The sequence below is a fragment of the Podarcis filfolensis genome (genome assembly GCF_964270895.1).
Source record: "Podarcis filfolensis genome assembly, chromosome: 10".
In the NCBI taxonomy this organism is placed as follows: domain Eukaryota; kingdom Metazoa; phylum Chordata; class Lepidosauria; order Squamata; family Lacertidae; genus Podarcis; species Podarcis filfolensis.
The window spans coordinates 42,836,624-43,124,981 of NC_139612.1; the positions used below are offsets into that span (position 1 = coordinate 42,836,624).

At 44.4% G+C, this 288,358-nt stretch overlaps 5 protein-coding genes across 10 annotated transcripts; 2 read left to right on the plus strand and 3 right to left on the minus strand.

Moving 5' to 3' along the window:
- Window positions 1-2,130: 2,130 nt before the first annotated feature.
- On the minus strand, window positions 2,131-10,616 carry HEBP1 (heme binding protein 1). 2 transcript variants are annotated; one of them, XM_083573868.1, is made up of 4 exons: window positions 10,164-10,616; window positions 6,051-6,192; window positions 5,704-5,884; window positions 2,131-3,825 (listed from the first exon to the last, which is right to left on the minus strand). In XM_083573868.1, the coding sequence occupies exons 1-4, from the start codon at window positions 10,191-10,193 to the stop codon at window positions 3,654-3,656; spliced, it is 525 nt and encodes a 174-aa protein (XP_083429994.1). In that variant the 5' UTR covers window positions 10,194-10,616; the 3' UTR covers window positions 2,131-3,653. The 2 variants fall into 2 exon arrangements, with proteins under 2 accessions (XP_083429994.1, XP_083429995.1); XM_083573869.1 differs by having other exon boundaries at window positions 6,051-6,183; window positions 10,164-10,296.
- Window positions 10,617-15,610: 4,994 nt separating this feature from the next.
- Window positions 15,611-27,425, minus strand: LOC310743519 (uncharacterized protein). The gene is made up of 5 exons (XM_083573873.1): window positions 27,387-27,425; window positions 20,858-20,899; window positions 19,332-19,468; window positions 18,089-18,218; window positions 15,611-15,925 (listed from the first exon to the last, which is right to left on the minus strand). Exons 3-5 carry the CDS (start codon window positions 19,456-19,458, stop codon window positions 15,700-15,702), a joined length of 483 nt encoding a protein of 160 aa, XP_083429999.1. The 5' UTR covers window positions 19,459-19,468; window positions 20,858-20,899; window positions 27,387-27,425; the 3' UTR covers window positions 15,611-15,699.
- A 14,672-nt stretch (window positions 27,426-42,097) lies between these two features.
- Window positions 42,098-71,635, plus strand: FAM234B (family with sequence similarity 234 member B). The gene is made up of 13 exons (XM_083573786.1): window positions 42,098-42,251; window positions 49,961-50,353; window positions 51,796-51,894; window positions 56,015-56,203; window positions 58,213-58,343; window positions 59,948-60,095; window positions 61,780-61,921; window positions 62,722-62,865; window positions 64,498-64,582; window positions 65,389-65,544; window positions 67,350-67,452; window positions 68,523-68,746; window positions 69,263-71,635. The coding sequence occupies exons 1-13, from the start codon at window positions 42,215-42,217 to the stop codon at window positions 69,266-69,268; spliced, it is 1,857 nt and encodes a 618-aa protein (XP_083429912.1). The 5' UTR covers window positions 42,098-42,214; the 3' UTR covers window positions 69,269-71,635.
- Window positions 71,636-72,419: 784 nt separating this feature from the next.
- Window positions 72,420-186,561, minus strand: GSG1 (germ cell associated 1). 4 transcript variants are annotated; one of them, XM_083573835.1, is made up of 9 exons: window positions 109,199-110,162; window positions 108,373-108,543; window positions 102,216-103,157; window positions 92,294-92,393; window positions 84,003-84,327; window positions 79,152-79,199; window positions 76,435-76,587; window positions 75,730-75,841; window positions 72,420-73,860 (listed from the first exon to the last, which is right to left on the minus strand). In XM_083573835.1, the coding sequence occupies exons 5-9, from the start codon at window positions 84,325-84,327 to the stop codon at window positions 73,524-73,526; spliced, it is 975 nt and encodes a 324-aa protein (XP_083429961.1). In that variant the 5' UTR covers window positions 92,294-92,393; window positions 102,216-103,157; window positions 108,373-108,543; window positions 109,199-110,162; the 3' UTR covers window positions 72,420-73,523. The 4 variants fall into 4 exon arrangements, with proteins under 4 accessions (XP_083429961.1, XP_083429960.1, XP_083429963.1 ...); XM_083573834.1 differs by lacking the exons at window positions 102,216-103,157; window positions 108,373-108,543; window positions 109,199-110,162 and adding exons at window positions 127,020-127,113; window positions 186,228-186,561; XM_083573837.1 differs by lacking the exons at window positions 102,216-103,157; window positions 108,373-108,543; window positions 109,199-110,162 and adding an exon at window positions 186,228-186,561.
- EMP1 (epithelial membrane protein 1) lies at window positions 127,055-157,486 on the plus strand. 2 transcript variants are annotated; one of them, XM_083573872.1, is made up of 5 exons: window positions 127,055-127,442; window positions 146,087-146,205; window positions 153,991-154,099; window positions 154,220-154,360; window positions 155,531-157,486. In XM_083573872.1, exons 2-5 carry the CDS (start codon window positions 146,128-146,130, stop codon window positions 155,689-155,691), a joined length of 489 nt encoding a protein of 162 aa, XP_083429998.1. In that variant the 5' UTR covers window positions 127,055-127,442; window positions 146,087-146,127; the 3' UTR covers window positions 155,692-157,486. The 2 variants fall into 2 exon arrangements, with proteins under 2 accessions (XP_083429998.1, XP_083429997.1); XM_083573871.1 differs by having other exon boundaries at window positions 127,112-127,442; window positions 146,084-146,205.
- Window positions 186,562-288,358: the final 101,797 nt, after the last annotated feature.

The window sequence follows — 288,358 nt, forward strand, 5'->3', positions numbered from 1 at the left end:
CTATATTTTGGGGGGAAATATGAATGAATTCCTATGCCCCACAAATAACCCAGAGATGCATTTTAAATAAAAGCACACATTCTACTCATGTAAAAACACCAGGCAGGCCCCACAAATAACCCAGACGTGCATTTTAAATAGAAGGACACATTCTGCTCATGTAAAAACATGCTGATTCCCGGACCGTCCACGGGCCGGATTTAGAAGGTGATTGGGCTGCATCCAGCCCCCAGGCCTTAGGTTGCCTACCCCTGATTTACATGGATGGTGACCACAGTTTTTGGTGTTTCTCGCTTCTGCCTAGAGTATTAGAAGCACGCACTGCATCATATAAGCTCAGTGTTTTAGGATAGTCCTTTGCCAGATGCACATATCCATTCAGAACAGGTGTTCACACAATGGAGGAACTCGCTCCTCTGCTATGGAAAATGAATGATAGGTGCTAATTAACTAGGTGTAATAGCTCTACGGAGCTCCATTGTTGAAAAAATACTTTACAATTAAACTGTAATCTTCCATCTTCAAACAAAGGAGGACAAATTATTCAGAAGCGAGCCAGGCACTGGAAATATCAGGAGCCAGAGAATTCCTGCCAATCTACATATTGTAACAAGGTAGTGAACATAATTTGCATTGAAATAACATGAGCATGGTGGGTGCCAACCTGCTGCAGGAGGACATGTTGCTCATGTTTTGTGACATGTGAGGAAAGATCAGTGCACGCTAATGACCTTGGAGAAAAGTAACACAGAGATGCTAAGGCTGCCATGTTACTTAGGGATACTCATGCTTTTCTGTGCTTATAATATGAGGCAGTGCAGAGTGCTGGCCCTTGCAGCAACCACTCCCAGCTCCCATCAGGTTGTTCAGAGTTCAATCAATCAATTTCCTTTATTCGACCGATAGTCAGAGTTGTTCAGAGTTCTGACTGGCTGGACCATGTATCAGTAACAAAGCCATTATTGGCCTCACAGATCAGCTTTTTCAAAAATAATAATAATAATCTACAAGCACATATGAAGGGGTAGTGCTCTCTCTCTCTCTCTCTCTCTCTCTCTCTCTCTCTCTCTCTGTGTGTGTGTGTGTGTGTGTGTGTGTAAGATAAAATTCTAGACTGGATTTTCAGCCAGTGAAGCAAATACAACAACTTATAGTGAAGCAATGATGGGGAGAAGCAGAATTCAAACCATAGGAGAAAAATCTGCTCCTGGAGGGGGATATGTTTGCATACAGCCTTAATTATGTGCTGAATGAAAAGTGCTTCCTTTTCACCTGATCCTGATCCTAAAAGCAATGCCTTCAGGTATGAGAATGCTCCCCCAAACAGTATCCTACAGACTAAGATGGCAACAGCTTTGAGATTTCCCTCCTTATTTATTTAATTAAAGTCTTTTTTACTCTACTCGTCTTCAGGCCATATATCTTCAGGTGAAATACTAAGTGTGTCACATTAGAAGTTAAGTTGCGAGTTGGATTCACTTCAAGGCATGCAGGCAGTGGGGAAGAAAGAACCAATTCTTGAAGATAGCTGTGCCACAACGAGATAGAGAAGTTTGTAGGGCTGGTCCCAGATGATTTTCCCAAGACAGTGCCTCCTGTGGCACATATAGAAGTCAGCCTGACTGACAGCTGAACCTTACTTCAACTCTGGCAACAGGGCAGCATTCTGTTGGGTAGCAAGCTAGCTTAGGAAACCTGAGGCACACACAGAGCTCTACCTTCCAACAGAGGGGGAATAGTCTGGGGGATCTGAAGATGAACATCTGCTCTTCTATCCCTCCAATTTCTTCTACCTAATGTTTTGGCTGGCCCTGGAAGCCGAAGTGCAGTGAGGTTTCTGCTTTCTGCTGTGTCTCCTAATATCTGGAAAGGAACCTTTTGCATTTCCTCTGGGACTGAAGTGCACGGCTTTCCTCTCCACCAGAACTCCATGCATCACACTGCTGCTGCGCCCCGTCTGACATTCCACTGCAGAAACCTTGTCACCCGCAAACAGAGATGTCAAAGGAATGCATATGTGCACCACCTCAGGTTTCAAGTTGTCGCTTTGGCACTAATTTTGGACACCTAAACTATTAGTTTGTTCCACAAAATTATACTTCTGATGGATGCAGTTACACCCTCAAAACATGTGTTTTATATTTGTTTTTATTATTATTTTAAAAATGTGCTTAATAACAGCCCTTCATATCCATATTTAGGTAGAAAATTGCACAGTTCTTCAGAAGCTGAAAGGCTTTGGCAAAAGGGTGGGTGATCCATTAAGACATCTCAGCAAGCATTCCAGGAAACAAAGAGTTATAAGGTACAAAGTGATCCAGGGCTTAAATGCAGTAGTCAGATCATAGCTTGGACTGAGGTCCTTCATCCTTCAGTCTGAGGTGAGCCTCTCGCTTCAAAAGGGGGGAATAAAAAGTAATGCAGAGCAAAGGTCTCCATTAGAGCACTATATGGGGATACCATACCCTCCAACATTGCTCAGATGAAAATAAGATCATTTATCACTCCCACCCCAACTGACCCTCCTTGAGCCCCCATTTTTCCTCTCCCTGCTCCTGCAGAGCATTTTCTATCAGAAGAATGGTGAGTGCCACCACCACTAGACCAATGGAAGACGTCACACATGCATTCCATCATCCTGAGAAAACTCGTCAATTCCAATTTTAGTTTATTTTATTCTTTGGCAGATTTACGAAAAGAAAGATGACTTCTCCAGGTACCTTCTAACCATATGAATCCATGATTGTAAAAGGAGACTGAAGTTAAGAAAAGCTTAGGCATTTCCAAATAAATAGGCTGTTGGCATTTAGACACAACCTAAAGATGTACTTGCCCCAAATGCCTTTCCAATGCCACATGAGCCTTACCTAATGACACAATGGCAGCTGGTGATAGTTGCTGTTGCCAGTGATGCAGCTTCTACTAATTCTAATGCAAACATGGCTCCAAGGACAAGAACATCCATTTCAGGGGTTTGTGTACTGCACTGTCAGTGTACCTTACTTGAAAGCAGCCTCTAGGGTTGACTTGGACTAAGGATAGAAATTAACTCCCAAGTCAGATGAGTGTAACAGGCTGACAGTGCTGCAGGAAATACCAATCTGTTAACAGGTGCCAGTTTTACTGGCTTGTAAGTACAGCTGTCTTATTATCCCTCTGGACAACTTTGGGAGAGATCTAGCTGACATTGTTGAGGTCACAACCAAAGGACAGTAGGAACATGCAAACTCAGACTAAGGACCTTTCCCCCTATTACTGATACAGTTTTTATTTAGATTCTGAACTAAGGGGGGATAGTAGAATGGGAACAGCCTATCAACAATGAGGTAAACTTGTTTTGGTGTCAGAAAAAACCCTCCGCTGATTTACGGTATTTATTTTTGGGTTCACTCAATGCTTTTTGAGTGCATTTCTCTTTATTAATGGTATTTTACTTCTGCTATTCTGTTTTGGATGGGAAACAGCCCAAGAAATGCAACTCATGGCTTATGAAAGAAAGCAGCAAAGCTGGAACAACCTTTGATAAAAAGCAATATGCTCAAAACATGCTGGGTAAATTTCAAAACACACATCAGCTTTCTATAGCACCTGTGGATATTTTCCTCCTTCTTCCACCTTCCCCAATTGGGGTATCTTTCTTGTTTTTGGACTGCTCACTTCTTCCGCAGTGAAACCTCATGGCGATTCCCGAAGGATTTGTTTTGGGGATCATAGCTGCTGAAAATATATAGCTCTTTGTGGTCAGCTTTCTCAGTTCCTACTGCAGATCTCAGCTGAGCTGCATAATTCTTATAGTTCTCTCCTTTGGCATTGCCATGAAATGTCCTAGGAACAAAGAAAAAACAAGAGAACAATAAAAACAAATGGAAAAATTAGAGGGTGGTGTGTAGACCAGTCCCTGAGTGTAATTGCAGAAGAGGAAAAAGAATAATCCAAGCAGAGTTTTTAAATTAGATTTGTTAGATTTGCAAGTGCCCTTCTGTAGTGTGCCCCAGAAGCAGATCTCAAGGCAAAGCAGGTGGCAGATTTCAAGTGCCATTAGAGGTGGCCAAGCAGGAAATAAGACAGATCTGGCCCATGGGATACAACGCACTGGGATGTTCTCATGCACAAGCCCTACTGAAAGGAAGGAGAGTTGCATAAGAGCATCATTGTGCTCCTGTTCATTTCTAAGTTGCGTCCTCAGCAGAAAGTTGAGCAGAATGGTACTGGGTTCCCTTCAACACAGATAACACCTTAAATATGTTCACAATGGCTCAATCAGAAGAGCATCTAAAATGGTTACTGTGTGTGAAGAAACGAAACAAAAAAGACTGTACAACCACATCCGTTAACACACTCCCCCCCTTTTTTTTTACATTTTTGTTTTCATGGGACTTTGGTAAAAGAGGATCAAATTCTATTTGCCCAGGTGTCAGTCATGGTTAGAATCAATATGTGTCTTTAGTGGCAATTTCCAGAGATGTCAGTCAAGGGAACCTCATCTACCATAATAGCATAAAGAGTGGTTGTGGTTAAGGCAACTGCCACAAAGGGAAATTTGCTCCCAAAGCCCAACATGACATTTTGTGCCAGACATTTAGAATGAACAACAGAAGCCTCCTCTTCATATTCCCCTCGCTGCGCCTGGAGAATTAGAGTGGATTCCCAGTCCCCTTGCGTTGACAAAGAGAGGCTTACTTTTTGAAATGTGGTCCTTGACAGCCGACTTCATCGCAGGAATTGCAATAAAGTTTTGCTTTCCCTTGACACCAGAGTGACACCCAAAGGCCATTTGGGCTGAATGATCTGCTGTATCGCCCCCCCCCCCTCGGGAAGTGAGTGTGCATAAACATGCTCGCCAACTGAAAGTGGCAGGCCAAATTCATTCAAGATCTCTCAGCTTGGTTCAAAGGAACTGACACATCAGAAATGACAGGCTATCAATTCTCGATATATCTGTTTGGGCTACTAATGGATTTAGCACTCTAGACATTGATGGACAGCTGCTGTATAACATCTTACTGGCTCAGAGCCGTAGCTCAACTAAAAGAGTTTCTAGGCCTCAGCCTTGGGTATTTGAAAGTCAGGGTTCTCGCAGAATGGGGGACACCTCCCCCAGGGATGTATGAGCAGCTTTAAAGGAAGACAGAAGCTAACATTCAACCACAAAGCCTAGTGTTTGGGTACATATTTTGACTGGGACAACTGCCAAACTACAGACCCATCCTGCTCTCATTCTCCCTAGTGTTGCTAACAGAAATAGCATTCTGAGCATGATGATTCAGAGTCACTCTAACAGGGCATTCCTAAATATCTAGTACTAATGTGTACTGCCACTGTATTCCGGAAGATCGTTTGAGTTCTGAAACTTTCGAGTTCCAAGATGCGGCTTCGGGTTGGTTGCAAGAGCTTCTTGCACTCAAGCAGAAGCTGTGTTGGACGTTCGAGTTCTGAAGAATGTTTGAAAACTGGAACACTTCCTTCCAGGTTTTCGGCATTTGGGAACTGAAATGTTCGGCAACGGAGCCGTTCAAGTTCCGAGGTTTGACTGTAACTGCTAGGCATTGGGTGTGTGGGTGCGTGGTCAATATCACAACATGTTGAGAGGGGACGTGTAAACTCTCATGGCCAATGGTTAGTGATGATGGGAGTTGTGGCACAACAAGACCTGGAGGGAACCAGGTTGGCTTTAGAGTTACACAACCGGCTTAAGAAACCTACATGAAGAAAACAGCTGTTTCCCCTCTCTGTTCAATCTGGATGCTCTTATCAGCGGGTGAAGGAGGACTGGCCTGGAACTGGCTTGGAATCTGTAGCGAGACTTTCACCTTCAGCTGCGGTGACCCATCATCCGCAAGCAATGCAGTGATACACACTGGATCTACCACACTCATCTTAGCCCCTGAAAAAGAAATGCAGATCAAAGACTCCACTTTTCTGAGACACTCACAAAATGACAAATATGAACAAATACATGTTCATGTTGTCTTTCCCCCCAAGGATTAGATAATGAACAATTAAGCAGCTGAATTAAGGTGGATGTGAAGAAGGTATCTAAAGCTTTTCACCTTGGTTGTTGCTTCCTTCAAAGTATTTATATAGTTTTGCCACAGCTTCAAGACAGGCAGCATCAAATGTTTCTCCATTGTGCTCGATAGTAGCAAACTTTCCTGCTTCGTATTCTTTTTCCTCATAGTTCGGCTTCTTTTCCTCATGGGAACACAAAAGTTAGATAATAAATTCCTTGACAGACGCAACCCATGCATGCCTTCACGAGGCAAAGTTGATTCCTGTAGCACCCCTTAAACAGCCCTGCTATTCAAAGACCAGCTATCCCTTCAAGGAATAGAACAGATGCTGAAAGTATGGCTGTAGCATTCAAAATGTAGACTTCATTTAACTAGAACAACATTGCGCACTTTGTACTTTAGCCTGTATTTAGTATCATTTAGTGAGGAGAAAGCACATATCTGAAGCTCATTCATTGGGATGTGTGTGTGGAATGCTCATCCAATTGGCAGATGACACCAAACTGAGAGGGGTAGTTAGTGCCACAGAGGACTGTATGTATCAGGATTCAACATGACACTACCCTAACAGATTGGTGAACTGGGCCCAAACTAACAAAATGAATTTCAATAGGGACCTAGGCAGGAAGAACCAGATGCACAAATACAAGATGGGGGGACACCTGCTTGCCGTGAGTACATGTGAAAAAAAATCTTAGTAGACCACAAGCTCAACAGTGTGATTCGACAGCAAAAAAGCAATGCTATTCTAGGCTGTATCAACAAAAGTATAGTGTCCAGTTCAAGGGAAATGATAGTACCACTCTATTCTGCCTTGGTTAGACCACACTTGGAATACTGTGTCCAGTTCTGGGCACCACAATTTAAGATGGATGTTGACAAGCTGAAACATGTGCAGAGGATGGCAACCAAGATGATCAAGGGTCTGGAAACTAAGCCTTGAAGGACTTGAAGGAGTTGGGTATGTTTAGTCTAGAAAAGAGGAGACTGAGCAGAGATATGATAGCCATCTTCAAATAAGTATACAGTATGTGGAAATTTAACTGGTGAGCCAATTGCAGCATTGGAGAGGCAGAGAAAAGGGAGATGAAATTTTCATTGGGACCATGAAGTGGTATTGGGGAAAAAGTACTTCTGTACACAAGTTCTCTTTTGGCGCCCAGAACTTCCCTACTCCAATAAAAAAGTAGGGGGGGGGAGGATCCAATTGCCAAAGCAAAAGAAATGCATGGGAGAAGGGAACTTAAAATCCCCCTCAAGACTGAGCCAAGACATTTTACTGTCTGAGGCATCTTTTCCCTGTTCCAGTTATTCAAGTTGACTGGACTGGCAGTGAAGGCAGCAGGCCAGATTAGGGGCCCCAGAAGAGGATGTGTGCCAAAAAAAGGAAGCAGGAGGAACAACCAGGAGCTACTGGCCCCTAGAATCTGCCGCCTGATCATGCTGCCCAATGGTAGGGCTGGCCGTGTCTCCTTTCCATGCTTGACCTGCCCACAGCCCCTCTCCCCAAGGTACTCTTCTCTTAGGCAGGTTCAGTTTGGTATTCTGACTACATCTGAGGGGAAACTGCATGGGCAGAGGAGTTATGCAGAGATCAGCTGCACACAGACCTTGGTTCGAGGAAGGTTCTGCAGTGCAAATCCACACACCCCTTTTGTTTTTACAAATACACCTCCCATTTCCACATGACTGGGGCAGTGCCATGTTTACACACACAGAACAACTTCAAACCTGTCTAGCGTGGCTTTATGCCTCACTCTGATCTACCACACAGGGCACTGCAAAGCTAAACCAGCAGCCTAAATTCTTTGCAGGAAGGATGGGATGCAAACGGTAACAAATAAGTGGCAGATAAGAACATGCAAATTAACGCAGAACAGAGTGCTGGGAGAAAACACTGCCAGCTGTGAAACAGCAGGTGACTGGCATTCTTTCCTTCGGGGAAGGAAGAGTTATGACCTTGGGTAGCCATAACGCAGCTTGATCTAATACCACATGCCACAGAGCACCGGCACTGGGATGTTCACACTCTTCAGTCTGCAATTAGTTTCATACAGGGAAGACAAAATGCACATTATAAAACAAACCATTTCATTTCTACTGAATGGCTGTGGCCACAAGGCCACCCCAGGGAGCTATAAGGGATTTAAGATATGCATTTTGCCATAAGTACGCCGTGTAAAATGCTACACACAAATAGCAAGATTTCTCCACAGATAATTGTGAATAATTCCCTCCCCCCCCCCACCTAAGTGTCACACAACTCCACTCCCTTAACAGCATTTCCTAGGGTAGAGAAGTGATATACTGTGAGGTGTATTTCCACCTTGGTTTTTTTTTTAGTGAGGGTTTTGTGTTTTACCCATCTGCATGACACACAAAATTTGACAGGTGCTGTCTGTCCAGCCCTACATTTCTGTGCTGAAAAAACAAGCACTGTTTATATTTCCATTAAAAAAGGGGGCCTGACAGCAGCCATGATATCAAAGGTCCTTGCTACTGGCTGCATAGGGGCAGGGAGCTCCTGGGATGAGCGAATCAGCAAAAAGATGCAAAAGTGTCAGGGATGTCTCAGTGAAAAAACGCACACAAAGACTGTAGACTCTCTCTGGAAGATGGGCATGTTGGTATCTTTTGGAAGGGGGGATTTATCCCTTCCCAGAAGAGAAGGCCTCAAGATGGGTTGCTAATTCAAATCTCTGTGGCATGTGATTCAAGAGGGGTACCTCCTGTAAGGGCTGCTGGCATAATAAGAACAGAGGAGCAGGCTGGCCCATCTAGTCCAGCATCGTCTTCTCACAGTGTCAACCAGATGCCTGCAAGCAGGATCTGAGTGCAACAGCAACTCCCTCCTCCTATGTTTTCCAGCAACTGGTATTCAGAAGCTTTACTGCCTCAAACAGTGGAGGCAGAACTCTCTGATCCTTTTTTCTTTTCTTTTCTTGATGCCACCGGCGCTGTGGGTTAAACCACAGAGCCTAGGATTTGCCGATCAGAAGGTTGGCGGTTCGAATCCCCGCAACGGGGTGAGCTCCCGTTGCTCGGTCCCTGCTCCTGCCAACCTAGCAGTTCGAGAGCATGTCAAAGTGCAAGTAGATAAATAGGTACCGCTCCGGCGGGAAGGTAAACAGCATTTCTGTGCGCTGCTCTGGTTCGCCAGAAGCAGCTTAGTCATGCTGGCCACATGACCCGGAAGCTGTACGCAGGCTCCCTCAGCCAGTAAAGCGAGATAAGTGCCGCAACCCCAGAGTCGGCCATGACTGGACCTAATGGTCAGGGGTCCCTTTACCTTTTAAGTTGGTTGACACTGCTACATGTTGGGGGAACAAAAATCCACAGAAACTTTGTCTCTGTGTGATGAAGTCATTTCTTCCATCTGTTGGTAGAGCATGAGACTCTTAATCTCAGGGTTGTGAGTTCGAGCCCCACGTTGGGCAAAAGATTCCTTCATGATTGCAGGGGGTTGGACTAGATTACCCTTGTGGTCCCTTCCTACAATTCTATGATTCCATGAACTTCAGCTTCATTGGGTAGTCCCGAGTTCTAGTATTATGAGATGTCTCCCTATCCACTTCTTAATTATAGAACTGTAGAATTGGAAGGGTCGTCCATTCCACCTGCCTGCAATTGAAGGAATCTCAGCTAATCCGAGGGCCTTCCTGGTGTTTTTGTATGTATGGTGTTTTTGTTCGTGGTGTTTTTGTTTTGTATGTCGACCCCCGCCTGTCATCCTGGAATGGTCTCCCATCCAGATCCTGACCAAACCCAGTCCTGCTTAGCTTTCCAACAATGTGGCTGCGTTAGTTGCCAAGTTCACAGACCGGGACATGTTTCCACAGGCCCTTGTGTGGCGCACGCCTCGGATCGCAAGGCGCTTCGTGAGGCATTCCTAGAAGCAAATAAATGAATGCACCAAAAGTTCATTGGCAAGCGAAGCGAAGCCACCACGTGAGAGTGACGTGGGTCAAAAGAAGCCGTCTAGCTGCTAGCAGCAGCCAGTGGCAGACCTTCTACAAAGCCAAGCTGCGCTCGACCAGCCTCAGATCCAGGCGGGAGGCGGGTAGCAGCTCCACTTCGTCGCCCCTCTCCGGAGGGCGAGGCGAGCGACCCCCAACCCCGCCTCCTCTCCGAGACCGGGCTTCTCCCTCCTACCTGCCTCGTCCTGGTGGGATTTCCAAACATGCTGTGCTTTTGGACGGGTCAACGCCGCGCAGCAGGCTGTCCGCTCGATCGGGGCTCTAGTATTTATGCAGTGAGAGCGGCAGCCCTTTTCCTACCCGGTTGCTCAAGAACGGAAAGCGGGCGGGAGAGGCGCGGCAGCGGGGTGCGCATCTTTTGCCCAAGGGCGAAGCGCAGCTGCCCTTGGAGAGAGAGGGTGGGATGTGGAGTGGGGGTTGCCCAGGGCGGGGGAGAAACGAAGGCCGCCAAGCTTTCTTTGTCCATTGCTGTGCTCCTGTGCCATTACTATTAGCAGCAGCTTGGCAGGCAGAAATAAAGCGGGTAAAGCTTCTCCTGGCGCAACAGTAGGGGTGACAGGGTAGGACGAGGACGCCCCGGAGATCAAAGTTCAAATCCCCGCTCAGACATGTAGCCCAACCTCGGGCTGGCCATAGTCCCTGAGCCAACCTGGCAGGGTTGTTGTGAAGATCAAAGCAGGAGGGCAAAGAGTATGTAAATGTAATAACTATAATTAATATTATTATTTATTACAATTAATAAAAAAAACCTGAAACGGTGGTGGAAAGGAGCTCCGATTTCGGAGCAGGATCCAATTCAAAAGCTGACAGGTAGGGGGTGACCTGATGGCTATGATCTCCCTCCCCTGTCAGAGACAGTATGCTGGGAGTCGCAGGAGGGGAGAGTGCTGTTGCCTGCTAGGTCTTGCTTGTGGGCTTCCCACAGGTATCTGGTTGGCCACTGTAAGAAGAGGATGCTGGACTAGATGGGCCTGATCCAGCAGACTCTTCTTATGTTCTCAGAGTGGCTTCAGAGGTTACAAAGAAATTACACAGAAAGCCTGAGCAAGAATTAGCATGGAACCAAGTTTAGTGTGCAACCATGTTAGCATGAGGTGGTGGTAACAGCATGCCTGAATGCATATCACTGCCTGTGTGTACGTGGTTAGAAGGTGGTACAGGGCCCCTGAGCCCAGATCTTTTGTACTAGGCATGCCCCAAATTTCCTGCCCCTTTCCCTTTTAAAAACTTTTTTTGTTGTTTTTTTTTTAAAAAACCTTTAATATGAGACCCCAGCCACGTGCCATCTTTCTTTGCCCAGAGACAACTGTACATATTCATATTCATATATGCAAAGATCATACAAATTTGTGCCATGGGCCTCTGCTGCAAGTACACTGCTGGCGACTGTGTCACACATTGTGGCAAATGCATGGTGAGAACCAGTGGCCAGTTCTGGCTCCTTCATTCATGAATGTTTCTTGGGGCAGGTGTGGGATGTAAGATGAGCAGTCAAGCACAACACTTCCCATTTGCTCAGAGTGGACACAGGGGGATGTTACTCCAACCAGGAGGACTTCCTGCCACACCTGGTCTGGAGCATCCTCCCCCTGTGTGTGACCAGGTAGATGTGAGACCCCATAAAAGGGCTGGTCACGCAGCCATCTTCCTCTTGATGCCATGCTCTCTTGACTCTTGACACCATTTTTTCTCTTGATGTTGTTTTGCTGTCTGCTGGCTCTCAGCCAGCAGCACATGAACTCCATCCCCATATGGGATGAACTCAAACTCTCTTCTGTAACTTCCAGCTAAAGCCTGCCTTCAGGGAACCTACTGTGAACTGAATGTGAGTAAACTTCTTATTACTTTTAAGAGAAGACTGTTGTGTCTTTATTCTTTTTAAGAGGGATTAAAGGGCAATTTACTAGGAACAAACCCAATCTGGACAAGTCAGATTGGATTGCTTAAGTGAAGAGATTCAAACGAATCTACCAACTAGCTTCCTGCAATATACTGGGGAATGTACTCTGCTACTGACTCACTAGCGTGAGTGAGAAAGGATAATACAGTGGTACCTTGGGTTAAGAACTTAATTTGTTCTGGGGGTCTGTTCTTAACCTGAAACTGTTCTTAACCTGAGGTACCACTTTAGCCCACCGCCGCGCTGCCAGAGCATGATTTCTGTTCTCATCCTGAAGCAAAGTTCTAACCTGAGGTACTATTTCTGGGTTAGCCAAGTCTGTAACCTGAAGTGTCTGTAACCTGAAGTGTCTGTAACCTGAAGCATCTGTAACCTGAGGATATAATCAATATATCCTCTCCTACTATCCACAACATTCCCACAAATATATGCAAATACCATGCAAATTTGTGCCATGGGCCTCTGCTGCAAGCACACTGCTGGGGACTGTGTCACACATTGTGGCAAATTCATGGTGGTGACCAGTGGCCAGTTCTGACTCCTTCATGCATGAATGTTTCATATGTCAGGCAGGTATTTGTTGAGTATATACAAGCACACATGCCCTTTCAGTGTACATTAAAAACATTTTTGCATGCATATCTTAAGGGCATGATGTATGAATCCACGTCCAATAATCACATGTACAGTATAGTGGTCTGGGGTCATGAGGGGTTGAAGGATCCCTGTCTCCTAGAGCTGCCCAAGCAGCATGAAAGGTGAGGTTTTTAACCACTGAGATGAGGAGCCAATTGGGAGTGAAAGGAGATGAGTCAGCCGCTGAGGACTGGCTCCTAGGGTCACTCTGGAGAAGGCACTTGGGAAGAACACCAAGCTAAGCATTTGGGAACACTGAAAACTCAAGGTTATGCCATTTCAAGAGAAAGGTGTGAAAGTTCCATTACCTGCAATGGAACTTCAAGAACAGCACAATTTAAGTCACCCCAAAAGAAGATATCAGAGCATTCTAATTCATTTGCCTGTGTATGTGCACAGAAATAATAGTTTTGGCAACACAGCAGAGATCTGCATTGATCCATTGCAATGCATCTCTAATTGCTATTGTATAATTATAAGATTATTGTGTAATTTTAGGAGATTGTATAATCTTGGAATATTGAACATACTGTATAGCTATTTAGTTCTACTAAAATCTAGTTGTCCCTTTTCACTTCCACGCCCCTATAATCTCGGCTGCTGGACATGTTTACTAAAAATCTGAAAAGATTTAATTGTGAAATTTCCCCACCAATAAACACGAACACAGGAAGTTGGCCCATAATACCAAGTCATACTGTTGCTCCATCTGAGTTCAGTGTTGTTGACACCCACATTTACTGGCAATGGATCTGTAGATAACCCCAAAACAGAGGTCTTTCATAGCCCTTCAAGGAGATGCCAGAGATCGAACCTGGAACCTTTTGCGTGTGATCCATTTGTTCTGTCACTGAGCTGCAGCCTTTCCCGCCACCCCATAGAAAGGAATTATGGTATTATAACAAGCAAGGTATCACTTGAAATATGGGGCAACTACAACGAATACACCATTGAGTTTAGCAAAGGTTGCACAAAGTCCTTGGAACAAAATTCTGATTCAAAGACATCCAGTCTCCCTCTCCTGGTTTTCTCATTTCCTCTCCCAGTTTCCTCCCACATCGGTCAGCCAGCATTCAAGCATGCTGAGCATGCTCAGTTCACATTGGGTTGTTTCAGGGTGGAGGTGCGACACCGGTGCCGAATCTCAGCTACATCTAATACAACAGGAGTGGGGAGCTATTGCAGCCAAACGGCCTTATGGGCAATTTCTGGGGACCTGTGATTGGTTGGGCCTGAAGTGAGTGGGGCAAAATAAGTCACCTACATTCCAGCCACTCAGAAGGCAGAGGTTTCTGCACACTCTTAATTTCTCCCTCCTCTTTTCAGGCAAGCAACGGGCATCGTGACACTTTAAGGACCCATTCCAGCCAAGCGGAAGCACTTGAGGAGGACACAAAGCAAAACCGATGAGGGGTGGGGCCTGGGGAACACCTTGAAGACCAGACAGAGAGGTCTGGAGGCCATATTTGGTCCCTGGGCTTGAGGTTCCCCACTCTTGTAATACATTATTTTGTTTCTCCTGTGGGCAACCAGATGCCAATGGGAAGTCTACAAGCATGACATGGCTCCAGAAACACCCACCCACCAATTCATTCTTCCAAGCAGAAGTTATTCTGAGGGATACTGCTTCTGATTCTGGGGGTAGTGCAGAGCCATAATGACTAGTAGCCATTGGTGACTTTAGTCTCCCACGCCCCAGGGCATACAGTGGTACCTCAGGTTAAGTACTTAATTCGTTCTGGAGGTCCGTTCTTAACCTGAAACTGTTCTTAACCTGAAGCACCACTTTAGCTAATGGGGCCTCCCGCCACTGCCGCGTGATTTCTGTTCTCATCCTGAAGCAAAGTTCTTAACCCGAGGTACAATATCTGGGTTAGCGGAGTCTGTAACCTGAAGTGTATGTAACCTGAAGCGTATGTAACCCGAGGTACCACTGTATATCCATGGGAAGTGGTTTAGTTTGTGCTACACATATGAAATGAGTGAATTCACAATCTTTTCACAGGCACATTGGCTACAATTTATTGGGTTTCAAGGTCTTTAGAGAGAGAACATCTTTTTTATATTAATGCATACATCGGATTGGCTCCAAGAAGATGGAGTGGCAAAAGCTGAAGTTTCTAAGGGTGAAGTCATGGAGGAAGTTGAAGGCCTGATGAGTTTCACTGAGAGTTGAGTGGGAGCTGTCAGTGGGTTGAAAGATGATGACAATTATATACATAGGCTGGAGAAGGCAACTGTGTATCTAGGTTGCAAAATCATTAATAGGATTTTTAAAAGGAGTTCAGGGAGAGGATGGTGATTTCCTTTTGTATGTCTGCCTTTCTTTCAGCACCTACTAAAGAAAGAACCATACTGTGAATTTCACAAGTCTTTTGAGAGAATATAAAACATAAAAGTTTAGTCCAAAAAAGAAGCAAAAAGCATGCAAGAGATGCTAGGAGAGGAAACTGTTAAACTTTTTTTTTGTTTGGATTGTACTATGCATACAAGACAACTCTCTGTATCATTATGTTTGTACTTTTCATTTCATACTGGATCATTTCAAATGGAAGCTTCATAATCCTTAACCAGAAATGCTCAGACTGTCTGAAAACTACCTCTCCCAAACACCCTCTTCAAATCTAATTCTGAAGTAAGAAAGCTCAAATTGTGTGCTCAGAAATAAGCCTTTTCTTTCAGGCAAGGAACTGAAGGACATTATTTATACATAGGAGTTTTAGGGATTTGTAGGCTGTAGGAAGCCACAGCCACAGCCAAAGGGGAAAGGGAGTGGGCAACATTTTGACCTCCAGATGTTGCTAAATTGCCACTCTCACCATCCCTGGTCATTGGTCATGTTTGCTGGGGCTGATGGGACTTGTAATTTCCATGCCTGCTTTAGACAAAGATCCTTCTGCAGATACTAGGCTGATCTGCAACTGCATGCATGCTACTACCTACCAAACACTTATTGGGCGTCACATGTACTGCTCAACTTTGAGTGTACACAGATTGTAGACATCTTGCACGTAACGTGCAAACACCCTTTATGACTGCCATTCATGGGGAAGAGAGAGAAACCTTCAGTAATAATATTGTACACATTTTCTTTTAGTCAAAACTTTCTTTTATTGAGCTTTCTGATGAGGACCTCTGGAATAGAGATTGAGCAAAATTTCATCTTGGAGAAGAGCTAATTCCACTGAAGATGCCTTCTCATGTACCTCCTCCTCCTTTGCTGAAGCGGTACCCTCCTCAGATGGATGCTGCCAAGCCTCTGGCTCCGTTGGGCCTTGTAGCGGATGGGGAAGAGGGTCCTGCTCATGATACCGAGACGCTCGTTCAGCTCTGCCAGCCTCTTCTTCATGGAAAGTACTTGCTTCAGGAGATTGTCAATTGCTTCAGAGACAGGCCGGAGGCTGCCGGTCAAAGAAGATCAATATTAAGAATGTATACAGATCAGGATTATTATGGCAGTTCACTGCCAGTTTTGCTCAGTACGACTCAACACAATTCAGTCAGCACAGTTCAGAAGCCTGTATGTGTGGCACAACTGTTGTGATGATAAATAATCAGCGTGGTCGGAGGCTGCCACTGATAGGAGGTGATCAAAGCCTTTTGCAGTGTTAGTGCTAACAATGATTCCTCCCCAGGGACCCATCAAATCTCATGCCTACTGGACCTAGCCCAGCCTTACTCATTTTTGCAATAGGACCCATTGAAATTAAGGGCACACCACACATTAAGTGCCTTCAGCTGCAATATGTACTTAAAACATGAGATGAGTATGCAGAAATATTTTAAGTCCTGTCGGACTTTTTTTTAAGGCTGTAAGGCTGCAATCTGATATGCCCTTACCCAGGAGCAGATCCCATTGAGATCAGTGGGACTTCTGAGTAGACATATTGTGACTTGACCATAAGACGGGGGCTTGAGGCTTGCTCTGCCAGGTCGCAATGCTTAGGATGAGGCACACTAACAGTTGTGTTAAGGCATCATCAAGCAAACTGTTAAAACGCTGCAGAAAATAGTATATACCAGCACAAATAATTAGATCTAGCAGCTTCGTCTGACCAAGTTTGAGAAATCCACTTCAAGGCTTGGATAGATGGTGGTGATTCTTCAATTAAATACCCTAAAAGTAGTAATTATTTATATAGCGTTGTTTGCAAGGTGGTTATATGAAAACTAACACTCATCCTGTTTATACATTTTCCTGTTGGTCATTCATTCACACACACCCCTCTTTTGAATACATTTCCCCCATCACTTTCCAAACTGCAAAAAATCCAGTTCTTCTTTAAAGTTGATGTGTTGCACTTGGGTGGCAGCCTGGAGGCAACCTGAGTGGAGATTTGACTCAAGGACATTTTGGAACACAGCGCTCTTAGGCTGCAATCATTCATTACCTCAGAGTAATTCCAATGGGACTTATATCTGAGTCCTGCTGTTAACCACTAGCCTCTTAAAGGGCAGGCCTAGGGATGTCTACTCTGCATCAGCAGTAAGTCTGAGTTCGGAGGACTTTCCTCCTTGCTATGGGTATAAGCCACCTATGAACACAGATGCAAACAGAAACTGCTGCTAAAAACATTTATGATCTAACAGAAACATTATTCAGTGTAATCATTGGAAAAAATATTAGCACCAACATTTATTATATATTTATGTTGGCATTTCTTCCCATATAAACAGCCCATTAGGGACATTTGAACAGTTAACTACCACTCACGCTAAGTTTTACACTCACTTTTAAGAGCATGTTGTCCACATGGGAGTCTTTCACGCTCACAGCTGGTGCCATAACTGATTCAAAATATAAGCAAGCAGATCCGAAACATTCTGGTATCCCCATTAAAACCCACTTTTTATTGTTTCTGCCAAATATAAGTAGGGTTAATTTTACTAACTGCTTTGTTGAAAATGGGATGGGATGGGTTTTTAAGGACATTTTGCTCCCCACTCTCCCCACCAAGCTCTGCTTCAACTTTCGCCATCCTATCTGGATGATAAATAAAAGAGAATATTTTTGCCTAAAGGGGAATAGGACCGCCCCCCGCCTTGAATTGCATATCAGTTATTAAACTGAAATGCTTGAAAACTAGCCAGTTTGGACCAATGTATGAAATGTATGAAACATCATACTCATGCTTATTCAGGTATAAATCACAGTGAGTTGGGACTGAGGCTCATGACACCCATACTGTTGTTTAATGCAGATAGCTTTCTGTACCTCCATGAATTTCTATTCCAAGTCACTGCCTTCCCTCACTTTCACCTCCCTCAATCCAGAATTTACCATGCCCTCTCCTTTTCAGAGTATCCCTGGTATAAGAAAAAGTGGGCTCATCACTTTGAGAGTTGGTCTGTATTTATGCTATGGGGTAAAAGAAGTTAGGACAACCCAGGCATATTTCTTCCCTTTCTAGTGACTCTCCATCACTAACAGAGTTTTAAGGCTAAAATCCTAGTTGCTCATCCAATCTTCCCCTTTGGGGTATAAAGAGTTTCAACACTGGGGAATTCTCTGTTCCAGAGAAAGCAGAGTGGAGAAAAGGCGAGTGTTGCTCTTGTATTCTTACCTGGAAAGTTCAGGCAGGAGTGCATCAGGGTGACTCAGCAAAGAGTGCTTCATTTGCCAAAAGATGCTGTTCCCCCACTTCTCCAGTGTGCGCGTAAAACTCTTTATGCCTTGGATATTCACTTTATCTGCTGCAATATCAGAATTCACGTGAGAATGAGGGGAAAGAAAATATTCAGGGAGGGAGAAGCAAGTCATTAATCAGTTATTTTATCTTCCAGTACACCTAAATCTTCATGGATTAAATATCACTATAAATATACACATGTTTGCGTGTAATCCAGAGGTATGTGTCTGTGGGATTGCAGCCAGGTGCACAAAATCTGGCACATTCAGTTCCCGAAGATTGCTTTTTGCTTTTTTCAACACCTGTTTTCTAGTCCTATGAAAATGGAGAAATTCTCAAATTCTCTCCCGAGAGAGGCTCACCCTTCCCATCACTGACAGCTCCCCTGGTGTTCAAAAACCTTCCTAAATGTTGCTCTCACTGCTGCTTATATTATTCTATTAATATTTTGTCTGCTCCTCGCTAATGTTTTAACCCCCACCATTCACGGATTTGTATTTCTATTTTTCTTTAGCTACATCTCTGAACCTAGGTGTGTTTACTTAGAAGTAAATCTCATTGAGGACTGTAGCCCAATGACTTTACTTGTGCAATCACATCCCACAAATAATCATTGCAACTGATACACTATCTGGGGTAGTAAGCGCATTCATCCAAAGATAAAATTCTGTGGTGGAAGCATGTGACTGTACTTCTTCTGCAGGACAGGTGTTGAGATCCCCCCACCCTTCCTTTAGGCAAAACCATAGTACTAAGACTCATTCACAGTCACCAAGTGGCACTTCAGCTCCCAATACCTGCATGTACACAAATACTGTAGCATTGTATATTTGGCTTCCTGTAGTGTGAAGGGTTGCCATACATCCATAATAACCAAGATTTGGTTGTCAGAAACATATCTCAGGGCTGAAATGTCTGGGAAAAAGCTCAACAACTTTTGTGTGTGGATTTTCACTTTTTGAAATATGGCAACCCTACTGGTGAGGAACTCAAGACTGGGCAGGAAACTAGAATTCACACAAGCCTTTATCAGAAACGTTCTTCTTCATATTAAGACGGTGTTATCAGTGCACATGGGCGCCTTGCAGAGTTAGAAAACTAAAAGTGGACAGGCCCCTGCCTTCAAGGAGCTTACAAATAACTCCTGCCTCTGCCTTGGCTTGCTAGCACCTCTTACCTCCTTCTCTGTAATTCCACTCCTGAATGTGATTCTGAAATGCCTTCTGACAGCTGCTGCTGGGCAGGAGGTGGAAGAAAAGGAGAAGTGTCAGGGTGCCAACAATGGGCACAACCAGAGCTTTCATCTTTGTGTTCCTGTTGTAAGAAAAGGATAAAACCTGCTTTGATTTCCTGTTCTTTCAGAATCAGTTTGAATGTGCCAAAATAACACATGGTACAGCCCTCACTAGGCTATATCACTATATACAGCACCAGGTGAGGAAGGCATGTGTTGAACAGCCCTCCGAAGGAACATAGGAACTTGCCTTATACCAAGCCAGCCCATTGGTCCATCTAGCCCAGTACTTTCTATTGTGACTGGCTGCAGCACTCCAGGATTTCAGACAGTGGTCTCTCCCCACCTCACTTGAAGATGCTGGGGATTGACTGTGGGACCTTCTGCATGCAAGGCAGATGCTCTAGCTCTGAGCTATGGTCCTTCCATGTACACTCCCCATCTCTAGAAAAGTAGCCTTATCCTTGACAAGCTAGTTTTCTATGTGCAGAAAAGCAGGGGAGCATTCAAGCCTTCAGTCCTTCCTATACAGCCTGAAGTGCTGCTGTCCAGGCAGGACTGTGGCATGTGCTGTTTCTGCATATTTAAAACAGCCCTCACATAGGGTTGACAGTGAAAGGAAAGAAGCCTTTGAATGATGTGCATCACTCACAGGCCCCAAAAGATTGTAATGGAGTCTAGGCAATCTATTGAGCATTCATCCTGATTTGCTTGCATAAAGTTTACATAGAGGTTAGATCCTATCTGGTTGAGCATTTTTGCCAGGAGATTATATGACTATATGTATCTAACTTACACTCGTCCTGATTTGCTTGTGGGCTACTTATTTTTTGTCCTGTTAATCATGGTTCATTCCACACTTTTCAGTGCATTTCCTTATCAGTTTCTAAAGTGGGAGAAGTCTAATTCTTTTTTTAAAGTGGATTTGTTGTACTAGAGCCACAGAGTGCTTTAATCTGCTTCAGTTGCACAAACCTAAGCGCTCATCCACACTTTCGTTTGTCCCATGATGATGATGATGATGATGATGATGATGATGATGATAATAATAATAATAATAATAATAATAATTGTTATTTATACCCCACCCATGTGGTTTGGCTTCCCCAGACACTCTGGGTGGCTCCCAATAGAATTAAAAGCACAATAGAACACCAAACATTAAAACTTCCCTAAACCTGGCTGCCCTCAGATGTCTTCTAAAAGTCAGATAGTTGTTCTTCTCTTTGACATCTCGTGGGAGGGCGTTCCACAGGTGCCATCACTGAGAAGGCCCTCTGCCTGGTTCCCTGTAACCTCGCTTCAGACTCCCCACTGTCCCTGGGAAAACCTGCTGGCTACTGCTGAATCGGAACAAGGGGCTGTAGCTCAATGGCAGACCACATGCTTGTATGTAGAAAGGCCCCTTACATTGCTGGCATCTCCGGTTAAAAGGGGTCTCTAATAATAGGGCCAGGGAAGACTCCTACCTTGTGACCCTGGAGTGCTGCTCCCTGTTAGAGCAGTTAGTCCTGGGCTAGCAAGACAAGCATGAAGTTAGTTTCCTATGTTAGCACCTTCTGTATGTCAGAGTCTACTTTGCCAAGCAGATCTCCCTTGCTGGACTAGGGCAGCAAAGTATGCAGCCCAGTGAGAAAAAGGTTTTAATTGGCAGTACAGTGGTACCTCGGGTTACAGACACTAATTACAGATGCTTCAGGTTACAGACTCCACTAACCCAGAAATAGTACCTTGGGTTAAGAACTTTGCTTCAGGCTGAGAACAGAAATCGCGTGGCGGCGGCACGGCGGCAGCAGGAGGCCCCATTAGCTAAAGTGGTACCTCAGGTTAAGAACAGTTTCAGGTTAAGAACGGACCTCCAGAAAAAATTAAGTTCTTAACCCGAGGTACCACTGTATTACCGCCTAACAACAAACATGTGCTAACATGCTAAATCTGTTAGGATTAGCATGATGAGTTTAACAGGAGTTTAACGGGCACTTCTCTCCAACTTCATTGCAATATAAATTTCAGAATGACACATCTGCTTGCAGGTGTTGCAAGGAGGGAGGGCCCCCAGAGGGCCAAAGAAACAGTGCACTTGTTGTTGTGTAAATAGTAATGCAAGGGAATCCTGAGCTGCCTGGGGACTGTGTGGGATGGGGAGGGGAAGTTTAACTGCATCTCTCCCTGCCAAGGTCGGACGGAAACGACCTCACCAAAAGGGATCCTTGCCATTTTGGGGGAAGCCTCCACTAGCATGCAAATAGTAGCTTTAAGTCATGGGTGAGCTAAATTAGCCGTCCCCACTTCTCCCAGTCTGGAGGGGGGCCCACCCTGTGGAACACCCTCCCATCAGATGTCAAGGAAATAAACAACTATCTGACTTTCTGTAGGCAGTCCTGTTTAGGGAAGTTTTTAATGTTTGATGTTTTATCACATTATTATTATTATTATTATTATTATTATTATTATTATTATTATTATTATTTTGGGAGCCGCCCAGAGTGGCTGGGGAAACCCAGCCAGATGGTGGGATGTAAATAAATAATAATAAATAAATAATAAATAAATAAATAAATAAATAATATTAGCAGGCTTCCCTTTCAAAAAGCATGCATTCCTCCAATTAACATGGCATTTACTTGGGCCTTAATTTTATCACCCCAAGGAAGTTCGCCTGGTGCCTTCACTATACACCTTTAGGTGCCAGGCAAAAACATTCCTTTTTAACCAGGCCTTTGCCTGACTTGATCGACATCCTATACCCTTTTTAAAATGCTGGCTCTTTGCAGTTTGTTTGTTTTTTTAAAATTGGATTGTTGTTTTTGTTTTGATTTTATGTATTTGATATTTTATGTGAACCGCCCTGAGACCTTCTGGTATAGGGTGGTATAGAAATTAATTAAATAAGTAATAATTAGAGAAGGGCCATCTGCCTTGTATGTATAAAACCCAAGGTTTCATCCATGACACCCCACCAAATAGGGCTGGGAATGTCTCCTGCTCAGTGGCGGTCACTGGGATAGAGTGCTCCCCTGCCCTCCTGCCCCCCATTTTGCTGCTGCTTGGTGGGAGGGAGAGAGGGAGAGGCACTGGTGAGGCTGGTGCTGGCCTTGCCACTCCCAATGCTGGTGACAGGAGGCCAGGTGAGCTGCCCCACTGCCTTGCCAACTGCTGTATGAAATCCTGGAGAGCTGCTGCCAGTCCGTGTAGACAGTCCTGAGCAAGGTGTACTCAGTATACTCTGACTCAGTATAAGACTGCTTCCTGTGTTCCTTGCCTAGACTTGATGGAAATGCCAGAAAATTAGATCCTATCGGATCAAGGTTATTAGATGAATTGGCATAAGGCCGACAAGGCCGTTGACTCTGTTGCGCCTTAAAAATGTTCTTACGACAGAGAAAGTAGGAAGTGGCTGGCAAGCGCCTTATCGTTGAAAGACTTGGAGAAATAAGGCTTCCCCTTTAATTCAAGCTTGGCTAAATACATACTTGTTTACAACAGAAATGAATAGACTGAATTCTTTTTAAAGACAAATGTACGAAAGGGAGAATGCTTGACATGTCTTCTGAGAAGATACAGCTACAATTCATTTTATCCTGGAACAATTTAAATCCTAACTGTCAAGTGGAAAGCCATGTTTTATTGATATGATGAGGGTTTTTGGATTAATCTGTCAGTTCATCACAGCGAAACTGTTTATTTGTTAACTGGAACCTTATATATTGGATTAATCCATCTACAAGTGTCTATTGGCTGAAGAAAAAAACAACCACCATATCCCCCCCCCCCCGTATTATCTGTTTTTCTGCTACAACATTCTGCGTATAAACAACCTTTACATGGAAAATAAAGGAGCCTGAAGTTCAGTTGCTTGGCCTGACTCTTTCCAACAAAAAATGATCCAATAAAAACAGTGCCTCTTAGCATTTCATTCTACTTCCAGTGTTCAGACTCTTGAGTGTCATTGTGTATGTCACCAAAACAGCACCAGCAGCATACAAGGAGATTGCAGCTGTAGGTCTGGGGGGCAACCAAGGTTTGCAGACATACAAATCAATAGGGGAAAAAACAAAGGGAGACCTTAGAACAGCCCAGTGGGGATTAAGTGTTCCATGTTCGTTGAATGCTTATAGAGAGGGAGGGGGTCAGAAAATCAGGGAAAGGGAGAATAGAATTATTATTATTATTATTATTATTATTATTATTATTATTATTATTTATACCCCACCCATCTGGCTGTGTTATGTACTGAAGTTCTCACCCTGGGCCAGCAGGGGGATACTGTAGATAGTTATGCAAATAAGGGATCGAAAGTGACATTCAGTGATTGGATAGTTTTAGAAAATTGTTACAGTTACGTTGTACTGGAGCTCTGTATAAGCAGGCTGACTGAACCCTTCAGTTCAGTTCAGTTCTGGCCTGTGAATAAACAAGAGCTGTTTGAAGAATCGCTGTGTCGTCTGATATGTTCACCCACAACTTAACAGGCTGGGTCCCCCCAGCCTCTCTGGGCGGCTTCCAACAAAACACTAAAATACAATAACCTATTAAACATTAAAAGCTTGAAGAATGAAGTGGCTGGAATCCTGTGGCTCTATGCTGCAAGATTTTGTTGCAGGTCTGATGGGTTTATTTTATGGCCACATTCACAACATGTGTCTAAGGCATTACGATACAATTTTTGCGCTCCTAACAGTTTTGTGCCTGGGGCAATTTCCCCTGTGGCCCCCCTGATGTTAGGCCACTGGCTGTACACAAACTAGACACCGTCAGGTCTGATTCACACAAAAGGGAATGAAAGGAGTTGAGGTAATACAAGCAGAGGCTGGGCCTATGGGAAAACAGTCCTATGACTGATTCACTGTGTGCCCCATTTTGCTTTACAAATGGATGTTTGACCACAGCCTTCCTCGAGTTGGTCAGGAGTTGTGCTAATTTGCTTTTCATTAAACTGGGGAGGATTTTGTTATTGCCTCGAGAGGGCTAAGTCAGTATTGCTGGCCATCATCCATAAGGTTTATATCATGATTAATCAGAATTGCATAGTTTCTCGTTTGAGAAATGACTGACAAAGTAATAAAAAAAATTGGCAGAGACACAGAATTCATGTATTTCAGCTGCTTGGTCTTATGGTAAACCCCTGAGAAAATTCAATTACCCTTCCATTGAAGTATGACCTTCATCTCCTTACAGCCTGGGAACAGCTCCAACCCAGCCACTTGGTACCCTTAGGGATTAGTCGGAGTTGGTTCAAATCTGAGTTCATTTCCATATTTAATGAAATATAGTTTCCTTCTTGTTTTATGTGTGTTAATCATTGTTAGGTTAACACTGCTAAGATTAAAATGATGCACACGAAAAAGACTCCTATCCTATGGCTGTTCAAAAAGAAGTCTAGCTGAATTCAGTTTTTCAATCTTAGTTTTGCAGTCCCCCCTCCCTTTCAAATGTTTTAAGTTTTACAATTTCAAATAAACAGGTTTTACATTACCAAATGGACAACACCACCTCTGCCACCCCAGTGTGGCATGCTTTTCCATCCATGCAATTCTACCCCATATGTATATACTTACCCAGACAAAAGTCCCACTGAGCTCAAGTACATGTGCATAGAATTGCACCTTCAGTCTACACCAGAGATGGGAATCCCGTGACCATGCAGACATTGTGGGACACCAACTCCCATCATCCCCAGCCAGTGTGGCTCAGGACCAATGGGAAAAGTAGTCTTTTCACCACCAACTGAAGATGTATCTGTTCCACCTGGCCTGCACAGGTTAATGAGATGCCTCCTCCATCACTTTATGATTATGTTCTGTGCTGCAGCCGGCTATATTTATGATCATTACAGTAACAGTGGTTTTTGTTGTTGATGTTTTTATTCTGTGTTTTACTGTAGACTGCTTACCAGTCTGAGAATTCTTGTTGAAGGGCAGTTCACAATTATCACCATCATAATTACCCCCTCCTTCTCCTAAACCTACTGTCCCAAATACCTGGTTTTCAGGTAGGCTTGAGCCCCGTGACCTGCTATTCTACAAATTAAGGCACGCAAACTGCACACGTTTCAAAGTGGGGTGTTGGTGTGGGGGTTTTGGACCCATTCCACCCACCCAAAACCACAATTATTCCATACATACAGTTCAGTTCTAGAACTTCAGGCCAAAAGCAGGAAGGATACATATGTGCCCCTCTTTCAGGTAAGTTGCTTTAAGGCCAAGATGATATACATATATTGTCAACGTTAACCCGAGGATTGACACTGAAATTGGTGGCGGCAATATCACAGCATTTTAAACAACAATGTAAAGGTGGATAGGGCTGTATTATTAGACTGTTAAAATAAAATATGCATTTATGCAAGAATATCTTCTCTAGATCCTTGGAACCTGCTTACCACTCTTTCTTTCTTTCTTTGTTTCTCTCTCTCTCTCTCTCTCTCTCTCTCTCTCTCTCTCTCTCTCACACACACACACACACACACACACACACTTTTACTCTCTATGATTTGCTGCAGATTTTTTTTCCTGAAGTACCAGCCGTACCATATTTCACTGGTAATAATATTCTCACTGACTTTCTCTATAAATTCTTATTAATAATTAATCGCTCCCCCTTTCCCCCCTCCAAATAAACAGTCTTTCCTTTTAAAATGAATTCCGTAATGAAAATGTCTGATCAGCCATTCCCAGCAGAGAAGGACCAAAGTATGTAATATCAAAAGGCTGAAACGGCAGCACAAATCTCTGCGGTCAAATAGACCAAAGAGGAGGATGCACCCGCTTTTCAGCAGCCTTGGTCCTATGAGACGAGGTGACTTTGATCTTGCTTCGTTTAGGATATGAAAGGCAGCAATAAATCCCCTCACATCTGGGGATCCAAAACCTGACCTTCTTGATCACAGGTTCTATAAAACATAAACTGTAAAATTTCAAACACAAATCCCAGATGTTGCGTTTTCTGGGTCTCCTGAGACCCGTTCCTCTCCTCCATTTCCCATATTAGCATCCTTTGAATTCCTATTGATTTTGATGTGTAACATTCTTTCCCGCTGGCGAGACAACAGTATTGTTTATAAAACAATGCCATTTCCCTGTGCCTACTGTTTATAATTTAAGACTGGGGACAATTGTTTTGGTTGTGCTTATGTTTTCAGACAGCTGAAGGTAGTGTGACAGACCCCTTATCGCTTGTGGTGGCTGAACTCTTTTGTTATTTGTCCTTCAGACAAGCAGAGCTTGTGTCCATTTCTATCAACCCAGAGCAGGGCAGTGGCTTCCAACAGTCAGAGCATGGACTGATCCAGTGGCCTGGACCAGTTGGGGAGCTGTCCAGCAGAAGCCGGAGTTGGGTTAGGCAAGATTATATGTGGGACTTCTTAGTTGTAACAGCAGCTAAGAGGCAGAGATGAAGAAGTTTCATTTTAAGGCTTGCCTCTTCCTCCCAAGTAAATACACATTGAAATACTTTATTGTACAACTTGTATACAGTGAGATTACACAAGCACCCCACACTCAGCTCTCTTAGTCTTAATTCCCCTCGTTTACTGACGCACACCCACCAAACCCGAAAGTCAGTTGCCCTGTTGTTATCTTTTCATTCAGCCCAATGATAGAAGCTGTTCTTTACCCTGTTGGTGCGACTAATCATGCTTCTATATCTTCTGCCCGAGAGCAGGTGATCAAGAAAGTGCCGGCCAGGGTGTGAATCATCCCTGAGGATTTTCCTCACTCTCCTGAGGAAATTAATGCTTGCCTCTTCCTCTGAAGTAAAGCTGAGGGGCAGCAAACCTTGGGCTGTTGAGTAGACATTCTCATCTCAGGTCTGGGCTTTTGGCATGGGTCTGTCACCACCTCTGCTCCTACTGTGATGCTGCACCAGATATTGGGGAAGGGCCCCATCAGGGTGTATTGGACCCCTCAGTGTCACAGCTTTTGAGGGCCAGGGTGTCACCAAGGGTGGTAGCCTCAGGCTGTCCCTCAAGGGGCATTAGAGACATAGGCTCTAACCTACCTTATACCAAGCCGGAGCGTCTGCCCATCTATCTTGGTATCGTCGGCGGTTAAACCTGGACTTTCTGCAAGCAAAGCATGTGCTCTGCCACTGAGCCACACCTTCTCTCCATGACTCCAGTCTATGCCCTGACCTGTGGGAGGGTGTGTGTGTTTCCTGACACCATGAAAGGTGAACAAATTTCCCCATGTGACTGGCATCCCTTCAAAAGCCAGGTCGCCTTGACATTATTAGGTCACAGGTTTCCCTATGCCTCAGACAGGGAGGCAGACACATGTTCCATGCAAATGCATGCTCTTTTGGCTTTCTGTTGAGCTTACAGTTCTCTTCCCCCTTTCTACCCCATGCTCTGGGCTCTAGAAAGGGCTCTGGCCCCAACCCAAGCTCCCTCAGAATCTGTGCCTCTAGAATCTGTGCCTCTAGATCCAGCCAGCAGGACAGTCCAGTGTTTTGTTCTCTGCGTCTACACTTTACAATCCCTTACCCCTCCCAGCTCTCCTCTCACCACCCCTGCCCATTTTGATCCTCTTTCCCCATCCTGGGTGTCTCTTTCGATGGAGCTTGCCAACCAAGCGTCTTCGGGAGCAGTCGTTTGTTTCTTTCTTTAGCAGGAACATTTAACAGCCTACTCTCAGTCCAAAGAATCCCACCATAGTTTCAAAACAATCACAACTGTATCAGTGAAAAAATGTTTGGGTTTGTTGGTTTGTTTTTAATTAAACCCAGCAGAGCAGCAGAATCAGTCTAAAAACAGAACTGAAGGTTAATTTCAAGATGTCACAGCTGAGGGAAGTGCCTCAGTCATAAGCATGCAAGTGGGTGTGTGGTCTCATGCTGTGACTCCATAGCAATGTTCTCAACTATGCATATAGGCTGCATACACACAGTATCTTTAAAGCACATGCTTCCCCTCAAAGAGTTCTGGGCATTGCAGTTTAGCCCTCATGCAGTTACAGTTCCCAGCAACCCTTAATAAAGTACAGTGCCCAGAATTCTTTGAGGGGAAATCACGTGTTTTGAATGTGCTTTAAAGGTATAGTGTGTACACAGCCATAGACTCTGGAGTATGTAGCGTTTGTACATATATAGGGACTGTGCAAATAAGGGGTTAGTGTGGGGGTTGCCAACTCAGATACCATGGCATCTCCAAAGGTGACCAAAGAAAAAAAAAATAAAAATTCACAAAAGCACTGACTTCATTTCCCTTGATTCTCAACCAATCTTGCCTCATCTACAAGCATCTATTTTATTAATGCAGTGCCTATTGGAAAACAAATGATTTTGCTGCCACTATATTAGAATTTCTCACTGACATAAGTGATAATTACTTCTTCTTCTCCTTCAAGCCATTCCATGGAAACTAGTTAATCCAGTTGGCTCAGGAGAAGGGCTGACTGCCGAAGCAAGAACACGTGAGAACATATCCTGTGGGGGAACTTCTTGAGCCAAATCTTGCTGGAAGGATTCTCATTAGCTCTGCCAAAGTTTGAATCAAGCCCTGCGCTTGTGCTGAAACAGAACAAAACAAAATACGGCTGCAGTGCTAGTCAGCATTCATTCCATGTCTGCTTAAATGAAATGGTGTTCAAATATGGGCCAAGCTAGACACAATGGCAGTAGATCTGTGAGATGAAATATGGATCTGGTGCCATCGCATTGAAAGGTGAGGTCGGCATTGAGTGATGAGGAGTGAATCAGCCCTCCTCCTGCCCAAAGCTGACCTCCATACAGTATGCCTCCATGTTGTGTTGAGTTCCTATGCCAAAAGCGCTAATTCTGAGAGCAAAGCACTTGTGGCGCAGCAGGAAGGTAGGGGGCAGAGGGGGGATGAGTCTGAACTTCACACAGGCTCCTTTGGATCAACAAATCTACCCTCCACCCCTAGGACAGCCACCAGCTTGGAGGGCTTTGAAAGAGGATTGGACAAATTCATGGAGGGTGAGACTAGACGGTGACTAGTCATGATGGCTATGTTCTGGCTCCATGGTTGAAGGCAGTAATGCTTCTGAATATCAGTTGCTGGAAAACACAGGTGGAGAAGGTGCTCTTGTTTCCCAGAGGTATCTGGTTGACCACAATGAGAACAGGATGCTGGACTAGATCGCCCATTGGCCTGATCCAGCAGCCTCCTCTTATGTTTTTATGTTCTTTCTTCCTACTTGATTGGGGAAGTTTTATGTTGAGACATTGTCCTATCTACCAACAGAAAGAATTTGATTCTTTCCTTGACCCAAAAGCCTTGTGTGGTCCTTTCAATGCTTTGAAATCTCCACCTCTGGCACCATCAGGCTCCATCAATGATCCAGCAGATACTTCTATGCACCAAACCTGCCAAGTTCCGCCTAGTCTTGCTTTGGTCCACCAAATTCAAACACGGCTCAACAAATGACATGCCAGATTCTACCAGGCTCCATCCATGACCCAAAGAAGTGAAGTCTCATTGGTTGTCTGAAATATGATGGATAGAAACACACAAGTGGGCTTTCCTGAACACAGGACATAACTGTTATTATTTATTATTATTTGATTTATGTGATTTATATCCCTCCCTTTATCCAAATTTTGGAATGCCCTCCATAGAGAGGCCTGCCTGTCAGTTTTACCACTTGGGTTTTGTCAGACAATTTAAAGGAAGATTTGAGGATGGAATAATGCCCCTTACGTCTGCTGAGCTGTTGGCATTTTTTCTTGCTCTCTGTATTATTTCTACTTAATTGTTTTTCCTTTTTATTGATGTTTTTAATGTTGTCAGCTACTGAGGACCATTTGAAGGAAAAGTGGGACAGAAAAGTTTTCAACAAGCAAATGCTATTTGAAAAATACAAACAAACAGGTGTGACCACCAACATGAATCTCTCCATCTCTTTTAGTCATGAATCCCACCATCCCTAAGAATGTATGGGGAATTTGTCATTCCTATCCTATATCCTCATTTCTCATCCCCTCTCCTCACATGACATTCCTCTTCCATGTGATAAAAAAACAACATCTGCTGCAACTAGACGTGTGTGATGCTCTCAGGTCACCAGGATTCTACACTCTGCAGCCAAATAATGCGCAAATATGTCAGTTCCCAGTTTCAGATTCCTCCCCAATTTTCTCTTCCCTATTTGCTTTCAACATTTCTCCCCAAGGTATTCTATTTCCAATATATTTTATTCCTACATATGACAGAGATAAGCAGAGACATCGCAAAGAGAGATTTTATGTGCATCTGTCTTAAATCCTTACGGCAAAGGGGAAATGTTCACCCCCTCAGTTTTCATCACCACAGAACTCTTACTCTCCCCCCCCAATACAGCTGCAGATATTCAAGGTTATTCTGTCCCATTGCCAAATATGGCCTTCATTTCCGAGAGGCTGCTATCTCCTGCAGCCTGATGAGAACATGGTGTACTTAACACAGGAATGTGAGGAAGTGAGGTCTGCTTTTGCTTGCTTTGACTGCATCTATTGAGTAAAACAATACTGGGCCAGGAATAGTGGGAGTGTTGCTAAGGAAGGTTAAAGACCTTTAACTAGTTTTCAGTTGCTCAGATATTTGTAAACTGCTCTCATACAATTTTGAGCAAAACAGGAGAGCTTGACACACATTTCCAGGTTTTTCCACTGATTTAAAAATTGTGTTTGAATTAGGAGAGATGTGATTCAGATTTCAGTGATTATACGGTAAGTAGCATATTCAGTTGCTTCTGCTGTTAAAACACTGGCTGCTTCTGTACTTTTTTTTCTTTAAAAAAGCAATGCCCTGGTTAAACACTTCCATCCAGACTAACTGAAGAAAGTTGAAAGTGGCAAGAAATTTTTTCCTCTGGAAAATCCTTAGCCCTTTATTACCATATTCCAGAACAATATTACATTATTGTGCTGTATTACGGTATCCTAATACAGACTACTGGTTTAAATTATTGGTACACTGATAGTAAATACAAAAATAAATGTATCTGTGATAGATATATTACTGAGTAACAATGGCTTACCATGCCATTAGCTTACCAAACCTTATGCTGTTATGCTGTTATAAACAGTTAAAATGCATCATCTTCAGGACTGACATGCTCATGCAGAAAGTCTCAGGATCAGGCAAGAAGTCTCATTGAACTCAGGTAATTTGGTCCATATGTGAATTACATGCTATTAGTAGAGTCCTTAGAATGAAGGGGAAAATGCATTTGTGTCACACAACTTGCTAAATAATATTGCACATAATAATTCAGATCTGATAGCAAATTAAGAATTTGCTGAATTGATAGATTTAATAAAGACATATGTTTCTACTCAAAATATGAAGTGAAATTTGTGCATGAAAAATTGTAGCTATTGAGATTTTAAACAAAACTGGAGATACCTTTTGTGCCTCGGTCTTTAAAACTCTTTTGCCCAATTTTGCCCATAGAATTTGATGCAATAAAATTATATGCTTCATTGCTTATTCTCTGATTACTATGCTAAGCATATCAGGCTTTCATTTTCAATGATCAAGAGAGATAAATATGCCTTTCAGGCTTCCTGCTACATTAACTGTCTCTTAGTTGGCTTTCATTTGCAGAGTTTTATTGGGTTGTTTTTAAAAAAAAAAAAGATTTTGAAAATGAGTTACATTGCATTAGAGAAAATGCAATGGTTATAAAATAAGAAGATATAAGATCTAGATAGATTCACCTCTAGGTACAATTTGCCCATTATTCACTATAGATAGATGATAGATAGATAGATAGATAGATAGATAGATAGATAGATAGATGGGGGTCTACACTAGAAGTGGCAAGTTGTCTTGGAACAAATAAAATAAGAAGAAAATGAAGAAAATAGGATGACCTTGGGTCTGTGCAGTTGTGCATCAACAGATACATTATAACTACATAGCCTAGATAGGTAATCTGTACCTTTCAGAGGCTTATATTGTCACACACAGAATATCCACACAGAAACAATTACAGTTATTTACTTTCTTCCTGCAAGAAACTCATCTTGCACTGCTTACAACTCTCAGCTTTTATGAACATTCAGTTAAGTAAGACTGAGCTTTTTTCAGATAGAGTCTCCTTTCTTCTGCCTGGATTTCTCTTCTGGTCTATTTGCCACATTCAAATTTCGAGCATCAGCTATGTCATCAGCTATGGAAGACATAAATTATTCCTTGACTAAGGAAAGGATGAGTCTACATGCAAACTTTACCTGGACTCCACAGGGCAATCCTCCTGAGACGAGGCTCCCAACAAGGCTCTGTTGCTTCTCCTCCTCTTTCATTGCCACCCCTCTGGACCTCAGCTCACAATGAGTGACGTGTCCCACTTCTTCTCCCTAGTCCACATGTTTTCCCCAACTTTGTTTGGAGCTTCTTCCAGCTGCTCCTTTCTCACCCTCCCCTCCCATCCACCCATTCAAGCTGAACATCTCCCCAACACATGGGAGCCGTATGGGACCATAAACTTCTGCCAGTGGCACTACAGTGCCTTTTCAAAGTTTATTCTCCTGTTCAGCAGCAGCTTCTGGTTCATGGCTCCCTGCTACCTTCGTAGCCCCACAATTCTTTGGCAGGCAGTATCATTAGATGGCCTCTCTTGCTTTCCATAGTTTCCACTACTAAGTAGCTTCCCTTTGTGGAAGACAGAAATTTGTAGCCAGCAAGTCGTGAATTTGTTCCCCTAAGTTGTTTCCGTTGATTGCCAATTAATTCTCTGATTACTTCATCCTTGAGACATTATGCCAAAACTATTTCTGTCAAAGTAAACAAGGAGAGTGGACTTGGGTTTTTGTGTGTGTGTGTGTGTGTTTTTGACACGCATTCCTCTACTCTTAAGTTTCTGGGCTGCTAAGCTAAACACAAGCAGACCTAATCAATGTAGTTGTATAAGAGACTTCCCAAGAAACATGAGGTATTGCAATGTAGTGACTGAACTAGTGGAGTCCTGGATTCAAAAGTGAGCCAGTACATTAAGATGAGCTGTGCAAATATGTACTAGCTGTGGTTTATAAAACAAGCCATGAATATTGTCTTGCATCATGGGTTGCAAAACACACTTGAAACAGTTCAGTGATCTTACTTTCTTGCCCAATATCCCTCTGAATTTGGGGTTTGTTGTTTTAACCATTTTGATCTTTGTTTATGTCTTTTAAAAAATCTATAAGCCACTAGAAGTATTGCTGTCAATATATTATAAATTGTAGTAATAATCAACACCCTCATCACATTTAGTCTCTCAGTATAAAAGTTAGTTCCCAGATTCTGTCACACTCTAGTGTGACCAAGACCACAATGTGGGAGATCTTCTGAGATTTGAACTGACCTCTCAACTCAGACAACTCAGCAGAGGGTAATACAGCCCCCACCTCACTGTTGCTTCCAAGTGCAGCCTGCCACTTTCTCCTACATAAATGAATGATTGCCAATTGATTTTTACATGGAAAATAACTTTTGTAAGGAATGCATATAGGGACATAGTGAGAGCAAAACTACTCCTATACTCAAGATGGTAAGTGGCTGGGCCTCCACTGATTCTGCAGGATAGTAAAATGCAGAATACTTAAAAGTCTTTGCACTCCAAGGGGACAACTTATGTAGTCCTCCGTCCACAAATACCACCTGATATAATAATAGACATTTTGCGAGAATGCAATATAATACAATGCTGTTTTCATGCCTTACCTATGTAACTAGATCATGGTGATGTATATCTGTCATAGTGAGTTTAGTTTCAGAAGTGACTACATTTCAGTGGGTGGTGATTTCCTCAGGCAGTGTAAAACAATCTGATTAAAAAACAAATCCGCTGCAGGTAACCGGCATACATAAAGTATGCTATAGACACACAGGACCCATGAAAATCATCCGAGCACCATTGGATTTATTGGTGATATGGTTATTTGTGCCAGATGGGGCTGTCACCCATCCTTTGCAAATCTGTACCATGTTTTTAGGCTGCTTTGTGTAAAGGCATGTCTCTGTAAATGTCAGTTATTATTAATAGCCTTCAGTTGATGCCGTATGGTCTGAGAGAAGCCTTCTCCAGCCTGCTGAAATTTTTAACAACAGCTTCCATTAGTCTCAGCCAGTATGGCTGTGCTTGCTGGGGCTGATGGAAATGGTAGCCCTAAACATTTAATGGACACCAGGTTGGCATAGGTTGAAGTAAAGAATGCTTGGTCTGATGATCTCCCCAAAGCTGGGTGCCCAGCTAGGAAGAAGCTCTTTATTATGAAGATTATTGGGTTTTCCAAATCTACAGAGCACCAGGACACATGGTTTTGACCTTGTAGAAGTACTGGTAGTTGGTAGTTCACCACACCTCAACCAGTGTGTGGTATCAGCAGAGTATGGGGATCCCCAGCAGAGTCTTCGGAGATTTCTTGCTTTGCCTGCAGAAGGTTCCAAATTCTGTAGCTGCATCTCCAGGTTTATTTATTTTTATTTTTTTAAGGATTATGTGGCAGGTGATGTGAAAGACTTCTGCCTGGGTGGCCACTGCCATGTAGACAATACGAAGCTAGACGGAAAAACAATCTTTCTACTGAGAAGCATTGTAATAATAGAATGATGGCATCTCTTGACTTGGGTTATAAGATTAGTCGAGATGGCTATATGTAACCATTCTGCAGGTTTAGAGGTAGCAGCCCTCCCAGTACCTGTTGATGGGGAGCAACAATGAGAGAGAGAGAGCTATTGCCTTCATAACCTCCTTTTCAGCTTCCCAGAAGTATCTGGTTGGCTCCTGTGGGATACAGAATGCTGATCTAGATCAATCTTTGTTCTGACCTAGCAGGACTCTTCTAACGTTTTGGGTTCCCCGGAGCCTTAGAAGCATAGAATTGTAGAGTTGGAAGAGACCCCTAGGGTCATCTAGGCCAACCCCCTGCAGTGCAGGAATCTCCACTAAAGCCATCCAACCTCCACTTAAAAACCTTCAATGAAGAAGAGGCCACCACCTCCTGAGGGAGCCCGTTCCACTATCAGACAGTTCTTACCATCAGAAAGTTCTTCCTGATGTTTAGTTGGAACTTCCCTTCTTGTTACTTGAAGCCATTGGTTTGAGTCCTACAGTCCAGAGCAAGAGGGGGGGAAAGCTTGCTCCATTAACTAATGAATTTCTATTGCATTCTAGTAATTGTAAAGCAGCAGACTAGTATGGCATGGCATGTAATTTTGGGTCTTATGCTTTGGATGAATAATGATATATATGATACTTTACCACAGCATAGCATAGCACACCATGTTCTGAGAACAGATTAGCATACCATATTGATTTTCGTGCTAGAAAAGAGGAATTTCACATAGTAGGTTTTGATGATATCTAGTTCTGATACTCTTTATAATATAATGTATTGTGATGTGGACTAGCATCAAAAAGTAAAGCATAGGATCAAATCACATAACAGCATTTTCCAAAAAGCTATTATTATTGAGATGTATTTCTCCTGTCCCTGGATATGTTAGCAATTTAGGTTGCTAAGGCAAAGACCTGGGGGAAAAGCAAATAAATAATTTTAAAAGAAGCCCAAACAATAATCCGAATCAAATGGATTTCTCACAGCTGTTTTCATTTCAAAAGGGCAAACACAGTGAAGTTTTCTTCATCATCATTCTGTGGAAAGAAGAGCAAATAAATTCCTGGAAGCATCTTAAACTTCGGAAAACAGGATGAAGGCACTTGATGCAGCAGCAATGATGAAAAGTTTAGCCTTGATCAGCAATTTGTATGCTTTTAAGATTCATCCATGAGAGGCATTTACAGGTATCAGAAGGTGTGAATTTTTAAGATACATCAGCCAAGCAGTACTAGCTAAAACGTGCCAAAATAATAATCTAGCAGTATTAAAGATAGAGCTACATTACTCTGCATGGAGTATTTATCTCAATGAACTAATGTGCTTACACTTAAGAGAGTCTGCTATATTAACACCATCATTTTCATGTTAGCTAATATATTTTGGCTGATGTGCTAAAATTGCACAGCTCACCACAAATTAAACAACATGAGGATGAGTCCTCAGAACATAATCCCCAAATCATTAGCTAGCTGGCAAAGCTCCCATTAATGATTAGCGTTGCAGAATTTTTAACTCTTGTGCTGTGTCTTCCCCAGATTGGCTCCAGAGAGGGCATAAACATAATTCATGCCCAATATCCTTGATTTAATGCAGACTACCACAGCGGGTGGCGCTGTGGGTAAAACCTTAGCGCCTAGGGCTTGCCGATCGCATGGTCGGCAGTTCGAATCCCCGCGGCGGGGTGAGCTCCCGTCTTTCGGTCCCAGCTCCTGCCCACCTAGCAGTTTGAAAGCACCCCTAAGTGCAAGTAGATAAATAGGTACCGCTTTATAGCGGGAAGGTAAACGGCGTTTCCGTGTGCTGCGCTGGTGCCGGCTCGCCAGAGCAGCTTCGTCACACTGGCCACGTGACCCGGAAGTGTCTCCGGACAGTGCTGGCCCCCGGCCTCTTAAGTGAAATGGGCGCACAACCCTAGAGTCAGACACGACTGGCCCGTACGGGCAGGGGTACCTTTACCTTTACTTTACCATTTTTTTGGACATGGATTTGTGTTTATATTGTATAGTAGAACCACCTACTCTGATTCAGGTTCTTGTGATAGGGAGAGCTTAAACAAATGCTTCCTTAGGATACAGGATAGTAGTCACGCAGGTGATCTGTTTCATAAAATGGTGCTGGCATTTACATTGTCTTGTGACACCTTGTATTATCTTGTAACCTGAATGAGGGCCTACTCCAGGGGTAGGGAAACTTTTTGAGCCTGAGGGCTCTTCTGGGGGCTCATGGTAGGGATGGGCAGGGCCAGCCCACCTGTGAGGCAACTGCCTCAGGCAGCAGATCTGTCCCCCAAGGAATGCATCACCCAGTGCTACTGCAATGGCTGCTATGCTCTCCTTAGAGGTTAGATCTGCAGTCTCCTTGGCTGCCACCACCCCAGTCACATTCTGCCTCTACAGAAGCTGCTTGGCACATAGAAAGCACTGTTGGTCTCCTCCCACACCTAGGAAAGAAATGGCAGGACTGCCCTCTGGGGTCTCTTGGGCTCTGCATCAGAGTGGACCCCTTCCCCCACTGTTACAGCCTTTGATTCTCACCTCAGCTGCTGGGTAAGGTTGATTTAACACTCTCCTCTCCCCCCCCCCCCCCGTTCCCAATGTAAATCACCACTCATCTTTGGTTCACCTCAGGTGCCAAAATGTCTTGGGCCAGCCCTGGCCAGAGGCAAAAGTGGACAGAGCAATGCATGTAAACTTCACCTTTGTATAATAGGCTAGGATCCCTCTCTGTAACAAGGGCATGGTAGATAACACTGGCCTATCTTGCAGGACTAATGTAAGGACTGCATGGATAATGCAGGTGAAATAGCTTTGTTCGTCTTTATTTCAAAAAAAGTATACCCTACCCACATCTGGTTCATGAGCTAATTACACAAAAAAATAAAAATAGAAACATACAATGTATAAAATTAAAAGCATACAATAGAACCATAAAACTATAGAGTTGCAGGGGACCCCAAGGGACATCCAGCCCCCTGCAGTGCAGGAATCACAGTACAGTGGTACCTTGGGTTAAGAACTAAATTCGTTCCGGAGGTGCGTTCTTAACCTGAAACGGTTCTTAACATGAAGCACCACTTTAGCTAATGGGGCCTCCCACTGCTGCCGCGCCGCCGGAGCACAATTTCTGTTCTCATCCTGAAGCAAAGTTCTTAACCTGAGGTACTATTTCTGGGTTAGCAGAGTCTGTAACCTGAGCGTCTGTAACCTGAAACGTCTGTAACCCGAGGTACCACTGTATCTTCCACACTGGGTGGTCGGGGAAGTAACATATTCCTGTACCTCAGAAGCCAACAGTTATGTTATTGCCACTCAATAACAGAGATGGGAGACCAGAACCGGCCGGAGGGCAACATCCAGAAGTAGCTGAGTGCAATAGGCCACTTTGAGAGATGGGTGAGGCCTCCCACACCTGACTTCATATGCCACTGGGCAATTTCAGCATCAAGCCCAACCTCCAAAACAGGAACCAGGAGTGCACTTGCAATCATCACTTTGACAACACCCAGCTCCTTTTCCATCCCTAAACTGTTCCCTTCATGCCAGCTGAGCATCCCCAACTGCCTCTGAAGGATAAGAGCTTAAGAAGAGGCCTTGTTGTTGTTGTTGTTTAGTCGTTTAGTCGTGTCTGACTCTTCATGACTCCATGGACCAGAGCATGCCAGGCACTTCTGTCTTCCACTGCCTCCCGCAGTTTGGTCAAACTCATGTTTGCAGCTTCGAGAACACTGTCCAACCATCTCGTCCTCTGTCGTCCCCTTCTCCTTGTGCCCTCCATCTTTCCCAACATCAGGGTCTTTTCCAGGGAGTCTTCTCTTCTCATGAGGTGGCCAAAGTATCGGAGCCTCAGCTTCACGATCTGTCTTTCCAGTGAGCAAGAGGCCTTCTGGAGCAGGCCAAAGGCCCATCTAGTCCAACACCCCACTTTCACAGTGGCCAGCCAGAGGCCTCCTTGGGAAACCAGCAAGCAGGATCACAAGAGCCCTCTCCCCTCCTGTGGTTTCCAGCGACTAGTACTCAGAAGCTTTGCTGGAGGCAGAGCACAGCCATGGTGACTATTAGTTTTTCTCGGATGCTTAATCACAGTCTTAAACTCATCCCTTAAAGCAGCCCAGGTCTAAAACAGACACAAGATTGGTTTCAATGGCTTGTTAAGGCAGCAGGGTAGGAAAAGTAAAGATAACTGTCAACATTAGAGAATTTACACTCGAAGTGCACAGGCTGCCTGAAATAAAACCACTTTGAATGCTGTTTAAATATGCTACACAAATGTATTAAATAAAAATACCTATATTCAAAGGTCACAGTGTCCTCATCTAGTTTTACATTGGCCAATCATGTTGGCTACATACTTAACCAAGGGAAGTAAGAATATAGCCACATTTTAATGATACGTTAAGGCTTTCAATTCACCAGGCGTTCTTTGAGTGACTATCACAATTATTCCTTTGTAGTTTACAGCCTCTGACAGACTGAAAATATCTCAGGATTTCCTGGTGAGTATATGTCTTTCATAAGCATAATAGCTCCATATATTTGTCTGCTCCAAATGGTAACTATTCTGTGGACATAAGTATTATAGAATATATAAACAACGTAAGCCAAATGACAATTTAAGAAAGCACTGAACCACAATCATATACACATTATCTTTCAGACGGAAATTAAGGGAAATCTTCTAAAATCAGTGAGACATTATGTTCTCTGAGCTCTTCCATATCCAGATGCTCTCTGAGCAGTTCCACATTTGAGTCATAAAATGACACAAGAATGGCAGAGAGTAAGGATGGTATAGGTATTATGTAATAGGTGCTCTTGAAACTCATGCAGCCTAATTCTATGCAGTACTTGTAATGAGAATAGGCATGCTGACTAGAGGAAAACATACATTTTTCCCGCAAGCAAAAAACAAAACAAAAAACACCAGCCAAAATGCTGAGAGAGCTTTATGTCTGGTGCACTTTCTGCGGGAAAACAAAGTTGGATCCCATGCTAACACTTGAATGACAATGATACAATTATTGTGTAATAAAACTACTGTGAAATAGCCTTTCTCAGCCTGTCCACATCCCTTATCTCCTTTTTATTTATTCATTCATTTGGGACTGATTAATGAGGAGGATGTGCAGCATTTACTGTTTCTAGCACCTGATTATCCTGTCACTTCACTGAGACAAATTATCAGCTCAGGCTTCAATTCTGTGCATATGCATCAGGGATTAAATCCCACAGAGTTCAATGGGGCTGACTTCTGAGCTGACATGTACAGAATGCAATAATTGAAGCCAATGAAAGCCATTTCAGATTTTAGTCAGTGTATAGCGTATAGTGTATGGTGTATAGTGGTTATAGTGTAGGACTAGGACCTGGGAGACCAGGGTTCAAATCTCCACTCAGCCATGAATCTTACCATGGGACAGTCAATTCTTCTCTCTCTAACTCACCTCACAGGGCTGTTGTGAGGATAAATTGAGAGAGGGAGAACCCTGTATGCCAGCTTAAGTACCTGAAGAAAGGCAGGATATAAGTGCAGTAAATAAATCACTTTTGACTTTGTGCTGGAAAAAAAAGGGATTTAAAGAAGCTTGTCAAGAATCAAAGAGGGTTTTTTTTCAGAATCTCCACTTATTACAAATCACTCACTACTTTAAATATGCAGTATGTGCAGCAGTGTAATCCTATGCATGTTACTTGGAAATACATTTCACTGTATTCAGTGGGTCTGACAGGAAAATGTGCATAGCATTGCAATTTTTAAAAAAATTCTTTTTGGTCCATGAGTGATATAAATCAGTCTTATTTTCCTTTCACAGCTGGTTAAAGGAGTCTGAACAAGAACCTGCCAATGCCATCAGACTATTCACAGTAAGGTCTGAAGAACACAAGTTTTGTACAATGCAGCAGTCAGTTGCTAAGTTGCATTATCTCTGTGTTTTATGTTGGCATCAGCAAAGCGGCTCCCTTTGAAAAGCTACCTTCTGATCCAAGCCAAAGGGCTGTGGCCCTACACATGTTTACACAGGCAGTTTCACATCAGGGCAGACTGAACTCTGTAGTTTGCAGCAATACGTCGCTGGAGCCAAGTCAGTCTTTGGCCGCAAATCAAAACTGCGTCCAGTGTTGAGGTATTAACGTTTACACATCTGGAGCAACAAATACTGGTGGTACTATTTACACATCCAAAATGTTGATATGGGTGCCAAGAAGAGGTGGGCGGCTGTTCAGTGAAGGGAAAAAGACGGAATAAGCTGAAGCCAGAAGTATGGATGGGAGAAATATCAGTTCCTGTAAAAGAGCATCCTGACTGCAAACCCCACTTGTCTTCCTTCCATTTATGACCTCAGTGAGCTTCTCAGTGGAAAATGTTCGTTCTCCAAAGGAACATACTGAATTGATCCACCTAGCTCCGCACTGCTGACTGCACTGGCTCTCAGGCAGTGGTCTTTCCTAGTTGTAGCTGGAGATTCTGAGGTTTGAACCAGAAGCTCTACCGCTGAGCATATACATCATACACTGAAAGCACATTATTTCCATCAAAGAATCCTGGGAACTGTAGTTGGTTAAGGGTGCTGGGAACTATAGCTCTGGAGGATAAACCACAGTTCCCAGGCGAAAGTCGTGCACTTCGAAAGTATGGTGTGCATACAGAGGCGCTTTCTGCTGACTGCCCTGCAGGGATATGGGAGAGGAATGACCAGAGCACGGTGTACTAGACTCCCTCTCTGCCCTCTCCTCCTCCCAGCTGGCTTTCCACCCTTTGATCAGGTTCTCAGAGGGCTTTTAGAATTTGGGGCGCGGCTCTGTCTCCAACCGGGGACTAATCCATTTCCCAAATGCTACTATTTTCAACGCTTGGCGGCAGCTCTTTCCTCCTCGCACCCCTGGATCCCTTGCAACGCCGCGAAAGGTTGCACCCCAGTGTCCCCTAAGATGCATTGCAGCTCGCACTTCTTGGATTATGGCATTCTGGGTCGCACTTCTTGGATCATATGGTCCAGCCCTTTGGGGTAGCAAAATACGTCGTTCTGACTCTGTGAAGCCAGGAGTCCCTGCTCTCTCTCTCTCTCTCGCACACACACACACACACACACACCTGAAATGGCAAGCCAAGAAACTATGGCCACGACATCCCACCCACACCCCCAGCCGCCTAGCGCTGCCTCGCGTTCTGCGCCAAAGCGCGCGCAGCAGCCCCAACCTCCGCACCTAAATTCGGGCTCGCTGCAGAACTACACTTCCCAGGAGGCAAAAGAGCCGAGCGCATGCGCGCTTCCCGTCTCCAGCATGGCTACGGTGCTGTCACGGGCGCTGAAGCTGCCAGGTAGGGGGTCTGGGCTCGCCGCGCGGGGAAGCGGCAGGGGGCGAGGCTGGCAGCCCCCGGCGCACGAACCTGCCGAGGCGCCCCCAGCTCCGCGCTTCGTCATGGGGAGAGAGCATCCGGGTCCCACCTAGGAAAGGCACCCTCGTCTCCCCCCCTCCCTCGCCGCCCTTTTGCATCCGGGTCTCAGCAGGTGCTCCTCATCTCTGGCCCTAAAGGCGCGCGGAGGGGGGCGGGAGGGGGGAGAAAGCCGCGCGGATTGGGAGGTCGGGGATGCGGAGCGAAAGGTGGGGAGTCGCGGGAGGGGGTCGTGATGATGAAGCGCGCCTCCAGCTGCTCCTGGGGGAGGAAAGGGCGAAGGGAGGGGGTCGACTTTGGGTGGAAGAAGAAGAGGGATTACGGGTCCCAGGATGGGTGGGGGAAGATGGGGAAACTGTGTGAGTCAAATTGATGATGTTTTGCTGCCAAGGAAGAGAAATGGGAATGAGACCGAAATATCAGCCTCCACTTTTTTTATTTTTTTATTTTTTTTAAGTTGACATTTCACCATGAATTACATCTGATTGAGAGTTATAGACGACCTACGTCTGGAGGAGGAAAAGATAACAAGGACTCGAACCCAGTACTGGTTTGAGCAGTGCTGAATGGGTTGCAGCTGACCTAAGTATGAGGCTTTGGCATCCTTTTCTTAAACTTCAGGATGTTTGCCTGTAATTAAACTGCTATTTTAAGCTCTTCGTAGCTGAACCAGGCAGCTCATTGTGCCACGTACAAAGGTTAATTAATAATACTTTTTTTGCATCTTGGTGTATGTTGCCCAGTGGGTTTCCCCCCCCCCCCTGCTCCTGTCAGACCGATTAACCTGTTTGTCGTCTTATGCATTTTAATTGGTGCAATGTACTGACCATGAGTTGAATCTAAGCTAAGTTCATTATATCGACAGAGCAAGTCAGTCATAACTAAAAGAGATGTCCCTTTGATTGCAGGAAAAAATCAGTGCAATTAATTTAGTCTGGATTCAACCAAATTGCTTTAAGTTAATTGAGCTGTGAATGCAATTCCAAGTAAACAAAAACTATTTTCATAGTGTTTCACAAATGCTTTGCATCCATTATTTAAACCATCCAAATATACCGGTTTTCACAAACAACTTACAGGCACCCCAGATTCACATATACATATTTAAGCTTAGGTGTATATTTCCCCCCTGTGACTCTTGCCAGTGGGGTCTTGCATATTGTTGGTGCATTTTAAAATTTTAAACAATAGTGGTGGTGCCATATTTATTTTTTAAAATGTGAAATAACAGAAACCAGTTATCTGCTATATTGCAGACCCATTAGTGAATTTCAAATACACAGGTATTTCAAAAGCATAAATTGCAAACTAAAGTATTGGATTTTTTTGGATGTAACTAGATTGTTGTCTGATCCAGGAAAATCTTAAGCATTTGATTCCCCACCCCATGACAATCCTATGCAGCTTTGACATTTTATACTGGTTTAAAATTTGAAAATACTTTTTCCAGCTCTGAGACTTGTGGTCTGTAAGACAAGAAGGGAAGCTGAGCTAGAAGAGAAGACAGTACATGTGACAAAAGTAAGAAATGTAGAAGAGAGCCCTGGGCTTATGCTGGGCTTTGGCTAATAACTCTTCTGGCTCACTTTCCTTATGTTTGCTTGGACATAATCCAACTTCCTGGCAAAGTAGTACTCTAGAGAGGAGATGTGGCACTTTTCCATTGGTTAGTAGAGGCCATAACATTATCCACATGGCCCCATCTCAGTTGCTTACCCATCTACCAGAAAGCCTTGCTAAGGTGCTCCTTTTTAATCTGATTTAAAGGACAAAGTGTTCTCCTTTGTAGCTAACGCTGTCCTTGCCTAGTAGTTAGCTATCCTCTTACTAGCACACTCCTACAGTGGGTGTGTCCTCCCTGTTTTTGCCCAATTGTCCAATTTACTCCTGAGTCCCGCCCCGAACTCAAACAGCTGCTCCAGAAGGATACCATGGTCAGTGGTATCAAAAGCCACTGAGAGTTCGAGAATTAACAAGGACACATTTGCCCATCTCTCTCCCGACAGAAGTCATCATACAGGGTGACCAAAGCAGTTTCTGTGCCATTCTCCCTCTGACCACTCATCGTTGTCCCACCACCACCAGTCCTCAGGCTCTGAGCCTTCTACCCTAGCTGGTTTCCCAGCTGGTTTCTCCCACCATGTGTCTGTATCCAACCAGTTCATGTCCCTTATGTTATAAATGCCTTATAGCAACAGGTATAGGCGATAGTACATGTCTACTGAGTTCAGTGGGAATTGCTCCCAAGTAAGTGAGTATAGCTTGATTGTAGCTTGATTCATTTCATTTCATTTCATTTCATTTCATTTCATTTCTATCCTGTAGGCTTAGGGAGGCTTACAGTGCTTTAACATTTCTTTCCACTTGCCCTCTCTCACCTTCTTACAACCTACCTCCATCCACCTTTCCCATTAAAACAATGAATGCAAATCTTTAATTAAATGTGCCCCTCCCTCCCTTTTCACATATATTGAAATGGAAAAAGAAATCCACACGCCCCTCTCCTTCTGCATGCAGCCTAAATTCACTCTCTTTTAATTAAAAGAAAAACAAAAAACCCTGCAGCTGTACTAGATATACAGGAGAAGGGGGTTTAATTCCTATTCCTGCGCTTTTTGAAGGGAGAAAAAAAAAAGCTTCACAAATAAGTAAGGCAGTTGTATCTCCTTGACAGAGTATAATCTCCTTTCTTGCACACGCCTTTTTCTCATCTTATCAAGGCAAGGCAGTGCAGCTACTTGAATGAACTGAAAAGCGTTATCGGCTAACGCAGGGTCTGCACATGCAGCAGAATAAGATTATAGAAAGAGTTGTAGCCCAGCGCTTCATAGAATCGTAGAATTGTAGAGTCGGAAGGGAACCCAAGGGCAGCGGTGGATGAAGCCCCTGGGGCGGCGTGCCCAGGGGCGAGCCACCCATAGGGGCGGGGTGCATTGCGGCGCCTGCAAAGTCTGCCTGCCTCCTCCCACTCAGCTGCCCTACAGCTTGGGGGCGGGGGAGGCAGCGGGCGGACCATTTGGGCAGCACGGAGCCTGCGCATGCCCAAGCCACCACATCTTTCCCAAAAGAGGCACATGGCTTGGGCACGCTGCAGGCCCCGCGGTGAGTGCCACCCGGCATTTTGTCACCCCCCCTCAGTGGTGACACCCAGGGCAGCCTGCACCCACCGCACCCCCCTTCCTCCGCCCCTGCCCAAGGATTATCTGGTCCAACTCCCTGCGATGCAGGAATCCTGTCCGCAGCAGTCCCTAGTTGGGCTCGAACCACCAACCTTCTGGATAACAGCCAAGCGCACTAACTCACTGTGCTGCCAGCCCTACCATGAGATGCCAGGCATTGAACCTGGGACTTTCTGCATGCAAGGCAGAGCCTCTCTCAGTGAACTACAAAATAGGCTGTCCACTTAAGGCATCACCAGAAAAGAGAGCACAGATTTGTGTATGCTAATTTAGACATAATTGCTATAATTTAAAAATAAAATGCAATGCATGTGACCTGTGTGCCTGCTCAGTCTGCTATCTAAGTGTTAACCCTGCTGTCCTTTCTTGTGATTCTTTTATATTTAAACTGGACTTGCCTTTACTTGCCAGACTGCCCTTTGTAAAACCCTGCTTCAAACTGCATGAATGAATAATGATCATGTTGGCGTCCATCTATCTCTGGAGACAATGGGAAAGTGTGCCTTTGCAGGTGAAGTCAAACTGTTGGAAGGTTGCACTACAATGCCTGCTGTTGCTATAGAGGCTGATATGGGAGAGACATGTTTTGATGCAGCTGGGGCAGATGTGCCGATGCAGATGTCCCATGGCGTTTCTTCTCTATGCGTTCCTCCCAGCAGTCAATAATTCTCTGGTCACTGCTGTGGATACACAACCTGACTGTGTCTCTCAGAGCACTGTGGTCGTGTGCAGGGGATTCCCACATGGCAGGGTTAGTGTTGCCAGCAGCCGTGTCATGCTCATTATGTGAAAAACTCCATGTGTTCAGAAAAGTAACGCAGCAGGGAGTTGGCTGTGTTAGAACCTTGGCCTTCTGTGCTTGCCTGAAGGGAAATCTCCTGAACAGTTTTGAAGGGATGAATGGTTAGTAGGTAAGGGATGCACACATTGGATAATTATTTTCAAATCTATTTTTAAAAAAGTTTTATTTTCATTTTTTACTAGGGGAGCAATCCTAATTCCACCCGCACCTCCTGCCTGGGAAGGGTGACTACTGTATCCTCAATCTTTCTGGCATAGGTGGAAGGAAGGGACGGGGAGATAATGGTGTAGTGATCAAGACTGGATCAGCCCCAATGCAGTCTTGAGATGGCAGTGGTGCCAGTTCAAGATCCAACAGATTCTGGGATGGCTCAGTTCTGCCCCGTAAAGCCCAATTTCAGGGGGATTTGCTGGCTGTTGCCAGCAAGGAGGCTGCCTCTTCTGTGGGCAGAAGAGGGAGCTCTGTGCCAGCAGAATCACCCAGCAAGGCTGGGGTGTGTGGAACATATCTTCCCCATCTACCTCCACCCTCCAGTTTGGCCAAAAGGATGGATTGCTCTGTAACCTGTAAAGTAATATGAGGTATTCACTGGTAGTCAGTGGAGTGCTCTGGCTCTGGACTGCTGATATGAACCAAATCTTTGGTTTTTGGAGAGCATCATAAATCCAGACTCCATACTTTGCTTGGAACAGGACTGCTATGCCTTCTGCCAGAGAAGCGGCTGGTGACATTAACAGGATGCAGTTAGAATGACAGTTTTCAGTCTGTAAATAGTTATTAGTGTTATGGATTAGAGTATCTCTTCACTCTTAGTGAACATGCAAATAAGAAAAGATATGAGTGAATGCTCAGTCAGCACTAGTATGTAGAATAATTTTCAAATACAAGTTGAGATGGATGCTTGCCAAGTCTTGTTGGAGTTTGGACATGAAATGGGTGGGTTCTGTCTTGTGCTTTGGTTCAGGAAGCAAAGGATGTCTTTGGGGTGGTCCTAGGAGTTGTTTCTGGCATCCACACACATGCTGTTTGGCTCTTCTGGAGCAACAGGTTTCTCGTATTAAATCTATGCTTGGTAGCACATGCCTTGAATATGCAGGAAGTAGGATGCTGCTCGAGTTCTTTGAGCCCTGGTAGAATGTGCATCAAATGGCTAACTGAAAATCTCTGCATAATCAGGGAGTAAACTTGAGGTTGAGTAAAAGATAACATTCAAAAATTTGAACCGTCAGGCTGTCTTCCTCACCTGTGTTTCATTCCAAGCAAATTGGTTATGTTGAAATCACCATAGTCAGTATATTGGTTGGGGAGAGGTGCAGGAAGTTTACACTAGAATTAGTGACTAAGGTTGATGCCTTCAGAGCTGCCCAGTATAAGTGGTAAAATGGTGTGCAGATAAAACAACTTGAGGGTCCTCAAATGTACAACTAAACAGAAAATGAAGGTACTGATTTGTGAGAATAGGAAATTGCAATCTTCTGTCTCTTTCTTTTACACACACACACTAACACACACTCCTAAATGAGTCCCAACTAAGCCAAATAGCTAGCCTAAATGAAAAGGAGGAGGTAGTTAAATACATTGAAAGATAGGGGTTTTCTTTGCCACCATGGTTGCTTTGCAAGTAGGCAAGGTATGGTTTTGTTCTTGAGCAAAAACATTGTTGGGGAGGACGGAACTTTGGCATGCATAGCTTTAAGCATATAATAGCAACAGCACAGGGCTTCGGAAAGCAGAACGTGAAGGCATTAGAAGTACAGTGGTACCTCGCAAGACGAATGCCTCGTAAGACGAAAAACTCGCAAGACGAAAGAGTTTTACGTTTTTTGAGTTGCTTCGCAAGACGAATTTCCCTATGGGCTTGCTTCGCAAGACGAAAACGTCTTGCGAGTTTGTTTCCTTTTTCTTAAAACCGGGTGCATTGCTTGAAGAGGTACAGTTCCGTGCTTCGCAAGACGAAAAATTCGCAAGACGAAAAAACTCGCAGAACGAATTAATTTCGTCTTGCGAGGTACCACTGTAACTAGGCAAATTATGTTGTATCTTTTTCTTTTTTCCAGAACTGTTGAGCTCTGCCCATTCCCTCCCTTGCATTTAATCTTCAGAAATGTAGGGGGGATTCTTCCCACTGTCTTCCCTTTTTCTTTCCATTCCCCTGATAAATTGCCTCTCTGGAAAACAGATCCTTTTTAGGGGATCCAGTGATGCCAGAGTTCATTTAACCTCCCCCTTCCCTGAGGCTATGATTATTTCCCCAAGTTTCTGACCTGCCGGTTTGGAAACTGCAACTGGTGCGGACAGATGGCTGATGGGGAGCTGCAGGTATGGTCATATAATACCCATTCTAGCACATAACTATGCTGACTGCATAAACATTTTGGAGCCCAATTCAGAGAACTGGTCCTAACCTATAAAGCCCTGCACTGCTTAGGACCTTTGCACAGTACTGCTCTTGACCCGAATGCCTCTCAGCATGAACCTTGTTGTTGTTGTTTAGTCGTTTAGTCGTGTCCGACTCTTTGTGACCCCCTGGACCAGAGCATGCCAGGCACTTCTGTCTTCCACTGCCTCCCGCAGTTTGGTCAGACTCACGTTTGTAGCTTCGAGAACACTATCCAACCATCTCGTCCTCTGTTGTCCCCTTCTCCTTGTGCCCTCCATCTTTCCCAACATCAGGGTCTTTTCCAGGGAGTCTTCTCTTCACATGAGGTGGCCAAAGTATTGGAGCCTCAGCTTCACTATCTGTCCTTCCAGTGAGCACTCAGGGCTGATTTTCTTAAGAATGGATGGGTTTGATCTTCTTGCAGTCCATGGGACTCTCAAGAGTCTCCTCCAGCACCATAATTCAAAAGCATCAATTCTTTGGCGATCAGCCTTCTTTATGGTCCAGCTCTCACTTCCATACATCACTAAAGGGAGAACCATGGCTTTTACTATACGGACCTTTGTTGGCAAAGTGATGTCTCTACTTTTTAAGATGCTGTCTAGGTTTGTCATTGAGCATGAACCTACCCAGACCCAAAGATTGTTGTTGTCTGATGCCCTTCTCCAATTGCCTCTCCCCGATAAGTCCAGAGAGTGGTGATAAAGGAGAGGTATTTTTTTTAAATTTTGGCCCCCACCTCTGGAATGGACTTCCCAGTGATTACCACCCTGCACCACTATTTTTTTTGGGGGGGGGGCACCAGGTTTTAAAAAAACCCTTCTCCCAGGCATTTGATGGTATGAGATATGCTGGTTCTGTCCCTTGATTGCAGATTTGTACTGTTGATGGTCCTTTGTACTGTTACAATGTTCTGTTTGTTGGCTTTAAAAACGTGTACATTTTTATACAATTGTGTGATTTGCCCAGAAACCATGAAGTTTTAGGTGACAAACAAATAAAGTAAAATAAATTCTCTCCCCATGACTGAGAGCCAGTGCGATTATAGAGGTTAGAGTGTTGAACTACTAGGACCTGGCAAACTAGGGCTCAAATTCCTACACAGCCATGATTCTCTAAAGGTGACCTTGGGCCATTCACTATCCTAAACCAAGCTACCTTCTTGGTGTTTTTGTGAAGGGGAAAATGGGAAAGGGAAAGAACCAGGTGTGCTACCTGGAGCTCCTGGGAGAAAAGGTGAGCAATGAATACGTATAGCAATCTCTCTCCTCAGGCAAGAAGAGCCCAGACCTTGGGGAGTACGACCCTCTCACTCAAGCCGACAGCGATGAGAGCGAAGATGACTTGGTGCTCAACATACAGAAGAATGGTGGCGTCAAGAATGGGAAGAGCCCCCTGGGGGAAGTGCAGGATGTGGACTCGGATGCGGAGGTCGGGATGACGAAGCAGCACCTGTCGGAGGGTCTGGCAGAAGAGTACCCCAGCGAGGCCGCCAGTGGTCTGGAGCAGAAGACCGCCAACTCCATGATGCCTTATGTGCGCACAGCTGTCTTCTTGCTCACCGTGGTCGTCTCCATGATCCTCGTGCTGGTGTGTGCTTTCCTCATTCCTTGCCCTCCGAGGGACTTGCACAATACCTGGATTCGCAACTTGGGCCAGGAGGCGGGTAAGTTGCTTCTGGAACACGTCCCTGGTTTGTGGAATGCGTGTCCTAGTGGGATCTGATGGGGAATGAGAACTGCAAGCGAATTGCAGCCCACTGTCCATATGTAGAAAGCTCATGCCTAATGAAGGAAATAGCAATCAAAGATGGAACAAGGATAAAATTCTGAAAATTCAAGATTCAAACATTAATTAGAAATGCATAATGCCAATTTACTTAAACATATTTAATTTAGATGCTAGACACAATTTGTAAAGTTTTGGGCTGGGTTTCAAAGGCTCTATTTAGTTGAACATCATCATGCGTTAATGGTTAGGTAACAGAACAACAACAACACGTGCTTATCTTTTAAAAGTGGTTGAACCTCGCAGGAAAGAATTGATTAAATTTGATGATTTGAAAAGAGGAATCTCATCTGATGAGTTAAATTGCTGATTTAAGATTCTTTAAGTCAATCTATCCTCCTAGGAGATTAAACAATTATCCAGCTTTATTTTCACCACAAAAAAGTAAAATAAATCCATTTCACTTGTCCCACTGCCTATCCCTACAGCTGGTGATACTACTTTCAAATGTTATTGTTTGTTTTTGGAACGTAGAGTGTTTTTTTTCTCTTTGAATCACCTTGTTTCCCCTTTAGAATCATTTCAGCACTGTCAAAAGTAATTCTGTACATACTACCTTTTTGTTCTGAAATAAGCAGTTGTATAGAGCTGTGAGGTTCTAGAATGAAGGACAAGTATTTAAAGTAAAAGATATCTTGCAGCCATATCAGGGATGGAAACAAACTTTGAAGCATCCTTGCTCCTGTGTCTGGTCTCTGTTTGGCCCCTTTCAGAATCTTGAACCCCCAAACCAGCTCTGACATACTGTTTTCCTCTAGTGTCCTTTCCTTTTCATGTAGAAATATATATTTGGGGCTGGGGGTGGAAATCTAAATACTACATTTCAAAAATCCTTGCTGAATTTACCGTACTCTGGATGCCTGCCTTGCATCTCTAAATTTGTGGGAACATTTGACTGACTGAAGATATTCTTCGTCATTGAGGGCAGCAAGGACACCTTGTTTTCAAACTGGGGACCAAAGAGTATTAGAGCTCTATCTGGAATGCAGCTGTGGCAGGGGCCAACTCAAGTCACTTATTCAGGAAGTATTTCTGAATGGACATACCCTTCGAAATCAATCACAATAATTGCAAGTTGTTAATGATGGAGGTTTCTTTAGGTCGGGATGGAGAACTTGTGACCTTCTAGTTATTGTTGGACTCCAACAACCATCAGCCCTTGTCAGCATTGGGAATCGTCAGGGCTGATGGGAGCTGTAGTCCAGCAACATGTGGGCAGGATCACAGCTTCCTCATCCCTGTTCTTGGTCATACTAGACCAACTTTGTCTAGATGGGAAGCAATTTCTAGAAGAGTAACTTGTTTCACATTATCCTTTAGGTGGAGTGCTGTTTCCTCCAGAACTTTTTGACGTAAATGGTGATGGTCTTCCTGACATCCTGCTCTCCTTCACAGCTCTGAAAAATGCCAGTGTGTTGGGTAAGCATTGCAGATGCCCACAGATAACCCCAAATTCAATCGCACAAGGTTTCTCTGTGTTTAACATTTATATCAGGAGCCAGCAAACTTTTTCAGTAGGGGGCTGGTCCACTGTCCCTCAGACCTTGCGGGGGGTCCGACTATATTTTTTTTTTTGGGGGGGGGAAATGAACGAATTCCTGTGCCCCACAAATAACCCAGAGATGCATTTTAAATAAAAGCACACATTCTACTCATGTAAAAACACCACGCAGGCCCCACAAATAACCCAGAGATGCATTTGAAATAAAAGGACACATTCTACTCATGTAAAACACGCTGATTCCTGGACTGTCCGCGGGCCAGATTTGGAAGGTGATTGGGCCAGATCTGGCCCCCGGGCCTCAGTTTGCCTACCCATGATTTATACTATCATGCCGTACAATTCAGTTTTTCTCTTGACTCATGCTGCTTAGAAATTGAGATATCCCTCTGTGAGTTTAATAGATATGATTGCTCCATATGTGATACACTTCTTTTGATTTTTTAAAAATCTTCTTTTAATGCCTTTCCACACAATCAGTTGCTTTAAAAAGAGAAAGAAATCCACATACATTTTCCACTCATTTATGGAACTCGGCCTGAAAGGGCATTGTCAAGCAGAGATTTTGTTTGAGATTTATCACCTTTTTACAAGCTGTCCAAATGTTCTGTGCTTTACCAGAGAAATACACAAGCATATAAGATAAGGCTCCATCCCTGATCCATTCTTAGTATGAACTGAACAGTTTATGTGAGGGTTGTGCTTGAGCACATGAGTAATCCTATCCTTCATGCCCCACTTGAACACCCAGACTCATCACCTTTAGGGCAGCCTTCCCCAACTTGGCACCTTCCAGATGTTTTGGACTACAACTCCCATCAATCCCAGGCAGCACGGCCATTTTGAACAACTCCCATCGGTCCTGGTACTGCCTAGTTGAGCACTAGCAGTTGAGCAGATAATGTTATCGGTTCCATGCTGTGGAACACTTTTCCAGCAGAGATTCAGCAGGCACCCTTGCTTTTGACTTTCAGTGTCTCTTAAAGACTGTTTTGCCTATGCAGTTCTTCAAAGTGCCCATTGAGTAGCCTGCCATTTAAATGGTTGCTTGGTCCTGCTTTTAAATATTTTTAGTGTTGCTGTACACCACCCAGATGTTTTGCAGGAGGGCGGCATATAAATCCTTTCATAAGTGAATACATATTTATGTCTTGTGCTCTTGTGCTTGTGCCCTGCTTGCAGGTTTCCCACAGGCATCCTGTTGGCCACTGTGAGAACAGGATCCTGGACTAGCTGGATCCAGACCTGATCCAGCAGACGCTTCTTACGTTCCAAAACAAATATAAATTAAACTGATCAACCGGATGGAAGCTGTGGAGTTGCCTTCCCCAACTTAGTGCCATCTCACATGTTTGGGACTAAAATTCTCATCAGCCCCAGCCAGCACACTGGGAGTAACAGCTGATGGGAGTTGTAGTCTACAGGGCACCAGGTTGAAGAAGACTGCCCTAGACACTGTGAGTCTTTAGGAAACACGGCCATTAAGTGGATTGGCAGGGCTGTAACCAGGACCTCAGTATACAGCAGAGAGTGTGCAAGGTAGATAGTTATGCCTCCTTTTAAGATCTGGATGGCTAATGTCTTGCCCTCCATTGATGCTGGACTACAACTCCCATTATCCCTGATCATTGGCTCCTCTGGCTGGGGATGGTGGGACCTGGAGTTCATCATCCTCCAGAGAGTCACAGGTCAGCCACCACCTCTGTAGAACTTCACATACTCTGTTCAGAAGAAGAAGAAAACCCAACCCCTGCCAGAGACTTTAAGCTGTATTTTATTTATGCAATTATTCAATATAATGAATATTTAAACATTCATAAACTGTACTTATTCATCTAAGGAAAACCGAGACAAGCAGCAGAGGGGAAAGAGCTGGAACAAATTTCATTTCGATTGATGTGGGGAAGAGGGTTTGAGGCGGGCCCTTTCCCTTGGGCCCCTGCTGCCTGCCTGAGGATGAATAAGCTTGTTTTCTTAATTATCCTATAATTGACACAGTAGTTACAAGCTGCGAAGAGAACGGCACCCAAACTTGCAACTAGTTGCACACGAGAAAACCTGGAAGTGCTCAGTCAGTGCTGGCCAACACACATTTCCTTGGAGCCTCTCTTGTACTGCAGCCCTTTGTTCCTGGGTGGTGCAATCCTGCACATGTTTGCTGAGCAGAAAGTCCCACAGAGAACTCAGGATGGGCCCTTATGCATCGCCTCCCCAAAAGAAGAAATTCATGATAAAATAATGGCGACTAAGATTTGCACGGCATTTCCACAGACTAATGTTATTTGCCTAGATGCCAGTTTGAAAGGAATTGCTGTGATTTCAATAGAAATGCAATACATCACATCAGAGTGAGCAATCATAGATTCATAGAATTGTAGAGTTGGAAGGGACCCTGAGGATTCTCTAGACTTACCCCCTGCAATAGCAGGAATATGCAGCTGTTCCATACAGGGATCGAACCTGCAAGCTTGGCATTATCAGCACCATGCTCTAACCAACTGAGCTATCCAGGAAGACTCTGACCAGGTCATCTGTATGCTTGCTCAATCTGTGGTCCAGTGGCTAACTGTTGACAGGCAAGTTGATTGATTGAGTTTACTTATATGACACTTTTCTACCATGATCTGTACCCACAGCAGCTCTGAGCAAACATTCATAACATCAAAATACAAAGGATTGAAGATAGAAATGCAGTGGTAACTCTAGTTAAGAACTTAATTCGTTCTGGAGGTCCAGAAACTGTTCTTAACCTGAAGCACCACTTTAGCTAATGGGGCCTCCCCCCACTGCTGCGCCACCGGAGCACGATTTTTGTTCTCATCCTGAAGCAAAGTTCTTAACCCGAGGTACTATTTCTGGGTTAGCGGAGTCTTTAACCTGAAGCGTCTGTAACCTGAAGCATCTGTAACCCGAGGTACCACTGTAAACAAAATGCAGAGCGTGTCAGTATATTCAGAAATGGCAAAAAAACAACAATTAAACAAAAGGAGAATGAATTCAATATTACACAACCAAATCAACGTTTAAAAACATAAATACAAAGCAAAGGAGAGTTAACCAACAATAAAGTTTCTGATACTGGCCTTGCTGCAGTTCGGCAAATTACACTTCAGAGGGGAGTGGTAGATGACATACAATTTCTAGGCCTCTATTCCTCTGTATTCTGAGGGGGGGATTAGTTACATTTATTAGAGATTCTCGTACTCTCTGTCTCTTTTCATTCAACAGTAAAATAAAGAACAGTCAAATGAAATACAATGAAGTGAGGCATAACACAAACATAAATGGATATAATGCACCCCTAGCAACTTGAGCTTGCTTAGTTACATGTAGCCACTTGCTAAAATGCAAAATGGATTTAGCTTCCTTAACAGATTCTTAAAACCAATAGGATTAAAAAATGGAACCATTGCTTCAGAAATAAAACCTGCAATTTAAAAACATTAGGGAGCCATAAACCATCTGATATGTGGACACGCCCACCATAATTAAAATGAAAGTCTGTCACAGACATATAATGTAAAATGTCACTCATGTCACTCTGCAAATCACTATGTATGTTGGTGGTTCTATGAAATAAATATTAATGATTAAGATAGCCAATAATTGATGTTAGCTCCTCTTTCATCTTATTTGTCTTTATCTTTAAACTGAACTTCGACCTTTCAGAGAGAGGACACATGGCCACCTTGCATGATCTAGTAATTGTGTTTAATATTGCAGCCTTAGGCTGCCGAAGTTTGCACACGTTTGAGAGTTAGTAGCTCAGTTCAACTTACTTCTGAGCAGACAGGTATAGGATTGCATTGTTAGTCTCATAGGGATGCTCAGATGAACTGATCAATAATGTGATGGGGATTTGAGATTATTCAATAGCTGTATCTGAAACTGCTGATTGTTCAATAGCTTTATCAGAAACTGAGATTATTCAGTAGCTTTATCAGAAAGGTGGGAGCCAAGGTAAACAGCAGGTCCCCTCCACATCACAAAGAGATCTGACTGCCGTTTTTGTATCCCTTCTCTCTCCCCCCCCCCCAGGTGTCTCCAAGCCATGGGTGACTGTGATGGCCCTATCAGGAATGAACGGAAGCACTTTGTGGTCCAGACACGTTAAAGAGGAGATTCGGAGTGTGCAGTGCAAGGGTGTAACCTCTGTGTCCCCGTCAGAGCCTGTCTGTCTCATTACTGGGACTTCTAAATTCCTCAGCCTTCTGAGAGCCTCTTCAGGTGAGTCCAACAAGTGTGAGTGCATAATTAATGGAGAAATAGCTTGGTCACCAGAGCTAACAAAGCCATAAGGCTGGACTACAGTTGTTGGGCAACAAGTCCTTCAGTTCTTAACATTCATTTAGGCTGTAATGGGATCAAGTCCCATTGAATTTAATGGGACTTACTTCTGAGTAGTCACACCTAAGTTTGCACTTCTAGTGTAACATGGCACGTGACTGATGTTTTTTAAATACTAAGAGTCATAATGAGGAATAATTGGCAGCTGCTGAACTTTGCCACACTGCAACCCCTTAAACCAGGGATGAGGGACCTGTGCCAGATGTGCCAGATGTTGTTGGACCACAACTCCCAGCGTTCCTCAGCACCAGCCACGCTGGCTGGGGCTAACGGGGTTGAGGTCCAACAACACTGGCAGGTCACTGGTTTTCCATCCCTGATTAAACTATGAACATGCTTAGGGTTGCAATATATTTAATAGGTGAATTGGCCAGATCAACTTGTAAAGTGAGTGGAATTCAGGTTAGTAGTGCAGTTGATTAAAAGTATAAAGAGAAGCATTTACAGAGTAAAAGCTAGGGTGGCCAGATGTGAAAAAGGAGAGAGCTCTTGCACCTTTGAGGGTTATGTAGAAGAGGGAATTTTAGAAGCTATTAAAAACAAAGATGCCCTGTCTTCATTTGCATCTGGCCATGCAATGGCAAGCATCGTCTTAAAGGCAGTTTCCCCTTCTTTCCCATCAACCTTGGAATCAACGACTTCTCTAAGATGATGCCTACTTGCTTTATCTGCAAGCAAAGAAAGTATACGCATGTGTCACATAACTATTGTTTTTATGCAAATTCATTCTGTAAATTAACTGACTAAAACCCATACAGTTAATTGCTTAAAATGGCTTTAATGAGGTTGCAGCCCTCAGAAAATACATTATCAGAACGTTGCAGGATCCTTGTTCTGTAAAACAAAGCAAACGTGGCAGGCAAGATCACATCGTGCTTGACTGAACTCAGAGGCAGGATATCTGTGATGGGTCTCTCCCAGAAACCCATGCCAGTGAAATACTCCTGATGGGAGCTGCTTCCATCTCAAACTGGTGTCTCTCGCCTTGCCTTGCCATTAAGTAACCTTGCCCGGTCTGGACCAAGAGACAGAAACTTCAACATGTTCTCTTTTCACTGGTATAAGGAACACTGGCAGCTGCCCTTATACCAGGGCAGCCTGTGTCTCCATCTAGTCCCTCTCCTGTCTATGCCACCCTTCCCCTGCCTGGTACCTTCCAGATGTTTTGGGCGGCAACTCCCACCACCCCACTAACCCATGATGGTTATGTTTAAATCACCATGGTAGGAGGCAGTGATGCTTGCGAATATCAGTTGCTGGAATCTGCAGGAGCAGAGGGTGCTCTTGTGCTGTGCTCCTCCTTGCCCATTTCCCGCAGAAAACTGGTTGGCCACTGTAAGAACAGAATGCTGGACTAAATGGGCCACTGGCCTGATCCTGCAGGTTCTTCTTATGTTCTTATCCTGGACTCTTGGCCATGGTGGCTAGGACTCCTGGGGGGAGTTGTTGTTACATCCTGTATTTGATACTTTTCTCGCAAAGGTAACACAAAGCAGCTTGCATTAAAACCCAATAAAAACAACAATAAAAACCTAAAAGCAACAATTCAAATAAAATACAAAAAAAAAAGTTAAACAAAAGGCAGGACTACAAGTCCAACCCCAGCAAATGAGGACACAATATCCTTTAAAATAAGGCAAGAACAACATATAATTGTTTGCTTTTCTGGTATGTTGCAGACACGTATTAATTAAAAAATTAAGCCGTTTACAGCACTTTGCTTCTATTTGGTGTCTAGCTGCAGCCTGAACCTGATAAGCAGCTTTGGGCTGCAGTTCTTGACATCCAGTGACATTTGTGACATGGCGGTGACTTTGGAAGGAACTCTTCCAGCTTCTCCTTACTTCTGGCTACTGCTAACACTGAAATCTTCATTTGTCTGCCTGCAGGAGAACCCATCTGGACCCTTGACTCATCCCACCTGCCCAGTGGGACCTTGGCTGCTCCAGCTGTAACTGTACCAGATGTGGATGGAGACAGGGTCAGTGATCTAGTTGTTCTGGCCATCGGAGAAACACAGGTATGAGACATAATCCCATATATGCGGTGGTAAGGTAGGGAACCTGATCTGGCTCTCCAAGCAATATTTTCTGCACAACCCTGCCAGGATCTGTTGCACTGATGAGGATGCCAGTTGCCCCCTCCCTGGTCATCAGGTCATTCACTTGATTTGGGACAGCGGGCACTGTCTGTCTGCAAAGGAGTACGGTTGTGAGTGTGTGTGGATGAGAGTGTCGGGTGGCCACAATTACTTTGGGTATGTGCTCCTGGCACTTGAGCCAAAAATGCTTAGCCACCCCAGAATTAATAATCTTCCATAAATGTGCTTCTTTCCCTGGAGCAAGAAAGCAGACTAAATGAAATGCATTGTTAAGAAGTGGGAGCTGCAATCAAATGTTGCAAACAGCTGTGCTCTCCTCCGGGATACTCCATTCCATTCCTCCTTCCACCTAGTTTTCTGTCCCCTACATTCCATGGCCTCTGAGCACATTTAGTCCTCATTAGCCTGTTTCTGTGTCCTGCCCCCACTACACTTAGATGGGTTTTTCTGTATTTTTTTAAACTTCTGCAAATCATGGGGCTCCCCCAAGCCTCTGTTGTGTGTGCTGTATATCAGAAATATGGGGAATGATACCTATCATAGAATTGTAGAGTTGTAAGGAACCATGAAGGTCAACTAGCCCAACCAGGAGTTGTTTGCCCAGCGTGGGACTCGATCTCAGGGACCTGAGATTAAGAGTCTCATGCTCTACCAACTGAGCTATGACAAAGAGTTATAATTGTTGGTTTGCTTGAGCGTTGATTGCATTTGCATTCCGCCTTTCTGCCAAGGCACCCAATGCAGTTTGCAGTGTTAAAATACTAAAATAAATACCGTATTGTTTGCTCTATAAGATGCACCAGACCACAAGATGCACCTAGTTTTTGGAGGAGGAAAACAAGAAAAGAAATATTCTGAATCTCAGAAGCCAGAACAGCAAGAGTGAAAGCAGCAATCCCTCGTGCTGTTCTGGCTTCTGTGATAGCTGCTCAGCCTGCATTCGCTCCATAAGACGCACACACATTTCCCCTTGTGAGTCTTATAGAGCAAAAAATACGGTAAGTGATATAAATGTAAAGTTGGCCCTCTGGATGGGGTGGAGGAAGGGACAGTCCAACTGGAGCAGGCCCCAATGTTGTCTTGCCTGCCTGCCTGACATGCTTTCTTCCCTCTCAGAGAACAGATGGTGTCCCCCCCCCTGTGTGTGTGTGTGTGTGTGTTAGGAGAAGGGGCAGTCTGACTCTCCTGTATACACACTTCTCATACCCATACAAGGCCTCTGCACCCGTTGCCTGAGATGTGCTCATCCTACTTTGCCCCTTATCCTATGCCTCCCCACCGCCCGCCAGCAGTTCGGCTAATGAAAACCTCTTCAGATCTTGACAGCTTTAACAAGAATTTGATGCAGGCCCCTGGCTTCACTTATGAATGGAAAACGTTGTTGAATGCAGCACCACATGACTGGTGCAGCTTTATGCACAGGGAATGGATGATGAGGGATTGCATTGTGAGGGCAAAAAAAGCTCTGTATGCATGCAAATCTACCCTGACCATCCTATGTCCGCTTTCTGTCTCCCATGTAGCCCGACTTGTGCTTCATCCTGGTATCTGGTAAAACCGGAATCCCTGTGGGAGGGCCTGTAAAGTACAGCATCAATGGAAATGGAAAACTGATTGGCCCTCAGGCCCACATCACCAGCCATGGAGCAATCTACATCCTGTTTGGCTTTGGTAAGGTGCCCTATCTTTGTAGTTGATAAATGCCCTGGAATTGGAAGAACTGCAATTTAAGGCCCTCTGGAAACCAGTAATCAAACACATGTGGAAGGCATTGAGCGCATGAAATGATGCTCCATAACATTTGTTGCATTTTACATCTGTCTCATGGCCTGTTTTTTGTGTGCAGTGCACACACATTTTCTGAGAGCTCAAAAGACAATATTTTATACCTGGGAAAACATTCTTCTTCAAATTGCCCATTCTGTGCTATTGTGCATAGAGTATGGTTGCACTGTGAGCACGTTCATACTAATTGGATGTTTTTGTGTGTGATGTAATTAGTGACATTCATCTCTGCAGCACTTTATGGCCTTGTTTAGTTTAGACTCTATTATTTATTTATTTTTCTGTTTCTTTGAAGGCTATACAAATTAACTACAGCAAGTCAGCAGTATTATTTAGTTTATATTCTCTTAAATGTTGGACAGTAGTAAGGCAGCTCCTTCTCTCCTTAACAACAATGTGCTCCCTTTCTGTCAACCTCTTGTTTTGTTTCCTTTTTCATTTTGATGCCTCTCTGCTATTGGACTGCAAGCATAGAAAGTTTTTGTTTTGTTTATTTTTAAAGAGGGAGGGGAATGCAACACAGCCATCCCTTCGTAAAAAGTCACATCCCATCCCCCGGAACATGTGAATACTATATTGTAATGGGAGTGTGGGAATAATCTGAGCGATCTCTCAAGGATCCCCAACTCTACCACTGCCACCATGCTGTTTAAAAAGAGGCAGCTTGAATGGGGCAAGCCAGTTGCATGAGTGTTGCTGGGCAGGTTTGCTTTGTGTAGGGAAGATTGGTCTGAATGGCTGTCCATTGTATAGCTAAGGAGAGGAGCAGATAAGGGACATGCCAGCTCTGTCTGTGTGAACTGAGACTGCAGTTCGGAGGGACGGACTGAGAGAGGCATAGAGAGTGAGAGAGATTCAAGCGGGCAGAGTTACTTTCTTCAGGAATCATGTGGCGCTAGTGGACCCCCTAGAAATCTAGTGAGGCAGTAATATCTGTTGGAGTGGCTTAAGCTGTGGATATTTTCTTACACATTGTGTGTGAATTAGCTATCATTCACACTTTTGCTCACTTCCCTGGAACCTTGTCACGAGCGGTGGTTAACCAAGTATTTTAAATACTCAACCTATATTTGCAAACAAGTGCAGCCATTCCAAAGTGCCACTAAGCCCCCAGTGATCTCATTCCAAAGGAAATAGACCTGGAGCACCTGCTCCACCCCTGGAGCTCTCACCATTTGGAGAACTGGGGACATGTATCAATATTACTACAATGGGCATTGTGCAGAAACCAGAATGTGGTTGGATGATGCTTTGACTGTGGGTGTAGAAAAGGTGCATGCATTCTGCTGAGCTGATGTTCAGGTTTTTCCCTTCTCTTTGTGCCTTGAAGACCTGATGTACAGGAGCTCTTTCTGCCAGGGAGACAACACTGAATCCACTGAAAAAAGGTCAGCAGGATTCTCATCTGGTGGCTGGAATATGGCTCAGGCACACTTTGATGAAACATGTGGAAAGGCCCTCATAGGAGTGTCCCTGCAGCAACCCTTGTACCTTCGCCGTTTCTGAATTCGCTTCCTACCTTTGTTGAGATGCATCAGAATTTTAGTCTTTGCTCCTTCCTGTCACCTAGGTAATGTCCAGGCAGTCGCCTTGCGTGATATCTTTGCTCAAGCAAGAAACCGAGATAGCTTCCCACCAGTTCTGCAGCGTGAGGAGCCAGAGTGGGAGAAGCGCCGGTCCATCAATTTGTCAGAACTTATTGACATCTACAGGTGAGCTATGATCTCCTTTCCACCGTGTAGAACATAGGCTTCCTGAATCTCATCTCGATAGCCTGTGAATTACTTTGCATATGGAGATGACAGGCTCTTCAGTTAGGTATACCCAGCTGCCAGGAGTGTTTTTCACAGATATAATAATGCCTTGCCATAAGACAAAGGGGTTGAAGTTGATAACCTTTGGTATCTCTACACCTTTTTTTAGAGAACTGTAATTGTTCAAAGTTAAGGAATATTTGGCTGTCTCTGTAGTTCAGCACAGAATGTCTTGACAGCAGAATTCTGTATGCTGTTCCTTTGGTGTGTTGGTGACACACACACACACAAATATGCACATAAAAATGGATTCCTGGATGCCAAGATCCAAACTTGGGGCAAGTACTCTTTGGTGAGAGAATCCCAGCAGAGTCACAAAATATTCAGCAAAGTATGTAAATATAGGCTGTTAGACTTTCTTTAAGATATGCCCTTCTAAGTGAGTTCCAGAATTTCCCTCTTTCCCTAGCATAGGAAAAGACTACACATTTGGTAAGTTAAAAATGGTTTACTTACAAACTCTCCAAAGGTCAGGCTCGTGTGCTTTTCTGTATGATTATCTTATTCTTTTAACACTGTTTCTTTGTTACGTTGCTTGAAATCTGATGAATTACAAAGGTGTGCTTTGTAAGCTGCCTTGAGTTCATTTGGTGAAAATAGGCAGGGTGGAAGTTTATAAAACAAAATGACTAAATAAATGATAGAATGCAGTAATATGGATGCCCAGTCACTTCACATTTGCTCTCTGCCTCCCCCAGTGGAGGTGTTGAGTTCCTGCAGGCAGTAAAGTCTCCAGATGGTAACTGCAGTGACCTCCTTGTGACTACGGAGCATGGTTTGACCTTGCTGCGGGGACAAGACTTGGAGCCACGCTGGGATCTGAAGCAGCAGCACATTGACAGGTTACTGAGATTTGCTTTTGTTTTTGCTTGGAAGGGCTCTATCCGCAGCTTCTGCATTCTCGTATATACTCCGCCCATACTCCAAAAGTCTGATGGAGGAGGACATCCTATTTGCCACCCTGTCTCTTTCTCCAGATTGGTGATCCACAGCAGTGGAACACCCTTCCCCTGGCTATTTGCAAATGTCCACAACAGAGCATCTCAGAGCAGCTTAAAACACGTTAAGTTGGACAAGTGTTTGATCCCAATGTTTTTACGTTTGCATTTATGGTTGCAACCTGCTTTGAATGGACACTCTGAATTCCATATAAGTAATAAAAAGTAAAGAATGACACAGACACTGTGAAGACAATCCATTCTGGCTCTCTGCTTACTTAAACTACCTAGCCAATCTTCTTGATAGCAGAACCAAGATTAGGGGAGTTCCTCCTTTGGGAAGCCCAGTTGACTGCAGTGAGAGGTAGGTGGGGAATTTTCCCAAATCGGGATTGTTACATGAGTAGTGCAAGACTCCTCTGCCTGATTCAGGCTATTCTCCCACTGCAACTCTGTTGGACACAGCCCAGAATTTTCTGGAGGTCCTTCCTCAGAAGTCTGTTTGGGTGTTGCAGGAGAAGGAGGGGGACGAAGCTGCTTTTATCTCACACAATGTTGACTGCAACCCAGTTGGATCACTGTGGGCCATGAAGTCTAGACAGGACAGCAAGAGTCACAGTGCTAGCAGCATTTGAAGAGGTTTTCGTTTTAGCTTTCGCACAGCTTGGGACATTTCAGTGCACACAAAAGGTTCCGTTGTGCCTGGTCTTTGGGTGAGTGTTCACATGTTCACTACTTGATGATGTGCTCATGTGAAACTGCTGCCACAGACCAGACGCCACAGGTGATAGCTCTCATGCCACCTCAAGCACGATTGTTTTCAACGGAGGCTGCTCTCATGTTTATGAATTAGCCAAATAAGCAGTTTGCTGCAGCCAGTGTAGTGCAGATATGAAGAGCACCAGACTACAATCTAGGAGTCCCAGGTTCAGATCCCCACTCAACCATGAAACTCATTGGGTGACGTACTGCACAGCCTAACCTACCTCATAGCATTGTTGTGAGGATAAGATGGTGAGGAATGGTAAAATAAACATACAATTAATATTACAATCAGTGGTAAGCTTCTGCGGAGCTCACGTGACAAGGAGAAATTTATATTGGTTTTCACGGACCTATTGGCACATTTTTAAAGGTCTGGAGGATGTCAGGATAGTTAATGAAATGTGTGCATGCAAAGGATGAGGGTAATAAAACTGCATGCTTTCAGGGTGATGAACCAATTACATCAGCTCAGAGTTTTCTCTCATTGTGTATGGTTGGTGAGTAATTGGTTTTGGAGGCCTGCGCTCCATTGTCTGCCTTTTTCCTTCTCTTCTTCCTCTGCTGCATCAACAAATGGTCTTTTGCCCATGCCAGAATAGCACACTTGATGGATGAGCAACCTGATCTCTTTTGGCAAAGCCTGGGTGTGCAGGAATGCAGATGAGTTCTGGTGAAAGGAAGTGTTGCCTCTGAGGGTGTGGATGGGCTCATTTTGGATGCTTTATTTGGCGCGCTCTCATTTTGACAGTTGCTCTCTCCATTTTTTTGCAGCCAGCCTTCCCCAGGCTACTTCAGTGATGATCAAACCTTGGACTTCCTGCTTCAGGCTCAGATGGCAAACAACATCACGAAACAGGTACGTTCACTAGCACTCTAGAGAACAGCACAGTTCTGTGCATCTTTACATAGAAGAAATCCCAACTCTGTCTAGTGGCGATTACCACCTGGTACATTCATATAGGATAGCAACCTAAGGACGACACGTCACAGTTTTGCTGTTAGTAACAGTATCAGGAGGTAATAGCTGCAAGTAGTTTACAAGTAATGGGCAGGGGGAATTCACTGTTATGGAAGGTGAGGGCCAAACTAGACTATGCATCTTTGCATTTAATGGGTACGTTTTTCTAAGTGCAAATAGCAGCCCCTGAAGGTCAGGGATTTAAAATCACTGCACTTGAAGCTGCTCCCAATGCAAATAGCAACCTCACAGAAGGGATTTTTACCTGAAACACAGTAGATGTCACATCTGATCCCAATAGTCATCAACCCCTGCCCCCACAAGTCCACACCACTGGTTGCTATTTGCATTAAACAAAAACAAATCTATGCACATTCAACACAAATACACATTTAAAATTACATCCATTCTGAGCCTGAGTTCATAGATTGAAGTGGACCATTTTGGATTGCAGGTTAGAGGGACCACCTTTTTTGAATGCAGAAAGATTATATATTAAAATCCCTGCTGGATGCTCCTCATAAGCACAATGTGAGAGGGGTGGAAAGCTCTGTGATTTAGGCCTCCAGCAACAGCTAATCTGCTAATAGTGCCTCTGAATATGGAGGCTCAATTTTTAATCCTTGGGATTCCATATCTTATTTTTCTTTTCTCCTTTCCCTGTCTCTTCCCATCTGTTGGACTCTTGGGTTCTTCCTTTTCAGTTGCTAGTGGTGGATGGTAAATCAGGAGAAAAGATCTGGAGCTCTGAGCTACCATGTCACATGAAGAAAACAGACGCCCTCTCGGTGATGACTTTGGACAAAAAATCTGTCTTTCTCTTCTGGGCTAATGAGAAGCAGTCTCTCTTAAAAAGCTTGGTAAGTGAGAGCCCAGCTCCCCGGATTAGAGGAGGCATTGTGTAGGGGTTTTGTTTCCGACAAGTAAAGGGGGATGTGGCTTTAGTCCATTGGCCCTGGAAGCCAGGTATGTTTGTGGACAGGCTATGGTTACACAGCCAATGAGGAAAGGCATTCTGCAGGTGCTCATTGACATTTTCCCTTTCCTTTTCGACTTCACATATTTCCAGGACTCAGCCCTCGTCTGAAAATAGGTTTTTGGGTGGCGCTTGACACAGGTTCAGCCTTGTGCAGTACGTGTGTGTGTTTTGATCCTCTTCAATTATCCTGGTGCTCAGATCTGTCATCGGGGAGAGGGCTGCTATTGAACTTACATGCCTGGTTGATTTTTCAAATTCCTGCTACCTCTGTAAGATCCACAAAATTAGAACATTGTCGAACAGGACCTGTTTGTCAGGTCCCACACAGTCTTACTGGGGAAAGCTTTGGTACAGTGTGCTTATGCAAGAGAAGCACACATCACGAAGCAAATGAAACAGTGCTTCTGGGAGTGTTTACAAAGGCTTAGGTGAGACCTCCTTGTTAGCCAGAACAAGCTACATTGTGCCTAGAATCTGCTACCTCCCTAGCTGTACAAACGCTTGGTCCATGCTTTCTGCAAAATCTGCATTTGTGCTTGCTTTTCATCCAGCAGCATCCATGTGGCTCTCCGATTGGATTTCTGCATTGTAGCCAAGCCTCCTGGTGTCATGTAAAAGCATTGCTTCTTTGGGTGTAAAGGTCATAGAGAGACTCCACTCTCCTTTAAGATGGCTCTGCACTGCATTTTGAGAGTATGCAAGAGTCTATGCACAGCAGAAAGATGAGATCTTAGCCTGTGGAGAGAATCACTTACATTCTCTGATCTCCGGGATGTCTCTTCTTAACACTGGCTGAGTTTTACCTCCCAGTGGTAGCACCAGATAGCTGCAATGAGCATGGAAGACAGGGCTAAACAAGAGACTCTCTATGACAGATACGTCCAACAGGTAGAGCGTGATCTACTGGTAGATCACTGGACGTCTGTGGTAGATCACTGGTTGATCACTGTCTCCCCCCCAAAGAAGCTCAACAAGTTTGGTTCCCCTTTTTTTGCCCTGCACCTTCCAAAAATGGGGTTTTTCTTATCTCTAAAAAGAGCTCAACAACTTGGACCTGAACCCCCCAAAAGGGGGTAGATCACTGCCAGTCTTTAATTCTGTGAGTAGATTGCAGTCTCTTGGGAGTTGGCCACCCCTGCTCTATGAAATAAAGCAGAAACCTTTCCTGGCACCAGTTTTCATTTAGTTCCCACCTTGAAAATCCGCTGAGTTCTACTGGGTGAGATCAGTATTGCCATCCGTGTTAACTTCCATGAACCAGTGCTAACCAGCAGGTAAACTGGCACTCCTGAAAACATAGATAGGTATAAGCCTACACCAGACATGGTCTCAGACAAATTACTGCCTCCCAGCTTCAGCTCTCTAACTTTTAAGAGCGTATCTAAATCACAAACAGCTAATTCTTATGGTTTCCCCCAAAGAAACCTGGAAATTGTAGCGAGTGAAAACTAACACTATACTTCTCACAGGCACTGTAAAGCTAAGGGAGAAGATGAACATTGTTTGGTGCAACTTCCTAAGTGGTAGTGAACATGCCGTGGGCTGGTTTTAACTGAAAGTTAAGAGGCGTATGATTGCAATGATGACAAATGCCGTGGTTGAGAGGCCCCCACGATAGAAAGCAAACAAACCCAAGAAATTTACAGAGGAAATGGATGATTCATGACTTTGTCGTTGTTGTTGTAGGAGCCCAGCCCAAGAGTTCACCATCTTTATCTCCTTCATCCCAGTTTCCCTACAGTCCTCTTGGACCTGAGCAACACAACAGGCACAGTGACTGCTTCGTCCAGTAAGTATGCACAGGTGTAGGGAAAAATAAACACACACACACACACACAGGTTCAAGTAGATCAGGCATACCCAACCTGTGGCCTTCCAAATGTTTTGGCCTACAACTCCCATGATCCCTAGCTAACAGGACCAGGGGTCAGGGATGATGGGAATTGTAGTCCTAAACACCTGGAGGGCCAAAGGTTGGGGATGCCTGAAGTAGAGGCTTAATGCCTTCCCAATTTATGGTGGGTAATGGTGGTTCTGCTGTCTTCCTTTCTAGCTTGCTCATGGGGCTTGTTAAAAATTGTTCCATGTATGCCTACAACTTGGCTGATAGCCTAATAATAATAATAATAATAATAATAATAATAATAATTTATTATTTCTACCTCACCCATCTGGGTGGCTCCAGCCACTCTGAGAAAAGTGGGTTGCATAATTTCCCCCTGTCATCTAAAGCAGGGTGAGGAACCTCAGGTACTAGGGCTGAATGCAGCCCTCCAGACCTCTCGGTCTGACCCTTGCAACTCTCCCTAGAGCCACGCCCCTTTCCCAAGCCACACCTTCTCTCTCTTGGCCACACCCCTCACCAGCCCTGTGCCACACTCTCAGGGAGTGCTTTTGCCTAGGTGGAATATGTCCTCTTGCTTGCCTAGGTGGAGGATGGTGGGGCACGTGTGTATAAACCTCTGGTTTTTGTGTGGCAGAAAACAGCCTCATGTATAAAGATAAAAGTCCTATCCATTGCTCCCCTTTTGCCCCTGGTCCACCTGCCACTGACATGCGGCTGGTTTTCTAATTTTTATATTGCACTTGTAACTTGCCACTTGTAACCGTGTTCGCTAGAGCCAGAAATGCTGGTTGCGGCTGCAACCTTCATATCAGGTTCTGCAGAGACATTTGTATTCATTGCAGAGCTCCACACCGCAGAGCACTGTGATTGGATTTTTTTCTATAAGTAGAAGCCAAGCCCTGCACAGTTAGAAATAGCCAGTGGAAGTTAGCCTGGTCATCTGATCTGAATGCAGTTAATTGCTTAATTTGTGAGCACACCCCAGTGTTTCCTTTTCCCTTTGCATCTGCCAGTTGGAATCAATGATCTTCAAAAAGACGCATTTTATATCACCGTGACCACAAGCCCCACCTCTGAGCACCAGCCAGGGTTTCTGTCGGTCAGTAAACTCCGCCTGAGGTGGGCCCTGATGACGCAGAGCCGAGAGGTACCCCTGAAGGAGAGTGACCCCAAAATCAACCGCGGGGAATTGAGACGCTTTCTCTCCAGGATCAAATTTACTGATTTTGCTCACAAGGTGAGATGATTTGAAGAGGTCTTTGGGAAAGATGTGCACGTGAGAGGGAGGGGAATCGAAAGGGCTGCCCTTTTGCAAAGAAAGCGAATAGCAATGTCTGATGGGCCTACTGCTTCTTTCCGAAATGAAATGATTCCTACAACTGATTCTTTTTTCCCTGGTTGCACAAATCACAGCTAGATTCAAGGCTACATATGAGGCTAATGCTAGTGACTGATACCAAACCCTGATGTAGGGAGATGCTGGGCACACTTTTCCCTTGCAAGGGGGCCCCCCATGCAGATTCTGAGTCAGTAAGTCTTTGTGGGCTCCCTCCAGCCTGACTCAGCTTTTTGCAAAGCGAGAGGAGGTCCTGTCCTCCTTCCCTCCCGCTGACACACTGTTGCTGTTCTCATTGATTTGACTGTGCTTCACTTAAAGCAAGAGCACCCTGCCCTTCTGGCCTAAGGCCCTGCAGAAACCTGCAGGCAGCCTCGCTGTGCCTGACTGACACCCATTTTCTCCCTCTCCCCCCAGTTCTAGCCATTTGCTTCCTCGGGCTTTCTGAGCAACGTGACAAAACCGTGGGCCTCGATCTCAGCAGGCCAAGATGGTTAGCCAGACTTCGTGATGCAATCAGTGCGTTAAGGAAGGAGCCTGAAAGACTAGCTGCTACTCACCCTTGTGAATGGCCACCTAGTGCTGGGAGGCTGGACTGGCGGAGACCCTCTGGCATCCTGACTTGATGGAATGCTGCTTGACCTGTTCGTTGCTGCTCCCTGCCTACATCTTTCCTTCCGGGTAGATTGAACATACAAATTTATGCAGAGACACTAGAGTGTGTGTTTGTATATATATATGTGTGTGTGTGTGTATTTATATATTGTATTTTTAATTTATGAAGTGTTTCAGGAAGCTCCTACTTTATCTTAAACGCATAGCAACGTACTCTGCATAGTGTGGCCTTGGCTCCTAACTTTCATCCTTTGAGTTCTTTCGGTTCTTTCTTCTCTTTTGTTTTAGGACTGGGCAAAGATGACTCATGGCTCTCAAAGATGGAGTTCAGCTCCCATCAGCTCCAGCCAGAGTGGTCAGGGATGTTGGGAGCTGTAGTCCAACAAGATCTGAAGGGTGTTGGGTTATGGTCATTGCTGTGTCCCGTTCAGTTTTTCCTTTCTCCACCCCACATCTCCCGAACCTGAGAGGCATTGTGCCCTTTAGTGCTGAACGATTGCATACACTCCTACCTTCGGTCAGAGCCAGGCTGGGTTTGGTGCTGTTTAACTAAAAGTCTGTGTCCCATTCTCAAATCTCCCCTTTTCTGAACCGTGCTAGGATCACCTGTTCGAGGGTCTACCATAGTTTCGTATAATCAAAGGATAACAAAGCTTCCATTGCAGTGCTCGTGTAAATTGTCTGTAGCGGCAAACAAGCAATGCCTGAAACATTCCATGGGCTTGCAATGCCCCATACTTACTGCAACCCTACTAAGTGTTGTCTCTTTTCAAGAAGGGTTCCAACATCTGCACAAAGATGTACGATTAGCATTGAGCTCTGCCTCTGGCAAAAACAGGCTAGCAGGTGTTGTGACCAAGTCACTAGGAATACCCAGTTATGATGTTTATGTTTAGAAGCTATTGTTGGCTAGAGTATACATAGAGCATCCTATGGGAGCATCTCTTACCTAGCAGAGGGATGTATGTAATATACATTCCCCACCCTATGGAACAGGAGTTTGTTTAGATAGGCTTATCTTTACTTTGTCTACTGGATTGTGTCCAAAACTAAATTTTCTCCTGAATATGTTTAGTCTGCCCAGTGCTCTGATTGTAGGAGAACCTCAGGCTGTGTTGTTATAGGCAGCTCTGTGATTCATCGTTGTATGTGGGAAAACCAACTATGTTCCTGGAGCAATGCACAAAAGCTCTGAAACAGCTTCTTCATTAACACTCCCTTTCCTGTGTTAAAGTTGTCTAAGATATTCCTCTTTTCTAGCTGGGAATAAAAGCCTGTTCAGCTGTTCAGATTTCCTCTCCTTTTGCCTGTTGGCAAAAATGGTTTGTTTTACATGGCACAAGACTCCTTCACTCTTTCAGCCATGTTTCATAATTCAGTTATTTTCTTTAGCCGTGAAATTAATTAGACCAGGAGCAGTCTGCAATCTGATGTACTCGACTGTTGCTCTGCTGGCTGCTTTTGCACTGGGAGATGCAGCTGCAAATAGGAGGTAGCAAGTGAGAGTGAGCAATCTTTCGCATCCTTGTTGTAAAGTTTCCCTTCCCTCCACTATATTTTCCCAATGATTAAACCGCTGATGCTGGATCAGGACTAGCGCTGTGGTAACAGTGAGGGAGAAGCCACTCTTGTTGGCTCCACACAAATTACAACCTGTACATAGCCATATTGCATCTCTTGTAAATGTTTCTTCATTAGCTTTCATCATGATACCAATCCCAGAGGCAGGGCCTCATTCCACCTTTCCCCTTTTAATCCCTGAGCTTTTGAAGAGTTTGTATAAGTAGAATAGGAGCCTGAGTCTATACTTTTCTAAATACAAGCACAACGCATAGCACTTGTCTTCTCCCTGCCGTCTCCTAGGCGTGGCCCTTGCTTAGAAATAAAGGTATTTGCTCAAGGCATAGAAATTGGTTCTAGAGTTTCCTCAGTAGGTAGAACTCCCATGCTCCTCAGCCCTAGCTGGCAAATGTTGCAACATCTACTTGAAATGGCACATGCCCTCCATTGCGTCCTTTAATGCATCCACTTGGTTTGTATTGCTTGGTGACACTGGGCCCTCCATAATGTGAATTTTCCCCCCTCCACGTCTTGTGTGCACTTTAAATAATGATCTTGTCTGTATATTATTTGAACTGTGAACCATGATGGGATAAATAAAGATCATGTACAGCACATTTCTGGTGTGTGACTTGCTGTTCCTAGCTTCTTTGAGCGAATTGAAGGGGATTCTGGGAAGAGAGTGAATTTGATAGCTTCTGGCAAGAGTCCTGCTATGAACAGATGTACAAAATTTTCCTGGTGAATCCACCATGGTGAGCATGCACACTGCACTGTGACACCTACACAGACTTCTGCCCAGCCTTTGAGCAGAATGGTGCATGCTGCTGATTGGCTAGTCTTTGTGACCCCTTCAGGGACTGGCCCTGCTTCTCATGGTACCCTTTCACACAAGTAAGGCATCAAGAGGGTGAGAGAGAGGGAACCATCTTTGGAGGGAGATTGGGTGACTAAACATGAATGGAGGCACACAGGTGTGGGAACATCTTCCCATTCTTGTCCCTCTGGAATGTCGTCTTTTTGCTCTTTTTAAGTTTTGCCTTTTTAACCTGCTTTTTATTTTGTTATCTGACGCTGGTGTTTTACATCTATGCCATTTTATTCATTGCATTTAGAAGTTGTGTCCATAGTTTTTTTAAGCTGTTTTCCATGGCCTTGTAATCTTCTGGTGAATCTTCTGGTTTAAATATTAAGAAATATTTAAAATAAATACATTTGGAAACTCTCTTGATTTTAAAAATGGGGTTTATCGGGATGTTTTGGGTTGAAACCAACCAAGAGAATTATTAAGCTTTCTTTGCATCCCCCCACTCCCTCCTACCTGGATGCAAATCTTACAAAAGTTATGATGGTTAGAAATTGGAAACAAGCAAAGAATCATTCATTGTGGAGGACCTGCTCATTCAGAAGTTCCAGGGTTTTTATTAAACAGGAATTTGATTTATTATGATCCAAATGCTGGCCAGCGCTGCCATGTTTCAACAGATCAAATTAGTCAGAGTGGACCTCGCTGAATCTAAGGCAGGGATGCCAATGCCCTCTACATACACCTGCATTTGGCATCAAGGTCTACCATCCTGCAATATTTCCCTCCAGAAAAGTGATCTACAATCCCAAATAAGGAAGGAAATTCGATTGTGCTGTTTAATTAGCATACCAAGTCCTGTGCACATTGCAGTTTCCTTTGCATCAGGGTTAGATGCCGTCACTCTCTTCTGCGGTTCAACATCTCAAGGTAACACTTCCTGCTGTGTAGCCGTGTTGAGCTTCAGTGCCCTGCACCTCCTCAGGACCAAGCTGGATGTGATGGTACTCCTGTTGTACTCCTCTTGCGTGCCTGCTGTGTTCTATTTTTAAAGTGGCAAGGATACTTTGGGGACAAGGGTGGTCTAGATGGTAATCGTAGCATGGTGGGGTGGCTTTTGCTGCTGCCACCGTCACACTCTAAATTCACATGCCTGCTATTTGCAGTGGGAGGAAGGCTTCCATTGGGACCAACAAGAGCTCTCCTCCCCGTTGCAAATAGCAAGCATTAAGCCCCCCTGATTTGGAGTAAGATTGTGACCAGAGCAAAGGCTTCCCTTACATTGTGGATCCCATTTGATCCCTCTCCGTGGCTATTCGTGTATTTTAAAACCCAGTCCCAATGTAAAGGCCTGAGTAACATCCCATTTCCTATCTGGCTCATAGTGGCAGAGCACAGACAGACGGGCCCAGTCTCAGTCCCTGGCACCCCCAGGTACCTTTGGGAAATAACCTTATTTGAAACCCTGGAGAGCTGCTGCCAGCCAGTGTGTGCAGACAGCGCTGAGCAGGATGGAAAGAGGCAGGTTCCTATGGTCAGATGCATCCATGTCAGTGGCTGCCTAACTCCCACCCACATTGAATTCCCCAGCAGAGCAAATGAAAAGAAGTGAGAACCTCGAGGGGAGGAGGCTAAAGCTTGGTTTAGAGCTCTCTCTCTCTTTTGACTGTCCCACCGAGCCCTCTCTCTCTCCCCATCCTAACAGGTATCCTCCCCACCAGATTTCCCCAGGACCTCGTTCATCTCTAGGTCGGGCTCCCTCTGCAGCACCTTCTGCTGCAGCTCCGAGTAGAAGTCGACTCCTTCAGAGACGGAGTGGAGCGGTTTTTCTCGGTGAGGGTAGAAGCCGCCCAGTGGCTCTCGCTGCTGGTACTGAGGCGGGAAGAAGCACTGGTGGTGCTGGGACTGGTCTACCATGAGGCTCCCATCGCAGGCTTTCTGGTGGTTGCGCTTGAACTCCAGCACGGTTTTGGTGTATGTGTTCAGGGTGGTGACGGCAGAGGCCATGCAGCAAGTAAAGGAGGCCCAGGCCATACTGGAAAAGAGAAACAGACAGAGAGGGGGGCGAGAGGGGAGAAGAAGGGTCTTATTTGTGTCCTTTCTTCTGATAGTTAACAATGGTGGATGGATAAAGTTACAGGATGTGCACTGATGGAAGCGAAGCAGTGTGACCAGCCCAACAGGCTTGCAGGTGTAAGCGGGCTCACGTGTGACTTCCCCAACAGCATCATGAGCACAAATTACCATGAATGTGCAATAAAAGGACATGGAGGGGTTTATATTAAGTCAAACCAATAGTCCATCTGCCTCTGGGTTGTGGACTGGTGGTGCTCCATCAGGACTCTGGGCAGACATCATACCCAGCTTTCTACCCAAGATCATTTAGCTCATGACCTACAGCTCTGCAGATGCTATTGCATGACACCTTCTATAATTCTTGGGCATGCTGACTGTGGCTGCTGGGAGCTGGAATCCAAGAACATGTGAAGGCACAAATTCCCCATCCCTGGCTTAAGCTGAAGTTGGTGGGGATCAAACCATGAGCTGTCTGCATGTGCTCTACTGTGGAACTATGGTCCCTCTTCTCAAACTTGATCTGCCCTTCAATACAGCAATCAAAGGACCACTTCGCTTGATGACAGCATATATATTTTACAGAGTACTGCATACTGTGCTTGCCTCACAGCTAGGACCAATTTTAATTCATGTGAATTACCCCTTAGTTGCGGGACGCGGGTGGCGCTGTGGTCTAAACCACTGAGCCTAGGGCTTACTGATCAGAAGGTCGGCGGTTTGAATCCCTGCGACAGGGTGAGCTCCCGTTGCTCGGTCCCTGCTCCTGCCAACCTAGCAGTTCAAAAGCACATCATAGTGCAAGTAGATAAACAGGTACCGTTCCGGAGGGAAGGTAAACGGTGTTTCTGTGCGCTGCTCTGGTTCACCAGAAGCGGCTTAATTCCTGCTGGCCACATGAACTGTACTCAGGCTCCCTAGGCCAGTAAAGCAAGATGAGTGCCGCAACCCCAGAGTCATCCGCAACTGGACCTAATGGTCAGGGGTTCCTTTACTTTTACCTTTACCCCTTAGTTACCCATGTTCAAGAAATTAATTCACAGCATTTACAAAAACCCCAGCCCACCAAATCATTCTGGGGTGATTTAAATACCTCTGGAGAACCATCTCTTGCTTGCAAGGCCCAGTTCTGGGCTGTCCGCCTTTGTGATGCTTCTCTGTTTACTGACATTGTACTGACAACTTGTCCCTCGCCCCCTAGTTTGTTATTAAGGATGAAGATCACAGGGCTTTGCGTCAGATTTTGTCTGCGGTTTTGGGCTAATAGCCAGGATTGGCAGTTTGCTCAACACTCAGGACTCTTGTGGAGTCAGCTGCACAATTTACATGTGATTTTGACAAACCTGGCAAATGGCTGAGAGTTGGTGAAAATTAGGGGTGTGCAATACTCCACTGGAATAACTCTGTTTCCTTGGCTGCATGCAAAAGTCCTGGTTTATTTTTTGTTGCACTTGTGTTACACTATTGCCCCTCCAGGCAGCAACATGTGGTAGCATTGGGGAGGCATCTCAGAAGAAACTAAAGGAGAATAAATTCACCCACCGCTAATGCATTATTGGGTCAAGAACATGTTGCAGAAGACACCTGCAATAAAACAGCAGTGGAGGGGCCCGTAAAAGTAGCTGTCTATGTTATTGGGTTGTTACTCTTATTTTGATTATGTATTTTGTGGTTTTATATTTTGATTTTATTCTGTGAACTGCCCTGAGACCTGTGAGTATAGGGCAGTGTATAAATTCAATCAATCAATCAATCAATCAAGTGTTAAGTGTTTTGATTTGTTTTTAAGAAAAGTGGCAAACATATTTTAGTAAATGAATATTGCACATACTAGAAGGCCCAACCATAGTCCCATGAGTGCGGTCTCCAGTCCTCTGGCCCCAGGTTAACAGTTGCCTGGAAAACCTGGCTGTACATCATGTGAGCCACCATCCCCAGTAGGCCTATAGAGAAAGGAAAGAAGGTCATCCACCCAAAGCCACAATTCAGATGGTACAAGAAATATTTGCTTGATGTTCTTAGGAAATGCTTCTCTGATGGGATTAACATAGTTCTAGCCTCTAATGCCCCTCTGTTCTCAGTTTCTACCCTCTTATTTCCTTTTTCTGTTGCATTTTTCTCCATCCTTTCATTTGTGGAGAAGGTTGTAGCTCAGAAATAGAGCATCTCCTTTACATCTGGGAATGTGCACCATCATAAACTCTGAAGAGCCGCTTCCTGCCAGTGTAGACCACGGATAGGTAACCTGTGGCCATCCAGATATTTGTTGGACTCAGACTTCCATCAGCCACCAACCAGTGTGGCTAATGGTCAGGGAAGTTGAGAGTTCTGGCCCAACAACATCTAGAGGGCCACAGGTTCCCTATCCATGGTGTATTTCATATTGAGCTAGATGGATAAATAATCTGACTTGAAATAAAGCAGCTTCTCACATCTCATTTCCCTTCACGCTCCCAGCTGCCTTTGCCCTGCTTATGTGTGCTCTTAATGAATCCCCCCCGTTCCTCATCCATGCCAAAGTGGGAGAGGCACTCACCTGACAAGACAGAGGAGACAGCAGCAAAGGCATTGAGCTTCAGCCCACAAACTGGGTTCCCTGTGTACAACATCTCCACCAGCAGGAGGATGAAACTAATGAGCAGCAAGCTTATGTAAATCATCTCTGATCCAAGCGACAACCAGAGGATACCTATTGTGTGCAACCAGAAAAGACAAATCAGTCAGGGATACAGGCTGGAAGAGCTGAAGTCTGCTCTCTTCCTCTTACGCTGGAAGGCAGCCAAACCAGTAAGGTAAACATGGCGGATAGACTGCATTTATAAGTTGGTAGGTTGCAAGACGTGCAGGTAGGATGGTCACCTAATGCATCACCAAAACAGATAATATGCATTGCCCCATAAATAAGACACAGATTTGTATTCAATTTGTGTTTGCTACTCTATTTGTATAGATGCGCATTGAGAAACAGTGACCACAATTTGAAGAGAAATAACATACACCTCACTGTGGAAGGAAGACTGTGACCAAGTGATTTGTGCACCCGCTCAGCCTCCTGCCCATGTGTTAACTGGTGGTGGACAACTCTTCTTATAATTCTTTACCTTTAAGCCAGGTAGCCCTTCAAATAACAGGGCTTCTTCAAACAAAGGACCATCCTTTGGGGTGCCTCAGGGTTCTGTCCTCTCCCCCATGCTTTTTAACATCTACATGCAGCCGCTGGGGGAGATCATCAGGGGGTTTGGGCTGAGTGTTCATCAGTATGCGGATGATACCCAGCTCTACCTCTTTTTCAAATCAGAACCAGTGAAGGTGGTAAAGGTCCTGTGTGTCTGGAGGTGGTTGGAGGATGGATGGCGGCAAACAGATTGAGGTTGAATCCTGACAAGACAGAAGTACTGTTTTTGGGGGACAGGAGGCAGGCAGGTGTGGAGGACTCCCTGGTCCTGAATGGGGAATTCAGGTGCACAGCCTGGGACCAGGTGCACAGCCTGGGAGTCTTTTTGGACTCACAGCTGTCCATGGAGGTGCAGGTCAATTCTGTGTCCAGGGCAGCTGTTTATCAGCTCCATCTGGTACGCAGGCTGAGACCCTATCTGCCCGCAGACTGTCTCGCCAGAGTGGTGCATGCTCTAGTTATCTCCTGCTTGGACTACTGCCATGCACTCTATGTGGGGCTAAGTTTGAAGGTGACCCGGAAACTACAACTAATCCAGAATGTGGCAGCTAGACTGGTGACCGGGAGCAGCCACCGAGACCACGTAACACTGGTCTTGAAAGACCTACATTGGCTCCCAGTAAGTTTCCAATCACAATTCAAAGTGTTGGTGCTGACCTTTAAAGCCCTAAATGGCCTTGGTCCAATATACCTGAAGGAGCGTCTCTACCCCCATCGTTCTGCCCGGACACTGAGGTCCAGTGCTGAGGGCCTTCTGGCGGTTCCCTTACTGTGAGAAGCCAAGTTACAGGGAACCAGGCAGAGGGCCTTCTCGGTAGTGGCACTCACCCTATGGAACACCCTCCCACCAGATCTCAAAGAGAAAATCAACTACCAGACATTTAGAAGACATCTGAAGGCAGCCCTGTTTAGGAAAGATTTTAATGTTTGATAGACTATTGTATTTTAATATTCTGTTGGAAGCCACCCAGAGTGGCTGGGGAAACCCAGCCAAATGGGCGGGGTATAAATAATAAATCATCATCATCATCATCATCATCATCTACACCCAGGGACCCAGTAGGAAACCCAGGGATCCTGTGCACAGGCCTGCTCTATTTATTTAGCAGCCAGACATTCACAACACTCTAATGAAAGGCCAATGGATCAAAAATAACAGCCCTGGAATGGAAATCCACACTAGCCATTAGATGGCACCCAGACCAACAACACAGGTAATTGGAAAGAGCAGGATCTGGAAACCTAGTCAGGAGGAGCGAAAGCCAAATTATAAGATGAAATAAGGAGTACAGAGGCTTGAAAAGGGAGAACACCAGACCTCAGGACCTTCAACATGGAGGAGTTAGAGTAGTGCACCATTTCTATCAGCTAATTGCCATACCTTTTAAGCTACATGAAGCTTGTTTGAGCCTTTGGGTAGGCATGGAATGGCTATATGGTTATATGGATCCTAATAGCACTGAAAATAAGTTTAAATAAAGATCACAGAGGCCTGCTGATCAGAGAATGACCAACATCCACCTGCTTAATAAAGAACTCTGGGATTTTTGACAGGTTTCAACTTATAGTGGGTTGCATCCAGAAAAAAAAAACCTGTCTGAATTTAGTTCTCAATAAATTCAATGGAATGTTAGTCATGATTAACTGTGTTGTGGATTTGAGTGGGATTTAAATTCAATTAACTTTTGACCCATGCCTAATAATAAATAAATAAATAAATAATAATAATAATAATAATAATAATAATAATGATAATAATTTTAGACTGCTCAATGCTAGACGCTGAGCATCTACTCAGGCTTTCTCAGATGTTCAAACATGTTGCTTAACCATGTTTCATTGCTATTTTAGTTACCAAGCCCAAATAAATCCATGTGGAGAAATGAGAAACGGGAAAAAGAAGCAAGAAGTCTCAGCATCAAAAGTCATAAAACAGAAGCATGTCATGAGACAGAAGTGCTTTGCCAAAAAAGTAACAAATGGCAAATATCCAGATACAGCTGTTCTTGATAATGGGATCATGCCCATTCTAAAGGTTGCACTGGTCCAAACCAGTCTGGGGTGGGACTTATTCCTACCTCTCTCTGCTGGAGGTGAAAGCTCAATGAAACTGCGACATTTCTCATCTGAAAGAAAACAGAATGTTAAAATTATCCCAGGAGCTGCAGGAAGGAAAGTCAGCTCTTAAATCAAGATTATAGTGTTAACATTGTTCCATGTTTTTGATTGCTTCTGGGCTATGTTCTTCTATGTTCTAAGAGTAAACAGATGGCTGCCATTGGCTGTCTCTCCAATTCTCAGCCCTATGCTGTGAGCCCTATGCAGATAAAATCGCTCAGATTCGGGAAGAAGTAGACTCCACCGTGGGAGCAGGGCCGGGGCGGGAGAGTGCTAGAGTTCTGTCTAGTCAAGTTGAGTGGGATCAATTCCAATCTGTTACCTCCGAGGATGTGGACAGGCTGCTTGGACGAGTGAAACCAACCACCTGTCTCCTGGATCCTTGCCCATCCTGGCTTATAAAAGCTAGCCGGGAAGGACTGGGCGATGGGCTTCGTGGGGTGGTGAATGCTTCCCTCCGTGAGGGAGCCTTCCCAGACCCGCTGAAAGAGGCGGTTATTAAACCGCTTCTTAAAAAACCATCTTTAGATGCGGCCACGATGGCCAACTATCGCCCAGTCTCAAATGTTCCATTCTTGGGCAAGGTGATTGAGCGAGCGGTTGCCGAACAACTCCAGGCACGCCTGGAAGAAGCAGACCATTTGGATCCATTCCAGTCGGGATTCAGGCCTCATCATGGGACTGAAACTGCCTTGGTCGCACTGGTTGATGATCTCCGGCGGGCTAGGGACAAAGGTGAGAGCTGTTTCCTAGTTCTGCTGGATCTCTCAGCGGCGTTTGATACCATCGACCATAACATCCTTCTGGACCGTCTTCAGGGGCTGGGAGCTGGAGGCACTGTCATACAGTGGTTCCGCTCCTTCCTCCTGGGCCGTGTTCAGAAAGTGGGGGGGGGGGTGAGTGTTCAGACCCCTGGGCTCTCACTTGTGGGGTGCCTCAGGGTTCTGTCCTCTCCCCCATGCTTTTCAACATTTACATGCAGCCGCTGGGAGAGATCATCAGGAGGTTTGGGCTGGGTGTTCATCAGTATGCGGATGATACCCAGCTCTACCTCTCTTTTAAATCAGAACCAGTGAGGGCGGTGAAGGTCCTGTGTGAGTGTCTGGAAGCGGTTGGAGGATGGATGGCGGCTAACAGATTGAGGTTGAATCCTGACAAGACAGAAGTACTGTTTTTGGGGGACAGGAGGCGGGCAGGTGTGGAGGATTCCCTGGTCCTGAATGGGGTAACTGTGCCCCTGAAGGACCAGGTGCGCAGCCTGGGAGTCATTTTGGACTCACAGCTGTCCATGGAGGCACAGGTCAAATCTGTGTCCAGGGCAGCTGTTTACCAGCTCCATCTGGTACGTAGGCTGAGACCTTATCTGCCTGCGGACTGTCTCGCCAGAGTGGTGCATGCTCTGGTTATCTCCCGCTTGGACTACTGCAATGCACTCTACGTGGGGCTACCTTTGAAGGTGACTCGGAAACTACAACTAATCCAGAATGCGGCAGCTAGACTGGTGACTGGGGGCGGCCGCTGAGACCATATAACACCGGTCTTGAAAGACCTACATTGGCTCCCAGTACGTTTCCGAGCACAATTCAAAGTGTTGGTGCTGACCTTTAAAGCCCTAAACGGCCTCGGTCCAGTATACCTGAAGGAGCGTCTCCACCCCCATCATTCTGCCCGGACGCTGAGGTCCAGCGCCAAGGGCCTTCTGGCGGTTCCCTCATTGCGAGAAGCAAAGCTACAGGGAACCAGGCAGAGGGCCTTCTCGGTAGTGGCGCCCGCCCTGTGGAACGCCCTTCCAGCAGATGTCAAAGCGATAAACAACTACCTGACATTCAGAAGACATCTTAAGGCAGCCCTGTTCAGGGAAGTTTTTAACGTGTGATATTTTATTGTATTTTTGGTTTTTATGGAAGCCGCCCAGAGTGGCTGGGGAGGCCCAGCCAGATGGGCGGGGTATAAATAATAAATTATTATTATTATTATTATTATTATTATTATTATTATGAGGTAGGCAGGAGAGGGGAATAATATCCATTTGAAATGCAAGAACCATCTCCAGTTTAGAATACTGATCAGAATGTACACAGGATTGGATGTGGCTGTGGCTAAGGTTTTGTTTATTTTTGCTTGAGGGCCACATTCACCCTTGGCCAATCCTTGGAGGATTCATGACTGATTGTCCATCCCCCACATACTCACAAATGTGTGTGTGCGCGCACACACACACACACACACACACACACACACACAGAGCGAGAGAGTGCGTTATACTTCCCTAGCTGATTCTTTGCAGTCAATTGACTTTTCATTCAAAATCTCTCTCTCTCCACTCAAATGTCCACCCACCCCTATGTGTTCACATTAACTTTTGTTATTTTTGCTGCTGGCTCAATTTGTGCAAGTCTTGGGCCTGTTTTGGGGGCCAGAGCAACCTCGAGAATTGGGCTTAGATCCATGGTAGTTCACTGGATGTCATCTGAGATATGTGCAGTACAGTCCAATCTTATGCATGTTTGTTTAGGAGTAAGTCTAAGATCTATAGACTCATTTCATTAAGCATGCACAGGATTGCAGTCTTCTTCTCAAGGTGAATCTTCTGAAGATAAGGCATTACTGTAAGAACAGAATTCAGGATATGATAGCCCAAAGCCCGATTCTGTGGAACAGTTCTTAAAGACCCTCCAAGTGTCCCTATTTTCCAGGGACAGTCCTGGATTTACAGAAGCCATCCTGGGTTCTGATTTGATCCTGGAATTTCCCAATTTTCCTTAGGACATCCCTAATTTCATTGGAGAAATGTTTGAGGGTATGGAGTTATGGAGATAAGTAACTATATAACCTTCAGAAGGCAGCTGAAGTTTTTTAAATGTTTAAAGTTTGATTATGTTTTTATATACGTTGGAAGCCACCCAGAATGGCTGGGGTAACCCAGTCAGATGGGCAGGGTATAAATTTATTTATTTATTTATTTATTTATTTATTTATTTTTATTATTATTATTATTAAATAGGATGTCCCTGTTTTCACTGGAGAAATGTTGGAGGGTATGTTCTTATGTTCACAACATACATCACCTGTTCAATAGATTTGGAAATACACAGAAACAAACTAACACCAAAAGCAAATCTGGGCATCGGTCAGTTAGTTCTTTTAAATGTGAGTAAATTTAAGAATTCTCATTTCTACTAAAGCAAATTCCAGGAAGTAAAAAATTAAGGGATTAAGATGGATTTAAAAATGGCCAAGTGGTAGCCTTGCATATGTAGTGTCAACAATTGCCAAGTCTATCTGTGGTTTTATATCAGGCTATAAACAAGTGTCCAACCTGTGTGTCCTTTGCTGCAAAGTCCTTCTTAACTGTATTGGTTCTCAGGCTTCTGGTTCTGCAGATTATATTCCCCAGATATAGGTTTGCCTTTTGAAAGTTATTTTGTCCTCTCCAGCTGAACACTATCTTGTAGGTTTTCTTCCCCACCCCCACTGCCTGCAAAAATAATCTCTCCAGGTCCCTTTGTATCATTTTACCCAGCTTTTTGGTGTTGAGAATGCCTCCCCATTCTGTGACAGCTGCACATTTCATTGAGACTCTGTGTCCTACTTCATGGGCAATTGAATAAAATTGACCCTGCTTACTCATACCTTGTTCCTGAATGCATTATGGGAGTGTAAAATGTTTATTTCAGTAGAGCTTGCTTCCTGAAGAGCATGATTATTTGACATCAGGATTTTATGGGGCTGGTTCTCCTCCCAGGATGTCACAAAAAACCTCACAATGAGGGAGGAAAGCAAAGTGCTCTAGAGGTAGCTGTTTGGGTCCCATGTTAGCTGGATGACAAAAATGGGAATTGAACTAAAACCATATTAAATTGGCCCTCTTCTTACTACAGTGGTACCTCGGGTTACATACGCTTCAGGTTACATATGCTTCAGGTTACAGACTCCGCTAACCCAGAAATATTACCTCGGGTTAAGAACTTTGCTTCAGGATGAGAGCAGAAATCATGCTCCGGTGGCGTGGCAGCAGCATGAGGCCCCATTAGCTAAAGTGGTGCTTCAGGTTAAGAACAGTTTCAGGTTAAGAACGGACCTCCAGAACGAATTAAGTACTTAACCTGAGGTACCACTGTATAAGAAAAGGATTGATGAACTGATCAGGAACCATTCAGATCCCACAGTCAGCACAATGCAACAGATTCCCCCATCTTCATAGTTAATTTTGAGAAGAAATATTTTTTTTCTGGTATAATGCTATAGTTCCTAAATTGAGTTTGGTGCAAGTTCCCATGCAGACATACCTTTATTGCTGCAGTGGCTACCCTGTGGTCCTCTAGATGTTGTTGAACTGCATTTCCCAACATCCCTGACCATTGGCCACACTGGCTGGGGCTGATGGGAGTTGAAGTCCAACAACATCTGGAAGGTCAGAGGTCAGCCCACCCTTGCTGCACTGAAAAGCTGGCAGCCATACTCATTTCCTTGCATCACTCGGAGACTGAGGTGGTGTGCAACAATATTATGAAAGGAAGAAGTCCTCATTCCCAGCTTCACCCTTTGACTGACTGCCTCAATGGGAAAGCAAAGGCAGAAATTCCTTCTCTGGGACAAATTGCCATTTGGCTCCTCCGTTTCCAGAACAATTTCTCCCAGAGCCATCCCACCTGGTCGTTATGTAACTTCATTATGCAACAGTATGAAAGAGTCAGTACCTTTTGTGTTATGTCTCTTGTGTTATGATAAAATGTCAATCTCCTTAAGTGCTTCGGCAGAAAGGCAGTACATGGAAGTGAATGAATGAAGAGGCAGACTAGAGAGATTACCTGAGCCTTCGATGTTCTCCTCGCAGGAAAGCCACATGCCTGTATGGAAGTACCGGAAGGCAAAGCGATCGTCCCCGGTCTCCCAGCTATAGTGCACCACATCTTGGGAGGGTGCAGAGGAATTGCTGGCCCCTCCGTCAGGAGGCATGGGGACACCGATGCACTTGGTGTTCTTAGTCTTCCCGCACAAAGGCTTGGGGACTTTCTGTGTCCCCACACACCAATAACTGCCCAGCAGGGCTGTGGTGGAAAGGCTGAGAGCCAGCAGGTTCAGGACCACTGCCAGAACAGCCCGACGCCAAGGGAGGATCTTCAAAAGCTTCATCTGCAAGAGACAAGCAAGATAGTTCCCTCAATTCCAGGGATTTATGAATCGTAAGGAAATAAAGCAATATCAGGGAGAAACGTTTCAGCTCTGATGCTTCAGGCACTGCAAACTGCATTCAGCAATATAAAGTGTTGGTGCTGACCTTTAAAGTCCTAAACAGCCTCGGTCCTGTATACCTGAAGGAGTGTCTCCACCACCATCGTTCAGCCCGGACACTGAGATCCAGCACCGAGGGCCTTCTGGCAGTTCCCTCATTGCGAGAAGTGAGGTTACAGGGAACCAGACAGAGGGCCTTCTCAGTAGCGGCGCCTGCCCTGTGGAACGCCCACCCTTCAGATGTGAAGGAAATAAGCAGCTATCTTATCTTTAAAAGACATCTGAAGACAGCCCTGTTTAGGGAAATTTTTAATATTTAATGCTGTATTGTTTTTAACACTAGATTGGGAGCCGCCCAGAGTGTTTAATGGACAGTACAATATAATGGAGAGCATTCGTGGAAGAAAACCTGTCACATGCACCAGCAATGGGGAATCTATAGTCTACCAGAAATTGATGGGCTACACCTCATGTTATCTCTGAGCATTGGCTATGTTGGCCACGGCTGATGGGAGTCCAGCAACATTTACAGGACTACATGCTCCCATTGCTGACATACATGGGTGGAAAGCTGAGGGCCCAGAAATACGCTGCCTTTAAGTGCAACCGACAAACCAACAAATGTAAACAATAAACAAGCCTCTCTCTTTTTAGCTACATATTGTCATGGAGCAGCCTGGGCCCCATGATTTTAAATCTCTTAAATAGGGCTATGTTTAAAACTTGTCATTGAGGTTTTCATACCTTTTTTGTAAACCTGAGGAAGCGTTTCAGCCCTGCTCTTGAGTTTGTTTGATATCACTTAAAATCATTTAAGGTTTATGATTTCTTTATTTCCTTCTGAGGAAACTGATTAGTTCAGTGAAACAAGCTTTGTAGCCGGCATCTCGTAAAGTCTTTGTTTAATTCTAGGTTAACTTTTCCTTAAATTTTTTTGATTTTTGTTATTTAATTCAATTCTATAGTCGATTACTTCTCGTTTCAGGGATTTTCACAGCAATTCTTTTGTTTTGTGTAATTTCTTGGTTCCATGACTGTCTTTTTTTCACTGGGCCCCATGATTTGGCATACACAGAAGGCATGGAAGAGGGTGCCAGCAAGGGCAGGGGACGGGGGGACACTTCAGGGGAGGGGGAGCATCACCCAGGTGAGGCTTGCTCGGGGGGAAGTGACTGCAAGGGTGAAGAGTGCCCTATGCCGAGTTGCCAGGATGAGGTGGATATGGGAGACCTGGAAGGGGGCAGCAGCAGCAGCAGGGACTGGGGAGTGAGCAGGGACCAGAGGGGCCTGATCCAAGCAAGAAGAGAGTCCAAACGTCCCCCCTCCCTCCACTGCCGCTGTCAACTTGAGCTCATAGGCGGGCAAGGAGGGAAAAACAATGCTGTTTGCCTAGACGAGGAAGCGAATGGCTGTGTTCATGTAGTCAGCAGCCTGGAGATAAGGTGGAGAGATTCCTGAGGAAACGATCACAGCATGCCTGGCCAGGCTAAAACGGGGCTGTCGCTGTTTCTGCCCCTGTAGCTGATTCAGATTGGAACCTGCCCTAATTGTAGTGCGCTATTTAAGGAAAGGAGAGACAAGCCTCAAGGGTCAACACAACAGTCTAAAGGGTAGGCACGAAGAGGAGGAGTATTGTGAAGACTAAGGGACGTTGGAGAGCAGAGGATGGAGTGACCCATTGGGTGAAGGGCTGGGGCCAGGTGCACAGTGAGAGGAAGCAAATGCCCTGAGGAACAAAGCACCACTTAGAGCAGCCAGATTGAGGCCAGGTGCGCTGTGTGTGTGTGTGTGTGTGTGTGTGTGTGTGTGTAAGTAACTATCTTGGACTTGGCACTGGACCACCCCATCTCAAGCCTGTACCAACAGCGACACATATACAGTGGTACCTCAGGTTACAGACACTTCAGGTTATAGATGCTTCAGGTTACAGACTCTGCTAACCCAGAAATAGTACCTCGGGTTAAGAACTTTGCCTCATGATGAGAACAGAAATCGTGCGGCGGTGGCGGGAGGCCCCATTAGCTAAATTGGTACCTCAGGTTAAGAACAGTTTCAGGTTAAGAACGGACCTCCAGAACGAATTAAGTTCTTAACCCGAGTTACCACTGTACAGTTCACACCTTCTTGCCCTATCTAAATGGATAATAAATTTCCTTGTTCTGTATTGATAACAGGGATGGTCTCTTCATGCAATTAACATTCCATTCTTTCAATTGCACCATCAGGTTTTGAACAGACAGGCAAAGCTCATGCACCTGGAGCAGGCTCCCCACTGCATTACCTTTGCTGAACGCAATTTGAAAGGTCTGAACCAAGCAGGACCGTTTCAGATCACACCACAACAGGCAGAGCCCCCTCTGCCCAAGGTACATAATCACTCTACAGATTTTCAGTATTCCTTAACTTTTCAGCCCTTCACCCTAAAGTCTCGTTGCCACCTTTATGCATCAGTTTATGATTTTTTAAAAGAAGAAACCCTCATGAAAAATTGTCAGCATATTAGTGTGCATATCTAATAAATACATTTTGTCAGCACTTTTCTCTGATTCAATGCAGTTTTACATGTTGCTTTCATCAAGGGATACATTTGTATCCAATCTTTCCCTTAATACATACGTGTGTGTGTGTGTGTGTGTGTGTGTGTGTGTGTGTATAATGTGTATAATATATATATATATATATATATATATATATATATATATATATATATATATATATTGCTGGAAAACTGCATTGCAACATTCACGTGTGGATTTCAAAAGGAAGCCGCATTTTGGTTTCTTGATTGTTTCAGGAATTGCAAAGTAGGTGGGATCACACAGTGAACTGACTTCTGCAAACTCCATTGAGTAAACTTATTTTAGAACCCAAGGCATCTGAAAAACCTCTGAGCATTATCTACCCTTCCTGCTCCCTGATCTTTTCTGAAGCAGCCACGTGTTTTTGCATTCCCACCCAACATTGGTCATGCATTTTTGTACAGGAATTCTGCACACACACGCACACACACACACACAAAGAGAGAGAGAGAGAGAGAGAGAGAGAGAGAGAGAGAGAGAGAGACTTTAGAGCCAGCAGAGTCCAACTGGGAACCAGAAGCCAATCAAAATCTATGTGGAGGTAGGAAGGAAACCCCTCTGATTTGAGGGTTGCTACTTATACATTACAGAACAAGAGAACAAAAGAGACCCCTGTTTGCATTAAAATCTGCCTGTGCTAATTTATAAGTATATATGCAGAATTTAGAAATAATTGCTTTAATTTCAATAGTAAACACATCTCACCATTGTGGGAAAGACTGTCACCGGGTGGGATCTGTATGCCTAGTCAGTCTTCATTCATGTGCTAGATGCTGATGGGCCACTTCAGGGCTCCTGCTCCTCTCTCTCCTGCCGGTTTCTTGTCTTTTAAACCACATTTAGACTGGACAGACCTTCAAATACAGGGTGCCTTCAAATAAAGGCCTGGCCCCTGAGAGAACCCTTCAAATAGAGGGTGCCCTGGATAAAGTAGGACACATGGCCACTCTAGATTACTTCCGCCACTTGCAGAATGCTTTCCCTCCACTGCAACAGCTTTATAACATACCAAAGCATCATCAACATTATATTTCTTACCCATCCTTCACTCTAAGTTTCTAGAGTGGGTTGCAATAATTATAGCACCTTGCAATGTATGACAGAGACAATTACCTTTCTGAAGGCTTTTCCAGTTGCTGCAGTTTAATGTGCCAGCTGCACTGAATGTCAGGCTCTGGGATTGCCTTGAATTCCGCACATCTTCCAGCTAGGTTTGCAGATGTCAAACTCATCCTGACCCCCTTACACCTCTTCCTCCTCCCTTTACCCACCCACCCTCCAAAAAAATCTCAGACACCCCCTCCCTTCAGACTCCTCAGTGATTATTAAATGCTGTCCATCCAGTCAGCAGCTGTTTTGCGGGAAATGGGCATTTTATAATCCACAATGCAATCACAGCACAGCTGTTCCGGGAGATTACGGAGAGTAAGATTGGTATTGCAGGCTGGGATTAAGCATAAGAGGTGACCTCCATTCACTGCAGGAGGAAATCTTTCAGGGAAAACAGAGCTGGAGTCATTCATGACCAATGGCAATTAAACTGGCAACAGTTCAGAATGAGTTGGTGGGCCTCAGCTCAGGTGTAAAAGGCCCATGGCACAATATCTGGGGCAGCCACTGATGCTTCTCCATGACTTCAGCCTTACCAAGAGAGGCAAGGGGTGCGAGTGGTCAGTAAAGATAAACTGATTTTGCATATTGTTATTGTTTCATTCGTGATGCAAATTTATCTACGTCTCTCCAGTCATATGCCTGAATATGCAAATGCTGAAAATGTGTGTGGAGGGGTAGCCCCCCATCTGTTGTATGGAGAAAGTCTGCAGGGGGCTTCTGCAAGTAGAGCTCTCCCCGTGGTCAGGGTGAAACAGGGTCCACGATCACACGGAGGTGTCTACTTACATTTCAGCAAAAGTGAGTTGAAACCCCATGCAGACCTTCTCTAGGACTAAGGGAGGTGCACTGTGTGCAAGGACATTGGAAGTGAGGTTTGCACACCTGTCCCCATCCACACTTCTACCATTCATGTGTTCAGGTGCTCTGATCAGACGCCACTAGGGTGTTCAGGTGCAAGAGAAGACAGGACTCCTGCCCAGAGCTGTGCTGAAGAGCTTGCAGAAGCCACCCCTGCTGAAATCCCTTTTTCTTCTACACAATTTTAAAAAGTGCAGGAGCCCTCTCTTCTTTTGCAGCTGGCCACCTTAGATCCGTGTCATGTGAATGTGGGGTGGGGGGTGGGGAGAATGAACACATTCCGAGGACTGGGAATTTGGCACTGTCGCTACTTTAAACTTTCTGATAGCATTTCATTTTAATTCAAAATTTCCAACATGAGGCTTGGAGCGAGAGCACGGGGACCAGAGAGCAGACAGCTGCACAAATTGCCAGGTGTGCAATTTAGTTTTTGTTGGATTACACAGGATTAGGAAGTCCTTGAGGCAGGCATCATCCCTTACATAACTATCTAACTGGAGTAGCGAGTGTTTTTAAAATTGGTGTACTCAGGGCCGAAATATTGGGAAATATTGGAGCAAGAAGGAGACAAATTGAAATTGCAGAGTTTTGAGAAATTAAAAGATAAAATGCGAGACTGGCTTCATTATTATCAAATAAGAGAGGCCTATAATTTGGATAAAAAAATTGGCTTCCAGGTGGAAAAATCAAAATTGGAAACAGAACTGTTAGATCCCAAAACTAAGATACTTTCAAGAATGTATAACTTGCTGTTAAAATGGAATACGCAGGATGAAACGGTTAAAGCTGCTATGATCAAATGGGCACAAGATATTGGTCACAACATTATGTTTGCTGACTGGGAACAGTTGTGGACCACCGGTATGAAATTTACGGCATGTAATGCCTTAAGAGAGAATATTATGAAAATGATGTACAGGTGGTACATGACACCAGTCAAGCTTGCAAAAATATATCATTTGCCCGATAATAAATGTTGGAAATGTAAAGAAAATGAAGGTACATTCTTTCACCTTTGGTGGACGTGCCCAAGGATTAAGGCTTTCTGGGAGATGATCTATAATGAAATGAAAAAGGTATTTAAATATACCTTCCTGAAGAAACCAGAGTGGCAGATGAAGGTGATGGAGTATATGGAATTGGCGGAAATGACTGGCAGAATCCGAGACCTGGGAGAAGAGTTGGTGGAAGAAGACTGGAAGAAATTTAAAGACTATCTTCAGAAACACTGTAAAATTAATGAATGTTAAAATGATGTTGGACTGAAAATAAGTGGCATTAGCAACAAAGTTAATAAGAATATGCAAAAATGAATTGATAAATGGATGAAAATATAGAGTTATAATATGTTAAGATATAGAGTTAAGATAAACGAAAGAGGGTAAGGATTTGCTGATTTGATTATTTAAATGGGAATACAAAAAGGGAAGGTGTGAGGAGGCCAAGGAAACAAGCTAATGAGTTTAAAGTAACTAAAAACGGATTTGTTTTTTAATTCTTTTTTATCTATTTGTTTTTTGTATTTTGTATTTTTATTTTTATTTTTTCTCTTTTATGTATTTCTCTATGTCTTCTTTTTTGTATCTTTTTCTTTCTTTGTGACTTTTTTCTATTTTGTAAACTTATGTTTTTGTAAAATCTCAATAAATACCTTTAAAATAAAATAAATTGGTGTACTCAGTGGAGGACTGATTAATTTAGTGTCCCCCTGGGGAATCAGAGCGGCTTATTGGTTTCTGGCACTGCAGCTGCACCACTAGAGTAAGACTGAGGGATTCACAGAGTCTGAAATTTTACCCTAACCCTGAACTAGTTCTCTTGAGGCTATTTTAACTCTAGATAATATAGACGTGGGGGTTGAGTATTCTATTTGCTTTGATGGTTTTCCTGTCTCTTACCCATGTATGCACAGATCCTCCTTGTCCACACTTATCTAACACTTGCCAGCACCCTCAGCAGAATGACCTGAATGTGTAGGCTGTTGCATAAACAAACTCTCAAATGCACAAAGCCTCTACATTTCCAGTGGACCCTGGACCTAGTGGTATGGGAGAACACAGGAAAATGCCTGTTGGATCAGACCAAAAGCCCATCTAGGATAGCGTTCAGTCCTCACAGTGGCCAACCAGATGGGGAACTGCACTACATTTTTCTGCACTTTGATTTGAACTCTGCCAAGACTTATAAAACTCATATCTAGGAAAAGGAATACAAAGTAAACAGTGGCACTTATTTATCCCAACAGCAGGTGGCACTCCTTCCTTATAATTCTTTCTGAGGGGTGGAATCCCATTTGCTTCAGTTTTTGAAAATCTCCTACCACTGGAAGGGTAAAAGACTCTTTCCTCCTTTTAATTCTTGATTTTTAAAAGGAACAAACAAAAACATTTGGATTTCTTTTTTCTCTGAATGCATTTTACCTCCTTCTCCTCCCTCTGTGACTATGGAATATTTGTGATACCACCCTAGAATTTTTATATAATCAAACCAATTATCTTGAAAATACCTGCTGCATCATCTCCCTGCTTTTGCCGTGTCCATCCACCTAGAATTGGGCTTTCACAATATACTTGTTTTGAGAGACAAAGCCCAAATCCCTTATTCTTTATTGTGCCCATATCTTGCTGCTCCCAGTTCTCTTCCTAGTTTCATCTTCTGCCACTTTCCACTATCTAAGGTGATCCCTTGACATATTAGCATGATGATTTCAAATATGAAAACAAGGCGCCATTCATCCCTTCTCCATAGATAAGCATATCTACAAGGGATATATCTTATTTTGGAGGGTGGGAGGGAGGACAGGCAGGCAACTGCTGTACTAACATTTGGTATCCAAGCATATATATTTAAGGTCATGGTTAAGTTAGGCTCAGCATCCCTTATGCATGATGATCCAAACACTTGATTCCTACAAATGCTGGTAGGATCTTTCTGTACTCACTATCAATTGAGGCAGATAAATATTTGCCCTGGGGGTAGTCAACTATATGAGGGAAAGTAATGCTGAAATAAAGTTCAGCATTTCAGTACTGTCTCTTTGCACTGTTCGCATTACCGTGATGCTACATATGCCTATTCAGGTCAAGTCTCAATGGGTGATACTTAATGACACCGAGTCAATGTTAGTCACAAGAACACAAGGAGAGCCATGCAGGATCAGGCCAAGAGCCCATCTGTTCCAGGATCCCATTCTCACAATGGCCAAACAGATGCCCCATGGCAAGCCCACAAGCAGGACCCAAGTGGTCTCCCCGGGTAGAGATGAGATGTGCTGAATCGGCAGCCCTGCCCTCCCAGTTCAAAGGGCAACACCCCACCTGTGACTCTCAAAGATGGCACAGCTCTTCATAGCTCCTCACGGGGGGCACAGGAGGTTTCTTCCAGTGGTGCTTCAATGATGAGTCCTTGGTAGCAGCCCTGGAAAGAGATGGGGGACTTCATCACAGACAGGAACACCAAGACAGGACAAGGCACAGAGAAATGCAGAGAGAGAGAATCAGCCATACTCAGGCAGCTGTTCTCACAGCTTATCCGATGAGGCGCTGGTTACCTTCAACCCTACAGCTTCTCTTTTTTGCCCACTCGAGTTAAAAAAATCCCAGGAGATAGTCCTTTTCACTCCTTGGCTTCTGCAAAGGAAGTATCCTTCCCAGGGCAATAGCATCAAGACTGCTAGACCTCTCAAAGCTGGAGACAGACTCAAATGACAGTGTTTTTTTGTTTTGTCTTTTTGCTTGAGCCCTAAGTAATTCCACTCAGATTGCAACCTTTATTTAGCTCTTTAACCCTTCCTTAGCAGCAGTATACGTGGGATGCGCATTTTTAGCTGGTAACTACATTTGATGGGGAGACGTGATTGGCTTTCACAAATCCCCTACTATGAAAGGCATCAAACCCCTCCGGAGATTTTAAAAATAGGAAATGACTTAATACTGGGTATTAGAAAGCTCCGGAATCAGAGCTTATTATCCAAAGAGGGGTGTTTGTCACAATTCCTCCTCCCCAAGCCTTGCGGCGTGGCCGCCATTCATTGCAATGGCAACAGATGCGCAAAAGATGCTCAGCCTTGTGTTCTGCCACAAAGATCCAGTCTTGTGAGTCCCCTAGCAGCTGTGTCTTGTCTACTCTTAGTAAAGTAGACTCCAGAGTTCATTCAAATGAATGAGAAAGAACAACAGCGAGTGTGAGAGAGATAGTTTTCTAAAAGAAAAGAAAAAGCCGGGGGGGGGGGGAGAGAATATCATGGAGTTGCTCTGTGTGTGTGTGTGTGTGTGTGTGTGTGTGTGTGTGTGAATCCTATACATTGGGGGGGAGGCATTCCAATGCTCAAAAAATGCCAGTTACATAAATATGAAGATCAGATGGAGCCACAATAGGAATTTTTGGTCCTGCATCATGTGAAATTGTAAGCTTAGAAGTGAAATGTGAGCACCCATTACCCATTTCTCTCTGTCTGTCTTAACAAAGCCTCAAATTTCTGAGGGTCCTGTCTCATTTCCGTCATGGGTTGATTATTTCCAAATTTGTTCATTCATTCTGAATTATGTCACAGAAGTGGCGGGATTTCCACTTTTGCACAAGGTGCTGTGTCCTAATCTAGAAGCGCTCCTCAAAGAAAGTCTTGCCAGCCTCAGTTATGTCACTTGAATGGATGTTTAGCCCAGGGATAAGGAACTTAGTCTTGTCTTGGTAATCCTTACAACACCGTAAAGCAAGTTAGTTTTACTGATCAATACTAATCAATAAGGTAAAAGGTAAAGGATCTCTGGATGGTTAAGTCCAGTCAAAGGCGACTATGGGGTGCGGCACTCATTTCGCTTTAGGCCGAGGGAGCCGGCGTTTGTCCACAGACAGCTTTCCGGGTCGTGTGGCCAGCATGACTAAACTGCTTCTGGCGCAAAGGGGCACCGTGACAGACTAATCAATATGAGCATCCTCACACAGCAGGTGGTGAGTGGACTGAGGCTGAGGGGAGATTTGAACCAGGGATTTCTCAAGCTCATGCTATTAAGCCTTAATTGCCAATTATGCAGTCTCTTTCTGGAGAACACTGGGAACATTGGAAAGATGTTCTCTGTCCAGCCCAAAGGGGACTTTGATTTCTTCAGTGGAAAGGGGGGGGGGATTACCTAAGTTTACAATAAGTACCTAGAGACATTCTTCTCTCACTGGATAGTTCACTTTGGCTGTATACAAGCCACTACTATGTTAACAGGGGGGAATATACATATCTGGAAAATGCTTTTTTTTTTAGTAAGAGAGATGGGGAGCAAGCAGAGAGGTATGGTCACTCAATAAAGCATTAAAAAAAGTTTGGTGTTGATTGTCTGTATTGTCTACACTGATTTGCAGTGGGTCTTTGGGGTTTCAGTTGGGGTAGGGTCTCTCCCACCTCTTCCTGGAGATGCCAGGGATAAAATCTGGAACCTTCTTCATGTGAATCAGATGTTCTGCCACTAACCTATGACCCGTTTCCCCGAAGAAAAACACAATGTGTCAGGAATTAAGGACTTGGGAGATGGCAGTGGTTACTTAGCTATGAGGGATAGACACTCTGCAACAGCTCAAGGGCAACCCTAATATATAAACTGGGCAAAATGTTAAGCTAGATACATATCTATCACAGAAGAAGAAGTTTCTAGAACAGATATACATACAGTGGGGTACCTATACGGGGAATTGTGTGAAATAATTGTTGCAGAGTTGTAAAAACAAGTCAAGCAATTGTGTTGGGGGTCATTGGTATTCAAACAGTTGTTTTCCTATGTGTGGAAAACAGCCCATAATTTAATCACATTGTGCCAGTGGGTGTGGTAGTGGTTGCTATAGCAACAGTTTGTACTGTGTAATTCCTCTTCCTCTGGCTTTGGGCAATGAGGAGTGTCTGGCTGGGGCTGGATATTACTCGTGAGGTCTGTTTCCCACAAACAAAACCGTTTTCCCGCACAGAGATCATTTCTAGGAAGGGAACAATGCACTTATTTCACCAGCATTACATGTGAGTTGCGGATGATGAAGTCCTCATCCATGGCACTTTCACTCAGCCAGCCTCCAGTCCCTGGCAGAGGTGCTGTGGGGAGATCAAAGGAGGGAAAACTCCAGAGCCTTGTGCCAGGACAAAAGGTCCCAAGGACCCCTGGAAAATATGATTTTCCTAAGGATGCCCTTGGGAAATGGCATCTCCCAAGGGTACCTACCTGGGGTTTTGGCCCCATGCCGGAGTGGGGAGGGAGTTAGCTCTCCCTGCAGCTGTAGTTCTGCAGCTGCTGGTCTGGCCAGTCAGTGGGGTTTAAAGAGAGCAGGTTAGGGACCAGGGGCCATGTGAGTGAAAGGGAGAGGATCTGGGGCGTTACAGGGGGATGAACCAAGCTTTGGCCTACAAATCAGACACCCTGCTTCCCAGTTCGGTGGGAAGTAGCTCGGCTTATTTCTCCAGCAAAGCTGATGTGAGCTACAGAGGCTTCCTCATCGCTATCCACATAGTCAAGGCTCCTCTTTTGCAGAAAGCCGACGCCTGTACTCTTGAGCATGCGCAAGCTGCTGTAAAAATGTAAAGGGACCCCTGACCATTAGGTCCAGTCGTGGCCGACTCTGGGGTTGCAGCGCTCATCTCGCTTTATTGGCTGAGGGAGCCAGCATACAGCTTCCAGGTCATGTGGCCAGCATGACTAAGCCGCTTCTGGTGAACCAGAGCAGCACACGGAAATGCCGTTTACCTTCCTGCCGGAGCAGTACCTATTTATCTACTTGCACTTTGATGTACTTTCGAGCTGCTAGGTTGGCAGGAGCAGGGACCGAGCAACGGGAGCTCACCCCGTCGCGGGGATTCAAACCGCTGACCTTCTGCTCGGCAAGTCCTAGGCTCTGTGGTTTAACCCACAGCGCCACCTGTGTCCCTCTGCAAGCTGCTGTAGGTGGCATAAAAAATATGCTTATTTCCCATTGAAATCATGTGCATGAATCACAGGCTATGAATCACACTTGGGTTTACATGCTTTTGCTCTGTACAAGCAAGGATTCCAGCAGCCAAGCCAACTCTTTGTACCAAGCCCTCTTCCTGAACCTTTGACAGCAATATGAGTGGCAGATATGAGCTGGTCAAAGTACTGTGTCCCTAGCTTCACCTATGGCATTCAACTTCTCATTAAAGGCACAAGAGCAGGGCAGGGCATTTTCTTCTATTATCAGTTGGCAAACTTACCCAAAACACCCTCTGATTCTCCCCACATGGGAGGGACCGCTTTGGGACTTTGGGGATTAGGATTGACTGGGTGGTGCAAAGCTCTGACTGGCTGGAGAACAGGAGATTGACAGAAAGATCTGCAGAGTTTATCTGACTTCAAAGAGAAGTATACAAATGTGTGGGGCATAGGAAAGTGTGAGATCTTGAGATTTCGAGGTTTGTTAAAATAAAATAATAATAATAATAATAATAATAATAATAATAATTGCTTGATATTTTCATTGGGAAGGCAGTACCTCAGTAGCCCTAGTAGACTGCTTGCCACCCTATTCCTGACAAGCATTTTTTAAAAAATCAGATTATCTGGGTTTGATTTGTGGTGGTTTGTCCAAAGCAGAGAAGACCAAAAGAACAAAAAAGCAGAGTGACTTCGGGTTGTCCAGGAGAAGGCAGCTTCCAACAAACTAAAAGCACAGTAAAACATAAAACATTAAAAACTTCCCTATACAGGGCTGCCTTCCGGAGACAAGAGCTCGCAACCTGATGGACAGCATGGAGTAAAACCATACCACTGCTCCACATCAGTCCAAACCCAAAGCAGGGGGCAGCTCTGAGATGAATATTTCCTGTAGCCTGACGGGGATGGGGCAGGGAATGGAGGAAGAATCTTAAGGTGAGGATCTCTGCTGCCCCCTACAGTGCTGCTAAGAAACGCATCCCAACAAAAATTGCTTTCTGGAAAAAAGAGTAAGATTAAGCAATTGGACCCTGCCGTTGGTGACCGGGGCTTGTTTTTGTCAGCCAGCGATGGTATGAAGAAAAGAGGAAGGGAGGAGCACCTCTGAATGAACATGCAGAAATCTGAGGAGCAGGAGGGTGCGGTTGACAAACAGAAACATACAGAATTGAGATGTTGTGCATGTAGCTACTGTGCTCTAAAGAAACCAGAAAGCCATGTTGAAATGTGGCAGTCATCAGCATCGAGGATTTGCTTGCAAGTTGCTGCTTTAATGAGGCTACTCCTAGCTTAGGGATGAACAAGAGGAATGAGATGTCCAGCAATGCCGTAAGAATGTTACAGTTGTGACAAGGAATAAAGATATTGCTAAGTCACAACAAACTTTGACACATCATGATGCAATAAAAGGAAGGGAATGTACACAATAAGACTGGCCTTGTTCCATGTGAGTTTCGTAGAAGGAAGGTTCATTTGGGTTGAGCAAATATTTGAAATATTTCCCCCTCCTTTCTCAAATGTCTATAAAAAGCACAGCTTAGAAATGTGAGATGCTATTCCACTCAAATAAGGTGTTAATTAGAGGTGTATTGTTCCAATCTCATCAGTGATCTCATACAATCTCATTAGCATAGGGTTTAAACTGAGGGACGAATCTGTGGTATATTCAATCATTTACATGAGACCTCCAATTTAATTTTCCAGAGGCTTCTTGGCCAAACAGAATGAAACCTTTGTTTTCACTCAAGTAGTAGGTATTTTCTTTTGCAATGGAATAAGGTTTTTGAGCATTAATAAAACAACATGGCAAGCTGTTTTAAGTTTGCACAGAAGCCTCGTCCATTTTGAGCAGTACACAAAATCAAATCACTCTGAGTGCTAAAGCAGGAAGCAATAAAATGGACATAATTCTGTGTTAAAGTTTAAAAAAAACAAAGCTTGATCTTCTGCTCAATTCCTAGGGGAGGCAGTAAGATTCTGCATTTATAGCATGCACCTATGGGCAGTGACAGTATGAGAAGTCAGGGAATATTCACAAACATTCTGGCTTCTGAGGGGAATGAAGCTCACTATAGCAACTCTCTAAATTGAAAGGACAATTGACCAGAAAAGAAACTTCATACAGACTTAGGGACAGCAGGAGCTGAGTATGATAAACTCAGGAAATATGAATAGGCTTGTTATTACCTTTCATTCCCCCAAGGAAACAAAAAATCTCACTCAGGAAAGTGGGGGCAGGGAGAAGAGGAAATGATGGAGCTCTATATAGTGAGGGATAGGGAGGAAATCTGATTCAGTTCACATTTAAAGGCAAACCTTTCTAATTCACAATATCCAAAACAATATGCAAACAGAAACACAACCATTCTTTGAAATCCATGCTTCTCCAAATTCTGAGGTGCTGTTCTCCAGCCAAGTAAAAAATGCACTTACTAGTGTAAAGTATGCATAAAAATGCATATATCTGCAACAATAACACAAAAATGCATCTCATTACAGGAAAATACTTTGTGAAATTGTGTGCATTAGGCAAAATTGCATACGGCATGTGCACATTAGGAAGAATGGGCACAAAAATCCTGGTGAATTTTCATGATAGTTTTTTTTCTTTTAAAAAAACCCACAAAGAGCTGTGGAAATGTGAAGAAGCAAACTTCAGAAGGTAAAAACTAGAAATGCAGAGAAACTGGGATTGACTTATCCCTAGCTCCAGAATCACTCTGGTGCTCCTCCAATACTACAAAAAGGGAAATGGGAGGGATAAAAAAGCACGGAACAGGCACTATGACTATCCTCTAGTCTAGTCAATGCACCCTTTTATCAAAGGTGCTGCTGTCCTTTTTCTGAAACGAAGCTCCATCTTGAAACATGCAATTCACTCATGTTTGCTAAAAACACGCCAACACAAAAAACAGACAAAGCCTCCTTTCTTTTCTTCCTTTCCTCTCCCAGATGTGGGAACTCTTTTAAGTGAGGCCAAGGAACGTAGGTCCTTGGAAGGGTCTGTTTCAAGAGAGAGACCCCCACCCCCACCCCCGCCACACACAAAGAGAGACAGGCGGCCAGAGATTATTTCAGAGTTTCCCTTTGGAAGATCTTCCTCTGCCTCTTCGCTTAGGCCCTGAAGGCCACCTCAGGCTTTGCATATCACAACCACTGAGAGAAGCAGTGGTGCGTAAGTTTTCTTTTCTGCCTTTCCTGTGTCAGGTGTGAAACAGAGAATCCAACAGCAGCGGCCAGCCTCCCTGCCTCAGGTGGCGCCATGTCATGATTTATTAATTGCTTATTTCTATACCGCTTAATATATTAAAATATATCTCTAAGCGGTGTAGAAGAAACTGAAGCAACAACAGACAACTTAAACAAAACATTACAAAAATACACAGTCATATTAAAAAATGTTACCTTATATACATACATACATATATATATATATATATATATATATATATATATATATATTACGTTCATTTTTCTTCTGACGCACCCTCCCTCTCAGCCTCCAGGTTCTCACCCAGAATCAGGCCAAAAAACAAACTCTCAGCTCACCCACAAAAGTCTCACAATGAGAAGGGTTCCTGGAAACAGCGGATGTCACCCTAGTCTTTCACTCTAGACTTGCTTTTCGTGGGCATACCCAGGGCTTTTTTTCAGCCAGAACTCACCAGAAATGAGTTCTGGCACCTCTTTGGTGTGTTCTGGCACCTCTGAAGCATTGCGGTGCCGTTCTCTGGCATAGCGCTCAGGGCTCCAAGGTGGAGGAGGCGGGCAGCATAGTGGTTGGAGCAGCACGGCAGAGGTTGGCAGCATAAGGTGGTGGGGCTCAACTTTGGTTCCGGCACCTCTTTTTCTAGAAAAAAAAGCCCTGGGCAGTCCCAAGGTACCTCCTCAGGCTTCCCTCAGCTGTGTCTCATTCAGCTGCACCTTCCACACTCAGTTCCAAGTACAGCCAATTTGCTGAGTTTCCCAGGGGGTCCAGAGGGTGGGGAAAGACCCCCTTCGCTCACAGTTCTATTCTCTCTTCCTCCAGCTGCTTCCCACCCCCATCTTTCTATAGCACTCATTTTCTCCACTGTAGTAGCATATTCAATTTCAACAAAGCAGTCCAATTTGGCATACTATGGGCTTCCAAATTTCAGTGGTGCCCCCTGCCTCTCCCACCTACAATGACATTTTAAGTCATTGTTGTGGTGCCCTCTTAGGTCATTGCACAGTGCAGGTGTGCTGTGCTGCCCTAAAACCACCTTTGTAAGAGTGCCGATGCATCTCGCTTCAGAAGAAAGTGAGCCAACCTTGCTGGAATCCTCAGGAAAATCCTGACTCAAAAGGTGTTATTGCATTGGTAGGTAATCCTCCGTTGGTGCCAAGGAAGGGTTGCCCACCAAAACAAATACGAGCTTCAGAGGGGTGAGTTTCCTTGGGACCACAACAAAAAAATGTTAATTCCTCCCTTCCTGCTCCTGCAGTCCTAATCATTTCCTGCCTTTCAGCAGGTGGATGCTCTTGGCATTTGAAAACAAACAAACAAAACACCCTATAATAAAATTGTAGAATTGGAAGGGCCCACGAGGGTCATCTTGTCCAACGCGTGGCATGAACCCACAATCTCAAGCTTAAGAATCTCATGCTCTACTGACTGAGCTATCCCACAGAGAAAGAGACTTTCACGGTCATGCCTACTTTGGCCCTGAGTTACTCAGGGAGTCAATTACCATTCACTTGCAGTCACTGAGCACAGTCTTCAGTTTCTCGCCTGTAAAATGGGAACAAAAATTGCAACCTTTCTCCATAAGATTTTGAGACGGCAAACACAATAAGGACTGCAAAGCATCATGTAAAGTTTTAACAAGTGCTATATAAATTATTAGTAATAGCAGCCACAGTTTTGGCACCTTGTGTACACGATGTGGCTCCCTTTTCATACACTGCAAGTTACCCTGGAGGGTAATTGCGGCAGGCTATTTCCTCTCCGGCAATGGCTCAAATATGTTGCTGCTGCTGAATGACTTACATTTGTATCTAGAGAAAATGATTTCATTTTTCTCCTGATTCTAGCCAGCTATTTGGTCATGTTTGGAAAGGGGGGGGGGGAAGGCTTTGAAGCTTCAGGGCTCGCACCAAGAAAGCTTTTCTGTCTGCTGGAGAATGGCTTCTGTGGCTCCAAATAAGGGTGTGGGCTTTTGAGAAAATGGGTCTCTCAGGACTTCCATCTTCAGCCATGAGAGGAGGAGGATTACCGGGCCCTTGTTTTCGAAAGGAGGTTGGTTTCCAATGATTCCCGATAGCTGGCAGTGATAAAAATAAAAATAAATCATCTTGCCTGTTTTGCTGAACGTTACCAGTTGCTTCAAAGAGCTTCTTTCTGCTGTTTTATCGATTTGATTGCTGTTGTATGGTTCTTATTGTTGTGAGTTTTACTACCTCGTTGTAAACTGCCTTGGAAGTTTTACTGACGGGCAACATGAAAATGTCTTAAACATCTGTGTGTACACAAACATATACACAAACTGTGTTTATTGTGAAGCAGAAGTGGGATGATGTGTCCTTGACAGCTACAGGCCCAGCTATCTCAGACTGGAGATGAAGTCTTGCAGGGACAGGTGGCATTTCAGAGACTGGATCAGAAAGAGGTGGGAAAGGGGAGAAATGAAAGGTGGCATGTAAGAACATCGAGGATTGCCTTGCTGGCAAAGGCCAAGGCACATCTAGTTCAGAATTCTTGCTTCCACCAGCAGCTGTCCAGGAAACTAGAAGAGCATGCAGACAACAGCCATCTCTGGATCCACTTCTTCACCCAGCCAGGCAATTGATGGGATATTCCCACCTAGGAACATGGGGAGTTTCATTCTTCCCACCAGCAGGGTCATAGCTACAGTAAAGACATTTGCAAATATTTGCTACCCTTGCCGTGACAGCAGACAGGCAAGAGTGATGCCCTGAGCCCAGTCTGCGTTGCAGTGCGGGTCTAAGCAGCCACACTCCCCTGGTGCATCATGGGACCACCAACTCTTTTTGCCCACCATGCAGAGGAGAAGCAGGGCAATGGCAAACGCGCCAGCTGCTGCCAACTAGGTCAAGAACAGTCTCCTTGGTGTGTGACGTGTGATTCCCCGTAATTCCTGAGAGAGCCAACATGAATATCTGCAGCACATTTTGTAGTTATTGGATTCCATTTGTCAAAGCAACCCGGTACTCACATCTGATCTGCGTACTTGAAAAATGCCACCCCCCAATCTCTGACAGCTCTTTGATGTCTCTTTGCCATGTGACAACTGCCCACTTCATTCCAAGCACTCTCCTCTTCTTGCCTTGAACTAACCTCTTCATCTGAAGAGATCCCTGTGTGCCCATGTGTCTCTCCATTCATCAATTGTTCCTTCCCGGTGCTCAGGGCTTGCCACATAAGCCAGCATTACTGATGCCGTAATTATTTCTTTACATTTCCTTGCCACGAGAAAGTTTCCAAAGGGAAATTCCAACCCCCTTTGCTGTTCCAGACACATGTCTTTTCCAAATTCCTGAATGTTAGGAGGAGTCCCACTGAAACAGGAGCAGAAACTTCTGGGAATCTTTAATTATTATTATTTTGTTACGGTTCATATTTGCATAGCAAGGAATGGCCTCAGCAGAGCTATTTTCCACTGCATTCAGCACCAATATAACAGAGTGCGACTCCTGACTACGACTGCAGTTCTTGCATCTGAAACAATTTGCTTCAACTTCTTCCATGCGGACTACGGCTGCAGCCTGTACTGATGGCTCCCAGAGTTTTATGTATTTATCCATCACGTTTATATCCCACCTTTCCTCCTATGGCCCAAGGTGGCATACATTGGCCTCCTCCTATTTTATTCTCACAATGACCCTGCGAGGTAGGATAGGCTATGAGAAACTGACTTGCGCAAGGTGAGCTTCATGGCTGAGTAGGGATTTGAACCCTCATCTCTCAGGTCATAGTCCAACAGTTCAGCCACTGCACCACAGACCATATGACGATCTCCTGAAAGACAGGGCATTTTTGTGAAGCCTTGTGCCTAAAATATAGCAGCGAAAGGACAACATGAACAGGCGAACTCAGATGGATTTGGCTGGGAAAGGTTGTTTTTGTTTTTAAGTAAGGATAGCCTATAATCACACAACCCACAACTCGTTATTTCTCGGTCTCTTCTCAGGAAGCTACAAGGACTTGGATCCATTTCAAGCCTTCATGTTGAAATTCCTTCTTTGTATGTATAGTACACACAGGCAGAGGGCCAGAATCCTGAGAGGCAGAGGGGAAAAGGGAGGGAGTTAAATGCCATATTATTAAAACCAGGTTCAGACACGTTGCGAAGCGTCAGAAGATAAGCTGCTGCAACACCTCTGCTGGGTTGGCTGTGCTTTGCTTTTGCCACACAGTGACTATATGCTTGGTGGCCCTCCCACTTTCCAGAGGCAGAGAAAACTGCCAGAGATGGCAGCCCAGCTTCCCTTTGGATGGGGCAGCCTTGGAGTGTTGCTGTGCTGTTTATAAGAGACATTGTTGTGTGCACTTATTTTCATTAATATATGCATTTTTCTGCACAGTCTCTGTCTGCATTGCAAAATTCAGTGGAATGTGAATTGTGCATGACAGCTTGGGTTTTGGTCTGCTGATTGGTGTGAGTTAGGCAGGTTTGCATTAAAAGGCAAACTGAGCAAGTTTCTCCCCCAGCCCTATTGACAACGGAGAAAATATAAGTGGCTCACTCACAACCATTAGCAAGCATCAAGGATATAAAAGGTGGTCCTTGTTACCATGAAAATGTATTCCAGATTAAATTTGTTGGCCTTCAAGGTACCACAAGACTTTGTTCTTACTGAAGCAGACTCATATAATGGATTCAAATTACTAGAAAAGAGATTCCAACTATAATAAATAATTATTATTTATACCCCACCCATCCAGCTGGGTTTCCCAGGAAGAACTTTCTGATGGTAAGAGCTGTTCTACAGTGGAACAGACTCCCTCAAAAGGTGGTGGACTCTCCTTCCTTGGAGGTTTTTAAGGAAAGGTTGGGTGACCATCTGTTACGAATGCTTTAGTCAGGATTCCTGCATTGCAGGGAATTGGACTAGATGACCCTAGAGGTCCCTTCCAACCCCACCATTTTATGATCCTATGACTACCTCCTCTAGAAACTGGAAGGGGCATTCATTCATTTTATCTGTACACCTCTTTTCCACACACACACAAAATTGTGATCAAAGCAACTTACAATACATAAACATGGATGCCTTTCTAACAAAAACACTACAAAACAACTACATAATAACATAGCAAAGCAAAAATATAATAGCATGCCAAAAAAAAACCACCCACATTTCAATACTATAACAAGGTTATGTAAACATGCAGCAGCCAATAGCAAAAATAAACAAGGGAGCTTCTCAGTTTCACGTTTGTCCTAGAAACACCTCTCCCATAATGTTGCTCTCAGGCATGATGTCTGTCTGGGATAAATCAGGGTCCAGGTTAAGAGAGGAAAGGTTGGGGTCCCTTCATGAAGTGTGCAAGTTCCCCTCCAACTCCCTCTCCCCACTTAGAAAATCTTCCCACCACAGCTAACCACAGACATCTAAAAACAGCAGCTAAAAAGCTTGCTACAAAAGTTCTGGGAATTCAGCCTACTGCCTGGTACAGGATTGGAGCAGAGTGTGGCCAGCCTGTTTAAATAAAATAGCCGTGTACAATATAAGAATTGCACCATTAATGAATTTATTTATTAATTTTATTTAAGCTATTTATATACCATATATCTTTCTGATCAAATTTAAAAGAGTATCAGTGTTCTCCCCCCTCCCCCAATGGTGTGCACTAGTATTTAGTACTGGCAGCTATTTCTTATCAACTTTTTAATTAAATGTTGGTCACAAACTCAATAACGAAGGGCGGAGAGGGCAGAGGAAGAAGGGAGGAGAAAGCATTTTACAATTCATCAACATCATCTTTCACACAGAAAAGCACTGAACCATGCAATGGATAAGATGGAGTGAAATTAGTCATAAAAAACGGGGAGGGGGATCCTCTAAAATGCTTGCAGAAATAAATATGTTTTTTGTCAAGCCCCTGCAGCTAAACAGGGAAGGGGGAGTTCCACAGAGCTGGGCCCACAGTACTCAGGATGCTTGCGGTGGTGGGAGCCATAGGGGAGCATGAACAGAAACTCCCTCAAAGCTTTCAGTGATGGGGCAGAGATAGAATCCTTGAATGGTAGAGTTGGAAAGGACCCCCAAGGGTCATTTAGTCTAACCCCCTGCAAAGCAGGAAGGACAGTCAAGAGATCAGATATCGTTGTACTCTCATTGCTGAGCAACAAAACATGCAGAGCTCAGTGGAGTGGGAGGCCAGCCAACTGGAAGAGTCTTTGAGGTGTACTCGCCTTGGAGGCAGAGTCAGCATCCAGAGTCAGGTCCAGTCCTAGGGTTGGGCGAGCAGCCATCCACGTGGTCAGATGGTCCAGGAGGCAGAGAATCTGATATTCATGAGGTAAACGGTCAAAACGAGCAGGAAGCAGCAAGGTAGGACCAGGAACTGCAAGCATTGTTCCTGCTGCTGGAAGCTGTGCTTAAGAAGGCTGAAGCCAGCTGGTTCTCATCAGTGCCTTGAAGGCTGATCAGCTCCAGGTGGAGTCACTGCCTTCTCCCCTTCAAGCTGCTGTTCAGCAGGAGAAGGTGACTCCTGGCCCATGACAGATATAAGGGACCAGGCAGTCCTGAAAATATCCTGGACACAAATTGCATCAAGCAATTCTGGGGGTGATCAGTGAGAGGAGCAGGGCAGCAGACTCAGGCTCACTAGCAAGATCTTGATATGTGGAGGTCAGAGGCCAGGGGCAGCTGATGTGAAACTGCTACCTTCTGCCACACATGGATTATACCCAGAATTGTCATTTGCATGGCCTGAGGGATAAGGTTCTAGTGCTTTTTTCTTCTTAAATGCTTTTTCTCCTATATACAGTTTTCACGCGGTTGGTTTTGAACTAGTCTGACCATTTTATTGGCTTTTAGCTAGGTTTATTCAAACCCACCTCATTTCTCGGGAATGTAAACTTTGAAATGCTTGCATTTTATTTTATTTTTTAAAAAGATATCCTACCTTTGTATCCTGTCTCACTCACCCATCTCTACCCTCCATCTCTCTGTCTTCGTTAATAGACATGCTTCTCTCTCTCTTTCTCTCTCTCTGACACATGCAAGGTTTTATCAGCACAATTAAATTTAAAATTGCCTTGCCAAGGGGACCTCTGGGCCATGTAAAGGGGAACGGCTGCCAACTAGCTAAATGTTTAATTTTGTGCAAATGGTCACTCTTTCTCCCTTCTGGGAACTGTGGGCAAGCCTGTGTGTTGGGAAAAATAAGGATTATACAATTTCACTCTGATTCATCCTAGTTGGGGGAAAGCACATCTAAAGCAGAAAAGTTCCTGCTTCAAATCTCAGCTGAACCTCAATTGTCCCACCTAGCTAACCTGGAGCAAGTAACTGTCTCACAGCCTCAAACCCACCTGCAATAGTGGGGTAATAATAATCCTGGCCTATTGTACAGGGTTGATGTAAGGATGACTGGGATAATGTACGCTAGACCTTTTGAGCACTTATGAAAAGCTCTATATGCCCACACCTGTTTGCCTTCTTTTTCTTTTAACCCTCAAATGTCGCAGAAGCCCATTTTGCATCTGTGGCTTACCAAAAAGAACCTGTAATTCACAGAGGGAAAGGGCTTGGGGAAAGTGGAGGGATGCTTGGAAGCCTGTACTTTCTAAGCGTTCATTAATAATAGTAATAGAGTAATAGATTATCACTATAGAGTGCAAAGAAGAGGGAAATGTAGAGTTATCTATGCACATAACACACACAGTCTCTGTCTCACCCTCTCTGGCCATGTTTGTGCATCATGCTAGACCATGGTTTAGTGTGATGTGCGCAAGCAAGAATGAACTCTCCTCTCCTCCTCCCATGCAGCTGAGATTAGGAGTTTGGAAGCTTCCACTTTTAGATACTCACAGCTTACTGAATTGGGAACCATGGTTCATATTAACTGTGGTTCGTTTAAACCAGCCAGCTTCAACCATGGCTTGAAGTGGACTTGCTTCAAGCGAGATAGTTAATTGCAGTTTGTTGCTTCAGACAAGGAGACAAACCACAGTTAAATTGCTCATTGGTGCTCACCGCTTCTGTCCTTTCTCATCCATCTCCTGCGTCTTCCTAGATGTGTGTGTTACTATATCATCCTCCCTCTCCTCCCTCTTCCCCGACATGCGTTGCAAGATTTCATGGCCACAAGCACAATAAAGTGCAAGGCTATTGCCATGAGCTAGCCCAGCAGGTCTCCAGTGGAACATCAGTGTTGGATAAGAGCTGTGTATATGCTGTGTTTAAAATATAAAATAAATGTGTAGTGCAATAATAGCCATAGTCCTGCAGACTGTATGTGCTATGCGAATTTAGAAAACATACACATATTGACCTATTCCACATTACCTACATTGATAGTCATGGGGGTGGGGAGCATGCAGGGCACCCAAGTCTTGCCCCTGCCCCACTGGAAATGCTACACTCAGCTCCCCTTCTTCCTCGGGTTTCTGCAGTTTAACCAGACAGTCAAGTCTATATTTGCAGCCATAAGCCTAGAAACTTGCTTCCTTATCTGTGCCAAAGCTGAGCTTCCCAGAGTGCTGAATTCTGTTGAATTCTGTCTGCACAACACAATCATGGATGTTCCATGCGTTTGAAGCAGGCTTCTCCACATGCATAAAATAAGCTGGAGGGGGGAATTGTGCGCAGGAACAAGTCCTGAACTGTGCATATGATTTCATGGCCCCATCTTTCAACCAGGCCCAGCAAAAAATAGTAGTAGGTAGTACTTATCAACTGTTCAGGAGCAGGACTGGACTCTGGCTCCCAACACAATATTAAAAACACAATAAAACACCAACCATTAAAGTCCCTGTACAGGGCTGTCTTCAGACAAGGGTGCCAACTTGAACAAAATATGGGGGTGGGGGAGGTAAGCCCCACCCTGCATAACTGAACACATGATGTGGTGCATGCACATCATTTGAATGGCAATGCCCATCAACTTGAGGGGCCCTCAAATATTTTATTGAGGGGGTTGAAGACCCCCTTGGCTCCTAAGAATGACTCCTATGCCTTCAGGTGTCTTCTAAAAGTCATATAATTATTTATCTCCTTGACATCTGATGGAAGAGCATTCCACAGGGTGGGAGCCACTACCAAGAAGGCCCTGTGCCTGGTTCTCTGTAGCTTTACTTCTTGCAGGGAAGAAACTGCCAGAAGGCGCTTGGAGCTGGACCTCCGTGTCTGGGCTGGACGATGGGGGTAGAGACGTTCCTTCAGGTATAAGGCAGCTTATACACGTTAAAGTAAATAATATTCCAGAGAGTTTTATTTCCTTTCTGTACCTCCCCCCCCCGAAAACCGTGATTTGATTCTACCTGTGAGCCGAAGAATTCCTTGCCACTGGCAAGCATCACATTAAAGTGTTAAGCTGTGCCAACAATGTGTCCTGAAAGTTCAAATCAGCCACGGAAAGCCAGGGATCAATTGTACCAGCGCTTATCTGCGGCAGCACCTTTGACTGTTTGTTCAGTTAGTGTGATCATTACCTAAGGAAGGAGATCGGGAGAGGGCTCTGAGTTACTGTTGCTGAAATTCAGCCTTCTGTTGCGAAAGCAGTGCAGGTATTTGCCTCTCCACCCCACCCTTGCCTCCCTCTTTACTCGAAACACACCCTAGTGACACCCCTGGAGCCACGGAGGAATGCCAGAGTGGATTAGCAGCTATGGTGTCAGTGATGCATGTAATCCTCTGAGGAACACACTGTTGCCTCAAAATGGTGTGCAGTCTAAAAGGAGGCAGGAAAATGAGTTTTGGATCTTCAGATTTCCAAGCCATGGAAATCTGAATTTAAAAAGGCATCGGGAAGGAAGTATGGGCTGTACAATAGCAGCACTGAGCCCTGCAGGCGCAGAAGCTTCATCTGAGAGACTGGCCAGTCTCCTCCGGGATTGGGAAAAGGAAGGACCCTTCCAAGGAGCTCTAATGGCAATCTGCTACTGGGAAGTCTGCATTGAATATAAAGTCACCCACTCTCCAAGTTGAGAGTCTGAGAATGCAACACATACAAAAATGGCAAACTGGGTTCTCCCAAAGGCTGATAAAAGGCAAATGAATGGATGGATGAAAGTTCAGGCACATTTGTCCTACAGACAGAAACCTAGGATGCCACTGGATATACTCTATGTTGTAATACAGTGGTACCTCGGAAGTTGAATGGAATCCGTTCCGGAAGTCTGTTCAACTTCCAAAATGTTCAGAAGCTCCTGCAGCCAATTGTAAGCCATGGAAGTGGCTTCGGACATTTGGGTTCCAAAGAACGTTTGCAAACCGGAACACTCACTTCTGGATTTGCGGCATTCGGGAGCCAAAACGTTCAACTCACAAGGCGTTTGGGATCGAAGGTATGACTAGCTCCAAACTAGCTGTAATTGTGGACAACCAGTAGTCACACATAACAACTTGTAGCCTCTTTTTCTATACACACGGACCGTCATGGGCATCAAAAGGTGCATGCATCTTCTTCAATGGAGTCTTATTGAGCATAGCAATACATTTTAGGCCGAACGTCTAGATGCACATATACATCCTTATCTGCCTTGCACATAGGAGTTGACTTTTGCACACAGAGCTCTTTTGTTAGATTAGGACAAATGTGCTTGGAGTGAAGCTGATCCAGGGTAATCCCTGTACTGCCAAGGGAGACACACCTTCCTGCTTTCTCAGGGCTGATGTCTGAAAGACTTCTCTAAAGTTTTAGCTGGTTTTAAGGTTGCATTTGCCTGTGGTTCTAGTCTGGATTGGGAGCATCACTTGTGGTATATCCACTGCAAGAAAAGCCTCCTTTTGTACCAATTGGAGCTTTTCTTCCAATGCAAACAGGAATGTGGGAGAGCAGATCTCAATTAGGGACACAGCAGAGACAAAGAGTTAAAGCCTGCCTTCCCCAATGCCCAATGGGGTCCTGATCCAGCCTGCTACTTTCTATTTAAAAGCCATTAAGAGACAATGAGGTTTGTCAGGGATGTTCATCTGGTGCCTTCATTATATATCTTTAGGCACCAGGTGAAAACGTTCCTCTTTAACCAGGTCTTTGGCTGATTAATATTCCGCAGCCTTTGAAATGTGTTTGAGGGTGTGGGTTATTGTTTTGCTGATTTGTTTTGAATATTTATTTGTGTTTTTATGTTGTATTTTTGTCTTTTGAACCACCCTTAGATCTTATGCTGAAGGGCAGGATATAAGTCTAATAAATAATAAAGTAATAACTCATGGGCTATTAAAGACAATATATGTTCCAGACATTGGTCTGCTAATACATTTGGCCTGCAGAAGACATTTTTTGCTTGAAAACAGGGTGTAAAGCTAATCTCCATCAAAGGAAAACTCAAAAGGGTGTCAGGCAATAAGATAAAATAACTATCTAGAGCAGTGGTGGCCAAACTTGGCCCTCCAGCTGTTTTTGGACTACAATTCCCATCATCCCTAGCTAACAGGACCGGTGGTAAGGGATGATGGGAATTGTAGTCCCAAAACAGCTGGAGGGCCAAGTTTGGCCACCACTGATCGAGAGAAAGTTCCAATATCAAAAGGAACCTAAAGGGGGGGAAAACGCCCTTCATCAATAAATCTATCTATAACAATTCTGAGACATTTCGAACTCAGAATTAGGATTTACTTGATATTAAAAGGCAAAACTATTTAATTTGCATTTCCTGAACCATGCACAGACTGAAACGCAACCAGCTTTCAAAATTTGCACTTCTCTGAATTTTGTAACACAGTTCTCCAGCCAAGCAACTAGGTACGCAAACGCATGTTCTGGGGTAAAGTGTGCACAAAAAATTTATATATTCATGAAAATAAATACAAAGTGCATTATACCAGGGGAAATTTTGCTGGCAAAGTGTATATTGTAAGAGAAAACTACACTGAAATGCTGACTAATTTTCATGAGGATTTTTTTTTTTAAGATGAAAACTGATGGGCAATTGGGGAGATTGGAAAAATGAGAAACTGGCAGAAACTACTCAGAAGGAAAGATTTTGCAAAGAGCTGTGTTTTATATATTACACACACACACACACACACACACACACACACCTTTTAAAAAATCACCATACTGCAAATAGGAAAGGTTCATTTAAACATTTTTAATTGATTTGTTGGTTTTTGTTTCATTTTCAAAGGATGGTGCCATATGCTTTTGAATAATAATTATTATTTAAATTTTTTCCTGATGTGAGAGATATCATTGAAGTGGCCATTTTCCTTTGGAAAGTCTGATGAAAAAAGAGAGCAGTTTCCAATATGAAAACCAGTCCCATCGTACAGCGTTTAGTACAGTTCTTTTTTGGAAGAATTCCTTGGCAGCTCTAGAGCTTGGCTGGAAAACAAGCAAGGCAGGGAGCCAAGCATTATCCCTGCAGCATGGCTGATTTTCTTTCCTGCCTTAACTTCGTTTAATATCTGAACCATTAAATGTGCAGAGCACACCATTTGAAAGGGCCACAGTGGCTGCAACTCCAGGTGGCTGTTTTAGCAATCTCCACCCCACATTTCCCTGTTTCCACATCCATCGTTCCAAAAGACCCTGCAGTGGTCAGGTGCAAGCCTGAGACCTGTGAATGATGCACAAACTTCCAGGAGCTTTTCCACATGCCCAGCTCAAATATTCACACCTTGCCAATCACTCGTGACAAAGTCATGCACGTACAGCCATTTTCTTGCCATGTTAGGGGGAAGCAGTTGAAAAATGTTAACCAGCAATAAGTGTTATGTACAAAAGCACAATTAAGGGTGCAATTGGTTTTTGTAAACCACTTAGAGGTGCTTTGGGGCTGTTGTGTTCTTTATTTTAAATAATCAACGGTACATAAATCTTTTGGCACCGGGTAAATAGCTTTAGACTGTCTCTAGCTTTTAAATTTTTTAAAAGAAATATAATATTTGGTGTAATTGTTTCTGCTCTTTGCTGTGTTTATTTTTATCAGTTGATTTTATTGTTGAAATACAGCCCCCCCCCCCAATTTACATGGAGGTTACGTTCTAAGGCACCACACACGTCAGGGAAATCGTGTATATTTGAAACACCATTGGAAAAGCCTGCAAGCCCCGCGTTCCGGCCCTGCCCCATCCCGCCCCTTTTTGTGACATTTTTGGGTCACTTCTGGGTTTGGCGTGATGCAGGTGTGTGTGGCCTTACACATAATGAATGTGCGTAAAAGGGGGTTGCCTGTAGTAACCATATCACATTTCAAAAACCCTCCAGTTCATCTAAGGCTACTTGTTTACCTTTTATTTTGTTTAATTTATATTCCTCCAAATAATGACATGGAGAGAGGACCATTTTTTCCACTGAAAACTAAGTTTCTTTCCCAGCCTTGCGCCAATATTTCACCACAAAAGGAGCAATATTTTTTGGAATAATCTTGCGCATACCTCATTAATGACATTTTCCTGTTAAAAGTCATCATATGTATAAAAACAAGGCAGAGATGAGATGATGGCCTCTGGATGCAACTGGATTCTAACTCTCATCATTCCTGACCATTGGGTGTGTTTGCCTGGGCTGATGGGACAGATGTAGATAAACATCTGGGTGGCCACAGGTTCCCCACTCTTGGTCTAAGCAGCAGCTCCAGGATTCAGCTGAATTCGTAAACTCAGTGGAAATCTCTCTGCAGAGCTTCCCTTGCCCTCTGCATTCCATGCAATGTTTGGGTCCCATCCTTTCTTATCAGTCATCTGACAGGCTGTTTTCAGGAGGACCCCTTTGCAAAGCTCTCTTCCATACACAGCGCTTAAAAAGCTCCATTGGACAGGCTTTCTGTGGATTCTATTTCAAAGGGAGGAATGTCAAAAAGAGATCCTCCAAATAGCTTCCAGATGCGGTTGTTTCTTTTCCTGATCTAGACTTGGAAGGAGGGAGCGGGGAACGCCTTTAAGTGCTTCTCCATAGTGAAATGGGGGTGGGGGGAGTCTTCACTGCAAGGAGAGAGAGGAGACACAGAACTAGAAATCATGAGATGGGGAGGAGGGAAACTGAGCCCCTGTTTGAGACATTTCAGGGCGTGAATTGCATTTCAAATAATATCCCCCCTGTGTGCATGGTAGTATTTTAAATTATACATCAGCAATCCAAGCTCAAGCAATTTATCATGGGATGGGCCCTGTCAAGCTGGGGCTAAAGAGAAAGGGATTTAACTTTCAGGAAGTTCAGCCTCCCCCTAATCAAGGCTTCTGATTCAATCTTACATTCTGAAATTCCTCCTGAGACGCCTGACAGAGAGCCACAAAGGCAATGATCATCATCTAATGATGTTTGGCAGCAACAGCTGTGTTCCTCGTGCGAGCTTTTGAATGTAGCTCTGTGCACAACTTGTACCAAACAGATTTCTAGGACTGATGGCCGTCTCCTGAGAGGCAGGACTGAATAACTGAAATGCCTCTGATGGGTACTTGGCCATTCATTCTTCCATCTCGAGAATAAAACTCCATTGCCTCCTCTCAAAAACATGCTCCATGCCAGTCAGACATTCACAATGCATGTGCTGTTCTCTTCCTTTCTCTCCTCAAAACTTTTTTTTCCTTTTTCTTTAAGTGAACCGCACATCTAAAACAGAACTTGTGTTTGGATGCTTTTATGTGAAGCTACTCTGACTGGCAGTGGTCCTCTAAGGTCTCGGGCAGAAGTCTTTCCAGGGAGTCACAAACATGACTGCCAGGTCACCCATGTCAATTATATCCTTGAATCTGGTGAGTGCCCAGCAAAAGACAGGCAAAGGCCTGTCCCGGTAACAGACAGGCATGGACTTGTCTTGACCAGGTGCCAATTGCACTCACCTGAAAGCAGCGAGGCCTCCAAAGCTCATGGTGGACTGCAGGGAGCAGGCTCTGGCTTTCTTCTATGTCAGGAACTTGGGAGAAAGGTGGAGGCTTATCAAAGAATCATAGAATTGTAGAGTGGGAAGAGACCCCAAGGTTATCCAGTCCAACCCTCAGCAATGCACAAATATCAGCAAAAGCATTCAAGGAAGGAGAGTTCATAGCCTCCCGAGGGAAACCGTTCCCTTTCAAGCAGCTCTTACCACCAGAAAGTTCTTCCTGGTGTATTTTAAGTTGCATTGAATGTCAGAAGCAGTGGGCCCTCTTTGCTTCCAAATGCCAGGATCATGTCAGGCAAGAGTCCTCCTCTCAGGAGAGGTAGGATCAATAGCAACCAGGCACATGAGAAAGGGCCTTTTCTTCAGTGGCTCATTCTCTGTCTTTGGAATACTTTCCCCAACATCTTTTTGACACCAGGCTAAGGATTTACGCTGGCTCCCTTGGCCAATAAAGCAAGATGAGCGCCACAACCCCAGAGTCGTCCACGACTGGACCTAATGGTCAGGGGTCCCTTTACCTTTAAGAATTTAAATATATACATACACCCATATATTTGAATGTTGATATCTGTCCTTCATTTTCTCAGTGGGTGGTATTTGGCTGCTTGCTCCAGCTCCGAGGGCCTTCTGGTGGTTCCCTCACTGCAAGAAGCGAAGTTACAGGAAACCAGGCAGAGGGCCTTCTCGGTAGTGGCGCCTGCTGTGTGGAATGCCCTCCCATCAGATGTCAAGGAAATAAACAACTATCTGACTTTTAGAAGACAACTGAAGGGACATTTTTAATGTTTGATGATTTATTGTATTTTTAATATTTTGATGGGAGCTGCCCAGAGTGGCTGGGGAAACCCAGCCAGATGGGTGGGGCATAAATAAATGCTGATGCTGATGCTGATGATTAGTGATTATTTTATGGCAGGAAATGTGTGCTTTGGGAGATGCTTCATCACCATCATAGAAGCCCAAAACTCTTCCAAGTATTTATAGCTCAGTTGATTGTCACAGTAAAAATATAATGGTGGCCTCTCCTAGAATATTGTGCTATATCCAAAGAAGTCTAGTAATGTTTTTACATGAATGCATATTTCCTAGAAGGATGATTTCATCCACCAATCGCAGGGTTTGATTGGTGGTCAGGTCTACTGCACCCATTCAGAGTTTACATTTTCCCACATTTGCAATTGTCACCTAACACTTGAAATAATTTTTTCCAACTCCTAATCTTGCATCATATAGAATTTTAATAATCCTTTGGAAAGTTACCTCACAGTGGAACTTGTTTCTAAGTAGAGGTTGTTAAGACCAGGCTGCATGTAGGATTCCTATCTCGTTCATCCTTTGAAAAAGCTTCATGGTGTCCACTTTACTTCCACTTTACCGAGGCTTAAGTCATAATAATATTATATGTCTCCATAGCCGAGTTTGGATTTGAACCTCTAGTCATGCATTTGGCTCCTGTTGCTGTGCACAGTGGTGTCAATTTTTTCATTCCCATTTCACAGTATTGCTGCATTTCCACGTGGAGGATCTGAGAACCGGGTTTTAAGTCCCTGCTTAAAATATATGTGCAGAAATTCTCATGAGAAGGGATGGTTGAGAGTGTTCCTCTCTCTCTCTCTCTCTCTCTCTCTCTCTCTCTCTCTCTCTCTCTCTCTCTTCATAGTGAACTATCAGGTGAACTTCTTTTAAAACAGAGAGTCACATTACCCAAAACATCAGGAGGAGCTCCTCCTTTTTGTCCCAGAGGCAAATGGAAAAGCATCTCAGGCACGTAGTTCCCTTAGGTGTACCTGATCTACACATTTCTCCCACACCCACCCCTTCTTCTTTAGTCTGTTCCTCCTATCCCCAGGATCCTATCAGCAAAAGAGTTAGTCATCTAACCAACTGAGCAGCATTTACATTTAAAGGTGGAAAGCATTGCAAATGCAGCAAGTCAATGACTGGCTACTTCAAATTGGTGTGGGAAATTCAGTCCCACCCCAGCCTCACCCCACCTTCCATTCCACCCAGAGGCAGAGCACATGCTCTGCATTCAGAAGGCCCCTGATTCATTCCCTGGTGTTTCCAGTTAGGACTGGGAAGTTTGAGAAAGATTGCTTCATGAAACCCCAGAGAGCCACTGTCGGTCAGGGTTGACAAAACCAAGCTAGAAAGGTCTGAATTGGGGGGGGGGTGTTCACATTACCCACCTGAGGGTGCAGTGATGTTGTGCACCTCCAGGTGCATTTCACATCAGCAGAGTTTCCTTGGTGTCTGATTCTTTCCTGCGTGTGCACACACACCTGGGGGGCAGGAACATTTTTACACCCTGCTATTGTGTTCACACTTTGGCAAGAGGTGGATTAGGCCTGGCTTAAGGACTCGTATTAGTGTGAAGCTGGTTTGAGAAACAACTCATCAACAGTTGTATTTCATAACAAAGTTGCATATGCATTTTGGATAATGTCACATGAACAGGGATTAAGAATCCACCACTGGAAATGCAGTGAGTATAAAGCATCTTCCTCTGTTCTCCTAATTCTGAACCCTATTTTTCCCCTTGAAGATTATCAGGTATGCAATTGGCAACAGAAACCAATCTGGAGAGCCATAGATTCCCTATTGTTAGGATGTAGTAAGTGGCTCCCAGGAAAGTATAAAGACAAGGAAAAGTTTCTTACCATCCTTTTTTATCTCAATATTTACAGAGAAAGGCTATAGAACCCAGCCTCTTGGATAATGGCATTGTCTCGAGTGAATCTCCACCCCCACCCCCGTCTCTCCCACTTCCTCATTCATCACTTCTATGGGTGCTGCTACATGCCCACTGTCTTTGAGCTCTTTGCTCTCCTACTTTTAAGGCTCGCCGGGTTCTTGGGTCTGGAATGCTTTCTAATGACACCGTGTCAGCCAGCTGCTGCTCTGGTTTTGCCTCCTCCTCCTCTTCCTCTCCCCTTATTTCCCAATTTTTCCCCTCATCTGCCTCTGAGCTGCTACCTCCCTCAAACCCCTGTTGCAAATCTATACTGTCTTCCTCTTCCTCTGCCCTGGAAGGGTCAGAATGGAGAGGCGGTCTCCACCATTCTTTCTCTACCCAGTCCCTGACACCTATCCCGGGATAATGGTGATGATGATGATTTATTAATTAATATAGTTTGTATACCACATTAAGGAAATCAGCCCTGAGTGCTCACTGGAAGGACAGATCGTGAAGCTGAGGCTCCAATACTTTGGCCACCTCATGAGAAGAGAAGACTCCCTGGAAAAGACCCTGATGCTGGGAAAGATGGAGGGCACAAGGAGAAGGGGACGACAGAGGATGAGATGGTTGGATAGTGTTCTCGAAGCTACAAACATGAGTCTGACCAAACTGCGGGAAGCAGTGGAAGACAGGAGTGCCTGGCGTGCTCTGATCCATGGGGTCACGAAGAGTCGGACACGACTAAACGACTAAACAACAACAACAACATACCACATTTCATCCAAAGATTTCAGGATGGTTCGCAGCATAAAAACACAAACTGAAAACACAAAGTTTGTTGCACTTCTGATTACCTTATGCTATGTCCTGTAATTATCTCTCAAAAGAGAACTTTCCATAGTATGCTTTGTCAGAAAGAGTTTCTAAAATGCAGAACTGTGAAGAAACTAGAAACCAGAACCTCCCAAGAGTTCAGAAACTAGAAGAAATCTGGAGTGGACCTCCAGCTGTCAGTGGATGAGGTCAGAGAAACCTCTTTCTCCCTTTGCAACTGCCACAAAAATCTGTTCGTTTCTGCACCCACCACTCTGATCGCTGTGCTTCCCTCCACCACCGCCCCATACCTCTGCTAGAGATTCAAGTTTCCGAACTTCCCTGCGTTAAACTCTGAAGAATGAATAAGTCTGAAAGGTGATGCTTATGCAAATGTCATGTTCCTATTCTGATCAGAAAACGGAGTCAAGATGGGGAGGAGGTAAGACAGGGAACATTCAATACAAACTAATTGGCATCACGTCAACACTGCTGCCCTTTACTGAGTTAGCAGCTGCTTTTACAATACGGTCTCTCCTTTTTTCAAAACTCCCAATTCCCCCTCCCACTGAAATATCTGTTTCACATTATTTTCCCCAAGATAAACTGCCTACATATTTCTATGCTGAATCTCACACTATTATTTCCTGCCCATATGGTGTCTCAGAAACCAGGGAGTCATAAAAGGAGTGACAAAGCATTGTGAGAAAAAGCATCAAGCTGCGTGCTTCTTTTTTTGTTTTTTTGTTTTTTACAAATGTGAATTGTGTGCTGTTGGCAGATTCTTGTCGTTGTCTTGTTGGGCTGTGTATGTGATAAAGGGGAGCCATACCAGGGTGAAGGCATCTTCTTCTGTTTGTCCCCGTGTCAGTTTCAGTTTATTGGTCAGTTTTTCTAATAAGGCTGTTTCCCATACTATTTGGTACCATTGGTCCATGCTGACTCCTGACAGGTCTCTCCAGTGTCTGGCTATGATGTTTCTGGCTGCTGAGAGTAGGTGGGTTATGCGCTCTTTATGAACCAATAAATCTTTAATAAAAAATATGTAAAAATAAAATATAATGTGAATTGTGTGTCTGTATCTGAGTGTGAATGAAGGAGAGGATGATCGAGACAGGGAGTAACCCTAACCCTAAAAACAGTGGGTGTGATTCTAAGATGCAAATAAGCAACTCCACGCATATGTCCAAAGTTTGGGAAGATCATAGGGACAGTGAAATGTGAATCCCTGGGAGCGGCTTCTAGCACAATAGAAAAATTGAAAAGATACAACAGAAATTAAAACACAACCTCAACAACAATTTAAACACTGATACACACATCACACGTCCCTAAAAGACATCATTCACATAAAACCAATTTACAATTACCAGCCAAAAGATCCTCTAATCAGTTTGCACCATCAAATGCCTGGGAGGAAGTCTCCTGATGCAGGTAACCCCACTGCCTCACTCATACTTAAAGAGTTGCTTTTGGGAACTGTACTCACCCGCATGGGAAACTTACAAGGGGTGAAAATATTCACATGTGTGTCTTCACTGCTAATAGGGAGAGGCAGATTAGAACAGTGATTAAGAGCACAAGCATGCCAATAATCACAAAGAAGCCTCTGTCTCAGCCTCATTCCCACCACCCCTCTGGAACATGGGGAAAGCAGTGCTGCCAGAGGTGGTTTTAGGGTGGCGCAACAAGTGTGGTCGCCCTGAGTGCTGTGCTGCAGGGGGCACTAAAACAGTGCTTCAGAAACTGTTTTTGCCTGGCTGGAATTTGTCCTTGAACTGGCCTAGATGGAGGATAGAGGGTGATGTGTGAGTTTGTGGAGAAAGAAACAAGGGGCAGCAGCTGTCATGGGCATCCTGTCTTTACTCACTGTGGTTTCATGGGTCTGCTGGTCAAAGGGACGCACCCAGAAACCTGACCTCAAAGCTCTCCTGAGCATATGAATGCTGCAAGATGTAGACTCAGCAGGAAGTGCCATATGACCATACGAAGTGTCTTATTCTTCTCTCCACCCCCCATGTCCTCCTCATGGCTATGAGTGGCCTATGCCACCCCCACTGGTCATGAACAGCTTGGCTAATATGTCCATTAGAGCAACATGTGAAGACTTGTCATGGTGATGGGACCAAAGAATGACAAATTTGAGCATTTTGATTTCTCTTTGCTTACAACAACAACAACAACAACAACAACAACAACAACTTTGTGCCACCCTCACTGCCACCTTGCCCCTCCCCCTTCTGGTAAGCAGCAGAGACATATCTGCCAGGAATTCAGGTAAGCACCTCCTCGCTTTCTGAGCAGCACTGATTCCACAAGGAACTTCCATCTGGAAGATCCCTTCATGGGAATGCACAACTTTTTTTTTTTTTTGCACAGATTGCCTGACATTGCCATTATCAAAATGCCAAAATACTCATTTTTCCATTCGACCCAGATTTTTCCCTCACCATGGAAAAACTGAAGTAAAACTAGTCCATTGCAGATCAACAGCCTGATGGTGATGTAGAAATCCATTAGCACATTTTCACAAGCAGGTTTCTCACAGAGGTAGTGATGTTTCTCTGGGTGAACCTATTGCCCTGCTCCTGGATGTTTTGTAGCCCAAATAATACAAGCGTTGCCTATTTTCACTGAGTGCCAAATGCTGTGGGCATGTCAGAATTTCAATAAATCCATTCTGAGGTGCTATTATCTCGTGATCTAAACACATGTGGGGAGTTACCTTGGAGACTGTAAACACAGTATATACATTGGGATTTAAGATAACACTACAAGCCTTCTCTATACGGCCTTGGACCCTCGTACCTACGGGACCGCCTCTCCTGGTATGCCCCACAGAGAAACTTACGGTCTTCAAATAAAAATATCTTGAAGGTCCCAGGCCACAGAGAAGTTAGGCTGGCCTCAACTAGAGCCAGGGCTTTTTCGGCTGTGGCTCCGACCTGGTGGAACACTCTGTCACAAGAGACTAGGGCCCTGCAGGACTTGACATCTTTCCGCAGGGCCTGCAAGACAGAGCTGTTCCGCCAGGCCTTTGGCCAGGGCACAGCCTGACTCCCTCCCTCGGCAATCTTCGCGGAGCTCTGGCCCAATAGTGGCCAGTGGCTTGAATTTAATTAATTTTATAATGAATGATTTTAGAGTGTTGTTTTGTGTTGTACTTTTGTATTGTTTTATTGTTGTTAGCCGCCCTGAGCCCAGCTTCGGCTGGGGAGGGCGGGATATAAATAAAATTTATTATTATTATTATTATTATTTAAAAAAGTAACAATCTGCATGCACAGGTACAGAAGTACTTGTTGCATTCATGTCCAGAGCAGGAAATGGTAATGGAGGGTGGGGAGTAATGGTTAAGGGGAGGGGCCAGGAAACATCATATGCAAACATTCCATCAAGGACCACCCACTGGTGCAGACAGGAGGCTGTGGAATACCTAAGAAAAATCTAACAGTAAGAAAGCGTGTTGACAGTCATGTGCCAATTCACTCTTTAAAGCTGAATCAGAGCAAACAGCAACAGAAAGAGTGCTCAGACACAGAGCTTTAACACAGAGACCTGTGCCTGGAAAGAGCAAGGCCAAAGGTAAATGCGGATAAGCCCAAACACTGTTTTCCTCCTGTGCTGCTATTGTTTATCACTGCTGCTTGTAAAAAAGAAGTCAAAAGGTTGTCTCACTCCTTCTCATGCAGTGTACCACACTGAAAATTGTAATTCAAAAGGCGTGTACTTTTTCGGGGTGGGGGTGTCAATTCACACAAACTCATGAAATTGCATATGGGTGAACTACTGACTAGTAGACTGAGCCTTGTTCCAGAAACCAGAGTTTTTTAAATCCAGGCATTATAGATTCCATTGGTAGTTCAAATTATTTGTCCAGAAGACACTTGCGATGATTGGTATTGCGAGCCCCACATTTTCAAAACACATGACTTCTTTTCCTGAAATCATGAGATGAAAGAATAACACTTGATGTTGTTTTCATTTATCTCCTAGGTTCTGAGCTTCCTTGTTCTCAAACCACATCTTAGCCATGAGGAGTAGAATTTTCCTCCTCCTTCGTTGAAAATTAAAATATTGTGCAAAGAGATTGGAGGCTTTCAAACCACCTTTGCCCAAAGGCAAGCCATCATCAATATTGAATTACGTTGCCATCATTGAAATGACTTCCATTTCCCAGCTATAATCCCTGCTCTGGGATTATTTCTTAATGAAGAGCAGGGTGTAAATCATCTAAACAAATGAATCAAATCAAATTATAGCCGTGTATGATCCTGCAGCCCAAAGCTAAACAGTAGTGAGAGATGGAAGCGCATCGAAGAGACCTGAGTATCAGTTACATTTCATTCACATTTAGAAAACTCTGTGAAAGGGATTAGCACTCTACTACTATTATTAAACTGTGCTGGGGAAAGATGACGTGTTATCCCTGTGTCTGTTTTTCTTGCAGGGGTGGGATGGTACCTTTGAAAAACTGCCAATAAATATTTTTTTTTTTTTAGAAGAGGGAGGGGAAGAGAGCACTTGGGGCTGGAGCTGCCCAGTTGCGCACCTGCAGAAAGGTGCTGGGCTTGCATTTCTTTCTTTCTTTAAAAAAAGGCCATCAAGTAGCAACAACAGAAGCAACGTGTTATAGAAAACAAGAATCTGAGGGTGGTTTCTAGGCATCTCCCGTCTCATAATAGCACCTGCTCATATGGCATCTGTTTCCAATGATAAATACAGGTGGCACCTGCTCAGGCTCCTCCAAGGCTTAAGTATAGGCTCAGCGTTGCCTGTCTTTAGAATGGCAGGGCCAAGAGACACCCTGCTAGGGGTGGGGGTGGGAATTCCATTCCATTCACACTGAAAGGTGAACTCACCTCATTGGCACTGTTCTGGGGCGATACATTAACCACAACACAGGCACACTTTGAAATTCACAATTCTTTGAATTTTGGAAGAAGAAGAAAAGGTCCAGCAAAATAGTATGTGCAAAAATGCATCTACTGGGATAAAATACCTATAAATGGGAAATGGGGGGGGGATGGCATGATGTTAGGGGAAATGTTTTTGCAAACATGTGCAAAACTGAAAGCAAAATGTGTCTGTTGGGAGAAATTCACACTAAAATGTCAAAGGATTATTCAAAAACGACTTTCATTGCAGACAAGACTGCGCTAGGTGGAGCAATGGTTGGATTTGGCAGAAGGCAGTTTCCTGTGTTCCTATAAGCACAGGTTTGCAAAATACAGTGGTACCTCGGGTTACAGACGCTTCAGGTTACAGATGCTTCAGGTTACAGGCGCTTCAGGTTACAGACTCCGCTAACCCAGAAATAGTACCTCAGGTTAAGAACTTTGCTTCAGGATGAGAATAGAAATTGTGCGGCGGCAGCATGGGAGGCCCCATTAGCTAAAGTGGTACCTCAGGTTAAGAACAGTTTCAGGTTAAGGATGGACCTACAGAACGAATTAAGTTCTTAACCTGAGGTACCACTGTAGGGTGGGAGAAAAGCTGCAGGGAGGGAGTTAGAAGGGGGAAATTGGAGGCAAAGGAAGACTCGACTATCCTCCTCTTGCTTTTCTGACGGAAAACACGCCTTCCCAGCCTTGTTTTGGCAAGGTGATGACAGAAAGTGTAATTCCACATAAGTGAGTAAATTTCTTCTGAATTGTTCAAACTGTCAGCCATAGTTTACCAGAAGCCTGGGAAGTGTGAGATGTGAAAGGTTTTGTCGAAGAAGGCACATTACTGGGTGTTTTAAAAAACACTATTTATTACTGTGCATGAACTATGCACAAGGTCTGGAGATACCCATGTGATACAATGTTTTGCAAAACATGTGATGCCCTTCAGAACATTGTGATGAATTGAATTTGCCATGCATGACCCTTTGGAGCTAGATATAGGAGCTTTTATTGAGGTCACAGGAAAAAGAGAATTCCAGTTTTGAAATCTGGGATGTTTAGCATTTTTTCACTCTCCACAGGGTCCCTTGGTTCTGAGATGAAAAGCAGTTTAGCATCACATGGATAGTTCGTGGGCCAGTTTTAGTGCCATGTAAATGATCTCATTTCTAAGGACATTAGATTTCTAAGTCAAAGAACAGGGGAATTTCCTGTGAGTAGCACCATTGGTTCACCTGGCTCTGGGACCCTGAGTCAGTTTTTTCTACACACTGAAAGGCAGCAAGGGATGAGGGAGCAATTCAATTCATTTAGCATACAAAGGTAAACTTACCAAATTCACATATTCCACAGCAATGTGTGAACTGAAACACAAGCAACCTGCAAAATGTGCACTTCCCCCGGTTTTGCAAGGCAGTTCTCCAGCCAATCAACATGTAGAAAAATGGATACATATTAGGATAAAGTCTGCATATAATTGCACATATTAGTGAAAATAACATACAAAAATGGCTTGTGTTTATGGGCGTAGTTGTTGAAGCATCATACAAACATGTTTATTAGAGAAATTTGACTAAACCGCTGAGGAATTTTCATGGATTCATGCGGAAGTGTGGAGAGATGATTTCAAGCCTGGAAAGATGAGGGGAAATGGAGAGAAGCAAAACTTTAGAGATTATTCCATCCCTATTCCCAGCCCTAGCAGGAGATTCTGGGGACTGACCCCATGGCCTTCTGCTAGGAAAGCATGTGCATGAATTCTGCTAGGAATGCATGAATTATGGCCTTGCTATGTTCATGACAGAAGCACAGGATTGGCCAAGGGAAAAGCTGCTGGAAGGAAGCAACTGGAGCTGGGAAGTGGAACAGTGTGGACTTAGCCTTCTCCATGCTAAGTGACCTAGTGATGACTAGCAGAGGTGTCATCAGTTCCATGAAGTGTCCTCAGTCCAGTATAAAACACCATAACAAACTGTATCTTGTACGGCTAGTAGATCACTTATCTGTTGGACACAGTTTGTACTTCCAGCTGACATGCTGACCTTTCTGGGGCTTATCCTGCCAGAATAACTCACAGACTAGCTCACATTCTTCTCGCTGTGCTGCTGTTCCCTGCATCCTGTATCTCAGGGTCAAACGAGGACAGCCATCACTAGTCCGGCATTCACATGGCCTGAACATATTTACTTGGTAACTAAGGGGTGGCTGGGCGGTTGGCTCTGTAAAGCTGCCCTTATGAAACTGGGTTTCAGGAGAAGCCAATGTAATACTTTGTGCAGGATTGCACCTGCACCCCATCCAAGGAGTAAACCAGACCCAGGAGCTTTTCCAGGGTCAATGTGAAGGAACTGAATTGCAACTCACTGTGAGGTTCAGTGCTCTCAGGTGGTGCAATGGACCAGCGTGTTTTGCTCTTTACCAGAAGGTTGGTGGTTCAAGCCCACCCAGGGCAATATTCCTGCATTGCAAGGAGTTTGACTAGGTGACCCTCAAGTTCTACAATTTGAATTTGGGATAAAGGATGTGGTTGTTGTTAATTGGGTTATCAATGCCTGGATGTCTTTGTTATCAAGAGCACCTGCCTGTCCCTTTTCACCCGTAATTTCTTTCTGATCTCATTATTTATAGTAGCCACCCCCTCCAACCATGCCTCTATATACCTGCAACTCAATATAATGCTTCATGAATCCACCAGTGGACTGCAGCCAAAGAAAGTTTATGCGCTAATAAATTTGTTAGCCTTTGTTGTTTTTAGTCTCCACTTAATCAAACTTGCACATTCTTCCCCTTTAAGGGAGAAACTCTGAGATTTAAGGCTTGTCTCCTTGCCTTTGTCCTACAAAATGTCATATTCTCCCTTTCAAAGTGTGGATTGTATCTTGACAAACAGTTTCCTAGTCAAGTTTGTCTGCTCGTTCATCCTCACCAACCTCCTTCTCCTCCTGTTCACAACCACACAGCAACCCAAGGCAGCCGCGATAATTCTCCCTCACAGCAAAGGAACACCAGGGAAGAATTTGTGGATGTTCTTCTGAGAAGGGCTAAAGCTACTGTACATCAATAATTTCTCCACACATGCCCACACCCCAATCTCAACATGTGTTCCAGCATCCTAAAAGGGACTTCTGGTGGACCAGCACAGTGGGCTAGAACAAGAAGCAGAAGAAATGCTTCCAGAAAAAAACAAGTATTGCTACTGAGGCACATTCAGTGCATAGTATAGCCTTGAATACCATGTATCAGGTTTGGGGGGTGGGGTGGGGAACATTTCCTTCTGGGCCAGCTTCTGAGAGATTTGCATGCCAGAGGCAACGATGGGAGGGGCGAGAGATGCAAGTTTGTGTCATTATTTATTTATTTAAGTAATTGACGACTCGCCTTTCGCATGCATCTCACGATGATTTGCAAACATATCATAAATACATTTTTTTAAAAAATAAAACAGTACCAAAAAACTAGGATAGGTTTAAAAACAAGACAAAATAAAGAGATGCAGAAATCTTGTCCAGCATGTGTTTTGTCCCGTGGGCTAATTTCTATGCTCTCTCATGCATCTGTCTCTGTCCTGCATCCTGACAAGCAAGGGTCTTTCTCAGAGTTCAAGGACACCTTTCCAGCCAAGCCAAAACACTCAAGAGTGTTTTGAAGCAGGACTGGTGAGGGGCGTGGCCTGCAAGAAAGGAGTGTGCCTGTGAGGGCTGCAATGTTGGGAGAGTCCCAAAGGCCAGATCTAGAGGCCTGGAGGACTACCCTCTGACCCATGGGTAGGCAAACTAAAGCCCGGGGGCTGGATCTGGCCCAATTGCCTTCTAAATCTGGCCTGCGGACAGTCCTGGAATTAGCATGTTTTTACATGAGTAGAATGTGTCCTTTTATTTAAAATGCATCACTGGGTTATTTGTGGGGCATAGGAATTCATTCAATATTTTTTCAAAATATAGTTCGCCCCCCACAAGGTCTGAGGGACAGTGGACTGGCCCCCTGCTGAAAAAGTTTGCTGACCCCTGCTCTGACCCCAGGGTCTGAGACGCCACACCCCTGGTGCAGTAGACTGGCAGCAGGGACAGCATTACCTTCCCTGGTGCACACCTCCAAGGTCCCAACTGCTAACCCCTGGAGACTCCTGGGCCTCCTCCTCACTCTCACGGCCAGTTTGCTTGCCCTCTCTGAGCCTGCAAGCAGTGACAAGAGCAAAGAGGTGAAGCGCCCCACTCCTCTTGCCTTGTGCTGTCCCTCTGGGCAGTTCTGCATCCTGGGCCCAGTGGGAGAGGGCAGGGAAGCTGTGAGAAGGTGAAGTGAGCCCGCTCAGAGTGGAGAGTGGAATCGCTGGGGGCACCTTGCTCAAACCCCCAAACCTGAAGGCAGCAAGGAATTAGCATTGCGCTGCAGGTGGCACGGAATAGGCACTCCACGTGAAGACATCCAGGCCACAGAAACCAGTCCTCTGCTTGTGGGAGTGCCTTCAGGAGAACGCCACGATGGACACACCCTGCAGCATTGGACAGCTTGGCATTCCAAGGAGTCAAAGTGCATCTGTCCCCTTGTAGTTCTTTCATTGAACAGGCGACGTTCCCGGCATTGTAGCCAAGGAGGGTGGCGTCAGCTTAGTGACTCACGAGGACATCGCCACCCAATGTACCCAGGCAGCTGTTGCCCTGTTTGTTTATACTGGATGTATCCCCTTTGCATTGTTACCACATCTGTAACTATGTTTTTTTAATGGTTGGCAACCATTACTCAAGATTTACTAAACAGACCTGGCCAGGATGTCTTCTCTCTGGTGACTCATCAGGCTTGAAGTCACTCCTTTCTGTAGCGTAGGCTGGGGTCTCCCTCCTCTTGCTGCTGTTCCTGTTGCATCAAGCCATAAAAGAGAGAGGGAGGGAGGGAGAGAGAGGCTTTGCAATAGCTGGGTCCCCGCCCAGAAACCTCTGGCTCACTGCCAAGCAAGCAGGGCGTAGTATATTAAAATATATATATATATATTTTCATGAAAGCCAGACTGATTCATAGAAACTCTTCTGAAGCACAGTCGAAAAGACACCACCCATCCCAGCACACCAGCAGGGGAAACTTATAACCCTCGCCAGCCAGAGCACTCCCTTCACTGCAGCTCTGAGTTTCAAGGCAGCCGGAGTTCAAGAGCACAGCTCCTTCTGCAAAAGACCTCTTTCTCTAAGGTAAGGATGCTTCCCAACAGAACCTGACTGTGCCTTGTGGCTGTGCAATTTTGTCTTGCTTGGAGCTAGCACCTGCCTGTTTTTCCTCTCCTCCACTTTCGGGCTCGCAAAGTTTCAGAGAGTTTGGAGAGGGGGGCAGGCTGTCCTTGATTTTAATGCACTCACCCTGTTGCTTTTTCATTCATTTGGAAGATCCCTCTCCAGCGACGTTTCTTGCTGGCGTCCCAGACACTGGACGCAGGCTGAATTCCTTGCAACAATTAGAATATGGGGGTTCACTTAGAAGAGGGAAATGGAACGAAGTGCCTAATGGGTGACTGTTGCAGAGAGGGGAATTGCTACATTCCTATATTGTGACACGCATGCATTTGCAAACCTTGCAGGCAGGTGAAAGTCAAAATCTGAAGAAAAGTCAACTGAAGGAAGGGCTGGCACTTGCCACAAGGATGACCACAATTCAGTTACTCTGAAGAAACAGGTTGTGAGTTGCGGCACAACCCGTTTGTTTCAGAGTAACTGACTCTGCTCAGTATATTGTCCCTGCACTGTGTAGAGTGAGTCTTCTTCTATTGCATTGGCAGGTCTGGTCTGTGACACTTGGGTCCCCTCCTGAGCCCTCATAGTTAGAAGGATTTAACTTGAGCTGGGAAGATTCCCAGCTAGCAAGAATGATGTTGAATACGCCCTTTCAGTTGGAAAGGTAACAATAGTTTTTAAAGTGGGGACGGTTATTTGAAGTGGGGTGGATCTACACAGATTGGAGTGTCTTAACAGGTTGTAAACTATTGGGCTGGGTGTGGAACTGGAACACATAGCTTAGCGTGCCTTCCTTTCCCCAGAAATTCCTCTGGGGAAGGAAATCCTTTAAGGGCGATCCCTTAATAAACTTATATTCCACTGATTGGACTGAAAGAGTGAATTGGCTAATGGGCACAACAAGTGCATTGTTTGAATGCAGATTGTGCCATGCACGCGCAGTGTTTTCCAACGCAGATGGCATCGTTGTCACGAGCAATTTCTACATGCCTCTTGGTGCTCCTGCCAAGTATCACCTGTGCAGAGTGATATTTAACTGGCAAATGTTATTAAATGCTTTGCACCCAAGGCAGTTAAGTACTTGTGGACCTTCAAATAGAGGGATCTTCCACTGAGGTCAGCGCTTTGCTGCATTCCAGTAGTGGATCAAACAAGAAAACATTTCAAGGATTATATTACAGTTCCCCACCTCCATCTGCTCAGAAGTAGGTCTCACCATGGCCATTTGGTCTTACTTAGGTAAATATGCATAGGGCTGCAACTTTATACTCACCTGTCAAAAAGGCCTCTGGTTATATAGCAGCGTTATAGACCTTTATTTATTTTTTAATGAAAGATTATATATATGTAACAGAAGTGGTGGTGGAGGAAAGATTTTGTTTGAAGCGACTTGCACACTGCCTGAAGGAATGCAGCTTTCCCTAGGTGTGGCCCATTTCAACATGTTTCCAGGGAGGGGAGGGTTCTCTCTCCTCGCACAGACAATAAAGGGAACAAAACTCCATTTGGAGGAAGAGATGACTCAGTTTGCCCCTAGTACAAACCAAGCTGGCCCTGTTAAGTATTCCCTCCAGCAGTTCCATCCAAGTACCTGGAATGATCCAAACTTTGCCTCCAGATTCATCCCATGCTGCTAGCAAAAAAAAATATATAAATATAAATGCCCAAGAGGTGGAATAGGCAAGGCCCATTAAGCTCATGCTTAAACGTAGATTGCTTCCAGATAACACAGCACTGCAGAACCCCCTAATTAAACGGGCAATTATTTAGACTTTCATGATAATGGTCCACAATATCCTTGGCATATGCTTAGCCTATAGCATGAATATTTCACTAATGCTCGGGATCAGCCATGTTGTGCTAGCTAAGGCATGCCCACCAAGTAAGAATTATGACTTCTGCTTTGAAGACCTAGAGGTGCATTGCATCCTGTGGGTTGCATTCCAAATAGAATGCTTTTCTTTGTGCATGATGCCTTTGATATTCTCTTGCGCACGTTTGTGCTATTACGAACAAATATATGTGTGAATGATAGCTGGTGCTGGTTTTATGTTTGCATTAGCGGTGTGGATGACGCAAAAGGCCCTTCTGGGCTCATGTGTGGAGAAAAACCACACCTTTGCTTTTTAACTCCATTGGAAGGGTAGGGAACTTCCACCATGGGCCAAAGAAGGCCGATGGAGTCAAAGTTAAGAAGGCTCATAGACAAATACAGTGGTACCTCGGGTTAAGTACTTAATTTGTTCCGGAGGTCCATTCTTAACCTGAAACTGTTCTTAACCTGAAGCACCACTTTAGCTAATGGGGCCTCCTGCTGCCGCTACGCCACTGGAGCATGATTTCTGTTCTCATCCTGAAGCAAAGTTCTTAACCCGAGGTACTATTTCTGGGTTAGCGGAATCTGTAACCTGAAGCATATGTAACCTGAAGTGTATGTAACCCGAGGTACCACTGTAAGTGGGGCAAATGTTTCAGAGCTTTCTTTCCCCCGTCCCACCTCACTCCATATGTTTAAAGCAAGGCTTGATGAGTGCTAGATGGACTTCAAGAACAGGAGAGATTCTCTCAAAAGCTGGGAAATCGTCCCCCAGTTGGATCATGTTGCACATGCATCATGTGCAGTGCGCCCATGATTTTTGGGCGGTGTACTGCACGTGCAATGCCATGTGATGGAGGGCTTTGTGTGGCCATGAAAGCTGTGGTTGGGCTGAGAACCATTCTGGAATGTTTCAGGTGACTCAGCCTGTGGTGTGTAGGAGGGGAAGAGAAGATGGTGCTTGCTCAAGGAACCTCACATGGCAGGGAGAGGGACCCACCAAATCTGCTGCCTTGCCTGCCACTGAGCCACAGCCCTGTTGGATCAGATCAAAGGTCCATCTATTCCAGCATCTGGTTCCCACCAGTGGATAGTCTGAGATACCTCTGGGAAGCCCATAGGCAGCACAGGAAGGCAAGGGTTTTGTTGTCGTTGTCTCTTTCCAGCATCTGGTATTCATTTTGCAGAGATACTGCATCTGAACATGGAGGTTCCACTTATTGCTCGTGACCAATAGCCATTGATATGAAATGCCAACTATCATTATTAGTCAACCAGATCCCACAAGCAATTATCATAAGGCATCAGTCCTGTTAGTTGCCCTCAGCTAACTGGCAATCTAAACCTTCCTCGTTAGCTTATGTGCTTGTTAAGGTCTTCACCAGTGTGGAACCTACTGCCAAAGGCCTTCTCTGTGGTGGCCCCTCACTGCTGGAATGCACTCCCCAGGGTTGCTTGTCTGGCATCTAGGATGATAAGTTACAGGCACTACTAGATCAAGAACTTAAAAGAAAAATTGCCCAGGCTTTCCCCCTGGCTGGTAAATAAATAAATAAAGGGGGGGGGAGAAAAATATGATCCTAACTATTTTATAGTTTCTCTTTTTACTTTATTTCAATATTAATGCTGCTTTATTTTAATATTGAAGGCTGGTATTTGTTTTAGTGACATTTTAATTGATTCTCTGAAACATTTAAATGTAAACATGGAATAAAATTTTTAGACAAATAAACCTTTTTTTATAGGTTCTCTGTACTCGTTCCACGCAGTTTATTTCTAAAAAGAAATCCATAATTTATGTTTCTGTTCCTGGCATTTCAAAAGTAGGATGGGATAAAATCTTATCACCAGCCTTGGAGTGCCAGGGTATGGCCTGAAGGCATGTGAGGCCACCACCTCGCTGAAGCTAAGCAGGTTTAGGTCTGGTCAGTGCCTGGATGGGTGACCACTTGGCAACCCCCATATATGTCACCTTGGGCTGCATGATGCCAGAGGGGTAGGATAAAGAGGAAGAAGAAATACAAGAGCACCAAGTGTAGATCTGGGTTCGTGTTTGGCTCTTTAACTTGACTGCAATTTTATGAAGTGGGGCAGAAGCTATGCCTTTGAAAGAAATGAAAGGCTTCTGTCTTGGTGTCTTGAGAGGAGATTCAATGAGTACAAAACTTGGTGCAACTGATTCGGAGCAAGGCACAGCAGAAATATGACTTCCTCAAACTGTACTATGGATAAGGAGAAGGTACTTGAGCTCCACATCTGAGCACTCCACCAACACCCAGCAAGCTCAAGCCATTAGCATTGTACGCCCTTGACTCTTCCTGGACACAAGTGAATGCAGGATCACAACCCTTCTGTAAGAGACGCAGCCTTCCAAAGCCTACTTGAAATGATCTGTATAATGTCTGTCTGGAATACGTCCTTGAGCTCTGAAAATGCCTCTTTTCCCTGATGGAAGACAGAGCGTGTTCTCTGAGAATGTGTGGAACTAGCCTGCTAGGTAACATTTACATTGGTTGCCTTGCCCACTTTTGTCTCTTTCCTTGCCCACCACTGCCATGCAGCTCTCAGGTGTTTCAGGTAGGACTGTTACAACTTTAGCACTCAATTGCAGCCAACAGACTAAGCTACAGTGTGTGCTTGGTTCTGGGGGTAGGTGTGGTGCCGACGAAACTTTTCCCAGATTGCAAATCTGCCCATGTCTTCTGTGACATCAAGACATATACCTCTGAATCCATTTGTGTGTGTGTGTGTGTGTGTGTGTGTGCAAATGTCTGTAGCCCAGGTCATCCTATTACCTTCAAGAAAATGGCAAAAGCATCTTTAACTTTGGTTTAGTTTTCCTAGTTGGCAGTGAGGGAAGGAGAGAGATTTCCAGCAAATCAAAATAGCTTCAGCCATGGCCACACCCTTTGTTGTGAGGGGGAAGAATCACCATCGGATAAGGGCTGTTTGGGAGGGGCATTTTTTAATTGACTAAAAACATTTGCATCAGGATGGATCTGTATTTTTATGCAAACTGACCAGCCTAACATATGGATCTCCAAATTGTGTAATGAAATCTGTGGCTAAAAAAAAATAAAAATGTACTAAGGTATGCGAAAGGAAAATGTAATTTAGGGTAAGAGGCTTAGGAACGTGTACATTGCAATACAAATGTGTACTTAAATGGGGTTTACAATGCTCTAAAACAGGTGTTTCAAACATTTCAAAATATGCGTTTAAATATGAAACGGATACATTTTCGTATGTGGTATTTGAAAAGAAGAAATTCATGGGTTAATGTGGTCGTGGTCACAGAGCAGAATGAACACATGTGATACAGCAAAAGACTGATCTGTCTGCCCCTAAGCTTGCATGGGCTTTTCTTTTAAATCAAAAACGGGAGAATGTGAACTCATAGTTCCAGCCGGACACACCCTATCCCCCCCCCCCCTTCAAGACCTCTTTATTACTCTTGGGAGTCCTCTGTGGTGAGCACATGGGCTGGCTGGACTGACACACCCCGTGATAAAAGAGAGCAGAGTGCAGGCACATTTTTTCCATCTTACAGAGTCAGGTCAGAGTCTGAGAAGTGCTAAAAGGCAAAATGCTGGCATCCAATGTCCATGGGTGTGATGTGTCAGGGCTGTGGTCTTTCTAAGGAGAAGGGGCAGGAACCTATAGGAAGGGAGATGAAGTGGCAGCGAGGGGAAAGGAGACCAAAGAGCAAAGAACTGGAGGACCCTAGCCAGGAACACAGAGTGTCCCAGGAGTGGAAGAAGCTTAACTGGCTACTTTTGCAGTTACAGTACATCCGCTCTGAAACTAGTTATATCTGTTGCAAGCACATACTGTATTGAGGGTTACTTTGTGTGCATTAGCTACCTCTCTGGGCATTCTCTGGCAACCTCTTGTACTCGTAAATCACCTCTTGCAATCGCATTCCCACCCGTCCCATCTTTACAATATATCTTTTCAATCAAAATGGGGATTTTAAAACTTGAGTTGGAAATGGAACCAGAAGGTGGCAATCCTTCTGGAGCGTTAGGATAATAGGAAACGGACTTATACAGAGTCAGACCATTGGTCCTACTAGTGCAATATTGTCTGCACCAGTGTTTCCCAAACTTGGGTCTCCAGCTGTTTTTGGACTACAGCTCCCATCATCCCTGACCACTGGTCTTGCTAGCTAGGGATGATGGGAGCTGTAGCCCAAAAACAGCCAGTGAACCCAAGTTTGGGAAACACTGGTTTACATGGACTTGCAGAAGCTTTTCCTGGATCTTGGTCAAGAAACATTTTGTAAGCAAGGACTGCCTGAAACCCCGGAGAGCTGCTGCCAGTCTGTGTAGATAATTCAGAGCTAGAGGAACCAGTGGTCTGACTCAGTATAAGGCGGCTTTCTATGGTTTCCAGCCCTACCTGGAGATGCCAGGAACCTGAGACCTTTTGCCTTGAAATCACGTGCCCTGAGCCTGGCTTTCAAAATTACATAGCTGTGATCTTCTGCCTGTGTTGCTGAACCAAACACCCCAGGGGAAAGTCAAGCTAGGGCATCTCTCTACGGACAAGTCAAGCTAGGGCATTTCTCATGCCACTGTTGAGATTTGCAAACAGCAGCCAGAGGATTTCCAACTTTGCAACTGGCATTTTCAGCTGTGCCTTTGACAGCTGCTGGATGTTCAGCAGTTATCAGGTTTTCATGGCATGAGGAGAAATGTTGTCACCTGCTAATTACTGCATATCAAGGCACTCTTAAAGCAGGCTTGGTTGCAGGCAGCATCAATAAATTCAATGCAGGATATTATTATTATTATTATTATTATTATTATTATTATTATTATTATTATTCTCAGCTTTATTTTTATTTCAGGCTGTTGACTGTGTTGGGCATAAATATTGGTATACATTTAAAAATAGACAGACTAGTAACTGTTTTTGAGGACTAGTAGCTTTGCAAGGCTATCTAAAAGGTAAAAAACCGTAAGGGTCTGGTTTAGAAATTGGCAACCCTAAGCAGAAGCCAGGTGGCAGTTTTGATGAATCAGGAGAAGAGTTTATTGCAGTCTTTGGAAATCTGCTCATATGTTATGACTTTTTTTTCATGAATCTTTTCCTGGTCCGCCTGAGAAAAATGAATCAAATCTGTTATGAAAACATACATGTTTTTGTTGCTCTGCCCCGGTCAAGTCAGAGGTGGAGTGTGTGCCTGTAGTTGCATGCTTCAATCAGGCCAGTAGCCAAAAACCACATACCGTATTTTTCGCTCTATAAGACACACCAGACCATAAGACGCACCTAGTTTTTGGGGGAGGAAAACAAGAAAAAAAATTATGAATCTCAGAAGCGCAGAATGCGCAGAATCGCTGCGCAGCGAAAGCAGCGATCCCTCTTGTTGTTCTGGCTTCTGGGATAGCTGCACATCCTGCATTCACTCCATAAGACGCACTCACACTTCTCCTTACTTTTTAGGAGGGAAAAAGTAAGTCTTATAGAGCAAAAAATATGGCAATCTGTTTCCCATGAGCCTTCCTAGAACTACCAGAGATTGACTGCACTTCTCAATTATGACTTGAACCCGCCATGTTTTTTCGTTCTTACGATTCTAATTCATGCCACCAGGGATAGCTCAGTCAGCAGAGCATGAGACTCTTAATCTCATGGTTGTGGGTTCGAGCCCCACGTTGGGCGAAAGATTCCTGCATTGTAGCAGGTTAGACTAGATGACCCTCGTGGTCCCTTCCAACACTACCATTCAAGGAATCGATCTCTGCCCCATTTATGATTCTACAGTTCTATGATTTACATAACAGCTTTCATTTTAAAGAAATTCCTGGGCAGTTTGACGAACAATGAAAAAATCAATATATAATGCAATTACAATTTTAAAAGCCGCTGTCAATTAAGTAGCATTGCTATCAATTATAGAAGCCAGAAATGCCACGGACTGGTTTTTAACAGTGGGGGAAAGCTCAGGCAAAGAGATATGTTTTGATTTGTTGGCTGAAGCAACCCATGGTCAGTGCCCACCTGATCTAGAGACAGACAATCTGCAACTTTTTTCCTCCTTTCCCTTTCTTTTTTTCCTGCCAGAACCCCAAATCAATGAGATCCAACCAGATCAGTCAAACCTATAAAGGGTTTTGTTCTCTGGGTTGGAGGTGCTTCAACCTGCCTTTTTCATGAAGGCATGTGTGGATAAGTCACCAAAGGAGCGTAGGCCTCTCATGCTTCCTTGCAAAGTGTGGGCTCGAGCGCAGCATCTATGAGGTGCAGCCCTATCCTGAACATTTGGCCTAGGCCAGTCTGTAGGGGCCCATTGCCCTTCAGCACCCGGTCCCTGTCGCAACGCAAACACATTTCACAGTTTCTCTGTCAATGCACTGTGAAAAGTTTCAAGAGCTCTTGAAGCTTTCTAAGCATGCAATTGACTATTAAAAAACACACACACACACACAAAACCCCCAACCTGCAACACAGAGCCTTTGTTAATGCCTTGTGAGTGGCACATAAACGCAACTGGCACATAAAGGTGTTGGTGTGGGGGAGACACTTCATGCTTTTAAAGTGGGTTGTCTAGGCTGGGGAAAGACCTCTGGGTGGCATCCATTCATTGCTGCTCCTCCAGCCCTGCCTGATCTGTGCTTCTGTTGCCCTTCCCTCTTTGCAGGGCGGGTGCTAGGAGGGAGGGAGAGAGAGAGAAAGAGAGAGAGAGAGAGAGAGAGAGAGAGAGAGAGAGAGAGAGAGAGAGAGAGATAGGGATACAGTATCTTCCGCCAGCGGTTGCTCTTGGCTGCCTTCCAGGCCTCAGGCAGCTGCCTCTGCCCCTCCCTGCTGCCAAGAAAGCTTTGGAGTTTCTGCCGAGAGCCTCTCACACGGCTTAGTACTCTAGGACTGCCACCCCCAGCAAAAGCGACTTCCCAGCCCTTGCCTCCGCAGCGGAGATTCAGCCACTCTCCAAATGAATCACAGCCCCCGAGCTGGGAAAGCGAGAGACGTAGCTCATGTTTTCCACTCCTCCCCCTGCCACACGCGAGAGCAAAGCTCTTCCTCCAGTCTGCTGTTCAGAGACGGCATGGCCCAGTCCTGTTAGGCAGGGCTTGCTCAATGGGGATTTCCACTCCTCCCCTTGGGAGGTTGTTGCCTTGCTTTATGGGGTTTCCCTTCGAGGAAACCTCTCCCCAGAACCAGCTGACACATGTTCGGTTTGGCTAAGTCCCTCCACCCGTTTGCCCTGTGTGTTTGCACACTCCGGGGCAGCTAGCACCCACCCCACCCCCAAAGCTATTGCATGTTGTGTACACAGAGGGCCTATTCAGAAATCAAAAAGCCCTTAAGGGTGTACAAACAGACTCCCTCCCAGGGGATCTTCTTGTTGAAAGACTCAACTGGCCAGGTCAGCTTGAAGGGTCAAGTGTAATGGGGCTGGAACTATTTGATTTATGTAGCCAGTAGCAGCAGCAGCAGCAGCAGCATCACAAACATCCATTTATTTTTTTTAAAGCATTTTAAAATGGGGCGCAGCCTCATGGCTCCAAGCAGCAGCTTTACAAAGATCTCAGCAACAGCCTAGTCAAACAGAGCTGCAAGGAGCTCTGTGATCATGCAGCGCAGTTCCTTTCCCACTTTCTGCCAGCACTATTTTCAGATTAGCAGTGGGTTACATGGGCTGCTGAGATCCCAGCCCAGGGAACCCTCAAAATCCACAGCATTCTGAACAGAGATGAGCAATATTGGCTTCCCTCTGTTTCTAACTTTTCCAGCCTTAGGTTCAATTCTTCACATTTCCACATCCGTTTGCAAATGACGATCACTGCGCCCCAACAAATGACTCAGTGGCTGATGAGATCCTCATTCTGACTGAGGGTAACAATAGCACTCATTTCCTTCCTGCTTGATGACTGTGACTATCCAGGGTTTCCCAGACTTGGGTCTCTAGCTGTTTTTTGGACTACAACTCCCATCATCCCTGACCACTGGTCCTGGTAGCAAAGTATGATGGGAGTTGAGGCCCCAAAACAGACGGAGACCCACATTTGGGAAGCCTTGGACTATGCCTTCCTGCCACACAAAGTTGCATTCTAGCAGGATACAGACTCATTGGTCCAGCTAGCTCATTTGCCCACCATTCCCATGCTGACTGAGAGTCATGGGAGTTGTAGTCCAAAGTATCTAGAGCACACCAGGTTGGAGAAGGCTGGTCTTCTGTGAGCAGGTGGCTCTTGGGTACCTGAGGCAAACAGACATCTTTCCCATCATCTTTGAACTGGAGATGCCAGGGCTTGAACTTGGGACCTTCTGCACTAGCTAAGTTGGTTAGATCATGGTGCTGATAATGCCAAGGTTGCCGGTTCGATCCTTGTATGGGACACCTGCATATTCCTGCATTGTAGTGGGTTGGACTAGATGATCCTCAGGGTCCCTTCCAACTCTACAGTTCTATGATTCTATGCATGCAAAGCAGGTATTCTGCTTCTGGGCTACAACCCTCCCTCTTTATTTCTCACACCAGCAATGGTAATGTGCTTTTGTCTGGAACAAAGCAGCAAAAGCAGGTCAGAATCCCTCTGCTCGGGCGCTGAGTTACTGAAGCTCCTGCTCACAATGCCCTTTCCCCAAGACATGAGGAGAAAATGACAGAAGTGACACTCACTTCTTTCCTTCCTCCTGTTAGCAGATGGTTGGCGGTGTGAGCTTAAATGACCCAAGAACCCTCAATGCAATTGTGCTGATTGCGAGATGAATGAGATGCTTTATTGAGGGAGGCACTCGGTACTTGGCATGTCACAAATCTCACCATGTATTGTCCTCTCGCTTTTGATTCATCACTTTAATTTCAAAATGTCCCAGTGCTTGATTTAAGCCACTATTACCTCTATTACTCACCCTGTGAATCGGAGCTAACTTTCAAACTAGTGCATCTTCCAAATTTTGGGTGGGGTGGGATGAAGCCCATTGCCAGAGGAGGAAAGCTACTCCCAAACCCTTCTTCTGGGATGTGGACCTCTCTTGCCTCTATTCTCCTTCTAGGTTGTGCATTACAGACACCTAGAGGCCTTGAGCTAAGTCAACCCCCCAACCAGACCTTCTCTCCCTCTCCCCCTTCCCTCCACAAGCATCCACTCAATGGATGGTCTCTCCCTCCTAGTCTCTGGAAGCCTCCCAACTGTCCCTGTTTCATGGAAGGGATTTGATCACACTCTAGAAATGTAGGTTTGAATCGTTAAAGCAGATTCAAGCTCTCTGTCACAACAGACAGGAAAGTGATGATGGAAAAACGCACTGAAAAATGTGGGAAGGAGGAAATGAGTAACGGAGAGGCATATATAAGCACTCTGCAAACAAATCAGGATGAACGATCCTTGTCATAATGGTCACACAAACAAATCAGAACAAATGTTTGAATAAAGACTAAGTGTAACCACTGTGCAAGCAAATGAGGACGAAAGGTCATCTCTTCCCACCAATCTCTTCTCTTCTATCTCTTTCTGTCACTCCTTTTCTTCCATTTTTCTTCTGCCCACCCCTTTCCCCTCTCCTCTCTCCTGCTTCTTTCTCTCTCTCTGTGTGTATTATGAGAGGGGTGGGTGTCCTGTTGCCTGAGATGGAGGAAGGAGACTGCATGGCTGGTTACTATACAGGTGAGATGTGGGAAGTGGCGACTGAGAAACATTTTGCAGCACAGGAGCCCTGCCAGGTTTGGGAGAACTGTGCCTCCACATCCACCCTCTGCCCACAGATCCTTGAGCATGCTGCACGCCCTCACAATGCAACACATTCTTCCATACTCCACCATTTGCGTTGGTTGTAAAGGCAGCAGGCTAATGGGAAACCTTCTGTTTGGGCAACATCTTTGCTTCCCTACTAGGGACTCTGACAAAGGGATTTGAAAACTTGCTTTGCACCACCGTGGCTTTGTCCTCTCCCACCCTTCGTATCATCACAAGCTGGGGGAAAAGGTCTGAACTACCTGGTGAGCTGATTGTCATTCACTTCAGTTGGGACGACCCAGTATAATAAATTTGAGAATCCTGGTCTAATAGGAATTCAGCACAACCCACCATGAAGGCTACATGTCCAAGAACATTCATAGCTCTGCGAGACTTCCCCTTGCCTTTCACTACCCCACTCAAAGTTCCTTGCATACTTCGTCACACACCGTCAAAAGCCTTTTCACCGCTTTGAACCCTCGCGTCAACTGCACTCTCACCCTCCCTTGTGCCTGTCTCTGGGTAGTTGATGATCCAACCAGTAAACAATTGAAGAAGGCCCCTCCACCCTCCCATGTTGTCTCTCTTCACCACAGCGCTATTGATGTGGCAGCTGCGGCGGCAGCAACTGCATCCTGTATGAGGGGAAAGACCACATGCAGAAAATCCCAGGCTCAGTCCCTTGCATCTCTAATTAAAAGGCAGAGATGGGGAACCCATAGCCCTACAGATCTTGTTGGACTCCAGTCTCCATCAGCCCCAGCCAGCATGGTCAATGGTCAGGAAAGATGGGAGTTGCAGTCCACTTACATCTGGGGAGTTGCAGGAGTTGGAAGTTGTGAGAATGCAACTCAGCTTGCATTAAGGGTGATCAGATTTGCATGGAGAGATGGTAGATAGAGAGAAGTACCTCCAAACTTCCTAGACTGTCTTTCTAACCCAACTTGTACTTACATTTCCTATATTTCTCTACTGCTATTCTTGAAGTTGCTTGATGGTGGGAGTTGTAGTCCACGCACATCTGGAGAGTCACAGGCTCCACACTTATGAATGAGGAGGTTTTAAGTACATAAAAACATCCCTGCTGGATCAGGCCAGTGGATCATCTAGCCCAGCATCCTGCTCTCACAGTGGCCAACCAGATGCTCATAGGAAGATCCTGCAAACAGGACCTGAGTCCAAGAACTCTCTCTCCTCCAGCCATTTCCAGCAACTGGTATTCAAAGTCATTCGGCCTCTGACAATAGAGGTAGAAGATAGGAAAGAGTCCTGAACGAGACCTCAGAGAGCTGCTGCCTGTCAGAGTGGGCAGTACTGGGTCAGATGGACAAAAAGTCCGCCTTGGTATAAGGCAGCTTTGTACCTTTCCCATGATTGAGGTTTAAGGACATGAGTTTGGTCAACCACCGTACGAATCTGCATTCCTCTCTGGCAGTCCTTCATCTGATAGAGGATCTAAATGCAAGCGTTCTCCTCTGACCCTTGACTGCAATCTTCTAGCCTGACATCCTGCATAACATGAATGAGTTCATTGTCCCAAGTGATATTGTGACGGGGGGGCCTCACCTTTTCTGCATTCCAGGCCGGAGCTACAGACGCTGATCTTCTCGCTTGACAGAACAGCAGGAGTCAGGGTGACTTCTTGTTTGCTCAGAGGCATGCAAAGTGTTTGTTTCTTGCAGCAGGGTGAGGCCACAATAAAATATCGCAGGCATGTGCGGTGCGTTGTGTGCATATTTCCTCCCACCTCACTGCAGGTGCAGTTGATCTTTAGCAAGCATTTACTAGATTGAAATCTGGTCCTGACATTTCCAGGGCTTCTCCCACGCCCCCTTCACACCATCCCAACACAAATGAAATGCCCAAAATCTGTCTTTCAGTTAGCACTGTCCTGCTTACATGTGTGTCATGCCACTTTAAAAAGTGATGGCTTCTCCCAAAGAATCCTAGGAACTGTAGTTTGTGAAAGGTGCTGAGAGTTGTTAGAAGGCAGCAGACAGAGGCAGCCTTCAACTCAGAGAAAACTCATTACACTCTCTCTGATTCATCCTCTATCAGGATTACCTGAGCATGGTAAAGCAGCAATCAGTCAAGACATCAAAACCCTTGAATTTCCAGGCAAAAACAGAAAAGAAGCACTTTGGTGTGGTAAGCTGTTTATTAGGAAACAACCAACTATAAGCAAACAAACACAAATTGGGTGTGGGTGTGTGAATAATTTAAATGTAGGTGTCGAAGAACAGCAGATCCATCCATTAAGCAAATCAGGAAATTTCTTGCCAAGAAGAAACCACTTTGGCATGTGGACTATCGCTATACTTTCTAGATAAGAAGTGATGCTGGATATCCAGCAAACAGCAGCAAACCATGAAATTGCCTGAGACGAGGGGTGCTCATGGAGTCTTATGGGGGCTTAATACTGTAAATGGATCATTCAGATATTGCAAAAGAGTCATTGGCAATAAGTGGCTTTTTTAAACTTTTCTGATTTCTCGTGCGAAAGGTAAATCTGGGTTAAATGAGGAGGAAATGCTGATGACTACAATGTTGCATGGATGCTTCCAAAAGCACACATGCATGTGGCACATTGATCCCATTGAAAAACACCCCTCTGGAAGCACCCAAGGACTCTGTGTGCGGTCAGAGGGACGCTCTTAGCTATGGCTGACTGATTGACAATACAAGGATGCCCCTGTAGTGAGATTTTATGGGGAGAAAGATTCTCTCACCATCACCACAAGTCCACCTCTTATTGCAAAGCCTTGCAGGGAATGCAGAGGTTTTTGTCTGGAAGGCTTCCTCACAGAGAGAAGAAAAGTGAAGTGGAAAGCTAAAGGCAAAGTGGAAACAAGGATGAGGCCCTAGAGGGGTAAGAGGCAGCAGGAAAGGGCGAGGCTTGTGCACACCAGGAAATGTTTCATCTTGGACAGCTTTAAGAGGGAGTTTGACCAATGCATGGAAGATCAGGCTACCAGTGGCTGCTAATCCTGGTGGCTGTGTGCTCCTGGGTCAGAACCAGTATCTTTTAATACAAATTGCTGGGAATCACAAGAAGGAGAGCGCTGCCGTGCTCCTGTCTTGCTCGAAGGCTTCCCAAGGCTTCTCGTAGGAATCTGGCTGTCCACTGTGAGGCGCAGAATGCTGGATTAGCTGTGCCTTTGGTCAGATTCAGCGGGACCTTCCTTGTGATCACGGAAGAAATGCTCTGAGACAGAATCGAAAGGAGAAGAAATGCCTCCCTGCCTGGACCTGTGTGCAACTAATTTGGTTAATTCTGAGCATTTGTGCTGGCTATTTGTTGATCCTGGTGCGGGATAAGTGGTAAGGAGCTAGTAAAGTTTGACAGGCCTGGTAAAAATGGAGGGAAACAGTACCATTTTGTTCCAAGAAAGACCCAATAATTTTAAAAAGCTGCTGTCTCTCTCGCACACAAGACTGCAATTAGATGGAGAGGAGGGAGAGGGGAAGGTAGAATAAATGAGTAACACATGTGACTCTGCAGAGCCCTGTGGTTAAGACGTCCGTGGAATGCATCATTACAGGGAAGCTGTGCTATTATATTGTCTCCACTCCCCCCTTTCTAATCTCCCACTGCATTTCTTCCTGATAACTGGCTGCTGGACCATGCCCCTGGGTGAATCCAATAAACCCTGAGAACTCTGCACTGACGTAGGCTGCAGTCTTATACACACTTACCAAGGAATGAGTCCCATTGGAATCATGGGACTGCTTCCTTCAGAGTAGAAATGCATCAGATTGCACTGCTGGCAGACAACCTTGCTTGGATCTCACCAATGAGTTAGACCAGGAGGTGGGCAGATCACCATCTACTGTCAGATCACCGAGTGATTTGCAGAAGGAAGCTGCCTTTATAGCAAGCAAGGCTATGGGTCCATCTACTTCAATTTTGTTTGCAGACTCACTAACAGGTTGTGAAGGGACTTGGTGTGGGAGCATCACCATTGTCCTAATGGTGGCACTTGGACAATGTACCCTGAGGTGTTGAGAGATCTTAACATCTGGAGTGGGCAAGCAGGTTCCAGTGAAATAGAAGATACTGATAGCCTTTTCTTAGACAGCGTGTCTGTCTGGGGCTTCTGTTGGGAATCCGGTTGGCCACTGTGTTAACAGAATGGTCAGCTAAATAGACCCCTGGGCTGATTCAGCTGGGCTATTCCTATGTTCTTAGGACACTAATGCATTGCATGCAGAAATTGCTCCTGATAGGAGGTGGCTTGAGCTCCAGTGGCAGTGATCCTACAAAGGGTACCCAAGGGTCCTGGACATAATAGGCATTAATATGGCAACCCTCTGCCTGTTGATGTGATGTCCTACATCAGTGTTGCCACTTTCAGTGATGCAGGTGAAAAGCTATTCAGAAACCAGTATGACCTACTTCTTTGGGGTGAGGTGGAGGGAATATTTAGGGCTAAAGAATTAGCTCAGGTATAAGAGGCACAAGGAGAACCAAATTAGGCGTCCTTTAGTAAAAAGGAATTCTGAGAAGGGTTATCAATGATTTCTCATGAAAAGCTCAGCAGCTGCTTCTATTTCTCAGCAACAATGAGTGACTAAGAAGACATTAAAGGTTTTTCCCCCCAAACAAAAATAGTCGGCCCCACTGAGAAATCCCTCGGTTAATCAGAGCTTGTTACAGAGACAGGAAAGAATGGGAAAATGAACCAACTTAATTGCAAATAAATGGTGGCTTTCTTCAGAAATGTACTGAGGCAAGGTCACTGTATTAGAAAGGATTGGGTGGGTCCCATGTTTCAAAGCATGACTTGTTCTTCTGCAGGAACCACTACAGTAATCTCATTGATCCCTCCCTCCCAACAACAAGCCTTCCTAAATGCCATGGTGTGTGGCCTGAAAACCGTCTAGCACACAGCTGAGGGGGATGCCAGCCACAACCCTGGCAACTTAGGGCCAGCTTATGCAAGCAACAGAATCAAGTGGCTATCCTTCTCCTGGACTGTACCAAGAGGGAGAATTGGACTTGGTGTCCAAAAACGCAGTTACTGTATAAACAGGCACTTGGTTATACAATTCAAGAAAAGCTAGCAGTCAAAAATGGAAGTTGTTACTAGGTGAAAGCACGAGACTTGTCAATGAATCAGCTGTTTCATTAGGAAGAAAAACCCTAATCCAACACGTCCCTCCCCCCGCATCTCTCAGTGTCAGATCATGGCAATGTTCATGTTTCCTATGACTCACTGCTGCTGCCATTATCAGAGTCCATTTTACTGAAATCCTCCAGGAAAGTGGCACAGCATGACTGTGCTCTTGCAAAGTTCCTGCTATATTCAACGATGCTTTGCACAGGAGAAATTCCATGCCCTTGCTGCTTGTCACTGCAGTCTCTGACTGACATATATCATTTTACTCACAGCATAGCTACAGAATAGCAAACTCTTAATATTTCCGTTTTACAGACAGAGGACTGAGATACCAGAAGATTGTATGGTCTTAGGTTTTTCAAGAAACTGTTTAGCAGGCCCACTATCAGACAAATCCAGTCCCTTGTTATACCGCAATCTACTGAATCCCACATCACCTCTTGGAACTGGTATTTGGAGGCATTCAGCAGCCCAGCTCAACCTCCCCCTGAAGTCTCAGGTTTGCCATTTGGATGCTTGTCTGGATTTGGTCCTGGATGTCCAGATTCAGCAGTGGCGAGGAGACTTTTGCAGAGATATGGCCAGACTATTGACCAGAGCATGTGATAGGGAGCATGTGATTCCCATAATGATTCTGAGGGTGAGCTATGACCAATAAAGCAATCCATAAGTCTTAGGATTGAGTTACTTGAAATGCAATTTTCTTCCATATAAGCCTGATCAGGTTTTAAGATTTTCAGAAGAGGTATGTTCTGGAGCAGTTCAAGAGAGGGCCTTCTTGGTTACTGCTCCCAGGTTCTGTGACACCATGCCAAGGGAGGCCCATATCATTCCTTCTCTGATGACCTTCTGTCAGCAGGCAAAAATGTTTTTATTCATATGGGCCTTTGAACTCATAGGTTTTTATTGCCATTGTAAATATGTTGCAATTGAACTTGGTTTTTTTATCAGTTTTGCTTTAACTGATGTGCTTTACCTACCTTTTATGAATGTTTTTCATTTGTTATCATGTATTTTGAAGTGCATCTTGTTTCTGTGAGCTGTTTGGAGCACCATTTGGTGGGAAAGGCAAGACACAAATCTGAAACAAACAAATTAACAAATAAACAACACATAGCCAAATGGTAGAACAAACTGGATGAAACATGGGAGGCCCATAACTGGATGTCCTGATGTAATACAAGGATAGGCCACTCCCTTGAATTAATTGGTTGTAGAAGGGAAAACATGCAGGCACAACATGGGTGCCTGTATATTTTCCTTTCCATGGCTGATAGCAAGTAGCGATGTTGGGTGATGATGAGATTGTGTTAGGGCCAGGATAACCCCTGATCCAAACTGCCCCTTCTCTTGTATGCATTTAGAATAAGAAAATTATGTTGGGAGATCCAATCTTGGCATCTCCACGTAACATCTACACATGTGATGTGCTTAAGGATGTTTTGAGGGATGTGACAAGCAAAATTCTCTTCTTGACTCTGGCATTTACCCTTTTGCTTGAAGCACAAAGCTGAGATATGAAGTTCCAGGAGATCATGGTGGAGCAGGATCTTGTGGTGTGAATAAAATGGGGGGGAGAACACCATGTAGCTACCCTGAGCACATTAGAAGGAGGGTGGGGTAACATGTAATTTCAAAAGTGTATCTTTTATTTCTAAAATTCTCATACCTATAAACTTTCTTTGAAGCTGTAAACGCATTCAATCTAATTTTCTACACATCCCTCGTTTCTCCACAAACCGGCTTTTAATTTCCTGAAAAACGAGTTGCAGTACTTACAGTGCCTCAAAAGCATTTCAGGGTAATTAAAAAGAGGATTTGCTCGCATTTGCAGAACCAAGGTGTTGATTTTGTCACTGCCATGGGTTTAAGACAAGTGCCTTTCATTTATTGAAGATACACAGTGATTTTTTAAAAAACAATGTTCTTTTGATTCAGCACCGGGTTTCATATGCTGCTGTCTGTCTGTTTTCTCCCCAGTAGACTTCTCTGCATTGGAGAGACCCTTGCCGTGAGGAGCCAAGATGTTGGTACTACTGGCTGGTATTTTTGTGGTCCACATTGCCACGGTCATCATGCTCTTTGTCTCCACCATTGCCAATGTAAGTAGCAAGCAAGACTTCCCCAATGGCCATTCCTTGGGCAACACGGACAGGGCCTTTTGATCTCCTCCAGTTTGACACAGAATAAGGGAATAAAAGCATCAAAGGCTCTCACGCTGAAGGTGCTGGCCATTCTTTGGAGACAAACTCCAGAGGATAGGTCTGGAATCTATGGGGCGGAAGCAGATTTCAGCTAAATGTTAGGAGAATCTTCCTAACAGCAAATGCTGTTTGACAACAGACCCACAGCAGGTGGGGTAGACAAGGCCCTTTTTTCACTGAGTTGTTGCATCCTGTATTGCAGATCATACATGGAACTGGACTAAAAGGTTGCAGGTTTGATCCCCGTTAGGAGCAGCTCCACATTCCTGCACTGCAGGGGGTTGGACTAGAACTAGATGATTCTTAGAGTCCCTTCCAACTCAAAGATTCTATGCTTCTATCTCCTTGGTCCCATCCAAGTCAACCATCTATGATAAGGGCTAATTCGGTGAGGCTAACAATAGGCTTTTGTGCTGATATAGCTCCAGAAGACAAATCACCTCCAGAAAAAATGTCAGAAAATTTCCTTGAATTTTATATGGCTTAAGGTGCCTCTATTTGCATAACTGGCCCTTGAAACCTATTGCAACAAGTCACACCCTGAGAAATGGAGGGACATTATCTATTTGTCAACTGAAACAAACCAGCAATTCAAGGCTGCCTAAAGGCATGAAATGGTGATGTTTTCACACTCCTGTCCTGAAGTGAGAAACACCCGGGCACACCCCACTCAAAAACCAGTTGAGTGAGTGGAATTAACACATAATCGCTTTGAGGTGTTTTACCATCCCACCTGCCAGACAGTCTGCTATATAATTATACAGTATTTCCATGCTCGTCTGTTTCTGGAATTAGAAAATATTCTCATGAAGTGATTGGGCAAAGCCGAGTACAAGAGGAAGTTAGAGGGTATTATTCAATGCTGTGATTTGTAATAGAAATCTAGACTGATCCCCACTTGCCCAAACCAGAATGCTATAACCCACTCTCAACAAAATTGCAGGGTCTCTCTGATTTTTCAACTGCATATCGAGAGAGGCAGCATAAAAGGAAACAGTTTATGTTTTTTAAAAAAATTAAAATAATAATAATTAAAAATTAAAACAAATTAATAAAACATAAAACAAGTGGAAATAACAAAAATAAATACATTTATCTATTAAAATTTAATCCACCTTAGATAGATAGTTATATATGCTGCAATATGTGTCAACGTGATTGCTATCATATGAATGTGGGTGCAGACAAACCCAGATGCATTTTGTGGGTGTCCAAAAACACTTCAATTCTCAGGCCCTGAATGTTGATTTGATTTGACACTGAGCAGATTTTGGACATTCCCCTATAGCATTTACTCAGTGGCTTTCCTCACATGCAATGCTAGATCAAACTGGCTTACCGTGAAAGTGGGCTGTTGCACAGTAAATGAAGCAAGGCTTAGCTCTTCCCTTGCTCCTGGAGCTGCCACACTACTAAGAGTTACGCTATGGTTTGCATTACTTGTGAACCTGAGCTCGTGGTTAGTTAGTTTCACTCCCAAGCAAACCACAAGCTGTAACCAATATTTGTTCTCTGCTTAGAATGATTGTTTCATTATGGTACTGCTCCCTAGTGGACACAAGTAGATATAGGGAACATGGATACCTCTTGGCACAGCATGCTCTCTTCAGGCATTAAGCTTATGGTTATGGAGAACACACAAGTCCCCCTTTCCCCTGGCATTGACCTTTACAGAGGAAGCAAGAGACGGAACCTTTGCATGTATAGACTTCCATAACATTCATAAGCCCAGTTGCTCAAGGATCTAGAACATGGGTAGACAAACTAAGGCCCGGGGCCCGGATCTGGCCCAATTGCCTTCTAAATCCGGCCCGCAGACGGTCCAGGAATCAGTGTGCTTTCACATGAGTAGAATGTGTCCTTTTATTTAAAATGCATCTCTGGGTTATTTGTGGGGCATAGGAATTCGTTAATTCACCCCCCCAAAAAATATATAGTCCGGCCCCCCACAAGGTCTGAGGGACAATGGACCAGCCCCCTGCTGAAAAAGTTTGCTGACCCCTGATCTAGACTGTGAGGAGCCTGCGGATGTGGAAGCTCCCTCCTTCCTCCCAAACATTTAAGCTGCATGTGCTGATGTTAAGGGGAGAACCTGCATCATAAGGCTGTGCTCACATACAGTGCAGATTCCAGAATAAGGAGTATAGCAGCTGAAGAGGGCTACTCTCATCTTCACCAAACTCTCAAAGCAGAACAGCTAAATCCACCTCAAATGTTATTACAGAACATCCCCTTTCAAAAAACAAAAGGCATGCTATTTAACTGATTGGGCTGAAGCATTTTAGATGCTTCAGTTCATTATTTATCAGTCCTGCCTACATCCAAGGCATACACAAAATAATAGATGATTAATAGAATATCAGGAATATATGTTTGGCTTGTTGCACTAAATCCTGTTGATCTGTGTGATGATTAAAATGAATAGGTAGGGAATGGTTTATGCCAACATGTGTGCTCCTGCTAGCTGTATCCAACAACTGATGCTTTCAGATCAAAGACGATGTTGTGCCATGAATGAGAATTGTCTGCAAATCCAGTAGAACAGATTGTAAAATATATTTGCAAGTCTATTACCTGCATACATGCAGCTATCCGATACTTTAAAGATGCTAACAGTCAAAGGTTTGGTTGACTCAGATTTCCTTAGACACTCTGAAGTGTGAGCTTTAATAAGCAAATGCAACATGAAAGGCCGAGCTTTTCAGGAAAGCAAGCAGTCGTGCATCTTTGCAAAAACCCACAATGACACATGGAGAATGGAGAGTTTCAAGTGCCGCATCGTAGACAGGACTACAAAGCATCTTGTTCAAAGCTGTGCCCTACCTCCTGCCCCAAAGGGAGGTCCTTCAGTCTACCCATCCTCCCCAGGTCAACCTAAATTTGCCACAGGCTGAAGTGGCATTAAATGCGGATAATTTGTCTCTTTTTTTCAAATTTGGCATTAAGTGGGCCATTTTCCTTTTCTCAGGGATGGAGGCTGATATTAGCAGAACTCTTGGGCGGGTGACATCCAGACCCAGTGATTTGTTCATCTGTCCATGAGGTCTAGACCAGCCTTTCCCAACCTGGTGCCCTCCAGATGTTTGGGCCTACAACGTCAATCAGCCCTTCAATCGAAGCATTTGGGGGGCACCAGGTGACATCAATAGGGAAAGGGAGAGGGGTAGCCAAGGCTGCCCTTGGCTTCAAGCTGCTGGGGACAAGCTGATTTATTGTGTTTCTAGTCAAGAAATTATTACTTGCACAGCTAAAGTTGGAACTGCTTAGATATTCCTATACACTCTCTGATGTTCTTTCTAACTTATCACCGTCATTGCTTTACCAGCTAATGTTTAAGGCTGCTTAAGCAGTTCCTCTGGAGAAACCTGGAAAGAAGAGTGTCTGCGTTGGGCTTTAATAAAACAACTGCATCCTCTTCCCTTCAGTTGCTGAACTAACACACTCTCACCTTCCTTGCCTTTTTAGCTGCCACATAAGCACTTTGGCTTTTAGGAGGTACACCCCAAAGGCACATTTGTGGTTAAGCAGACGGACTCCTAAGGAATTTGCTTTTTGCAAATTCCAATGCAATCAGTATCTTCTGAACCAAATGTATGGACAGAAACATAGATATTCATTGGCTTTCACGCTACCCAAGTTGTTCCTCTTCGCTCAATCCTGTTCCCCAATCAAAATATGTTTTAAAATGCATGTTTGAAGGGGAAATACATTTAAATGGGATTTGTTTGTGCAGATTTCCTTTTTTAAAAACCCCCAAAAAGATTAATGCAGAAACTAGACAGAACAGACTTATGGGGGGGGTGCATAAGAAAGTGAAACAGACCAAGAACAAACTGATTCTCTCATGTCTATCTGAGTGGCAGCATCTTCAACATGTGTGTGGTGGTAGATGCTTAGGACAAACCAGCATGGGCTGGAAGTCAAGGTTTTGGCTGCAACTGCATACCCTCCAACATTTCTCCAATGAAAATAGGGACATCCTATGCCATAAGGATAATTTTACTATTTATACCCCACACATCTTACTGGGTTGCCCCAGCCACTCTGGCCAACTTCCAACATATATAAAAACATAATAAAACATTAAATGTTTAAAAAACCTTCCCTATACAGGATTGCCCTCAGATGGCTCAGGGTTCGGATAACTCCATACCTTCAAACATTTCTCCAATGAAAATAGGGACATCCTAAGGAAAAGCAGGATGTTTTGGGATGAAATCAGAAACCGGGACGGCTTCTCTAAATCAGGGATGTCCCTGGAAAATAGGGAAACTTGGAGGATCCACCACTGCCACCATCCCTGCTGGGTATGTGAACAGGCCCTTACAGTCGAAGACCAAGACCTACGTTTTCAGACCAGTTTTAGTACAAAAACACTTCATCAACTTGCTGCACAAATCAAAAGAAGTGAGCCCATAAAATGAATGGACAAACTAAGCCCTATATACAGTGTGATGTCCACCCCACACCTATGGTCAATAAATAGCAGATGTGCATCATCAAACAGGTTTTCCTTGGGGGTGAAATTCCCAGTAACGTTTCTATTGCCATTGCAGACAATTGTGATTACTTCAATCAAGTTACGATACGGTTGATAGTGTATTGTTGGAAAATTAGCTCCAAAGTATAGTAATCTCCACTGTGGTCGGTCTATGTCACACACTTTAGATACCTATTTGAAAATGACCCAAAGCAGCTTGTGGACTATGAGGCAACTCATGATCTTAATTAGACAAATGTCAGTAGCAAATAGAATGATAAGCACAATCTTCACAAAATAAGCAATCAAGGGGTATAAATCCTGCCCTCTAATTTCCTTTGCAATTAAGCAATCCTTGGGCATGCAGGAAGTATATGTCATTTTAGGAATTTTGGTGAAGGATTTGAAAAGCTTATCTGAGATCAGAAAAACAGAAATTTATATGGGGCCCTTCCATGTCTCCAGGGTGACTCAGTTGAACACGGTCTAGAGAAGACTGGTGGTTTAAATGACTTACACCCAGTCCTGAATTAGTAAGCCTGCTAACTACAAAGTAAACCCCACTGGATTTGCTGGGGCTGATTTCAGAGTAGCTGGTACCACTGACTTGTCATGAGAATGCAAAGGCCCTTCTGCATTCTGCTCTTGGCTGCTCAAGCTAACCTAGAGCTGCTCCTTTGCTTTAGTTTATGATGACCCCTGCTGGAAAGTCCTGTCTGAGAACAGGCGGCCATTTATTTATTTTGAAAAAACAAGCCATTGGGAAACATTGAACAACAACAGGAAAGGCCTCCTGAAGCCAAAGAGATCAGGAAACCGCAGTGAGTTTTCTCAGCACTCTGTTGTTCCAGAGTTTGGCACAATTCCTGTCTCAGCGGAGATCCGAGGGAACAGACGTCTGTGGTCTGTGTACTGCCCAGAGAGAGGCTTGGGAAGATTATAGTCACTCCCAGAAAATGATTACCTTTTCAGAAGCAGCTTCTTGCCCTTTCAGCAGGGCACTGAACTTGGGAAGAATGCCGGGATACCCTTATATACATCATGGGTAACCAGCTGCGAGGACTGTTTAAGGGCCTTGTCAGAAGTGTGATCCAATGGGAGCCCACATCCATTGAACCATGCAGCACATGTAGAGTGATTCCAAGAGTTAGATGCCCATTTCCAGAAATGATCTGAGACATTGGTGCATCACAGCACCACCATTATCACCACAATATAAATATATGGTAAAATAAATAAATGAAGAAATAGGTCCCTAAATGCAGAGGCGGAGCTAGCTGCTCTGGCGTCCAGAGCGGCACACATGCTGTGCACCTTGGGGCGGGGCTAGCTGCCCTTGGGGGCAAGGCGAGCATCCCAGGGGGGTGCGTGTGGCGATGTCACCCCCCCAGGGATGACACCCAGGGCGGGTTGTACCCACCACAACCCCCTTACAATGCCCAATGCCAATGCCCAAATGTATGTTTGGCTTCCAAGTAGATCTGGGTCTGAAAAAGCTGAAGACTGCCATTCAAAGATAAACAGAACAAAAGGATCGATTTTCAGCTTGGTAGTTGTAAGAGTTCCCCAACAGCCACCATGGACAAAAGCAACTCATAAGGAGCACTTAAGCAATAGCCTCTGAAAAAGGTCATCCACCTTTTCAAAATCACACACATCCACCAACAGATTACGGAATGGCACATCTCATGGATTCAGATCATAACCCTCATGCTGCGGCATAATTTCCAGATACTTCTTTATTATTTATGCATTTATTTAAAATATTTATATACTGCTTTTCTATTAAATTATCCCAAGGGGCTTTCAATAAAAAATTCATCGCAGAACAATAACAATCCATCACAAATAATAAAAACTTCTGTCCAAGCTGGCATCATACAGATGATTCATTTGGAGGACTGTTCATGAGATGTGCCAAATGATCTTCTCAGAGCTTCTGAGTAATCATTCCTAGAGTGGGGGGTGGGGGGTGGGGTGAGCTAATCTGTGGTCATCTACAGATGTTGCTGTATTTCATCTCCCATCTTTCCTGATCATTGGCTATTTTGGCTGGGACTGATGATGGGAGTTGGAGTCTAACAATATTTCCCAAGCCTTTTTGAATCTCACACCAATCAGCTTTAAGCCACATCTTACTTTTCCTCCTAGCAAAGTATTTGGCTACATCTCTATCTGACCCACAGAACTCTGCTTTTTATTATTATTTTCCTGTGTGTTTGCTACTATATTCAAAATTTCTATTCTGCTCATATTATTGACTCTACTTTTGTGATATTTTTGTGTGCTCACATCAGTATTTGAGCAGACTGTACCTAGGGGTTGGGTAGGTTGGCGCCTGGCAAGGGCACAAGTGCAAGGCCACCCATCCCCACACTCCCTGGCATGCTTCTCTGGGTGAGGTATGCAGGCTCCTCTGGGCATCTTGGCGGAGGAATTGGGTCACTGGCATGGGTCATTGCAGTAGCCGTGTGGGATCTCCTCCCCAGTCGACCAGTGGTGCTATTAGAATTGTGAGTGAAGTGCCCAGTGGAGCTTGGAGGAAAGAAATATGAAGAGAGCAGGTGAGAGTTACAGGAGGAGGAAAAGGGGAGGGAGGGGGCAGAAGGGAAATCAGTGAGTGGTGTGAGGGAGGCAGACAGGCAGATAGATGGACCAATTGAGGAGGAGGAGGAGGAGGAGGAGGAGGAGGAGGAGGAGGAGGGGAGGTGGAGCAGAGCACACCTGACCTCAATGGCTGTGGATGAAGTCGCTAGTGGAGCGTGAAAGGTGAAAAAAGCAAACTTTTCCATTTCTGGTCCATGATCTCTCCTGGCTTCAGAGGTGCTAATGCAGCTCCTTGCCAAGCATGCAAGGGAGCCTAGGTACACCTCTGAATTTGAGTGAACGATTCCCCTGCCCCTGTCACAAACAGTTTGAATGAGCAAAAGTTCATACATGTATGCACATTTTCCATGTTGTACACTGATGTCAGATTTCTGGCAGTATAACTCAGAAACCTTTTTGTTGCGAAAAACAAAAAAAGAGGCAACCATTTTTGGATATAATAATAATATAAATCACAATACCTTGTGAATAGTGACACTTCTAGAAGGGCATTGCTGAACTTGCCGAGGTTTTCCTTTCTAGATTTAGCCTGGCAAGCTGCTTTTCTTGAAGGGAAGCAATAAAAAACATTCACATCTCTTCTGTTTTGCTTTTAGGTCTGGATGGCAGGTCAGGCTCAATCGGGCATAACAAACTCCTCAGGCCTGTGGCTTCAGTGTATAAACGGGGTTTGCGAGGATCTTCGTTTTGAAGAAGACGACCTCAGTAAGTGTCCATTTACTTTCATCTGAGTAATGTGCACTGTTTGAAACAACAGTCATGTATTTTGACAAGGATTGTGACTTCACGTTCACACCTTTTTCTCTCTCTTCCGTGTGTCACTAGATGCACTCAAGGCAGTGCAAGCCTTCATGATCCTCGCCATCATCTTTTCCTTTGTCTCCCTGGTCATGTTTGTGGTGCAGCTCTTCACGATGGAGAAAGGAAAGCGCTTCTACATGACAGGAGCCATTATGCTGGTTTGCTGTAAGTGAGGCAAATGCAGAATGTGCTGCTTTGTTTTGTTATGCTCTCACAGGAATTGTGAATTATTTCCCATGGGCTCAAGTTGGTTACAATTAGGGAAGCTTGAGAAATTTGTTCTTCGGAAATTTTGACCTGATCTATGTCCTCTTTGGGGGTACAGGGTCCAAAATTTGGACCCTGTACCCTGGGGGTACAGGGTCCAAAATTTAATTGCTAGCCACACATGTATTAAAATTTGAACCGGTGAAGTTTCCCCTGTATTTCAAACTAGAAAAAGCTTAACCTATGGAATTTCTGCCTGCATAAAAACCCTTCTTTCCCCCAGTGCCAACCCTAAACCCAAAACTTGACTACAATCTTGTACTCATCTACTTGGGAATAAGCACAATTAAAACACAAAGAGACTTACTCCTGAGTTGAAAGGAATACCATTGTTCTGTCAGTTAACTATACAGTATATTCTTAACGAGTGCCTTGTCTTTAGCTACTGCATAGCAGGAGACACGTCCAGGCCTCTTTGCAAAGTTTTCACCTTTTGCATTTGCCATGCCACAGGGAAAAACTTAATATCCACCCACACTTACTGTGTGCTGGTATTTCCAGGAAAGAACTTATAGGGAGTACAGTACCTGATCTTAGATTAATCCACAACAGTGCACCCTGTCTTACTGGGGGGAAAGGAAGTGCAAACTACAAAGATTCTAAGAACTAGAAAAATTTTTAGAAGCAGGAAAAGTGAAATAAAAGGGGAAAGGAAAACCTCAGGTATTCCTATCTCCTGCTGACTAAACAACTGACACATAAATCACAGCACCTACTTCACTACTTAGCTAAAAGTATTGCAAGGCAGTAGCAGTCATTCTGACTGATTTCACAGAAATCAGTTAGAAGGGTACATGCACATTTTGCCTTATAACTTTCTTTCTACGAAGGCTAGAGACTTACTTTTTGTATGAAATGAAAACTCAGAACCTGGGCTCCCTTGCTGGCTGTGTGCCTGGTACATAAGTGCCTCCTGTACATGCCTCTCCAAGTAAATTACTGAGATAATCATGGGGCAGGGGTGCTATTCATGATGATCTTTGGGCTAGAAGCAGAATTCATGTTGAAAAAGAGTCACTTGTGATCATTTGGATGGACCAAAGGTTTATTCTTTCTTTCCCTCCACAGGGCTGTTCATTCTGATCTCCGTCTCCATCTACACGGCCCGATTTCCACAATACTTCAAAAGTAGTCTAGACCACCATGGCTACTCCTTCATACTTGCCTGGATCTGCTTCTGCTTCAGTTTCATCGTTGGGATTCTGTATCTTGTGCTCAGAAAGAAATGAGGGGAGCAGGGGAGAAACTGGGAGGGCAGATTTGAAATATGGGGGGCTTGTGGGAGGGATGCGAAGTTGCTTTGCTATGAGAACTGTTTGCCCAAAGACATGAATCCATACACTGCTCACCTAACGTGCCCAATCACAGAAATAAATCAGGGAGAGAGGGAGAGAGATTGAGCAGTAGACTTTCCACTGTCACAGATCCTGACACCAGGAATGTGCTTGAAGAACCAAATAGCCAGATCTTATCTCTTTTCGCAGAAACTAACATGTGCATCCCATCTTAAAGGACCTTGACGTTCTGCCTCACTTCAGAAAATCTGGAAAAGTTATAAGGTGCAGCTTTCTTCCTTAAATTTTAGCAGCTATGATATGCTTCCCAGTGATTTCCATTGGGGAGAACATTCCCACTCAATCTAGAAGGTGTAGTGCTGGGACAAGGGCTGAGCATGTCAGGGACGCTGGGGCAGAACCCTGCCTCCCTTTTCTTGACATGCAAACGACACACAACGTAGGCATGCCTTGACTGACATAAAGCCAAATTCCAGCATTAAAACCACTGCAAGCCACTTTTTTTTTTAAAAGACACTTCCATCACCATCTCATTTCCCCAGAAACAGACTTGCTGCTGCTGAGGAGATCAGAGGGGAAACAACCAGCAGGGAATGAAAAGAGGGGTGAATGTGGGTGGCAGAAGGTAGGGCAGGGGAGAGGAAGGCAGGCAAGGACCTTAATTATGTGGAATAGAGTTATTAGGGCTCTGATGAATGTCGTTAGAGTGTGACTTTCCATTAGAGCCCACTGTGTACCTATTTAACACAGCTGCACTAGGAAGATCAGATGGAGCCCCCATGTTGCCACCAAATGGTTAGGTCTGTGATGTGTGTATTCGACAAGCAGTAAGTTTGAAAGGTCTGCTTGCAGTCAGATCTTTTGAGGCATTCAACTTAGGCTCATGGGACCAAGCACCAAATTGGATTTTATTTCTTTTCATCTATAGGCAATAGGCAACTTTCTCTTGGTTGTCACATAGAATAGGGTTGGGGGTTGTTTTTTAGAATAGGGTTTTATAATATCAGACTTGCCTTGGCACTATAATGTATACCTTAGAAAAGCCTTAAACTAACTATCACCCGTTTATTTCTTTGCTGCTTTTCTGCGGTAAACCATGCCCACGGCAGCAGACCTTGCATCCCACAAGAAATGTTGCATATGACTTAGAGCAGTGCTCCAGACACAGGATTCTGCCTAGCTGAATGGAATCGGAGAAGGGCCTTCACTCTGTTGTGTTGGTTTTAATTCCTCACTCCCCGCCCCCATGCCATCATCTCATATAACATCTCCCAGGGCATGAGAAGTAGTTCAGCTAATTAAATGTTGCAAACGGAAGGCCAAGCAGGAAATGGAAAGAATTATTATGCCATCGTGACTGTCTGCATCAGGGTTTTCAACCCTTTTGGTCTTGCCATTTAGATCACTTAGGATAATGCGTGGAAACTATGAACGTTAAGAGGCTGTCGCTCTCACTGCCTTGCTCCACTCCAGTCACGTGAAACGGGGAGAGACAAATTCAAGGCTGCAAGTTTAGTATCAACAGTATTTTTCTTCTTTCTTTTGTTACATTCTCCCCCCATGTACAACTTTTGTAATTTGGTGGCTACATCCTTCTATTGTACTTGCTGTTTCTTGAAGTTTGTTTCGTGTGTGGTCTTTGTAAATATTTTGATACAACCATTCCTAACTGTAGGGATATATTAAAGACAAAAATGACAATAATCCAGTTCCCGTTATCAGAAACAAAGAGTCTTGCTGGAATTGATTTCTTTCTGCCATATATGAATGTTGTTGTTTTCCCCTGGCTGCATCAAGTTTGATTTCAAATATGGGCTGCCTGACTATCTGTGGTGGCACGACCACATGGCTGGGTAATTCAGAGAACTGATGTCAGGAGCTAGCAGAATATAAAGGCTAAACCACATGTAGAGTACAGTGGTACCCCGGCTGACGAACTTAATCTGTTCCAGAAGTCCGTTCTTAAACCGAAACCATTCTTAAACCGAGGCGTGCTTTCCCTAATGAGGCCTCCTGCCGCTGTTGCCCTTCCACCGTTCAAATTCCATTATTAGACCTAGGTAAAGTTCTCAAACCGGGACACTACTTCCTGTTTTGCGAAGTTCATAAACCAAATCGTTCTTAAACAGGACTGTTCTTAAACCGAGGTATCACTGTATCACTTAAACCAAGGCAACTACACTGTACACCACAGGTCAATGGTGCTGGTCGTGGGGGAGAAACCACAGATCTTTTGTGCAGCTTGGAGAATTTCAGGCCTCTAGTCCTTGTGGCTGTGAGGGGAAGTTTAAAATACATTGTGAGAGTATGCCAAAAGCTACAAACCAAAGCAAAGCCAATGTACTGTGTTTTTCAAAACTAATCATTTCAAAGCATACTTCATGATACTGGTGGACCAAAATCTCCTCAAGATATTTGGGGTCTGTAATGCCTCACTTTTAGTCTCCCCACTCATGTTTTTTGAGGGCCCAGATTTCATGAGTCCCAAGCTTAAAGGCTTCAAAGTATTGTGTTGTTAAATAAGAGGTTTCACTCTTATTTTGTAACACAATGCCTTCAATTATGTTGATGTAGCAGTTAAGATATGGAGGTGTTAACCATTCCTTGGTTTTCTATTCAAAACTCCAGGAGGTTTGTTGCTGCCTGTAAGGTAAAAAAGGTAAAGGACCCCTGGACGGTTAAGTCCAGTCAAAGGCGACTTTGGGGTTGCGGTGCTCATCTCTCTTTCAGGCCGAGGGAGCTGGCGTTTGTCCACAGACAGCTTTCTGGGTCATGTGGCCAGCATAAATAAACTGCTTGTGGCACAACAGAACACCGTGACGGAAGCCAGAGTGCACGGAAATGCTATTTACCTTCCTGCCGCAGCAGTACCTATTTATCTATTTGCACTGGTATGCTTTTGAACTGCTAGGTTGGCAGAACAACGGGAGCTCATCCCGTCATGGGGATTCGAACTGCCAGCCTTCTGATTGGCAAAGCCCAAGAGGCTCAGTGGTTTAGACCACAGCGCCACCCGCGTCCCACGCTGCCTGTAAGGCCCAAAAGAACCAGTGTGCCCTTAAATAATTCAAATGAATTTCATTTTTGGATTATTAAGAGGAGAACAAAAGTCAAATATGGAAAACTGCTGCTTGTGAACCACACCCAAGTTATGGGATTTATTGTTTTGGGCAACAGGGAGAAATCACGGTGGCTATAATTATGAAGGTAACACTTAGTGTTATAAGCAAAAATAGCCTCTAGCATTGTTTTGTAAAGGCTTGTGCAAGAATTAGCCGATGAATTCACACAGTTCTATAATCAGCAGGTTCTCGTGTTTCCAAGGCACAGGATTTGCACAAATGGAAGAATGGCTTTGAATTTGCTTCCAAGCTTTCTGAAGGGAATTCAGGCAGCATTCCAGGTTAGGTGTGAAACAGCAGGAGACATCTTCTGCTTCCATATGGGCACCTTTCAATACAACCCACTCAATACCACTGCATGGATCTCCCCTGCTCCACCCACATGCAAAAAAAAAAGGTTAAATTGCAAAATCTCATATTCATAATTATAAGGGGTGGTTAATTCTTGGCCCCAAGTGCTCATAGCTCCAACCCTCAAGCTCTTTCCATTGTCCTCAAACCCATCTCCATCTCTTTGCCAACTACCTTGGCAAAAACACTACCTTCTGCACCCCCTGAGCGCTGCATGTTGAAGCATGCGGTGAAATTTCTTGCTTTCTTGGAGAATGAAAGCAACAACACATTCTGAACTGGTTTAAGTGCATACCATTGTATAGATCTCTCCTATGTGATTGGTGCAGACTATCAAATTTGGCAGATCCAGTTCTGGGCAAGGCAATCTGCTCTCATCCACAAAGGTACAGTAATAATAGTAATAATAATTTATTTCTACCCCACCCATCTGGCTGGGTCTCTCCAGCCACTCTGGGCGGCTTCCAGCAAAAGACTGAAAATATATTAAAACATCAGTCATTAAAAACTTCCCTAAACAGGGCTGCCTTCAGATGTCTTCTAAATGTCAGATAGTTGTTTATTTCCTTGACATCTGATGGGAAGGCATTCCACAGGGTGGGCGCCACTACCAAGAAGGCCCTCTGCCTGGTTCTCTGTAACTAGACCTCTGTGTCGGGGTTGAACGATGGGGGCGGAGATGCTCCTTCAGGTATATAGGAATGTATTTTAGTGGAGATTCATGATCTGTGGCTTCCTCAGCAGGGTAGAAGGAAACAGAGAAGGAGACAGGCATGCCTCATCAAAGATATATACACAATTAGCATTAGAAGACTGGGACAGGTTTTGGAACAGAATTAGTTAAGAAGACAAGCTCAGGGTGGTAATAGGAAATATTGAAAATATGGAGCAAGCCCAGCTAAAGAATAGTGCCTCAAATTCTGTGTAAAGTCCTCACAGTATGTTTAGTAAGAACCAGCCACTCTCAGTGGTCAACTAACTGGTGGCTTGGGGTAGTGAGGAGTAGCAGTGAGAGTTTTATTTAAGGTCATGTGGGCAACATCTGGCTAAAGCTGTCAGTAGTGAGGCTTCTGAATTTCATTGGGAGCCACCTTACTAGTAGTGGTCTCTGGACAGGACTTTGGGGCACAGATTCATCGCCCTACTCTGGGCCCTAATGAGCAGGAGGGCTCCAAATGCAGCAAGGCTGACTTACCACATGTTGAAGTAAGTGCCATCTGAAGAGGGGTGGACTGAGGTGTAAGGCCATTAAGTCCTAAAATGACCTAAGTGCACCACACTAAACCCTACCTTTCCCTCTGATAGCCTTGTCTGCTATCCTGCATTCATGATGTTTAGAAAGAGAGAGCTGTTGAGATCAGAAGAAACCTTATGGGAGCTGCCCTCAGAATGAAAGTTTAAATCTGCATACACACCATACATTTAAAGCACAATTAACTCACGTGGCATCCCCCAAAGAATCCTGAGGGCCGTAAGGATGATCTGTAGCTCTTTGGGTAGTAAAGTATAGTTCCCAGGCAGGTATTCCAGCTTGGGAAAATGCACACAGAGTACTTGTGTTGGAGACACATTTCCTCTTGCCAGGCAGTGATTCTAATCTTCTTAAAATTATCATGGGCTACAACCTGTCAGCAAACTCACTAGTCATTTTGTTTGGCTACGTAAAGGACTTCATCCTATAAGAAGTCATGGAAATAGCCTAAGTATTAATAGCTGCACATAGGACAATTTGCTCCTCCTGGAAAACAATACCAAGCCCCTACATTGGACGAGAGGGTTATGAGTGTATGGGATTTAGTAAATATGGATAAACTAACAAATATAATCAGGGTAAGTGAGAGTTGACAAGCTAATATGTATCTACTAAAAAATGGAGTTTGTTTGTGATGTATTGGTGTAATAATACACAAGAAGATATCCAACCACATATACTGGTAGAAATCTCGTAAATACCAGCATTGGAATATATAACAATTATTTATGAACGAGGAATGTATAAAGACTCCCTCTAATTTTTGTTCCTATTTATTTATTAAAGTTCCTTGTTTTTGTTGTTTTAGATACCTATGCATGTGCATATGGATGTAAATTCTCTTCTGCTTCATTTTAATGTTAGTATCTAATTTTGAAGCTTGCTGCATTAGTTGTATAATCAGCATAATCATTTTAAAAAAAAAACCATAAGAAAAGAACTCACCTTCCTAAGGGAAATGATCTTCCAGTGTACCCCATGTTTATATGTACTAATCACATTCTCAGTCTGTTTGTTGCCTAAGTTCTTGCCAAGCAACATGGTCACCAGCTGCATGCAATGTATGTAGTTCAGACTGAAGATGGGGATATCAAATGTCTGGATGCTTCCTCCAGGAAAGGCCCCTCCATGCACCTTCAAAACTACTACATCAGATGGGATGCAGTGCTACAGTCTTCTCCCTCCCATGCTAGCTTTGTATCTTCAGAGTGGTTTTGTGTTTCTTAATGTGGGAAAGCATTCAGATAGCGGATTCCATAGCTGCAGTCTCAGTTGGTACAATCCATCACATGAAGCTGCTGATAATCTAGACAGGCTCTTACAATCCACTTCTAAGCATGTTTATTGCAGTGGGACTGATTTCAAAACAAGCATGCTTCATTTCTAAAATGCCGTGGCACCTTACTTTAAAACACTGGTCTTCAGCTGGTAGGTCTGGACCCGCTAGAGCAGAGCTTTCCAAACTGTGTGTCGTGACATGTTAGTGTGTCCGCTGCAGTGTGTAGGTGTGTCACATGAATGCTCCCCGTGCTCCTTCCAGGGCTGGAAAGGGTTAATTTAACCTATGGTTTGCTAGTAAAACAGAATGACTGTTTTGTGAAATGATGCACGTCTAAAAAGTGTGTCACCAACATGCAAAGTTTGGAAAGCTCTGCACCAGAGGGTCCAAGCCCTGATCCAAGGTGGGTTATAGAGGAGCACCATACAAATATATGGTAAAAGATTAAGAAACAGGTCCCCAAGTGCAAGTTTGGGTTAAAAGTGAGACATAGATCTGGAAAGGCTATACAGTGGTACCTCGGGTCCGTACTTAACCTGAAACTGTTCTTAACCTGAAGCACCACTTTAGCTAATGGGGCCTCCTGCTGCTGTCGTGCCGCCGGAGCACAATTTCTGTTCTCATCCTGAAGCAAAATTCTTAACCTGAAGCACTATTTCTGGGTTAGCGGAGTCTGTAACCTGAAGCGTATGTAACCTGAAGTGTATGTAACCCGAGATACCACTGTATATACCTGCATTGAATTATTTTTGTATATTATGGTCCAGCCACTACAGGAATTGCATAGTGAAGCAGGGATCCTGAAGATTTAATAATTTCTGACCTACAATTTCCAAATCAGCGTTCCTCCTTCAAGTGCATCAGGGCAGGACCTGTGCTCTGTTGTTTTCACACAATGCCACTAGAGGTCAGGGGAAGACTAGCAATCATTTTTACCACTGATCAGTAACGTTCTGGTTTGGATTTGGCAGGTAGAAGCCAAGGAGCTCTGCCTTGACTGCCAATTACTGTAGAAACTGGCAACCTGTACTTCCTTCTGCAGTCATGTCCAAGGCTGCACATGCTTTGCTAGTGACCTTGAAAATGAAGGAACCTGTGTGGCTGATGCACCAGAGACTGCTTTGTGGGAGGCAGAATTGGAGGGTGTCCTCCAAATTTCCAGCAAAAGCACTCAAAGCATACTAGAAGTCTTCAGAACATCCTCCCAGGTCTTCCATGCAAATGCTGAAGCACCACATCTTCAGATACAAGGCAAGCACGTCAGAGTGAACAGAACCACATGGGAAAGAAGGAAGAACATTCAGCTGATACTACTCTCTTATATCTAACCAGCAGGAATACAATCGACAAGAGGCTGAGAAGTCAAGAGCTGCTTTAGTTTTAGTGTTGGTGCTCATGCATTTCATGAGGTAACTGTGATTGATCAACCCAAATAACCCAGAGCTCTTCATACATGCCTAGGAATAATGATTCCTTATATTTTGAACACTTTAAGGCTGGTTTTGTAACCCCACATGAAAAAGACAGTAAAGGTCTAGTGATTACATCAAAAGTTTAGCAGTATTAGTAGTAGAAGTAGGCCCCAGTTCCAAAATGCAGAGAATGGCTGGACATGCATAGCCTCAAACAGGTTGAGGGGAAAAACTGGGGTGCCGTTTTCCAGGATCCAAAATGGCTGCCATGCTCTTGTGCAAATAATAATAATAATAATAGGATGCCCCTGTTTTCCTGGCACAGTTGAGGGGTATGGCCAAGGCTTCCACTGGCAAGACACCCAAGGTCAACTATTGACCTGGCTTCCGGAGAGAATATTACAGAAAATGTCTAAGAATAGCTGAGAGAGCCATTCTAGTATTGTGCCCATCATGAAGGTCACTGGGTATTTTGGGGCCAGTCACTTTCTTTCAGCCTAACGTATCTCACAGGGGTTGCTATGACGATAAAAGGCGGGAAGAGCAGCATGTATACTATCTTGAGCTCCTTGGAGGCAAGGTGGAATAGACATTTAATACAAACATACACAAACCCACTCTCTTTCCTCCATCTCCTTTATCATCCACAGAGAAAATGGCCCCTTCTCTTTCTTTCTTTCTTTCTTCCATCCTGCCTCTTCTCTTATACCAGGATGAAAAAAGGGGAGACATAGAACAAGCAGCAGCAGCTGCCGGCCCTCCCCGCTGCCCCACGCTTAAGCCTAGGAAGAAAGAGGGTGAGTATTGTGAAACATTCATTGTTCAAATGCCACTCTGTCTTCTGGCGAAAGAAATATAATGGCACACCTAGCACCTAACCTGTTACATTGTTTTATACACACACACACATCCCACCGCTGCCCCCTACTGCCATCTCTTTCATCCCTTCATGTCCCTCTGCCCCTCCAAAAAAGATTCAAATATTCACTGTACAAAAGCCAGCACCTATGATTAGATAAGCCACTCTGGCTGCGGTCCATTCAGCCCACAATTACATGCACTTAAATCCCACTCATTCCAATGGGAGTTGGAATGTGAATAGCTGTGGGCTGGATTACATTCCTCCTGTTTTCATCAAAATGATGAGCAATCACTGAAGCCAATGGCAGTTATGGGGACATGGTGCAACCAAACACCAGATTGATGAGTCAGGCGCTGCAATTGAAGTACCCACATTTGGCAAATGAAAGAATCCCAGAATGTGCCCTTTTAAAGGATGCAGCCACGATTCAAAAATACTTTATTCCCCCCCCCCCCAAAAAAAACACCTCCACTTCACATGGCCCAGGAAAAACCTGCAGTTATTCTGCAGTAGTCTATGTTGGATATTTACTGTGAGGTGGGAGCCCCGTGGCAAAAACGACATTGAAATCACAAAGGGAAACAGCATCATTTTGAAGTATTCATTACTTCTTCGTGACCCATTTGCCAGTGATCAAAACAAAGAAAAATTGTTATTTTTAGTGTTCCTTAAGGGTCTAAATGAGCATTTTACAGAGAGGCAAGTCATGTGAGCTGCTGAATTGGTAGCATGCTAGTCTGTTGCAGTTGCCAATGGAAACCTTTGATACATTTACAGTACCCAGAACCCCTTTCCTCCGGTTAGGAAAGTGAAATGCTTTTTTAAAATGAAACTGCAAATTGCACTTTTGCAATTCCATCTTGAAAGCTTGCAAATGACAGCCGGGATTAAAATTACAAGCAGAATTTCAAAAAGTCTGACAATGTGTCGATTCACGACCTTCTGGCAGCTACATCCGCTTCTTCAGCCCCTCGATGTCCCTGTGGCGACTGAGAGGAGTCACTGCCAGCCAAACGGGTGTGTGGCCTTCCCCCCTTCTCATTTCCCTCAGTGAAATTCTCTGCTCTGTTATCTACCGCCTCTAAAGTCATCTCAGTGGGCTGACTTTATCCTCACATCTTCACATCAATGGATTTATCTTCATCACTGGGGAAGCTGGGATATCGTTCTTGCAGTTTGACAGATTAAGAACTGAGGCTTGGAGAGATTAAAGATTTCCAAGCCTTTATACCTGATTCTCCCTCTATCAGCCATTGTGCAGAAATAAGAAGTGCAAGGTTAATGGGACTACCTCGGGGAGGGGGGGAGTATCAGGCAGCCTATTTGAAATGCCAATGTACTCCACTTCAGCCAAAGTGGTTCAAGAAGGAGGGCAAACCTCTTTTCCCCCTCCCCAGTACTGAAAATACCAAAAAGCTGCCTTGCATTTAGAAAAAGACAGGGCAGTTTTATGCCAGGCCAGTGGGTCCAGTATAAAGCAGCCCCCAGGAACTTGTTTAAAGGCCATCTCTTAGCTCAGATCCCTAGCTTTTCCTTTCCTTTCCTTTTTGCAAACTGGATAAGCTGTTGGGGGAGCCACACAGCAAGCACACACAGCAACCTATTCCATTAGCTCAGGTATGTCCAAAGTCTGGTCTGGGGGTCACTTGCTCCCCCCGGGCTAGTTTCAAATGCCCCCCCCAGGCAATTTTGAAAAAGCAATCTCTTGCGGCCCCCAAGCGCCTGCCCACCAAAGCCATTTCCTTTTTGCGGGCTCATCACGAGCTCTCCCCTCTGCGCGGGGGGCGTGAGTAGCCCCCACACCATTAGGGAGTCTCTCTTTGGGTCAACCAATCTGGTTGGTCGGGGGTGTGTGGCTAAATAAATAAACAAATAAATACTACAGTACATGTTTGGGATGTTGATGCTGCAGCGATGGTGGCGGCAGAGGGGTGGCTGCCGCCTTAACCCAGTGGCGTAGCGTGGGTTGTCAGCACCCGGGGCAAGGCAAGTAATTTGCGCCCCCTAACCCGTGGATTTGCGCCCCCTAACCCTAACCCCCAGATGTTGCGCCCGGTGCGGCTGGCCCCCCCTGCACCCCCCACGCTACGCCACTGCCTTATCCCAGTGCCGGATTTAAGTAGGCTGAAGCCTAGTGCCTCTAAATCTAGGAGGCCTTCCTAGCCATCCCGCTCCCCAGTGGGCAGTCTCCCCTCTCCCAAAATTGCAAACCCAAGACTTCATGCAAGGGCAGGGCAACTCAGGCCCAGCAACTATGAGACTCAGGGCTAGCCAGTGGGGCCCAATTTGAAGCAGTGGGGCGCAACTTGTTTTTTTTTTTTTTTGCAGGGCCCCAGTTCACAGCCAAAGTCTGCAAAATCTTATAGATATAAATAAAATCGTACAGCTGTTGCTCATTTATTGCACAAGGTTTAGAGAAGAAACAAGGAAACTTGGGCCTCCCAGATTTTGCAGGACTCCAGCTTCCAATGACCCCAGCCAGCATGTCTTCAGGGATGATGGGTGTTGTAGTCCAACTACATCTGGAGAGAAATTGTCTGCAGAATTGTTTATTCGCACCAGGCAGCAAGTCTGTTTTCCCCATCCATTATGCTTAGGCTGGACGCTATTGCTTTCGAAGTGAGACTTTAAAGCCTATTCAAATAGGTTAAAAAAATATAATAAGAGAATGCTTAGAAGAGATCAGCTGAGCAAACTGTTTAGAGGTGCAGCTGTGTTTATACGACATGAGCAACAGTTTTGTGTGTAAGTGGGAAGTCAAACTAGCATTTTAAAGCTGGTGGACTTTTCTTATGTGTCTTAGGTAAAGGGAGACCATAAGGAAAGAAGGAAAAGTTAAATGGATGGCTGTGTGTTCTATATACCCGGCACATTCAACACATACCAAAATGTGCCTTTTAAAAGCATAAATTAATTATTTCTAACCCCAAGTGTCTTAAATCATGATTTGTTCCACAAATGATAGGCTAATTCCTAATTAAGATATGCTAATGAGACTGACCATACGCCATCCAAAACCACAGAGTCTGATAAGGAGCTTACTTGCTGCTTCCTAGTGTTTATCTTGCTCTTCCACTCTTTAAGTTTGCATTGGAATCTCCACCTCCCCCCACCACCACCACTGCCACCCCATTCAATAATGCTGCCGTGTGCTCCCTAATAATTAATTTATGCTGATGGTCTTGCATCTTTGCAGATATCAGCATTAAACAGTTCATTTGAGATACCCCTTCAAAGACAAATGTTGTTCTGTATTACTTAAATTAGAGTTCCCTGGGGAGAGGGGAGTTTCCTCCTAGTTGGGGGGGCACCTTTGTCATCTCCTTCCATTTATATGCACAATTGTTACTTCTGCAGATCTTCCATCTCCTTTTGTTCCTCTATTTTCACTGGAAGCAAAATTTTCTGGACACTGTAGAAACTGAAGGTCAGAAAAAGAAGAATAATTACATATGTGTCCCCCCCCTTTTTTTGAAATTTTAAAACAAGGAAGTTCAGGCTTGACCACTTGTTAGAATTGTGGTAGACGTAAGGATTTTGTTGCTGCCGCTGCCACAATGACCTGCAGTGCTCTGTCACCTGCATCAAGTTCATTTTAAACCAAAGCAAACTTTGCTGCTGAGAATCAGCAACAAGAGAGCAACTAGGAGCAACTATGCCAGTGGCTAAAGTCATCCTACCATACACACCGAGAAAGTTTGCAGAAAACATCATATTGAGAGTTCTAAAATCTAATGCTCTGATTAGCCCATTATCAAATGGGAAATGTGTCTACTCTGGTGATAATGACCCAGGCAGGACAACAACATCACTGTAACAACATCAGTGTAATTTCTGCTTGCTGTGTAGCTCTTAAAAGCATAGAGCCATTTTCCTTTAAAAAAAGGGGGGGGGGGAGATGGCAATCCTACAAGAAAGGAGGGGAAATATTTCATTTCTGTGAGACCTGACTCCGCAAATGCATTCCAAAGCCTGAGGACAGAAGAAAATGTTTCCTCTGGGTGGGGGCAGAACTTTTTTCTCTAAAGGCTTGCTTTGACCAACATTGCATTCATGTAATAAGAAAGTTTGGGTTGCATTTAGCCAAGCACTACTCGGAATTGACACATTAAACCAGAGTTAATCCTATCCATTAATTTCAATGGACCCACGTTGAGTAGGACAAGCATGGAATATCATCCTCTGTCTGTAATGGCTGGCCTTTGACAGCCACATAATAGTTGCCAAAATCATGACCATGTGTAAGGTCATTTCCCTATAAGACTGGATGTTTACAGAAGGGTGACCATGTGTTCTGCTCTACAGAAGGCTGTCCTCTATGTGCAGCTTTCTAGTGTGACTCTGGTTTAAAGACAAAGAGCTATAAAAGCTGAGAGGTGCTGGAACTGAGTTCCTGTGAATCCCGGCTGGAAATAACGCCCTGCCCATAAGTTTGGAGCCCCTTGCTGAGATGGTATAATGTTGGCCAGTCTTTCCAAACCTGATGCCCTCCGGCTCTTCAATAATACAACACCTGCCACCTCTGACCATTGGACATGGCGACTGGAGCTTATGAGACTTTTGGTCCACCTGCAATGCACCAGGCTGGGGAAGGCTGGCATTGGCTTTTAAGGCAGTCACATTTAAACTCATAAATTGGACCCTGGGCTTTGGATGTGTCCTTCCCCACCCCAAGAATTAGTCCCAATATGACAGGTGCTCTTTAGTTAAAGGGGGAGGGAGCTAGGGAACAACAGATTAGTGTCTGGCACACAGCAATGGGGAGAATTTATTAAGTGCTTTCCTGCCTTGCAGATTTTGGGTTCCCCTTGCCCCAGTTTGAAGGCAGATTGAGGGGTGGTGGCAAGAAACTGTAAGCCAATTGGGGAGTAGTGTTGCAGCCTGCTCTGTGTTTTAAACAACAACCTTGGGCTAGCTGTAGTAGATTGAAGCAGCAACTGCAAGCACATGGGACAAGCTAGTCCCAAATTACCGTATTTTTTGCACCATAACACTCACTTTTTTCCTCCTAGAAAGTAAGGGGAAATGTCTGTGCGTGTTATGGAGCGAATGCCTGCGGGTGGCGGGGGGGATCTGCTGCAGTCGTGAGCAGAGGATCCATGGTTCCCCTTCCTTCCCTCCTCCGTGGTTACAAAGCATGGATCCACATGGATCCTCAGGATTTTTGCATTGGGCTACTCCAAACTCACTGTCAGATCACATGTCTGTGGCCACAGTATGAACCACAAAAATCATATATCCACTGTTTCGTTTAGAATGTATTTTTTCTTGTTTTCCTCCTCTAAAAACTACGTGCGTGTTATGGTCTGGTGCGTGTTATAGAGCGAAAAATACGGTAATCTCAAAGGCTGGAAAAATGTTTATCCGCTTTCTTCTCTCTATTGTGCAAGATACTGAAGTGACAGCTTCTTCCCACCCTAATGATTCATACTTGGATGGTTGCAGGTCTCCCAGCACAGAAATAGCCCATGCCTTTTTCAAGCATTTCCGTTTTCTTGATTAAATGTCAAACTGGTTAGAAAGCAAGGATCCCCCCCACCTCCCTGCCCCCACGTCAAGGCCAATCTAGCTACGAGAGCAGCAGATCTAAGTGTTTAAAACCCAGATCTTCCCCAAGCATGCAGAAAGTAGAGAGAGGCCCGGAGTAGAATAGAGGCATATCTGAAAGGCGCCTGAAACATCTTCCTCTGCGTATGTTACCTCCCTACAAGATGATCCCCCGGTCTGGTGTGACCCTGTGGACATGGGGACACCTCTCTGCATCTGAGAACATGGCATTTCAGCACATCAGGAAGGAGCTGAAGGGGGAGATACCCCGTTAACATAGTTTCAACCCAGGAAGATAGAACAGGGATGTATTCTCTCTTGACTCTTGGTAGGCAGACCCTCAAGCAGAATTCCAGTTCATATATGATGCCTGAGTTGCTTGGGTGCCATATAATGCAGACTTTTGGTCGGGAGTGGGGAACTGTGACCCCTCCAGTTGTTGTTGGACTTCCATCATCCCCGGCCAGCGTAACAATAGTAAGGGAGTTTTATTCCAGCAACATCAAGTTCCCCATCCCATGTTTAGGTTAGTCTTTTGTTTTTTAAGACAGGCATCTGTCTGTGTGCCTGCTCCTCTCTTGGTATGAACTCAGGACTTTCATCTAGAGAGATTATTTTTGTGAGGAAGTTGAGCATTGCTTTGTCTTGAGCAGAAATCAGCACCGTGCCGATTATCGTTCTGCTGATCATAGCTGGAATGTTATACTGACAGTGGGTTGGATCCAGAATCCAAATGAGTCACACTTTAGTTTCATCAACATTCATAGGACTTGTGACTAGCTTCATCTGTACCCAACCCTATTGCTTTTCAGGGATGTAAAGGCTGCATGATAGAGCTCTCTTGACCAACAACTCTGTTTATTTTTCCGTTTCCGTTTCATTGTTTAAAAGGAAAGACTGCATGATAGCTGTATGGCATATGCCTCGTGAGCAGGCGACTTCAGTTTCATGTGCAGATGCCTCGGCAGGGGTTGTTTGGTCAGGAGTTAAACTATCACTTGGATAATATATATTGATCCATGTGAGATCAGAAGGATGAGGATGAGATGAGGACTTCAGCCCTTGGTGGTGTTATGACTGTGGGACCACTTCCGGTATGGAAATTTGCCAGGCTCTCTCTCATTCCATCTTTCAATGGATGGAAACCTTTTCTTAGTCTAGGTTTTCACCCGTAAGCTGATGTTTTATGATGTTCTTGCTCAAGTTTCAGTACTGCTGCCTCTTGACATTTTATTAGTGATGTTTAACTACCAATGTCTCTCTATTGCTGTTCTCTTTTAAGGATGTATTGTTTTCAGGGCTGTGACAAACCTTTGAATGGTCTTCATTTCAACCATTTGAAGGAGATGAGAAGGAAAGTGATGTTCCTTCTTAAAAAGGCAAGCAGGGAGAGGGAGCTTCATTTTGATGAAAAGAGGTGGAAGGAGTCATGCAGACCATAGGGAAAGCCCCACCACACACTCACAGGTCTTTCTTGTGATCACAAAGATATGCAAGAAAGCACAGCTTTGAGAGCATTTGAGAGAGAGAAAAGTATGTGAAAATCAGCAAGGGGTCAGAATAGCACTAATTGTTTCCTCTTATTGTAAGCCACTTTCCTTATTATTTTAATAGAAAAGCACAATATAAATAAGGAAATAAATATTGCTGTGTCAAAACCACTAATTGTTTCCTTTTATTGTAAGCCGCATTCCTTATTATTTTAATAGAAAAGTGAAATATAGATAAGGAAATAAACTGAGGGGGATTGAGGAAAATCACACAGCCCATTTCCAGAAATTCAAAATTCAAAGACGAGCATATTGAGGGAAAGAAACAGTATATGGAACAAGGAAGAAGAAAAAAATATGTGGAGGATTTGTTCACTCCTAGTCTACAACATTCTAGCCTGAAAGACTATTTTTTTAAGGTCAGTTTGAAAGTTACCCTTTAGAAGGATGGTTAAGCAAGTTAAAATGAAAAGCTCTCACTTGTCTGATTCATTTTGCTGACTCTCCTGGGAACGCTGGATCCTTTGTACTTAAGCAACATTGCATTTGCTGTCTTGGAAACATAAATGATTGCTGCCTTAACTGTGATGGATTACAGAGCTTCATATCTCTGGGTCAGCCTTCTTCATTTTAGAGGCCTTCAGACAATTTGGACTACAACTCCCATCAGCCCCACACCCAGGCTGAGGGTGATAGGAATTGTAGTTCAAAATGCCTGGAGGGCATCCGGGTATGGGGTATCAAAACATAACAATGGAAGGATTCAGAGAAACAGCTCTAGTAATGGTAACTGAGCCTGTGAAATTGCTGCAAGTGCAAGCTTTGAGTTTTTCCAGTTGTTGAGAAGATGGACAGTAGAGAGGAAAGGGAGGGCTTTTGCCTACATGTTCTGCTTGTGATCTTCTGATAAGGACCTGGTTGACCACTGCTGGGAGCAGGACCTTTGATCTGATTCAACAGACTTCCCTGTGTCCCTGTTCCTGAATACTGATGCATTAGCATGAACATCAGAGATGGGGGAATTGCACATATAGGCATGATTAGGGGTCCAGAAAACCCAGATGCTTACATGAGGACCAGTTGCATAGGCTTCTACATTGCAGACATTTTACATTAAACGTGTGGACATTAGGATGAGAACATGGAACCCATGTCATGTCATGGTAGGGATTTACACTTTCCTTTTCAATGTGTGGACTTACATGCTGAAGGGAAGTAATAAAAGCCTTGTTTCCCATCATTCAGATTGACGAGACAGCTGAGTTCTCTTTGAGACTCATAGCTTGAGAAATGTCACATTACTCCAATGTGTGAGCACAATTCAAATAAATCAGAAGAAGCTTTTTAGTAATAAAAAAACACAATGTGAGCATGCCTGTGTGTGTGTCCCCTATATGAAGTGAAGGCATGCCTCAGAGTTTTCTGCAAGCATTCAGAGGCATTAGCGTACATTAACTACTGCATGGAGAGGCTCCTTGTAATGTGATAGTATGCCCCATTCCCACTGACCCACAGTAAAAATCAGCAGGGGACCACAGATGATGGTAAGCAAGACCAGAACCAATGGAGGGTGCAGCCAAGCCAATGGTGTGCAAAAGTAGGTAAAGTATGCAGAATTGCAGAATTGGATAGTGTTGTTTTCTCTCTCTCTCTCTCTCTCTCTCTCTCTCTCTCTCTCTCTCTCTCTGTCTGTCACACACTTCTCTCCTCCCTCCTTCTCTCTGTGCCACTTCATTTATGTGAGCAACATGGAATTAGAATAAGGTCACATACACCCCATGAAATTTGACCAAGGTCACATATAGCCCACAGGTTCTTAATCCTAATTTTAAAGGAAACATACTTCCATCAATGCAGTAGCCAGCAATTACTTACTGGACCTCAGACAGTTAGCAAGCATAACTTGGAATTCAAGATGCAGGGTAACAGGTAGCAAGAGAGAGCAAGGTCAGCAGCAGCAGCACCATGGATAGCTCCAAGGTAGCCAATAAGTTGTTCTACCTTGCTCCCCTGAGAAGTTTGAGCTATTAAAGGGGTAGTGCTGTGGCTTGTAGCCATAAGCAAAACTCTGCTAATGGATACTAAAATGTTGTTTATTAACCACAAGTTACACAATGGTCAACAAATCAAATCAGATTGCCTTAAAGGTAACCCTTAACTCGTATCCCCCTTCTTCTTCTTCTTCTTCTTCTTTTAAAAAAGAAAGCTTTATTAGCCTTCTGCATAGTAAGGGGACTTACTGACCACTATTCTTGCCATCACTTTGGTGCCAGGAGTACCAAAGGGCTTTGTAATGACAGTAGTTTGCTGCATTCTTAGAAATCATATTAGCAGACTTATATCTCTTTTTAAAAAAGAATAATAACCCCCTACCCCAAATGCCATAATTCAATTTTAGTTTTAGAAATTAAAAATTTGTTAGCATTATCCTGGGCACCTCTGGGCTACATCTGCATTGTTTGTAGTAATGCTCAAATGAAATGTTTGCCTAAATTCACAGTCGAACCTCCAAGCATGTTAGTCATGATGTAAATCAGGTCTCCTTAACTCTGCTTTCCTTTCTACCACAAAGAACATTTTCTTCAGATGCCTGAAATAAATAGGACACCCGCTAATGTGGCTATTTTGTACACTGTTATTATTTCATTTAGATGGCGGTATACGAATGCCTAGCAGTTGGCATGAAATAATGTAATGAGAAATTACAAGCAAAGTGGCAAATGTGAAGGACACCAAAGGCCAGCAGAAAGTAGAAAATAGAAAAAATATATAGATAAATCTACTTAGTGATGGGAGAGATCATCTTGGACAGTCTTCCAATCTTTCCAACAACTCAACCCCCAGTGTCTCTCATAGTTTTACCAATTTATGCCTGGTTCTGGAATGACCCTAGCATTGAAAATGAAAGCTGCACGTTTCAGGCACATGTCCAGCATAATACATTTTAACCTTCCAATTGCTTACTAGCACTTATTTGATCTCATGCATAAGATTACATTCACTTACTAGCACTGGCAGGAGAATGGTAGCAATGATAACATCAAGCCACAAATAGCTCCTATCAGTGCCTTTCTAACACATAAGGATGTGTATAGATTTCAAGCAGGCCAAAAGCTTGAAACTAGCAGAACACAAGTGACATTAGAATCAGGATGGGGAAGCTGTGGCCCTCCAGATGTTGTTGAGCTCCAACTCCTATCATTTCCAACCATCGGCCACACTGGCTGGGGCTGATGGGAGGTGGAGTCCACAACATCTGGAGGGCCACAGCTTCCCCAGGGCTGTTTTAGAATGTAAAATTTCCCCACATCATCCTGGAAAGAGAGCATCCAGAAGGAAGATTGCTACCAAATGAAACACAAGATGGTATGCTCACTGCCAGCTGAACAGGAGAAAAAAGGGAGAGCCATATGCCCAAACTGGTACTGGTCTAGAACAGCCAAGTACACTCCTCCACAGAGTCCCTGGCATTTTATGGAATATGGCAGCCATGTCATATATCTATTAAGATGAAGAGGGGTCCTCTGGAAGTGAACACTCATGTAACTCCCAATATGCCCAGGGACTGAATTAGCAAGAAACCTGATAGTTTGTTACTACTACTACTACTACTACTACTACTACTACTAATTTATTATTTATACCCCACCCATCTGGCTGGGCTTCCCCAGCCATTCTGAGTGGCTTCCAACAAAATATTAAAATACAGTAATGCCTCAAACATTAAAAGCTTCCCTAAACAGGGCTGCCTTCAGATGTCTTCTAAAAGTCTGGTAGTTGTAGTTCTCTTTGACATCTGGTGGGAGGGTGTTCCACAAGGCGGGTGCCACTACCAAGAAGGCCCTTTGCCTGGTTTCCTATAATTTGGCTACTTGCAGTGAGGGAACCGCCAGAAGGCCCTCGGCCCTGGACCTCAGTGTCCAGGTAGAACAATGGGAGTGGAGACTGTCGGGATCTTCAAAGCAATGTCAGAGGAATTTGGCACTCTCCAGGTGCCAGGCTTTGATTCCCTGTTGACCTCCCCGTCAGCGGCTCCCGGCAAGACAAGGCGAGGTCTCTATCGGCCGATCCTCCTCACGAACGTGAGAAGAACACAACCATCCCTCCTCCCTCACTCCCTGCCATCCCCAGGGAGGGGAGAGAGACAGACAGAAATGTATTTACATGCCTTTATTTCTGTCTTTCCAGCAGTGCAGAAAAGAACATGTCTGCACTCCTCAGCAGCCACAGCAGAGAGGGAATAACTCCACCCATGTGCTTCTGGTACAGGGTCATGTGCCACTCTGAGCTAACATCCGGTGCTCAGAGCACATAATAGACTGTCCTTTGTTCCCACGGTACAGTCCCATAACATCAACATCCTGTTTGGCTTTCCAGCCATCTGGAGCACTCAGCAGCATTGCTCCTTTTTCGTAACAACCTCCCCCAAAAGAATCAATGCGTGTTGCGGCAAGCAAAGCGTGATCCAGAGAAGAAAACAAACAGTTGTTATACACATAACACTCCCCTGTTGTTTCAGTTCCACCCTTGGAACTACCCGCCACTGGTTTCCCCAGTGTACCTCTCTGGTTGTCTGGCTTCCAAGGAATGAGTGCATCTGCATTACCTTGGCTAGCAACTCTCTGTTGTGTCTTTGTCTCTGACTTAGACACAGCTCCAACCTGTCCTCGGTTGTGTACAACAGCAACACATGCAACAGCTAAGTTTGCAAACTCTTCTGAGTACCTTTTGGGTGGTTCACCCTTTGTGACTCTCTCAGACCTGCGTAAGAGGTGCTGATCCTCTCTGCTCACTGGTTCAGTCTCAGGACACTTAGGAGAACCAGTTCCAATAGTAAACAGTGGCTCATCCTTCACCTGTGAAGGTCTATCCATTGTGTGAGATTTCCTCTCAATGACTGTGACAACAGAGCTCTCTGAGCTATCACTGTCGCTCTCAGTACCACTGTAATCTGTAAAATCATCATCATCATCTGACTCGTCCTCTGTGGGAAATGTGTGTGCTATCACTCTCTCCTGTTCAGGAGCACTCTCTAGAAATTTTGTGAGAATCACCTGACCAGATTCAGACAAAATTACTCTGTAGAGACCCTTCTCATATCCCACAAAAATGCCTCTGGCATTCTTTACTCCACCTGGAGCTTCTGTCCTCACATGAGACCCAAAAACCTTGAAATGGGCAACAGAAGGTTTTCTCTGGAACAGTTTCTCAAAAGGAGAACTTCCCAACTCTTTTGAAACCTTTCTCACCCATGCATAACTAAACGACATGAGTGACTCCGCCCAGTACTCATGTGGCAGATGTGAACTAAGCAATTGCGCATTCATCCCCTTTTGCAATTCTTTGTTCACCCGTACACAGACACCCCTGTTCCACGCTTCCGCTGAAACAGCAACCTTGTGTCTTATCCCTTTCTTGTGCAGGAACCTCTGGAAATCCTGTAAAAGAAAAATCTGCTTCTCATCTGTCAAAAGACAATCAATGTTAGCATTATGCACATTTTTAACCTTGTCACAAAACTCCTGAAACCTTTCCAAGGCTTCCTGTGGCCTCTTTAACACATAAACCCAGACAAAGTTAGAGAAATGATCCACACACACAAGATAAAATCTTGCATTGCCTCTAGATGGTTCTAGAGGACCAATCACATCAGCATATACCCGCTGAAATGCTCTGTCGACCCTGGCCACCTTCTTGGCGCTCGTTTTGGTCACACCTGCAAGAGAAATCACGTTAGACTCAGAATTACATTCCATGTAATCACTTTGCTCAAAGTCCAACAAATACAGTCCATGTTTCTCTCTGGCAGAAAGATACAACTCTCCATCTTTGAAGATCTTGCAGCTCTCAGCATCATAGGACAGTTTCAGTCCTTTCTTTGCAATCTGCGAAACACTCAGCAGATTGAACTTCAATTCAGGAACCAAGTAAACATTGTGTATAGTCAGGTTCAGACTCTTCAGGTACACAGTTCCAACCCCGGTCGCTTCCAGCTTCTGACCGTTGGCTTGTTCCACAGCGAAGCTTTGCTTCTTAAACGTTGAAAAGAGCGCCTTGTGTGGGGACATATGAAAATTACAGCCCGTATCGATCACAAACGAGTGTCCAACATCTGGCGTGGTTCCTTTCGCCATCAGGGCCTTTGCAGGTTTCACCGAAGACTTGGTATGACCTTTGCCTGCTCCCTCAGGCTTTGCTGAGCGGCCCTTCGCTCCTTTTGGCTGGCGTGGCTTCTTGCAGTTCCGCTGAAGATGCCCAGCCTGTCCACAATTGTAGCATCGGACAACGTTCAAAGCTACAGCATTCTCTCCAGTAGCAACATCAGTGGGGGAATTAGAACTCCGTTCTTCCCTCCCCCTGTCCTTGGCATCCATTTTGAATCCAAGTCTCAGCTCTTCACCCTCGAGCTAGTAAAATCCAAAAGCTCTTTTGAGCTGTTTTTCTGCCTCTCTCAGGCAGGCAATCTCCAAGCTGTCTCACTGTCCTTGCAAAGAAGCGAATTCAAAACAACTTCTTTCGCTTCCCAGGCTCTTACTGAGCCAGCCCCATGTGTCAGTAACTTTCCAATCCGACTGACGGTCGTTGCCTAGCAACTGTGCATACCTCTTCTTCTTATCTAGCCACAAATATGTCTGGTATGCAAGCCTAGCTCTCAGAGCTGTTTTTCCAAACGCAGCTCTCCTGTGAACCAGAGAATCAATCTGCATTCACACTTTTAGCCCGATATTCAGCATACCTTTTTGGGGCTCCGATGCTTGGAAAACACCCCCTCTTGGTGTCCAGCCGTCTGTTCAGCTTCTGGCTGCAATGCAGACGTTATCTTCTTTCCTTGGTGCAGAGGATGGCACACGATCCATCAACCTCTCACCTCTCATGCTGATTCCCATGGATCAGATAACCAGCAGCTAATGCTACCATATGTCGGGATCTTCAAAGCCATGTCAGAGGAATTTGGCACTCTCCAGGTGCCCGGCTTTGATTCCCTGTTGACCTCCCTGTCAGCGGCTCCCGGCAAGACAAGGCGAGGTCTCTATCGGCCGATCCTCCTCACGAACGTGAGAAGAACACAACCATCCCTCCTCCCTCACTCCCTGCCATCCCCAGGGAGGGGAGAGAGACAGACAGAAATGTATTTACATGCCTTTATTTCTGTCTTTCCAGCAGTGCAGAAAAGAACATGTCTGCACTCCTCAGCAGCCACAGCAGAGAGGGAATAACTCCACCCATGTACTTCTGGTACAGGGTCATGTGCCACTCTGAGCTAACATCCGGTGCTCAGAGCACATAATAGACTGTCCTTTGTTCCCACGGTACAGTCCCATAACATCAACATCCTGTTTGGCTTTCCAGCCATCTGGAGCACTCAGCAGCATTGCTCCTTTTTCGTAACAGAGACGCTCCTTCAGATATACTGGACTGAAGCCGTTTAGGGCTTTAAAGGTCAGCACCAACACTTTGAATTGTGCTCAGAAACGTACTTAGAAAACTTCAGAATGTTCATTTTAGCAGAAAAGGTCCTATTTCCTTTTAGGGGGTGTTTCTCATGCACACTCCCCCTTTTGTGGGTAGCAACCACAAAATGTCATTGTCACCAAACTGCCAGCCAGTATTCCCCCACCCCACAAATTTAATCTAGATTCACCATTTTTGGATAAAATCCTACTAGAACACAAAAACCCCAACTGCTGACAACAACCATTTTGCAACAACCCAACAACCCATTTATAGCCCATCTAGAAATACAGTGGTACCTCAGGTTACAGACGCTTCAGGTTACGGATGCTTCAGGTTACAGACTCCGCTAACCCAGAAATAGTGCTTCAGGTTAAGAACTTCGCTTCAGGATGAGAACAGAAATTGTGCCACCGCTGTGGCAGTGCGGCAGCAGCGGGAGGCCCCATTAGCTAAAGTGGTACCTCAGGTTAAGAACAGTTTCAGGTTAAGGACGGACCTCCAGAATGAATTAAGTTCTTAACCCAAGGTACCACTGTACCTTTTAAAAAGTAGCAGGGTGGTTCCATCAGTTCCATCCTCTGTGCATACAGAGTTATGCAGAGAACAGGGGAAGGCGTAAATCATACATCAAGTGTCTGATTCCCCTCCCCCCCCTTGGGTCCATCCCGCTATGGAAAATGAAAGCAAAACAGAAACAAAGAACAAAGAAAGGAGAGGAGAAAACTGTTTTGAAATTGGTTCCAAAAAGAGTGTGCCATGCTTGCCTTTAAAAATAAATAAAATCAAGGGAATGTTACTTTCAGGAAGTAAATTTGGAAATCAGCTTTTGCAAGAAGCCAAGTGATGCCAAGCTTGGATATGGATAAGAATACCCAGTCACAAAAACCCAAAGAAAACAAGAAAAAGAAGTTTTCACCTAGCCCAGACTGTTTCTTGAATTATTACCTTTCAAATTAAAAGATAAGCAGAAGCAAATACAAGCATACCTGAAACCAGCATCTTGACTATGTCCTTTCCCTGTGTGTGCTATGAAAACCCCACAAAAAAGAAAGCAGAATTTCAACATTGTTCTCTTTGGTTAAATTATGTCTCAGTTACACCTATTCCCATCAAAGAAAAGAGTGAATTCCTCCAGGGAAAGAAGATTCCAGCTTAGAAGGCTGATGAGTCTCACCTCTGCAAGCGACAGAAAATCACACAGTAGTGTCTTATAAAAGACAGGGGGATTACACTTCACTAAACAAATTTAACAAACAATAGAAAAGCCAGGTGACTGCCACAGAGAAGGTGAAGGCACACAAACAATAGCCTGTGGACTCAGCTGCACAAATATGAGCTGCCTTATAGTCAATTATGCAGCGTGTAAATCTTGACATGACACAAAAATGAGCATCTTGCCCATGAACCCAACCATGCAGGTCACAAAGGAAGACAGGAGAAATTACATCTTAAATTCCCCAGAATTAATTAGAAGCAAATTCCCCAAACACAACAGCCCTGGGATTTGAGCATCAGCCTCTAGCTGCTACTGGAATGCATTCGGGGGGGGGGGGAGTTAGATGCATCAGGGCAATGTAGATGTCAGAGGCTCCAGCCTTAACCATCATTTTGAAGTGGATGGGAAATATGTCACTCCCCAGATATGTTGCTGGGATACAATTCCCTTCCATTTCCCATACCAATCACCTCCCCTCCTCTGGCTGTGACCAAGTAGGGCAATACTAGGAGAAGATAGGGGAGAGAAAAGGGCTGTTGTTCAAGCCATCCCACGTCTGCATCCCATAAGAAGATGGAGAACAGGAGGAGGTAGCAGACATTCAAATGGAGCCTTTTCTTCATAACTTGAAAGCTTGCACACTAGTTTGGGAGATTTGGGTTGTCTAATAAAGGTAGCATTCAAATGAGTATTTTGGAAGTTCTCAAGTTGCCCTGATCCTAAGTCAGTACAGTCTATATGACAAGCATTGGCTCTCTGAGGTCTTAGGCAGAAATCCTTCCCATGATCCTTTTAACTAGGTTTGAACCGATTTGAACCTGAGCATATTTCAGGAGACCCCATGTGCCAAGTATGCAGAAGGACCACTAGCTATGGGGCCTCCCCATGTTGCCTGTTAGATGACAGGATATTACGCACTATGCTTTTACAAAACGTTGGGGGTGTTACTGATAACAAGGATTGTCCACTTTTATTAAGCTAACATTATTTACACTATCTATTTCATATTCTAGTTTCCTTTTATATTAGAATATTATTTGCTTATTCTAATCCCCCTTCAACACACTTTCTCTCTTCTGTGTCATTAATGCTTAGATAACAGTTTCTTAGGTACATGATGCCTGTCATTTGTTTCTGTTGACCCACATTACAATTTTGCCACAAGGAGCAGTACAAACTGCTCTGCAACTACGTTCACTAAAGTAGAACTCACACCTCCCAGAAGAGGAAATCTACAACGGAAAGGAATCTAGACATGTACATAACTGATGCTCTCTGCAACACTGAGAGATGGGAATTTGTTCTTAGAGGACTCAAGACCAAACTCTCCAATCTCTAGAGAACAATTTCAAATAGAATAGAATGGATTCTTTCAATGTGGTGTGTTTTCCAAATGTTTCTCCTTCCAGCTTTCTTATGCTAATTATTAGTTTGATTTGAAACACATGTGTTTTCTAATATCCACTCAGGCAAGATCTGAATGGTACTGAGGATACAGAAATACTGCATAACCTCATTTTTAAAAGTATTTTCTTTTAACTGTGAGAATTTGTAAAACTTAATTCCTTTATGCAAGGACAAACTATTTGTGGTCCAATTAACATAAACTGGTATCACAAATGGACTTTGGTTTGGTTTGGTTTGCATTTTCTGCACCTACAATATCAAAAGTTGGAAAAGAACACAAACATGTTGGATAAAAAGTACATTTGACGATTATTATTATTTAAAATCTTCTTTCTACTTCTTATTCTTCATAGGTGAGAAATTCCAGTCTATAAAGCATTCATGGAGCCAGCTCATAAGTTACAGAGAAGAGGAAATGATTTAGTATTTCCTTTTTTAAAATGTGGGGATTGTGTCTCTTCTCCAGCATCTATGAGAGGTAATGAATGAATTTTCCTGCAGCCTCTGGCTCAGAACAAAACCCTGCCCTGAGAAAAGACTGCATGGTATAGTGATTCCTGGAATGTGCTGGCTTAGCCCTGCATATGAAATTCTCCCATATTAAAAATTTCCTGCATGACTGGGAAAGGAATATCAGCGTAGCCTTCTCCCTAGCATGCTTTTCTCAAAATAAGTAGCCATGGAGGAGGAGAATTAGGGAGGCAGAGGATGGCTGAGATTTTCCAAGGTGAGTGTATGCATGTGACAGCGAAGTGGGAAACTGCTTCTGTAAAATATTATATTTGAAGTCTCCTGAGGGACTTGCCTAGATATATGGGTAATAAATCTTGCACATAAAGAAGCAGACACTGAATCATGAGTGAGTTTGTTCTGATCAGCAAAGGGGCAGACTATTAACATCACTATATAAAATCCAAACAAACCTCAAACTGTCAGGCTGTCTTCACACGTGGCTGTCCTGAATGCTTGTATGTAAACTCCAGCTTTGTTAAGATGTTTTAATGTGATGGAGTTTGCATTCTTTGATTAGTTTGGTATAAGTGAAGGGCAAATGAACAAAATTTAAAATGTCAAATACACAATGCTAAAAAATAATAAGCCCATCTAATTCTCTCTTATATTTCTCATACAAAACTAGCATTTCCAAAGTATGATTTCCCCCATGAAGCTAGCATATCCCTGTTAATGTTAATTTTTTTCATAATGCGAGGTGCTCTGCATTTACAATGTTTCCTATTTAGTTGAAGCTACCAGCTTGCACATCTTTCTGTTAAGCTGTAAGAGAACCAGTAGATGGAGCTGAAGAACATGGAGAATAACTTCTGCATTTAGAAGAATGACTGATCAAACCTGTTGGACCCTGGCAATGCTAATGTGTTTTGTTTTTTGTAAATTGCTACCAGCTGTGATTGCTGTCATAGAATCATAGATTGGAGAGCTGGAAATGACCATGAGGGTCATCTAGACCAACCCCATGCAAGGCAAGAACCTTTTGCCCAATGTGGGGCTTGAGACCATGATCTACTGAGTGAGCTATCCTAAACTTCAACAGTGTACCAATGTAAGGTCATCTGGCACCACACACACACACACAAGCTTGACTCTTAGTCTTTGAATTATTTCCATACAGACCTACATCCCATCATGGATTCCTCTTCATGCCAGGTTTTACATTAAAGCCCTGTTCCCAAATACTATTTGTTATATAATAGCCTCTGGCAAGATGCCGTTCAGAAAAGCTTAAATCAGCTGAAGGATAAATAGCAGAGCCCTGTGAGAAAAATGCGTTGAGAACTTCAGGAGGATGCTAGATATGGAAGATTTTCTTCCCTAGGCATCTGCCCCATCTCATATTAAAATAAAATTCCCACTCTGAATCTACTCATTCTTCATTCATTTCATTCTTCTTTTCTGTGTGGCAAAGGGAAATTCTATAATGGAAGAAACAGAGTTACCTGCAGAACCATGGACCAATAAACCAAAAAAACAACCAAACCCAGCTGTATTCCATTGGAATTTTCCCCCTGTTTGCTGATCACAACACTGCATTCATCCTGGTAATCTCTTTTGGCTGATATGCAGGCAGTCATTAAGAGCACTGTATCTTCCCTCCAGTCCCCTGAAAAGAGACCTGGAACATCCTAGGGGAAGCCCCATCTGCTCCCAGTTCTGCACCATGTCATGTCATAATCATTCCTGAGCATGCCTCATTTAGTTTGATATGTACCAGATTGAGAAAGATCCCTTGGTGATAGCAAACATCTTGGATTGCTGGAACATACAGGCAAGATGAGCAGAAGTGTGAAGTGGACGTTAATAGGGACAGCATACTGTGCTGCCAGACAGGTGTGCTCTGGGATCAGCAGAAGTAGGAGGAAGCAGACCAAAAAGATGGTCTGACCGATACAGGGAATACAGTGTTAATTTGGTCATTTGGCCCAGATGCTTGACAGGTCTGTGAAGAAACTCAAACTCCATTCGGGTGCCAGAAAGCTGCATGCTCATTCAGCAATGCTCGAGAGGTCTGCAGCATTAGAAGCAAGATTGCAAAGTAGCCAATGCAACTACTGTGGCTTCCATGATAAATGCTGACACAGTTATTCACAGCAGCAGCTTTCTCTCTCTTGCTAAGCAGGCACCATGCAAACTCAAAGCAAGTTCAGCTCCCGACCAGAGGACCTGACAACCAGCACTGTTCAAGAATTGGTTGTAGGAATAAAAGCAGGCAGAGTCAGGGATATGATGCAGGGACAGAAGGCTAAGTGAGAGGAGCATTGTAAGAAAAGAGCTGAAGCAAAAAATAGATGTTGTCGCTTCGTGTGTCAGAAAGGTGATTGCGTCTTTGTGAGCAATCCGGGGGTGGGGGCAGCAACTGCCAAACAGGAGAATGTACACAATAGGAAATAATGTTTGAGCCTGTGTGTTGGGTGGAGAGTGGAGATTTCAGGGAGGCTCAGAGTCTGAGATGAGAACACTAGAAGAAGAAGAACAAGGAGTCCACATCTGACGTAGGAAGAATGACATGGAAGGAATATAAAAGGGAGGTAATGAGTCTAGAATATGGGGACAATTGTCTTGTCTGCAATACTTGGATTTTTAATGCTTTGAAGCCCCAGGAAGAAGGGAGAGGAGAAAGGTATCATAGTAAAAGGCTAACAGAGGACTTGTGGGATATCCAGCCTCATATTACCAACATACTTAAGACTAACTAATGCATGAAAGGGTTAAGACCATAGAGTAAGCTGTCCTGCCAGGCTTAGCTAGGTTACTCCCCCTCACCTTGGGTGGACAGGTGATCAAGCTCTTTGTTCTCCCATTCCACCATGTGGACCCTACCAGTAAGGAGGTCGGAGCTAGTTTCTCAGACTGCATGGCTTATGCAAGCCGTCTTTGTGTTTCTATATACTACTTTGGAACCTAAGTTTTGCTGCCTATGTTTTCTGACTGCTGTATGGAAAAGCACATGGATCAGACCTTTGAAGAGTCTGTAAGTAAACCATTTTTAACTTATCATGCATGTGGTCACTTTGTATGCCAAAGGAAGAGGGGAACTTTGCAAGCAACTTAGAAGGGAATATTTTAATGTTTAACCACCTAAATTCCCATGCTTTACTTTGCTGCATATTTTGTGATTTTAAATCTCAGCTGGGGTTCTCTCACCAAAGAGTACTCACCCCAAACCTGGATCTTAGGCATGCAGGGAATTTACCTAATAATTTCTTTCCCAACCAACAGGGGTTATGGGCCCAGAATGCTTAAACGAAGATTGGAAATAATTTGGAGAATGTGAGGGGTGGAAGGAAGTCAAGTTTATTGTTTCCCTCGGTCTACCATGGGAACACCGGAATGCAAAGAGGTGAGCTAGTTGCTGCAAACTCAGACTGCATGGCATTCTACAAATCCATTCTTACAGACAAGGGCCTGAACTAGGGATGTAAGTGGCCACAAGACCATGGACTCAGCATTCTACCCCAGCCTCCAGCAACAGGGACAAATGAAATAGTGTCGTTGGTATCAGGACAGCAGGGCCATTTGCCTTTATTCATTACTGCAGCTATGTCATTTTAGGGTGTTAGCATGTACCAATTCAGAAATTGTGACACTGTTTCTGTGTGTTGTCCAGTGAACTGTCAGCATACGCTTCAGCAGAGAGTGAAGGAGCCAATCCTGTGTGGCTGCGATCAGGCAGGTGAGGACAATGCCCAGTCACTCAGATGGACTTGTATATACCTCTACCTGGAAGAGCATTTATTTCTGAGCACCAGTGGCAAAAGTGATTGCCACAGATGCTCCAGCTCCTCAAAGTTGTGTGGGGAAGAGCTTGAAAGTGGAGGTAGGAGGCAGGAGTCTCAGGTGGGAGAAGGGCCACACCAGTGCGCTTTGCTAGCAAGACCCTGCTAGGCATCTGCTTTCCCCCTTACTGCTGCAAAGCACCAGCACATCTCAGGCCGAGGCAGAATATCCAAGGTGCGTGATGTCTGTCATGAAGGTCATTATCCTAGGGGTGCCAGCATTTGTGTGTGGGGAGGAAGGGGCAGTGGGGATGGGGAAGAATACATGGCCCAGGCAGCTGCTACCACCAAGCACAGTGTCCTGCTATTTGAGGCACAAGCAAGGGCTGGGGGAATCGGCCTGGTGGGGGTGTGAGCTCTGGAGCGCTGCATTTTCTCCCCCTCAGGCTCCACGCAGCTGGCCCGGCCGTTTCCAGCTCAGCTCACTCTCTGGCATCACTTACTAATCTGTGACAAGTTCAGTATGTGCCCAGTGCTATGGAGTGAAGGAACTGACATTGACTCACCCAGGGCAGCGCGTTCACCCTAATGACTGTTCTACTTGCCGACAGTAGATGGCTCTCCAGACAACTTGATGAAAACAGGCTCGGCACATTTACATTATCTTTAACTGCAACCTCCCCGATGTTGCACTTTCCTTCCCCTGCACACACACACACACACACACTCCCTCCCACTTGGATCTGTAATCCACCCCCACTCCATTTCCCATTCCCGCCTCCCCCCTTTTCATTGTCATTTAACCTCTTTTCCCCTCTGTCCCTGACGCCTCTTTTACTACTTACCATTTTCCCCTGGATTATTTCTCCCATCTCAACGCTCGCGCATTTCCATCCCGTCTTCTTCCATCTTCATGCTCTCTCTTGTACTCTGGACATGCATTTGAAGATAGTCTTCCGGTGAGATATGACAAGGAAGCATTCTTAGTTGGCAGAATCAGCCTGTTCACATCCCTGAAAGTAAGAAAATCTTCAAATCTCCCTGCCTTTTTCTTCCATTCCTTTTACTCACATTCTTCCCCTCCTCTAAAGCTCCCTGATGCATCTATGCCTTGACCATCTTTAAATTATATTCCAGTCCCTTCTGCCTCCTCCTGAAAGTCTTTCAGCGACCACCATATCCGATTCTCTCCCTCTCTCTCTTACACACACCCACACCCACCCTGTGAAACTGCACTTCTCTTTGCAAAGCAATTACATTTTCAGCTCATTGAGGCAGAGGTTTATAGGGAGGGGGGACTCCTGGGTCCACAGAGCCATCTAAGGAATGTTTAGCAGAACCAAGCAAGATGTCAGAAAATCGTGGCAAGCTTTTGAATCCTCCCAAATTCTTTATCAGGCATTATGTGACACAAAGTGGGGGCATCTGTTTTTCCATGGTTTGCTGACTGGGAAGCACAGGTGTGTTGGAATTTAGTGGCCCAAATATTAACTGAGAGTCTCTGTAGTTTCATTATTTTTGAAGAGAATGCAGAATCCGGACTGCTTTCTGGTTTTACCTCAAGCTTTCCACTTCTTTGAAGTGCAGCAAAGTTATTAGCAGGTATAGGAGTACTCCTGTGCAAATTCTACACAGTTTTTGAGGGGGGGGGAATTATATAGACATGAGGCCATAACAATTCTAACAATGTACTGGGCAAATATTAATACTAAGCAATGAAATTACCATAGCTCACAGGTAGGTCTGAGGTTCAGTCCTTCGCAGTTAAAGGAATTCAGGAAGTAGCAGAAGGTGGAAAATACCCTCTACCTGAGATCTTGGAGAGCTGCTGGCAGTCAGATTACTGGGCTAAATGGATGAATAGTCTAGCCTAGAATGATATATAATCCTGTGTAAATGCTACAATTAATTCTAAAACAGGCAAACCTCAAAGAGGAACTGCTGAAGTGAAATGACTGAACTTAAACCCAGTTTACAAAATGGCAGGGCACATTTGTATGCTGCTTGTCATCAATGAGGCTACTAGAGCACAAAATGCACAACCATATTCCTGTGCTTTTCCACAGACAGAATATTCTGGCTTGGAAAACAATATTTAAGTCAGTGTCAAGCCTTTCTGTCAGGTTAACAAGTGCTTTATCAGACTTCTCCACTCCTTTCTTAAAGCCAGCTACCACAGACACTGACCTGCAAACTTCGGTCTGTGCTCCATTTTTACCTTCAATAAAACCTGTGGTTAGAAGAACTTAATGCCACGTGGGATAAAGGTCTTGTCGCAGTAGCAGAAGAGGTTAAGATTTGGGGTTTGTAGAGAATTGTGAGTGTGGCAGCATCAGCTTTTGACCCCAGGCCCTGCTTGGGTTTCTCATAAGCATCTGGCTCGTCTTATGTTCCTATGACCTAAAGGCAACACTAGATAAACAGGACTGGTGTGCTTTAATTCACATCCTTTGGAAATTGAATTCCTCACCAAAGCAGCAACATTCTTAGAAACCATAGGTACTAAGGAAAGAAACCAAAGCTCATTTCATGCATTATATGTGTGAAAGGGACAGATGACTGCCCCACTGTCCATGCTCCCAAAGTTTATCAGCTTCCTTGCCTCACCCCTCAGGGTTCATGGATTGCGTGTTGATGTATGTTGGGGGAAGACTCTAGGTCTAGGATGTAGATGTAAGAGGGCAGGCCCAATGATGCAGCCCTACTCTCCAGTAATTGTGTGAAGTGGTCTGAAGTTGACCATGGATAGAACTAAAGAAAGCAGATTTATTCTGTATTCAGCTTATCTTTATGAAGCTCTAGATGAAAGTACACTGAGGTGTCGAGATGATCTAAAATATTTGTGCAGTTTCCACTGCTTGCAGTACGTCAGTGCAGTATTAGCATCATTATTCCCATTTTACAGATAAATGAGATACAGCAATAAAATGGCTTAGCCAAGGTCACACGGAAAAATTGTGGCACAATAATTGTTTTTCATAAGTAACATGAAAGCACCCTAACTCAAAATGTTGAAGGGGCCATATCTGCTCAAATTTTTCTGCTTCCTCCCATTTCCTCTTTCTTCCCAAACAGCTTGAAATAAACTGCACAGGTATGCAAATTACATAGTCACCTTGCTCACACCCCAAGGGACTATGCTTCTTAAGCATGAAATCCCTTATCTAAAGGAGGCTTATCACAGCACTACCTTCTACTTGGCTGAATAATGAATGCCAAAGTTGTGAAAGAAAGAAAGAAAGGAAGGAAGGAAGGAAGGAAGGAAGGAAGGAAGGAAGGAAAAGGGCACTCACACTATGAGGAGAGCTTCCCCTTCCATCCTACTTGTGATGTCAAAAAGATGCTCAAGCACAGCCATCCCCAACCTGGTGCCCTCCAAATGTTTTGGACTACACAAGTGCCATAATTCCAGTCAACCTTCACAGTAGGACTCAAGAAACCTGCAGTAGCAGAGCCACCCACCCCAGCCTAAGAAGCCTTGTCTGGGAGCAAGAGGCACAATCAGACGAGGACCCCGGTGACATGGTTATACAAAGACACAGCATAACACGAAGTTGCTGCAACAGTGTTGTGAGTATGGAGTGCTTGGCTTCATACAGTTTCATTGCCAGAGTTTCAACTGAGATTGAAACCCAGGTGTTATTCTTCTTTAGGCTAAATATATACGGGGGGGGCATAACTGACCTTCACTCTGCTATCAAAAGTTCAAAATGAGCCTCATAAGTGTGTGGAAAGGGCTGTGCATGTTCATGTGTGCGACTTGATGAGAAAGTGCTCTAAGCAAACAAGGAACATCTCTCCTGCACAGACACTCAAATGTTTAGCTTCTGGTGACCCTGGGGACAGATCGGAACCCTTCAGAATTGTAACTCTAATATCTCACACTAATCACATTTTAAGAAAACATCCTCAAAATTTTAAAGCGGGAACAAGTAGGGGTGGGAATAAAGGTAAACCTTCCCAAAACAATATTCAAACCAAAATGCAGCCATCCTTTGGAATTGGTATTTCTCTGAATTTTGCAGTGCAGTTTCACAGCCTAGCAGTGCATACAAAAATGCATGTATTGGAGACTCTATACTGTCTCCAGAATGGACTATTTAAAGTTTGGATAAAGGTGAGTGCCTAAAGTTCCAGAATACAGACCAAACTGTATATTTTCATCATCAAATGTTTAAAAATAGTTATCATAACTTTATATCACAAAGTTATCTCATTCACTGTTTGGATGAAGAATGCCAGTCTTCATTTAGTACCAAAAATGCAATGTTTGAAGTCACTGATATAATGTAGATGTTTAATGACTTACAGCAATACTCAGTGGTCATTTAGGGTAAAGGACAGAAAATGGATGCTATATTCATCTCCTAAGAATGCACTCAACCCATTTCAAACTCTGACATGACCTGCTCCCAAATTAGATAGAGGACTTTTAACTTTTTGATCTTGCTGCTGTTGCTACTGCTGCTGCTGGCATTACAAGACAGAGGAAAATTAGTGATGACAATAGTGACTTGCTCCCATTTTTTGTAGTATGATCTCCAATTCCCCTAGGAATAAACCAAGGTTTTAAATAAGTGTTTTTAAATCCTCCTGGCAATGTATTTTGATTGACACTAAAGCTGTCCTACTCTCTTCTGTATGGACATTATATCAGTCTGAGGTGTAGGATTTAGCATTCATTTTGTATCTGAACAGGCAGCTCATGGAAAAGTCAGTCGGTAACAATGCCCCAGAGAGAATGGTGGAAAGATCGCCAATGAGAAAACCTGGGTACTCTCTACAAGTAAACCTATCAGATAAACTCCTGAGGAAAAGGCATGAAGGGACACACAAATTATTCAGTGACTTTTATAGTGTGAGTATCTGCAAAGACAGCAAGGGCCTGCTGCAGAGCTTTGAACTATTTGGATAAGAATTAGAACTGTATATACCTAGCCAATCTTAAAAATCATTTTTAAAAATGCTACTATCCATAAATAACTGGAGAATAGCATAGGTTTGTGTCAGGGAACTGCCATCGGAACTAGAGGAGGAGGCGAGGCCCCACAACGATGCTGGAGAGGGGCCAAGCAGGGAGAGAGGCAAGTCTCCTGTTGGGGAAGAAAATCAGCGCAACACCAGGGATAGAGGGGGGCCAATGGGGGAAGCAGAGAGCAGGCTCCGGGACTCTTCACTGGACACCAGCGGGGAGAGCACAGGTCCTCCGCTACCCACGCCCTCCCTGCGCAGAAGACTTCCGCGCAGGGAGAGTAGGAGGAGACTGGGCGTCAAACAACTTTTATGTTGGAAAAGGTTTAAGAAACGCCCACTGACGGATTCTGCCAGCGACTGAACAGCCACGGAGTGGATGGCTGTCCAGCGAGAAATGGTTTAACCAGCCAACCTAGCCCAGAGCAGCGGCTATTTACGCACAAGCAACCCCTAAAGCCATTACAGTTTGGTTCCTTAAGAAAGTTTCTTTTATTGCAAAGTTTCAGAGTTCCACATAATATAGGGATGTATTTTCTTTCAAACTATTGTACACCACTCCAATCTTCAAGCAGTGTGAGATTCTCAGGGTTCCTTGGAATGAGTGACAGCAGAGACTGTGGTGTCTTTATGATATGTGGTTTATTTACACCCCAGAAGGTCTTGTCCAGTCACAGCCTTGGATTCAAGCAGAAAACGAGCATGGCTCTTGCTCTGCTTTCTGCCAGCAGTCTGCTTCCAGCTCTCTCTCACACAAGAGGCTTTTGTCTTTCTCACTACCAGCAAGGTGAGGAAGAAAGGTCCATCCATTTGCCCTCTGACACTAAGCAACTTCGTTTGTTGTACTAAGTACCGTACTTACGTGGTAATGAGGACCCTTGCCTGGCTAATTCAAGAATGGAATCCTACCTTAGATTTTAACTCTTGCTAGATCCAGGACTCCAGGAAATACAAGGGGTTTGTTTAGGCAACCTGATACTCAACACAAAACACACCGGAGCATCGGTATTTCAAAGGGATTAATTCTGGGGACATTGCCTTAACTGCCTGACCCATAGAAACCTACACCAAATTGCACCAGCAATGTGATTGTTTTTGGCCATCCTTTTCCCTCGCACAATGGAAATCAAGTGTGAGAGAGCGAAGGTGTACTGGCAGGCCCCACCCCCTCCACTGCATCAACTTCCCCCCTTTTACTGCCCTCCACGAAGGACACACGGCATCAGCAAGGAGCTTCCTGTCTTCACATGATTTAGAACCCTGATTATGCTCTATTGCCGGAGGCTTCCTGCTGCAGACAATTGCCCTTCAGTTCGTGGAGGGATGTAAACAAGGGAATAGTGAAGTGTTAAGAGACTGGGAGTGTGTCAGTGTTTGTCAGTGTGACCATGATCTCCGTCACATGGTTTTAATTATATGAGGGCAGGGGAGAAAGCTGGGGTTTCCCCAAACCAGGAAGGGTTAAATATAATCTCCTATCCTTTCCCCAACACAAACACATTTATAAAACTAAAGGACCCTACCAAAGGTCCATCTATTCAAGCATCCTGTTCTCACAGAATCCAAGCAGATGCCCACGAGAAACCCATGAACTATATAATTACTACAGCGGTAATTCTGGTTACGAACGGGATCCGTTCCAGAGGCCCAGCCATATCCCAAAAATTTTGTAACCGGAGGACCGCTTCTGCGCACACATGAAGCACCACAGAGCACTTATGTGCATGCGCGAGCGGCAAACCCACTTCCTGGTTTGCTGCGTTTGCAACCCGAAAGTTATGTTACCTGAAGGTAACGTAACCCAATGGTCCACTGTACATTTGATACATCTTTTTTTTAAAAAAAAAATAATAATTAAAATCTAGCAATCCCAAGGAAACATTCATTATTATCAGTTGGCCAACTCACAGTCCCTAGTAAAAAAGATAATGTGATTATGTAAAGCAGGGGTCCTCAAATTACATCCCACGGGCCAGATCCGGCCCACCAGGGTCCTGAACCCAGCCCGCCTGGCAATTGCCAACGCCCAGCATCTTTGGGAGCAAGAGGCAGGGAGGCAGGTTCCCCCCAGGCCCAGGAAAAAGCCCCGCTGCTGCCACCACCGCCTCACAGGCTGGGCCGGCAACCCCTCCGCCCGCCTGCCTGCTCTCTCTTGCTGCCACACACTCGCTCTCCCCTCACAGGCCTCAGCCAGCAAAGAAAACGCCTTCTTAGGCTTATAATGGGGAAGACACAGCACTAAAGGAAAAAGGAGTGGGAAGGAGGAGGTGGAAAAGCAAACCTGTTTCTTCATGACTGAGTTCTTGTAATGAGCAGGTGGAATGAGCCAAAAGCTGCTTGCATCACTTGCTATGACTAGCAGTGACAAATATGGAACCGGATATTGACCATCTCATTAGCCAAAAGCAGGCCCATACTTCCCACTGAAATACTTATAAGTTTATGCTGATTAAAACCGTTCTTCATTTTAAATATTGTATTGTTTTTCCTGTTTTTGTGCACCATGAATAAAATATATGCAGTGTGCATAGGAATTCGTTCATATTTTTTCAAACTATAGTCCGGTACCCAACAGTGTCTGAGGGACAGTGAACTGGCCCTCTGTTTAAAAAGTTTGAGGACTCCTGATGTAAAAGCTAAATCCAGAATGCAATGTTGTGGCACACAGAAAGACTAGCAAATCATGAAAGTTCTGGTGAAGCCATTAGGTAAAGGGACCCCAGACCATTAGGTCCAGTCGTGACCGACTCTGGGGTTGTGGCGCTCATCTCGCTTTATTGGCCGAGGGAGCTGGCGTACAGCTCCCGGGTCATGTGGCCAGCATGACTAAGCCGCTTCTGGTGAACCAGAGCTGCGCCATTTACCTTCCCGCCAGAGCGGTACCTATTTATCTACTTGCACTTTGACATGCTTTCGATCTGCTAGGTTGGCAGGAGCAGGGACTGAGCAACGGGAGTTCACCCCATCGCAGGGATTCAAACCGCCGACCTTCTGATCGGCAAGTCCTAGGTTCTGTGGTTTAACCCACAGCGCCACCCACATCCCTGGTGAAGCCATTAATGGTGCCCTATTAATGGCAACCTAGTGACAGCATCCAAAATACAATTCAGTGATTAAGTGCAATAAGCAGTTGCCACCTTAAAAAAAATACACTTTTTTATTTTTAGTAACCTCATTTTTAAAGAAAAGTAGTAAGTCTAACTCATCTTTCCCCCCTTGCAGACTAGTTTCAAGGAGTTCCATAAATCCATATCCAGACAGCCCCTTTTTCAGAAAAGCAATTCCGACTAGACCAGGAAATAACTTTTACATTCTCTTTTGCAGGGAGGGAGGTTTGTGCACTCAGGATCTTTTTAATAAAATGGCAGCATAACAGTCTGAAGTACCAGATGATGGGGGCATGTGATGAGGAGGCGGTGGCAGGGATAAGGGCTGGGCTATAGGGGAGAAGCAGTTACCGCCCCTCCTTCCGCCGAGAATAAAATGCTGCATTTCCAAGCGTGACGTAGGGTGAATGCTGAAAGAGTCCAGCAGAGGCAAAAGGGTGGAATAAAGCCTCAGAAACCTTCAGCATACTATTAGAGAGAAAAGAAATGGTTTGGTTTCCGTGGTAACCGAGCCTATGGTGCCTCCGTTTGAGAAATCTACAAGAGAAAGCAAGGCCTCTCCCTGCTAGGAAAAGCCAATGAATTGGAAAATAATTATACAGCCTTCTGCCCTTCCTCTCCTCAGTTGGGTGCATTCATAAATACACTCCAGAGTTTGCTTTTCTAAAGGGCTTGGATTTTCTAAAGGCCCCCAAGGGGGAGTGCTCCCAAAATAAAGCAGGATTGGAGGTTCCGAACTGCCACCAACCCCACCCGGATCCCTGGTAGCTTTCGCAGAAATGCAACAGCGGGGAGGTGTCAGTCTGCTGGAAGGTGTTTCTGGAGGAAAGGAGGAACAATGAGACTTCCTGCCAGCCAGCCTCCAAGGCTAAGTAATCCGCTGGAAAAAGCAGGAGCCTCCCAGCTGATCATCAGGTTCATGAGTCCTACTTACAACTCTTTCAAGCAGGTGGCAGGCAGGCGTGGGGTTGAGGTAAAAGAATATAAAAAACTATTAGGGGAAAACTATTACAAACACCTAATGCGTTATGTGGCCCCAGTGATTTCCCTTCCAGCAGTTCCCCCTGCTTCAGATTTTCAAGGAATCATTACTTATAGCCAAACACACCAGAGTATATATATATATTTCTAGCTCTCTGGCTTTCACAGGCAGTTATTCTATACAGACTCAGCCACTATCTCAAGGTCTTCTCTAAGACATCATGTGGTGGCAAGGCCATCGCCTGTGCCTGCAGGCCACCCTGGTTCCCTGACAAGCATACAATAGACATGAACTTGAAAAAATATCTCCACCATATTCAAACTTGACATTTGAAGTGTATACTTTAAGCATCTTTGGTGTATACTGTACGTCTTATAATACCATGTGTAAAGAGGATTTTAGTGTCCTCTTCCCAAAGCCTCATCTTGGACTTATTGGGAACATGCACCTTTATGCACCTGTTATTTGTGTGGCTGACAGTGCGCTCAAACATGAGTCTACTCAGAGGTAAGCCCCGCTGAGTGCAATGGTATTTACTCCCAGATAAGTGTACATAAGACTGCAACCTAAGATTCAATCTGTATCTTACTTATCTTCAGCTGCAGACTTGGCTGAAACATATTACAGTTTGACTTGATCATATTAGCCACTCCATAAAGCAGAATGTAATGGTACCAAGCCAATGAGTCTGACAAAACACTTCCTTTCAGTATCTTAAGGAAGACAGATGCAGTCAGAAGAAAAATCAGAGATGGGCTGGGAAGCTTACAATGCACAGAAAGATCCAGATTATTTAATAACCCTGCAGTTGCAAAAGTGGCTGCCCTCTTATCTCTCAGCCCTCTCCTAATCCCACCCCTCTATTATATTACTACCACCTCTCTCCATGTTGGGTGATGAACTTCTGCAGCAAGGAGCTTGCTCAGTGCCTGCAGCTGTTCCATGTAATTTAGGACCCTGGCACAGAGGTAGTGATGGAACAAATAGAGAGTATATCCACAGTCTCTCATCTCATGCAATCCCTATAGGTGATTCTTAATTTACCAATCCACCCTCCCTCATGCTGTTGTTAGTGTTACAAAAGTTGGGTGCCTTTGGAAGATTCCTGGGGGTTGCAGGCACTTCCTTTGGAGAACTGAGACACGGCAGTCGAAATAAATTAAAAAAAAAATAAAAAAATTGTCCAGTAGCACCTTAGAGACCAACAAAGTTTGTTCTGGATATAAGCTTTTGTGTGCATACACACTTTTTCAGATACCATGTGTGCACAACTCAAGGCAAGTGGGGAGGGCAGTTCACTTGCATTGCCAATGGCCATCAATGATGCTGTATTGTTTCTTAATAGCCCTAGCTTGGCCAGGTTATTTTGCATAGGCTAGTTCAGGAATTCCTTTGCAGCTTGTGTTTCTCCCTTCACACCCCAAACAATCAAAACCCTACCATTTCTTAATTTCTAGGGTTTAGGGGGATTCCCCTCCCCATCTATAACATTAGCATGAGAAAAGAAAGCTCCCATTGCTACCAGTGGGAGTGTTTTCCCTGAGGCTAATAACAGGAAAGCATAACAACACCTGGGTGTTGTGTGTCTGTTTTCATTGTCACTGTGGCTGAGAACAGAACATAAGAATGTAAGAGGAGCCTTGCTGGATCAGGCCAAAGGCCCATGCAGGTCAGCATCCTGTTCTCACAGTGGCCAATCAAATTCTCAGGAGAAGCCCACAACCAGAGCCTGAGTGCAGCAGCACTCTCCCGACCTGCAGTTCCCAGCAGCTGGTATTCAGAGACGTACTGCCTCCCCCCTGTTGGTTTCTATTTCCCTCACTGAGCAGCAACTGCAGTCACAAGACATTGTTTTGCATTCCACAGTCAGAGTTACTGTTGGATTCCCACGGGAATGGGAGACTGGATGTGACGTACACTGGTTTCCTGTTTTTCACTGTTCTCTCGGTGTTCTTTGTTTCTGAGAGGAGGTTGCTTCTCTGCTCTCGCAGAGGCAAGATGCACGTTTGTATTCTCTCAGCATAGAGTGTAAATAAAATTAAGAATGTAGCACATACTGCTTATCCTTCCGCTGTGTGTGACGACGCTCTGCTTGGGCTCAAGATAAGGCGAGCCTGAATCAGCTTCAGCTTCAGATGGGCCGAAGCTGGTCAAAATCTCACACCCCCATGGGTGTAGAACTGAGCCACTGAAGAGTTAAACTGTCCCTTGTGTCACTTTTGTGGCATGCTGCATATGCCATCCAAGGGCCACAGAGAAGGTGTTAGGCAATCAGTACATATCAGTCAGTCTGTATCAAGGGAAATGTAATGTATGTACATTCTAGTGAGTGTAGTCCCCACCCATCCTGTTGGGATGCATCCTGGGTGACGGGGCAATTGGCAGGCCCCCAGCTGGCTCCAGCCCACCAGCCAGCAGCTGGGCAAACTCCGGCTCTCGGAACAGCATCAAAACTGCAACTCAAGCCTCAGAAACCTTTAGAGACTGAGCACGCAAGCCAGCAGACATAAGAACTCTTTGCAACGGAAGTGCGGACAGAGGCATATGTATGCATATTTACAAGCATTTTATTCAGCATCAGGACAAAGGAAAAACATGTCTGCTCCCCTTCGCGTCCAAGCAAAAGCAGGAAGCACAAAGCAAAAGCAATACACAAACGGAAGTTCCCAGCAAGCTGTGCTGGAATGTAAACAGACATGTGACATACAACAGCTCCACACATCTGTTTAGGTGGAATGGAACATCAATATCCTAACACATCTTTGGTCCTTTTATAGATGCAGAAAGTGCCAAAAGAAAAGAAAGGTCCCCAGGTGTCATGGGTGAAGCAGTGCTAGACTTTCTCTGTGTCTCGGTTCTTCACATGGTAGGTAGCCTGAAGCCCAGCCTGCTGCGAGCCGAGGCCCATCTGAAATGGTTGCCCTTCCCAGCATGTCCTCCTCTGCACTGGGGAGCTGAGGAGGAGCTGCAAGCAGAGCCTCCCCAGGCTGCTGTCATCGCTGCCAGGACACAGGAGCGGCAAGCAACCAGACGCAGAATTGGTGTTGAATAGTGATTTGATGGGAGAGTGCCCTGCCCCTTCCCTAATGAAAGGAGAGGCCCACCCCCCCCGCTCAGTGTGCCAAGATAAAGAGCCAACAAATTATTGAGGTGATGCATGGAATTGTTCCCACAGTTCCTTTTGCAGTATATAATTTACAACATCTGCTTCTCTGCTCTAACAAAAGCAAAGCTTTCAAGCATTCATCTCACTGCTATAGCTGCAGAAATGTAACTAGTCTCTCGTTTTAGAGGCTGGTGAGCTTGAGAGGAGAGGGGAGGAGAGAGTGGGAGAGGATATAGAATTTCATGCTGCCAGGATTCCTGGCTTAAATATCTGCCCGCACAATGCAACAAATGCCACCATATCTTATGCACTGCATATCTTAAGGGCAGGGGCCCTAATAAGAGCCAGACAGAGTGACACTATACATTGAAAGCATATTAAACACGCATCCAAAGCACATGGCTTCCTTCAAAGGATTCTGGGAACTGATACTCCCCCACCTCACAGAACTACCGTTCCCAGCACCCTTAGCAAACTACAGCTCCCAGGATTCTTTGGGGGAAGTCATGTGCTTTCAATGTGCATTGAATATGCTTTCAATGTATAGTGTGTGCCTGTATTAAGACTCTGGGAAGACATAGGTTCAGCTCCTCACTCATCGATGAAGCTCACCAGATGACTCTGGGCCAGTTGTCATGTGTCAGTCTTGCAGAGTTATAGGGAGCTCTAACGGGGGCATTGCGAGTGGGTGACAGAAAACCATCTCTTGAACTTCTTACAGGAAAGGTGGAATATAAAATAATGGTAAATAAAGAAAGCTCCACCAGATTTCTATCATTTGCATGTGCCCTAGTCCCCATTTGCCATCGCAGCATCACAAGGACAATCGGACTGTCAACTGAGTGGCTGAGAATAGGCTGGTCAGGTCTTGTGCCAGCCAAGAGGGGAACCTCTCCACAGCACAGAGAGAAAATATTTTAACCTGCTAATGGCTGTGTATTGAGCTGCTGTTGAAGATAAAGATAAACAGAGGACTGCTATTATGTATCTAATGTTTAGGTAGTGGACACCGAGGGGAATATGAGATCCGGAATTCGGAATCCAGAGCTCTCTGGGAAATGCAATGCCAAAACAAACCTTGAAAGAAAAGACAAGCATTTTGCAACAAAAAGTGAAATAGGTAAATAATCTCTCAGCATTTTTTTCTCTGCAACAAAAAGTTATAAGGCTATCAATGGCTACTAGCCATGATGACTATCTGTTCTGTCTTGTTGCTTCTGAATGCCAGTTGCTGGAACCCACAGGAGGAGAGAGATGCCAAAGACATCTGTGTAGCCACTGTGAGAATGAATACTGGATGAGATGGGCTATTGGTCTGATTCAGCCTGCTCTTCTTCTGTTCTTATTTAGGTCACTGGTCCTTCAGCAAAGTTCCCCCCTGAAATAGCATCTTTCACACAGAGAAATGGACTCAGGAAAATTTGGCTCACCCTTAATATCCAGTCATACTTCAGTAGCAGTTAGATAACGTTTGTAGATCCCATGCTACTATCACCATGAACCTGCCCACGCGACATAGAAAGCTATTATGATTAAACTGGTCCTATCGCTGGCAATCTCATTGAGAAGAATAACAGCCTTAAATGAGCTACAGATAATACATTTCCCCTAACAGTTTACTCCCAAAACTGCTTAAAAGTACAAAGAGAAAATAGAGGGGTCTGTCTTAAATTGGAGAGCAAAGCTCGGAGCAGTCGGGTTCCAGATAGGGTTCAAATTACTCAAAAGAAGAAAAAAGATAGCCATTATTCATTTCCCCAACATTCAGCTATTTAAATTGCAGCAGATTTATAACTGTGTGGCACACTGAGATCAAGCTGTTCTTTAAAAAGGAATGGGTGATTTGGGGTAATGTCGTGCCTTATCTTTTACTAGAACAGCAGGCTAACATACTACAAGTTGCCTGAAAAACGTGGGGTACTTTTTTCAAGGCACCCCCCTTCCTTCCTGCATTTTCTATTTAGTACCCAAGCACAGAATAGAGAGTGAAGGCAGACCTGTAATTTAGATGGCTATTTTAAATATTAATATCAAGACACCAGCATATATTATATACATTTCTAAAATCAGAATGTTTTGGCTTGATATGTCGCTGCCCTCACCCATTTTGGGTGCTTTCAGAGGGAGCTTTTTTAAAGTGACACCCACAATCCACAAGGGAATTGGTTTGTCCCCAAGTGCACCAACTCCTCTAGGATTTCTGAAGATGCTGCTGTCTGGAAGCATCCTCAGAGACACTAATTAACTTCTCCCACTCATAAGAAGATCTGCAGTAGCTTTGCACATGTGTACTTTGCAAAATCACAGCAGCGATGTTGTTCTGAACTGGGTGGCCACTTACATATCATCAAGGAACAGGACAAAAGAGGACACACATAAAATCTGCATATGCTAATTAGTGTGGTAGGGTGCACTTTTAGAAATAAATACTATAATTTAAATGGAAATACAATGCAACTAACCATAGTGGGGAAGACAGTGACCAGGTGACCTGAGCGTTTGCTATCTAACTGTTGATGGGCAACTTCAAGGCTTCTTCTCCTCTCTCTTCTTATGATTCTTTATCTTTAAGCAGAGCTGTAGCTGGTGGGGGTGTAGCTGGGGTTTTTTGCCCTGGGTGAAGCCTCTAGAGGGGTGCCATTGAGGGTCCCAGCCTCTCTCTCTCTCTCTCTCTCTGTGTGTGTGTGTGTGTGTGCATGCAAATGTGCATGGAGAATGCCAAACTGGATCTTTGACCCAGCTGAAATAAAGCCTAGTTTCACCTCTGCTTTAAGCAAAACTTGGGCTGGCCAGTTGCTAAAAACCGCAGGAGAGGAGAGTGCTCTTATGCTTGCATCTGGTTGGCCGCTGTGAGAACAGGAGGCTGGACTAGATGGGTCTTTGTCCTTATCAATTATTGCATGCACATGTGCTGCAAAACAGAGCACTGCCAAGCATGCCTTCAGTGGCTATATGGCCCTTAGTGAGTCATATGTCACTTAGATAAATTAAATGTGTAAAGCAATTCTGAGGCTGATGTGCCATAACAGAAGCCATGTGAAACTGGATGAACTGATTCATAAGAGAATCAAACAAAGGAAAGGAGGTGTGAGAGAGAGGAGAGGAGAGGAGGAAACAGAACACAGGGAAAGAGCATTTAATAGAAGAAACGCTTCCTGATTATTGAATCTGTCTCGTTTCATAGTCCAGCCAGTTATGCATTGCCCCAAAAGAGAATTTGCATTACCAGAAAAAGGACAAAAGAGACACTGATTGGCATAAAATTTACATATGGTATTTTATACCAAAGCTAGGAGAAAAATACTATAATTTAAATAGAAATATGAAACATCTTATTGTGGTGGAGAAGAAACCAGGTGACTTGGATGCCAGCTGAGTTCACTGCCTAGGTGCTGCTGTTGATGAGCAACATCTAGCCTCCTACTCTGCTTTGTTATGGTTCCTTCTTCAAACCAAATGTGGACGGGACAGCTCTCAAATTGAGGACTCACCTCTGACAGCCCTTCAGACTAGAGAACTGCCCTCTGTAAAGTAGGTCGCAAGACCTTCCTTCTGCTTCTGATTCACAGCCCCATCTCAAGAATGCCTCCCTCCACAAATTTGGATTAGCTATTTCTTCATGCCCTCAGCAAACCCTGGAATGGATAGAATTATAAGAAGATTATTTGTTTCCCCCTCGCCCTTCAAGATGTAGATGCTTAAGGAGTTAGGAAGGGTTTCTAATCCTCTTCAGGGTGTGTGTGAACCCAAGTGTGGTAGTTATCCCAGTTTAGCTAATCCAGGATAAAGCAGTGCAATCTTAGCATATGAAGTGGCATAGGAATGGGCTGCGGACCCTAATCAGGGAGTGGATAAACGGGTGGTAGTTGTTCCAGCTGAACTTGTCTCTATAGCACCCAAGATTCCTTTTCCAAATTCTCTTCCCTCTGCTGGCTCCCTCCCTTGGATCTCTTCTGCTCCTCCTGATCATTTATCCCAGCCACGTTTATGCAAAGCATCTCAGTAGTCCCATTACTGTTGTGCTGCCTCTGATTGTTCATCAACGATTCTCTTTGCCACCGTCCATCAGACAGACACTGGCGAGCCTCATTACGGGGGCTGTGGAATGTGCCTTGGCAAGCAGGGACTCGTGCGTGATATTACTCAAATGGTGGAATCGTGCTCTTCTTCAACTGTGGAACTTCCTTGCCCTCAAACTCACTCATCTGGCTAGCTTCTGCCCTGCCCTCTCCAAAGGCAGACATCCCTCACACATGCTCATTTCAAAAAGAGGTTAACCAAGGAGCAAGAAGGAGAGGCAAGGGGGAGAAAAAGTTAAAGTCGCCCTGCAGGAATAAATCTCTCTCTCTCTCTCTCTCTCTCTCTCTCTCTCTCTCTCTCTCTCTCTGCCTGCTTGCTCCCAGGAGCGCGTGAACAGGGGTGATGCACTCTTGATGCAACATGCATCCTAAGAAGCATTTTGTTAAAGAAGTGTGTCAAGGTGAGCATGCCCTGCTGGCTTTCTGAAAGATTTCTGCATCCAGCAATGCGCTTATCTGGCTAGAGCAAGCGCTGCCTCTATACATTTCAAAAAGGGCGCAGACCTGACTGCACACATACCCATTTACATGTCACTGCGGAGCTGCAACTGTTTCAGGCACTGCATGCCTGCATGGGTAGCAGAACTGTGCTCTGTATCTGTTTTTTTCTGCCTGCTTTTTCAAATGGGAAGGGATTGTTTTGGAGCAAGATGGTAGCACTACGGCGTGTTTTCTCCCCCTGGAGTAGAATGGCTACGCCATTGTGTACATATACATGTTAATCTCTTTGCAATAATGGGATTCTGCTATTAGTCTCTCCCCCCCCCCACTCCCCTCATGGTGTGCAGGGATTAGATAGCTCAGGGGCTTGGGAACAGAATGCAGTTATTTTCCTCTAGGTCATTGCTTCTCATTTCACCCAAAGTCAGGGAAGGGAGGCTGCTTTAGAGGAAATCAAAAATCAGATCTGATATTTCCAACCTTTTCTTGGGCTGTGCACAGCGCACACTGCTAAGCCAGCAAGCTGAGCCACGGCAGTACCTCCAGTCAGCCTTGGAGACAGGTACCTTGGAGGTTATGTACAAGAACATTATTTCATGCACTGTTTCACTATTGAAAGCACTAGATGGAAGTTAATCACCGGTCACAATTATAATGCTATGTCTTCTGTGCAAGCAGTAAACATCTTTGTCGGATAAGAATTTGTTTTGGAATGCATGCTTGTGTGTGGCCAGAATGCAGGGGGGATGAAGGAAAACATTCAGTGATTTAATAGCAAATGCCTATACATGTCTACTCGGAATGGGTACATGTATACCCATTAAATTCATTGGGCCTTACTTCCAGGCAAGAGTGCAACTAAGTCCACTTAAATCTTGGGCTATTTGATTAAATGTGTCACCTAGCATTTTACGATCATTATTCATAAATAAACACTAGGATACACATGGCGTTATGTGCACGCCTTTGCTACAGACTAAGCTCAACACATAAACTCTGCAGTGATGTGACAAGAATCAGTCTTGATTATTTCTCCAATTTGAAGAGTCTGTGAACAAGGAGGAGATGCTAGAAAGAGAAGTTGCACCACTGGAATCTGAAGCCAGCATAGGGTGATCTAACTTCTGCCCCTCGTCTGCCATTCCTAAATATGTTTATTTGATTTTGTTATCCCACTGATTTCCATGAGACCTCTTTCCAGGTCAATGTGCTTCGGATCACAGCCTCAGTCTCTTTTCTTCCTGCTTAGCCTTTTGCAGGGCCAAAACAATGTGCAGTCAAATGTCAGAAATATGTATTGACTTTTTTTTTAGCATCTTCATTCTGAATATGAAACCACTGATGTCGCTCGTGGCATATGGTGATAGCTGCTATCTGACAGGGAACGTCATTCTGTCTCAACTGAAACTCTCTTTTGAATAAAGCAAAGTTATCTTTGCTGCCATTTTGTGTTACACTTGAGGTGTGCTGTGTTACAGAGTGAATCACTGCAGAGTTCTTCCAGTCGTTGGAGGGGGAAAGGAAATATATCCTTTCTCTGTTATTTTCCTGGTTCTCCATCAAGGACGATGGCTGAAGCTGAAGATTCTTTGCTGTTCTGGTATGCCAAAATGCATTTTCTCTCTTCAGCACTATAACTGGGGGAGCTTTCAGTTGTAGGGTTGGGCATCGATCACTTAGGTGCCATTTGTGTCTCCTTCCCCGGGGCATTTCTTTTCATTTGTAATTCAAGTCCGGTTTACATGAGCCATTATCCTGACATAGCAACTCCTGTCCTGATTCACATGTCCATTCATTCACAGGATGACTCAGCAGTTATCTAGAGCAGGGGTTCATTCGTTTGTTGAAGAAAGTCAAAAGCCCCTGACATGTGGAGTCATTTGACTCATCTCTCTGTTTTTATCCATATTAAGTGATTGTGTGAGCAACAGGAGAAGCACTACTTTTGGTGACACAGCTCTATACAGTCAACGCAAAAGCCAAAACGGCCAAAGAACTCAGAATATAACAACCGTGAGCATGAAACTCAATCTCAGGGCCATGGGTTCGAGCCCCACATTGGGCCAAGGATTCCTGCATTGCAGGGGGTTGAAATACATGACCCTCAGGGTTGCTTCCAACTCTACAATTCTGTTAAGAGCTTTGAGCCAGCATGGTGTAGTGGTTAAGAGCGGTGGACTCGTAATCTGGTGAACCGGGTTTGATTCCCCGCTCCTCCGCATGCAGCTGCTGGGTGACCTTGGGCTAGTCACACTTCTCTGAAGTCTCTCAGCCCCACTCACCTCACAGAGTGTTTGTTGTGGGGGAGGAAGGGAAAGGAGAATGTTAGCCACTTTGAGACTCCTTGGGGTAGTGATAAAGCGGGATATCAAATCCAAACTCTTCTTCTCCTCTTCTAGAACCAATTAATGTGACTTTGCCAGGGGTTGTTCAGAATGTATGCATCCCTGAAGTGGCAGTCGCCGCTTCCTCACTTACCCTGTTCTCTGTTCAGCCCAAAATTTGCCATGACCATGTAAAGCAGTTGAAAGTGAGCCAAGAGTTCTCTGTGAATATTGTGAGTTGAATGAATGATGCAGCGGCAACACACCACTGAATGCCAGCTGACAGGGTTCATGAGCAGGAACATGCCACGGAGCTGATGTCCTGCCTCTGGAATTTCTCTAGCCACCTGGTTGGGCACAGTGAGAAAAGAATGCTGGGCTAAATAGGCCTTTGGCCTGATCCAGTATCAGATCCATTCATATGTTCATAGGAAACAACCTGTTTTTTCAGCATTCGGCCTTTATTCCTGGGTTAAGGCATATTGGGCTGAATTCTAACTATGGGAGGAGAATGACTGGTGGAATGAAATTCCAGCCCCATTGTTTAAGGGATCGTTCATCCCCTGCCACAATGAAGACAGGTGGGGGTTGGTGGCAGGGAGAAAAAGTTCTACAGAAAGAAATTTCACTTCATGAAATTCTGAGAAATTTATCCCTGCCCATTTCCCATTTTGCGGTTCTTTTTTGCCCCTTCCCAACAAGACCCAACTCTAGGAAAAATGTCCCCTCAAAACTAGATCTGAGGTAGAAGCTGGGTTTAATTACAAGGCAAGTGTTTGGCTGCCAGGGCTAATTCCCACTTAGCATCTGCCTTGATTAAGTCCCTGCCTTGAGACCAGTGGAGTCTCATCTTCACCCAGCTTCCAGCATCTTCCCGTAAAGTCTATCTAATTTCTCTTGCTCTCCTGCTTTCTCGGAGGCACAGCCACACAGCCACACTCACAGCCCTTCTACACTGTGAAAGGCTTTCTGTCCAATGTCATGTTGACAAGGAAAAGAGAGGCTTCAAAAATGTCACGACTGAATGGCTGCAAGGAAGACGGCTTTTGTCAAACACCAAGCATGAGGGAACTGGGGGGAGCGGGGGCCAGTTTCCCATAAATCTCAGCCACCTGCTTGCAACCAATTTGCTCCGTAATGAGTCGCTGTGCTTCTTTGGTGTCTGCTTCCAAGATGATTGTCCCCCTTCCTTGTTTCCCGCGCTGTATTTTCTCCTTCGGCTTCGTTCTGCAATAGCAGTGATCCATGGGAGGGACGGGTTGCTGCGATGGAGACTGGCATGTGTGTACTTCTCAGAGATACGCTTAGTGCTGCTTTTATCAAGCACCGCACAGTGTGCACAAATCACTTTCTAGTCAGCGATAGGCAAGCACAGCTTGCAGCTCATCTGGGCGTTAAGGAAGAGGAGCACCGCAACACCACCTCACACCTGTTGCCCCTATAGCCCATCTCTGCTTGAACCTGTACCAGCTGCTTCATATGTGTGTGTCATAAAAATCAGACATCTTAAAAATATACAATCTGCATTTTTAAAAAAAATAGATGTGTGCAAATATAAAAAGCCTACCAGGAAATGCCAGGATCCAAGCCTGACTTTGAATCCTGGTGCTTGGCTAAGAGTAATAAATGCCCATAGTATGATGCCTTACTTTTCATTTCAGATATGTTAGAACTGGGTGTCTCAGTTGGGGAGGGAAGTCACTCTGCATATGACCAAGGACACTCATTCACTCCTCTCTACTGAGCCAAGGTGCTGAACAAAAGAACGTTAAGTGACTGCCTTAATGAGTCAAAATAATGGCCTATCTAGCCTACACTGACTTGCAGTGGCTCTCCAAGGTGCATTCCAGCCCTGTGTGGAAAAGGCAGGGACTTAAGCTGGGAACTTTTGCAGAAAAGAAAAAGAAAAGGCTGTGCTGCACCACTGATCTTCCGCCCTTCCCAGGGTTCTCAGAGCTCAGCCTTCATTGATTCTGGCTTAACTTTGGTCCTGAAACAGGGCAGACTAATTTAAATCACATTTTGCATTGTGTAACTGTGTGTTTTCTGAACAAACGTGCATACCAATTTATTTGCTTATAGCAGCACCATATGATGGAAAAGCAGGAAACACATTTTACAATCAGGTAAGCAAACACATTCATACATACTATATTGAAATGAAATATTGCCTCCATTCTTCTCTGCAGTGTAACACCAGGCTTTTTGTCATGCAGTTAATGTGTGTTTCATGCTGCAGAAGGGTATCAGTTTAGAGACAAAGAGAGGCAATTGGGAGATTAATGGATTTTTATTTTTAGTTTAGTTTAGTTCTTTCCAATACTAAGCAAAATCATTTAATTGAAAATGAGGGCTGGAATCATGGGCACACTTATTTGGAAAAAAAGTCCCACTGAACTAATTTACAACCGCCCGGAACTCTTCCCGGCAATGTCTGTTTACTGGGCAGAACATTGTTTGCCCAGGAGACAGGAAATGGATTTACATGGTGTCTGGTTGACAGTCATAAACATTCACAGCAGGACAACAGACTATATTGCAGAGCTCAGGTGGGTGTAGGGAGGAGTGGGGAACCTCAGTCAGGAAGGCCAAATGTAGCTCTCTAGGATTCTCTTTCTGACTTTTTGGACTCTCACTCAGCCACATGCCCCTCCTGGGCCACGCCCCTTGCTGTTCCTGCTCAACACCCATCAAGTAAAAAAATAAAATACAAACTAAAACCTTAAAATCAAAAGAAACAGAGTTAAGAATCTTCAACTATACATTAAGAACCCTAAACAGTCACAAAGAATTAGAATGTTTTCACTGCTGAACTAAACTTCACATCACCAGGGATTGAGCTGATCTTTCTCCCTTATTCCACCCTAACAGGGCTGCTACAGAAAAGGTCTATCTCACATTCCCACCAACTAAACCTCTTGGGTGGGCGTATAACAAGTCTCTGAAATTGGTGCCTCCAGGTGTTTTAGACCACTCTCATCACTCCCAACCAGCATGGTTGATGGGAGTTGTGGTCCAAACCATATGGAGGACACCAGGCTGGGGAAGATTCATATATAGGAGAGGGTGGGCTGGCCCCAAGCCACTTTGGATTTTATAGGTAAGTAACAGCACCTTTATCTGGGCCCAGAAGTGAGTTGGAAGCCAGCACAGTTGACCAAGGAAGCTGTTTGTCTGCTGAATTTTGCCCAAGCTGCACTTTCTGAACATTTCCCAAGCCACCTGGGTATTCAGGAGTAAAGCTGGATCAAGAATCACTCCCCAGCTGCAAGACTGATCTTTCAGAGGGAGTGTACTCTATCCAGGAAAAGCCATACTCCCAGTCCCAGGTTAGCTTGTCAACAACAGTACCTCTGTTTTGTCTGGATTGAGCTTCAACTTGTTAGCTCCCATGGCTCCCAACATAATACAGTTTGTGCGAGAGTGTGAGGCTCTTAATCTCAGGGTTGTGGATTTGAATCCAATGTTGGGTAAAAGATCCCTCCAACTTTACAGTTCTATGAGTCTATGATTCCAGTCCCTCACTGCCTCCAGGCAACACAAGATTCAGGGTACTCACATGGACATACAGGTTCTTTCTGATACAGAGACTACTCAAAGCAGGCTCCACATGATGTCTCACCAAAGTGCCAACCTTCACATTATCATTTCATAAATTATAATGTGCCTCAGTGCTGAGTGCATGTACCTATCTTGCCTAGAAAGCTCTTTCTTTCTTTCTTTCTTTCTTTCTTTCTTTCTTTCTTTCTTTCTTTCTTTCTTTCTAGAAACCCCCGTTCCTGGCATAAAAGATCTTCACTAAAAGAAGAAGAATCTGGGGGTGCTCTGTGTGTTACACATTATGGCACAGTGGATCTATTTCTGGAAGCTTCCACATGATAAAGGTAACAGAAAGTCAGACCCTCAGGTCAGGGGTCAGCAACCTAAGGCCCATGGGCTGGAAGTGGTCCACGGAGGTCATTTGACTAGCCCATGAGCCGCCCCTGAACCGAGTTGCCCGCTCGCACGCTGCGCTAAACTGGTGCAGGGGGGACTCGCTTCTGTGGCAACGGAAATCACATCGGCGCATGCACAGACGTGGCTAAACTTTGCTGACCCCTGCCTCAGATGAATATGGGTGGTGGGAAAGGGGTTTATTCTACCCAGAAGTTTTATTTATTTATTTGCCTGTGGCAGCTAAGTAAATATCTTAGGACAGAGAAAGGAAATATATGAATCAAAGTCCTCATTAGCCTTCTCACACAGACATGTGCCGGGTCCTGCCTGTTAGTCAGGGACCTTCTCTTCCCCTCATGTCCTCTGGGAGCAGCTAATAGTAAGGAGGTCAAGGAGTTTGCTTCTATTCACTCCAGTGACCAAATCCTCGAGTCCTGGTATATATGTGTTTGATAAGCAGAAGTATAGTTCTGATTCTAACACTTTACAGAGAGGTCACACGTGACTGAGAGAGAATTACACATAAATCTTCCCTGTCAAATGCGAACATGCATTTGAATACCTGCAGGTGAAAAGGTGCTGATTGTGTTTGACTAAAGTAACAATAGATAGGGAAAGAATTAAGCACACCATTCTGCCAACATCTCCCACCAACCCAACTTCAATGCAACTTTTTGGATGGGTAATGATTCCACAATCACTTCCACAATTTCCAGATTTTTTTGCCGGGGGCAGGGGAATATCTAGCACAAGTTCATGACATGTGTCAGCAGCAGAATTTTGTGGCGCCTCAGGAAAATCGGAAACTAAAAAAGAAAACTGAAAGTGTTAACTTAAACAGCAATTATGTAACCAGTTATCTTGCAAACACAACCTAATATACCGGAAAGAATTTTTGGTTTCTTTTAGATGTTATGTCTACGACTTTTAAAACGCATTATTTTCAAAATGGAGTTGGATCTGAAATTTTTGAACGTCTGCATTTCCACGTGGGGAAAGCTAACAGTATAAAGGCAAAATCATCATTCTCTCTTTATCTCTCAAGTTCTTGCTTTTGGGGAAAGACATGAGTAACTGGCAAATTGTAAAACTGCTGACACAATGTTTTATTCTAAAGAACAAGGGCAGTGTTTATACACTTTCAAGTTATAAGAGTGCCAATTTTGACTTGAACCAAAAACAACAGAAGAAAAGAAAACAGAGTTGCAAGTAAAACTATACATCGTTAGGCTGCAATTTAAAACCACAATCCAAAATTATGTTTATGTTTTAAATATTATAACTACATTTTATGTTAAACAACTAAACTCGGATAACTAGAAAGAATCCTACTTGAAATAGCCTTGAAGTTGGCAGTCTCAACATCAATAACAGGTAAGCAGTGGATTCATCATTTGTGCATAAAACAAGCATTTAGATTTCAGAAATGTTAAGCTGTATACATCTTGCCAAGGGCCTAGGCAGCAAGGGACATTTTGAACACTTAATAGTTTGGCATCTTGCCTGCAGCTGCAGGCATCTTAAATCATATCAGCTAAGTTTTACAAAGCAAAGAATATGCAGCCGTACCTTCAAAGATATACCGCCTTGAAGATGTTGGCTGTTGCCAGAAGCCCGGCCAGTTTTATCCTGAAGCACATTGCAAATGATGCGTATGGCACCACGAAGCTATTGCAGGCTCTAAAGTGAGGCTATGAGACAAGAAGCTAACTGGACCCCACACAACCACGATAAAAGGCACAGAGGAAGAGGACGTCTTGTCCCATGATAAACAAAGCAATTTTCTTCATGCAAAACAGGCCGTCCATTTTGTTATGCCATACAGTTCTTGCATAATTCAAAAGAACCCATGGTGATTTGACCAGGGGCCTATATCATCCACAGGTTGTTGGTTGCTAGTTAAATATATTCTAACTTGTGGGCTGCAAGGTGTCCTGAGTCATCACAATTAAAACAAAAACAAGAAAACTAGGATAGATATTTTCATATTTGCATGTATATAAATAACTGAAAGTAATGAAACAGTGTATTCAGATCATTGAAGACATTTCAAATTGCCATACTCTAATGCTGAACTGCAGAAAGAATTAATCTGTTTTGGTTGTACGCAGCAACCAGCACATTTCCTATTTCCAAAGGAGTCTGTTAAGAAAGGCTGCTAAACCTGAGTGGTAAGACAGCTCATTAATGTCTTACAAGGTCTGCCTGCTGGCACTTGGATCTGAGCTCTCCAGCAGCATAAACTGAGCAATTTAAAACCCAGTTCTATGCAGGCCTGCTTAGAAATAAGCGTCATTGAGTTAAATGGGACTTCCATGTAAGAGTATTGGATTGCAGCCTCAAATATCTTAAAAGGCAAACACTGAAAAGCTTGCACAGCTTTCAGAAGAGGTGTTGTTTTTTTCTGAGAGGGATGGGAAGGATTTGCTACAATCTACAAAGCTGAACTCACCTTCTTCACATTGGGCAATTTGATGGGTTGATGCTTTTGAATTATGGTGCTGGAGGAGACTCTTGAGAGTCCCATGGACTGCAAGAAGATCAAACCTATCCATTCTTAAGGAAATCAGCCCTGAGTGCTCACTGGAAGGACAGATCATGAAGCTGAGGCTCCAATACTTTGGCCACCTCATGAGAAGAGAAGACTCCCTGGAAAAGACCCTGATGTTGGGGAAGATGGCGGGCACAAGGAGAAGGGGACAACAGAGGACGAGATGGTTGGACAGTGTTCTCGAAGCTACCAGCATGAGTTTGACCAAACTGCGGGAGGCAGTGGAAGACAGGAGTGCCTGGTGTGCTCTGGTCCATGGGGTCACGAAGAGTCGGATATGACTAAACGACTAAACAACAACAACAAAGTTGCTTAGCAAATCACTGTGAAGGTGGAAATGACTGGAACAAAGGTAAAGTCAAGGGATCTCAGCTTAAAGCTGAGGGAGGCTGTCCTTAAGAATCGGGGGTCTCTTAGAGGAGAAAGTCTTTCAAGATGGCAGTGGGTTGTCCCAAACTTCTGTGTAGGCATGGTAAGCATCTCCGCAGTTATGAACACTCAAGAGATGTAGCATCAAGCAAGTGCTGGAACATGCAGAGTATTGCTCAAGATTTGTGATGGCACTGATCTATGCTCGCCCCCCCCAATCCATCCCATACCGGTAACTAAATTGACAAAAGGTGATTTTGAGAGCTTGTTTCCTACATATTTGGGATGTTATAAGATGGAAATTAAATGAGAAACGTCTCCCTGAATCTCCATCATTAAGAAAGTGATTGACAAGCTGCCAGGCAGAGTCTCTGGTTTAGAATACAAGCCATGTAACGGGTTTTGATATACATAGAGGACACCAAAAGAAGCTGCACAACAGAAACTTAAAGGTTGCAGCTATCAACACTGAATGCTAGGGTCACAGATTATGTTGAGAGTCAAAGGACTTAGATAGGGCTGAGAATCAAAACTGACCATTCTGATTTCTCTCACTTTTCCACTCTTAAATTCTGTTCTCTACAGTTCTTCAGAATTTTGAGATTTTTCTTTTTTAAAAAAATCCTCAGTAGAATTTAGTGTTAATTTCTTGCTGTACACCAAGTTTTGGGAACACATCAAAGTTTCAAGAGAATGAAATGGGTCACAGAAATTCCTACTGGAGAAGACCTAGAACATGGTATAAATAAGGTTCTATCTTCAAAATCAACCATGTGAAAGAGGATCAGACCAATACAGCCATCTCTCTGAAGGAAAGATTTCTGATGCATAGAATCATAGTGTTGTTTTTTTCTGGGAATGAAATTTTTTTAGCACTGTAAGTGATCCCATGGGTCTTCTATTTCAATGCAAGAATCTCAACTAAAGCATCCCTGACAGATGGCCATCCAACCTCTGCTTAAACTTTCCAATGAAGGAGAGTCCACCACCTTCTGAGGGAGTCCATTCCACTGTCCAAAAGCTCTTACCACCAGAAAGTTCTCCCTGATGTTTAGTTGGAATCTCCTTTCTTGTAGCTTGATGCCATTGGTTCAGGTCCTGCCCCCCAGTGCAGAAGAAAACTTGTGACAGCCCTCGAGATATCTGAAGATAGCTATCACACCTCCTCTCAGTCTCCTCTTTTCCAAGCTAAACATACCCAACTCCCTCAACTGCTCTTCATAAGGCTTGGTTTCCAGCCTTGATCATCTTGGTCTGCACCCTTGTCTGCACATGTTCCAGCTTGTCAATATCCTTTTTAAAACTGTGGCACTCAGAACTTGACATAGAATAGAGCAGTACTATTATTTCCCTTGAATGGGACACTATACTTCTGTTGCTGCTAACCAGAATGGGTATTAAAATAAAGGAGGAAATCATGGAGCTGATAAAGCATAACAAAGACAGTACTAATGAAGCAGAAGAAGACAAAAATATATCTGAATGGCAAGTAGCTTGCCCTAAAAGCAACATGCAGACAATTCCTAGAGCATTTTGCAGTTAAAGGAGAAAAGGATGAGCAATTTTCTCTGGGCCACCTGATGTGGATCCTGATGGCTGTGGAATGAACGTGCCATGAAAATTACTCTCCTGGTTATAGTAACTAAAAGCTGGGGTACTGTAACACTGAGTTTTGAGATACTTATATATCTTCATGTTTTACTATGTGCCTGCAGGGACAGTCTTGAGCATGAGTTACCCCTCATGTTTTTTTGTGCGATCTACATAACAAAACTACGAGCATGACAACTTTTTAGCTACAGAGTGAACTGTTCGATCCCTCTGATGCTCAGAACAAGGAACATCTCAAAACATTTTTTTTAAAGGAAAATACAATGCCACAAACACAGCAAGCAGAATATGATAGGATGCCTTTAAAACACACTTTACAGAATTGACGACAATGATTTAAAAGGATGGAGAATGATGATGATAACGATGATTTATTAGATTTGTATACCACCCTTCACCATAAGATCTCAAGGCAGGTCACAGAAATTAAGAATTAAGAAAACAAAACACAAGTCATTCCAGTAAGCAGTACAAATGGCTGTTGGGAGGCCATGTTCCATGTAGCATCTCTCCCCATCGGTCACTTCTGTAGCATCACCAGTTTTTCTTCACTGAAATGGCTATTTCATGGCACCCACAACAGTTCCTTATAGTGCCAAAGTGCTTCCAGGCCCAAGAATGTTGGGAACCCCTGAATGAAGAGCTATAAAGTCTTCCTAGGTTTCTATATTTATTTCTGTAGCCAGCATGCATATACATATCTGGCAAAAATCGCTACCTTTTTATGACTTTTATAGAAATAAGGATCAAGGTCAAACCTGATAGAGCAAATAGATAATGGAGGGATGGCAATGCCTGATTTTTCACAGTAGACTATGTGACCCAGGATCAAGCTACCTCTTATGCTAATTGTGTAGTGTGCAGCGCTATCTCCATTTTAAAATGTTAATGCTAAGTGTTGGTGTGGGTGAAGGGGTGATTTTCATTGGGGCTGCACTGCACCACATGGGTCATGATAATGAAAGCCACCCATTTTTCATATGGTGCTGCTTGATTATGATTCTGTTCTGGCCCCTCTAGTCCAGCATCCTGTTCTCACAGTGGCCACCCAGATGCCTGTGGGAAACCCACACACAGAACACCAACTAAAGCAGCATTACAGTAATCCTTCCCCAACCTGGTGCCCTCCAGATGTTTGGGACTACAACTCTCATCAGCCCTAGCCTCATAGTGGTGGTGGGAAGCTGCAGAAAACCAATCCGACGTAAAATAAGGGAACAGAAAAATCAAAGCATGGGCAGACTCAACAGAAAGAAACACATTTTAGCAATATTTTTGACAACTGAAAATGACAGGATTTAGCTAATCTTGAAATCACAGGAGGAAAAAGAAAAGAATACAATAAAACGATGACACCAAGTCCTCTAGCTTCAGGAGAAGGTTCTCGGAAGGAGAAATACTAACATCAGCAATAAAGAAGCAGGAGGAACAAGGAGAGGAGGAGAAAATAAGAAATTCTGTCTTTGAAGGATTTAACTTCAAAGAACGAACAAATAGCAAGAAGACAAGATGAATGACTAATAGATGAAGGAGAGAATAGATTGGAGGAAGAAAAATAATAATGGAATATTGTCAGTGGAGATAATTAAAAACAAAAAGAAACTAAAGAAAAGAAGCCGGAGGATGGCTATAAACACAGGGCTCCCTCCATTTTGTTGGCTCTTTTGCAGGATGCGTAATTCAGGGGGATTTCCGAGAGTTTCAGGCATTAGGACAGGATCCTGGCAACTACAGATTTTGGCTTAGCTAACAAGGCCAGTCAAGGTTTTTGAACCCTTGCCTACAGTCCACCAACAGTAATAGTGAAGCAACTCAAATGGAGCCCGTCCACAATATTGGTGGGGGGGAAACTATGTTGTCACATGTTTCCCTTTATTAGCCTCTGGTGTTGTCCTACATTCTCACCAGAGCTGGCATCTAGGCTTGAGGTGGCCCTGGGCCAAGTGAAGCCACCTTTGGGGAATGGCTGTAGCTCCATAGTAAAGCATCTGCCTTGCAAGCAGAAGATCTCAGGTTCAATCTGCATCATAGGAATATGACAGCAAGTCTTGCATCTGCTCTCACTGCCACACGCCCCATAACTCCCACCAAATGCCCAGATCTCTACATGAGGTGGCTCTCAAGCTTCAGTGTCCCCAAGGACTAGCATTGTCAGTCTGCAATCTGGAGAAGGAAAGGCGTGTATTTTAAATGCATCCATCGACATGGGAGGAGAAGAAGCTGCAGCTGCTTCCATCAATTCCCTGCCTGCTCTTCTTATCTGCCCCCCATCTTGTCGCTGCAAGAGCACCCGTGAGCTACTGCAGAGCAGGCAAGGGAGGATGGGCAATGGAGAGGAACAGATAGCCATAACCTATTGCTGCTGCATCTCCTGCTTTCAAGGTGATTGCAAGTCATTCTGGTTGCATCGTGGCCACCCTACCAGGGACAGTGGCTCCATAATCTTACTGCCAAAGAATTTATAGTTAATGATGCTGGTTTCGTGCAACGGTTTCCAATCCTCTGTGCTGATTTTGCAAGTACGAATGTACCAGCCATAGGAGCAAATCAGCACAGTCGATGCCTGGCTTGGGGGTGTCCAGCATACTGAATCAGGTTGCCAATCACCTGCGAAGCATCTCAATTCCTACAGAAGGCTGCCATGGGGAAGCACCCTAATCTGATAGAGTTACGCCCTACTGCCTTGGAAAATGAGAGATATTGGTGGCAATCAAAATTATCTTTCCCCTCTGCCTCACCACACATCCTGCCTCACGTTATCACAGGGAGATTTTATCCTAACTAGAAACTACCCTTGTTATTTTGGTTGCGATGAATATGCTGGGAAAGTGAAAGACAGCACACTGGGAATGAAAACGAAGCCACGGAAGCAAGGGCTGCATTTACAGAGACAGCAAGGTGGGAAGTGACCACTCACTGCGTCTCAGACCACAGGTTCAGACTGGCAACCTGATCCTTTGGGTGTTCAGTTAAAAAGAAAAAGTACTGTTCCAGAGCTTATTACTTGGTGTGCTAGTCAAAATCCTGCTGGTGGCCTATTTATGGGTCTTGTAACCAACCTGGATTTTTGACGCCATGCTGTGATTACTCATCTTTTACTCCTTCTGATATCCAACGTGGATGGGCTGTGTCAAGAGCTAGGTAGGCAGCTTTGTGGTCCGACCAAGAAGCAAGAGAAAAATATCTAAATGCATGGGTGAAGCCAAAGGTTTGCAATAGTATAAAAGGGCCCTTACAACAGTACTCTATGTTTTATTATTAATTCCCATTGACATTTCACTTCTGTTAGTGTAGCTGGTCTCTCCCTATCTTCCCCATGGCCCCCCCATCATCTGTGGGGTCAAGAAAATCCCCAGAAAGTTCACAGGGGGGGGGGAGAAGAGGGGGATTATTTTATCTGGCAAACTGAAATGTTGGCACTGATAGAACAATTGTGCTACGTTGAATTCCTCCCAGTGATATTTAATAAAGTTATTCAGCCTCAGAACTTTCTGGCTCTTCCTTGCTCCTATTACATTGCCTTTTATTACAACCAATAAATTTCTGATTCTTAGAAACAGCACTTGAGTTTTTGGTCTTCAGAACATATGAAAACCATACCAAGCATTAGGGATATAGTATAACAGCACTCAGAAGTAGGTCACCATTACTCCAATTTCACATATAGAATCATAGAACTGTAGAATTGGAAGGGACCCTAAGGGTCATCTGGTTCAACTCCCTGCAATGCAGGAATCTCAGCTAAAGCACCCTTGACAGATGGACAACCAACCTCTGCTTAAAAACCTCCAAGGAAGGAGAGTCCATCACCTTCCAAGAGAGTCTGCTCCATTGCCGAATAGCTCTTGCTGTCAGAAAGTTATTCCTGATGTTTAGTCGTATGAGAGCATCTAGGTCAAGGTCACATGGAGAATCCACACCAAGATCTGAGTGTTTCAACTCATTTCTCACGTACAGTCCCAGGTCTCCTGCACCACTGGGGCTCTTCAGTCTCGCACCATGGGTTTGGCAACGTTCCACCTGCTGATTCTCATTTGACCCTTTGCTGTAGCCAAGATATCACTTCCCAATGAGGCATCATTGAAGGAAGAAGAAGAAGAAGAAGAAGAAGAAGAAGAAGAAGAAGAAGAAGAAGAAGAAGAAGCAGCAGCATTTGTTAAACACCTCAAATTGTAGGCACTATCAGGTTAATGGGAACAAATTTTGCCTGCAGCTTAACAATTGGAAACACACAACCTCATTATCCTGGATCTCTGGCAGCAGCATCCACAGGAAGGCCTTAAGAGGTGCTCCTAAGACTCCCCCACCCAGCCAGTTTGTTCTGTTATCAGACAAGCGCCATCAAGGCACACTGATCATAGCTTAATTAATTAGTACTCAAGGCAGATTTTATGGAAATGCTATTTAAATCCCAATCAGCACTTTCATTTCCGCGCGCAGTTATTTATATCCTGGCTCTCAGGTGAGCAGAGGGTCAGAGCCATCTAGGGAAACGCAGATTGATATGTGCAGCTTTGGGAAGACTGACAAGTGGCACCAGGCATGTCAACAATCCTCCAGGAGGGATGGCAGGAACAGTGTCAATCAGGCAGCTCAGGAATAAATCAGGAGAGGAGGAACCCGTGCAAGGGTCGGAAGGGCGGATCAGTGGCTTTGACAGATCTGTGTTGGCTGGTGGGGTAGTACGTTGGTCTGCCTTATTTCTTGAATGGGGAGAAGGTTGTTTTCACATTGATTAATGTGGGAGATAGACTTATAAACATAGAAAACTGTTTTATACCAGGTCTGATGGTCGATCCAACATAGTCTACCCTGGCTGGCAGTAGCTCTTGAACCCTGCCTGATATCCTTGGGGGGGGGGTTATGACGTGGGACCTTCACCATGCAAAGTATGCCTTGATGGGATGGCTGTGAGCAGGATTCCTAGATTGCATGGGGTTGGACTAGACGTCCCTTGGGGTCCCTTCCAACTCTACAATTCTATGAAACTATGAAACAACAGTTACATCTCAATGCACAAGCCAGAATAGGCAAGGGGGATGGAGAACCTGTGGCCTCTCAGAAGCTGCATGGAAAACAGGTGTAGCCTAACAATTGTAAGTGTGAATGCCCTATTTCACACGCAGGCTCCTAGGGCTGGAGAGTGGGCAAAGCAGGTGAAAAAGGCCATTGCCTGATGGACAGCAGAGTCTCTCCCCACTCACCAACTGGGCACACACAGTAAGGCTGTTGTTTAATGTTCACTTTCCAGTTCCATGGCCAACTAGGTTGTGACCTACTGAGGCAATGGCCTCTTGGGTTATGTGAACCTGATGATAAAATCAAAATCAAATAATAAATAAAGACACCTTGTTGGGTTTCTTCGACAGCAAGTGCAGAAATGTATCTAAGTGTCTATGACTTTAATAAAGAAATGCCAGGGAAGGCCCCAGTTACACCTCCACCTAGTTAGATTATGGCCACCCATAGCCTACCATCCTGTTGGATTTGCCAAAGAAAGAAATGACATTGATGGAGAACTCTGCTCTACTCTTTAATTAATAGCACTTTAAAAGGCTCAGGACTGCCTCTCCCCCTATGAACCAACCTGGATCCTGCACTCATCATCTCAGATGCCTCTGTTAGATAGCTTTAGGTGCCAGGCAAAAACATTCCTCTTCTTCCAGGTATTTGGCTAATTAAACCATCTATGGCCTATGGTATTGTTTCGTTTGTTTTTATGTTCAGTATTTTTATAGTGAAATGGCCCTGTGATCCTCAGATGAAGGGTGGTAGTATAATAATAATTAATAATAATAATAATTAATAACAACAACAACAACAACAATAATTCTACAGATATTTCCCCCCTTCTCTTTCCTTTTCTTTCCTTGTTGTTGACTGTCCAGATCTTCATCACTTGTTCCTTCCCACCAAAGGCTGGAACATTCTAAAATTCTAGGAAACTTAGAAATTAGGATATGCTGTGGAATTTAGAAACATTAGCGGGGTTGTTGCAATAATCCGAACCTGAAATCAACAATTGGGAAGGGGCTCAATTAACAAAAATAACAACACAGACCTAGTTGGAATACTAGCTAAGCAACCATCAAGGTTCCCTAGCAACTGCCTCTTAGGAACTACTACATATGGCCTCACTTCCTATTGTGAAGTTTCCAGAGCTGCGGGAGGGTTGCTTAGCTACTGTGCAGAACCTTTTCTACCCAGTGTTTTTTTTTCTGACTGTGTGGGCTTAGTCCACCAATTACAGCAAGAGAGTTCCTTTTCTTGGTGTGATTCTTGACGGAAATACAGATCTATTGAAGACCCTCAACAGAACCCTTGACAACCAGGAGTGACTCCAGAAAGGTACCTTGAAGTAAAAGCACTCCAGACTCCAAATCTACAGGGCCATTGCTTACAACAGCAAATTGAGCAAATGGGAAATTTGGATTATATTATCCCTTGACCATTGGCCATGCTTGCTGGGTCATGATGGGAGTTGAAGTTCAAAACACCTGGTGGGCACCAAGTTGGGGAAGGGTGCATTATGGGAACTGAGCCTGCACAATATTGTGGCTAAGATTGTGAGCCAGGAAGTCCCAAGTGCCCAGGAGTGGCCCTTCAGAAGTCATTGGAATGCAGCTCCCATCAGATCTGGTCAGCATGGCCAATGGTCAGGGATGATGAAAGCTACCCACCAACATCCAGAGGTTCCCCATCCCTCTTTTTACTGAATGAAGGGCTTTGCATTCTTTTTAAAAGGTGCTTACTTTTTATTTTATTTATTTATTTGTATAATTTTTTTATTAAGTCTTACTGCATTTCTACTTGCAGTGCCCAAGCATAGTTTATCCAAGCCTGGTACAAATTTGTCAACCAGCCCCTACCTCTGTCTGGAGGATTTATGGGTGTCCAGCAGCATCTTTCTGTCTCTTTGTTTAAATTCCTGACATTGCTAAATGCCTGTTGTGTATTTATAGCCAGACATGGCAGTATGGCATGTATGTATATTAACTATAGATGAGTGACAAACATCCTTTAGGCAATTGTTCCCTATCCCTGGGAGCTAGTGCCAGTTCTCCTATGCACTCTGAAGACGAGAGGCCTTGATGGTTTACTGGGACCTGCAAAGCCCATCAGCAGCTCCAGCTCTCGTTTTCTCTGGGATTCAAATAGCTCTGTTCTCTTAAAAGCCTTTCACGATTATTCTGTTTGTCAATGCTTGTTCCCAACATCTGTGCTCCTTTGGCATAACGCCCGTGAAAGGGAGTCTAAGTGCACACAGCTGTGTGCCACATATGCATTCAACTTTACAGGTATCACACAAATGTGAAGATATTGCAGGGAGGGACTGGTGAGGTGTGTAACATCAGGGCCTGAAGCTGCGGTTTGGCTTCCTCCTCTATGCATAGGGGGGGAAAACATGTGGAGAGCAGCATGGGAACAGGGTACATCTCCCTGATTATTAGGGTGCTTGTCCCTTCCTTCTGCTGTAATCTGCTGCCACACTTTGTTGGTTCCTTTGTACTGCACACGGGAAATGCCAGAGGTCTGAGACTTGTAGTTTTTGAGGGAGCATGTCGGACAAGCAGCCACACATAACTTGGGGCCGGCACAACCATTAGGTGGAGTGAGGCTGCCACCTCAGGCAGTGTTCCCATGGGTGCTGTGCTGCTGGCACAGAAGTGGCATCCCTCTCTCCCCCTAATCTCCCCTCCTCTCCAGCTGTCCATGCAAACTCGGCTGGAAGGAAAGTATAGCCTCCCACTGTTGGTTCCCCTGCTGCTTAACCTCACGCCTACTCTTGTTTACCTCTGGGTAGGCTGTCAATGGATCAGCGAGGAGGCATGATGCCACTTCTGATGTTTCATTACAGTGCATATTTGCCAAAACTACATAAGGCAACTGCCCATTTACAGAGGGGTTTCATTCCAAGGCACCACATGTTTAAGTGAAATCACATATATTGGGAACACCATTGAAAAAACCTGAAAAAATCTTCAAAATCTCTGGAAACCCATGAAAAACCCTTTTTAAAAAACACAAACATCTACCCAACTCCACCGCAATCATTCTCTGCAAACCTCCTTTCTCAAACTCCAACTCTCCACAGACCTCAAAGGTTGGTGCAAAGGATCCTGGAATTGCACTTGCGAAGGCTCATGGGATTGCTAGACAGTTTTAACATTTCTGTCTGCCATTTTCACACTCTTTTAGGACTGCTTTTGCCCCTTTTCCTGCCACTTCTGTGTTCATGGTGATATGTGTGTATATGGTCGTGCATGCCTTGAATGTGCATAAATGTACAAAAAAATGTATACAAAAACCTGTACAAAAAACTGTGGCTCTTAGGAAAAAATCACACTAAAATGCTGACAAAGTCTCAAGATGATTTTTCAAAGGGAAAAAGAACCACAAATTGCTGTGGAAATGTAGATAACTCAATTTAAGATCAGAAAAGGAGAAACTTAGAGAACCAAAATGGACAGGTCTATCTCTATAAGCAGGAGTCAATCAAAGCAGACTGCACAGCACCAGGGCTTGTTGATCCACAGACAGGACCCTCATGGGTGCTTTCTCCCAGGCCTGAGAAGCCAAGTGACTCCCACACCAGTCCAACAGTGCATCGAGTGTACCAGGCAGGTGGCCATGGCCTGGAGGAGGCCATGGAGTGGAGAAGTGCCTGCCCCTTCAAGACGATCTCAAAAACACAGCAGCACATAGGAAGGGTGGACTGGAAGCCAAGGCTCAAAAAGCTGACTTTGTGGGAGCAAAATGCTTGCTCGGAGCTCTCCTTGTCCCCTGGGCTCCTCCACAGGACTAGAAGAGGAGAGAGAACCTCTAAACAATTTGCTATCATTGCATCATTCGTCGCTCCCAAACCCCTGTAATTCTGAGGGAAAGCCATCTCCAAATGTGGAGAAATTCGCAGCTTGAAGGCCTTTGGAGGGCTTCCAGAATAGTATAGTTGGAGGTCTAATAAAGCTTAATAACTAATTACCGTCTTTAAGACTTCTGTGCCACCCCCACCTCCCGCCACCCCATGGCCTTTTATGTGACAGTAGACAGATGTTGCCCTGGTGTTGCCTTGGCCAGCTCAGCTAATAATGGCAAACACGCACAGCAGAAGTGTTGAGAGATTCTGACACGATGCCATTAATCCTGTAACAAATGGTATGGGAGGAGAGAAGGGAGAGGTAGAGCGAATAAGTATTTCTCAAAGAAAGGAGGGAGGGAGGGAGGGAGAATCCCATCCAAAAAGGAAGAAATGCGTGTTGTCTTTCCCTGATGGAACATGCAGTCCAGACTCGAGCAGACGGTGATTCCCATCTGTTCTATTCTATGGGCAAGAGGGCGGTTCCTGTTCTTGTACCCAGGCAAATCATGCCAAAGAACCCTCCGTCCCACTTCATTCTGAGGAATGGTTGCATACATCCCATCTGGCAAGGAAGTGTGTGAGGAATTTCATGCACATGAAAGCTCATAACATCGCAGCTCAGGGGAGCGGTGAAAGCACGACAATAAACTATAGCGAAGGAAGAAGCCACTTTTACTATTACCAGGGAGAATTAATGAAACAGGAGGACTTCGTTGTGTGCTGGTGATGTGTAAATAATACACTTTTAGATCTGGATTTGATAGTGATTAAAAGCTATACAGAGAAGCAGTTGACTCAGCCTTAAAAAGTCAAGGAAGGTAATATATTCATAAATATTAAGTTAGCACGGTGATCCTGCCCCAGAGTCTGCCTAGTCTTGGAGTGAAATTGGATCCCTACCAAGTCCTGCTACACCTGTGAAATAAGAAGCTACAGTTGTGCCACCTTTTTGCCAGAGGTGTGTGCCGCTAGCTTAGCCACTATGCTGCTAAGACATCAGCTCCGCAAGGAGAAAATTCAAATGGAATCGGGAGCATGAGGTGAGAAGATCAGGGCTTACTCAGGAATCATTAGTGCCACCAGTGATGATGCAGCATGACACCTACAAAAAAGATGACCGAAGCGAATACACTCCTGCTCAATTAATGGAGAATATCAGACAACTGGCTTCTGCGGCCTTGTCTGTTACCAGCCAGCCATATCAGAGTGTTGCTATGAAATGCCAAGGTGAGCTTCTGTAATTTCTTCAGTCATGGCACAGCACCAGAAGAGAATGTGGATTGCATATCAAGTTGTAAGGCATGGAACTATAGCCTTCCTAGGGCAGAATGGGATTTCTCCCCCTAGGGATGGAGGAGAAATTCATTTTGTTCATCTTTTGGTAATGTGAGCATTACTATAGGCGACTCCTCATTTATGCTCATTCGATCTGTGCGTGACCATGCACATATGTGGTGCCAGGTACCCAGAAGTGGTACCCAGCAATGGAGTTAACCAAGCCCCACCGTCTCTCCAGCTTGGTTGAGGAGCGTTCCCCAGGGTGTACCCCATTTCACACGATTTTGCATATGCACACGGGGCCCCAGAATAAAACTCCCACGTAAAGGGGGAGTCCCTTGTATTTTGCACTTCCTGAACCAATGTGTAAACGAAAAACAAAGCTTTAAAATTTGAGCTTTTTGGAAGCAGTATTCCAACAACAGCAAAATGTGTCCAATATGTATATATATGAGAACTGTGTGCACAAAGGTGCATCTTTGGTGAAAATAAAATATTTTTAAAAATGTATTATTTTCAAATGCACATTTCAGAAATGTGCCCCAAACATTAGACATAAATGCATACATTAGGAGATGTGTACATTAAAATAGGACGCGGGTGGCGCTGTGGGTAAAACCTCAGTGCCTAGGACTTGCCAATCGCATGGTCAGCGGTTCGAATCCCCGCGGCGGGGTGCGCTCCCGTCGTTCGGTCCCAGCGCCTGCCAACCCAGCAGTTCGAAAGCACCCCCGGGTGCAAGTAGATAAATAGGGACCGCTTACTAGCGGGAAGGTAAATGGCGTTTCCATGTGCTGCACTGGCTCGCCAGATGCAGCTTGTCACGCTGGCCACGTGACCTGGAAGTGTCTTCAGACAGCGCTGGCCCCCGGCCTCTTAAGCGAGATGGGCGCGCAACCCCAGAGTCGGACACGGCTGGCCCGTACGGGCAGGGGTACCTTTACCTTTACTTTTACAGTGGTGCCTCGCAAGACGAAATTAATTCGTTCTGCGAGTTTTTTCGTCTAGCGAATTTTTCGTCTTGCGAAGCACGAAATCCCATAGGAATGCATTGAAAATCAATTAATGCGTTCCTATGGTCAAAAAAAGTCCAAACAAAGCCAAATTTGGTACAACAAGAGTTTATTAACTGCTCTTTAAAGTCACACATACTGTAAAGAGCATTTCAAAAATTGAAGGAACAATAAATTAAGTTTCTAAACATGACAGAAAAACATTTAAAAATCAACAAAGTGTACAGTACATTTTCTAAGACTCTGGGGGACCACTCGAAGAAGGTTCCTCTTCCACTCTTTGCTTCTTGCTGAAGAACCTGTCCATGGTCTGCTGCTTCATCCGCCTTTTCAGCACCTCCCTGAAAGGCAACATGACCCTCGTATCAAAAGTGTTTGCAAGGTCATGTGCCACGTGCTTGTCAGGGTGGTGCCACTGTGCAAAAGCCTGCACATCCTTCCACTTCTGGCAAATGTCCCTCAGTTCTTTGGAGGACAGCCATTCCTCAGTTGCTTCCTCCTCTTCCAGCGAGGCCTGCTCTTGCGCAGCCTCTGCCTGCAGTTCGACCAGCTCCTGGGTGGTCAGCTCGTGGTCGTGCTCCTCCACCAGCTCGCTGACGTCCTCCTCTGTGACCTCCAGGCCCATGGTCCTCCCCAAGGCAACAATGTCCTGCACCACTGTTGACTCTGGTGCATCAGAGTCACTTGGTGCCACACAGTCTGGCCACAGGCTGCGCCAAGCGCAATTCAAATTTCTCTGGCTGATCCTGTTCCAGGCCATGGTGATCATCTTCAAGCAGGTGACGATGTCGAAGTGGTCCTTCCAGAATTCCCGCAGGGTGATGGTGGTGCAATCAGTCACCTCAAAGCATCGCCTGAAAAGCTCCTTGGTGTGGAGTTTTTTGAAATTGGCGATGACCTGCTGATCCATCGGCTGGAGCAGTGGCGTGGTGTTAGGCGGCAGGAACATGATTCTGATGAAGCTGAACGCCTCCAACAAGTCCAACTCAAGGCCTTTAGGATGAGCAGGAGCATTGTCCATCAGAAGCAAAGCCTTCAGCGGCATTGTCGTTGTCCAGCAGGTACTGTTTGACAGCAGGGCCAAAAGCAAGATTGACCCAGTCCACAAACAGCACACGTGTGACCCAAGCCTTACTGTTGGATCGCCACATGACACTCAGCTGCTCCTTGTCGACCTTGTGTTTCTTGAAGGCCCGTGGGTTCTCCGAGTGGTACACCAGCAGGGGCTTGATCTTCAGGTCGCCGCTTGCATTGGCACAGAAGAGCAGGGTCAGACGGTCCTTCATGGGCTTGTGGCCAGGCAACTTGGCCTCCTATGTGATGAAAGTCCTTTTGGGCATCCTCTTCCAAAACAGCCCGGTCTCTTTCGTCTAGCGAGTTTTTCGTCTTACGAGGCATTCGTCTTGCGGGGCACCACTGTACATTAAAATATGTACCTCATTTTTAAAAATTCACATCCCAGCTGTGCCCCTGTGTCCACTGGTGCACAAGTGAGTACTTTAGCGATGGGGGGGGCATTGGCAAAGGACACCGCACACACAAAATATCACTTTTGCACCAACAATGAATGGCCAAGGCCAACAACCCCCAGGGATGCATAATCCCACTGGTCATCAGTGTCAACCGTCACAGCCTTTCAAAATCCCACACATTGCACAGAGCCGAGGGAGCTTTCAGTGCAAATTGCAAATGCCACAGGACTCTGCAAGAATCCTCCTGCTTTGTTTTGCAAACAGCGTTGCCAGTTGTATCCTTTTCACTCCTAATCAAGACTTGGCATTGAGCAGTGACTCATCAACGTCAGTTCAGCATTTCTCTCTGCTTCTTTCTGACTGAGGTTTGCAAAGGTTTGTGCGATTATTAGGTGATTCCTGATTACATTTGGAAAAGCAACTGCAGCTGTCTGGAATAGCTTCTGTATGCAGTTTATGGAGACTTTCTATTGCATACTCCTTATGGTTATTCACTGAAGAGCAAAGGACCTTTGTGTATGTTTAGATGCTCTCCGGCATTTCATGAACTTGGGCTGAGCCCTGCCAGTGAAGACAGGGTCCAGTTATTTCTTTAATGGCCAATTAGCATATGTGAAGAAATGCCAGCAGTGCAAAATTCTGACTTTAAGTGCATTAAGTGTGATTTTCCTGTATGTATTTTTCTTTCCTTTTGTGAGAGATTGACAAAGAATCACTCTTTCGAAGTTCTATCAGGGTTAACAGAAAAACCAGGTACTTTTTCTTTCCATTTTCTAGAAACCCCGTAATCCCAGAATGCAGCTGGGGTTTTTAATCTGTGGTTTTTAAGGGTCTGAACTGCTTCTGCTTTTTGCAAAAAATCCAACACCACGCTGCGCACAAAATTTTTCTCTTTCTTTGAGTTCTCTGCATAACCCTCAGAGCCAGTCCATTATGTTTCCTGTTTAATAAAGCAACTGCGGTCCAGGAATCTGCTTTGATGTGTGGTTAACAGAGATGAGCAATCACGTGAGCAGATGCAACAGGGGCCCAAATAAGAAGATCACAGCTATCCATAAAACATGCCACCTTCAGGTCACTCCAAGCTGTGCATCAAGCCCTGCCTACAATAAAGCAGGAAAGGCTGTTTTGGGGGGAAGCCATGGCAGTTTAAAGTGCTTTAAGCGTGTGATATGAATGTGACTGGTATGCTTCAGCCCAGCTCTAGATGCAGCCACTTCAGTAGTCGACTGCATGTATGAAATCCTGAGTTGTCATGGTATGTGCATGGTATCTGTGGGTTACATTCCTGGCTATTGTGCACATAAGCCAGGCAAAGTCAAAATGATCCCCCAAGTGGTCCCACACAACCACCTCTCCCTGTTGGAAGCCAGCACTAAGCAGATCTTGGCCAACCTCCCACACAAGGTGGGGAGCATTTGAAGCCCCCATCCCTCACCTTGCCTCCCAGGCTCTGGGAAGGTTGTGTGAGGGTCTCGCAAGCTCTCAAATGGCCCCTTCCAGGGACAGGGGCAGGTTCCCACTCTCCCGCCCCTTTTAATTGGTTCATTTTATTTTCTGCAATCGGTGTAAAGCTGCAATTGCATAAATGAAATTAGTGTATGATGAGATCTGCCAGTACTTCTGGAAGGCTATAAAGCATACCCTCCAACAAATCTGGGATATCATCTTCCGGGTCTGAAATCCCATGGGAGTCACATGACCCACATGAGATTGGAGACCCAGAAAAATCACTTGGGGGGGGGGAACGCAATGCACCCAAAAACGTGTGTTTTGGAGCATGGCACAAAATCGCAGACTTGGGAAAAAGTGCTTTTCTCAGGGCAAAATCTCAGCCCAAAATTGCATGAGAGCAAAGTGCTCAAATTGGCCACCATACTATCGCAGTAAAAAACCAGGTTTTTCCGGAGCAGTTGACAGATATGCCAGAAATACTCCATCACTTGTTGTCTGTGACTTGTTTGCTGAAGGCCAATGCCCTGGGTTCACATCCTACTGCCTCTTTATTTCTATCTGAAATCATTGTTACCACCTGGACTCCCAAAGGGTGGGCATTGTCCCGAGGAGACCATTTCATAAAAGAAGAATGGAAGTGTAGATAAAGCAAGGAAAGAAGAAAAGGACAAATACCAAGGCTGCAGTTCTTACCTAGGAGCAAGTCCCACTGAACTTAGGGAAGCTTACTTCGGAGTAGATAATAAATAATAATAATAATAATAATAATAATAATAATAATAATAATAATTTATTATTTATACCCCGCCCATCTGGCTGGGCCTCCCCAGCCACTCTGGGCGGCTTCCATAGAAACCAAAAATACACTAAAATATCACACGTTAAAAACTTCCCTGAACAGGGCTGCCTTAAGATGTCTTCTGAATGTCAGGTTTATTGCATTGACATCTGCTGGAAGGGCGTTCCACAGGGCGGGCGCCACAACCGAGAAGGCCCTCTGCATGTATGTATACAAGATTGCAGTGTAAGGGACCAGGTACAAATCCAAATAAATTCAATGGACCAGTTTTCAGTAACATATCTATGTGTATCCCTGCATCATTGCAAGCATAGGGGTGTGTGGGAGTTAAGCAAAGGGAAAGAAAAGAGAACTATTCATGCATCTTTCCAGAGGATTATTGCATATCTGAGAGGAGGATGGCAGAGTTCTACCGTTCAAATGGGTTGCCTTTGTTCTACAACACATAAAGTTGAGGACATGCTTCATGATTTGCAGACTGAACTTGTGAACACCATTTACTCATACTAGCTCACCCTGAACAAGGGCATATACACACATATATATTTAGTTACAATTGAGTCTATTATATACAGCCCTTGATCTTGAGAAGGCAAATCAATGATCTCTGCCATTATTCTATTGAAACTGATAGGACTAACAATGCAGTCCTTAAATCACCCCTTCAGAGGTTTTGAACCAGCAGGAGACAGGAGTTTCACTGGTGCTTAGAGACCCCATATTAGACAATCCCAGCCAAACATCATGCCCTGAGTCCAACTGAAATCAATGTTAGAGGTAGTAATTCATGGGAAGGAATGGGCTTTCACACAAACTGTGTTCTTGCATTGGTGTGAACATGAAATAATAAAACCAGGAGCAGGGGCATGCACGCATCAAGGTTGCTGAGCACACAGGCTGCTTTTTAGATCTTTGTGCAATTAGCAAACTTATTGTTTGTTTAGGGGAAGGTATTAAATGGTCACAGGGCATTCAAATTCTGCAACTGAGGGCAGGGCAACAGCTGATAGTGTCAATGCGGAAAGCAAACAAAAGGTTTAATTCTTTTTCCCCAGCAGTATATCAGATATTTCAGTATTCTCTTTACAGGGAAGTTATCCTGGAAAGCACACAGGGACTCTTAGTTTTTCAAAAGCCAAGCTGATGAGTAAAGTGATATTGAAGTTTTTTTGTTTTTTTCAGAAAAGGTGGATGGATGTTAACTCCTGCCCAAAAAATATTTCCAGCTAAAGTGATTGCCTAGCTGCCATATGCCTCAGAGAGAAATAAGGGGTGAAAACAAAATGTGCATTACATTACTGATGCAGAACAGAATAAATTCTTAAGGAGAGTATGCAGGATGCAGGTGGCACCACTGAAATTTTATAAACATAGGCATACAATGTCAGGGGAAGGGTTGGTAAAACAAGCTTACTTTTTCTAGAGTAACATGGAAAATCATAATCCACGTGATTGCCCAAAGTGTTTTGGGATCACTTAGTTAAAAAACAACTAAGGGACAGATCATACGAAAACTAAGCTGAAGAAGGCATGAGGTTGCCACAACAATCTAACTTTCCCTAACAGTATCATCTCTTTAAAATAATCATTGAAGAGCTAAATATCTAGAAGAGCTGACATTTCCTTCCTATGTAGGGCTGTTCTAGAAGTGCACCTACAGATTAAGCCTTCTGCTGTGTTGGAGGCTGGATACAAACAGATACCTGTCTCGCAGCGGACTGGGATCTGTAATTTGAAATGGGTAGAGAATGCAATCCATTATGTATGGAAATGGCCTTTATATTATGGTCCAAAACAAACATTCTTGAGAAACATTTTGTCTCATTTAATCACATGTTCTGATCAAGAAATTATCTATTTCCCCATTTGAGATACTGTACATGAAGCATCATTGTATGCTTTAGCACGCTGCAATGAAACTCTGAATGGAAAGAACCGGGGCAGCTATTGTAGAAGAAATGTGAGAGTTTTAAGTTTAAATTAGGTTTAAATTGGAATTTAAATCAAAGTTTTTATATTGTATTTTAACTTTTATCAAATGATTTATCTTTATTTCATTGTTTAGTATTGGAAACTTTATATCAGAGCTTTATTTATAAAGTTGTCACAGCCAGTGGCTAGTACAATAAATTATTTGTTGTTGTTGATACAGGAGTAGTACATAAGCCAGGAGCTATGTGCATTTGTCAGTACATAGGCTAGACTTTAACTGGAAATTTTTAGGGTATGTGATGCTTCTGTTTAAGTGGAGGCCATTTGCTATTTTAGAGGATAATTTGTTTTTAAAAACTCATTTAATTGGCAAGATAGCTATATAGCCTTTGGATATAGAAGATTTATGGGGTTTTTAAAAATAGATTTTATGACAGTAATTCTAAGTAGTTAGCTTGTTCAAATAATAGTTTCGCTGATTAGCCCCTTCTCCCAATGTCGCAGAAATGTGAAAAAGGGACGAAACGTGAGACACACTCCCTGCCATACCATTGGCTAATGTGCTGTGTAAGGATCGGGGACAATTCAGCATGTATTTAAAGGTCAACCTACCTAATTCACAAGTTCCTAGAAAATACATGAACCAAATCTTAGCTATCCTTCAAAATTTGCACTTCTCCATATTTTGTAATGCAGTTCTCCAGTCAAGTACTGTATACAAAAAAGACATATGGAGATTCAACAAGGAAGTGCATGAGGAGGTGTAGCCTGGCTGTACTTATATACCTGGGGAGCAGACCAGAGTAAAGGTAAAGGAAAAGGGCCCCTGGACAGTTTAGTCCAGTCAAAGGCGGCTATGGGGTGCCGCGCTCATCTCGCTTAAGGTTGAGGGAGCCAGCCTTTGTCCACAGACAGCTTGCTTTCCAGGCCATGTGGCCAGCATGACTAAACTGCTTCTGGTGCAATGGGACACCGCGATGGTGGCTAACCCCACTGCGCAGATTCAAACCGCCAACCTTCTGACTGACAAGCCCAAGAGGCTGGCTCAGTCCAATCCACCTCTGGGGAGGAGTTAGGTTGTGCAGCCTGCACATAATTGGCCAATTTGCGGGCAGGCTAGAATCCACTTTTCAGGCCAGCACAAAGACCATTTTTGGGTTCGCACCGGCCAGACCCCCCCCCCCCCCCCGCCGAGACTAGTCTCTTGTCAGATCATGGCAGAGGGAAAGGTACCATCTCACAATGCCACCTGACCAATGAAGGTAAGGGGTCTTCTACATATTTTGCAATGCAGTTCTCCAGTCAAGTACTGTATATGGAAGACGGAATACACTAGGGTAAAGTTTACATAAAAATGCAGATATTAGTGGGGGAAAACATAAAAATACATTATATTAGGGAAAACCATGTTGCAAAAATGTGTGTATTAGGAGAAATTGCATACAAAATGCATTATATTAGGAGAAATTCACACTAAAATGGCAATAGATTTTTATGAGCATTTTTTAAATAAAAAAATACAAACAGATATGGATGTGCGAAGAACTGAAGACTGGAAAACGAACTGAGAGAAACTAATATTGGCAGCTTCGCACATCCCTACTGTTATATCATCAGAAACATCTCTCTGTACTCACTGGCTGATCTAAAGGGTGATGAACGTTACATTTGCTAAGTTGCTGAACAGCTGGCAAAAACGACTTACAGAAGGACCTATTAGAGGGGATGTGGAGAATGGAGGATGCAGCATTAAAATGGCAGTGATCAAGAATGATGTGAACAGGATAGGATGGTGGTTTGAGTGTGGGTCTTTGTGTGAGTAAGGAATGTGGGTGTGCAAGTGGTAGGACTATGAGTCAGAGACTACGTGTGGGGACAGAATGGTGCTGCAAACATAAACACATCCATGTATCTATGCATATGTCAGTTCACAAGGCAGAGATGACCAAGCCATTCCCCTGTTTACATTGGCTCAGGTTGCATGTGTTTATTATATGCTCGTGATAACCCTTTAGGCAGGGTGAAAAGTATTTCAGACAAATTTATTTCCTAGCCGAGGTACAAACAAACTAGAGAAACCTGGGCAGAGAGAAGCTGTCTTCCTCCAGGGCATGAATCCAGAGCCTCATTCTTTCTTTGCTGTCCTAGCACTATTTATCTCAAAGCATTAGAATAGAACAGAAGAGATAATTTAGTGGAAGAGAGAAAGACTGGTTAGAAAGACATGGATGAATGGAAAATAAACCATGAAGCCTCATTCAGAATGGAGTGAACACCCCCTCCTTTTAACCACCGAACACAAAACCTTTCAAATCATTGTTGGGTTTTTCATGTTTTTGTAATGCAGATGGTTACAATTCCATGTTTGCAGTGTGGTTCACAACCGTTAGAATATGCAGGAAAGCTGTACAAACCTTTCTGGACCGTGGGTAGTATAATTACAATACATAGAGGTTGTTGTCTACAGCACCATCCATGATTTATTACACTAAAGTGGCTTGTCCGGTCCAATTCAGAAATTGGCTTTCTCTTTTATAGGATATGGCGAGGATCCAAGGATCCTGCAGCACAACCGACAGGCACTTCCATTCTAATTTCTGCCATGAACTGCAGTTCCCTGTGCTCCCTCCCCCAAATACAATCTGTAGGGTCCCCCAATTCCCTTGCATGAGCAGACATGGTTTCAGCTCATGCCAGAGGGTTTTTGGATCCAAGCTCAAGGTTCGAATTGTTCCTTCTGTGTGAATTTGGTCCACATAACCAAAGCCCACAAGGGTGGTGATGTTTCTTAACCTAGTAGTAGGGGAACTGAGGAGCCATTTCTCATGTGAGCCAAAAGAGCCCCCTCACATTGCACCTGAATAAATCTCGAAAACACGACCACAGTAGATGAGGATGTGTGCAACACTGTCAAATTGTTACCAAGCAACTAGCAAGGGATTCACAGCAATCATTCTCCCAGGTTCAAACTAGATGTGAAGTGGAAGATGAGGATCTCCTGCAACACACACACACCAGCAGTCATTTAGTCGTGTCCGACTCTTTGTGACCCCATGGACCAGAGCACGCCAGGCACTCCTGTCTTCCACTGCCTCCCGCAGTTTGGTCAAACTCATGCTGGTAGCTTCGAGAACACTATTCAGACATCTCGTCCTCTGTCGTCCCCTTCTCCTTGTGCCCTCCATCTTTCTCAACATCAGGGTCTTTTCCAGGGAGTCTTCTCTTCTCATGAGGTGGCCAAAGTATTAGAGCCTCAGCTTCACGATCTGTCCTTTCAGTGAGCACTCAGGGCTGATTTCCTTCAGAATGGAGAGGTTTGATCTTCTAGCAGTCCATGGGACTCTCAAGAGTCTCCTCCAGCACCATAATTCAAAAGCATCAATTCTTTGGTGATCAGCTTTCTTTATGGTCCAGCTCTCACTTCCATGCATCACTACTGGGAAAACCATAGCTTTTACCATACCTTTGTTGGCAAGTTGATGTCTCTGCTTTTTAAGATGCTGTGTAGGTTTGTCATTGCTTTTCTCCCAAGAAGCAGGCGTCTTTTAATTTCATGACTGCTGTCACCATCTGCAGTGATCATGGAGCCCAGACTGCTTTCAAGACTGTGCAACTGGTGATTTAGTAATGCACCTCCCAGTGGTGGCAAACCTGGAGGTAGAAAGACATTGGAAAATAATAGGGGGGAGTATTCTGCAGGACTGGTTTTCATGTAACTGGTGGTCAGCCTTGTCAGAAAGATTAACATGTCAAATTAGGCTAGCTCTGGCCTTACTGAGAGAGGATAATTTTATAGAGTAGTAGTTTCTATTTTGGGCATACATTAGAGGTGGAGAGGGTGTAAAGGTACTGGACTGGATTTAAAAGGGTCTTTCTGGAGAGACTTGTTGATTTAGCTTGACAGTGTGTATGCCTGATTTCTGTTTAACAATGTGTGCAGTTTGCAACATGAAAAACCACTGTGCTTAAGTTGGTGTTTATTATTGTGACCTTATTACAGTTTACAATAAAACATTTTATAAAAAGTAAAAAAATGGCTATGAAACTGGCAGGGCGGGGAGGGTATTTCCTGCTGACCATTTCCCTGATCTATTTCCACGCTCTCATTTTGGGGGAAGGGGGAACAGCAGGTGCAGCAGCAGCACCAAGCACCCTTGGACAGGTGTCCATCACTGAGTGCTCCAAGTTTGGGAAGGCTGGTCAAGAACACAAGAAAAGAAGAAGCAAGCCTAGGGACCCAGGTCCCAAGTAGATTCGGACAGTTTAAGAAAGAGCATGCATCACCTGACCCAAATTCCTCAAAAACACCCTCTTCAGAGCACTGTAGACCAGATGTAGCCAATGTGATATCCTCCAGGTGTTAGTAGACTCCAGCTCCCACCAGCCATTTCCCCCTTTGCTCCCAAAGATTTGTGAACTAATATTTTTCTGCATACCTAGCAGTCAGAAACCTCTACCTATAACATCTGCCTGAGAGTGGCCCCCACTTTGCTGCCCTTCTGATAGGCACAGACGTACTGCCATACAGTCCCTTCTCAATGATATAATACAGCATCAGAGAAATATCCAGCTATGCTCCTGAAAATGTGTTCCCCTCCTCCAGTTTAAATCAGGTTTGAAAGAAGCATTGTAGTGTAGCCCGTAAAATATGTTGTAGCAGGGGTTTGATTGTGGGGTGTGTGTAGGGCCCTCAACACGTTCTCAGCTCTGCGAATGTGCCCAAGGTTTACAACCCTTGTTACACACGCACATTAAACTCTCCCTGGTATTTAACAGGCTTCAGTGCCAACTCTTAATTTTTATAATCATTCATTAATTATACAGGGTTATTCACATCCCCATGGAAAGTAGCTTTACTGCTTAGCTTCCAACTCACCCATTTCCTTACGTGCCTGGAGTTTTTTTATTTGAGAACTCATGGCAGAAAAGGTAGCATAAAGGTGTATCGGGTCCTTTAAGAATTCAGCTTCCATTACGCACTGGTCCTGGTTGCTGATTAGTTATTTATTACAGAGAAAAACAAGCCACAACAGAAGTTGAAGGAGAGTTATTGACTTTTCTGTATGCAAATAGCATAGCTGGTGTAATCAAAGCGAGTGAAGCAGCTGCAATCCGTCTTGCCCTGAACACTGTATCAGGCCCAGCTCCTCCGCTTTATCTGTGCTAAAAAAAAAATGTATCCTGTTTAAGGATGCAGGCAGGAGTCTGTATGCCATACCATGTTAATACATTTCTCTAAGTCCCTCTGAGAACTTTGCAGCTGATGGATGGAAAGACCCCTTCACCATCACCTCCATGTCTTTTGCCAAAAAAGCAGTCAGAAAAAAGAGGACAATTTCAAAGAATAAGGGAGAGTTTTGTTTTCTCTTCACTGGGTCCCCCCTCACACACATTACTACCAATTTAACATACATTTAACTCACATCACACTGGTAAAAGGCATAGCTAGAAATGTTACGGCACCACCAAAAATGTTCCAGACTCCCTCTGCTTGCTCTTTGACCCCAATTCTCCCTGCCAAAAGTCTCAAAATCCAATTTACAGCAGAAAAAAGACCACAAAATTCAAAGATTAAGCATAAGATACAAATCAAATGAAGAATTTCTACTTCTTTAATTCCCAAGCCCTCTTTTCCCATTTCCATTCTTTCCAGCTTTCTGCCCGACATGTACTATTTCTCTGCCCCATCTCTCCATGGAATAGTACTGCTCATTTCCTTGTACTATCTAGATATACCAACAAATTTATCTGAGTGAGGCTTACAAACAAATCAGGATAAAATCAGAGCTAGAGAAGAATTCCCATCTTACCCACCTGAGCCCACCCAACTCTTTGCCACCACCCTCCACCCCTGTCACCCCCTTCCCTTGTATTTTCCCTTATATTAGTGGTAGCAGCAATAAATCACTTGTATGGAGAAGAAAGGAGAAACACATTTTTTCCTCTCTTCTCTTTCATCACACCATTCTGTTCACCAACAGTGTATACTTCTTCCAAGGCTCCCTGCAGCTGGAAGTGTTGTTGATAGAACAGCATCTCCGATAGTCTTCTCCTCAGGCAAGATCTTGGGTAATTTCTGAGTTAATGCAAGGTGAGCTTCAAATATTTCACCCATGTCTTTTTTTTTAAAAAAAAAAAAAGCGCTCAGAGGCTAGCCCAGGGCTCACCAAACTTTCAGGGCAGGGGACACATTTGGAATTCTGACCAGGGGCACCAGTCACAAAATGGCCGCCACTGGGTGTGCATAACACAAAATGACTGCCACATCTAAAAGAGCAGAAAAAGAGACTAAGACCACAAAATGGTTGGGGGCATGATCATCCCTCATCCCATCATCAATGGGGAAAAGGCATGGAGATCAGCGAAAGCAACAGAGAAGCTCTTTGCACCTCCCTTCTGTTTGGATCAGAAGGGAGGAAGGTTTCTAATCCTAGCATCTAATGAAATGTGGGCATGTTTAAGGGGCTGGTAGTATTCCATTAGGCTGAACCAGTGCAACAGAAACCGAACAGAAAAGGCAAACAATCTCTCCCACATGGTGTGTGTGTGTGTGTGTGTGTGTGTGTGTGTGTGTGTGTGTTTCAAGGGGATATTTACCAACACCATGTGCCATAGGAGGTAATGCTGGGCACACAAGGGCTGGTTACCCCTCAACTAGCCTATAGAGATGGTGAAAGATGCAAACCATCTACCAATGAATGTAGAATATAGATGAGATTAAACATAAAAAAGCAGAAAGCAGTTGGCCTCAGTTCCACTTCTCACAGGCCAGCTGTCTTATTTAAAAGGAGGCAGGCCTCTTCTCTTCTGTGGGTCAGCTGAAAGCAAACAAAGCCTGTTCACAGATCTGGGAGTGTGTGAGGGGGTCAATCCAGGACACATGCGAAGTTCAAGCAATTCTGTCAGCAACTTGTGAACACAAGATACTGTAAAAAAAAAATCACATTAGATTTGGGATTACAGGAAGGAGAAACTGAAAAATAGTAAATGTGCTGGAAGCAAAAGTGAGCCATGGCTTTGCGATGATGGCATGTTATATACATATAGAAGGAAAGGGGTCACAGTTGGAATTATCTCAAGAGCAAATAAGGACTTCTATAGTACTGAGCAAGCTAGGAATGAAAAAAGTTGCTTCAATACTAGTAAGTTATGATGTAATGGGTGAGACTCACCTAACAAGCTCCATCAGTGGAAGCCCTGCGCAGGGACTTCCACTTTCCTCCTGTCTTACCCTCCCCCCCTGCACCCCCCAAGGAGAGGTGGGATTGTTCCACCTGGCAAACTGAAATGCTTGAGCAGATGAAACATTCACCATAGCGTGATGTTGAATTCCACCCAATGAAAATACAGATGGGGAAGAACTACTACTCAGTGCAAGAGCCTTGAATGGCCCACATTCAATTCTCATGTGTACATTCATATGTTTCCAGGCACAGCTGGAAAAGACCCCTCCTAAACCTTGGAGAGCTACTGCTAGTCAGTGGAGACCAGGAATGGGGAACCTGCAGCCCTTAAGACATCGTTGGATGCCCATCAGCCTTAACCAGCATTGCCAATGGTCAGGGATGATGGGAATTGTAGTCCCACAATATCTGGAGCGACAGTGGTTCCCCATCCCTGCCATAGACTATAGCTAGCTAGATGGGCCACTGGCCTGAATTGTAGAAGGTAACTTGTGATGTTCCTATAGTGCAAGGTTAAATGACTAAGGGAAATGAATTCTTATACTGTGAAAATTCATAATGCCAGTGAGCATGCAATGGGCTGAACTAACACAAGTAGATTTTTGGATTAGCAGAGTGAGCTACAACAGTCAACTCAATTTGGATTAGCAGACGGAGCAGTAACTGAACCACAATATTCAATCAGTATTCCAGGAAGTTTATATGTTTCCCTCCAGAGTATTGGAGTAAAATGTCCTAGAGAGTCCATTGCTCTTGAAGTTACCAGATGTGCATCTGGAGGGAGTTTGGATTAGAAGAACTAAATGATAAGGAGGCTCTTCACAGATTTGATCTAACTTAAAAGCAATTTGTCCTGACTGGAGTGCTGTCGCCCTTCACTTCTGTTGACTGTGAACATCTGAGTGGTTCAGCTTAACATGTGCTGCAGCTCAACAAAACTGCACTGCACACTCTAGCATTTGTTAACAGTCGCAGCATATTTCCTGGTAGATAGAAAGGCTGCTTAACGCAGCAGGGTGCACAGTTCACAGGACCCCTCACCAGGGCCCTTGAACAGAGGCAATTAGGCAAGGCAGACAACATCTGAACATACCCCTTGTGACGATAGCGCTGTAAGCATCTGTGATTACCTGGTGGGTTACAGGGAAAGAATGTTAAGTACGCAGCCATCCATTAAATTATAGAGCAGAATAATATTTTTTTCCCGTTAAGGAATGGTGCATTGGACAAGGTCCTGTGGCCCAAAAACCAAAGGGTTTATGGCTGGCAGTATAATTTGCTCTCTTTTTTTTCTTAATAGACAAGAACTCTCGCTTTCCTCCTTTGACTTTTCTAAACCTCAGCATTTGCTAGAGCAGAGCAATCATTCAACTTACAGCCAGTGTCCCTGTCTCTCCTAAAGAACTGAGCCCCCAGGCACTGTTCATTTGCCTAAGCCAATTGATTTAAATTTTAATATTTGCAGATTTTAAAATCTCCATTGACGGGAAGATGAAATAACCAGGCAGGCAAGTTTAAAATCAGGCAGGTAGCAAACCTATTCATAGGCAGTCGTAGGTACTCAGCATTACATGAGCAAATTGCTAGTGACCAATCCCTCAAAAACTATTTCTCATTGAGGTGCTTGTTCAGTTGCTACAGCGATTCATGCCCTGGTTACATTCATACTGGACTATTGCAACACACATGGTGGGGCTGCCTCTGAAGATGATCTGGTAGCTGCAGCCCGGATGCTGACAGGGGCTGAATGCATGCCCCAGAGGCAAATGTGGGCAGAGCAACACATGCACATTTCACCTTTGTTTTCACACACACTCGCACAGTCCTCTCCGTCCAGACCAGGCCAGCATTATCAAAGTGACATCTTGCCGCCAGGCAAAAACACTCAAGGAGAATGTAAAACAGAGCTGGTGAGCGGGGTGACTTGGGAAGACCCTCGAGGGCTAGTCAGAGTGGACTGGGAGGTTGTCGTTGGCCCTCCAGAGCTGAGGTTCCCCACATCCATTACGAATCTGCTGGGGATCTGAGATCCACCTCAGAGACCCTGCTTGACAGGAAAATGGACCTTCAAAGCTATAGACCTTCCTCCCCCAAGTTGTAGAATCAGCTCTCTTTTGGGTAGCGTTCAGGTGGCCTCTAGAAACCTGTTTTTGTTCAGGATTGCTTTTTAGAAGAAGCCATGAGGCAGTATTATCTGTTTTTAAACTTATATCAGTATATAAGTTTCAAATATTTTACTGCTGTAATTCTGACTGTTAGTATGTTTATTATATGGTTCCTAATATTGTAAGTCACTGAGGGAATTACTGGCAGGTGATAAATGCATTTAATATAAATAAATTAAAATCAAGTTTATAGCACTGCTGTTCTGTGATAATAAGCCCTGTCTTCACAACCAAGTAATTCTGTGGTGTTTGTTTGCATCAGACATGCTCACTATCTGGACTCAGCCAAAAGTCACTGTATTTCCTATGGAACTGAGAACTCCACCCATCATTATTCCCTAGTGATTCACCACAGGCAGTACAGATATGCAGGATACTCACACGAAACAGGCCTGTCTGGAGTGCATCACTTCAGAATGCAGGTGGAGGACAGGGAAAAAAACTGCATGCTTTTCACATATGCTGGAGTTCTGATTTAATAATTAAATTATTAAATAACTTGTTGAGGTGGACCTCCTTGTTTTACAAACAAACCTACAAGGAACCACATTAACAGAACCTAAAACTCTAACCTGCAGCTAGTCTGATGCCTTGGAGCAAAAATCTTCGCATCACACTGAGGAAATGGGCACCAGCTCTTTCCCAGGTTTCCAGAACATCTAAACACTGTGGCCACCCTACCCATTTGTGAGCATGGAAACAGAAGTAAATTGGGATGGGAGAAGGAGAGAGAAAAAATGGATGGGTGAAAGACTAGGGTTGCCATACATATTCAGAACACTGCAGTCAGTTGCAGTGTCCAGACAGAAATTGTTAAAAATGTCCAGGAAAACCCAGACCCATGCTGGCAGTGCTGTTTTTGCTGGTTTCCCCTCCAATAAAACTAGCTCAAAATGGTATTATGCTTCATGAAGAATAAAGTTTTGGGCAAAACTAAGAAAAGCTCAACAACTTTTTTGTCTGGATTTTCATTGTTTGAAATATGGCAACCCTATGAAAGACTAGGACATTCTGTCCTGACTCTGAACTTCCAGTACTCCACTTGTCCCTGGGCTGAGCTGTGACAGAAGTCACAGGATAGCATCTGTGTCCCCTGACCTGCTGCTCAGAACTAGTGGGTGTTGATCAGGCACTGAGCAACCATCTGCTGGCAAGTCAGCAAACAACCTGTTTGATTCTATTTATGGGGACCCAGGTTCTCTCTCTCTCTCTCTCTCTCTCTCTCTCTCTCTCTCTCTCTCCCTCCCTCCCTCCCTCCCTCCCTCCCCTCCACCATCTTCATTTCAGTGGTCCCATGGTCATAAAAACCAACCTGGGTCAAAATGGGGGGATGGGACCCAAATCAAAAATAAAATAAACAAATCCAGTTTTCCTATTTAACTTTGTCATTAAAATAAATGTCAGAGGTGTATTTAGAACACACAACCACCAACAGGCTTCCCAACCCATTTTCCCAGTACAGAACACATCAACAGTATTAAGGGCAAAATTATGTTATTCTCTCTCCCTCCACCCCCCCCCCCAGTCTACAGTAGTTCTGTGTAACTTATAAGTACCACCCAGGAGGGTCTGATGGTGCCCTATACTTTGTCTGTACAGATAGTTAGGAGTACAATTGAAACATACAAAACCTTGATACCATTTTTGTAAAGAGGCTGCCTTTCAACAGCAGGGATTGCTGATGGAACGCCTACAGGTGAGTCCTGCATTTATAATCCGGGAGTGGACCAGGTACCTGAAGTCTTCTCTCTGGTTTGTCCCAGGAGCCCCACCCGCTGGGAGCCCAGCAGGGAAACTGATGGGCTTCCAGCTCCCCCCATGTACTCTGTCCTCTGCTTGGCAACAAAGTGAGGCAGAAGATTCCTGGTGCTCGGTGCCCTTCCCCACAGCCATGCTGGACTGCAACAGTAGCTCCTGGTAAGCCAAGAATAAGGCTTGAGACCAATCGTTATTTGTTTGTAGCAGAGGTGGGATTTTGTATTAAGATCTTCTGGAGACAAGTCCATCTTTAGATCCACTGAGAACAGCTTGTCCCTAGTTTTCTATTTACAGATATTTTTTTAACACACACCAACATCAGTAATCATTCAAAGATGTAATCTCTCACCCATACAGCTCCAGGAATTGCCTATATGATTTTGTTGAACATGTAGATCAACCCTCAGCCAGTTCAGAATCCATTTGCACCTGCACCAAAAGCCAATTGGCACTTGTCTCACATAATTAAAATTCCCTCCTCTTATCCTGCCTGCAGACGAGAAATAAATCAATCCCATTCGCCAGGCTTCCAGAGCACAGTGCCTGAGAAGTGGAGAGACAATGAGGATTTGTCTCACCTGTAAATCAGACTTGTCATTCATGACTTAAGACGTTTTAAGCAATCACATGGTTGAGGTGCCCTGAGCTGGGAGGAGAAATATCAGCCATGACTACTGTTGTGATGCCAAGAGATCCCGGAAGGGTTTTTTGTACTTTTCTATGGGTTGCATAGTCTGCCCTGGAAAGTTAACAGCATTAAATGTGATGGATAATTTGAGTATGAAATGCTCTTAGTCATAGTAAGGAGAAAGAGCTGGCAAAACAGACTAAGTAAGAAAATAACAGAAAATACAGAATATATCATAACCTCCCTAAATAATACCTACGGCAGGTTCAGAATATGGAAAGCATCCCATAGGAAGAAAACTTGGAAAATGGAGAGAGAGAGAGAATTGAAGCAAGTGAATAGGAAACAGTGTTTTGTGGTTTTGTTTCTATGTTAGATTTGAATCAGTGAGCCAATAAAATCCTACCAAATAAGATAAAACAAAAGATTGCCCCACCACATACTTTATTTATTTATTGCTGACAGCATTTAGACTTTATCCTTTAGCCAAACAGGCTCTTCGAGCAACTCCAAAAATAAATACTAAAATGATTGCCCCAAGAGACTCTGTGATGGCTGGAAGACAAGTAAGTTCAATAGACGAGACAAACAGATAAATGAAGTGGGAGTTATGACACCTGTGAATTAGTTCATTCTGACCTTGGTGTGAATATTTGTGATTTGTTAGTGATTCTAATGCGGATTTTATTTTTGTTTTTACTATTTTGCTTTTGTGCTGTGGATTTGTAAGTTTCTTTCTTACAGTTTCTATGAAAATTAGGTATAAATTGTTGGCATCCATCTGTCTTAGGAGACAATGGAGGAGTGCGCCTTTGGAGGTGAAGTAAGTCAAACGGTTGGAGAGTTACAGCGCCTGCTGTGGCTGTTGAGACGGATATGGGAGAGACATGTCTTGTTGCAGCTGGGGCAGATGAAGGCATCCGGTTGTACTGATGCAGATGCACCACGGTGTTTCTTCTCTCTGGGCTTCTCCCAGCAGTCATTTCTCATCTGATCACTGCTGTGGATACATGACCTGTCTGTCTGTCTCTGGTACTGTGGTCATCTGCAAGGGATTCCCGCACAGTGGGGTTGATGTTGCCAGCCTTCATGTCTTGTTTGCAGACATCTTCATCATGCAGAGTTGATCTGCCAATGGGCCTTGAGCCTGAAGCCAGCTTTCCGTAGAGCACATCCTTGGGGATCCTGCCATCTTTCATTCTGTGAACATGCTGGGAATCTGGGCTTGGGAGAGTCTTGGGAGAATCTGGGCTTTGTTTAAGACTCTATCCAGCCATGTGGTGCCCCAAAACGTCTTTATGCAGCACATGTAGAAGGTGTTGAAGCATCATTCCTGATGGTTATAAGTTGCCCAAGACTTACTTCCATAAAGCAGCATGCTCAACATGCAAGCCTGGTAAATTTTATCTCTCTGCATTGAACCAACGAAGGCAACAAATGGCCTTGCTGCCGTCTTGTCAGTGCTTCCTTGGTTCTCTAATGCAGTTGTATCCTGTGGATCGTTGTTTAGAATCCCTAGAGCAATGGCACAGACCTGTAAGTGTTATTTCTGTGTGATCATGGAAGTCGGTCAAATTAGGCTCCGACCAGCCTGTTATAAAAGGTGGCTGCTTGCATGGCACAAGCTCTTCCTTGTACCATCTGCTACTTCTCCAGTCTTGTCAGCCTCGGTGATCTGGTTTGGTGAGTGGTCAGCTGCTCTTACAAGTAGGATGTTCATCTGGCAAAATTCCTGGAACAGGGACTTTCTCTCTTATCGTGTGTGTGCGCGCGTGCATGCATGCATGCGCGCGCGCACACACACACACACACACACAAAGACACACACACAAAGAGAGAGAGAGAAGTCCCAAGTCTTGGCTGGGGTCTCTTGGGCTACTGTCATAAAAATATTAACGATTTATATCCCCAAATACTTGTATTTGAAAAGCAAATATTAATAAATAATTGTGGTTTAAGCAGCGTAACATCTTTTAAACAACTTTTACTTTGCATTGATTTTCTATGCATTGTCTATAATTTTGATTGTGTTTGTGTGTTTAAATTTTGTGATGTTTTAAATGAATGCTGTGTAAACTACCCCGAAAAGGTAATGAATGCATAAATTATCCTGGGAGATACTGGTTTGAGTATATATACCTGTCTATGCTGAAAAATCCTGGTTTTTCAGTGTATTTGTTCCCACTGTCTCTTCCAGTTCCACTCAAAAGCATATATATTTTCAGTTCTTTTCCTGTTCCATATATCCATCCAGCTCAGCTGATTAGTCCCCCTGCAGGGTAAAAAGCTCTCCTGTCCATTCACCCATCTCTGCTTCACTGCAAGGCAAAGGATTTTCACAGCTGATCCTCTTCATCTACCCATCCACCCTGAATGGCTGTTGTTGTTTTTTCAGCCTCAAGGGCCTGGTTCAAGACTCCTGAAAGCAATATAAATTCTGCCCTTGACTTCAGTGCAATCTGTATTAGATCTCAAATCAGCAAGACCTGGTCCCAGCAGGGATAAATGGCATGGTATTAAAGCCAGCATCTAGCTTGTATGAAGTATGCCAAATACATTCGTAAACCCAGATGGCCAGCCCTACAATCAGGCAGACTGAGGAGGCCACATCGGATGGTTGCGTGCAGAGGTCTTCCTCCCAGTCCTGCTGCCTGAGTCCCCTGACTGTTTCCATTCTCCTGAGCCACTGCTCCTCTGACAATGATGCTTTCCTGTAGCTAGCCTGGCCTTGCTTTCTGCCTTCTCCCAATGTGTCACAGACAGCGCCGCTGGGGAAGGCCCATGACTGTGCAAGCGGGCAGAGAGGTATCCCAGCGGTCACTGTGAGTGCAGCTGCATTGCTCTACTCACATGGTGCATGGTGATGGTGCTGCATTGCAGCATTTGTTCGAGGGAGCAGAAATCAGGCACCAGGCAGAGCAGCAAGCAAGCAGTGGTGAGGCATTGGAAGACAGTGTGGTGTCAAGGACGGGGGCCACCTTAGAAAGGAAAATGTGTTGGGCCAGTCCTGTAAGTGAAAGTGGGAAACTAAAAGATATAAGCTTGATTCCCATGGCCTCTCCAACACACAGATTCCCCATTACCTCAATTGACAGTCATGAACACAGTGCTTATTTTAATGACTGACCCAGTAACTCTTAAGTGTCCCAGGTGGCTGCAGAAACAACCCTTATCAGCTTATTTATAGATTTTCCCTACTGTGCTGCAAATATTCAAGGCAGCTTACAAAATCCAAACCACATAAGCAGCAGCGTAAAAAGCTTAAATTAATAAAAGCATAACAATTATTGAATACAAAGCCTTAAGAGCATTTATGTATTTATACAGGTGTGCATTTATACTTCATTTCATTACAGTTTGCCCTTTGATGTCCCAAGTACCAATCTCTGCTTGTTCTCTATACATCTTTCCTTACACTTGCAGTCTCCCCTCTAAGGATTCCGGTCTCATTTCTTTTCTTTTCTAAAATAATGTTGACTTTGGTGCAGCTGCACCAGCAGGGGAGAAATACTGAAGGACGAGTGCAAAGCAACTTTGGGTCCTGAAAGATCTGATATATATGATTCCCAAAAGGCGATCCAGAGAAAAAATATAGTGTTTTTTGAAGGCGTGTATTTGCTCAAAATCTTGTGTGTGTGCACTTCCTCACCTGGCTGGTAGTGAGAAAGACAAAAGCCAGAATTTAGTATGTGTGAGCTGGGCTAGAAGCAGGATGCAGGCTGAGAGTGAGAGAGACATGCCTGATTTCTGCTTGAATCCAAGGCTGTGTCTATGGGAGAAGCAAGACCTTCTGGCGGAGTTAGGGCTGTGAGCTCTTCCACCATACGCTCGGGTTTCATATCTCTGTAAATACACCATATATCCTAAAGACACCCCAGACGCCACTGTCCCTCATTCCAAGGAAACGGAAGCCTGAGTAAGCTCCTGAAACCCCTGGAGCCTCACAGAGCTTGGAGCTTGGTGTGGTGGGCATCAATATTTTATTGATTTCCATGGGATAACAACAATATAGAAACTGGTAAGTTCCTCTATGCAATCCACAGAGGAACAAGCAGCTGAAGAGCTTTTGATATGTGGAGAATCCATTTTGTACTCTATAATTCTTTTTTTTTAATATAATTTTTATTAACAGGCCAATCAAATCACATTAATTCCAAATCACATTAGTTCCAAATTATACAGCCAGATTTTTAAAATCTTGTTGGGGTACCCATACTTCAAGCTCCGAAAGGGATCCAAACTTCACTCTTGCTGCTGCTTTAATTAAACAGTTCTATCCAGTTCTGTCCAGATAGTCTCTTTGTTATTTTCCTCATCTTCTTGTTATCATATATTCCTTTCTTTGTGATCTCTGATCATCTTCACAAGCGGGCTGAAAACAAACATATCCTGTGTGGGTTTTGCACTCTCCAAGAGTCATATCACATAAAGGACAGACACCATTTCCACACCTCCGTAAAGAACATTCCCACAGTCTGTCCGTTGATTTCCACAGGCTTGCCAATCTATATCTCAGGGGGTCCTGCCAGGTCAAGATCACATTCCGATAACCATACATTCACATTCCAATGACCCTGGTCCTCCTCCCCCTCGTCCTCCTATGGGCAAGCCTGTCTTAACGGGACTCCATTTATAACTGCGTCATAAAATTTTCTTTCCATTCCCCGATGTTTCCACCAGTCCTCTCTTTGATCAGTAATTCATTTCCACACAGTTCTTAACTCCTGCTTGTGATTAGTAACCTGCAACGATTCTTCTCTCTTTGGAGGGGAGGATTATTGGTACTCACATAAGACAAAAAAGGTAAAGTTTTTCCTCCCCCCCTTTCCGTTTCACTCCAACATACCAGTCTTTTAATGATGATTCTTCACTTGATTTATTTGTCCAGCCCGTCGCTCCGCTCGCAGAGATCCCATTAATCAGCAGTCTTTACTCCCGATCTTCACTTGATGTATGTGCATTAGCTTCTTTCCAATTATATATTTCCAATTATATATTTCAAGCTAATGCGAACCAGTGCGCGATTAGAGACAGTGTCATAGAATCATAGAATCATAGAGTTGGAAGAGACCACAAGGGCCATTGAGTCCAACCCCCTGCCAAGCAGGAAACACCATCAGAGCACTCCTGACATATGGTTGTCAAGCCTCTGCTTAAAGACCTCCAAAGAAGGAGACTCCACCACACTCCTTGGCAGCAAATTCCACTGTCGAACAGCTCTTACTGTCAGGAAGTTCTTCCTAATGTTTAGGTGGAATCTTCTTTCTTGTAGTTTGGATCCATTGCTCCGTGTCCGCTTCTCTGGAGCAGCAGAAAACAACCTTTCTCCCTCCTCTATGTGACATCCTTTTATATATTTGAACATGGCTATCATATCACCCCTTAACCTCCTCTTCTCCAGGCTAAACATGCCCAGCTCCCTTAGCCGTTCCTCATAAGGCATCGTTTCCAGGCCTTTGACCATTTTGGTTGCCCTCCTCTGGACACGTTCCAGTTTGTCAGTGTCCTTCTTGAACTGTGGTGCCCAGAACTGGACACAGTACTCCAGGTGAGGTCTGACCAGAGCAGAATACAGTGGCACTATTACTTCCCTTGATCTAGATGCTATACTCCTATTGATGCAGCCCAGAATTGCATTGGCTTTTTTAGCTGCCGCGTCACACTGTTGGCTCATGTCAAGTTTGTGGTCAACCAAGACTCCTAGATCCTTTTCACATGTACTGCTCTCAAGCCAGGTGTCACCCATCTTGTATTTGTGCCTCTCATTTTTTTTGCCCAAGTGCAATACTTTACATTTCTCCCTGTCAGAGAGAGCCGACCTCACCCGAGGGCTTCGTGCCAAGTGTCCTCACCCCCTTCTTTCGAATCCGGGGGTGAATTATGGACACAGCTGGCAAGGCAGTCCCCCCATTCCCTTGGGGGGGCAAGGGAGGCTGCATACTCCCGTATCAGCTTCTTAATTACCTCATGTGGGTCGGAGAGATGTTATTGTCGGCCATCTTCCAATGCGCCCCCTGGTGGCCCCCCATTTTGTACTCTATAATTCTAGCAGCCAATGAGTTAATCTAACAATGAGCACATATAAGGGGCAAGAGAATCTGCCTTATCTTGAGTCAGACCATTGATCCATCCAATAAAGTATGGTCTATGTCAGGGTCAGCCAACATGGTTCCCCACTGAAGTTGCTGGGCTATAATTCCCATCCTCCTTGACCACTTGCCATGCTGGCTGGGAATGATGGGAGTTGGTGTCCAACAACCTCTGGAGGGCAGCACATTTGCGACACCCAGGTTTGATTCTACAGGGTTGCAGACAGAAGTCTTTCTCACTCACTCCCAGATATGCCCAAAATCGATCCTGGGACCTTTTGCATGCAAAATACAGACCCTCCAAGTGTCCCGATTTTCCAGGGATGTCCATGATTTAGAGAAGCCATCCCAGTTTCTTATTTGATCCCAGAATGTCCAGCTTTTCCTTAGATGTCCCTATTTTCACTGATGAAATGTTGGAGGGTATGGAATTATCCCACCTCTGAGTCATCTGAAGGTACAGGAAAGTTTTTCAATGTTTCGTGTTTTATTATGTTTTTCTATATGTTGGAAGCTGGCCAGAGTGGCTGGGGTAAGATGTGTCGGGTAGAAATAGTAAAATTCTTATTATGGGGGACTTCCGGGTTGGCGCCATTGGCGAATGGCAGAGTTCCTCTGACCGGAGGAACTGGCTCCGTGGAAACTGGGTCTACCCGCCGCGGCAAAGGCGGGGACCCGCTAGAAATCCCAGGTGGAAGAAGCCTGGGAACGTGGGGTTCGGCAGAGCACCAGGAGCGCCTCCCCTACTCGCGGGGAACCCCACTTTGGGGCTCCGGAGCGAAGTAGGGTGAGCAGCGCAGTGCTGCGAACGGACTGCTATTTTCACGGAGGGAAGCCGCATTGCCATTGCCGGAGAGCGCTGACTTTTTCCTGTCGACAATTGGACTCTAAATAAGTACCCGTGAGTAGAAACGGAAAATTGGATCAAGAAATATCCTAATATGGCACCGAAGCGGGAAGGTTCAAAACAGGAAGTCTGCCTTCCGCTTTTTGTAAATAGACTGAAGCAAAAACCTTGTAAGCTAATAGCCTGGAAAGTTGTTTTACAAAGGTCGAATTTTCCTTCATTTATAACCACTAAAACCCCCTTGGAAGCAGGAGAAAAGGGGGGGAAATTTAACTGTTCAAGCCTGCAGGAGAGGGAGTAAAGGAAAATAAGTTTCCACCGTCTCAACCCTGGGAACGGGGTGTCAGAGGCAGAAATTATTGGAGACGTCCATACTGAACGGAACATTTTGACAGATAGCAAAAGAAAAAAAAGGAAAAAAAGAGAAACAAATTGATTCCAATGTTGCCTTTTGCATTATAAAGAAACAAAATATTTGAAAATTGAAAGTAACTTTCTTTTGTTGGACATGCTTTAAAAAGATGGACACAAATAGAAATTGTATCCTCTAGAGGGAGCTTGTCAAATTGCTGCTACAGTTTACTTGGGGACTTCACAGCTGCGAGATTAACATCGTGGGACCAGACTGTGACCTTGAATAAAAATGTGTTTGGAAGAAGTCCTGGTGCTTGCTTTCTGCAAGACAAGTGCTTTGTTGGAGCAGCTGCATGAGAAGGTGGATTTGATGAATGAGAAGTTGGATTTGATGACTGTTGTAATCAGTGAATGTGGACAAATAGGGAATACTGACATAGAAATCATACAGGGACCAATCCAGGAAACTGGTTCAACTGGGCAAATGCAAGGGCAGATAATAATGAAGGAAGTTACGATGGTACCTCAAGCAATACAAATGGAGAGACCCGAGGCCCTGCAGGAGCATAAGCCGCTGTATGGAAGAATAATCTTGGAATGGGCCAGAGGGAGTCTGGAGCTGAGGAGGCTTTTAACTTTGGAGAGATTTTGAAATATGCTGTTAATCTTCTGGGTTATATTGATGGCTGTGGGGAGTGGGACTGTGGGGAATGGGTGGGTCTGATGAGGGGAGATGGAGATAAGTATGGGCGGAAACCCCCCGGAGACCCACTCCTCAATGATAAAGGAAAGAAACTAAGAAAGAGACCAACAAAAGACAAGGAAAAGTGCAAATATAAACAAGAAGAAGAAGATCTGCAGAAGGGGCATGGAAGAGATTTAAGGGCCTCGGACATAAGACTACCAGGTTGATGGACTAGATGGAATGGATAGTAAGGACCGACATAACCCGAGACCAGGAAGAAGGGACGTTGGATGAAAATTGGAAGAGTCTATAAAGAAAAAATTTTATTTTGGGAATTAGTGTAAAATTAATAAATATTAGGGAGAATGTTGGAACGAAATTGTCTGGCTTTAGTAGAAACGATATAAGGAGCTATATATAAATAAGCATTAAGTTTTTAAGTTTTAAGGTATTTTATGGTAAGATAAGGTTAGATAAAGTAAGGCAAATTGAATAATCAGAATATGGTGAAAGATGGATAGGATGTATAAATTATTGAATGTTAGTATAATATATCAAGATAAAGGATTAAGATAAAAACAAAGAGGGAAAGGATTTGCTGAATTAACTAACTGAACTGGAATACAAAAAAGGGAGGTGTGAGGAGGTCAGGGAAACAAGTAAATGAAAGACAAGATATGGAAAGATGGATTTGTTTTTAATTGTTTTTATTTTTCTGTATTTTGTATTTTTTGTTGCTTTTTTCTTTCTTTTTTCATTTTTGTAATTTTTTCTGAAACTTTAATAAATATCATTTTTTAAAAAATAGTAAAATTATTATTATGGAATGGGACATCCCTATTTTCATTGAAGAAATGTTGGAGGGTACTAAAACATTTGCTCTATCTCTGTAAAGACAGTCTCCCATATTATACATTTGTACATAAAAAGTCCACTCTTCTGCATGAGGATTTATCTATTCTGTAAGGTAGTCCCAGTATCAATTTGCCAACATGTGTATCAGAAAAACACTGATCTATGCCATCCATTCCTGGTGAGGAGCTATAGCTTGGTGCTAAAGCACATGCTTTTCCTTCAGAATGTCCCAAGTTCAGTCCCCGGCCTCTCCAGTTAATTTATCTTAAGGATGAGAAAATGTCTACCAGGCAGAGTGCACAGTACTGGCCTAGCTGGGCCAGAAGCCTGACTCCAGATAAGGCATCTTCATATGTTCACATCTCCCTGTGCCAAAGTATAAATACGTCTGTATATTAACCTAGGAATTGGCTCTGAATTAATGTAATTAGCCTGGAAACTGCTGCATTCTAATTGAAAGCCACAACAGAAAGTGCTTCAAAACAATAAAAACTCATTGCATTGTTACAACTAATACTTAGGTTCTTACCTGTTTTTATTTAATTAGTATGAAGGAGACAGAATTGTACTGCGAGCAGAGTACTAGCGAAGGAGTTTGCAGCCTTCTTCGCTGTCTAGACCTGCTGTTTGTTGCTTTAGCTTGTCTTTCATACTGACATTAACAATAAAATTAAAAAACCCAAAGCAGTCCTAGTAAGCAGACTTGAGATTAAAGCCTTCGTTCTTCTTTACATAATTAGAAACATGCACTTTTGCACTAGGGGGAAATGGGCACATAAGAAGCTGCCTTCTTCCAATTTGGACTATTGGCCCATCTATCTCAACACACTTCATAATTTTAGGCAGGAGCAGCTGCCAGGGCCAGGGGGCTACCATTGTGTGTGTGTGGCAGCCACCATGTTGTTGCCCCCAGAATGCCACAGCACCTGAGGAATTTTGAGAAAAACAAAATGTCAGCAGCTAGGTGCAGCTGCAGAAGTCAGGTCTTCCTGTTGTTGCCACAGCTTAGTACAAGAAAGTGGGGTAAGTGAAAGATGCACGTGAGTGTTAAAATAACAGATTGCCAGTGAATGTATGCCTAAAGGAATGAGCTTATATTGAATGAGGCACGAGCTGAATGAGAATTGTTTTTGGGGGTTTCCTCCACCCCCTTTACATGCCGAAAGCACCACACCATGCAGCTATTGTCGCTCCTGATCAGACATACAACTGGCTACCAAGAGCTCCTTCTCTCTTTCCCTTGAAGGATTCAAATGGCAGCGGCTGTGTTTTTTTGAGTAAATTTGCACAATGGGGCGAAGCCACATAAAACATCTCAAAGAAATACAAATGCAAACAGACTTAGGAATAACTTGGAACAAATAAAGGAAACAAACTACAACACAGGGCCACTAGAGCCATAACAATGAGCAGTAAATCCAAAATTAAAGAGCATCAGCTGTGAGACACTGGTGCAGGCATATCCCCAAATATGGGAAACAATAGAAAGGAGAATACAATAAACTCTGGTGATGGGCAGTGAAAGAAATGGCTGAAACAAATCACCATGACTTCTTGAAAGGGAAGTTGGGAACAATTTCAGGAAAAGTAAAATACCAGGCAGATTTGGCCGAGGTAGACAACAACAAAAAACAGCAGTCCAATTGGGCAGGATGTATATCATAAGTAATAGATCTAAGTGCAGTGACTCAGGGTCTAGAATGGGAACAGGAAGTGCTGGGACAGGAAGTCTGAGGTGGGCAATATCTCTTCTTGCAGCTTGCTAAGAGCAGACTTACATGGCCACACCAAGCTGGGGAAAAACCTTTCCTCAAATCTAAAGTCTGCAAGTGCCTTATGTTAGTGAAACAGAAAGGGACACTTTTCTCTAACTGCCTGGACATTAGTTTTGCCAGCCTAAGGTGAGATCTCTAAATGGGTGCCACTTGTCATAATTGACCTTTGTCAAGCTTATTGCTAATAATCTCCTCACATCACTCTGTGCATATTTTTCTAGGCCTTGACTCTGCAAAGCAATTTATTTTCATTCCCCACCCCTCATATGAACCAACCCAGATCCTGCAATTGTCATCTGAGACTCTTCTTCATATGCACCCTCTTCAAGAGGTTTTCAGGGTGGTGACATGAGAACAGGACTTTTCTGTGGTGGCTCTCTGTTTATGGAATGCTCCAGGAAAGCACATCAGGCAGCATCATTATATATCTTTACTGTAAGTGCCAGGCAACAAACTTTCTTCTATAACCAGGCCTTTGGTCTTTAGCTATCTGTGATCCTTTAGAAGTTGGTGGAATGTTTTTAACATATTTCCCTCCTTGGTTTTAATGTGTCTATGTGGGGAGTGTTGCTTGGTTGGTAAGTTGCTTTTGGTTGCCTTGGGCAAAATAAAGTGGCTAACAAATTCAATAATTATAAAAATCTCTCTGCCTTTATCTCTCTGATAAGTGAATATATTAATTTCAGTTTCACTCAGTTTCTCATTTTTGCATTCTTCCATTCTCCACATCTCCCCACCAGTTTGCATTTTACAAGTTCCCATCAACATTCACCAGCGAATTTCACCTTATATACACATAATTTGTACGCAATTTTGCCTAATATAGACTTTTATGCAAAGCAAATTTCCCCTAATGTAATGCAATTTTGTCTGTTATGTTCACTGCTATATGCATTTAAATAAATATTTTACCCTAGCATTTGCATTTTTATACATATTGTTTGGCTGGCGAAATGCATTACAAAATTCAGAGAAGTGAATTTTGACGGATAGCTGTGTTTTGGGTGACATACCATTTCAGAAAGTGATAGTTAGATAGGTTAGACTTTAAATGTGAACAGAATCATCCATTCTCTCTCTCCCCCCCCCCCCCTCTCTCTGCAGAAGACAATTTTGGAGTAAAATCTGGAAAGGAAGGAGGAGGGTATTAACATATTCCTCTTCAAGATTCATCCTTCTCCCCCCTCCTTTTCTAGTACTCTGTTATTTGTATTTGAATGCCCTTGTGTTCTTTATTATAAGCAAGAATTAAAGGAACAAAGGAGACAGGAAGTGGGAAAAAGCAAAAAGGGACAGCAACTGGGGGTGGTGAATGACACCCAGAAGAACTGGTGTGCTGAGTTCCTGGTTGTCTGGATTCCAGCTGACAAGCTCCAGAGGTGTAATTTAGTAGAAATGCTTTCTTCTTCTGCTTCTCTCTCTTGCCATTTCCTTTAAAGCAAAATAATACACACCAGGGCCAAAAGCATTTGTTCTTTCTATACCATTCCTATGGGGAATAGTGTAAAAAGCTCTTTCTCTCTTGCTTGTGTGTATATTTCTATCTGTCTGTAACACCTACATTGTGGGACACACCTGACTATCCCATGAAGCACATTAACCAAAGGCCTTTGGAAAATTAAAGGGCTGCACTTTTCTTTGGATTACAGATTAGCTGTTTCTGCAAGCACCAATATATATACAGCAACTTTGTTTAATGCCGCCTAAATATTTTCAGGACAAATATACAGCTTTCAAAAAGTCTAAAATCCTACCTCCTTCACTGATTTTCAGACTCTGTTCACCAACTGGATGCTTCCTGGTCAGCACAATTTCCGACCTTCACTCAGCTTTTCAGATATGGTGACACGTTGGCAACACTGAGGGCAAACAAAGCCAATCCAGAAGGAGGGTAATGTCTCTTTCGTAGCATTACCATCTCTCTGAACACACATTTGGGTGCCCTTTCAAGCACCCTTTCCGAAACTGGGGTGGTTTTCACAGGGGCAAAAATGTAAACTAAAAGTAATCTCGTCCGTAAACTCAACACGAATTGTCTGTGGGTTTCCCTGCTATAATCCCACTTTTTAATATCTCCGTCCCTTTCCTTCCTGTCTTCTGTGCCCTTTGTTTCTGCAGGCCCCTGTTTCCTCTTTTCTCACTCCACTTCCTAAACTGTCTTCTTCCTTCTGCCATCCAGCTTCTAGATTCCCTGCCCCTTATCTTTCCTATCACCTTGAACCTCTTTCTATTCAGCTCAAGTCCTCTTTATGCTCACACACAATTGGAACCTTGTGAAATTTAAATCCCAGCAATTTAACAACTTTTGCTTTCCTTGCAGGAGCTGGGTTGCAGACATTCTGCTGTTGACAACTTCAGTTTTGGAATGAATGACTGTGAACATTCTGTGATAACACAGCCACTCAGCCAATTGCTACCAGCGGCTCCACCACAAAGCAGGCAAACAAAAATCCTTAATGAATGACAGCATAGAATAAAATGGTGCAATTATGAAGCTTCCATGTGAGAATTCCAACATCATCAGCCTTTCTTGACACACAAGCCTAGCAAATTACTTCACCAGACAACCACTGACAAGATTTCCAGGCAAGTCATTCAGCCCCATAGCACTCAATTACCAGGAAAAAGAGGGATGGCTCTGCTGCTGTCACAAACCATTGCGAACAGTTTCCATAATCCCTACTTTGAACTCCATCATTACTGTAGTTTACAATGACTTTATTAGAGGCTTAATTGAATTGGTCCTGCTCCGGGTGTTCCTCGCTAAGACACCAGCCATTAGCTCCTGCTAATGAGGGAATCCAGAGGATTACTGCATCAATTATCAGGTTTGGTTTGGACTGTAAGGGCAGCCAGCAGCAGGCTCTTGTGAATTCAACTGAGAAGTGTGACACAGAGAGCTCAGTGGTAGAAAGAAGCATGCTTAGCCATGCACATCCATTCAGAAATACACACATCAGCACACATAGCAAAGACATAGAAGAACAAGCCTAACATCATCTGGATACCCAAGGACAGTGGACTAGAGAAGACATCCTTCACTCTTCTCTTAACCATTATGGGAAGATGGCTGTATGTGTGTGTGTGTTTCTCAGTGACCAAGACCATTAGCCAGTAAAGGAGACCATGGAGAAGAGGCTCTGTTCCTGCTTCTGGTACCACATACTCAGAAGCCATGGAATCATAGAATCATAGAGTTGGAAGAGACCACAAGGGCCATCGAGTCCAACTCCCTGCCAAGCAGGGATATGAAGTCATGACTCCCTGCACTTAAGCTTGAGGGTCAAATGCTTCTACACAGCTCAAAGGTCATTCAGCACTCTCACATCTCCTTATGGACCACTGTTGTCTTGGTTGAGACTACAATTGAGACTACAATTATTGAGCACCGATTGTCTACACCAGGGGTGGGAAATATGTGTCCCTCCAGATATTGTTTGATTGCAGCTTCCATTATCCCTGACCACTGATCATGCTGGCTGGGGCTAGTGGGAGTTGTAGTCCATCATCTGGATGGCACCATGTTAGCTGCCCCTGGTGTATAAAAGGTAAAGGTACCCCTGCCCGTACGGGCCAGTCTTGACAGACTCTAGGGTTGTGCGCTCATCTCACTCTAGAGGCCGGGAGCCAGCGCTGTCCGCAGACACTTCCGGGTCATGTGGCCAGCGTGACAAGCTGCATCTGGCGAGCCAGCGCAGCACACGGAACGCCGTTTACCTTCCCGCTAGTAAGCGGTCCCTATTTATCTACTTGCACCCGGGGGTGCTTTCGAACCGCTAGGTTGGCAGGTGCTGGGACCGAGCGACGGGAGCGCACCCTGCCACGGGGGTTCGAACCACCGACCTTTCGATCGGCAAGCCCTAGGCGCTGAGGCTTTTACCCACAGTGCCACCTGCGTCCCGCCCCTGGTGTATACAAGACTCCATATACCTTACACATCACAGTATTCATCAATAATTCTACCTTGTATGTTTCATGTGCTCCTTTCTCTTAAGCAGTGTCCTTAATTGTACTTAGTTCATTTATTGTGGAAAACTGTAGACTTAAGGTTAGTGCAGAGGTGCATGGACATCACATGGTTTCTAATTGTTCAGAAAAGGTTTGACGTGATCTCCAATGGCTTGTTCACACATGCAAATCATCATTTGGTATCACTGTCCTGAGATTGTGATACTATGCCAGCATTTCTTCTTTGCCCCACTCAAAAAATTCCTAGAAATTATGAACATGTTCCTGTCAAATCTCTGTCATACAAGAACAGAGCTGTCCCTCTTCCCTGGATTTGATGTATTAGAATGCATATGAACTCACTTTGCAGCACCATGGCAACTGTGTGTGTGTTGTATCGGAGATAATAAAAGAAACAGAGCTGAGATGGCATAGAACAGAACATTAGAAGGGATCAGGAAGGGAACAAACTAGAAAGCAAGAGAAAATGAATCATAAACTATGACAGCTATGGACAACCAAAGCTCATCATATGTTGTTGGACTACAACTCCCATCATCCCCAACCACTAACCATACTGCATGGGGCTGATGGGAGTTGGAGTTATTGTACTTCTCCAACCCAACAAGCTCCCACAATTTCTACCTCTGTAGAACAGTTTGTTCTGTTCTTTTATTTGCTCTGAAGTCCATATTTTCTCCCATCCTCTGTTCTCCCCAAAACTTTCACTGAAACCATTACCCAAAGACTGAGAACCACAGCACTCCAGATACTGCGGGAATCCAAGTCCTATTAGCCCCAGCAATGAAATATATGCTGCAACTTTTGTTCCTGTCCTTGTATGCCTGCTGTGCATCAATATTTAAATGTCTCAGATAACTAATAATGTTTATCCTCGGTTCATCTTTGTCCTGATTTGATAGGTGGGTAGTTGAAATGCAGTGTGTGCCATCCACCAGCCACGCACTTTGGAGAATCTTCATAAAATGTAATGAGCTTGTTCATAAAGAAGTTTTGGGTGGGCTGAATCTGGAAAGACCTGAACATGAGGAAGCCTGTAGCAGAATGCCCATTCTCAAATCTCTAGCTTTGCCTATATCCAAACTTCCCCTATATCTCCATCCCAGCTGTTTGCCGCTGTTAGATTATGCATTGACCTAAGAGGAGCTGCCAAGCAGTATACAATGGGTGATGTGCCCAGTTCAGCTCCTTGGCAGAAAGGTAGAATAGAAACACAATAAATAAATTAGGTGTACATAAGGAATTCAGTCTGCAAATTACAGTAAAAACAGACCTGAGCCACATCCCCATAGATCAGTACACAGGCTGCAATCCTAGCCCACCCCCAGCAAGGATTTGAAGAGTGGTGGAACTGCCACTGCATCCACAGACTGGCTGCTCACAGTGGAAGGTGGTGATAGTAGGGAGGACAGATGGGAGATAGGTAGATATGTCCAACTTTGGAAGCACTAGGGTAGGTGATGAAGGAAGACTATGTGCCTGTAATCCTATACTCAGCTTCCTAGGTGGAAGCGCCACCAAACGGAGAGGGCTGTACCTTTGAGAAGACATGGGTTAGACTGAGCTTCAAGCACTCCATTCTCAAGTGGTTGATCTGGGCTAAGAATGCGCTCACAATCCGTGCTAGCTGTGCTGTGGGCAAACAGAACACCTCACAGACTGCCAATTTGGCACCTTCCACCACACACACACACACACACACACACGAGAGAGAGATTCATTTCGCAAGAAGCCCAGGATAAAATTCAAGATATTAACTGATGTAAAAGAAAGGGGGGGATTTGCCCTGCCAGATTTTAAACTTTATTATGAATCAGCAGCTTTCTGCTGGTTGAAAGACTGGCTACTTCTGGAGAATACAGATATTTTGGACCTAGAAGGGTTCAATAATACTTTTGGGTGGCATGCATATTTGTGGTACGACAAGGTTAAAGCTCATAAAGCTTTTAAAAACCATATTGTCAGGAAAGCATTGTATAATGTCTGGATTAAGTATAAAGATTTGCTGGAGAACAAAACTCCCAGGTGGTTGTCCCCAATGGAGGCACAGGCTGTGAAAAAACTTAATATGGAGTCTAAATGGCCGAAATATTGGGAAATTTTGGAACAAGAAGGGGATATACTGAAATTGCAGAGTTATGAGAAATTGAAAGATAAAGTGCGAGACTGACTCCATTATTATCAAATAATGGAGGTTTTTAAGTTAGACAGGAAAATTGGTTTCCAGGTGGAAAAATCAAAATTGGAGACAGAATTGTTAGAATCCAAAACTAAGAACTTGTCAAAAATGTATAACTTGCTGTTGGAATGGAATACACAGGATGAAACAGTTAAATCAGCTATGATCAAGTGGGCACAAGATATTGGTCATAATATTATGTTTGATGACTGGGAACGGTTGTGGACCACCGGTATAAAATTTATGGCATATAATGCCTTAAAAGAAAATATTATGAAAATGATTTATAGGTGGTACATGACTCCAGTCAAGCTCGCAAAAATTTACCACTTGCCTGATAATAAGTGTTGGAAATGTAAAGAGACTGAAGGTACATTCTTTCACCTTTGGTGGAGATGCCCAAGGATTAAGGCTTTCTGGGAAGTGATTTATAATGAAATGAAAAAGGTATTTAAATATACCTTCCTGAAGAAACCAGAGGCCTTTCTCCTGGGCATGGTCGGCCAATTGGTGTCAAAGAAGGACAGAACATTTTTTATGTATGCTACAACAGCAGCAAGAATACTCATCGCAAAGTATTGGAAGACAGAAGATCTACCCACCGTGGAAGAATGGCAGATGAAGGTTATAGATTATATGGGACTGGCAGAAATGACCGGCAGAATCCGAGACCAGGGAAAAGAGATGGCGGAAGAAGATTGGAAGAAATTTAAGGACTATCTTAAGAAACATTGTAAAATTATTGAATGTTAGAACGATGTTGATTCAGAAATTAAGTGGTTTTTAGCTGTAATGATTATGTAATCAAGAAAAAGAAAGGTCAAAAATTATATGGAAATTAGGGGAAGGATTTGCTGAATTGAATTAATTAGAGATTGGAATACAGAAAGGGGAGGTATGAGGAGGTCGGGAAAGTAAGTTTTATGAATATAAGGGATTGAAATTATACTTGTTGTTGTATGTGTTTTGTATGTATTTTTGCTGTTTCTGTTTTTTTGTTTTTTCTATTTTATATAAACCTTTAAAAATTTAATAAATATCTTATATAAAAAAGAGAGAGAGAGATTCATTTCCCCCTTTCATCTCTCCCTTCTTGGTGCTCATTTTTCTTCTGTGTCCAAGATAAGAAAGGACAGGCAGCTTTAATTATCATTTTGGGGGGAGATGAATCCAAGTCAATACCTTATAGGCACTCTTGACTCGCATGCCTTCCTCTGACTTTGAATGCTTTGTCTTCTTGCACACTAGCTAGCGGATCCTTGGTGACTAGATGGAGGGAAGAAGTCCTTGAGGACTAAGGCATTAGCACAGCATTCCACCTTAGGTTAGTGTCCCAGAACTCAGCCAGATATTACTATGACCAGCCGTCTCTTCCAGCAGGAAATCTTCAAAATACCTAGGTAGGTGGGGGTTTGAGCCATGATTCAACCATTGTAACATAAACAGCCAAATGCCTAGAGGGTGTGACTGGAAGAGCCATCTCTGGATCACAGCAAAATGTACCTCAACTGGTCTTCCTAGTATTACACCAAATCACCCAGCAGTTCAAAACAGTTCAAAACACATGAATAGTGTGGGTCCTAAAAATAAATATCTCAAGTGCCAAAGGCCAGGGAAATGTCATATTCTTTGGATAATGAAGGTACCAGGCATTCCTCTGTTGCCTCTACACATTTATGTCATTAGTTATGCTTTCATTTGCACCACACTTTTCAGATTTTGTGGGTGCTATATGTACACCGTTTCATACTCTGGATTACCTTTCTTCACTTCCAGTTTTTCTTCTTTTAAGCCAACAAGGGGCAACCTCCAGCCACATTTGGCCCATGAGGCAGTGTCAGCTAAGCCCAGTGGTGTAGAAAGCCCCGGTGGCACCTGGGGTGCTTGCGCCAGACCATGGGGGTGGAGCATGCCAGGAGCAGGGCATGCTGCTGGAGCTGCATCCCTCCCCAGCGCCCTGGAGGGTGGCTGAGGGGAACATGGTGTGTGTGTGCTGGCCCCAGGCTGCTTGCAAAAGCTGTGTGGGGCCGGCACCTGAATGGCCATGTCCCTCCCAGGCACCCTCCAGGTGGAGGGCAGCTGAGGGGGAGGCAGCGGGCAGATGCCAGCCCTGTGCTGCCTTTTGGGGCAGTGCGGAACCTGCAAGGAAGGCTGCTGGGAGAGATCTAGTGGCTCAGGCGTGATCCAGGTCCAGCACTACTCGTGGGGCCAGTGCATGCCAGTTTCATCCTTCTCAGCTGCCCTCTGGCAACTGGGCAGGGGACACACACAGCATATTGGTGTGCTGCAAGCCCAGCCCTGGGTCATGCTGCTTTTGGGAGCAGCGTGCTGGGTTCTGGGGTGCCTGGGCTTGTGCGCCAGCCTGGGCTCTGGGGTGCCACCCCCCAAGGTAAGTGCTGCCCGGGGTGCCCCAACCCCCTACCTCCAGCCACGCTACTGACTCAGCGCCACCCACCAGCCCTATGCAATATATGGTATGCTACACATTATGAAATGATGAAATCTGGCATCCTAGAAAGTTATAAACACAGCGTCATTTTAAAAAAAGAACAATTTAAGAAGGGAACAGTTGGGGCGAGCGATCCAAAATATATCAGTACAAAACAGAGCAGTATCATAATCATTTGAGACATTTTTTAGTTTAGAAAAATGAAGACTATATGGAACTTGCCAAACTGACCAGGAGACTCCGAGACCAGAGAGAAGAGACGGTGGAAGAAGACTGGAAGAAGTTTAAGGAATATTTGAAAAAAATATGTTAATATTTAGATCTTTGAATAGCTTTAGAAGTGGATATAGGCTGTAGGGTTAGAAGTAGAAGATAGTGTATTTTAAAATAGTATTATTTGTAGGTGATAAAATGTGAAGTTATTTTAAGTGTGATAAAAAAAAGATGGTTAGAAACTATGATATATGTAAACTGCTAAAGATGAAGTAAAATGAAAATCAGATAGGTGGGACTTGGGGAAGCCCACTTAACAATGTTTAGATAAAGAAGGATATGACAAGAATTTGTATTGTTTGTTTTTTTGTTTGTGTTCTTTATTTGTGTTATAAAATGAATTGGAAAAAAAGAAAAAAGAAAAATGAAGACTACCCAGGATACATCTTTAGGAAAGTATGAATGGTGTGGAAAGAGGCTGCAGAGAATTATTTCCCTCTTTCTCGTTGAACTTGAATCACCCAGTGAAAATGATCTGTGTTTCACTGAGGACTGATTGACAGAAGTACAGTACTCCCTCCACAAAACACATAACTAATGTGAAGAATACGGTGTTACAAGATATGGAGATTTCCACAGTTCTAGATGGGTGAGACAAATTAATGGAGAAAGTTTGTTGAAAGCTATTCCCCTTGAATGCTATGTGGAGGCTCCATGTTCAGAAGCAGTTTGTTTTTCAGTAGCAGATTCTGGGGACAAATTCTAGGGCAAGGGAGGGGAAACGAAGGCCTGGGCCTTCCAAACTACCCTGGCTGGCCCTCAGACCTTACTGGCCCTGCTGTATGAATGCCAAGGGCTCTTGCCTTGCTGGAATCTATCCTTGACCTTTGATAATGCCTGTTGCATGTCTGGATGAGGAAGAGAGATGCTTCCATTCCTTGGAATTGGGGGGTGACTATCATTTTCATGCTCTTCTTCTAGAGGCATCTACCTAATCCCAGTAGGAAGCAGAATCCTAGGAAGCTCAATAGGCCTTTGTCTGGACCAAGCATGGGTCTTCTTATGGTCCTGTTGCCCTGGCACTGAAAACAAAAGAAAATGTCATAAGCAAAGCAAACTGGAGAAAAAGAACAACCTAGCTGCGTTTTAGGCCACTAATGTGTACACAGCCCGAGACTGCTATACATTTCTCTCTCCTTTGACAGAAACATTTCATGCCAAATGCTAGCTTAGGTGGTGGAATTTGGTAGCTTAATGTATTTGTTAGGGATGTTGCTGTTTGTCAGATCGTATATCAAATGAGAGGTTGCTCTGACCTAGGGAGTCCATTTCTATGTTCTTCTGAGGAATGCTTTTGGCAGGCCCAACTGTCAACCCAAAATGCTTCTGCGTTCCTATCTTTAAATGGAAGATTTGGAGAATGATACCTGGGCTCCTTTCTCTTATTCCCCTTCATACTAGAGCTGCTTTAAGAGCTAAAGCCATAATGTTAGTTTGCCCAGCTGTACCTAAAGTCTTAAGCCCCACTTAAGAAAGGGAGGTTTCTATGAACTGTGGATGCATCTGCAGCAATCATCTTCTCTCTAGTTCAGGGGTCACCAACCTAAGGCCCATGGGCCGGAAGTGGTCCGCGGAGGTTGTTTGACCGGTCCACGAGCCGCTCCCAAACCGAGCTGCCCGCTCGCGCACTACACTAAACCAACGCAGCGCGGCATGGGGACTCGCTTTTGCTGCGCCAGAAATCACATCTGCACAGACACTGGGCACACATGCTCACGATCCGGCCCATGGAGGGATCTCCGTGGGACTGATCCAGCCCAGGCAAGATAAACCTTGCTGACCCCTGCTCTAGTTGAATTGAATGGATGCATATTCACATCCAGAACCACTGGTTGCAAACTTGTACTGGATTGAGGTCCTTAGGCTCTGTTCAGCCAGAATCACAGAGCTGCAGATGTTCAGCCACATGTTCTGTATTGTTACATCCTCCCTGCTTCCCCAAGCAGTCAGACGTTCTAAGGCAGCACTAGTAGATTTACTTTCCTTTGTATGAGAGAGCACTGGAGACATAAAGTGTCCTTGTAATATTTGCTTTATTTACAAGTGTATAAGCTGAATACAAGTGGAGAGGAAGAGGGAATTCTACAACAGCAAATCTGATATCATGTGTTAGATGCCCAGAGAGAGACTCAACACCCCATTGGGCATAGCCTTCAGCCAACTCCCCCTCTCTCCCTCCTATCTCTGTCCCCCTGTCCTCAAATTCAAAATCTCCAAACTCTATTTTTTGCTGTTTCCCTACTCCGCAACTGGAAGAGTATTGCCTTCTCCATATGGGAATCTCATTCAAAATCACAGAGAGATTCCTAACTATCAAGCAACCATCTCGTAAACCATCATCTGACCATCCTGGACCATTGACCAGCAACCCACCTATTAAAGGTATTGCTGGTCAGCATTCAGATCATTACCTGCTGATCAAGATCATAGTTTTGTGCTCTGATTCATAACCTTTTTAGTCTAGACAGACAGACAGACAGATAGATCATGAGTAGGCAAACCAAGGCCCAGGGACCGGATCTGGCCCAATCACCTTCTAAATCCGGCCTGTGGACAGTCTGGGAATCAGTGTGCTTTTACATGAGTAGAATGTGTGCTTTTATTTAAAATGCATCTCTGGGTTATTTGTGGAGCATAGGAATTCCTTCATTATTATTATTTTTCAAAATATAGTCCGGACCCCCACAAGATCTGAGGTACAGTGGACCAGCCCCTGCTGAAAAAGTTTGCTGACCCCTGAGATAGATGATAGATAGATGATAGATAGATGATGATAGATAGATAGATAGATTGATATAGATAGATAGATCCTGCTTCCACTGGCCCACAAGGTGCTAGGCAAATATACATCCAAAGGACTAGGCAAGGTCAGAAATGAACAGGTAGCCTATAATAAGAGTAATAAATGAGACAATTATGTGTGTGCCTAGCAGCTGGGAAGACTGATACAGACTAAATCAGAAGAGAGTAAGAATCTGCAGTCTGAATGAGGGGAGCAGATAAAGCCAAGGTCCTTTTCACATTAAATATTTTCCATTTTTATTGTAATTAAAGTATTTTAAAAATATTAATGGAATAAATTGAACTCCTCTTCTCTATTCTCTTCTTATTGTGCAATTACGGTATGGGGCTATCTTGAAAGGATGCCAAAGGGTAATAGATTGGCTCCAAAATGAATCAAATTCCCACTGCTCCACAGTTAGCAAAATACAAAAACTGGCCCATCCTGTCACCAGTAATTGCAAGCTGGTGGTACTTCTTAATATTCAGTCTTCAAGCAGTAACAGTCAGAGCTATAAATGAAGCTTCACTGTAAGGCATGACCTCTGAAACCAACTTAGATAAGAGCCAGAAGGATAATGACAGGAGGAGGGAAAGGACTAGTTAACAAGATCTCACCCTGATGGTGAACAAAGGCAAAGAATCAAAAATCTGTAGGCCCTTCCTCACGGATCATGAATTAAGTTCACTTTTTCTAGGAGATCTGTGGTATCTCCATTGTCCCCTTTCTTCCTTATGATGAATGTAGGAAATATTCCAACACGTTCACATTTAGAATAGTACACATTTATTATCATAATCAGTGCTTTTTTCTGGGGGTATGTAGTACCGGAATTTTTTTTCTAGAAGAGAAGCACTGGTCATAATTACTGACAATCTGTTTCTTCCTCTTTACTTCATTTATATCCTGTGACCAGGTGCGTCAATTCCTAGGGGCCGAGGCAGTTTTGGCCCCCCATTATTCAGGGGGTGTTTGGCTCTGCCCCCTGGCTCCTTACAACTTTGTCAGGGCATCTCACATTGTCATGTTGCTGCGCACATGATGTCATGACATCACGCAGCATCACAGACAGGCCCCCTCAATCCTCATAAAAAGATGGTGCCTCTGCCTGTGACATAGGTTGGGTTGCGATATGGTGGCTTATCAAAAGTCATTTAAATTGCTGTCTGGGAAAACCCAGCCAGATGGGCGGGATATAAATAATAATTTTATTTTATATGTGTGTGTGTATATATATATATATATATATATATATATATATATATATATATATTATATATAATCACATTTGAACCCCAGGCATTCAGGAAGTGAAGTGAAAATGTGGATGACATCACTTCCCACATGTGAACCTTACCAATAAGGATGTCTGTGCTAGATGCTCCAAGCTTAGACCTCATGGCATTAGCAAGCCATCTATCTGTTTCTACACAAAAAAATTAGAAACATTTAGCCATTTTGAAACTAAGTAAAACTTCCTGTCTTTTCTTGTTGCTCTACAAAAAACACACACACATTAATCTGACCTTTGAACAGTTTGTAAGTAAACCATTTTAAACTTACCAAACATATAGTCTCTTTCTATGCTGCCAATGAGCTATGTCCCTTCCTCTAGAAAAGAAGAAATTCATAGGAAGGCGGGTGCATGCTTTATGGGAAATACACAGCTAAAATGCTGTAGGGTATGGGGTACAGGGTATTGGGAGAGATCAAGCTGGATTTTAACTGGTGTCATGATGAATGAGAAATTATAATCTTTGGGACAAAATCACACAAGAGAAAGAGAAATGTCTTGCTAGGCTGAGGGAATGTGAAGTGGGCTGAGTATTAGCTTGCCAGAGCGGTGGCAGTGGAGGAGGGATGCCTGTTGGGTAATTCTGGTGGGAAGATTACTTGGGGACCTGACAAACTGACAAATGCAGCTATTTCCATTTCAAATGGAAAGCTGAGATGAGATCAAACACATTTCACAGTAATGAATCGGAGCCTCTCCCTGCACGCTGAGTCTCACAAACACTCAGCATAATTGAAGCCGCACAGAGCCAAGGCAAGGAACATGAAATCTGCTCAAGGGGGTTGAAAAAAAGCCAAACAAATAAACAACCACAGCTAAAGATCAACTCATTAATGCACGCTGGAAGGATCTGTACCATAGCTGGTCTTGAGGCCTGCTCACTTTGCTGCGTTGTCTGATGATGGGCAACATTCTACCAGAAATGCCAGACTCTGCCCACCTTGGAAACAGGCCAAAAGTCACCACTATGGCAAGATCTACTTGGAACTGCATCTTGTCAATGATCTAATTTGCATTTGGTTCTTTGCCTGGCAAGCACGTTAGGCTGCGGAAACCTGTGTCCTTTTATCTACGCACAGTGGCTTGTATTTATTAGGCGTTTTTACAAATAACAAATGATTATTTGTACTTGTGAAGCCTTAAAAAAACACACAACAGGATTTACGTAAGTGTGCCAAGAGAGAATGAAACCCAGCCCCAATAGGGACTGATTAAACAAAAGAAAATTACTTTGCGGCAGGAAGAAAAATCAATTGTGTGAATCTATCCTTAATCTTGCTTGGATCGTTAGATTGCTATAATGTGTTCATCCATTCATTTATTCATTCATATCTGACCTAGCAAGTGAATAAAATAAACCATCAGATGTGAAGGATGCATACCCTCACATGAAATACCTTTCACCACTGCAGACTACTCCACACTAGGTCACTGAGCTGTTCCTGAGAAGAATAGCTTATACTTGCGCGGTTATTTGAACAGGTAGATTGAATAGAGTTGCATACGGCAAATCTGTGAATTACTGTACATAATAACATGCATAGGAATCCTAGCATTAGCAGGAGAGGATGAGCTACCGCCATATAATTTATTCATTCATTTCCCAGCATGCATATTCAACTTTACTAGCCCAAATGGGCTTTCAAACCTTTCAACATGTTGGTAATTAACTTCAATCGCCATGCTGAAGCAGCACCTGATACTGCTGAATTTGGTAGCACACACTTTCTTCTCCTGCCACACATCAGAGACCTCTCAAAATCCAGAGATTGCATTTTGGGATACTTGGTGAGCACCACAGGGGGCAATTGTGAACTCCCAGAGCCTCCTGGGTCTCCTGTCAATAGTGGATGGGTGTGGTGGGGCAGCAGTACTCACCTGACCTCCAGTCAGTCAGGTTGTTGCTGCTGCTACTCACTGGGAGGTAGATGGGGAGGTGGTAGGTGGCAGTCAGGTCAGTGTGGTGCAAACATACAGGCAAAGCTAATGCAGTGCTCTTGCTATTGTGTTTGCACCACGCCAACCTTGCCACCACCTCGCTCCTTCCCCTCTACCTCCCAGTAAACAGCAGCGATAGGATGGACCAAAAGTCAGGTGAGTGCCATTACCTCCCTCCATCCACTACTGCCTTCTACTCCTCTTTCTTGCTGGGGTTGCTTGCTCACCTGTGATCTCTTACCACGAAAGCAGTGACAAGCATGAAGAGGTGGAGCAGATGCCTTGGGCTCTCCCTCTGTGTGGTGGTGTGGGTTGCGGCCAGAGGGAGAGGTCATATAATGGATAGCAGTGACAATGGCAAGAAGGGGGTGGTCCCACTCAGAGATGGGGGTCACTGAAGGCATCTTGCTAAGGGGCCCACAAACCTTAAAGAAGCACTGGTCTTCTCCATCCCTTTGCACAGGATGCTATGGACAATATGGGTCAACGAAAAGAGATGAAGGCTTGCAAAGCCCAAAACTACTACTACTACTACATTTATTAAATTTATAAATTGTTCTTCATCCAAGATCACAGGACAGTTTACAATGTAAAAACACAAAAATACACAACATAGTAACAACAAAAACAATAACCACCCGAAAATTACTATTTATTCAATATCCAATTGAACCTAGAACCTTCTGCCTGCAAAGCAGATGTTCTGGTACTGAGCTCTGGCCTTTTCCTACCATAATCTGATCCTTTGGGCCCACTTGCCCAGTGATATTCCTAAGACACCATAGCTGAGAATATAGCCCATGGGTAGGCAAACTAAGGCCCAGGGGCCGAATCCAGCCCCATCGCCTTCTAAATCTGGCCCGTGGACGGTCTGGGAATCAGCATGTTTTTACATGAGTAGAATGTGTCCTTTTACCTAAAATGCATCTCTGGGTTATTTGTGAGGTCTGCCTGGTGTTTTTACATGAGTAGAATGTGTGCTTTTATTTAAAATGCATCTCTGGGTTATTTGTGGGGCATAGGAATTCGTTCCTTCCCCCCCCAAAAAAATATATAGCCCCCCCCCACAAGGTCTGAGGGACTGGCCCCCTGCTGAAAAAGTTTGCTGACCCCTGTAGCCTGTTTGAAAACAAAAATACTTCTTTCCTTATGTTCGTGGTTGAGATAACAGAGCCATGATGCAACTAAAGTCCAGTTTCAGAATGCACAAATGATACTCCAGCTTCTACTTCTCAGGGTCTAAGCATTGATTCAATGATTATAATTCAAAAGGATTCCTTAAATAATTTTTCCACTAATATTCAAACTACTCCTTCAGCCTGTCACCAAGAAAGAGCTTCCCACACTATGCCTGCTCACGTATCTAAGACAACCAACAAAGGCAGATTCCACCAGAAGAGGGAGAAATACCGTATTTTTCGCACCATAGGACGCACTTTTTCCCTCCTAAAAAGCAAGGGAAAATGTGTGTGCGTCCTATGGAGCGAATGCAGGCTTTCGCTGAAGCCTGGAAAGTGAGAGGGGTGGGTGCGCACCGACCCCTCTCGCTCTCCAGGCTTCAGGAAGCTATCCGCTAGCCGTGGGAGACCCAGCTCTCCCACGGCTAGCGGAGCGCTGCATTAATCCCGAAGCTTGCGGCGTGCGGAGCTCAGCGCGCCCCAAGCTTCTGGGTGCCGGCAAGGTCTCCGCTAGCCGTCTAGACCTTGCCGGCACCCAGAAGCTTGGGGCGCGCTGAGCTCCGCAGCCCCAAGCTTCGGGATTAGCGCTCCGCTAGCTGTGTCTAGGCTGCGGATAGCAGCCTGCTTCCCGGAGCGTCGGGCGCCCTGAAAGCAGAGCGCCCGGCGCTTCGGGAACACATCCGCAGGGTGGGGAGCCCTGCAGGAGTTCCCTGCAAGGCTCCCCAAGCTGCGGATAGCAGCCTGCCGCCCGGCGGGTGGGGCGCCCTGAATCAGAGCGCCCCTCGCGCCGGGCAGACATCCGCAGGGTGGGGAACCCTGCAGGAGTTCCCCGCAAGGCTCTCCAAGCTGCGGATAGCAGCCTGCCGCCCGGCGGGTGGGGCGCCCTGAATCAGAGCGCCCCTCGCGCCGGGCAGACATCCGCAGGGTGGGGAGCCCTGCAGGAGTTCCCCGCAAGGCTCTCCAAGCTGCGGATAGCAGCCTGCCGCCCGGCGGGTGGGGCGCCCTGAATCAGAGCGCCCCTCGCGCCGGGCAGACATCCGCAGGGTGGGGAGCCCTGCAGGAGTTCCCTGCAAGGCTCCCCAAGCTGCGGATAGCAGCCTGCCGCCGGGCGGGCGGGGCGCCCTGAATCAGAGCGCCCCTCGCGCCGGGCAGACATCCGCAGGGTGGGGAGCCCTGCAGGAGTTCCCTGCAAGGCTCTCCAAGCTGCGGATAGCAGCCTGCCGCCCGGCGGGTGGGGCGCCCTGAAGCAGAGCGCCCCTCGCGCCAGGCAGACATCAGCCAGCCCCACAAGCTCGGGGGACAGCAGGGAGGCGCAGCGCCACTATCCCGCTGTTCCTCGACCTGGTTCGGTTTCCCTGACCTGCTTTTGGGGGGGGGAATAAAGGGAATTTTTTTCCCTTTATTTCCCCCCCAAAAAACTAGGTGCGCCCTATGGTCCGGTGCGTCCAATCGTGCGAAAAATACGGTAAGTGCCAGAATGGCAAAGTTTTCTCTCAATGGGGTGGGTGGGGAGAGAAGGGAACGTCCTAACAGAAACCCCTCAATATTTAAAACAGGGTGGATAAGTGTTCAGGGTGGATAATGAGTTCAAACACTGTAGATTCAGAGAGGAAAATACACACAGAGAGAGACTGGTATAGTTTCTAAGAAAACCAGAACCACAAACCATTTCAGGCTTTATGGGGGGGGGGGGTGGAAACACCCATGAACAAATCAGGCACTGCATCTTTCAGAACATAAATGCAACATGCTGCCTACACAAAGCTCCGCTCAATGAGAAGGAGACCATATTCTGCTGCAGTTTCTGGTCTCAAAATGGAGGGTAGGTGGGGAAATGGCTATTTAAGGAAAGCCAAAATGGGAAGCATAATCACAACCTTCTCATTAAGATGTGATTGCAGACATTATTCCTCCCGTGGTATCACCAGCAGCTAACCAATTCTTTCAATACTAACCAATTCTGCCCCATGTTGGCTCAGAGAAACTGTCAGACTCATAATCATCATGGATGTGTCCTAATAGCTTGGAGAAGGGAGCGCCAAGCAGTTCACTATCTCTGTCATTACTCCTCCTTATTTACATCAGGGATAGCCAAAGTGGTGCCCTCCAGTTGTCACTGGATGATGTCAAATCCCAAAGGGCCCTGATAACATTAAGCTTCTAAGGCCAATTTGTAAAATGTCTTGCTGCGCCAAAGGAGAGTTCAGAAGCAGAGCTGCCCATTGCATTGATGCAGAAGGTCCCTGCTATCCCCTGTTAAAAAGTGATGTGAAAGACCTCTGCCAGCCAGAGTAGACAATACTAGGCTAGATGGACAAAGAGTCTGACCTAGAATCAATCACCTTCCTATCTTCCATCAACACACCAGTTCCTGCCACCATCTGTTCCCAGCCAAGGTGCCACCTGAAGTGGGCTGCTTCAGCCTGTGGCCTAGCAGAACCAGCCCTGCCACAATCCTATTCCTTGGAGGCGCAGTTCTGAGTTCCATCCTTAGATCACTCAGTCGCTAAGCTTGTTTGATTTACGTCTTGTGGGCTGCTTTGGTCTGTGCTTTCCAAGTGACATAGCTCAGGGAGGGACACTACCCGGGCTATAAGCAGCCTGCAAGTCATCTGCTCTGACTCGGCAGCAGCCACAGCTCCCAAAACAAAATGAGAGGATGCCCCAGAGGATGCATCCTGTTATGCAACTGCCCCTCTGCCCTTACCTGGGTTGTGCGGCAGCGGTTTCTGGTGAGATATTGTGTCAAAATCTCACAAGTTCTTGCACTATCTTGGCAAGATCTTGTTGGAAACCAGTGTTTTCACTAGTGGTGCTTCTCTGCCAGAAGCGGAGGTGTCAGGCCAGGGGCCCCGTGGGTGTCCCATCTCTTCAGCTTCCACAGACCAAGGTGGCTGCTTCACCCAACCTCCTAAGTGGGTTCACTCTGTTGGTCTGCAATGATGCAGAATCTCTCTCTCTCTCTCTCTCTCTCTCTCTCTCTCTCTCTCTCTCTCTCTCTCTCTGCTTTACCACAATCATAAGCAGCTTGTCCAGAGGCAGCTCTGCTCCACCCTGTCCCACCTCACCCCCGTTCCATCCCCAGTCGACCCCTGTTCTGCCTTCTTCTGGGTCCAAAAAGACCTGCACGTCCGTGATCACACATCAATTGTAAATGCCTAGAATGGTCTCTGCATATAATGCAAAGCACCTTGAAGATCTGAAATATGTCACATAAATGGTAAGAACTGTCGTTACCATTGCTGGTATGCACTCAAACTTCTCTGTATCATTTAAAAGTGCTGTATTTGGGGGCAGAGGTGGAAAATTTCAAGTAAGCGAGCCAAATCAGACAAATAAGAATTTGGACAGATAGGAAGACACCTCCCCTTTTTGCAAAAATGCCTGCTGATGAATAACTCACTACAGTTTTTCAGAAAACAAAAGTTAAAAGTTCAGCGTCCATGTCACCGCATACTTGCAAACAAACTTGAAATGTCATTTCCACTAAAGTGTTTCAAAGCCTGACTAATTCACATCTGCTTTGAGGCAACATTAAGCTGCCAGAGGGGTGAAGAAAAGACCCTTATTATCAGAGAATTTGGGTTGTGATTCTGTGTAGTGCCCAAGTCAAATGTGTATTTCTCCTGGTTCTGAATTGCCAGCACGTGACTATCTGCACCTCGGCACCTAAACTCTAGAGACAGTATTGGACCCCAGAGCATGCAGTATTGGTAGACTCTGAGCTTTACATCGCATTTAGAAAGGTTATATATCTCTTGGCTTGCCATTTCCCAAGGACATGAAAGAAGCCAAAGGAAATGATAGGCTTTGCAATCTTCTGTCTCCTGGGTCATAAGTGCTTTTCAGGGATTCCTATTGGTTTACTTCCAAATTACTTGGTGGAATAAAATATATGTGGCTGTTAGCCAAGATGATCTGGAAAAGCCCCTTCAGACAGGCACCCAATGTAGGATCCAGGGTTTTTTGGGGGGGCGGGGATTGGCTTGGCAAGATGCCCCCTTCATTCCTCATCACTGTCACCACTTTCCATTCTGGAGGACAGAACTCTTCTCACTCTCATTGCCAACATGATCAGAGCAGAGACAGGCATTGCCAACAAGGAGGAGGAGGAGCTGGGCCATGAGTCAGCAGCGGGAGCCCTGCCTGTGTGACAAATGATGACATGTAGGCATTCCTAAATATTATGCCACTGGGTGCTCAAGAATGAATAAAAGGGGATGAAGCACCCAGCTACTGACCTATGACCTTGTATATTTTTAGTGAAGCACTTGGAGGTCACTGCTGTGGAACTGGAGCCTGCTTCAGGAGGTCAAGGGGAGCATGCAGAATCTTGCTGACTCTGACATGGAGGTCACCTGAGAAAGTACTCACGGCACAAGGAACCTGCCATAGATCCAGGGTCTAACGTGCTAGTGATACTACCTTCAGTATATTTTTTTTAAAAAACAACCCTAGAAAGTCACTGCTTTTTGGAGGTGGTGGGGAGGTCCACAACAAGAGAGAAGTGGAGTCGTGATTTGTAATTGTTGTTACGAAGAAGAATGAATGGCAAAGAACCAGGCCATCCCAGTTGTCTAACACCTCCATTTACACTACTCTCGGAGCCAGAACTTGGAGGAAAATGGCCACCCATGTGGCAAACCATTCTGCTCACTGTGATTGGAGTGCACTGGGGAAATAACCACCGTGCTTAAGAGCAAGACCATTAAAGCAAAATATCTTCACTTCTCCACTACATCTTCTCCACCCTCAAGCTCTGGGTCAGCTTGGTTTCATTTCTCTAAAAATAAGAAAGGTTGTGATATAACTTTATTGAGAGGAAGACAAGGCAACAGAGCTAGACAGAAGGCTGGGCACTTCCTGATCTGACTCAGCTAGCCCTGTAAAGAGGTGATCAGGCTAAGGAACTTGAGTCTGCCCTGAATCACCACGATTTGCCTCAGTATTCAGAAATGTGCACAGCTAATGCACACCTCAACAAATATATTCCATTTTTTGAAATTAGTGGTTTCCATGGACTTGTATGGGAGGAGAGCAATTGTAAGAACTATAGCAGAACACTGGAGTGGGAGAAGAGGAAATGAAACGTACAGAAACCCATACCTTGTGCTGGCAAATGCACTGTGCTTGAGTATTCCTCCTGTTCTTCAAGGGCATTGTTATTTCCATTTTCTGACCAATGCCATTTTTATCCTTGCAGAGCATGGCGAGAGGCATCTTTGATCAATCGCAAACATCTAACTGAATCTCATGATGTGTCTATCAGTACACCTCCCCGTGGACAGTGCCAGCTCCAGGTCTGGAAGGAGCCTTGGGAAAGCAGTTTCCATAAGCCTCCTACCAGCAATGAGTCTTGCTCCACAACTGCTGCTGTTCCTCTTCCTCACCTTTTAAGAAATATATATATCCTGCTTGATTGCAACAAAGCCTCTAAGCAGTTTGCAAAAATAATAACTATTGATACCACTTACCAGACCACTTACCAGGCAATCAACGAGGAGGCAAGCAATCTTTCTCCACTGTTCTCAGCCAGACCAAGAGGCAAGCAGGATGCAATGGTCCAGGTGGCTGGGGTGTGGGCCCTTAATGGATGCCCCCCACATGCCAGCCCTTGACTCTGGCCTATCACACAGATACATATATCCAGACACATCCTCTCCATTGACATGCAAACCGTGTAGCAAGCTCAAAGAGCTCCGTGGTGATTTAGAACAAAAAGAGCAAGCAGTCATGAGAGAAAGGGGGTCAGAAAAAGAAGGGAATGAGAAGCTTTTTAAAACCTCCTTCTCAGCTGATTCTTATTAGCAGCTCAACTAAGTAATGCTTTAAGTTTGCTGCATGGTTTACTTTATTGATTTACTCCTTGAGTGCTTTATAAAAAATGATTAGAGGAGTCTCGGGGTACATGACTATCATTAATAATCAACATGGCCAAATAAAGCCAATGTGTTTTGGGAACTGTAATGAAACGTGAAGGATATGGAAGAGTCATCTCCCACATCACGAAAGAGTTAGGCATATGCCACAGTGATTTATTTTCTGCTTCGCCACTGACTGACTGCCATTCTGCTTTAGCTCCCACCTGTTAACATTGGAAGCTGCCTTACACCAGATCAGGCCATTTGTCCATTTAGCCCAGTGCTGTCTGCTCTGACTGGCAGTGGCTTTTCAGAGCCTCAGGTAGAACAACAAGGCCCTTTCCAACACCTGTTACCTCAGTTGCCTGGAAGGAACCTTTACAGGACACTGAATTATTTAGGAACTTTCACCGCTTTGCAACTATGCCAAGTTTTACTGCCTGTGCAACTTTTCTGACTGATGTATGGAAAAGCACATTAACTTGACCATTGGAGAGTTTGTAAGTAAACCATTTTTATTTTCTTTTTTTTACCAAACATGTGGTCTTTTCCTATGCTGGGCTTCTGCCACCAAGTACTTGCTGCAAACCTGGAACTTGACACCTGGGAATTCTCCCATCATACCTGTTTTTTTCTCTTGAACCAACAGAATGGCCATGATATGAGGAATCTGCCTATGTCCCCTTTATATTGTACCATTTTGAGCAGCAAAGCATCCTTCTCCTCATCTCTTAGTACAGAAGCCAACACTGTGCTTCCCGCTGTGCGTCTTATCTTCTGCAATTAGCACTTCCTACCATATCTGATAGAAGAGACGGGCTCAAGCTATCCTGATTAATTGCAGAGTATTTGCTTTCTTTCCACTTCTGTGGCCTGGAATTAATTAGTTTATCCCTTATTCCTTTCGTGGGTCACGGTCGGGGTGTGTGTGTGTGTCTCCATAGAGAAAGACAACAGTCCTTGAAATTGCCTGAGGAATAAAGAGATGGAAAGGACCCTGGGATAGGGACAAGCCCAAGGCCAGGGACAAAGTGTGGGGCTTTGGAGACTCTTCAGAGACTATTTGAGATGAAGGATCTGCATAGGGTACCCTGAGTGGAAGCAGGGCCCCGCTAAAATGCCTTGGATACAAAACAGCACCACCCTGCAGACCAATGTCTGGGGAAGTGAAGCTAGTATCTCTAAGCTTACCATGTAAGGAAAATGTTATGTACTGAAGTTCTCACCCTGGGCTAGCAGGGGGATACTGTAGATAGTTCAGGTCCACATATGCCAATAAGGTATCGAAAGTGACGTTCAGTGATTGGATAGTTACAGAAAATGGTTACTGTTGCGTTCTAGTGGAGCTCTATATAAGCAGGCTGGCTGAACCCTTCAGTTCAGTTCTGTTCTGGCCTGTGAATAAACAAGAGCTGTTTGAAGAATCACTGTGTCGTCTGATATGTTCACCCACAACCTAACAGAAAAAGTCAGGCTGGGTGAGTATGAGTTGAGGTTCAACAAATGTTGGGGTGAGGAGAATGGAAAGAGGGGAATGATAATCAGATGAAATGATTTACCTGGATTCTCTGATCCCAGTGCGGAAGGGGGGGGAGCGGACATTGCCAGAAATAAGCTAGCATATTGGTTTCATACTTTGCAGTTTCTTCTGAGGAAGAGCAACAGCAACATTAAAGAGTTCTTTTGGGGGCTGCTTACCACTCATCATTCCAACCCACTCTCTTATTTATATCCTGTCTTTTCCTTCCAATCATTACACACACACACACCAAATCAGAGAAGGCATGGAAGATTTGTGGTGAGAGAAGTATGGGACTATGAGACGGAAGTTTCCAATGCCCATACCAGTCTGCTCCTCAAATAAAAACACCTTGTTGCTGCTCTGCGTAATACCACCTATGACTACCTACTTAATGCCATTGAACCCATGTCCACAAATGAAACCACGAGGAGGAAAGCAAATAAGTTTAGAAGTACTATATCTAGACCAAAGCTCCCTATTTGTCTCCCATTTTGCAGGGTTTCTTGTTTTTTGTTTACCTAGGGGCACCTATCTCATGTCTCCTATTTTCCTAACAAAAGCTCACAAAGCACAGGAGGAGTTTAGGCAAAATATTTTTACACACACATACCCTGGCAAAGGCTACCTTTGTCTGAAAAGCACTGCAGATATCCTTCAGAAATTTGGCAGAATCCATCCCTGCAAATTTTACCCACTTCTGCCAAAATAATTCGAAGTTGTGGGCAGGTCCTTCGGGGTTGGGAGAGACATATTTTAAAGGTGTCCAACACAGAAACCCCTAGATACATTTGCCTGTGATTTGGCAGGTTATTTCCACTCTGGTTAACTATGCCTGCAAATTTTATCCATCCAAAGCAGGGTGGGGGACTATAAACATTTTGCTCTCCACAACACAGTGGAGGAACAACAGGGCTCCATCTTTTAAAAGCAGACTCAGACTTAGACCTCTTTGGACTAAGGCAACCTGTTTTCCAAAGCACCAAACCAGGTTTTGAAGCAAATCTTGTGGTTAGTTCTCACTCCTGGACCTTAAAGGATTGCTGGATGGCAAAGTTGCCATTGTTTTGCTTAAAACTTAATATATATTAGCATCTCTTTATCTGCCACAGTTATAAAGCTCTATTTACTTTTTATACTGCACCATCTTGACACATCCCCTGCAAGCTTACAAGACAACCAGGATGAACTGGCAGTGCAGAAAGAGGCAACAACCCAACCAGTGTCACAATCAGGTGCTCAGTTTGTAGTTGGGCCCTGAGCAATTGGGGTAATGAATATGGAAGCAGCTGCAAGTAACCAGTTTAGCACATCGCCAGGCCCAGAAAAATAAAATAAAAAGAGCAGGGGTGAGCAACAGTGCTGAAGCAGGCCTGATATACCACTTAATACAACACTAAATTATCTAGAAATGTGCTCAGCCATGGCCAAAATCCTTTTGCAATGTTTAATCAGAAGGAAGATACATTCAACAAAGATCCTTTCCAACATTAATTGAAAGCTTCCTGCTTGCTAGTTGTGCTCATTTTATTGCTTCCCTATGAACGCTACGGCAGTGTTGATGATGAATAGCCTATTAATTCCCTTTTGAATAAATTCTCTTAATTTATTGCTATCACTTCCTGTTCCTGTAAGGGGCAGGAGTGGGGTGAGACATATTAATAACTAATGCATTCTCATTGTTTTCTTGTTTTCTTTTATATAACAAAATAGCACTATTATATTATGAAAAGAAAAGGATCAAGAGAGAAAAATCAATGATTACCCATCCTATGGGAACAATAAGAGGAATTAACAGCCTATTTATCAGCAGTCTCACTGCAACCCTTATCAGAAAGCAATAAAATGAGCTTCACCCGCACTTTGCCAATCCACACTGGACAGGATGCCACAGCAACTGCATTTCTTTCTTCCTTTTTAAAGTCTTAAAAAACAGGGGAGGACACCACAGAAAACACTGGGGTACATTGATTTCTCAATTCCATCATTTGGACTCCTGGTAAAAAGTAAGTGAGGGGGGAAAGCAATTCTAAAGAAAATGGCTAATGTAAAATCAACCCAAGTAGCATTTGATCTCATTCAGCAAGAGACATCTTATGTTCCTAAGCAAGATAGCATACTTGAGACACAAATAAGTTTTAAAAAATCACACAACTTCCACTGTAAATGTGAAACACGTCAGCAGACCAGAGGGATTCCAATAAAATAGCAAAATGCAGCCAACCCTGAATTTAGAACCAGTAAATGCTTCGTTCTAATCAATGCCATAAGTGTGTAAGGAGAGCCCTAGTGGATCAGACGAATGGCCCATCCAGTCCAGCACTGTGTTCACACAGTGGACAACCAGATAGATGCCTCCATGAAGCCAGAAAGAAGGACATGACTCTAACTTCACTTTCACCACTCATGTTGCCCAGAAACTGGAATACCACTTCCAGAACTGGAAGTAGTACACAGCCAGCATGGTCAGTAGCCATTGGAAGTCTTCTCCTCTATGAATCTGTTTGAACTCCTTTTGAAGTCCTCCAGGCTGGTGGTCATCACTGCAATAGCTCCAAATTAGCTATGTGCTATGTGAGGAAGTGCTTCCTTTTGCCTGCCCCGAATGCCAGAGTAAATAAGGAGCAGTGCAAGGAAGGAGACCATCAATATCTTAGTTCCAAAAGGATTGTGCTACCCTGGCATACGATATGAACAACCACCAAACATTAAGCTTATATTTTGTAACCTCCCTTGCCTTGAAACCTTGCAATATATTGGAATTGGGAAGAGGGGGAGGAAAGGGATAAATCAATGTGTCTCCAAACTGGAAAGATAAAGAACCATAATGCTGCCATAAATCACTATTTGTGGCACTCCGGAGAGGGCACTAAGAAACTGCGGGAATAAGTTCAGCGTTAAGGCTACAATCCTGTGCTCATTTACTTCTAAGGAAGCCCCACTGAACTGAATGGCTCTGCCTCCTAAGTAAGCCTGCTGAAGAATGAACTGTGCAAATGCTGGTGTTTCTACATGCTGTCCCCACTTTGATCTGTCATACTTCTAATTGTTGAAGAGTCCCCCTGATTCATCTGGGAGGGGGGAGCAGAAAAGCACGTTGATGACAATCAGTGTCAGGCAAAAAACAAATATGAAACCTTCTGCCAAAAACAAATCCTAAATGACCAAAATCTGTCACTGGCATAAATGTGGGGAGCCTCCCTTGGTTTCAGTGATGTCATTTCCAAATTATGCCAGTGGGAAGGAATCTGGGTTGTTGTTTTCATATTTGTTGCATTCAGCAGAGTGACAGATACCAGTCCTGTCTATGGGGACCACTCCATGACATATTTCTTAAGAGGGCCGTGTCTGCTTAGCCTGTCTCATGCATTTGGCTGAGTTTAAAATCAAATGTGATTTGACAGCAACAATGGCAGCTACCTACTCTGGTGTCTCCTCCGATTCCAGAACAATCAGGGCCAATCCAGGCAATCTGTTTGTCCCAGATCTGTGCTCTTAAGTGGTTTTAAAAACGCAAATTACCAATGTACAGATCAGGACCCTAGTTGGGGGGGGGGAGCTGCCATATAAGTGAATGAGAAGGGGGTAGCAATGCAAATTGCCCCTACAGGTCTCTTGATCCAAATCAGAACAATGGGTTAGCAAAAGATTACATCTCCCTGCCCCACAGTGGGGTTCAAAGGCAGAACAGCCCCCCTCTGCTGGCCATTTATGGTGGGGAAAAACAAGTACCCCCAAACCCTGCACTTAAGGGTATGGATAGGGAACTAACATTGTTGGCTACTTTGGTCCTTATGTTCTGCTTGATCAGCAGATCAGTGGTAGCAGCCTCCTCCACCATCAGTTGCAGAAAGTTTCTGCAGCAGTTTGTTTATATTTTAGAATAAAAAATGGAATAGAAAGGGGGAAAGGAAGGGAGAGAATGATTCGTTATCTTCTATTCTAGAATTAAAAGTTATATCCCTGAAGCGTCCAAAAACTGCCTGATGAAATTAGAAGAGGGGAGGATTCCCCACCCCCTCCATATAAATTTGCCCTCTACATATTCTTATGGATAGAAAAATCCATATTGCGTTGAGGAAACCATGTTTAATCATCAATTAATGTGTATACATCAATTCCAGCGGCATTTCTATTCCAAACAAGCTCGTAAAGTGAAAATTTGGAAGCGGGGGAAGCAGTGAGAAAGGGGGAGGGAATGAGATTTGCAATTCTGGGCTTTGAAGGGCCCTTGGGCAAGACACCCGCCCTCTCCCCCTCCCCCATCCCCACCCCCAAAGGCTCTTGTCCATGGGCTCCCTTCCTGCTGGGTTGTGGGACCTTGGCGGATTCCCAAGCATGCTGACTGTGGATGCCAGACCTGCATGGAAAGAGAAAAATAAAGTGGGAGAGAAAGAGAGGAGAGAAAGCTGAAGAGAGCTGAAGAGAGAATACACGTGGACTGTGGGGTGGGAAGCGGAGAGGGGAAATTTATACAAGCAATAGAAGAGTTCCCACCCCCACCCCCCTTCTTTCTGCTAAAACCCCTGAGGCCCTTACTCAGCATAATATAGCCAGTCGAGTGAATGCAAAGCTTTTAAAAGGCTCTGGCAGCTCTTTCATTAAAAGCCTGACCGCGAGGCTGGGTTATAAATAATTTGATATTAAAACACACATTTCAAGAAAAGGGGGGTGAGGGAGATCATTTTCAAGTCATGGAATAATTATTTGGGTGTATGATTCTAGCTCCGAGGTTTTCCAGGCGAACCAAAATGTCACAGGGCCTGGAACAGTGAAAACGAAAGGAACAGATGCTGTTCTATTCCATCAGGCTGCGTAACGCAAGGCCCGCTGGCAACTGTGGCCCCTATCTGAATTACTCGCAGTGCATTCTCCCTGAGGAAATGGCAAAGGGCCCGTTTTCCAGTGTCTCTTTCTTACCTCTTCTCAGGACCACTTTCTTTCACTGGGGAGTCAGTGGTGCAGGAGCCGCAACAGGACAGCTTCTAAGAATGCCAACGTGGCAACAATTTTCCAGGGAGAAAGATGCTGATGTGGTGTTTGAAGGCAGAGCCCCACGTACAAGTTTCCACCTCTTCAGCTGTTAGACATTTTCTCTATGAGTGTCCCTGAAGCAAATGTGACACCACCTTTATGTAGCTGGCAGGGGTGGATGGGTACTATGGCGCCCTGAGCTAGGTCAGAATTTGGCACTTGCACCATGTGGGCTTTGGAAAGGAGGCGTGAGGCTCTGATGGAAAGGAGGCAGGAGGACTCTAGGACCCCTGTCAGAGCTCCCTGTCAGGCAAGTGCTTACCGAGCTGCCTCTCTGCTCGGCTCCCAGTGCAGGGGAACCAATCACGCTAAAACCACCTGAACATGTACAACTGCAGTTCTCCAATCAGAAGCATCACTCAGGTAGGTTGTAGATAACTGAGGATTAGACAGTGCAAAGTTATCAACAACTAAGGCTTTCACATATCAGCTCTACCATTAGGCCGTGTGCTTGCTTTTGTCCGGCCATTCCCCCATAGCCCTCTGCCCATTGGAGAGCAGAGCTGTGCCTGCGATGCCTGGTATACACACACCTTAAACTAGCTAGCCTGCTTCCCTGGAGTGCAGTGCAGGATGCTATCCCACTGCCAGTATTCAGGTAAGAGTCCACTGCCAGTTCACCCTTCCTCTGCACACAGAATGGGAGTGGCCGCCATCACACCCTAGCGAAATATCTTCCACTTGCTCTGTCAGGCTCTGTCAGACAATGCAGAATATGGGCCCGTCTCTAACCAGTGGTGCAGCTGGCGCGCTGCATCAGGGCGCTCCCCGCTGCCGAGGGCGCCACGGCGAGTCCGGAGTTGAGCGGAGTCGTCCGGGAAGAGCCGAGAGAGCTTAGCAGCAGGCAGACAGCGCTCTTCTGTGGACGGCTCCCTTATTCAGCAGCGCAGGCGCCGAGGCGGCTGCCCGGATCCGCCCCCCTGCGTGCTATTAGCGTAGGGCCAGCCCAGCAGCGCGCTGCTCACGAGGCTCCGTTGACCGGCTTCAACAGTCGCCTCGGCTTGCCTCGGCTCGCGCAGCAATGCTTGTATTTTTGCGCGCCGGGCCTTGCAGCCGCCCGCCGCTGCCTCGGGCTTAAGAGCACCAAGCAGGAGGCGTTGAGGCGCGGCCGGCCTGCGCGCGCCTCAACCTGCCTAGATGCTGCGCGCTTCCCACAGCCTTGCCTCCGCCGCCTTGGGCTCCTGCCCAGAGTCCGAGGCTGAGCAGAGGAGGCGTTGAGGTGGCCGGCCTGCACGCGCCTCAAGCTGCCTAGATCCCACAGGCGTGCAGTCACGTACTCAGGCTCTCCTGGGCACTTGCCACTGCGGAGCGCGCCTTCGGCTCACCGGGTCTGGCCCGGCGAATAGGGCTTGGGGTACAGGGCACATGTCAAACTTTCTGTGGGATGGCCGCCCCTGGAGCCCTTTCCAGTGACTGCCACAGAGAAACCCGTTTATTTATTTCTTGGAGTATTTTAATCATAGTATCACAGAACTGGACTCTAGACCAACCCCCCTCCAGTGCAGGAATCACAGCTCAAGCATCTCTCACAAATTTGCTCCATCTTCCCTGCGAACAGCCCTTCAGATACAACAGAATAACAGAGTTGGAAGGGAACCACCAGGGTCATCTAGTCCAGCCCCCTGCAATGCAGGAATATTTTGCCCAGCATGGGGCTTGAAACCACAAGCCTGAGATGAAGAGTCTCGTGCTTTACTGACTGAGGTATAAGGTATATCTAAGTTCAGCATTTTTTTCTCATTTTGGTGCTAGGTTAAGCTATGACAATTTAAGACCAGGAGTGATGCGTCAGATTTTGGCTGGCCCACATGCATCTGAGACTATAAAAGTGTGAATATAGGTGCATTGTTAATAAATGAGCAACTAAAAAAAGTTTGTTTATGTTTCCTGTTTTCTTTTCCCAAGCAGAGCTAATGTGTAAGCGGGTGTCAGCTCCCTAAAAAAAGGTCAACAACTCTGGGATGCTGCCCACGTTTTCAAATAAACACGATTTTCTTCCATATATTCAAACATTTTTCCAATCTTCTTTTAACGTATGTTCTTCTTGTTCTCTTATTCTATATGTTAGGTTCGCAAGCTGCGCATATTCTTCCATCAGTTTAAGTTGCCAAACTTCTTTAGTCGGGACTGCTCATTTTCCATTTGGGGGCTAACAAAACATGAGCTGCAGTAGTCCCATACATAAATAACCTTTTCCGACACCTGGGAATCAGCAGGCCACTTTCCTGAGGCTGGAGCAGAAACAGAGTGACATGCACAACCCACCCCCTGCATTATATACACTGAACCCTGAACATCTGAGTCTTGAATTGCTTGTGGGTTGGACTGATTGTTCTTGGCAAAGGGGATGCTTACACCAATCGCACTGAGCTGCCTTTGCAGGACATCTTGCATAACCTGCAAGATGCTGTTTAGAGTCTTGATGGGGCAGTGGTGGTTTTGCTGAGTCCTGAATATGCTGGGTCTGTGGTTTTTATTTTGCTTGCTTTCCTGGCTGCTGTAAACATTTGTCTGCATTTTCATTGGCGCTTTCTGCAGAGGAGGTACAATTTGAACTGCGCCTCTTGCATCCAAGCTTCTGCCAGAGATGTCCCAATTTGGGTTGCAATGTTTAGGCCTTGTTCTTCTTCTTTTTCAGGGTGAGATGCAGTTCTAGAAACAAGTTTCCTCTTACGTGAATCGTCTTTGTTTCCTCGGTAAGCTGATCTCTTACCCTCTCCTCTGCCATACTCAGTGGCGTAGCATGGGTTGTCAGCACCCGGGGCAAGGCAAGTAATTTGCGCCCCCTAACCCATGGATTTGCGCCCCCTAACCCATGGATTTGCCCTAACCCCAGATGTTGCGCCCGGTGCGGCCGGCCCCCCCTGCACCCCCCACGCTACGCCACTGGCCATACTTTCAAAGCCATGTTAGACCACCAGATTTCCTCTAGAACACCGATATACTACACTGCTGGTCCCCTTGGTTCCACAATCACTTTTGAAGCAGAGGAACATATTTAATGCAGTGAGTGCAATCTCATATTTATCATCTGCAGGGTAAAAAAACAAAGTGTGGAGAGACTTTTGCCCTTCAGCTTCCAGGCAGTGCACGTTCTCTCACATCAGAGACCCCTGCCTGATTAGCTGCAGGAAGATCGTTCTTGAATATCACAATCCTAGCAGTGAAAGCAACTGGAAGCTCCTCTCTACACTGAAGGAAGGGTGCAGGTAGCTGCAGAGGCAAAAGAGCCACCAACACTGTCACAGTGTTGTGACAAGCAACTGAGCCGAAAGGTTCAGTCCAAACATGGTTCTATTTTTTAAATAACCAAGATATGCACAACTGCTGCATCACTTGCAGTGCAGCCCTATGCATGTCTACTCAAAAGCAAGAGCCATTGGTTTCAGCTGCTAATGTTCCAATCTGCTCCAGTTTTCCCAAGCAACAGCCAAGTGCTCAGGAAACATTGGGGCAGACTATAGAGTGTCCCTTTTTGTTTTCCAAGTGCTTCAATATGCTACCAAGGGCTGCTAGTGTCGCCACTGATGCCGAGCTGGTCAGTGAATGCAGGGCGTGCCAGGCTGAATCAATCATGTTGACAGATTTAAATACTTTAATAGCTAATGCTCGGTTGTTATTTATTTATTGCATCCATCAATCGCTTCCTATGAAACATCTCACAGTGGTTTCATAATACAATAAAAATGTATTTAAAATGGTTGCATATACAAAACAGCTAAAACAATTGCATGTATAAAAACAATTTCATATACTGTATGTGTTACTTTTTACTACTGTTGCACCTGCAAATTCCAGGATTACAAAAAAAAAAATAATGCCTAAGGTGGAGATAGTATGCAATAAGTACTCCTTTTAAGAGTCTTTAAAAAGCAACAACACTACAAGGAGGCTGGGGTGTTGTTTTGGGGCATGATGGATTTACTGGGCACATAATATAGAAAAAAGAATCAAGCCCCCATGCAGTATTGTATTTATGTGACATCATTTTATAAGAATTTATAACGTAAGTACAGTGGTACCTCAGGTTAAGTACTTAATTCGTTCCAGAGGTCCGTTCTTAACCTGAAACTGTTCTTAACCTGAAGCACCACTTTAGCTAATGGGGCCTCCTGCTGTCGCCGCACCGCCGGAGCACGATTTCTGTTCTCATCCTGAAGCAAAGTTCTTAACCTGAAGCACTATTTCTGGGTTAGTGGAGTCTGTAACCTGAAGTGTATGTAACCTGAAGCGTATGTAACCTGAGATACCACTGTATTTGAATACAGTTATATGTGCTGGTGTATATCTCTGGTTACTTTAAGAAACCTGAATTTTAAAAGCATACTACATGGAAGTAATATTACTAGGGGCTGCCAGCCCTGCTTGTGTTTTTAATTGATCCATAGAACCATAGAATTCTAGAGTTGGAAGGGATCCCAAAAGTCACCTAATCCAAGCTCCTCTCACCTGCAAAGCAGGAATCTCAACGTGTGGCCTCCCATCCAATTTTTTCTTGCCAACACTTCACCCAAACCCACCATCTCCTCACAGTTCCTCTGTGTTGTTTAAAACTATCCTTTTAAAACCTGCCTTCTCTTCCCCCCACCACCCACCATGACTTGATGCAAATCCAGGATTGTGATGCGGCTCTCCAGATTCTCCAATGGGGCTGTGTGACGACAGCCTTACATTTAATGTATATAGGAAGATAATATATGGGAATTGTTTGTGCTTTTAATAGAAGAACCAATAAAAAAGTACGGTAACTTGCTTCTCATCAAAGCCAGTGAGATGAGAATTGCAGAAGGAAAAGGGGAAAGTGTGCAGACAAGAACAGATGTTTAGGAAAAACCCATCCTTTGTCCTACATTAAAATGTAGGAGCTTGAGCTTCGATTCCAGGAGTTAAAAGCAGCATTAACGAAGAGTGATAAATTAGGAGTAGGAGAGGGGAAGGCTCAAGTGTGCCTGCTGTGAAAAACCTACAAGCCTCCAGGAAACGGTTTTTAAAAACCAACTCACTATACTCCCCCAGGAACACACAATTCAAACCTGGGAAATAAGATGCCACTGCTTGGGGAATGACCTTTTCAAAAGTCGCTTCCCACTGCTGCGCACAATGAGGCAGCTGCTCCTGACACGGTTCTGAAGAACAGCATGGGCACAAGAACATAGCCAACGGTGCTCTTTCCTTACATCCGCTCCTGCTGCTGCCTGGGGCTAATCAGACAAGGCCGTGTCGCCCAAGTCCAGCTGTCAATTTGGTAGTAAGGCTGATATTTTGGTGGGCTGCTGGTGTTAAGGGATAGGGGGTTGTTGCTGCAAAGAGCAGTCTGTGATTCAGTTCAGACCAGGATGAGACGCCACTAGCAATGGCCAGGCCAACCCTCAGTGATCTTGGATGAAGAACAATTTAGAAATTTAATAAACCGCATGATGGGAAGAGAGCTTCTAAACAGTTTACAAAAATATACAACATAACATTAAAATGATTGAGAAAACACAGTTAAAAGCAGGTATTTAAGAGTATTCAAAAGACGATTAAAGTCAGCAGAGGTTAAAAGGAAGTAAATCACATGCAGCTTCTATGTGTTCAGATAGGCTGGCCTTAATGAAAATGTTTTGAGCAGTTGCTGGAAAGAGTATAGTGAGAGTACCTGCCTAGTGTCAGCAGGGAGCTCCAAAGTGTGGGTGCTAGAAGGCCTGTGGGGAAAAACAGAAAAATGGGGGGGGGGGAGCCAGAGTTTTTCCTGCTTTTTTCCAAAGCCACTTTTTTTCAGGAAAAGTTGGGGGGAAAGTGTGTGGAATATTCAAACTATTTTTTTCAATTTTTCCAGGAAAAAAATGGCTTTGGGGGGGGGAAAGAGGGGGGAGGGATTGGGGTTTCCCCCCCCCCCAATTTTTCCGGTTTTTCCCCAGGCCTTCCCATCTCTAATCCAGTCATATTCAGGCTGCACAACTGAAGCTGATGTGGAGGTCCTGTGCAACAAACCTGCTTTCCTCCAAAAGATCAGACTTTTTGCAGTAAGGAAAGTGACAAGGAAATGCACTGGAAACTGTCGAATAACTCTTGCTTAACACTATGTTATCTAATGTCTCTGCAAACCGATCAGGATGGATGCTCATTAAATGGGTCAACTGGAAGCAACCTTTGTGGTATAATAAAAGCCAATAAGTCTGTCCTGAGAGAGCAGAAAGGTGGTAGCCTGACTCGGTCTAAATTGTTTAGAGCTACAATTGCCATTAAATTTCACCTTAAGTAACATTGAGGTAAATTTAGACAGAGAAACATCTGTAGGGATTTTGATGGAAGCTAGAAGGATTTTGACAGGATACAATGTCTTTTTAGAGCTACGCAGAAACATCTGTCTCTTGCAGCAGTACTTTTATGAGAAATATTATTGGACATTACTCTCCAGTTGTGGTTACCTACCACAACATTCCCACAATAAAGGATTCTCTTCCGCTCCTGAAATCACATGCACGATACCTTTGAACATCCAGGATCCAGATGCTTAAGAACTATGCACTTGCACTTAATGACAGAGAGCTTCCAGAGGCAAGAAAATGTATACTACTTATCCACAGGGTTGGAACAGAAGGGAAATGTACATTTTACACCCTTCCCCTTGGCGATGATAAATATGATACTGCACTTACTGCATTGAAGAGGTTCTGTGTGTGCCAAAAGCAAAGATCATAGCCAATTGCTGTAAATTCCATCAGCATAAACAGAAAGCAGAGGAACAGAGAATCATGCTCTCTGTGACTGACTCCTACTGTTCCTGTCCATCCCTGCGTGAGAGACAATGACACTGTCTACCTGTCCCCTCCAAAATGCAGCTCCCTTCAAGTGCCTGTCAGAGTTTTGCAGTAGTTTGTTTTCCATAGAATCCTGTAGGATTTTCCGTAGACTTCATGCGGCTGCCATACATATGCACACATCACACCACTCAGACACATGTATGCGCTCTCTCTCTCACACACACATACACATATCCACGAAGAATTCCTGCTACGTATAGAGATTTCCTATCCTGTACCGGCCAGAGAGATGCAAGCTCCATCTCCTCCTTATTCTTGCTAAAAGGTACAACATGTGTCTGTAACAAGAGCTGGTTGCAGCAAGGGGGGGGGGGCGTTTTCACCTGGTGCTGCTGGTTTAGCCACCTGACAAGAAAACCTCTCACAAGGTAACCCCTGCAGGACACCTTTAAGAATTGCACCCATGCAACATTTCCGATGCCATTTCGCTGCTTCCTATAACCTTGGGATTACATTCGCTGATCTGAGCTTTTAAATAAAACAAAAGGAGAAACTGTTTTCTAAAGGGGGAAACCACTCTGCACATGCTCAGGGACACTCTGCCCAGAATTCCTGAAACCACTCTGTCCTTTCTCTGCCTCTAGTTACCTCCTGCACCTAACAGGAGAACCTTCTTGTCGCGATCTGCAAGCAGCATGCCTGTGGCTTAATTCGGCAGTGTGCCTGCTTCAGTGTAAATGCTCTGTGGGCTACAGCGGCCTTAGATCCTGCTCCTCCTTCCCGCTAGCCGGGCTCCTTTCATTATCTATTCTATTCCGATCCCCCAGCTTTGTTGATCATACATTCCAGTCCAGTGACTGTTCTCCGTTCTCTCGCCTCGCCCAGGAAGGTCCCTGGGGGCCACGGCGGGGCTCATTGAACATTCCGGAGGCCTCACCGCTGCTGCCCACAACCTTGAGCTGTTCCCTTCTCATCTCGCTAGCTCCTCTCCGCTTGTTCACTTACTCACATACGCGATTTCCCTCTGCAGTACACCTGATTGCATGGGACAATTGCTTTTCCTGTGCCAGAAAATGCAATCACGCTTCTTCAGAAGGGGAGGGGGGATGAATGCAAATGTGGGGTGGG

Bases quoted from the DNA above. Each gene is read 5' to 3' on its own strand.
- EMP1 (XM_083573872.1), top strand. From the start codon at position 146,128: ATGTTGGTACTACTGGCTGGTATTTTTGTGGTCCACATTGCCACGGTC. The intron at 154,100-154,219 runs GTAAGTGTCCAT...GTGTGTCACTAG, and splicing joins TTTTGAAGAAGACGACCTCA to ATGCACTCAAGGCAGTGCAA. The intron at 154,361-155,530 runs GTAAGTGAGGCA...TTCCCTCCACAG, and splicing joins AGCCATTATGCTGGTTTGCT to GGCTGTTCATTCTGATCTCC.
- LOC310743519 (XM_083573873.1), bottom strand. From the start codon at position 19,458: ATGAAAGCTCTGGTTGTGCCCATTGTTGGCACCCTGACACTTCTCCTT. The intron at 18,219-19,331 runs GTAAGAGGTGCT...CTGATATTGCAG, and splicing joins GTGGAATTACAGAGAAGGAG to CAGATAAAGTGAATATCCAA. The intron at 15,926-18,088 runs GTAAGAATACAA...TTTGACCGGCAG, and splicing joins CTCCTGCCTGAACTTTCCAG to CCTCCGGCCTGTCTCTGAAG.
- GSG1 (XM_083573837.1), bottom strand. From the start codon at position 84,327: ATGAAGCTTTTGAAGATCCTCCCTTGGCGTCGGGCTGTTCTGGCAGTG. The intron at 76,588-79,151 runs GTAGGAATAAGT...TGCACACAATAG, and splicing joins TTCACCTCCAGCAGAGAGAG to GTATCCTCTGGTTGTCGCTT. The intron at 73,861-75,729 runs GTATGTGCAATA...TCTCTTTTCCAG, and splicing joins GACTATGGTTGGGCCTTCTA to TATGGCCTGGGCCTCCTTTA.
- HEBP1 (XM_083573868.1), bottom strand. From the start codon at position 10,193: ATGTTTGGAAATCCCACCAGGACGAGGCAG. The intron at 5,885-6,050 runs GTGAAAAGCTTT...TTTCTTTTTCAG, and splicing joins TGAAGGAAGCAACAACCAAG to GGGCTAAGATGAGTGTGGTA. The intron at 3,826-5,703 runs GTAGGTTTCTTA...CTTTGTTCCTAG, and splicing joins GAAACAGCTGTTTTCTTCAT to GACATTTCATGGCAATGCCA.
- FAM234B (XM_083573786.1), top strand. From the start codon at position 42,215: ATGGCTACGGTGCTGTCACGGGCGCTGAAGCTGCCAG. The intron at 58,344-59,947 runs GTATGAGACATA...TCTCCCATGTAG, and splicing joins TGGCCATCGGAGAAACACAG to CCCGACTTGTGCTTCATCCT. The intron at 62,866-64,497 runs GTTACTGAGATT...ATTTTTTTGCAG, and splicing joins AAGCAGCAGCACATTGACAG to CCAGCCTTCCCCAGGCTACT.